At 35.6% G+C, this 288,358-nt stretch overlaps 1 protein-coding gene and 1 pseudogene across 4 annotated transcripts; one reads left to right on the plus strand and one right to left on the minus strand.

Moving 5' to 3' along the window:
* The first annotated feature begins 49,177 nt into the window (after nucleotides 1–49,177).
* On the plus strand, nucleotides 49,178–237,271 carry LOC120779722 (uncharacterized membrane protein DDB_G0293934). Of its 4 annotated transcripts, XM_040112091.1 has the most exons (14): nucleotides 49,430–49,447; nucleotides 63,238–63,278; nucleotides 63,347–63,540; nucleotides 71,343–71,519; nucleotides 72,031–72,069; nucleotides 95,203–95,368; nucleotides 108,832–109,029; nucleotides 188,745–189,184; nucleotides 226,056–226,141; nucleotides 226,227–226,434; nucleotides 226,719–226,814; nucleotides 230,248–230,856; nucleotides 236,543–236,653; nucleotides 236,975–237,271. In XM_040112091.1, the coding sequence occupies exons 4-14, from the start codon at nucleotides 71,462–71,464 to the stop codon at nucleotides 237,139–237,141; spliced, it is 2,178 nt and encodes a 725-aa protein (XP_039968025.1). In that variant the 5' UTR covers nucleotides 49,430–49,447; nucleotides 63,238–63,278; nucleotides 63,347–63,540; nucleotides 71,343–71,461; the 3' UTR covers nucleotides 237,142–237,271. The 4 variants fall into 4 exon arrangements, with proteins under 4 accessions (XP_039968022.1, XP_039968023.1, XP_039968021.1 ...); XM_040112088.1 differs by lacking the exons at nucleotides 63,238–63,278; nucleotides 63,347–63,540 and adding an exon at nucleotides 62,803–63,098 and having other exon boundaries at nucleotides 49,178–49,447; XM_040112089.1 differs by lacking the exon at nucleotides 63,347–63,540 and having other exon boundaries at nucleotides 49,178–49,447.
* LOC120779943 lies at nucleotides 187,106–187,308 on the minus strand (annotated as a pseudogene).
* Nucleotides 237,272–288,358: the final 51,087 nt, after the last annotated feature.

The raw sequence follows: 288,358 nt of genomic DNA on the forward strand, positions 1-288,358 counted from the left end.
CAATAACAACAATTACAACATGAAAGTCGCGGCAGATGGACGGCCAGGCTAATAAAAAATCTAGACTTATGGACAAGCCGTAAATTCGGAGGCGTCGATTTTTACACAACTCAGTTATTATCCGGTCACGGATACTTCAAAAAGTACCTCCACAGAATGGGAAAAGTCGAAGAGCCGTCATGCCTATATAACGACGAGACAGAAGACGACGCTGAACACACATTCTTTGAATGTTTGCGTTGGCAACAAGAACGCACCGCCGTAGAAAACCTGGTTGACCCAATAAACGCGGACAATTTAGTCAGTGTCATGTTGGAGAGTGAAGCAAACTGGGAGATAATCAAGAATTTCGCAGCAATCTTGCTTCGCAGCAAAAAGCGGGACCTGGACGCAGGTGCGCAGATGTAAATCTCTCAGTGAGAAAAATGGAACGCCACCCTGAAGTAATGCAAACGCGGTCCCAGGGTGGGCGACGGTTCCTTAGAGGGGGGGTTTTTAGTGACCTGCAAGTGGCACATACCGCTGCTGTGATGATAGCACCGATGATGCGGAAGGCATTTTCCACCCCCTCACCCGCAAAAAAAAAAAAAATGGTTAATGGATATGTCCGCTTAATAGGGCGTCCTTTTAATAGAGATTTTACTGTATTCTTTATTTATGAATTGTCTTAAGTATCCTATATTTTAAGTAGGTTCGAACTGGACACAGTGTGCTAAATTTTACTAAAATCGGTTCAGTAGTTTAGGAGTCTATCGCGGACCAACAACGTGACACGTACTTTTTATATATAAAGACTAACAGACCCGGCCACGCGTTGTTGTGGCTGATTGATTCAAGAGGGATTTTAAAGACAAAATTAAACACAAATTAACATAACATTTTTTTAACATATTTAATAAATACTTTAAATAGTTTTATTTGATATAACGTTTTTAATCGTAATAAATCACAGTTAATGTTCAATGAAGCGCCAATCGATGTTCAATATTTTTGATCAATCGGTCCTTTGTTAATACAAATAAACTTGATGGTCTTCCTACTCGTGAACACGACACGTATAATTGCCCATGGGAGAAACATGGATTTTGCAAGTCTAATCCGCAAATAGACATTGTTTGGCCTTGAGATTTATTTATAGTCATCGCGAAAGCTAAACGAATGGGAAACTGTAGTCTTTTAAATGGTAGAATCGGATTGTATCATCGGAATATGTGGCAACAAAAGAATTTCTCCTTTAAACTTTCCTGTCAAAATAGTTGCTTCAAGAACGTTTTCAGTAATTCTTTTGATCACCAAACGTGTGCCGTTGCATAGTTGATACCATGTTCAGACCGAAAATTTAAAAGATTAGATTACATTTAAGCATTTCATAACCCAACAGTGTTCTTACTGTCGTTGAAAAGATTAAAAACAGCTGTTTTTGCCATTCAAGAATTTACATCACTAAATATTTATCAAAAGAAAACATTGTCACATATTATATTTTGTAATAAAAGCCGTATTCTTTTAATTATTTTCCATATAATGGAAATAATGGACGCATTTTTTAATTTGGGAAGTCGATTTTCAGCAGAAATTAAATTCATTGCTCTAATAAAAATTTGTTTGTTTACATTTTTTCCTTTTTGTAGTGTCTAAATCAGCTGTGATAATGTAATAGATCTCCAATGCTGCCAAGTAGATGGCGCAAAATCAGAGTCGCACAGATAGAAATCGTGTGATTAAGAGTCGGTCTGAACATGGCATTAGGAGGGTTTAAATTACGCAGTAGAATAATCGGTGATCCAATTTTCAATCGTAGATTGTGTGGAGGCATTCCTGATAAGTCTAAAGAATTTAAAAATTCAATTGGGAAATTCACTGTCTCGTTTTCTTCTACAGTAGCATCGGTAGACTTAAATAACATTAAATCACCTGGTAATAATTGTTTTATATGGTAGTTAATCAGGTCAACATCAATATTTTTCGCTGCAAAAATTTTTATTATTGTATTTGCACCGTTTTTCAACCAACTATTTTTTAATATAATTACACAAATTTGTATAAAAATTAAATTTAATTGAGAATTTCCACCTGTGTGTTGCAGCACCAGTTAGCAAATAAACCAGCTGTAGAATTTCAGTTAAACGAAAAGGTCTCGGCTTGTTGTAGTTGGTGCTTTTGTTGTGGATTGTTTTCCAATTGGAGAAATAATACCCAACTGTTCGCAAAGGGTTGCAAGGTCTTTAATGTTTTTTGTTTGTTTTTTTAATGGTGAGTGAGCAATAAAAAAATAGTTGTAAAACAGTACAGTCAAAACCAGTATTTTTATAAATCAGCTAAAATATATCGCTTTTTTAACTTACATTGTTTTACGTTTAATTTAAGTTTACATTCATAATTTGTAATTTAATTAATCTTATTTGTGCTGGTAACCCTTCTCTTTATGTGCTCACACGCTACGCAAAACACTTTTCCAATTGGAAAGTAACCGTAGGTTCATGCCGTTGCTAAAATTTGCATGTTTATACATGTTGAAAAAGCTGTTATTTACAGCATATTTATGCAAAACCACGTCATTATTAAATAGTTTTTCATTAAATATGATATAAATAATACATGCATCTCCTAAATAGAAATAGTTATTCCTGCATACACACCACCTGTGACCATCGAATGGCATCCACATAAACTTTTAATTTAATTTAATTTAATGTGAATGAATTTCACTGTTCTCTGATTTTGTAAATTATATATTTGGCAGTATTTATGTAACTGTAAGATAGAAGTAAAACAAAATGTTAATTATTACTTGTGGAGACGATAAAATTGTAGCTTATATAAAACGTTTGTATTTTAAACATACATACCTGCTGAATACTTACTCAATCCAATCAATAATTAGCGACATCTGTTAGAATCTTTTTGAACTAACAAATAATACAAATAATTTGCAATAATATAATATTGCGAGTATAAATTGAGATGTAAGCTATCCTGTCATCTAAGTGGGACCAAATTACATGTATATGCCAATTTTCATGAATATCAGTTGACTTGTTTTTGAGTTTATTCAAATCATACACACGGACACTGGATTTTTATATATTAAGATTGTGTATAAACCTATCTCTATCTTGATGAGTTTTAGGTGATACAAACTACTGTTAAATGGACAAAACTATAGCAATATGTTGCAAAAGTATAACATTGGCGGAAAATAAAAAAATATATATATTAAAGTTACATATAAACTACTCTGAGAGTTAACAAGCTATAAAAATGTACAATTTAGTACTTTATTTCTCAATAATCTACTTATTTTTGTATAAAAATAGTAATTTGTTTGTCATCTGGGTGAATGGGCGACGGAGTCTCCCTACCACCACAAATCCCACACCGAGTTTGTGCTTCTTTATATGGCCACTGTAGTATATGAAACAAGGACCTACTTGCCTCAGTTCTTGTCCCGTCCATCGCACTTCTTGGATGGCGGTTATATCTATATTATATACTCTAATGAAGACATCAACCAGCTGGACAGCAGCACCTTCACAATTAAGGGACCGGGCAATAGAATAAAGCCAACAGTCAGCAAACTGATTGAGCCTTATCAGTGTGACTTTAGACCTGGCAAATCAACAACTAACCAGATATTCTCCATGCGCCAAATCTTGGAAAAGGTCCGTGAAAATAGCATCGACACACAGCACCACCTCGTCGATTTCATAAGTGCCTTCGACAGCACGAAAATGAGCTTCCTTTATGCCGCGATGTCTGAATTTGGTATTTTGGTATATTTGGTGGTAGAAAGACCTGGCTTCGCTGGGAAACTCCAATTGGCGCCACCTTGCGGAAAGAAGAAACGTCTGGCCCGCTGTTGTTAACTCGGCTATAACCGTATAAGCGATTTCCACGCCAATAAAGAAAAAAAAGGTGCTAAAATATATTGAGGTGGGAGTTAATATATGAAATGATAAGCCTACACCGCCTAGTAACAATACGACATGTGTGAGATGATAAGTCCCTAGTAACAATACCATATGGCTGAGATGATAAGCCCCGAGCCATAATACCATATGGCTGACCTATGTCGACGTACTCCAACCCATCCAAACCACATCCTGTAGCAGCCAACATCCTTTTATATGTATGTATCTTTACTATAGTATAAATATAGCCGCAACATACCATGTACTTGTCTTTTGTATACTTGATGGCTTGAATAAAAGAAGGATGGCTGCCCATACTTGTATAGCGATCTAAAATAATATTTTTTAAAATATTAAAGAAATAATCTATATAATGATATAGAAAAAATCTAACAAAATCACATAAAGAATTATGGCTACGGCAAACTACAATGCACTTCAGACAATCATCACCAACCGTCAACAAAGATTATCTCTGGTGGGATCGGGAATACCTAGCGCATCCACTCCTGTTCACGAACTACTGTAATCATCCGACAGAAGTGGATCTAATTGTCTTTCACTGAGTACGTTCACCGGTGATTATTACGAGTATCGAAACTGGCGCAAGATGTCTCTCACGTTAATGGATAGCATAAAACAATTTGAAACTCACAACGTGTATGCACAAGCTCTACTTGTGATAAGAGAAAAAATATCGGAAATGCAGAACAAATATTAACTAACTACAATACAAAACATATTTCCAAGCCATAATTAATCGACTAGATGACTCCTATATTGATCAACGCCTTTTGTACGTATTAGAGAAAGAAATGATGAAGATTCGGCAAAACAATAGTCCATTGCATGTCTACTTCTAAATCGGTGTTTCCCAAAGTGGGCGATAACGCCCCCTTGTGGGCGCTGCAGATATCAAGGGGGGCGGTAAGAGACCCAGAAAGAAAATGGGGTCGTTGTGTAGAGGCCTGGGGGGTTATTTGTAATTTTATTTAGCTAGGAGGCCTCTTCTTATAGAATTCTAACTGTCAAACGTATTGCTATTGCCATTGCCAAATCTGTATGTGGGCATTTGCTATCATAATCTAATCATTTGCGCAAAGGTGTAGGGTAGGTAGGTTCGAGCTGATGTAGCGAATGCTTTGAGCTCTTGAATAATTTATTTTATCACTTGCGAAATGACGTCGGGTAGGTAGCTGATGTAACGCACGTTTTGAGCTTTTGAATTCCTTAAATCTTTTATGTGGAAAATAAAAAAGGATCTTTATCCTTTCTTACAAATGTATTTCTGGGGAAATTAAAAAAGGATAAAGATCCTTTTTTTTACAAATGTATTTCCGGGAAAAATAAGATAATAAGAAAAGGAGAAAGATCCTTTTTTACAAATGTATTTTTGGGACAAATAAGATAATACGAAAAGGAGAAAGATCCTTTTTTTACAAATGCATTTCTAGGAAAAATAAGAATTCATATTTTTGGACTACTATATAATAATTGTGCTTAAGCATTTCAATATAAACAATGTAATGTTTATTTTATATTCATTTGTGGTTTTGCGCGCAATGGATGAGCATTACTTACGCCTCCTTTACACTACTCGCGAAGTTAAACGTATTTCTCAAAGCAAAACAATGTCGGAAGTTAAAAAAGAAGAGACGGCAATAGTGTGCGGAATACATTAAATTCGGATTCATTGAAAATCCCACAAACCCATCCTCGCCTTTGTGTCTTCTATGTCTAAAAACATTTTCGAATGAAGCAATGAAGCCTTCAAGACTGCAAGGTCATTTGAATAAAATGCATCCAGATAAGAGAGACAAGAATGTAGCATATTTTCAAGGCCTAGAGAAGAAGCATAATACTCAGCCAAGTATGGCAAAACTATTTTCGGCGGCTGCTAAGCAAGATGACGACGGACTTCGAGCTTCGTACAATATCTCTTTGTTAATTGCTCAAAAAGGCAAACCACATAGCATCGGAGAAGAGTTAATATTGCCAGCAATAAATGAAGTAATAACTACCGTGCTTTATAAAACGGCCGCAGATATTATCCGAAAAATTCCTTTGAGTAATAATTCTGTGCAAAGACGAATTGATGAAATGGCTGAAAACATTGAAGACTCATTGTACGATCACCTGAGGTCAAGTCAATTATCAATTCAGCTGGATGAGTCCACTTTACCAACTAATGAAGCATTGTTGTTGTCTTACGTGAGCTTTATTAAAGATGAGAAAATATGTGAAGAACTATTATTTCATAGAAATTTAGAGACCGATACAAAAGGCGAAACCCTATTCAATATATTGGAAAAGTTTTGCGATGAGAAAGAAATTCCTTTGAAAAATATTATTTCAGTTGCTACGGATGGCGCTCCGGCTATGACAGGGTGCCATAAAGGCTTAATAGCGTACATAAAAATAAAACTCCAGATGTCCTTGGTGTACATTGCGTTATTCATAGACAACATTAAGTTGCTAGAAACTTAAGTGAAGAACTATTTCAATCCCTGCAATATGTCATCAAAGCAGTCAATAAAATCCGCAATAGCTCTTTGAATGATAGATTATTTCATCAGCTTTGTGTTACTAATGACGAGGATTTCAATCGTTTGTTGTTTCATACTGAAGTTCGTTGGCTATCAAGAGGCAGTTGTCTGACTCGATTCTACAACCTGTTTGACTCTGTTATAGAGTTCTTGGAAACTAAAAATACAGAATTTCAAGACAAGCTCATAACATCAAAGAATGATATAGCTTACATGACAGACCTGTATAAATTGTTCAACGACATGAATCTCCAACTGCAAGGCGATAAGCTAAATTTAATTGAAACAACGTCGTTGCTGCTTTCGCAGCCAAACTGCTTCTACACAAAAAGAATCTGGGCAGACGTGAGTTTCACAATTTTCCGAATTTATCAGTATCATGCAGTAACGACGAATTGTTTGCCTACTGCCAACATTTGGAAAACCTTCACACTGACTTCACCGAATGATACCCTGACATTTTGAACTTGGAAATACCAGACTGGGTGTTGGATCCGTTTTCAAATGTCAACACAGCAATGTCACCTCAGCTGGAAGAAGAACTTATAGAATTGACAACAAACGAGGAAATAAAAATCAAGTTCAAAAATAGTTACCAAGAATTTTGCCTACAAAAACCGATATCGTAATTGAAACCTGGGTTGTGGTCAATTGTTCAACGATTCTTGATAGCATTCCCATCGTCATATTTGTGTGAACGTGGATTTAGTGCTGTGACAACACTGCTTACTAAAAATAGAAATCGTTTGCTTGTTACCGAACGTGGCGGCTTGCGACGGTTCTTGAGTAAATTTGAACCTGATATTAACAAACTTATTAAACAGCATCAGATTCATCCTTCACATTAGTTTTTATACATGGATCGATTATTTTAGTTTTATATTTAATAAAATATTCTCTGTTTTAATACTATAAAGTTGTGTTTTAATAATCATTCTTATTGTCAGGTGGAGCCCGTAAGAGTTAACTTGAGACCTAAGCGCCGTTGTATGTTACCTATTGCGCTTAGGTTTCAAATTGCTGGTTATAGTAAAAGTTTCGTTTAGAATTCTCCGTTAATATACATATATAGGTCACAATAATTAATTTGAAGTTATAGTGGTTTTTAAATAGGTGAAAAAATGGGGGCGCTAAAAAAATATGTATTCTCAAAGTGGGCGGTAGACAAAATAAGTTTGGGAACCACTGAACTAAATCAAGCTCTTAATGTTCTGCTTTCCAAAATTGAAATGACTCATAGGAACGAATATGTAGTTGATGGGTTATCTAAAGAAGTCCAATCGAAAGCCGTACGAACATTCATATCGGGATTGAGAAGCTTAGCTAAAAAAATTGCTCTGTACTATCGCGCATGTCTAACACTTATGGAAGCATCCGGTATAGCTCGTACCATGCATCATGACTCCCACTATCAGCAACTTGAATATGTATCACGAATGGTACCACACAGAACGTTCGAACCAATGGATGTCAACTCATCAGCCCAATATAGGCGGCCATCGCGACAGATCTACACCCTATGGTAGAATCTCTGCAGATTCAGTACAACACCAGAAAAAAGCACAAAGGGTAAATCAAATAAATCATGAAAAACACGAAATGCAATCACTCTACAACGATCCATACGGAAAATCTATGACGAACAACAACATTTTTTTTACGCACCACGGACTACCCACCTCAGAAACGATGGCACCACATGGTAAACTCATGAACATATTAATAGACTCAGGTGCGACCAGCAGATATATTAAAAAAACTTATCCATATGATAGAAGCTTACGTTTAGAAAAACCAATTAAAACCAACACGTTACATGGAAGTTCCAAAATCACACACAAAAAAATAATACATTTAGTAAGATTTGATCTTGAATTTCTAGAAATTAATGAATTAATTGATTTTGACATAATATTAGGCGAATATACCTTTAGAAAAATGAAGGCACAAATAAACCTTTTTTAAAAGAATTAATGAGAAATAATCACCAAAACGAATTAACTAAAACAATACAAGCGGAAATTAGGACTGAAACTAGGGAACCATTTTGGGTTCGGCAGTATCCATATCCTTACGCTGATCAGGATATTGTTAAAAAAGAAGTTCAGAATCTATTTTATAATAATATTATAACAGAAAGCAAAAGGCCTTATAACTCACCCATATGGACTGTGACAAAGAAAGGAACAGATGTAAATGGTCAACCAAAGAACAGAATGGTTATCGATTTTCAAAAACTAAATAAACAAACAATACCCGACAGCTACCCCATTTCTGATATCACAATGACCCTACAAAATTTTGGACAAAATAGATATTTTACTATACTCGATCTAGAATCGGGATTTTATCAGATCGAATTCAAACGAGAAGATAGAGGGAAGACGGATTTTTCGGTTTAGACTGGGTTCAAAAATGCACCTTCAACCTTGCAAAGATGTATGTATAGAGATATCGATAAATGTGCATACGTATATATTGACGACGTTCTGATCAGCTAATCTTGAAGAGCATATGAAGGACGTCAAAAATATAGTACAGACACTTCACAATGCCAATATAAAAATTTCAGAGGAAAAATCTAAATTCTTTCAAACTCTGACTAAATTTTTAGGTCACATAACAAAAAAACGTCTCAAAATCCCTACTACATTAGAGGAGTTGAGATCATTTTTAAGATTAGCTTCATATTATCGGAAGTTTGTTAAGAATTTTGCGCAAATTTGCAAACCACTAGCTATATACCTTAGAGGAGAAAATGGTAACATATCAAAAAACCAAAGCTCAACAGTACAAATAAAATTAGGTGAACAGGCATTGGAAGCCATTGAAATAATAAAAAAAAAACAAGTTTAAGGAACAAACAGAATTATATCAACCTGATTTCAAGAAAGTATTCGACCTAACTACTGACGCAAGCAACTATGCATTAGGAACAGTACTTAGTCAAGGGAAACCCCAATAGCATTCATTTCATGTACACTAACATTGACCGAACAGAATTACTCGACAAACGAAAAAGAAATGCTCGCAACAGTTTAGGCACTACAAAAACTACGCAACTACCTATACGGTATAGCTGACTTAACAATATACACTGACCACCAGTCACTAATCTCCTCAATATCATAAAAAACCCAAAAACGAAACTAAAACGATGGAAAAACCTGACAGAAGAATATGAGGTCAAACTTAAGTATAAACCAGGACAAGAAAACTTAGTAGTAAGCGCTCGGTCCAGACAAATTAATATAACTTTAGACGTATCTATGCATTCAGCTGAATCATCATTAACTCATTCAAAACACAAAAAGAAATTATTAAATCAAACGAAAACACGATGAAAATCACCACTCCATTCCTAAAAGGTGAAAGATTTACAATTAATTTCGTGACACTTGACTATCTAACGAACGCCACCAAACGTGTAATGAAATCAAAAATAATGACAGCATTTCATACGGACTTAAAACCCTGGTATGAATTGGGTTCAATATTAAAAACAACATTTGAAGGCTACCCAAAAATGTTTACGCAACCTAAATTACACGATATAACAGATACACAAAAAAAGAGAATATACTAACATTCACACACAATAATTAAAATAAAGCACATTAAAATGTAAAATATAACTACAAAGAAATAATAGGAACCTGTATTTGGTTTCCCTCCACAGGGTTGTGCGCTGGGTTTGGGACCCGCCACGTAAAAACCGCCCCAATGAAAAGGAAAAAAAAGCCTCGGGAAAGAAATCCCCCTTTTTGATGATGACCATGGCAAACGACATAAGGAATTTCGAATAGTATTCGACCGTCTGAAGAAAAACAAAGCGACGGAGGCCGATGGATTGCAGGCCATCAACACGGCGGCGAAGAACTGATAAGGAGAATGCATCAGCTTCTTTGTAAAATATGGTCGGATGAAAACATGCCCAACGATTGGAATTTAGGTGTGCTCTGTTTAATCCACAAAAAGGGAGACCCCACAATCTGCGCCAACTACCGTGGGATTAGCCTCCTCAACAGCGCTTATAAGGTTATCTCGATTGTGTGAAAAAATGAAGCCCATCGTCAACAAACTGATTGGGCCTTATCAGTGTGGCTTTAGACCTGGAAAATCAGCAACTTACCAGATATTCACCATGCGCCAAATCTTGGAAAAGTCCAGTGAAAATAGAATCGACACACACCACCTCTTCGTCGATTACAAAACTGCCTTCGACAGCACGAAAAGGACCTTTCTATATGTCGCGATTTTTGAATTTGGTATCCCCGCAAAACTAATACGGCTGTGTAAACTGACGTTGACCAACACCAAAAGCTCCATCAGAATCGGGAAGGACCTCTCCGAGCCGTTCGATACCAAACGAGGTTTCAGACAAGGCGACTCCCTTTCGTGCGACTCCTTCAATATGCTATTGGAAACAATAATTCAAGCTGGAGAACTTAATCGAGCAGGTACAATATTTTATAAGAGTGTACAGCTAGCGTATGCTGTAGTAACAGTGCCGTTAGTTCTGCTTTCTCCAGAATGGATAAGGCAGCGATACAAATGGGTCTTGTAGTGAACAAGGGCAAGACGAAATATCTCCTGTCATCAAACAAACAGTCGTCGCATTCGCGACTTGGCTCTCACGTCACTGTTGACAGTCATAACTTTGAAGTTGTAGATAATTTCGTCTAACTTGGAACCAGCATTAACAGAAACAAGAATGTCAGCCTCGAAGTCCAACCCAGGATAACTATTGTCAACAGGTGCTACTTTTGACTGGGTAGGCAATTGAGAAGTAAAGTCCTCTCTCGACGACCAAAAACCAAACTCTATAAGTCACTCATTATTCCCGTCCTGGTATATGGTGCAGGCGCATAGACGATGACAACAACTGATGAATCGACGTTACGCGTTTTCGAGAGAAAAGTTCTGCGAAAGATTTATGGTCCTTTGTGCGTTGGCCACGGCGAATATCGCATTCGATGGAACGATGAGATGTATGAGATATTCGACGACATTGACATATGTAGTTCAGCGATTCAAGAGACAGCGGCAGCTGGCTAGGTCACGTCGTACATATGGACGAAAACACTCCAGCTACAGCGAGATACTCCAACCTTATCACACATGCCACAAAACCATCCTCCACATCCTGTAGCAGCGAACACCCTTTCATATGTATCTTTGCTATAGTATAAATATAGCCGCAACATACCATGTACTTGTCTTTTGCATACTTGATGGTTTGAATAAAAGAATGATCACTGCTGATTCCTGCATAGCGATCTAAAATAATATTTTTTATATCTCGTGCAAAGTAAAATATTAATTTGGGTCAATTTCAATGCGTTCTACGTTTTTAATTTGGCATATGGTGAAAAATTCAGGATACCATTATCCACTCAATACATTCTTTTTATTTTACTCATTTATCATTCTTAATTTCATTTCTCCAAGCTACCGAATTTTTGCTTTATAAATACCAAAACAATTCTCAATTCGCAAACGATATTTTGAAAAGCACTTGTTGAAACTGTCTCTATCTTCCGTATTGTGGTCCGTACTATTTTGCACGAACGGTGTCAATAAAAATTGCTTGAGTGAATAGGTGCTATATCCAACAGTTTACTGTGAGCTAGATAGAAATCGTTGAGGGCTATTTAAGAAGATTTCGGCGTCATGTTTTTAACATGATCCTATAGAACCTGGCAACCCTTTCCGCGTTGCAGTAATAATTCCAACCGTTCTCTTTAAATACGCGCGTACCATATACCAGACGGAAATGATGAGTGACCTATAGAGTTTTGTCGAGAGAGGACTTTACTTCTCAATTGCTTACACAGTCCGAAACAGCACCTGTTGGCAAGAGTTCGAGCCTGACATTGTTGTTGACGTTAATACTAGTTTCAAAATAAACGAATTTATCAGCGACTTCGAAGTTATGATTGTCAACAATGACGTGGGAGCCAAACAACTGCACAATCTTATAGAAGATTGTACCTACTCCATTAAGCTCTGCGGCTCGAATTATTTTCTTCAGGAATAGATTGAATAAGTTTAACGATAGGTAGCCGTCTTGTTTAACACATCGTTTGATATCGAACGGCTCGAAGAGGTCCATCCTGATTCTGACAGAGCTTTTGGTATAGCTCAACGTCAGTTTACCCATGGATACCAAATTCAGACAAAGCGCCATAAGGCAGCTCCTTTTCTTGCTCTCAAAAGCAGCTTTGAAATCGACGAAGAGGTGGTGGATGCCGATTTTCTTTTCACGGGTCTTTTTCAAGATTTGGCACAGGGTGAATATCTGGTCAGTTGTGGATTTTCCAGGTCTGAAGCCACACCGACAAGGTCCAATCAGTTTGTTGAGGGCTAGCTTTAATCTTTCACGCAATAAAATCGATAGAAATTTATATGTTGAAAATCCGATGTTGAGGAGGCTTATCCCACGGTAGTTGGCGCAGAGTTTGAGGTTTACCTTTTTGTGCATTGGGCAGATCACACTTAAATTCCAATCGTTGGGCATGCTTTCGCTTACTTCAGCCTTGAAACTTTCTGTAAGCCGATGCATCTCTTCGTGGAATTTTCGAGCATTACCACTGTTGATCAGCTTGTCAAGTTCTGCAATGGTTTTATTTGCAGCTTAAATGCCGTCCCACGGTTCCCGTATACCAAGATGGTGATGAGTGTTTTCAGAGAGCACGAGTGCAGTCGGCTGTCTGTAGAACAATCATTGTGTTTGTTAATGAGCGGTCATTGCGGCACAGAGGCGTGCGTTGAGGACCTCGGAGCGTATGCATGTCTAAAATACTCGGGACGTGTCTTCCGTTTATCATAACATGATTGATCTGGATTGTGGATTTTCGACCCGGAGACCGCCAGGTAGTTTGATGCAGTTTTTTATAACATAACTATATTTCGGGCCCCGATTTTCCGACCAACTTACCAAAAATACCTCCCTTGCCCATCGTGACTTTAATGTCGCCAAGTACGATTTTGACATCGTGGCGGGGGCAGCTCTCATAGGTGCGCTCCAAGCGCTTATAGAAGGCATCCTTGGTTGCAACGTCCTTCTCTTCAGTCGGGTCGTGGGTGTCATTCCGCAATATATTGAAAAAATTCGCCTTTGTGCGAACGGTGGATAGACGTTCATTCACCCGGGTGAATGGGCGAAGGAGTCTCCCTCCCACCACAAATCCCACACCGAGTTTGCGCTTCTTTATATGGCCACTGTAGTAAATGCCACAAGGACCTACTCGCCTCAGTTCTTGTCCCGTCCATCGCACTTCTTGGATGGCGGTTATATCAGCCTTTACTCTAATGAAGACATCAACCAGCTGGACAGCAGCACCTTCACAATTAAGGGACCGGGCATTCTAAGTGCATACCCTCAAAACATAATCCTTAACACGTTTTCAGGGGTCGTCATAAAAAGGAGGACCACTTAACCGAAATTGTTTTTGAAGCCGCTGTGGTCTTGATTTTGTTATCTCTGCATATGCTGTTGTCGTGGTGTGTAGTTTCTACTGCTGTTATTATTTTTATTTTTGTTTTCGATGGTATATTATCGTTGTATGTTGTTGTTGCTGTTAATGATGATGTTGCCAAGTGTTCGTTTAAATGCCGGTTTTCCCTTTGCCTTTGCTGCTGCAAATGTTACGTAGTTATGTATTTATTGAATAAAAAATACCCCGATTTACCGTACTGAGCGGTTTGCCGTCCGGTTCTTTATTGATTATCTTCTTGCATTCTTAAACTATATTTAACTTAATTTACTTAGAACTGTTGTGCTGACTCAACATTTCCCGCTATCAACGACCCGGCATAACTTAAGTAATCAATTTAATGTTTATGTAATACGATACCAAGAACATTTATATAAGTATATGTGTATATAAATGTGTGATTGTATATACATATGTATACGATCGTGGTACCATATTTTATTACGCTTCTTTGGGTATTTTATATATATGTATTTATTATTGCAAAATACACATATTTACAATTTTATTGTTTTTAAAATGCTTGTACACTTCTTACGTTAGGCAGGGGTAGCTTGGGAGTCCCCCAGCGTTACTGTTAGAACTCTCCTGAATTCTTGTATTTACAATTTTTATTTAAGTTGTTTTTTCTTTGCCAGTATTACTATAATTATTAATGTTGTGTTGATACTATATGATACATTTTTATGGTATTTTAATTCTTCAATTTCTTTTATATTTTTAATATTTTTTATTGCGATATCATTAAATATCAATTTTGGTGTGTAGCTTTGGTTTAATCTTTCGACATGGCATACAATGGTATGAAGATATTCTGTTTTATTATTTTTATATACTCGTTGGAAAATTTCTATTTTACAATTAACAAAGTTAATTATATAATTATTCATAAGTGCGATTTTTCTATCATTGCAGTTCTGTTTCATTACATCGTTATTGGTATGGCAGGCATCACCTACCATGGGTGTTTCTTGAAGAACCTCGTACCTACTAGAGTATTACAAAAATTATGCGAACTTTTTTGTTTTTGTTTTTTTTTTTGAAGTGTTATTATCCCTATTAAATGCCTTTAAAATAAATGTATCTTCCTCCTTCACGTTTGGGTTTTCAATATTCGGATGAACGTTCTGTAGTGGATTAATTCGGTAATACGGTTGATCTTTATGCCGTACTCTTTTGTAGTTCTTTATTGGACCTTCTAGCTATACTGTGCCTTTTGAACGTTTCCATTAGTATCTTGAAAACGTTTGAAGGCACTTCATCTGTTGCCATTCGAGGTGTGCATTTGATGGTAGAATGGTACCGATCGTTATAATTTTCTACAACGACCTGCATTCTCATCTCTGTTGAAAGATCACACAAGGTGCACAATTTCTGTTAGTTTCTCCAACAAGGTTGAGTGTATTCGTTCATCCCGAAGGTAATCGTTCTGCCCTAAATTCGTTATCCATAATGACTTTTTTTGGTTCACCGAATTTCGAAAAATGGTCAATCATTATTGCTTTCTTTGCGGGCCAGTTTCCATCTGTTATTTAGATTATGTAATGCTGTTACAAAGGATTGTTTTTTGAAATGAAAAATATCAATGTGCACTATTTTATCCTTAATGTCAAAGGTTTCTGTGAATTGAAATTTTAGTTTTATTGGATTCCTATCATATTTGATTTGTTGGCATTTTTGGCAGTGTTTATTAGTAGTTGAATATGTTCCTTAAATGTATGGTAATATATTTTCTTTCTTTTAGTGAATTATACGTTTCGGTTATACCACTATGCATAGATTCTTTTGTATGGTAAAGTGATATTCGCTAAATGTAATTCCTATTCTTCTTCTATTTCTGAAGCTTCATTTGTGCATTTTACAAATTTTAAATTTCTATCTTGAACAAAAATTTCAATGAGCAATTTCTGCATTTTTAGAATTCTCACTATTCCGTTTCCTATTTTGTATTTTTTAATGTTTGTTCTCTTCTTCTTCATCCATTGCGTTTATTTCCATTATTTTTCTTCCATGGAATTTTCATTTGCATTTGAACTTTTTGGCTATACATATGTCAATATAATTTGAATTTTGAATTTATTTACAAATTCTTCTTTAATTGGGAAGTGCTCAAGCAGTTCTTCATCTGCTGAACTTATTGTTTCTGACAATTCCAGGTTTAGTTCATTGTCGTTACCTTCTTTTATTCTTGGTGAGTTCTCAATTCGACTGAAAAAATCAGCTACATTGTTATTTTTTCCATTTACCTATTCTATTTTAAAGTTGTATTCCTGCAATTTCAATAACCATCTTTGAAAATTACTGCTAAAGATTCCTTGTCTGGTTTAGTATTTTTGTTCGTGATTATTTAGTGCTCTTGAAATGTAACACACTGGTTGACCTTGCTGTGAAAATACTGCTCCAATGGCATAGCCACTAGCATCAGTTGTGATACTAAATTCTTTATCATACCCTGGGAACTTTAGAATTGAGTGAGACAAAATTAGTGCTTTTAAGTTTTCAATGTATTGTAGATCTTTGGCAATTATTTCTTCTAAAGAAGTTGAAAATATTAGTATGTCGTCTAAATATACGACACATATTTTATTTATATATTCTTTTAATATGTCGTTTATAAATCTTTGGAATGTAGCTGGGACATTTTTCAACCCGAACGGCAGTCGGACGTATACATATAGTCCTGCTGGATTAACAAAAGCAGTTTTCTCGATTCTGCCATTAAAATCTAGTGGAAACATTTTGCTAAATATATTGTGCTAAAGTACTGTGCTTTGCCCAATTTATCCAAGATTCATTTGATATTTGGTAGAGGATACTAATCTGCTATAATCAACTACTAACCTGAATTTCTAAATTCCTGAATTATCTATCTTCTTTGCTACTATTAAGATTGGTAAGCTATATCTACTGTGACTTTTTCTTATTATTCCTTGCTTTACTAACTCATAAATTTGTCGTCTTATTTCCTCTTCATGTTTCGGAGGTAATCTATATATTTTTGAATTTACTGTTTTATTTCGTGCATCACTGGTTTTGCACTTGTGAGCATTAGGGTGGGTCGATTCCGGACTTTTTTCGATTCGGGATTTCTAATAGTGCGGAAAAGTTGCCTTAGTACTTCTTGATTCCAATGCAACATTTTGTTTTGAGATCGGATTGCATCTTCAACCCAAACTCCGGCCTCGAAATTTCGGAAATTCGCCTAAAATCGTGAAATTGTCTACCTAGCGGCTGAAATACGCATCTCATGGCAAAATGTACAAAACAAAAGTTATTTGTTATGTCATTTGCTACCGAAATGGTATAAGTGATCATGGCCGTAGGACGAACCGTTCCCGAGATACGAGCGAAAATGCGGCGCGCCACAGCGCAAGGTGAAAATCGGCTTGCGGCCACACTTCTTGCCGTTGATTTCGCCGAGTGCTATCACTCACATTCATTCACCTACGCCAAGGCACACGTTCGGATAGGTCTCCACACAAATATTTTTTCATCGAGTTCATTCACTCTTGTCGGTGATTTCGCCGAGTTCTATCACTTACATTCATTTCCCTGCGCCATACGACTCGTTCGGACTGGTCTCCACATAAATATTTTTTCATCGAGTTCCTTCACTCTTGTCGTTGATTTCGCCGAGTGCTATCACTTATATTCTCTCAAAAGAACACGGAACTCAAAATCTCTGTATCTAAATTTAAATTTAGACAGAAATGTCCTGTGTTTGGCACATATCCGTACAATCTCTCTGAGCCCCAGTTACCTACTTACCAGGATGTTCTTTTGTGTTATCAGTTTGAAAGATTTCGTATAGGGCGACACCGAGGCGACAACTATGATCCTAGGAGTAAAGAGGTTACAGAAATAGTTGCAAAGAAAGTTGAAAATACTTTCAAAAAGTCATCTATTCCGATAGTTTCACACACCAGAGTTGTACAAATGCTCACCACATACCATAAGAAATTTCTGACTCTTAAACAAATATTTTTAAGAAACCCAATAGGTTTGAGCTCTAAAAGAGACGACTTTGTCTCTTCTGCCGGAAAATTATTTTACATCGCTGCTTGTAAATGCTTTTAGTTTTCTTCTTGCAATTGTCCAAAGGAAAGGAAAGTTCCTATCAATGAACAACCATTTCTCTTGGACCAGAGAACCAGAAGAATTGGTCGCATTGGAAGTGTTGATCTACCTAAAACAAAAAATATTACGAAGAAAAATGAACGTAAAGAAGAGCTTTCAAAACGTCATTCAACATCAACACTTACCAGAAAAGTATCAGCTAGAACACGTGACCATTCAGATCAGCCAGACTCTCATACAGACGATAACAATGTAGGTGCGTCGCACATGGATTCTTCCGAAAACGATGCTAATGATGAATTTTCTCTTCCATCCTCTAAAACCAAACAAAACACACTAGTATTAGAACACACTGCTTTAGCTGCCCAAAGACTTGGAGTAAGTGATAGAGCAGCGGCCTTGATTGTTTCATCTGCTTTTCTGGATGCCAAAAAAGCAGGTTTGATAACAAAGGATCCGGCTAGCTTTGTCACTGAAAAGTGCAAGATTAGTCGGGCAAAAAAAAGTATTGGAGTTAAGCTCCAAAACACCGAAAGTATTGACTCTGTATATGGGCTGTATTTTGACGCCCGCAAAGTACTACCGCAACACTGTCAAAGAGGAACATATTTATCTTATAGCGGAACCTGGTTGTCATTACTTTGGCCACGTCACCTCTCCTTCCGGGTCAGCTGAGGATGAGACGCAAGCTATATGGCAACATTTACAAGACAATTCAGTTGATGTGGGACATCTAGAAGTTATCGGTGCTGATGGCACCAACACGAACACAGGTTGAAAAGGTGGAATTATTCGGAAACTAGAAGAAAGAATAGGTAGGCCATTACAGTGGGTTGTTTGTCTTCTACATTTCAACGAACTTCCATTTCGTGCTCTTTTCGAACACACAGATGGTGTCTCAAAGAGTCCAAATACATTCTCTGGCGACATAGGTAAACTGCTCCCTGATTGTGAGAAGTTGCCTGTTGTCAAGTTTGAAAGTTTTCCATCCTGCCAATTACCTTCTGAGGTTATTAATCCGACCCAGCTTAGCACAGACTAAGCTTATCTCTATAAAATTTCAGAAGCTGTTATTTCCGGTCAATGTTCCTCAGATTTAGCGTCGATGCATCCAGGTAACATGTGCAAATCTCGCTGAGATTATACATTTCTACTGACAAACCAACAAAGGAAATAAACATTTTGGTCAAGTACATACTTACAGTTTACTCACCTTTGTGGTTCTCAATAAGATTCAACAGTTCAATCAAAGATGGCTCGCGCCATCTCTATGCTGTAATTCAAAGGTCGAGATACTTACCTGCTAAACTGCGCAAGGCTATCGATTCATCCATTCAACAGAATGCTTTCTTTGCTCTTCCAAAAAACATTCTCCTTAGTATGATGACTGACGAACGGATAGAAGTCAGAAAGTTGGCCCTTGACCGTCTTCTGGCAGCCAGAGAAGCAGAGTCTGACACTGTAAATGGAAGGGTTAGATGGAATAAAGTGCCAAAGCTGAATTTCAAAGCTAATGATTATTACGATATGATTAACAGGAAGACTATTACCTTGACTGTTCCACCAGTTCTTTGTTCAGTTTCAGAATTCCCCTCTCACACCGTGGAAGTCGAGAGAACCGTCAAACTGGTGACAGAGGCATCTTCTAAAGTTATTGGCCCCCAATCTCATGATCGCTCTACACTGAAATCTAGGCAACAAGTGCCAAAGATTAGTACAAAATCTGATTTTATCAATAAATTTGACACAGATTCAGACTAAAACAAGCCTGGCATATGGTTGGTTGGTTGGGTTGGGCTTGGGAAGAACCCGAAGAGCAGCCACTTCCACGCGGTGGGTTCTGGGTGACCAATACAGGTTAGCTGAGAGCTGCAACAATTTTCACCTTGCGCTGTGGCGCGCCGCCTTTTCGCTCGTATCTTGGGAACGGTTCGTCCTACGGCCATGATCACATATACCATTTCGGTAGCAAATGACGTGACAAATAACTTTTGTTTTATACATTTTGCCATGAGATGCGTATTTCAGCCGCTAGGTAGACAATTTCACGATTTTAGGCGAATTTCCGAAATTTCGAGGCCGGAGTTTGGGTTGAAGATGCAATCCGATCTCAAAACAAAATGTTGCATTGGAATCAAGAAGAACTAAGGCAACTTTTCCGCACTATTAGAAATCCCGAATCGAAAAAAGTCCGGAATCGACCCACCCTAGTGAGCATGTCCCCTTATCTATAAATAAGTATATTTAAAGTTTTCTATAATTTTTCAATTTCCCTTTTCTCATTTCATTTTAAATGGTCAAGATTGATATTTTTTACTTCGCTTATATCCAATGAATACTTGCTTACTGAATCATTTTCATGAGTAATGGACGATTCACACCATTTTTTTAATTATTGTCATATTTTCGACAACAATTGTTTAAACATTTTTAAAAATGAAATCATTTTTTATCAATAAAGCATATGGTTTATTAAAATCCATTAATAGCCATCTCATTCTGGCGTATGTGATATGCGTATATGATTTCTATTAGTTGGATTATAACTATTAGTTAATGAGATATAGCATTTTTGTGAAGCAACTTGTGTTAGTTTACAAAAAAATGGATCATATAGCATTTCGTGTGTTAATAAAACATTGCTTTCTGGGGAAAATACTGTTGAATATGGGCTCAGGGAAATCCACCATTGAAAAAATATTTGCTAAGCTGGAAACAGGCGGAATGAGCACCGAGGATAATGGAGCTCTAAAGAGGCGAAAGCTCTGTGCAAAGTGGGTGCACCGAGGATAATGGTGCTCTAAAGAGGCGAAAGCTCTGTGCAAAGTGGGTGCCTCGCAAGTTCATAATCCAACAAAAACAACGAATAACTGATCCTGAGAAGTGTTTGAGTGCTCTTTAATAGTAATAAAACAGAATTCTTGCGTCGATGTGTGACAATAGAAACACAGCTCCATCTATTCCCACCGGAGTCCAATCGACTGTCATTCTAGTGGACTCCACATGATGAACCGGCTCTCAAGCGTGGAAAGACGAAAAAGTCGGCTGGAAAGGTTATGACATCAGTCTTTTGGGATGCACATTTCACTGCGTATTTGGTTGCAGTTATTTTCTACTATTCCAAATACTTAGCAATTGTATTATTTTTGAGGAAGAATCTGTTAAAAATGGTACGCGTATATTCAAAAGACTCCTACAAACATTAATTTTGAACAAATGCTTGTGATTTGAAATATAATTTTTGTATTTATGAGTTGTATTAAATTTTGACATGAAGAGATAAAAGGTATCCTGTCCTTACCTTGGTTCTAAGCTACTTCCCCACCAATTTTCAGCCAAACCGGTTCAGTCGTTCTTGAGTTATAAATGGTGTACCTAGCAACAACTTTCTTTTATATACATATATAGATTTTAATTTACAATCTTACAATAAGTAAATGTAATTCATTAATGTGATTTACATTGATGCATTAAGTGCACTTTGGCCTTAATATAAGGTTATTTAGTAACTAGTAGTCTCGAGTAATTCAAATAATTTTGAGTAGCTTGAATTTGTCTTGAATAATTTTGATGACTTTGCACTGGTGCCTACTTTGTTTGGTTATGTTGTTGTCCATAGGAACTCATTTGATGTTTTCCAGATTGTGGACGATACTGTTGTCCTGAGAAGTTTGGGTTTTGTGAACGATATCGTCCTGAAAAACTTTGATTTTCTTGTGGACGATATTGCCCCGAAAGTGGTCTGTTTTGATAAGTTGTCAGTGTCCTTTGTGCCGAATTAAAATTTTTATTGCTAATACTATTATTTATTTTGAAAATTGGTTTCCTTTAGTTTTAGAGGAGGATTTAGATTGCCTTCATCCAAACCAGTAAATTTATAATTTTCATTTGTCATGTCTGTTATGATACGTGCAAATTGTTTTATTCGCGGAATTAGCATTCCCGAAAAAATTTCTTTCACAGTGCACTATGGTCGGAAATTTCATTTCGTTGGCCAAAAGTCAAAACATTTGCAGTCCCGAAATATGTTGTTGTTTCTGAAATCTAGTAGTCAACGCTAAAAAACAACCAAAAATGAATTTTGTTGTTGTAATATGCAATTCACCCTTATTCGGTGAGTCATCGAAATTGAATTTGTTTGCTTCATTTTTAAACATAATTGCGTTCGGTGTTTTATACTGCTTACTTCAATTGCTTGTTAGAGCTGAAAACAAAGCGTGTTGAATAAAAATTCAAATGGAACACGAAGGTGATGGTAAGTTTATTAATTTTGTAAAATATAATACTCAAAAGTTGGATACTCTAAAAAATAAAATAACTTTTTCCAAAAGTCTTTAACATTTTGGAATTTATTTTATTTTTTAAGTTTGAGTAAGCTTAACACATTTTGTTTAGGAGTGTTAAGCATAAGATTAAAAACCAAAATTACTTTGAAGTGCTTTGTTTTTTAAAATGTTTATCTCGATTTGCGGTTTTTTGCGGTTTTTGAGTAAATTTTTTTTTCAGTCGTCATTTGTTTACAGAATTCAGCAGCTTTTGATATTTCGTTGACCAAGCAGAAGAAAGGAAAAAATAAGGACGCACTAATAAATTATTTTATACAAAAATGTGGAGCCGATAACATTTCAAATGAATGCTATAAGTATTTAACAAAAAAAACACGCATGCTTAACAATAATTTGTCTGCAAAGTGGGAAAAGTGTCATAGAAGATTAGATGATTTTAAAATTAAATATTCTGGCTGGCACAGAGACTCAATGCACAGTAGAACTAAGCCCAGATGAAAAAATTGTATCACTAACTGGACGCCCGCAACTTAAGTACTCTGAGAAATCTAAACAAAGTAAGAGAAGACAAGCAGCAAACCTCTCGATGTCAGAACACAACGAAACAAATCTGTTAGTTCAAGCAGCATCAATTTCGGCTCGAAAAGAAGGGCAAGTAGATTTGGCAGTTGTTTTAAAAGAAACCATCGAAAGTCCATCAAGACCATCCAAGATTAGGAAGCTATATGTCGATGATGTAACAGCACCTATTGTAATGTCTGATGAGGAAGCGTTAGCATTTCTTCTCGAAAACAATTTTTCGAAGAGGCAATACTGTTCCATCCGGACTTCTAGCAAGGAACGTAACGCTAATATTTATCCACCCTATGATAATATATCAGCAATAAAAAGTAAGTGCAGACCCGATGGTGTACTTATAGATGACAAATGTGCAAAGGTTCCTTTACAAATGCTTTTAAACCATACGGCTAAAAGAATTATAGAGATGCAAAAGGAAGTATTTGCGACAATTACGGGTAACTTCATATCAACGGAAATGATATTTAGCTCCGGTTTTGACAGCAGCTCTGGTCAATCTCAATATAAGCAATCTTTCCTTGATCAAAGTACATCACGAAATGCTGATTCATGTCTTTTGGCCACAACAGTGATTCCCTTGAGACTCTTGATTAGCGCGGGAGCCCCGATTTGGAATAATTGTTTTCCGCAGTCCACAAGATTTTGTCGGCCTTTAAAATTAGAGTACACGAGTGAAACTAAGAACGTGATAACAAGAGAAGCTGTCGACTTAAATAAAGAAATTCAAGAGCTTGAAAACTTACGAGTTGAAATCGAAGCCGGTAAGATAATCGAAATAACGTTCAGAGTGTTTTTAACTGTTATAGATGGAAAAGTTTTGAATGTTTTAACCGATACAAAATCAAATCAAAAATGTCCAATATGCCATGGAACCCAAACTGACTTTGTTAAAGTCACGGATTATAACAGCGTAAAATTTCATCCTATCGATGAAAATCTAAAGTACGGAATTAGTCCACTGCACTACATTTAGGATACAAGATGGAAGTAAAGAAATGGTAAATTAGATCATAGGAAGATAAAGATGCAATTAAGATAAGAAAAGACTATATCCGGAATGAGTTGTGGAAAGAACTAAGTCTTCATGTTGATGTTCCGAAAGCAGGTGGTTGTGGTTCCACAAATGACGGCAACACGTCGCGAAGAGCATTTACGGAATATGATAAATTTAGACACTGAATTAATATTTCGAATGAGAATAATATTAATATGTTTATCTTGTCATTTTTCTCTAAATTTGGATAAATTTGAAGAGTATTGCTTTCAAACTGGTCAATTATATCAAAGCAAGTACCCCTGGTTGCCAATGACTCCCACAGTACATAAAGTTATAGTTCACTCAAAGCAAATAATGCAGAATACACCACTTCCTGTTGGTTACTTCGGAGAGGATGCAGCTGAGTCATGAAACAAAATATATAAAAGCGACAGACTGCACCATGCACGTAAGACTAGCCGCATTGATAACACTAGATTATAATCTTTTCGATGTATTTCATAGAACTCTTGACACATCGGATCCATTAATTTCATCTCTTCGCTTAAATACAATTTTAATATTTTCGTAAATACGTGGGTAAATTATATTTTCAATTTCCAGAAACAACATATTTACTCGTAAGTATCGTATATTTTCTCATTAAGAACTAAAAAAAATTAAAACTCAGAAAGAAAAGAAACAAAAATTTTATGTAAACATTTTTTTTTAATTTTAATTCTAAATGTTGATAATTAAAAAAAAAAAATTAATTATTTTATACAAAAACACTTAAATTATACTGCAACTTCAAATTCCAGTTAAAAATTCCGTTATTTTAAGTTTTAATAGTTTTGGCCAAGAAAAGTGATGTTTCCGACCATAGTGCAGTGTCACCATTTTCGGTTAGTGCACTATATTCTGTAATATTATCTACCATCTCTTTTACTCTTCTACTTAATTCCGCAATGCTGTTTACCCTAAGAAATTCCAAATTTCTTTCGTGATCGTCATTTGATCTTTTGTGGCTCTAGCTTAACTTAGCTTTACAACTTACCCAATCTTGAGGTGGATTTGTTTGTTGAACCACCGATTTTTAAATCATAAATCACCCTCAAATATATTTCTTCCTGTCCTACATAGTCTCCCCGTACTCTGTCAATTGCCCAAACATTGTAAATCTTTTTATTTTTCAGTTATTTGCGTTAAAGATGCTAATCATCGAGTTAGTAATTCTGTTTGTTCTCCCATTGTACTTCGTGGTTTTTTGTTGAAATTTAATTCAGATTAAGATTAATTTATTTTTTGTTTTTTGTTTTGTTTGTTTACAAATCACAACTAAAAAATAATTTCTTTTTGGCAAAATGCTTTTGGATAATAATTTTTACATATGTATAAATTTTTATACCAGGTGCGTTCCAAAGTAAACAGGACATTTTGAAACTAGCGCCCCCTGGTGGCGTCATCTATATGTCGGCTGGTGCGTTAGAATCTGCCATCGATTTTCCAGTGAGAATTTCATGACGTTTCATAGATTGGAAGTGAAGTTATTGCATTTTAAGTGTGAGTATATTTGTGTCAACGGTGCGAAAATGAGCTTCGAACAAGTAGCCATCATTAAATTTTGTTTTAAAATTGGTAAAACTTTTACTGAAACGTTTCAATTGATCAAACAAGTTTATGACGATGACTACCTATCCCGTAGCAGAGTGCACGAGTGGTTTCAACGTTTTCAAAGTGGTCGTGAGGAACTAAATGACGATCAACATGTGGGCCAATAAAAATCTGTGATCACCGGAAATTCAATCGAAACTGTGCGTGAATTCATTAAAAATCAGCCGAAATCATCATTGAAATTCATAGAAATGTAATTGAAAATCTCCAAAACATCGATTTATCGCATTTTTATCAAACATTTGAGCTTACGAAAGGTGTGTGCACGGTTTGTTCCGCACAGATTGACTGACAACCAAAAATTGCTCAGAATCCAACATTCGATCGACGCTTGTGACCGATTATTTGACCAAACATCACGTTTTTTCCTTTTCGGAAAAATGCATTTGCCAATGGAAGAAATTACGACTACTCTCTTTGGAAAAGCTGTAAAAGATTACAAACACCAGAAACTCAAGTATAGAATGTTCCATTAAAATAAGTGCTAGTAGTTGAGCCAGAGAAGATTCAAAAAAAGCGAAAGTAAGGATTATTTAGCCAAAACATTCTACCCATATGAAACACACGTAGATTATCCTAGTATTTCCAGTCAAGAAAGCGAAGAAATCTCAAGTTGCATGAGAAGTGAGCTAAGTGACGAAATCAAATATTTGAAAAACAAAAAATCCCCCGGTTACGACTCAATTACCAACATTATTAATGCGGGTTTCATCTTAAATACGTGGCAACTTATAAGAAAATTGCTGAAGTTATCATGATTAAAAAGGCAGGAAAAGTAGGATATGATGTATCTTCTTACAGGCCCATATCACTTTAACCGATAATATCGAAGCGTTTTGAGAAAATTCTCATAAAACGTCTCAATAAAATCATAGAACGCAAAACGATCAAATCCACAGAAGTAAAACATTATTGAAAAAGCTTTTGAGGAAAAAAAATTCTATTCTACCGTATGAACTCAGACCGCCGACTAAGTATTCGTCTAATTGCCTAGATGCTAAATTTATCAAAACCTGTGGTTCATGACATTGTGACGAAGCACTTGAACATGCACCAGGTGTACGCGAAGATGGTCACAAAAGTGCTCACTGACGACCAGAAACTGCTGTGACTGAAAGTGTGCCAAGAAAATTTGAAGAAGTACGAAAATGACCCCCAATTCTTGAATAACGTAATCACAGGTGGCGAGTCATGGATCTTTCCGTATAATCTCTAGATAAAGAGGCAATCTTCCGAACGGCACAAACGACAGAGGAGAACCAAGGATCATGCACCTCGGCTCATCAAGGCTATTCCGGAGAATGAATTCCGTGACGCCTTCAATGTTTAGAAATCGCGCTGGGAGTGCTGTATGGACGCACAAGGAGCCTATTTTGAAAGTTTTTAAAGAATTGTAATTGTGTTGGTTCAATAATTTTTTTTAAACGATTCAGTCCTACTACTTTCCGGGCAAACCCTGTATACTTAGGGAAATAAAAGCAGGAGTTCCACAAGATAGTTTGTTGGTCCCTCTTCTTTATATTCTATTCACGCATGACCTGCCAGTAGACTGCAATTATACAACAGCCACATTTGCAGATGATACCGCTGTTGGCAGTAATGAACACGGGTCTACTTCTAGATTCCAAAACGCTGTAAATAAAGTCCTACAATGGGCAGAGAAATGGCAGATAAAACTGAATGAAGCTAAGTGTGTACACATTGTTTTCACATACAACAAGATACAGCACTTAGAAATTTTCATAGACGGTACACGAATACCGTACCGCTCAATACTTATAGGGTTTGTCCGGAAAGTAATAGGACTGAGTCGATTTAAAAAAAGGCTGTAAGGTGGCTCCGGATGCGTTGGGATGCCGGCCTTGCTCAGCAATCGTAGCAAGAAGGGCGGTGTGAACCGGGACGTTGTAGTGGGGCAATTTCCAATCGGATACGCTGCCTTACCGACTGACCCTTCGTTTGAGTCTCTTGAGGACTTTCACGTAAATACGAGAATTGGCGTTGTGGATTTGTCCAGGAGGAACAAATTCATGGTGGGCAATGCCTTTGATGTCAAAAATGACAATGAGCATCGTTTTCACTTTGGATTTGCTCATTCTCTTCCCGGCCCTCCAAAAAAGCCTGGTGCCACCGAAACACACTACTTCCTACTAAAGCAAAATCTGGGTAAGCCTGTTCACACAGAAATTAAACGCGTTCCTCTGCTCTAACGAACACTGCATTTTCGCCTTGCACCACTCACAGAAACACGTCGCTGAAAAATGTTTGTCCTGATTCTCCAAGTGCTCGGTGACAATAAACCAGCCGCTCGTTCGTTACCTAGAAACGCCCTATACCGACTCCAGTCGGTGCGCACACGTTCCGAAGTACAGTCGCCGCGCAAGAAAATCAGTCCTATTACTTTCCGGACAAACCATGTAGAATAGACGCTTGACTCTAAGCTACGGTGGAAAGTTCACGTAAAAAACAAACGGAAGGAGATGGACATGCTACTCGAAAATATTAATTGGTTAACTGGTAAAAAATCAGAGTTATCCATCGAAAAAAAGTTACTTATCTACAAACATATACTCCGACCGATATGGAGTTATGATGCACAACTCTGGGGATGTACTACCGCAAATAATAAGAAAGTCATCCAAGCCATCTTACTTCTAGAGATGGACCACCAACACGACTCAAACGCCTGAAGCCCAGTTATCTTTCAAATTAGCTAATACTTTCAGAGTAGTTTTGTAATTTTGTAATAATTATACGTTTAAATCATATTCAAGTTGCTTGTTATACTATGTTCCCACCAATACCAAAAATTTTAAAAGATTAGATTACATTTAATTTCTTCACTAAACTAGCCGGTTCGCACTGTCGTTGAACAGATGATGAAACAGAGTCACAAAAACAAAGTGAACGGTCAAAAATCGAGTGTGCTCCTCGATCGTGCTTTCCAGACTGTGGAATTCGCTGGAGATCCTCGGCATCGTTGACTCCTCGCGTACATCAGTTTACTTCTAATTATCTGCATTAGGTGGTTAAAAGCCATGAATGGGTGTTCACATAAACATAGAATTTTAAAACAAAAACATCTAATTTAAAAAAAAAAAACACTCAATTAATTTTTGCGGTAAAATTCTCTTTCGCACATCTGAAGTAGTTATCACTTGTTTTTGTCACACGGCAAACCATCTGTCCACGCAGAGTTGTAGTCAGGTCAGGAACATTACATTATCTGCACTCACAATCGGTAAAGCAGTTGGTAAGGCAGTTTCTATTACTTAACGTAACTTTCGAAAGCTAAACATAAAGAAACACTTACGTGCATAAAAAAAAACAAACGAACTGAATGATAAAATTATGTGCCAAAGCGATATCCATGCCCAGAGACAACGCGAACAAGATGCACACCGGCTCTCCGTCCAGCGCATGAATGGATACTTTTCAGTCATGTCTCAGAATGACAGTGGAAGCGTAAAGACAAATTCCTTCAACCCTCTCAAAATTTAAGACTCCGATCTTGTTCAATGCCAACGATTCCTATGGCAGAGCCTGTTATGGCTGATGTTGTACAAGTTGAGGTCAGTGCATGCTCTGCCTCCGACAACAAAAGCAAAGCACAAGATACAAAAACCCAAACACCCCAAAAAGGGGCAACACAGACCGGAATGAATCGGTACATTACCATCAAGTGTAAGCTTACTCCGCAAAGCTCAAGCAAAGAATAAAAATCGATTTACGCTTTTAAGTGACAATGTTGACGGTGAGAGTAACAGAACTCCTGAAAGTGTTACAAAAGTCACTAACACCAAACCACCGCCAATATACGTAAGAGAGGAAAACTCTGGCGCTCTCGTTAAAATATTTACTTAGCTTATCGGCAATAACGACTTTCATACAGTTCCGTCGAAAGGAAACAACCGAGAAACGAAAGTGCACTTTATAAGTACACCTATAAACTTAAAAGTGCGAGAGGCCTGCAAGTTGTTATTAAAGGTATTGAGCCAAGTGTTGAAACCATGGAAATCCCCGAAGCACTTAAAGATCACGGTTTTAACCCAAAAAATGTTGCAAATATCTTTAATAAAAACAAAATTGCACAGCCTATGTTCAAAGTTGAGCTTGAACCAGAAAACAAACAACTGGGAAAAAAATGTGTGCACCCCATTTAAAAAATTCAATATCTGCTACATCGATCCTAAGAGGAACCACACAAAAGAAACGGCCCTGTAAAATGCACATATTGCCATGAGTATAGTCACACTAGGTCTTACTTCACACTTCGCGCAGTGTGTGTAGCTTTTGGAGAGTTTGCATGGCTCTGCCACTTGCACATCAAACAAAAAAGAACCAAATGCAAAAAAGTGTGAAAACTACGGTGGAAACCACACAGCAAACTACAGAGGTTGTCCAGTCTATAAGAAGCTAAAAAATCGGATCAACCACCGTGTTCGGAGACTGCTTATGCTCCGCATTAAGCCACATCCTCAAACCCACAACATAATACCATCTCACCAATTTGGCTTCAGGGAAAAGCATGGAACGAGCGAGCAAGTACACAGGATCACATCTGAAATTCGAACAGCTTTTGAAAAACGGGAATATTGCTCCGCAGTATTTCTTGATGTCGAGCAGGCTTTTGGTAGAGTATGGTGAGATCGTCTTATGTATAAAATAAAAACGCTACTCCCACACAATACCCACAAAATGTTTAAGTCCTACCTTTATGATCAAAGTTTTGTAGATCGATGTAACACCACTATATCTGAAGCGCAAACGATTGAAGCTGGTGTACCACAAGGCAGTGTTCTTGGCCCAATGTTGTATATTTTACACACTTCAGATATCCCAATAAATGATCGCCTGATTATGACTACTTTTGCCGATGACACTGCAATAATAACCAACTAGCAAGATCGTTATTCCGTGTGTTCAGGAGCTCAAGATTATATAGTAGAAACGACTTACCAGCCCAGACGTAATATATTTTAGGCCCAGTTAGAACAATAAGCATCCATATATGATGTAAATTAAGTGAGTAATTTAAGATTCGAAAACTTATTGTTAGGCTCTTAAGTAGGTTATATTCAATAAATAATAGTAAAGTTAAAAAAAGTTTGAGGGGTCAGTAATCTGGCCTGTTTTTTTTGACATTTTTCATAGAAATTTTTATTCTACAATAGAATTTTTTTCACATATCATGAGGTATATCGTGGGGTGTATAAACAAATTTTTTCGGAATTTTCTGATGGCATCTATCAGAGAAATGGCTGGGTGAATGATATGCGTTTTTTCACAGGATGGAGTCATGTGTAGAAGTTCAGGCAAGTGAGGAAAATTCTCTGATCGCCATTCACTTGGGAGTGGCCAGAAACGATTCTTTTACATATGACTCAAGCAGCTCATGACTTCCGGTCTTTGACCAAGTATCCTCTGGGTAGCCTAAGAACATCCGTTTGAAGGCGAGCTAAAGTGAGAAGGCGAAATATCCCCTACGTAGGGTTGTGCCTCCTTTTGATGACGACCATGGCAAACGAAATAAGAACTTCGATTTAAGGGCATGCACCTGGAATGTCCGGTCCCTTAATTAGGAAGGTGCCGCTGCCCAGCTGGTTAATGTGCTCATGAAAATAAAGGATAACGTCACCGCCGTCTAAAAGGTGCGACTGAGACGAGTAGGTCCTTGTGGCATTCACTTCAGTGGCCATATAGAGGAGCGCAAATTCGGTGTGGGTTTCGTGGTGCGAGCGAGACTCCGTCGCCTTGGCAAACAAGTTTGCTTTCTATGAGCGGTTGGAGCGCACCTTTGAGAGATGCCCCGCCACGATGTCAAAATCATACTTGGCGACTTTAACAACAAGGTGGGCAAATAAGGTTTCTTTGGCACAACGGTCTGGAAATTCAGCCTCCAAGAGGAAACATCCCCAAATCGGTTGAGGCTGATCCATTTCGCCGGGTCCGAAATATGGTTAACCGTAGTACTAGATTCTAGCATTGAAAAATTCACCTAGCTACCTTACTGTCTCCGGATCGAAAAGCCTTCAACCAGAGTGATCTTGTTGTGATAGACGGAAGACAAGGAAGGTTCGACGTCGAGAAGCTGCAATCACAACAGACAGTCGAAAGGTTTTCTCCTCGACTTGCACTCCTGCTCTCTGAGAGCGCTCATCAGCAACTCGGTATAAGGAAACTGTGGAACGGCAGTTCGGAAAAGACAAAAGAACAGCTGGTACGATGAGGAGGCGAGATACCTACGGTGGCCAACACGCAAGGGACTATAAATCTTTCGCAGAACCTTTCTCTCGAAAGCTATTAAGGCCGACTCATCAGATGTTGTATTCGGACATGCCTCTGCTCCAATTGCTTACGCACTTCGAAGTAGCACCTGTTGGCAAGAAGTATTCTGCGTTGAACTTCGAGGCTGATATTGCTGTTGCAGTTAATGCTGGTTCCAAGATAAACGAATTTATCAGTCGCCGAGTACTGTCATTAACCCCGGTGGATGAACGTCTAGCCACATTCCGCATCAAAGCGAGGTTCTTCAACATATTGCTCCGCCACCGTGGCAAAAACGTGCTTGGCAACTTTAATGCCAGGGTGGGCGAGGAAGGTATCTTTGGCCCAATAGTCGAGGGCGAATTCGTGAGTATGAAGACCTTGACAAGCTAGCCAACAGGGCTAATGCTCGAAATTTCTAAGAAGAGATGCGGTGACTTACAGAAGGTTTCAAGACCTGAGGATACTCTTGTAGAACTTCTACAGGTGATCTAGTAACCAATGCCCAGAGCATACTAAAATTATAGAGGGAACACTTCTCCAGCCTGCTGAATGGCAGTGAAGGCATAACATCAGGAGATTTCCCAATCGATAGCGATGGAGCAGAGATTCAGTTCAAGAACAACAAAGCGGCGGAGGCCAATGTATTGTCGAACGAGCTATTCAAAAAGGCGACGAAAAACTGATTAGGAGCATGAAAATTCTTCTTTGTAAAATATGTTCGGACGAAAACATGCTCGACGATTGGAATTTATGTATTTTTTGCCCAATCCACAAAAAGGGAGGCCCCTTAACTACCGTTGGGTAATGGAAATGTAAGGTTCTATCCAGCGCATTGTGGGAAATATTAAACCGTTCCGTCAATAAACTGATTGGACCTGATCAGTGTGGCTTTAGACCTGGAAAATCAACAACTGACCAGATATTGACCATACGGTAAATCTTGGAAAAGACCCGTAAAAAGAGATTCGACACACATCACCTTTTCGTCGACTTCAAAGCTCCTTTTTGCGGCACGAAAAGGAGCTGCCTTTATGCCGCGATGTCTGAATTTGGTATCTCCGCAAAACTAATAGGGCTGTGTAAACTGACGTTTTGCATCACAAAAAGCTCCGTCAGGATCGGGAATGACGTCTACTAGGTTTCAGACAAGGCGATTCCTTTTCGTGTCACTTCTTCAATCTACTTTTAGAGAAAGTATTTCGAGTCGTGCCGTTAGTTCAGCTTTCTTCAGAATGAATAAGGAAAGTAAATGGGTCTGGTAGTAAACAAGGGTATACCAAATATCTCCATGTATCAAACAGTCGTCGCACTCGCGACTAGGCACTCACGTTATTGTTGGCAGTTATAACTTCGAAATCGTAGATAATTTCGTCTGTCTTGGAACCAGTATTATCACCAACAGCAATGTCGGCCTTGACATCCAACGCAGAATATGTCTTGCCAACAGGTGCTACTTCGGACTGAGTCGGCAACTGAAAAGTAAAGCCATAAAGCTATATGGTGCAGAGGCATGGACGATGACAACTTCTGACGAGTCGACGTTAATTGTTTTCGAGAGAAAGGTTCTGCGAAAGATGTATGGTCATTTGTGCGTTGGCCACAGCTAATAATGCATTCGATGGAACGATGAGCTATATGAGATATACGACGACATTGACATATTTCAGGGAATTAAAAGACAGTGGATACGGTGGCCAGGTCATGAGTGCGAAAAACTCCAGCTCTGAAAATATTCGACTCAGTACCCGCTGGGGTAAATAGTGACAACTCAAAAATGTTGAAAATGAATTGTTTTCAATATATCAGTATATTTATGTATGTACCTACCCAAGAAACACGTTGACTACGGAAGGGCGGCACGTCGCACGTCGGGGACTAAATAAAGCATAGCGAATATGCACAAATACAGTAACAGAATTGAAATCTGTCAATTAATTATACAAAAATTAAAGAAAAAAGTAAGTTATCTTTGGCTTCAAAATGATAATTTTATCATAAATCTGGAGTTTTTACCGATATTCCTCCTTTTATTTCAAAAGACTAATTATAATTATAAATTTTGCAACATCATAAAAATTGTGGAGGTAATTCTAAATAGGCATGGGTATAGATAATTGATACAAGAACACTATTTGTGTTTATTTGTAGCTTTTCCGATGTTCCCTAACGTCAATATTACAATTTAGTACTTCTTCTTTAACAATCTCTGTATAAATAGTACGGATAAATATGTCTGCATATATGTAGATTCATATTATATTAAAAAAAGTATGTATACTTTAGTATAGAGTTAACGTCAATAAAAAATACTAAAACATTGAAAAATATAACTTACTTAACATCGAGAAGACTGGGCGGCTCTAAAATGTAGGAATTACGGTTCGCTGAACCTGCTTTCTCATTTATGGTTGAACATATGCGTATATGTACATTCCATTACATACTATCAAAAAATAAGTCGGTATACCACAGCTTTTTAGTTGCTGGTTTTGTTATGCACTTTAGCCCATAGAGCATACAACGGCTTGACTACAGACATAAGAATTTATATATTGCTCATATGTGTATATATGAATATGTATAATAAGGTGGGTAAAAAAGGGAATTTTATTTCGCTTCGTACTCTGAAAAATTTATTGATAGGAAAATGTACTCTGAAAAAATTTTCGATTAAGTTAACCATTTACGAAATATTTATAGTCAAAAACAACGTAAAAATAAAACCAATTAAAAAATTCAAACAAATAAAATCAGAATAAAAATGTGTCCTTTTTTATAGAGTAAATTTCTTACAAAACTAGGAGTTTTCCGATTTAAAATATTTTTTTGTTGCGCTATAAAACTGAAAAGTAAAAAATTGTTTTTTTTTTAAATAACCAAATTTTATCCGTTGATTTTTACGAATCGATGTCAAGAATCGATTCTTAATCGACTTCGACTACAGAAGATCGATTCTGAAAAATCGATTATTTTACGAGAAATCTCAATTTTCGAGTAGAATCGGAATCGAGTTTACCATCCCAACTGGCAGCCATCGCGTGAACATATAATAACCTCCGCAGAATAACCACCACAAAAAAAAACGATTTTTTTTCCATGTAATTTATATGGAAAACAGAAAATTTGAAAGAGGCACCTCTTAATATTAATATTAATATTAAAAGCTCATCTTTGAGTGACTTTTTTTTACACATTTCGAAAGTTTTGAGCCTGTTTTTCAGTTGAAAAAAAAGGTTGCCTCAAAATGGCACACCCTAATGTATATGATCCTATAAAAACACATATAGTATAGATAATTTTCTGATATCAATAAAGGGATAACTTGTAACGGTGTAATCGACTATATCTAAATAATTCTACAGAATAACAAACTCTAGTAAAATTATGTCATATAACTTATGGGTCAAACCACGTCAAAAGGTCCATGAAAATTTCGAAAAATCTCCGATTCATTAGGAAGTGGACCAGAGGCATATTCCGTGATATAAATATTTCGTTAAAATTCTTTTTTTTTGGTAAAGTCATTGACGGTTGAAATTTAGAGGACGATAAAATTGAAAAATTATTTTCTCATAAACTACTGGAGATAAATCGATGAAATTTTGTGAAGTCAAAGAAAAATGTTCGTGCTAAATCAAAAATATTTTTTCGTGATCCATTTGTTTAAATAATAATATTTTACATAATGTTTTGTTAAACAATTTAAATTTTTTAAGTGTTCTTCACGCTAAAAAAAATTGAAAAGTATGTGACACAACGCGTAAAATATTCACCTTTAATAATCTATTAAAAAAATTTTGTTCATTCATGCTATTCCAAAGATATTGAATTTTTTGTCCTCCTACCTCTCTTAAAACGTATGGAGCATCGATCGTTGCGCAGTGCGCTCGTAAACTCCCGACATCTGTGCCGCAAGAAAAGCATAAGCGCAACGATCGATGCTCCATACGTTTTAAGGGGTTAGAAGTAGTCAGAAGCACGATGAGAATTTTCAGTATTTGTTTTGCTATTAAATCGTGTAATTTTACAAAAGTAGTAATATGGCATTATAGTAGAATGTGCTGACTTGAAGTCACGAAAATTTCAACAAAAAATTTAATTTCCAAAGATATAGTTGTTTGTGTTGACCCAGTGCCAAAAAAGGTATTTGCGGTGACAACCATAAGTCCTTGGAGATTCATCTAAAATCGATCGGACAAAAAAAATTAGTTTTATAAATAGATAAACTCGGGCCTGATCGAAGCATTTTTTTCATAAATTAACAAAATGGTCTAAATTTGGTCTTAAAAAATCGAAAGTTTTGAAAAAAAAATCCATCGATCAGGCCCGAGTTTATTATGAATTCTAAAAGCTGTATAAATATATTATCACTAAAATCTACTGAGCGGTTTTCGAGTTACAGTTGTCACCAGTTCAATAAACATAGTTTTGAGAAAAACGCGCTTAAAGTTTCACAGTACCGCTTTGAAGTGCCCGCTCTCTTTGTTATTGCTCGAATAACTCAAAAACTAATTATCGGATCAACGTGAAATTTTCAGATAATATTTTTAAGATATTACACTTAACGAAAATGTAAAAAAAAACAAATTTATTTTTTGAAAATTCTGCCTACCTCTAACCCCTTAAAAGAGGTAGGAGGACAAAAAATTCAGTATCTTTGTATAGGGGCTAGACTTAAACAGTTTTTTATTGGATTTAAACAATTTTTGGTCATAATGTGGCACATACTAAAGACATTATTCATGCAAAGTTTTATCCCGTTATATTAATCGCTTCTTGATTTGTGCTATATGGGAGGTAGGCGTGGTTGTTGTTCGATTTCGTCCATTTTCACACTATGACATAAGAAAAATGCCACGTGCTAAATTTTGTTGAAATTAGGTGGACCTTTCCCAGATATGAGATTTTCACCCCGGCTCCCGTAAGTCTATCTCATACCATCTCTGTGGCAAAATAATGTTTAATGTTTCTGGCATATTTAGTTATTGATTTATCGACTTTTTGAAGTTTTTAACAGTACCGTTATATGGGGAGTGAGCAGGGTTATCCTCCAATTTCATCCATTTTCACACTGTCGATAAAAGTTCTTATAAGATTCGTACCCAGCAAATTTTGTTATTTGTTAGGAAATATGTACATTAAACTTGTTAGAGGGCGGGGCTACGCCAAATTAAAAAAAAAAATCATCCAGAGGTGCCCCTTGCTACTGGGATACTCTGTACCAAATTACAGTTATTAGTTATGGCACTTTATGTGTTTTCCGTTAATGGCGATTTGTGGGCGTGACATTACGCTCATCTACGAACTCAAAATTTTTGAAGTTATACTTCTTATACGAGTTCGGAAAAGGTTGCGATAGATTCAGGTTGCGCAAACTTGCTCAATATGAATCTACGCAAATTTGTCTGCGAAGATGTTCGAGCAGCAAGCGAAGCGGTGACAATCGGCGATCGCTTGTTTGTTTCTTTCGGCACAGCTCGGCTTTTCTACCAACAACACAATGTTGCCATGCTTATGCTGTTGTTGTTTTTGTAGAACAATGTTTCAATTTTTGGTTGGTGACATATTCAATTTAAAATAAATTCTGTTGGGATTCGAACCTACGTGAAGCGCTTACCACTAACACCACCATTGACACTTGAATTGCGTTGTCCTAATTATGGTTTGGTTATGCATGAAAGAAATATTCAATGGATCGCCGATTGTTACCTCTTTCCTTGCTGCTGCTGCGCATATGTATGTTTGTATGCTTGTTCATTATTGAAGTTATACTCCTTTTTCTTTCCTTTGTCTTTCATTTATGCGAATTCTCAACTGTTGTATGTACCCTTTTATTGAAATACCCTGCGTTGGCCGCTATACTTTACAGGATTATTTCTGTAGTTAGTCTTCAGTGGCATATTAGAAATGATGTTTCTTCGAAAATCGTTCGCTTACAACGGATAAAACGACTTCTGAGTGGTGATTTTAATGAATGAATTCCTTTTGGTTGAAATACTCTGCGTTGGCCGTTGAAAAGTTAAGACTATACTTTTCAGGATCATTCATTGCTTCAAAGAAATTAATGACCTTTAGAAATATGCATATTTGCTTTATTTCGTTGTCATTTCCATATTCGTAGCAATAGAATTTCTATGGCTAAGTAAAGTAATGGCCGCCGATTGTCACCCCTTGCCGCTGTAGCAGCTTCGCCTACAAACATGCGTAAATATGTATGTATGTATACGTATGATCGTGAATACATATCGACGCAGATTTTTGCGAGAAGCACCAGAAAGTTGTTCAATTTATGATTTTTAGCTTTTGCCATCGTCGCGAAAAGACGACTTGTTGGCAAAGACATGATCGGGGAGATAATAAATTACAATAAATTTATAAAATGTGAATTTAAGTTTTCTAGTTCTCTTTCATACAAAATGATATGCATTTCTTGGAATATCACTAAGAAGTATAACTTCATCCGCGCGTAGGGACTCCACGCACCTTTTTTTTGTACTAAGGAACCCACATATCAAGTTTCATCGAGATATCTCAATTTTTACTCAAGTTACAGCTTGCACGCACGAACTTTTCTCGTCGTCCTGATCACTTATACATATGTATGTATAAATATAATCCTACATCCATCTCATTTAGTTTAAGGTAATACATACCCCCCCTATGAAAGATTACCAACTGCCTCGGATGAGAGACCCCCCTTTTCATAATTGTGTGAAAGATTAAAGCCCACCGTCAACAAACTGATTAGACCTTATCAGTGTGTCTTTAGACCCGGCAAATCAACAACCGACCAGATATTCACCATGCCCCAAATCTTGGAAAAGACCCGTGAAAGGAGAATCGGCACACACCACCTCTTCGTCGATTTCAAAGCTGCTTTCGACAGCACGAAAAGGAGCTGCATTTATGCCGCGATGTCTGAATTTGGTATCCCCGCAAAACTAATACGGCTGTGTAAACTGACGTTGAGCAACACGAAAAGCTCCGTCAGGATCGGGAAGGACCTCCCCGAGCCATTCGAAACCAAACAAGGTTTCAGACAAGGCGACTCCCTATCGTGCGACTTCTTCAATCTGCTGCTGGAAAAAAGTGTTCGAGCTGCAGAACTAAATAGAGAAGGTACCATCTTCTATAAGAGTGTACAGCTCCTGGCGTATGCCGATGATGTTGATATCCAGTATTAACACCAGTATTAACACCACCAACAATGTTAGCCCGGTAATCCAACGCAGGATTGATCTTGCCAACAGGTGCTACTTCTGACTGAGTAGGCAATTGAAAAGTAAAGACCTCTCTCTTCGAACAAAAGCCAAACTCTATAAGTCGCTCATAATTCCCGTCCAGCTATATGGTGCAGAGGCTTGGACGATGACAGCAACCGATGAATCGACATTACGATTTTTCGAGAGAAAAGTTCTGCGAAAGATTTATGGTCCTTTGCGAATTGGCCACGGCGAATATCGCAGTCGATGGAACGATGAGCTGTATGAGATATACGACGACATTGACATTTTTCAGCGAATTAAAAAACATTGGCTACGCTGGCTAGGTCATGTTGTCCGGAAGGACGAAAACACTCCAGCTCTGAAAGTTTTCGACGCAGTACCCGCCGGGGGAAGCAGAGGAAGAGGAAGACCTCCACTCCGTTGGAAGGACCAAGTGGAGAAGGACCTGGCTTCGCTTGGAATATCCAATTGGCGCCACGTAGCGGAAAGAAGAAACGACTTGCGCGCTGTTGTTAACTCGGCTATAATCGCGTAAGCGGTCTCTACACCAATCAAGAAGAAGATGAATACATACAGCCGTTAGGTGAACTAAACTATAATACTCTGTAGCAACTGGTTAGGTAAAATTGAAGTTGAAAACTTTAATAGATAACAATTTGGCTTTTTCACTAAAATAACGAAAATCGTTATAAGTATTGTATATATGGTAGAATCTAGGGTTAATATGGAATCCACATAGTCGATTTCTGAGGACTGCAAAAATTGTGGTTCGATTTTGACATTTTTATGGTTATTTTTTTAGGTTGTTTTTGGCAAATTAATTGAACAAATTATTGTGGAAACGAAAATTTATTTATTTATTTTTATGGTTATTTTTTTTAGGTTGTTTTTGGCAAATTAAATGAACAAATTATTGTGGAAACGAAAACTTTTTTTGAAAAGAGTTTACTGGTCTACAAAAAGGCGTGTTATAATTTTTTTCTAAGTCGATTCATAATGAAACTTCAAACAGTTAAAAATAGTTTTTACAATTTTTATATTCTTCCACGAAATTCTTCTTCAAAATCATAAAAAATCTTCTATAATTATGGGTATGATGAGAAGAATTTAAGTCTGGGTGATTTTCTATTCGTTTCGCTGAGTATAAATCGCTCCTTCGGTTCCTCCGATGTGTATGGATGAAATCGGAAATATGTATATATGCCAGAAGCATTAAAATTCCTTATCAAGAGGGTACGGACGTTGTCAGAATTGAACCACCGTTAGGTCAAATCAACTATCTCCGGACCTATCCGAGCAATTTTAACCAAATAACATAAGATTATCATGACGTTCATATATTACAGTGCGACATTAGTCTACAACTACGCCTACTCCCATATGACGCAATTTTTAATTCCTTATGATTCTTTCACTTAACAGTATATAAACCAATAAGAATTAAAGGTTTCGGAATTCAACTTTGCACAAATACTGCTTTAAGGGCTTTAAGGTACCCTATACATGTTTAAAAATTGTCAAATCGGAAAATTACTTTTCAAGCCTCCATGTACCGAACATGTAGAACACAGTGATTACGGTGGACTTGGCTAATCTGATATGTATGTTATTGCCCTGACAGACGACAGCGCTAATATGCATTAGAGGGCTTAATTTACCTTTACTTGCGCATTTGTCCCATGCTAATGCAAGTTTGTAATGCACAAGAATTTCGTGCTTTTAGCTGAATTTACCAAATTTGAGTAGGCAATGCTGCTCAAAAATGGCCGATTTTTGCTATTTTTTGACAGATGTCGCTTGAAGTCTGCCGCCTCCTTTGCGTTTGCAGCATCAGAGGTAAGCAGCTTTATATTGCTAATTAAATTATGTGCAAGTATATTAACAACAAGTAAGGAAGAGCTAAGTTCGGGTGTCACCGAACATTTTATACTCTCGCATGATCAAGTGATAATCGAGATTTCATTATCCGTCATTTACATATTTTTCAAATACCGTATTTGTGTAAAGTTTTATTCCGCTACCATCTTTGGTTCCTAATGCATATATTAGGTTGTCAAAAAAGTCTTGCGGTATTTTCGCTAGTTAGCGCTGAAAGCGCGTAGTTCTAGTTTTATTCGTCGCATCGGGTCATGCTATACCTTTTTGGAAAGCTCGCGTTAACACTTGTTTGATTGATTGTCGTTTCTTTTAAGTCGTTCGTGAGTTATAGCGTCGCAAACACGGAGAAAAATAAAGAGAAAATACGGCATATTTTACAGTACTACTACAATAAAGGCAAAAATGCATCTCAAGCCGCCAATAAAATTTGTGCAGTTTATGGACCCGATACAGTTTACAACGATGGTTTCAACGTTTTCGTTCTGGTGTAGAGGTGGTCGAAGATGCGCCACGCTCCGGAAGACCTGTCGTCGAAAATTGCGATAAAATCGCTGAATTGAAGAGACCGGCATAGTAGCAGCCGTAGCATCGGTCCTAGCTCTTGGGCATGAGTCATCAAAAATTCATTTCAATTTCAATAAAAAAAAATTCAATAAAAATATCGCAAGACTTTTTTGACAACCCATTATTATACAGAGAAGGCATCAGATGGAACTCAAAATGGCGTTATATTGGAAGAAGGCGTGGTTGTGAACCGATTTCACCCATATTTCGTACATGTCATCAGGATATTAAGAAAATATTATATACCGAATTTCATTGAAATCGGTCTAGTAATTCCTAAGATATGGTTTTTGGTCCATAAGTGGGCGACGCCACGCCCATTTTCAATTTAAAAAAAAAACCTGGGTGCAGCTTCCTTCTGCCATTTCTTCCGTAAAATTTAGTGTTTCTGACGTTTTTTATTAGTCGGTTAACGCACTTTTAGTGATTTTCAACATAACCTTTGTATGGGAGGTTGACGTGGTTATTATCCGATTTCTTCCATTTTTGAACTGTATATGGGAATGCCTGAAGAAAACGACTCTGTAGAGTTTGGTTGACATAGCTATAGTAAATTCCGAGATATGTATAAAAAACTTAGTAGGGGGCGGGGCCACGCCCACTTTTCCAAAAAATTACGTCCAAATATGCCCCTCCCTAATGCAATCCCTTGTGCCAAATTTCACTTTAATATCTTTATTTATGGCTTAGTTATGACACTTTATAGGTTTTCGGTTTTCGCCATTTTGTGGGCGTGGCAGTGGGCCGATTTTGCCCATCTTCGAACTTAACTTTCTTATGGAGCCAAGCAATACGTGTACTAAGTTTCATTATGATATCTCAATTTTTACTCAAGTTACAGCTTGCACGGGCGGACGGACGGACAGACAGACATCCGGATTTCAACTCTACTCGTCACCCTGATCACTTTGGTATATATAACCGTATATCTGACTCTTTTAGTTTTAGGACTTACAAACAACCGTTATGTGAACAAAACTATAATACTCTCCTTAGCGACTTGTTGCGAGAGTATAAAAAAAAATTGTTATCCTCGGATACTAAAATAAGTTTTTATCGTGAAAGAGATGCAGAATTACGGCGTTATTTTTCCGAAGAAAACAGCATTACCTTTTGTTCAGATATCAAAAACTTGTTGGTAAAAATGGGCTTGGAGCGATTCGAACCAAACGACTGGCGTTTATTCATTGACAGCTCAAAACGTAGCCTTAAATGTATTCTATTACATAATGGAAATAAATATGCTGGGGTACCTATTGCCCACAGTACAAAGTTAAAGGAGGAATATTGTAACATTTCGCTAGTCTTGAACAAAATAAAATACAAAGACCATGAGTGGCAAATTTGTGTCGATTTAAAAATGGTCAACATTCTTCTCGGTCAACAAAGTGGTTGTACCAAGTTTCCCTGTTTTATACATATGTCTTTGGGACAGTAGAGCTAAACAACAGCATTGGGTGAGAAAAACTGGCCCTTGAGAGAAAAAATGGAGCCTGGAAAGCACAATATAGCCCACAATTCATTAGTAGCTCGTAACAAAATTATCCTTCCACCATTACATATAAAACTGGGCATCATGAAACAGTTTGTAAAAGCACTAGATAAAGATGGGAACTGCTTTTCTTATATTTGCCAAAAATTCCCTCAGCTCACTATGGAAAAGATTAAAGCCGGAATTTTTGATGGCCTCCAAGTCAGACAACTTACGAAAGATACTCAATTTAGAAATTCTATGACTGAGTCAGAACTGAAGGCTTGGACAGCATTGGTATCTGTGATGTAGAATTTTCTCGGAAATAAAAAATCTGAAAATTATATTGAACTTGTAGAAGACCTTCTGCTACAATTAAAAAATATGGGATGCAACATGAGTATAAAACTCCACTTCCTCCATAGTCACCTAGAGAGGTTTCCGGAAAATTTAGGAGATATGAGCGAAGAGCAGGGAGAGCGTATACATCAAGACTTACGCGTCATGGAAGAGCGTTATCAGGGTTTCTGGGATAGAAATATGATGTCTGACTATTGTTGGTCTCTAATACGTCATTTTCCAAAGTCTACACATCGGAGAAGAGCTTTAAAACGAAGTTTATTAGAACTTAATGATTAATTATTTTTCTTAATAAAATTTTTCTTAATAAATACAGTTTTTTTTCTGTGTAATACCTACATGGCTGAAACTCTGAAACTAGAGCTGATAAAAATATTTAAATTATATTTCTGGAACTAGCATATTATAAGGAGTCAGCAACAGCTAAAATTTCTTCGGCAACAAATGTACTATAAACTAGTGTAATCAAAAGTGAATGTTACAAGAATTAACACGTTCTAAGCAGTGTAAAATTTATGGTAACTAACAGTTATTCAAAGAAATATGAAATCACTTTCTTATTTCTTACCGATAAATCGGTAACTTTAATAATATTTAAATATGAAGGTGTTTCTACAGTACAGTACGTAGGTTGCCTTTATATTTGGAGTACTTAAAACGATTCGAAATACGGCCGCTACTGGTGTTGTTTAAAATAACTTGAAATATTCATCTTTGTCAAAAAATGGAATTAAATTGCAAACACGTTGACGTGATTATTTTTCACAAGATTCGAAGTAGATTATCTCATGAACTTAATTAAATTTTTGGCGAAAAGCTCCATCAAGTGTTTATCGAAGGTACGGTTCTCTTTTTTTTGTTCTCTAATCCCGAAATATAAAAGGCAATCTAAGTATCTACCCAGTAGGAATTTAAAACATACCTACACAAACAAGCCTCCATTAATATTCCATTTCTATGTCTTTCAATGTCAGCTTTGCAATTCTGCATATGCATTGGACACATTTTGCGTCGACATAGCTGTTATATGTTTGTATGTAGTTTCAATCACTTGTACTATTTATTTCGGCACTCACATGTTGTTTATATTATAATAATGTACAAGGATCGTTCCAAACTAAACAGGACAAATGTGTTTTTCGGCAAAATCATTTAATTTTATTCAAAATAGTCTCCTTCTGCTTTAATATAGCTTTTTGCACGGTCCAAAAGCATGTCGAACGAGTGTTTTAGCTCGTTGGCCGGTATGGCCGCCAGTATGCCGGTGTAAGCCTTTTGAATGGCCTCTACGTCTGCATAACGTTTTCTTTTTATGGGCAAATGCATTTTTCCGAAAAGGACGAATTCGCACGGTGTCATATCAGGTGAATACGGGGAGTGGTTCATGGTTAAAATGTGATTTTTGGTCAAATAATCGGTCACAAGCGTCGATCGCCACAACAAACCCCAACTTTCATCTTCGCGATATTCGGGCCGAGCACGTCGAGTACCTTCCAAACCTTCAAAACTCCAAGGTAGAATACCATATTAACGTTTTGGCCGGTGGAACAAATTCTTTGTGGACAATACCCTTGGAATCATAAAAACAAATCAGCATTGGCTCCACTTTAGACTTCTCCATGCGCAATTTTTTGGGTTTCGGCTCGTCCGGTGCCTTCTATTCAACACTCTGGCGTTTCGTTTCGAGATCATATTGGAAACACCACGTTTCGTCACCAGTCACAATAATGTAAAGGAAGTTTTTGACCTCTTTAATGATGTCTTTCGAATTTTGGATTCTGAGCAATTTTTGGTCGTCAGTCAATTTATGCGGAACAAACCGTGCACACACCTTTCGTAAGCCCAAATGTTTGGTTAAAATGCGGTAAATCGATGTTTTGGAGATGTTCAATTCCATTTCCATGAATTTCTATGATGATTTCAGCTGATTTTTGATGAATTCACGCACAGTTTCGATGGAATTTCCGGTGATCACGGATTTTGATTGGCCCACATGTTGATCGTCATTTATGTCCTCACGACCACTTTGAAAATGTTGAAACCACTCTTGCACTCTTTTACGGGATAGGCAATCATCGCCATAAACTTGCCTCATCAATTAAAACGTTTCGGTAAGAGTTTTACCAATTTTAAAACAATGTTTAATGATGGCTCTTTGTTCGAAGCTCATTTTCGCACCGATAACTCAAACATACTGACACTTAAAACGCAATAACTTCACTTCCAATCAATGAAATGTCATGAAGTTCTCACTGGACAATCGATAAAGATAGCCGATTTTAACGCACCATCATCGTATATAGATGGCCGTAGGAATCGACGGAATTTGGATTTTTGCCGTAGAAACGTGTTAGCTGATTGCTCTCTCACAACACAGGGTTGCCAATCTCGATATATATAGTCATTATAAAAGTTGTCTTCAATATGTTTGAAATTTTCATAAACTAACTCAAAATCACAGTCGAATGATATTATTTATAAGTATATAAACTATTTTTAATAGTTTGTTTTCAGTTTTGATATTTTATATTATGAAAAAATGCTTATTGAGCAATGGCAACATTGTTCAAATGAAAACAAACAAAGATGACTGATTTCTCCGTTTTTACCACGGGCTCAACTTTTGACACATTTTGCTCACTAAGGAAGGCAACTGAGGAAGGGAGTAGCGTTTTTAGCTGTTTCGGCTATTACTGGCGTAGAAACTGCTTACGCGGTTATAGCCGACTTACTGTTCATTGGGGGCATTTTTTACGTAGCGGGTCCCAAACCCAGCGCACAACCCTTTGTAGGGGATGTTTCGCCTTCACACTTGATCTCGCTTTCAAACGGATGTTCTAAGGCTACCCAGAGGATACTTGGTCAATGATAGGAAGTCGTGAGCTGCTTGAGCCATATGTAAAAGAATAATTTTGGACCACTCCCAAGTGAATGGCGATCAGAGAACTTTCCTCACTTGCGTGAACTTCTACACATGACTCCATCCTAACGTCATTTACTGTGCGTAAATCCTGCTTACCAAAGTGCGAAATGTATTCCTTTTACATTTACTAATTTATTTGCAATAGTATGAGAGATAAACTTACTACATATTACTTTATACAAACAGTATTGTTCAATTGCTTGAAGATAGTAATAGTACTTTGCATGTGCGGTTTCTAGATTTAGGCCGTGATGAATAGGACTCGAGTATTTAAAAATCAAGATACACATAACATTGCTTATTTTAGAAAATAGACTCTTAGACAAATTTTAATACTATGATCTGATGCTCCCAGAGAGTAACTGGTTTAGTATTCTATATAGTCGGAGTCTTTTCGTATTTGTAATCATACTTCAACTTATTTTTTTTTTTTTTTGTATTTATAATCAACTTTAATGAACCAAATATGTACCAATTTGGTCGACAACTTTTTGCCATTCGAAGGGGGCCGTCGCCCCGGCGCAACGTCTTGGGGGCGGCAAAACGATCTTCGCTGTTTTTTAATATTCAGAAAAATACTTCAACAAATTTTTTTTACAAAATTTATTATAAAAGATAAAGAGTTGTACACTCACAATGAAATAATCTTAATAACAATGAAAAATATTAATTTTTACTCGAATACTCTTCAGTCTTTGAATTTGTCTTATATCTATATCTTTCTTAAAAATAGTGATAGAACTTAAAGATGCACTTTTCTAGCTTTGTCTAGCGACGTGTCACTCTCACAGTTACCCTATGCTTTGAATGTAAGAAATACTTTTGTTGTAACAAAAGTATTTGTTACTCAAAATTTTCCAAAATGGTATTTAAAAACTCCAATTCGGGCAAAAACTCCTGCAAATTGTGTCAAAAGTGTACAAGATATTGGGCGAAAATGGGTTTTTTCTATTTTTTCTATATTAATAAAATGTCTTCTAAATTTACTATGAATTTCCTCAAAAACCGTTTTGTGAGAATTTTGTAACTTCAGAATTTGCGTGGCTTCTAGTTCCTAAATTTTATATACTTAATATCGAAGATATTTTGTAAAAATTCACTTTTGTTCGAACCACCTCATGAAACTTGTAAGTAGGTAGATAAAGGGGGGCCCCGGTCGCCCGAAGTTGTAGCTACGCCACTGATCCCACCAAACACTCAGCATAACCTTTCGAGGCGTCAATCCGCACATTATTGTCGTATTTCACCACTTTTCGTATCCTGTTACAATTCGTTTCAGAAATGGTTTCATTTCATTTCGTTTCAGTAAAGAATTTATTACAGACAGTTCTTCTAATACCCAAATTACCGCAGATTACCGCTGAAGGATCTGCTATCCTTCATGCAGTTAATTACGCAAAAAAGACTAAAGGAAAGTTCCTCATCTGTACAGACAGCAAATCGTGTATGTCTGCAATAACGTCTCCTTCCAATCGCAATCCCATAATAGAAGTAATCAGATACGCGGTCATTGGTACCCCTCAGAAAATCCAAGTAATGTGGATCCCTGGCCATACTGGTATTACAGGCAACCACTTTGCAGACCTCGCTGCGAAAAATGTAGCCCGGACTCCTGCCTTAACATACTACGTCTCATCCAAGCAAGACATTCTTAACCTTATTAAGCACAAAAGGCATCAAAAAAACGCAAACGAATGGAAAACATTTAAACATCACTACGCGGTCATAAACCCAGCCAGAAATCGTATAATCTACTCGTCAACAGTTCCAACTAGCGCAATGAAGACATATACTCGATTAAGGATTGGACACACTATCATAACACACGCCCACTTACTATCGGGTAAAAGCCCATCCATTTGCCCCCTTTATGAGGACACTGCTACTATCAAACACCTTACTCACACTCTGTCCGATGCTTCACTCAACAGCCCACAACTCTGCAACATTGATCTCATAAAACTACTAAGTGAACCTTCAGAAAAAAACGTGATGATTGTATATAGATTTTTAAAAACCAACGATTTGTTAAAATATATTTCAGCAAATTACATCTTTACTAACCCTTAGCAATTAGAATTTTTCACCTAGTTATAATTACAAGACGCTGAAGGCCTCGTAGCCAGTGCTGCGTTTATGTATTTATATAATAAAACTCTTTTTGTTATATGAATTATTATAAATAAATAAATAAAATACCCAAACATCGATCTTTTTCTTGTAGCCAGCCATTTTTAAATGGATCAAAACCGTTGTTGTGTCTCTACAAACTTCACAAATTTCATTCATTTCTTCACTTCTGAACAGCTGTAACTTTTTCTCAACTTCTCCGAATTAAATTTTTTTGGTTAAATGGAGCTTAAAATCTCACTTTTGAAACACTATATGGTATGACACTGGAGATATACGACTACAACGACATCTATTGAATAAATACGAAAAGACTTTTTCGACTACCCAATATTACACATACCCACGTATAGCATGTACATACATATGTATATACATATATTCAAAAGTTAAAATCAAACAGAATATAATAATTTACTATAAAATTTGATTACGTTTTGTGCAAAGTCATATAAGTATATCTATATAATATATTATGTGCCCATATATATATATACAAATGTAGATATGTATGTATTCAAAAGTAAATTAATTCGTATATACTAAAGCGTGGATTGAATTTCTGCAAGAGGAAGCGCTCTCCACACCAATCGAAATTAAGCTACACATATAAGCAACCACTGGCCTGTGATCCTAGTTAAAATGAAACAAAACGAGTCAAACGTATAAGCGAAAGAACGGCCGCAGACTAACGATCGTATGGAGTGAACGAAGCGTAACGAGGTTTGACTTTGTTTTGTACTGCTCTGCTCTACACCAGGTAGAATAATTTTTGTTGCAAAGGTAGTTTTAATCGAGATCTTATTGTTTGCGGATGTTTCGGAGCGCAGGAATAATAAAATTGTTTTCTTACAGAAGTATAAAATAAAAAAAAAAAACTATTTCTTCAAATTAAAATCTCAATACGAAACTCTGTGCAACAGTTAAGAGAGCAACGAGTGACAGAAAAAATATTTTAAATTTGTGTGATATAAATGTAATACATAGATATAATTGCAAATTTATATTATAATGATTTACAAATATTAATTTCTTCGATCATTGTGCAACAAATTCAGTCGTTTCAGTGCGGATCGTGTAAGGATCAATTAAAATCTATATAACTGTTCGTAATTGTATAATGTTTTACTTAATATTAAAGCCTCGTTTTGATATGATAACCTCTTTTATTTTCACAAAGCAAGAATGCACTCGGGATAAATAAACATTAAATACATAACGGGATTGACTGTTTTTTTGAGATTCTTATGAATCCCACAAATTATTTATAATTTAAAAATTAAGATAATATTGTTTTGTATCCAAAAATTCTATATCTAGCGTACTAATCAGTAAAATTTTTGTTTCAGTAACTAATTTGGTCATTTGTGAGAAGAAAATGTATATGTGCATAAATGACCTTACAGATTAAAATTTACATAATAATAATAATCGAAATTAATTGAAAAACGAGTTTATTTTAATCGATTTTTTTCTAATTTATATATGTACATCTGTAAATTTTGCATTGGATGTAACAAATTATGGTTGGTAAAAAAATGGTTACAAACGGACTATAGCCATTCACACTAATTGGTTTTGATTTATAAATACAGAAAGTGATATAGTTGTGCAATATATAATTTTATGTTTGTATAGTTTAGATAGTACATTTCCTTGTTACCAATATTAACTTTTAATCGGTGTTCTACCCTTATGACTACAAATGTAAATTATACCTTTTAACTCCTATCGGGGAAATAGCTATAACTAGTAATATTCAAACCAACATTATTATTATAGATTAATAATAGCCTATTAGAATATACAGCATGCTTCTAAAACAGTCTAAAACATAGACTATGTCGTTGCTTGTGTGACTGGAAATATATACATATGTACTAATTCAAATGGCTGTGTTTATAATCATGAGCTAACTCTATCTATTCGTGGCATTGTTTGCAGTTTTTATTCGTCTTGAATATAAGACTTAATAAATGTATGCGAAGGTGGGAAAATATAAGAGTTCCCACCAAAGATAAACAAATTGTAGCAATTAAAAGGGCTTACGTATTACCATTGAAACTCAAATTTAAAAAAAAATTCAAGGTCAGGTGCATGAGAATTTCTCAGATGCATATACACAAATACATATATTGAAAGAATAGAAAATATTAAAATACATACAGTAAAATCTTTTTTTTCACGGTAGGTACGTTCCTAAGAAAACCATGTAAATCAAAATCGTGTAAAAAAATACACGATTCATATGTTTATTTGAGGTGCTGTTCCACAACCTTAAAAAATCGTGTAAAATTAAAAAAATAAAACAGTTTCTTAAAAAATGCGCAAAAAAGTGATATTAAACTCCATTAAGTAATAATAAAACAAAACAATTCATATTTTTTACAAGAAAATAAATTTAGTTTACATTTTAAATTCAATCTATAAGTACACAAAACAATAAAAAAATAGGAAACAAGAGTACTCATCGCTAGTTGATAACAATCGCGCACGTTTACGTTAGCTTAAAAATAGTACTGTCACCAGAAGATATTTCTAACACAACTGTTGGGTTTTGTCCTAATGCAGAACTATCTTCATTATTAGCGGCCTCTATAAGATTTTTTTGTTTTAAGTCTGTTAAAAGAAGTTGTTTTTTTTTTTGTTTCTCCAGTTGTTTAGATAATTCTTGATACCCACCAACCCAAGATTTAAGTCTACGTTGGAATTGTAATACACACTCCATGTCAGGATCATGAGCAAGAAAATGTTCTTCCAAACTTGTAGCGATTTTCAAGCCCTTACGAATTAAATTAGACGTTAAAACCCGACCTTCACCTTCGTCCTCGTCGATATCAACATCTTTATTCTCATTGATAGTCATAATTTCAATTAATTCGTTATCATAAATACGATCTTCTTGCATTAATTCAGCAATGTCAGCCGTTTGGATGTTGTGAAGGAATTTATCAGGAATTCTTCATTTAAATCTCCCGCTTATATGGAAGGCAGTTAAATTTTTTTTCTAGGTTGGTACAACTGATTACCTTAATTACGATGCCAAAAATCAGCGCGATCTGTCATCCAGTGTGATTACAGCAGCTGTTTATGTCAGTCGACCTCAGCTCTCGCGTCGAATTTGTTTTGATGTCTTCAATTAACTCAAAACGGTTTCCCCGGGGCGGTTCTTTGAGTTAAAAGAATACCCAGAAGTCACATGGAGCTAAATCAGGTGAATACGGTGTTTGCTCAATGATATTTGTTGAGTGTTTGGACAAAATTTAATACAAAAACGTTAAAATATTTTGTAAAATTCGACAAACACAAAAATTACCTGTCTTCCATATAAGCGGGAGATGAGAGGAGGAAATGAAGAATTCCCGATACTTTCTTGAGAGGGTGTATTCTATTTGAAAGACCTATAATTTTAGAACAAATTTCTGATCTTTGCACCACTGAAGTTCCACTTTGAACGAAAGATGGTAAACTGTTTTTCCAACAAGCATTTAAGGTTGCTTGCCGCAACTGTTAGATAGCAAAGGAAACATGTGTAATGCAAAATATTAAACTTTTTCCATGCTTCTATAACATTCAAATTGTTTTCTTCAACTAAATCTAATATTAACGTTTGATGTTGTACATTTTAAATGATGCTATACCACTCTAATCGACTGGCTGAATCAGAGAAGTGGTATTAGGCGGCAAAAACGCGGAATATTCGGATGTACCAGCACTGGGTGACTAAGTGCATTATCAACAAGCTAAAGTATTTAGAGTTCTAAACCTTTTTGTATCATATATTTTGGAATTCGGGAACAAAACAATTACTAAACCAATCTTTAAACAGATTAACCGTTATCCATGCCTTTTTATTCGCCATAAAATGAACTGAAAGTTGTTTAATATCCTTACCTTTTAAAACTCTTGGCATAAGGGATTTGTTAATTAAGAGTGGATTCAACATTTCATCGCCAGATGTGTTACTGCAAAGCAAGAGGGTTACCCGATCTTTGGCTGCTTTAAAGCCATAAGGCGTCTTTTAAGATTTTGTTTCGAATGTTCTTTTTGACATTTCCTTCCAAAACAATGCCGTTTCGTCGGCATTAAATATTTGATCTGGAGTATATCAGCCCTCTTGAATTATTCTTGCTAGTTCATCCGAATAGTTTTTTTGCAGAATTTTTGTCTGCTGATGACAGTTCTCCTTGAACTTTTACATTGTGAAAATCGAGTATTGTTAGAAAACCTGTCAGCCATCCATGAATTGCATTGAAAGCAATTTTATTAGTTCCCTGATGGGATACTGATAGTTCTAACTCCTGAAGTCGGTTGTATATTATAAGTGTTTCTCTTTAATAATCTTCCCATCTATAGGCTTTTTTGTTTCCTGTAAATCTTCAATTCACAACACCATATATTTTACAGCTTTCTCTGAAGTAGAATTCAGACCATAAAAAGTTGTTTTTAACTATGTATATGCTGACCCAGCTGTCGAATGGAACTCTCTTTTTTATACTCTCGCAACAAAGTTGCTAAGGAGAGTATTAAAGTTTTGTTCACATAACGGTTGTTTATAAGTCCTAAAACTAAAACAGTCAGATATACGGTTATATATACCAAAGTGATCAGGGTGACGAGTAGAGTTGAAATCCGGATGTCTGTCTGTCCGTCCGTCCGCCCGTGCAAGCTGTAACTTGAGTAAAAATCGAGATATCATAATGAAACTTGGTACACGTATTTCTTGGCTTCATAAAAAGGTTAAGTTCGAAAATGGGCAAAATCGGCCCACTGCCACGCCCACAAAAAATAAAGATATTAAAGTGAAATTTGGCACAAAGAATCGCAATAGGAAGGAGCATATTCGGACGTAGTTTTTTTGGAAGAGTGGGCGTGGCTACGCCCCCTACTAAGTGTTTTATACATATCTCGGAATTTACTATAGCTATGTCAACCAAACTCTACAGAGTCGTTTTCTTCAGGCATTCCCATATCCAGTTCAAAAATGGAAGAAATCGGATAATAACCACGTCAACCTCCCATACAAAGGTTATGTTGAAAATCACTAAAAGTGCGTTAACGGACTAACAAAAAACGTCAGAAACACTAAATTTTACAGAAGAAATGGCAGAAGGAAGCTGCACACTGGCTTTTTTTTAAATTGAAAATGGGCGTGGCCTCGCCCACTTATGGACCAAAAACCATATCTCAGGAACTACTAGACCGATTTCAATGAAATTCGGTATATAATATTTTCTTAACACCCTGATGACATGTACGAAATAAAGGTGAAATCGGTTCACAACCACGCTTTCCTCCAATATAACGCTATTTTGAATTCCATCTGATGCCTTCTCTGTATAATATATAGTACATTAGGAACCAATGATGATAGCGGAATAAAACTTTACACAAATACGGTATTTGAAATATATGTAAATGACGTATAATGAAATCTCGATTATCACTTTATCATGCGAGAGTATAAAATGTTCGGTGACACCCGAACTTAGCCCTTCCTTACTTGTTTTAATTGTTCTTACTGTCGCTGTTGTTTAGACAATGTACAATATTAATAAGGGCACTGTAAAAACGAAATAAAATAAAATTGCTTATTGCAATTTTCTATTATAACAATCTAAAACAATGTTACCTTTTGAAAAGTCAACAATTCCGATTATTTAATTTGAAGATTTCACCAATTTATAAAACAAATACATAACTAACTTAAACTTTAACTTGAAGAACTTTATTGAAATTATATATTGCGTCATCAGCAAACTGATATCTTGAATAAAGAGTTGCAATTTGGATAATATCCAACACTGCAGAAAATCATGTTAAAAATAAAAAAAAAATTAGGAATTTGTGTTAAAGCGCCATAAAAAATCTTCGAGTTTGAGAGCCTTCGAGTTATAGAAGTTTTCATGAAAACATACATTTTTTCAAAAAGCTGTAAAATATAGATTTATACACAGTTTTATTTATTTACTTGCATAAAAATTTTTGCTTATGTACATAAAACATGTCTTCTGTAATTTTTAGCTGAACATATATTTTTTGTTTGTTTGTTTCAGTGAAGAGAGATTATAATCTATTTAGTGCTTTGTATTGATTAATATTCATATTTGAATAGGAATTCAAAGTTGCAAAAGAATGGTTACATCATTTTTGTATGGTGATTGAATAATTTCTTCTTCAGAACCCTCATCGTTTTCCATGGGACTAGAAGTCTATATCCGGGTCGGGTCTGAAATATTCATCTGTTATAAATTCGGCTGAGCAAATCTCATTGTCCACCTTAATATAATAACATTTGAAGGGATAAATACGCGCTGCTACTTCTACGCAAGCAGCTGGTGCCGTTATGTATACTGAAAGAAGCGAATGTACTATTTATAAATGCAATTTTGTAGTTGAAGACAATGGTTCGTTTGTAAATATATCATTTAACTATCAAACGGATAGAAACGACTGAAACCGTTCGACTAAGTTTCAAACCAAGTAGACAAGAGAAAAATGAACTAATATGTAAATCGCGCGTTATATTATGAAAAGTGAAAAAGCCCTTCAATCAAAAATTTAAGCAAATACTATCTCACATACCAGTTCATAAAATAAAGTATCTCGAATATATTTATCATTCATCTAGTTAAGAACTATACTTAGTTAAAAGTTGCATGATTAGAAGCATTGGCCTTGGAAGTGTCTATGTAGTCATATAGATATTGAGTTTGAAACGTAACCAACTGCTCGTTATCAGGTCAATTCCACTTGTCTATAACTTGGGATACCGATCACCAAAACATTTTAGACAACGAAAATACAGACGAGTTGGCCAAGTTAGGAGTTTATCTTGACAAATCCGAGGCTTAGATAATATCATGCCCGCTAAAAACGACCATGAGGTCACAATTTGAAGCACAGAACATAGTGAAATCTATGTATAACCAAATGAAAGATAACGAAGCAGATATAGCCAAAATATGGCAAGGCAAGAACTAAGGTTTTATTTAATATTTCCAGATGAACTCTTATTATCCTTTAGGTACTAAACCTGGCTATCTAATAACACATATGTAAGTAGTCTCATTGAGGGCACCAAATGGCTTGGACTTCAGTAATATACCACAAATTGAGCGATATTTTTGTACGAAGACCGCCATAGGCGCTATGGTCCCCATGTACAGTATCTCCTTGAAAACTTATTTTCAGATTTCGACAATAGATAAAGCATATCTTAAAGCAGTATTTGTGCAAAGTTTAATTTGGATGCCTTAATTTGTTCTTGATTTATATATATACCTTGAAGTGAAAGAATCATATAAAATTGCGACATATGCTTATATACGGATATCCAAATGGGATATTATAGTAAAACCAATTTTGTTGAAATTGGTTAAGTTGTTCCGGGGGTACCATACGCACATTATAATTTGCACACTTTCTTAATGCTTCTGACGTATTTATTTAATGAGTATGTAAGGTGAGCGTGGTTATCATCAGATTTCAATCATTTCACCTAAGGTACTCAAGGATTCGTTCTTAGCAAGTTTTGTTGATATTGATTTAGAGATTTGTGAGATATGTTCATCAAACCTATTAGAGGGCAGGGTTAGTCCAATAACACTACGGACCAACGAACACGTGTGTCTAGTCCCATTAATATTATTTAAATTTTTACTTAAGTTACCGCTTGCGGACGGACAGACCTATTAGAGGGCAGGGCTAGTCCAATAACACTACGGACCAACGAACACGTGTGTCTAGTCCCATTAATATTATTTAAATTTTTACCTAAGTTATCGCTTACGGACGGACAAACCATAGATTGGAATTCAATTATTGGAAAATATCAGTTAAGATTTTTGAATGAATTTCAAGCAGTATCTTATATATAGACTTGGGCCAAAAGTGGATAAGGTCGAATCAATATTTTTATCACCCTTCAATTAATTAAAATAAACATTATCAAACTTTTTCTGTTGAATCGGCGACCATCCCTTTTACTATGTATTTCCATAAATTGGCGATCTCTATACGATTTAATAGTATAGAAATGAAGGTTAGACACAATGCTACTAGTAGTTGAAGTTGTTTATTATGAATAGAGCAATAACCTTTTTAATTTACTTGCTTCCGACAAACGAATAATAATTACTACATATATACCATATGTAAAACTTTCAAAAGCAACAGATCGTTGAGGGAGAAATTACATATCAAAGTACATTCATACGAGTACATAGCAATTTATGCATCCTAGGCATTCGGTGACCACACTTGTTTTTTACTTAAGAACCAAATACGTAGTACACGAAGTGTAAAGATAATAAAAATCTACAGGTGGCGATGCACATTTTGTTGCAGTTTATTTCCCCTTCCTAAGTTTGGAAAGCATATGCCGCGCAAATGCTAATACACCAAGAACTAGCGTCATATAACAAGTAGTTATTCAAACTATGGTGGTAAAAAAAAGTAGTGATACATTCAAGTCTTGTAACTATGCTTCAGCTAGTGGTAGAAACGTTGACCTTAAATTCTATCTCTTCCATCAAAATTTGAGCACGTGAAAAATTGGAAAAAACAATAGGTAACATTAGGGAGAAATAACGTATAAAAGCAAAAGTCAATTATAAACAGGTGAGTCTCTTAAATGACCGTCCGTATAAAAATGCAACTACCCGATATTTTCCTAGTACATTTTCCAAGACACATGTTCCATGCATGTAATACTTGTGAAAGAGGGTTGAAATAACTAACACAGTTTGAAATAACGACACATGAGGTAACCTCTCCGAACGTTTGTTTGTGTTAACAATTTTGTATAGCTAAAAAAAAGAATTGATAATACAAATGGCCAAATAAAAATTTTATGGGACCTAAATTCAAATTATTACAAAAAAAAACAATTTATATGTGTATCATGTACACATTCAATAAAGCGACTGCCGACCCAAGTTTGTTGAAAATCAACGTGTAGCAACTTATTTGCAAAAATTTATTATACTGTTTTATGACCATAACGAAGTTCAAACTCTGTCCATTTGTGAATGGAGTCTGACAAATATAACATATATATACTTGACTTAGATTAAATTTGTTTATAATGTCATCCCTACATCCTTATAGAGCATAAGACGATGTTAAAAAAGTTACAACTGTTTTATTTCATTGACGACCTTGAAGTAAACATCTACAACCTTCACAAATACATATGTTCAGCTATATGTCCAATGTTATTAATACCCTGAGCTACTAATAATCTTAAGACAAATGCTGTCACCTATTATCAGAAATCATCAAACCAACCACTGAGGCTTTGGTTTATCATACTGCAAATGCTAAAAGCATATAATTTTAAGTATAATCTTATATTTTTTTGCATACTCGTAAATACGTTGTTGTAATACAAAAGAGCCTTGTTACATAATATGCGGAAAATAGATTTTCGATTTGAGTGCCCTTTTCGTTGCAGCAAACAACGGTCAAGCTTAAAGCAATAAATGTATAGGCGAACGATGGATAGAGTTCATGTGCTGCAAGATGCTCTAAACACAAGTGCGACTTAATATAAAAAGGCACAGATTTTGTTCCGGTAGTTCACTTTGTAATTGGTTGTTTTCACATTTTTTATTTTTATTGCAATCATCATTTTTGCATAGTTTACAAGATGTGTTATTTAAGCAAGAAGTCTGGAATAAAAGGAAGCATTGGCGCGTGCGCCCTCTAACAGTCGCTTACCTGTTGATCACCACCGCAAATCAGTTGATCTTGAACACTACGTGCTTAGTAAAAGCTAGGAAATCACCAACTAAAAGAACGATAATAATACACCTAACAATATTAGTAATAGTAGTAGTCAGTAAAAGCACCTGAAGTAGCAAATGAGCAGGTAATAACGACGAGGGCAAAAGCAGACGCAAATTCGAAAAGCTTCAACAATGATCTCCATCATCATATCCGCTATTACGCGCAACTAACGATTTGCACTTTTTGCATTCGCTGTGCATATTGTTTTCAGTCGAGATATTATTGTAGTAGTTCATTTAACTTTTTGCTGGCTTCGTTCTTAACTAAAACTGCTTGTACACATGTTCTCTGCCATTGCTTTCGTCTTTATATATAAAAGACGTGAAAATTTGCAACGGTATTACATAAGTCCTGCACTAGGTTCTAACCGAGGTTTTTTGGCAATATACATACATACATATGAGTGCAAATATTTATAACTCAAGAACCGATTTGGCTGAATTTTTTCATCGTTTTATGTTAAAAGTCAAAACAATTCAATAATCATGTAAGAATCATTTGAATGTTTTTTAGTTCAAAAAATACAAAATAACTTCACACAGCTACTGTCAGTACAGTAATTTTTATTACACACGTCTTTATATACATATAAAAAGTTCGTGTCACGTTGTTTGTACGCGATGGACTCTTATGCTACTTAACTAATTTTAGTAAAATTTAGCACATTGTGTTCAGTTAGAACCAACTTAGAGGATAGGGTAGTTAAAACAAGCCATAAATAAGAATACAGTGAAAACTTTCTTACATGGACGCCCTATTAAGCGGACATCTCCATTACCCATGCACATTGTTGAAGTACAATCTATTAAGCGGACAACTTTATTGACTGGACAGAAACGCTGGTAACCAGACATTGAGAAAGCAGCCTTAAATTTGTTATTTTCAAATGAAATTTATTTGTATGAACATATTCAAAATTAAATCTTAAGTACAATCCCTTGGATTCTTATACCGACAAAAACGTTTTCGTAAATAATATTTTCACTGTATTGAATAGTTTGTTATATGAATAATTGTATAAAATGTATACCACTGCAACGCGTTTCCGGATCCCCTAGTATAAATATAGATTAAACTGATTGTTTTTAGTGAACAAGGTGTTTTTTTTTCGGAAAAATCATGTGGAATCGGCATCAGAACAGAAAATCGCATTGGCAGATGCATCGCCACGCATTGCTGCTGCTTTGTTAGATGATGGGCGAACGACGCGCAGATATTCATAACAAACTTAACAGAACATATAATATAAAAAATGGCAGAACTGTTACAGTGTTGAGAAAATTTTAAATTCTTAGACTCCTCTAAGAAAGTATGAGGTTTTAATTGTAACGGGAAGGTACTCCGAATTATAGCTTTCTTTTTTTCGTATTATCAGAAAGAAAAATTCAAATATCTCTTCCAACTTACTAATAACTCGCAAAAGAGACCATTTTTGTAGAGCATTCAATTTTCTCCAAAATATATCCTATGAGTTTACGGATTTGTATTGTTTTTTTTTTTCATTTAATTACGAAATACATAAGAAAACAAGTAAAGAAGGGCCAGGCCAAGATGCACTTCTATGATATCAAACACGCTCTCTTATTTTCATTGGGATAACTCAAACTTTAGGCAATATATGCGGTACAAAGTCACCCGGAAGTTCAAAAATCTTTATATTAAGTATATGGGGCCTAAGAGTATCTAGTATTGGTCCGATTCAACCCATTGATATACAGACAAACCATTCTAACAGATGGATTATCTCTTAATTTTATTTATATATATCACACTTTAACCGACATTTTTGATCAAAAGTCAACTATAGCTACCGGGTACCTAGGGTCTAGAGCAGTTTTTATTGGATTTAAACAATTGTTGGTCATAAAGTGGCACAATCTAAAAATATTATTTGTGCAAAGTTTTATTCCGTTATATTAATTGCTTCATGATTTGTGTGCTGAAAACTGAACGAATCAAGTGGAATTTAAAATTGTTCTATATGAGAAGTAGGAGTGGTTGTTATTCGATTTTGTCCATTTTCACACTGTGACATACTAATGTGAAAAAATGCTACGTACTAAATTTTGTCGCAATTGGTTTGTTTGGGTCCCGAAATATGAGATCCCATCGTCCAATTTTTAACTCGGTTCCCTTAAGTCTATCTCTTACCATCTCTGTGATAAAATTGAATGTCTTTGGCGTATTTAGTTATTCATTTATCGCGCTTTTAGTAGTTTTTAACAGTACCGTTTTATGGGAAGAGACCGGGGTTATCCTCCTATTTCATCCACACTGTCGATGGAAATTCTTATAAAATTTTTACTTAGCAAATTTGGTTGTTGTAGCTTAAGTGATTTAGGAGATATGTACATTGAACTTGTTAGAGGGCGGGCCACACCCACTTTTTCAAAAATTTTGCCCACAGATACCCCTTGCTACTGCGATCCTCTGTACTAACTTACAGTTTTATACCTTAATTTAGGGCTTAGTTATGGCACTTTATATATTTTCGGTTAATATCGACTTGTGGGCGAGGCAGTGGTTCGATTACGCCCATCTATGAACTTAAAAGATTTTTTGTAAGGAAATGACATACAAAGTTTCATATCGAGATATCTCAATTTTTTACTCAAGTTACAGCTTGCACGGATGGACCGACCGACAGACAGTCAACCGGATTTCAATTTTTTTCGTCATCCTGATCATTTATATATATATAACTCTAAATCTATCTATTGTTAGGTGAACAAAACTATAATACTCTGTAGCAACTGGTTGCAGGAGAATACAAATTGAACGTTACACTATTGAATGGCGGCTAATTTAAATCGTGCATTAATTTTGGTACACTCTTATCTAAACTAGTGAAATGATTTGTTTGATTACTTTAGTAAATCTGTCTCTTTTCATCATATAAATACTTAATACTCGTAAGCTTATGTTCCATGTTGTTTTACAAATGGTTTTTTCGGCAAAATCAATTTATATTCTTCAAAATAGTCTCCATTTGCTTCAATACAGCTTTTTGCCCGGTCCAAAAGCATGTCGAATGAGTGTTTTAGCTCGTTGGCCAGTATGGCCGCCAGTATGCCGGTGCAAGCCTTTTGAATGGCCTCTACGTTTGCATAACGGTTTCCTTTCATGGGAAAATGCATTTTTCCGAAAAAGAAGAATTCGCACGGTGCCATATCAGGTGAATACGGGGAGTGGTTAATGGTTAAAATGTGATTTTTGGTCAAATAATCGATCACAAGCGTCGATCGAATGTTGGATTTTGAGCAATTTTTGGTCGTCATTCAATTTGTGCGGAACAACACCTTTCGTAAGCCTAAATGTTTGGTCAAAATGCGATAAATCGATGTTTTGGAGATGTTCAATTCCATTTCCATGAATTTCAATGATGATTTTGGCTGATTTTTGATGAATTCACGCACAGTTTCGATGGACAGTTCCGTTGATTACGGATTTTGATTGGCCCACATGTTGATCGTCATTTATGTCCTCACGACCACTTTGAAAATGTTGAAACCACTCTTGCACTCTTTTACGGGATAGGCAATCATCGCCATAAACTTGCCTCATCAATTAAAACGTTTCGGTAAGAGTTTTACCAATTTTAAAACAATGTTTAATGATGGCTCTTTGTTCGAAGCTCATTTTCGCACCGATAACTCAAACATACTGACACTTAAAACGCAATAACTTCACTTCCAATCTATGAAATGTCATGGAATTCTCACTAGACAATTGATAAAGATAGCAGATTCCAACGCAACAGTTGACATATAGATGACCACCAGGCCCACCAGGGGGTGCTAGATTCAAAAAGTTTTGTCTACTTTGGAACGAACCTTGTTTTCTTCTTGAATTTCTTTTCTGCTCTCGCAACATGTTGCTGCAGAAAATAATACACATGATTTCTAATTCCAAATGATTCTTTTTATTTCTGTCACTGTGCGAATTATCTTCATAAAATGATATGGGAATATATTCTTGGGTATACTTTCGTAACGTCAAAAGTTAAAGCCATTGGTCTGTTAATGTTGGTAAAAAGTATTGAGCTGAATATGAATGAAATGATTCTAGATCTTGGTCGAAACCTCATATTCCTAATATAATGATTTATGACTAAGTAGTTACTAGCTAAATTATTAATAAGAAGAAAATTGGCACAGTACATAAACTTTCCTAAGCATATGTATACTCATATGCCTGCAAAAAATAACCTTTAGTTATAAAACTGACTTTAGTCTTACATACATATACTCTACAAAAGCTCAATATCTGCACAGTAATGAACTGTATGAATTGGAAACAATAAATGCCTTCACATATTTGTATGTTATGAAATTATTCAGACCTCACTTAGTTTGAGATAGGGGGTTTTTGCAACAAAAATGCTTAAGTAACATCATGATAAAGTATATTTTAGTTTACGATCGATTTTATAATAAATTATAATAGGTCAATTAGAAAATCCCCAGCCTACCCTAGTAACTCATATTTTACGGCAAAATTCGATTTTTTATTCAACAAAGTTCCTTTCATGGTATACCATTTTTGTAGTACGATTTGTTCATTGTTTCAAAATTCTCCTCAGTTTCGGCTATTACCTTTTCATTCGAATAAAAATTTACTTCTTCGACCATTATTTTCAGATCTGAGAGCATGAAATAGTCACTGTAGGCCAGAACTGGAAAGTGCGGTGGATACGGAATCAATTCGAAGCCCGATTCATGGATTTTTGCCATCGTTTTCACTGACTTGTAACGCGCTGTATTATCTTGGTGAAACAACACTTTTCTTTTCTTTAAATGCGATCGTTTTTCGTCAAATTAGTCCTTCAAACGATCCAGTACCGCGGATGATTGTCGCTTGGATTTCTATGTGAAATGATCAAGCCATATTTCATGTATTCTCCCATATCGACGCAAAAACTCAGGCCTGTTATTGTGTGTGTTGTGTGTTTGTTTTGTTTTAATTATAAGAAATATAATTCTACTCTTTTGCACATATTTTTTTGTTTTCATAACAACAATTATTTGCATTGCAAAAATTTCAATGTTATATAATTATGATTCCAACTATTACAGGATCCATTATTAAGCACAACATGGAATTACAAACATCACAAGTAAATAATAATACCAGTTCATTATTACAAGTGATATCTAACAGTAATACTATTGGATCCAATCACAGTCATCACTCAAGCTCACTTAATGTGCAGCATTTACACCAACCAACTTCACATAGTACATCTGCACTTCACCTACATTCTTCACCTGCTGGGACCTTATTAGCAACATCAGCCCAACACTTAGCTCAAATACAATCGCATCAACACGAAAATCCATACTCGCAAGCCATTCAAAGTGATAATGAGAAAAATAAAGGTAAATGTTTAAATTTTTTAAGGAAATTTATGAAGAGCAATGGAGAACCAATAAGACTATATTTAGAAATTATATTTCTTGCCATTTGAAATAGTCGTCACTTGAATATATAATCGTTTTATTGAAAAAATTTTGATAGAAACTCTTGCATAGTTAACGGCTTAGTAACTGCTTAATTATTTATACTATTTTAATAATTTCAAGAGATACTCGTATTTAACTGAACTCATGCTTCCGTTGATGTGTAAGAAAGGCTTCACCATGAATATATTTTGAATGTTTCGCTTATTATATTGAGGTATAGACTCAAAAATATCTACCTACATATACTTATGCATATCTAGATCCAGCACCTATATATTCAATACAATGGCCACTATGCTAAGCATCTTAACGGATTTTAATGAAATGAGCATTAAGTTTTATTTTTAAAAATTAACGACATTGGTTCAGAATTTCACCCAGTTTACCTGTTTAGTTCAAAGATACATTAAAGGAACTGGATAACATACGAAAAACTTCCTGTAATAACAAATACAGATTTCATAAACAATAGCTTTACTCTCAGAAAATGAGACCGTTTAAGACAGTTCTATTGGTAGAAAAAGTGATGACGTACTACAAGTAAAAACCACGCCATCTACTTGTATTAAGGAGGGCGTAAGGTTTTAAAGGCAAAAAAAGGATATACATAAGTATTTGTGCTTTTTTTTTGTGGCGATAATTTTATAAAATATAATGACATAATATTGTACAACTTTTGAAGTATATTAGAAAAAATTTTCAATGACAAATATTAATAAATAAGCCTGTGACGGTGAATCTCCAGAAGCGCCTTGAAAAAAAGTGGTTTAGCGGTGAACATTATTTACGTTATTAATATTTTTCATTGAAAGTTTTTTCTAATATACTTCAAAAGTTGTACAATAATAATAAGTTGTCAAAAAAGTCTTGCGGTATTTTCGCTAGTAGGCGCTGAAAGCGCGTAGTTCTAGTTTTATTCGTCGCATCGGGTCATGCTATACCTTTTGGAAAGCTCATTTCACGCGCTAACACTTGTTTGATTGATTGTCGTTTCTTTTAAGTCGTTCGTGAGTTATAGCGTCGCAAACATGGAGCAAAATGAAGAGGAAATACGGCATATTTCACAGTACTACTACGATAAAGGCAAAAATGCATCTCAAGCCGCCAATAAAATTTGTGTAGTTTATGGACCAGATACAGTTTCCATTTCCACCGCACAACGATGGTTTCAACGTTTTCGTTCTGGTGTAGAGGTGGTCGAAGATGCGCCACGCTCCGGAAGGCCTGTCGTCGAAAATTGCGATAAAATCGCTGAATTGGTGGAAAGAGACCGGCATAGTAGCAGCCAAGCATCGGTCAAGAGCTGGGCATGAGTCATGAAAAATTCATTTCAATTTCAATAAAAAAAAAACATCAATAAAAATTCCGCAAGACTTTTTTGACAACGTTATATATCATTAAATTTAATAAAATTATGCCTTTAAAACCTTACCCCCTCCTTAACCCTGGTCGAGACCAACGGTCTGATACACTTAGTCGAGCCCAATGGTGCTTAGCTAGGCCAAGTGATGTTTACATACATTTGTATGGAAATACGTGTTGTATTTACGCTCATATACATATGTACAATATAGATACATTTTTGAAATTTCTTACCTCTCGATTTGGTTGAAATGAAATTGACTGCCTTGTTCACGCTTGGCGTAGCAATAGCGTTCACAAAAAATTTAACATTTTGAGAAAAATTACATTTTTTCTTAACTTTTTAAAACGCTCTAGCGGCTAAAGTATTTGACCTGAGGTGGGTCAATTAAATTGCACCGGTTGAATAATTTAAAGAGCTTTCAGGAAATGTATAATTCCCCCCGAAGCCCCACCGGGGGCGTGGCAATAGGCGAAAATGGGTTTTCACCATGTCCTTTTGTTTCACTACAGTTGGAGGGTATGGGACCGGAGGGGTCAAAAGCATTTTGCGAGTTAGTTCACCCCTGGGGCTTTCAGGAAAGCCCTCAACCCTCAAAAAATGGGAAGGTGGGGAATGTTGTTGATTTCGGTTAAAAAGTCACATAAAAGTTATTTTTTGTGAAAATTCCAAAGCATGGATTTGTAGTGCGAGTCGTAACCTTCCTTTTGATAACATTGGTTTGATAAAATCCTACAAAAATTTAAAAGTTATAGCCATTGGCGCAAAAAACCTGATTTTGCGATTTTGAAAAAAGGTGGGGAATGTCGGGCCCACCACGAAATGTCGATTAAAACATGATTGTTACCGATGAAAAACGTTTATTTATCAATGGAAATGAAAGAGAGAGATATAAATAATAAGAAAAATAGGAATTGGCGAAAAAAATTATTCCGACTCGCAGTGGATGCAGGTGTAAGTGTTCGGGTTCGGTCCGGCACATTTCAAGTGAACCCCTCGATCACAAACGATGCAATGGGCCGTGTTTTGACGATTCTCGTGCTTCGGCATCTTTTTCTTGCAAATCGTGCAAAAATCGAAGTCCTCTTCGATGTCGGTTTCGGTCGGAGACGGGCTTCTCTTCCGTGGCGTCTTCGATTTGCCTTTTTGCTTCTTGGCTGCTGGTTCATCGGCTGCCTTCGTCAATTTTTGCCGCTTTTTTTCGGCCTTGTCACGCAGATCTTCGACAACCTCAGGCGATGTCAAAATCGTTGACTCAATTGTCTTGCGGCCACGTTTTGATTTCGGCGCAGGTGTGCCCAATTTTAACGGGCCAACCGATTTCAATGCATCACGGAGCTGTGGAGCCGAAACAAGAGACAACGACGATGTTGCAGCAGTCACAATGGCATCACCAGAGGCAAGAACTCGACGTTGATTGTCGGCGTCTTTCTCTTCGTCACCGAACAAATTTTCGCCGCTCAGTTCCGAAGCGACAAAGTCAACTTCAGTGAAAATTTGCGGGTTGAACGATGCCAGTTGTTCGGAAGCCGGATTTGATGGTTTTCGGAGTTAACATAACATCGAGGCACTGATCGACAAGGAGCAGCACATGATGCAGATCGAAAGTGACACTAATGTTGGACTTTTTCCATGCATCATGCTTCACGGTCATCATGCCTTTAAATGGTGCAAATACCGCAACATCTAGCGGCTGCATTTTGTGCGTGCATTTCGGCGGAAAAGACAGCAACGTGATGCCATGATCCAACGCCAAATCTATCGCCTCGATCGATAAATGCGAACCGTGGTTGTCCATCAGCAACATGGTTGGCGAATCGGCATTAGCACCGGTGTGCTTGATGAAATGACGCATAAATTGAGGGAATACGTCAGAGTTCATGTAACCAGAACCGTTCGCAACACCAACAGTGCCATGACTCGCATGAGTCATAAAAATCTCTTTCATGTTGACTCGGGGAAAGAGGAAGAATGACGGTATAGACTGGCCACTAGCGCTGACGGCCAAAGTCAAAGACACATTGGTGCCTTTTTCGGCAGATGTTGATGAGCCGACCTGCTTTTGTCCTTTGCGCGCGATGGTTTTGACAGGTCTGGTTGGCACGGTCAGGCACCCGGTTTCATCCATGTTCCATATTCGGTGAGGTTCAAACGGCGTCTTACCGAGAACGGATGAAAGGTTGGCAAAGAATGCATCGACGTTCTCTTTGTTGAATCGCTTCGCACGGCTCTGGCTTACTTGCTCTGGTGTTCGCAGTGACAAATTTTTGTGGCGTTTCATGAACGCCAACTGCCAATCCTTACTCACCTGTTGATTGTCGTTCCATGGATCCGGATACGACGCGCCAACTTTCCGAGCAAATTCATACGCGAGCTTACGAAGCTCCATCAAACTAATTCCATAGTTGATGTCGCTGGCCTGGAGAATGTAGCTTATCAGCGCCTTCTCTTGTTCGATGTTGAAGATCTGAAATAAAAAAAAAATTATTTATTATTCGATGAAAGAAAAAGAAAGAAACCAGCAGAACTCACTGTTTTTGTGCCCATCGTCGTGCTTTCAGCCAGCAAATTCTTCATTACATCGGCAGTAGTAACTTCGATGCTCACACCATCAAATGCTGCAATATAACGCATCAGGTTGGTCCTCGGAATTTTGTGTGCCGTCGCAGATTGTCGAACGCTGTTGTGATGTATTTTCACCGACTTCATCGCCTCCAAAATGTTGTCGAAATCAACAATTTTCTCTTGTTTGGGATAGTACCGCGGCATAATGACTAAAAAAAATTTTTCGGAGCACGAAACTATCAGGAAATGTTGAAAAACTATTGTGTTGTTGAAATTCTGCACGAAAAATCACTCATACACGTTAAATATATGAAGTTAGCATGTCAAATGTAAAAAACTAGCCCGAGATTCCCCAAACGCTCATATTTGCAAAATGGCGGTGGATAATGAACACAATGTAAATTCGTGGAAAATTTCTTTTGTGTGTCGAAGGCTAAAGGCTCAACTAATATTATAAACATATTTACCTGGATGAATTTATTGGAAAATGTGAAAAAAATCAACTGTACACAGAGTTGAAAAAAAACTTTCGGAGTGTCGAATTTCTTTTTGTTGTCGCAGAGAGGTTATAACACGTGGTCACAGCTCGAGTGCTATAAAGAAACCACGGTAGAGGAGGAGTAAGGTCACTATCAGCTGATGTTATGTAAACAAAGGCACAGCTGAGAGGTGCCACTGTAGAAACGTCAAGTGTAGTCCGGGGTTGAGTTTCTATTGGAATCCAAGATGGCCGACTTTTAATCAAGATGGCTGACTTTTGACCGGAAAATGGTTGCATTGTATTATTTTCTTAAAATTTATGGAAAAGTTGTCCCAAAAATATTGGTTATATATAAAAGTTTAATATATTTTCAAAAGAAAATCGTTTTATTTTAATATATATTCTTAAAGATGAGAACAATATGAGCTAATACATGAAAAATTAAGTTTTTTATTTTTGCCTCTTTTTAACTTACCACAGTAATAAATGTTCATCACAGAAAAATGTTACGAACAAATAAGCAACCATGCCGAATAGTGGGGTCCAGATTATGCTCATTCACAGCCATATTTACATTTTTGCCATCGTAACGAAGGTTTTTGCAAGACAATTTGTTTGAGTTTATTTCATGGTTAAATGCTTTACGATGGTTTATTTAGTTATTTGAATCTGGAAGAAGTGTGCAAATTTCCCTTGAGACGATAAATAACAGATCGGGTTGGGATTTTATTCCAATAAAAGTACGGAATAACTAAACATGGCCTCGTTAATACTGCTGCGTAATGGGTCAGGTGCTGTTCCAATTTTATGATTTATTTATGAACTTAGTTGGTCGTGAATTCGAGACAAAATTTTAAATTCAATGACTTGCTTGTGAAAGGTGCACGTCGCATTGCTAGGTAAGCTAAAATTAAACTTTATTTCAATAGATTTACCATGTAATTTTTATTTTTTTTTTATAGAATCAGCAAAGAAGCTGGCGTAGAACGTTTGATTATTTGTCTGCTTTAAACGCTAGTCCCAAACCAATGAGCTTTGTGTTTGAAGGTGGAAGTAACTTCTTGAAGAGCAAATACTCCGGTGAGCACATTCGGATGTTGTACGAGCTATTGTCAATTGCGCTTAGGATACCGATACTGCTGGTCAGCTTTATTAAGCTGTTGTGTAGATTTTGAGCAAAATTGAATTTACATACTTTCTAATATGCTAAACACCCACCTTGCAGACCAAAGCGTTACCAGAGCGAATTAATTGACTGGTTTCATCGTGTTATGCGCAAAATGAAAAATGGTGGGGATACCGTCGTTAAGACATGCGTTGCGATCCTACCTTCTATTGAAAGCCAAGTTCACTGAGCTTATCTGTCCTGAACAACTTATTGGTGAGCTACATACGGAACGAGTCGATAGCGAATGTATTACCGATGTCGTTCCCTCCGACATACCGTGGTTGAAGAATTTTGGTGTACAATTGACCTCCATGGAAGAGCAAGTACCATGGGAATTGTGACCATATCGTGCTGCGCAATATTATGATGCCGAATTGGGAGAGTGGGGGAACCAGCTCCATCAAAACCGATAGAACATCGGGAAGAACTACGCAAATAATAAACAACGCTCATCAAATGAAAGTTGGCAGCGTTGGTGACCAAGCAGCGATTTGAAAAGAAACATTTGCATCTACGCGAATTACAATTCGTCTTTACATCTAGTGAATTATGGTCGATTATGAATGGTGTGGAAGTTGATATTTAAACTTAAAAAAACAAATAAATGTAATTTGGCTAATAATGAACCGCTATTAAAAATTAAATAATTTGAGTTGTATTTTATAGATATTGCAAATTCAAAAAATAATTTCTTTAAGAATCCTTTTTATTTAAAAACTTAGCTTAGAACTATAAAACAATGTGGTAAATCTGTTAGGATAATCAAACACTCCATTTGGGAACGAGTAGGATTCCTGATTGCCGGCATATAGCTAAATTCTGACATATAAAACGTATATGTAGTTTGTGATTACAAAAATTTATACTTAAAATTCAGAGAACATAGCTATTATAATTATCTCTTGATTTATCTTACAGTAAAAAATTGTGTTTTACTGTTCAGACGAATTATTATGATATGTAATACCAAATTTTTCCACAATAGTTATCTCTTTTGGTACACTCATTATCAAAAATGTCCATGAATAAATTAACTACAACGCTTAAAAATATTTAGCATATTTATTTATATCAAGAAGATATAATTAAATCTTTTGATAACAGCATTAAACTTCAATCTATAACAAAAATTGAAAATAGTATTAATACATGTACAAATATAGTACTATAAATTTTTAATTTTATATTATAGCATTTTCGCTTTCTGCAACCCGTTTTGACCTCTCGCCACCCTTATTCACCAGAGGTGGCCATGATGTTTTATTGTGAACGTACACTTGAGGGGTAGGTTAAGGACTGTGAATGGCTTTTTTTCTATTGTGAATGGGACTTTCCCTACTCCTCTATACCACGATAGAAACTGAGCTTAGTATGAGACGAGCCGATGACAGTTGGTTGCAGCTGTCAACCTATACTAGGGAAAAAAATATCGCGCTAGCCCGGGATTCCCCTAACATTTTGAGAAAAATTACATTTTTCTTAACCTTTGAAACGCTTTAGCGTCTAAATTATTTGACCTAGATAAACATACAACCCAATTTGGACATGTAACGAACATGAAAACAGATAAATCAACCGTGCTATGTGATAGAAACATACCCAAGTTCATATATTTTCATACAAAATAGCCAAGCACCATTGGTGTACTAAGGCGTAATATTATAATATCCTTTCTCGTTCTTTTCGATACGATATCCTCGAATTTTTTTTTTCTGAATTCTATAGACAATAAAATTCTAGGAAGCTACCTGGAAGCGCAAGTCGTTTGCTACACTCTAAATATATTTAAATAACATTTAAAAACAAAATATGCCTGGCCAGACCCGAGGGTCTCGATGAGGGTTAATACAAGTAGACGGCGTGGTTTTTACTTGTACGTCATCACTTTTTCGACCAATAGAACTGTCTTAAACTTCTTCGAAGAGGGTTACCAAAATACATTGTTTCGACTGTTCTTTGATCTTTTGTGTATATCAGTAGATTCATATGTCTTCGAAAATTAAGAAAGTATTTTCAACATTAAATACTATAGATTATGTTTTAACTATGTATGTATGTTTGTAAGTCCCATATTTACATGTAAGGTATCTTCGCTTTATAAATATAGCAATCATCCATAATTTTAAATATTTTCTTACAAGTACACAATTTAAATAATTACAATGGCAGTAACGGGTGTGATGAAGATTTGGGGACTAGTTCTTTAACAACAAATAATCCGATAAGCGCTGAATCTTCAACAAATTCAACAGCAAACTTCATGCAACAAACCGCGGTAGAATGGTTAAACGCAATGAATGAACCTCAAACATCTGTCGGTGAGTGTAAGCATTTTTTTCATATCAATGTAGAGCTATACCTATAAAAATCCAAACATCGAAATGGTAAGAATATTTACGGTAAAACTATTTTCAGTTGAGAATTACATTGCTGCAGTATATATTTTACTTTTCAGAACAGTAGTAAAGAAAAATGGGATTTTCTATGGGCGGTATCCGTTAAATAGGCATTGTTAGCAGTACTATATACAAATATTAAACTATAACTTAAGAATACATTTTCTTAAATTGCACATGAATAATGTTGCCTCCATTATAGATTTAATCCAAGTGAAATTCTACAAGTATACTTGATATAAACAATATCTTAGAAGGGCACAAATCTGTTTCTTCTTCCATTAATTGATTATTTATACGTATCACAAGAAAAATTGTTACGTATTGAATATATTGATTTGTGTTATTTGTAAGCTCTTTAAGTAGGAATACGGCTTATAAATTATTTGTTATATTATATATAAAGCGAAATTACTCTTATATCTATTTTCAGAAGACAATCATAGTTCACAAGGAAGCTTATCTGGTGATGGTAAGTTGAAAATAATAAATAATTTTAAACTATATGAGGTTTATATACAAAACCATTTCAATTTTGAAATACTACAGCGAGCTCCGATGAGAGTCATCTTTTACGAATCTCTTTAATACGGTCCAATCATAAATTAAAAAAATGGTCGATTTTCAAAAAACCGACACATTTTTTAATGATATGGCATACGCATTTAATAGAGATGTCAATAATTTGAAGATTTTATATTTCATTTTACGATCACCCAAAACAATTTCAAGAATTTTAGTGATTTTTTCCTTAGCGGAGCTTATCATTAGTTTAATGGAAGAAGTATATTTTGTGACCAATAATTCGAGAATGATTGGACGAAATGTCACAACGCTTCTAGTTAAAAGCCCGAATCCTTATCAGCATATATGTACATATATGTATAATGCTAAAATGCAAAAAAAGAATAAATTAGCAAAAAACAACCTATTCGCAATAACATCTGAAACAATTTATGCGTAAAAACATAAAAAAATCCGTATTATGAGAAATATTACAACAATGAATTCACTATTGCAACTTATTAATTTAATTAGTTTTTTTAAATTATTTTAATTTTATTCAGAATATTAATACAGTTCTTCCTAAATGTTGCATATTTATTGTACCAATAAACAACGGTAACCTCATTTACAATTTAATGGATGCCATGGAAAAGCAATTAACTCAGCGGCTTGAAAATATACTCACTGCATGATTATCTTGCTTGTTGTATCCTCGCCAATTCGCATATTTCAACGTAAGCCTTATCATAAAGTATTATATAAAGTAGTTTTTTTTTTTTGGAATGCCATTCAATTTTTTATTCGTATATTAGGGTTTCCTGTTTACAATATTTGTAATAAATCCATTCGAGTTTAAGGCCCTCCATATTTTTCTAAAATCGATTCACATACCAGTTAGCAAAATATTTCGACTTAATAGGTGGAATTATATTATACTATTTTAATATTTCATACATTTGTTTGAAATAAGGCATGAACATATCATTTGAAGCCATATAATAGAGATTTAAGCAAAAAATAGATAAATGTAACTTCACACGACTTCACACGTACTACAAGTATGTATGTTATTGGCTGTAGTGTTTACCTTTCTTACCCAATATAACAATTTAGACTAGTGCAGAAGCCTTATTATGAAGAAGGGAAGAAATTGAAACTCATCGGAAACGAAAGATAAAATAACGAACATTCAGGGAAAAATAATTTACATCTGAGGCCGAGAAAGGGAAAGGAAATCCGCATCGTGATTGAATTTTTAAGGGTTTAAGGGGGTATTCTAGTCTGGAATTTTGAAAAAATCGATTTTTTTTTGCATATTCACGGTTTAACTCTATTTCCGGCAAAATTCCGAGTCCTATAGAAAACAGTTATATGGAAATTTTGTAGGTAATGAAAAGATCTTTAGCTTTAGCTTACAGTGTAAAAAATTTTCAATAATAAATCTTAAGTCAAATTTTCAGAATTTGGTTTAATGTGTGTTGGCTTTATGATTCCTAACATCTGTTCTTTCTATTACTATGGCAAATTTGCTTAGAAAACCCAAAAAATAACCAACTAAACAGCTGAAAATGTTTCAAAACTCTTTTTTTATTTCATCTACATATTTCTTAGTATCAGCTGTAAAAACAACAGTTTTAAATCGTTTTTGCATGTTATGAGAAAATTTATCGTAGTAATTAATATACACTTTTTCAACACCATCAGGAAGAAGATACATATTTCAGCAATCATAGAATCTAATCATATGATACAAAAATCTGAATGTTAACTCGAGATTTTTCGATTAAAAATTAGGGGTTTTCTCGAAATTAAGTCAAAATAAAAAGGAAAAATAAATATTATTTTTTCTTTTAAAAACGAAATTTTAATTTTTACTTCCAACAGCTGGATTAAAAAATAAAAATCCTCTTTTGCTTGAAAGATTTTTTCTGAAAGAAGTTAGGGATAAAAACTGGGTATATTATGTTTGCCACCCAGAAGGAAACAATGGACTCTATGATATTATTGATCAGTTTTTGCGATAGCGATCCCAAAAAGCGTTTCACTTGTCGGAGCCACCGATATCGGACCATTATAGCGTATATATTACTACCATACAAATTAGTAAATGGTACAGTAAAGTTTTAAATCCTATTTTTTACAAGCTATATTCCTTTAACTTTAGATACAAATGTTGAGTCTAATTGCCATTTTTTGTTGATATACGAGTATATGCCCCTGGAGTACGATTTTAGCTGTATTAATTGCTTATTTTATCTGTGACTGCCGCTAAGGTCAGATGTGTTCTTTTGAGCTGTTTTTCGTTTGTTAAAAGAAATGGATCAAAGATGGGCAAAAGCAAACCTATAACGCAAGCCCAGGCTCCATATTCGCTAGAGATAGCTTCGAGTAACTTTTAATTATTTCCATTAATGTCGTAGTTTTTTTCATAACTCGACCTACATTCTTGAATCTATAATAAGAGAACTTATACTCAAATTACTATTTATAAGTTATACAAGGTGTTCTAGGTCATGCATTGCGGTGGTTAAGGTATACATTAAATTATATTATTATAAACTTCTAAATTTTAAGAGTAGCAATTTAAACATTTTTCAACCGAAAAATTATTTGAAGGTATTAGGGGTATTATCTTAATATCTAGAGAATTATATCAGAAAACCGGTACGTAGCCCGATACTCTTGATTATTTTTTTTTTTCGAGAAAACCGAGCGTATTTGGTTGCAGTTCTTTTCTACCATTCCCAATATCTAGCTATTGTCCCTTTATATTTGTGCTGGTGAATAAATTTTCAATTGTACGCGCATATTTTTTGTCAACCAATGTGTTATAACACTTCACCATTCAACGAACAGACAATTGTCAGACAGTACTAACGAAAAGTTCATGGTTGCTGTTTAAATCTTGCTTTGTTCTGTGCAATACATCGAAAATATTTGTGAGCCATTATCCACTCATCTCAAATTATTATTGAACTTTTTCTCAACACCGCAGCTACGCCGTTATTATTTACACGGTGCATTTGGTTTGGTTTGGTTTCATTCGCCCATTATCTAGCAAAGTAGCCGCAGAAGAAATGTCATACCAGTTCAAGGTCCAAGAAAACACTGCCTTGCTCAGTAGCAACGATTGGTATAATCCATGTATATGAAATTTTAACACATGCTTATGCTTTTATAAGTATAAGCATAATATTTTTTTATATATGAATTGTTTCGAATTTTAGCATAATTGAGATATAAACTGTCCTATCTTTAATGTTGGGTCAAATTGAAAACAGTATTCTAAATTAAAAAAAAAACGGCTCAGTAGTTTAGGAGTTTAACAAAATCAGTAGCGTCAGTTGCATTTTCTCAGCCTACGTTTTATGTGACAGTCCACGAGAATAAGACAAACAGTATTCATATTCTTATCCCCAAAAATTTTCAGGAAAATATCTTCAGCCGACCTTGAGTTTAAATAGTTTAACAGCTTTCTTGTACATAGTATACATATATATTATTTCCCTTAGCCTTCACTGAGTTACAACGGATATCCTCAGAACGTACGTCAGATACGTCAAAACGTAAAAAAAAAAATCATTTGACAGTTTTTGAATTAATCTAAAAATATATTTAAATTGTAACATTAAGATTACTGCACAGTGAAGAAATTAATTTCTATATTTTAGTCAGAAAATAATTTTAATTTTTTTTAATTTTTGTATGTCTCAGATGTTAATATGCTACTAAAGCATTAACTAACTTCGCTTCCCAGCATTAATTTTAAGCATCTCGGCTAGCGGTGTCTGCGCCAATAATGAAGAAGGTAATGCCAAAACATTGTAAAGAACTAAAACAAACAAAATAATGACGTTTGGTAATATTTATCACTTTGCTTAGAATACATATAGCAACTTATACAACATATGTACATACATATAATTATCGTTTCGTCGTTCATATCTTGAAGGAAAATGAGAGATATCTTGATCTATGCAAAATTCGAGAGTAGAAAATGTTGGGTTACACCCGAACATATCCGTTTCTTAGTTGTTTATAAATACTTATTAAAATTTAGCATACAATATTTTGCCCCTTACACAAATACCAAAACTCTCAGATTTAATATCAATTGACAAATCACTTATAACTTATGTTTTGACTTCTAGTTCTTACACCCATTGGGAATTATTCTAATTATGATTATGACGGACAGTTTCATTTTCACTCTCCGACAAACGCAAAGCAGAACAAGTAAGGCGGTATTCAGTTCGGTTGTAACCAAATATTTTATATCACTACTAAAAACTACTTAAGAAATAAATTTTCATTATGCGCCGAAATTGTCAATGGATTACGATAAGTTTTGATATGTTTTTATAGGTCATTGTCACACTTATTTTCATAGCTAAATTTTTCTTCGGGCTCGAAATATTTGTTTTAAAATCAATCCTATTTGGTGAAAGTTGCATTAAATGCATTAAAATATTACACATTTTGACTGATATAAATAGTTAAAAGTTTGATAAGGTATAGAAAAAGGCTTGGACTGAATGCTTTAACTTTTGATGCAGCATAAAGTTTTTAATGATTATTAAACTTTGTTCGTTAGTTTTTGAGAAATCCGAATGAAATTTCGGACATAGGTGCATTTTGAATTTATAATCCCTTGTCAAAATCGGCTAGATCGAACAACTAAATTACAAATCTCCCATACAACCGATTATTTAGCTTTTTTAATCTTTACCTTAAAAATCGCTAACTCGAAACCGGTTTTAGGACCCATAGTCTCTTAAGTGAATTTGTTTAGAAGGATAAAAAAATTTGGCCTGCTCTGATGTACAGTACACATACATATGTATATTGTAGTATAAGGGCTGGGACGCGACAAATCTGACTGACGATCACCCGTATTTCAACTCGTCTCATACTGATCATGTACATATATGAACATATATTACTCGACATCTATATCGATAAGTTTAGATGTAATAAATAACTGTTACGTGAACACAAGTATTATACTCTGTAGCAAGATGTTGCGAGAATATAAAACCGCTGCCGTTTATCCATACATAAACTCAAAAATAAGAATAATACATAACATAAGTGTAAGCTTCAAGTAAGGGGAAGCTAATTTTTGTGGGAACCAAATATAAATAATGTCGCAAATTGATAGATTATAAAATGTTAACTATTTGCTCTAAGTGCTTTATTTCAAATAATGAGGCGACTGAAGTAAATATATTTGTTATCTAAGTGTTAGGCGAAGTTATAAACCAATTTTTTGAATTTTTAATTTCACATTCTGTCTGACAAATTTATTGTTATGTTAATAGGAGGATCAGAAATCATTATATTTGATACATACATATGTAGGTCTAAATGAAGAAAGTCCCATGCCAAGTTTCGATAGTATCATAATAGAGTTGTGTTTCAATTGATGATTTGATTATCTATTAAAAACAAAAGTAATCAAGGAGGACTGAAACTGGCCTTATATGTGAAGCCTTGTCAAATTTTGAATTTTTTTCTAAAATGTTTAATAGAAAAGTTATGCACCGAATTGTAAACAAGAACATTCATGAAAAGAAAAGCGGTGCTGCGCCATTTGTTGATTGCTTTTATTTCTAGCGGTATTGTTCAGAGATTTATGATATTTTTTATATCACCTATTTTAACATTTTAAGAAATGTAGTAACCATTTTATGTTGATTAAATAATTATAGCATTTTTTGTTATTTAGTATTAATTTGTACCCAGAATATTAGAGCAATATGACACATTAGAAAAATCCCCCTACCTAAAAGAAGAAAATAATTATTATACTATACCCTTGGGCGGCATGTTATGAGAGTATAAAGATGAACAACACTTAATCGACGAATGCAAAAATATTATTACCTACTCTTCTTTGTCCTCTTAGAACCACAATGATTTCATTAATATTAGTGCTAACATATAAACGAGGGTTGCAAAAGCTCTCAATTAAAAACATGTTGGATGTTTTCTCCATCTAAAAATTATTTCAAATACCACCCGGAATTCTCATTCAATTTTCTGCAATGTGACAAATGTTAAGTTTGCTTGAGAAAGATATCCAATAATGCAGAAAACCACTCATACCCTCCACTTTTTCACACCCGATGTCACAAATATCAAAACAAGGTACATACAAATTTCACTTCTTTGCCTTTCATTTCACTTAAATTGGATTTTCTTTCCGCCACCAAATCAAGTACACTGTTTTATATCAAAGGCTGTTACTGTTTCTTCGTAAAAAAGATATTGAGTAATTTCCATTAAACAAATATTTTAAATTAAAGGAACATATATGTACAACTTTGGAATAAAAATCTAAATGGTAAAAATGAAAATTAAGGTAAATGCAATAATTACTTTAATTTTAAAATAAAACTTTTTTGAGCTGTCTAAATTGTTACTGTTCCAAAATAATTCACAATGAGCTATGTATTTTTTGAATTTCAGCCGCGTATTAAGTTTTATTGGGCAAACATTGCTTCATTTTTAAATTCATGTCTTTAGTCTGAAATTTTTAATTCAGTCATACAAATGTAGCTGTCACTATACAAAAGTAATTTATTATGCAAATAAGGAAGGGAGTTCGGGTGTAACCGAACATTTTATACGCTCGCAATTTGCGGCGGAGAAATACTTTTAAATGCAGCAAAACTTTATATTAGGAGATGTGATTTGGCATATACATACAAACATATGTGGCATATCCAATATATGTAAGTATTATGCGTTCAGTTAGTTTTGTTAAAACATTATATATATTGGCTGATACATTTCTTATGAATTTATTCGGAAGTCTGAAATTTGTATCTATATTTAGAAAATGAGGCCTATGCTAGAGACACAATGTTATAAGAGACATTCGGTCAATGAAGTGCTTTCGGATTTCTTAAATGTTGACTGGTACATACATATACAGTATAAAGCCGACCGGAAGTTAGAAAATCTTATTATTACTTATATGGGAGCTAATATAAGTACTGACTCGTTTCTGGTGAATTTCGACTTAATCGTACACTATTATCAAGAAAGGATGCTCTCTGAGTTCTAATAATATTCCTCACAGATATGAGTTTCCACTGCGATACATTGTAACAAATAACGTTTTGTATTATTTAGAGCCTAGTATAGCTCTTTATTTATTTTTGCTTAACAGCATTTTGTGGACAAAGCATTGATACCCATATTTCATGGGTACTAAGGAACACGGGTACCAAGTTTTAGCAAGATATCTCAATTTTTTCTCAAATTATGCTTGCATGGACAAACCGGACAGACAGATAGTTACTAATTTGGAATTTAACTCGTCATCCTAAGTTCGTCTTTATGTATAAATGTATGTATAAATAACTCCATATGTATCTCAATTAATTTAAGGTGTTATACTATGTGTTACTATAATACTCTGTAGCAACATGTTGCGAGAAAAAAATAAGAAATATCTTATTACAATTAAAGCTAATTTGAGAGAATAATTGAAAACAAGTAAGTTCCATTTTAACCGCAACATTTTTTAGTTTCATGTTGACACCTTACTACATCGTTTTGCTTCACTTTGCTTTGATAGGAAGTAGATATTTAGTTCAAAGCTGAAAAAGTGAAAAAGGAGAATAACAAAGTTTTAGTTTCAGTCCCACAGAGCATTCCCATATACATACGCATATTATACATATTTATAAGTACTTCAATGAATAAATGATTATTTTCTGTGATCGCTTTGGTCTGCGGTGACTCTTCCGGTTGCCTTTATATAAAATAAATTGTGTAAAAATGAAGCTGAAAATAATTGAACCAGTTAAAAAGTGATCGTTCTTCTTTCATAAAATTATGGAGAGCAGCTAGTATTATAACTATAATCTCACAATTTGCAAGAATAAAGAATATAATTTAATAAGAAAGGGATAAGCAGAGCCGCAGAGGGAAAATCCCGGGTCCATGGGTAAAAAGGCGGGGGGAATCTAATTTACGAGAATGTTTTCTCACTTGGTTATTCATTTGCTTTCTGGTTGATGTTGTGTGGAACAACATTGTTTTGTACGATTTTAAAAATATACATATATAGAGGTTTCATATAGTCTTATAAATTTATAAGTTATAAAGAACCGAAAACATAGCGTTGGGAATTGTAATTGCGAAATCTGTATATAATCTACAAAAAATTTTTTAAACAAGCGTAAAAATTTATGATTTTACCATGCGTATGGTGAGTTCTCTAATAATACATAAATAAAAAATTATTCAAAAAAATTTAGGAATAGCAAGCCTTGACAGTTAATAAGAAGACAGAAACGTTTCATTCAAACATTTATTTATCGATCGAATGACTTAAAAACCGGTTCTTTGAATCTGTTGGTGAGTAAGTATTTTAACATGCACTTTAAAATCCCGCAATCTTCTATTATTTAGAACTTTGAAGTTATATTTTCGAGCTATAACGGCAGCGAATGTGCCGATAATAGTCTAGAAACCTAACTTCTTGGCTAATTCTGCTTCTAGGCACAGTGTAGTTAATCTTGAAATCTTGCCCTATGTCGAGCATAATTGATGAAAATTTCTTATTAAAACACTTAATTCACGTTGAAAACCTGCAACAGAAACGGGAAAAGTTCAAAATATTCTCAAAGCGATGAAATTTTTTGGGAAAAGTGTTTCTAATTTTTGATCATTGATGACATTCAATAAGTTGTATGTAGTAAAAGGGGTTTCAAAATATTGCAACGTAAACGTTCAATCTTCGTGGGCACCACAAGGCGAAATAACTACACACTTATTTTTACCTTGGATTTTCATATTTCCCGCTCATATTACTACCATTATCGTAGCCCTGTCCACGGCAATCTTCCAATGTTTTACATATTAAAGTGGCAATAGCTTTGCCAGTTTTTTCGTGGCAATCTACAAAAGCGAGGAAACTTTCTTTTATCGGTAATCACAACGTCGAAAGCCATTCATTATTAAAAAATTTAAAGATCAGACAAGAATATGCCGAAGCTGGATTGAAAAGTCCGTAATTCGAAACTATATGCGACCGGTTAAATCATTAACAATAAAGATTTATTTAAAGATTTTATGAAATGATAGAAAAGGGGATTATCTACAAAATACAAGTAGTATCACAGTATCTTTACTGTTTACATTTACGTACATCCATATACAGGGAGGTGTTTCAATTTTGTCCATAAAAGTAGGATTCTTGAAACTATATTATGTGAAAATTTTGAAATCAGAAGTAAAAAGTAATACATACATACGTACCTTCTTTTATCGTAAATGAATATGCCAGGAAATACGAGATACAAAAGGTACAATTTATGCTAACGCCCAGGAGGTGGTTTAATATACTATAGACATGTTTATGTTATTTATTATATCAGGAAAATAAATTTTAATAATTATCTAATATTTTATAAGATACCAGCATTAATAGTAAAAGTATATATACTATACTAATATTTATTGTTTGACGGCATGCATAGTTGTGCTCGATATTTTATTTTTATTAAAAAATTGGAGATATAACATTTACATACCAATGATTTCACTAACAATAGCAAAATCTTTAAGTAAGTAAGTATATTTGTGCCAGAATATCATATTGTAATGCATCAGCAGTACTGGCTAACGAATAAGGTGAAGAGTACTGCAGCAACTGAAGCAATAGGAATACGACCTCTTCAGCCAATCAAATTTGTCTAAGGGATGAACCAAAAAAGTGACGCACCAATCAAACGCTTGGGAACTTTACTTGTATTTGCTTTGCTTACTCCTTCATTCATTTATTTCATTCACACTTATTGATGCTTATAGACGGTTTTGGAAAATAGTCTTGACCGTTTTGTAATTCTTATGGTTTTAGTACATTTGTTAGAAAAGTATTAGGATGGTTCATTGTCGCCAGATGTAATATAAATTGTTTTTAACTCTTCTTGTATGAAAACGTTGATATTCATAAACATACATACATGTAATACACGTTTATTTATCATATGAATAAAGATGATTTGAGATGAAAGCCCATATGATGTTTATATTAAGTTGTCAAAAAAGTCTTGCGGTATTTTCGCTAGTTGGCGCTGAAAGCGCGTAGTTCTAGTTTTATTCGTCGCATCGGGTCATGCTATACCTTTTTGGAAAGCTCATTTCACGCGCTAACACGTGTTTGATTGATTGTCGTTTCTTTTAAGTCGTTCGTGAGTTTTAGCGTCGCAAAAATGGAGCAGAATAAAGAGAAAATACGGCATATTTCACAGTACTACTACGATAAAGGCAAAAATGCATCTCAAGCCGCCAATAAAATTTGTGTAGTTTATGGACCCGATACAGTTTCCATTTCCTCCGCACAACGATGGTTTCAACGTTTTCGTTCTGGTGTAGAGGTGGTCGAAGATGCGCCACGCTCCGGAAGGCCTGTCGTCGAAAATTGCGATAAAATCGCTGAATTGGTCGAAAGAGACCGGCATAGTAGCAGCCGTAGCATTGGTCAAGAGCTGGGCATGAGTCATCCAAAATTCATTTCAATTTCAATAAAATTAAAAAAAAATCATTAAAAATCCCGCAAGGCTTTTTTGACAACCCATTATATCAAAAGTAAATTCGGTATTAAAGTTTCATTGGCTATATATGTATGTATTCCATTAAGTGTCCCAAAAGACAATTGTGGAAATAGAATAACTTATTTTACACAATCGATGTCTCGACTTGTAGTAATATTTCCTTAAAATAACAACAGTTATACCAATTTTTTAAATTATTTCTCTAATATTTAAAGATAATGAAAACAAAGTATTTCTAATTGCTGTAGTGAAAAAAATAAATTTGCATTCACAACGCCTAGCATTTGTTCCTTAATATGGGCAGTTTTGTTTGTTCAGCAGAACGTAAGCACTACAGCGGAGAGCTAATATTTCAAACATTAATCTACAATTGATGCCATAAGAAATCAGTTTTATTCTCTCCCAATAATCGTATAATTTTAAAGGTACTTAAATAAATTTAAATTTTATAATTGGGTAAAATACCCTAGTGGGAATAAACCTTCAAATTTATTAATGAATTGAGTTTACAAGTTTACAAAAGTGATAATGTTAAGTTATCGTTGATTGTAATAAAAATTTATTTGACTCCAATTTCAATATCTTGGTAGGTGGAAAACATTTCACCGACTTTATACTACTGTGTTTTATAGTTTTTTATACAAGGCAAATTTATTTTTTCTTTTAGATAGTGAAGCTTTGTTTGTCATAACAAGATTTGAATGAATCATAAGTTTTAATGTTTTGATAAATAAAATACTACTTGGTACCACAATTGATGTGGCCAAAAAATTCCTTCGGTATTATATAAAATGGATTATGCAGAGTAATGGTCTCTGTTTATGAACAAAGTCTTTTAATAAAACTAACCCGACTTACACGGTGTAGCACATTGTATCTTGAGTCGGCTAGTATTCTTATAACGAATATATGAAATTGTTGACTTATTTGTTTTTAGTTTTTACTGGTCAAATATATTTCTAAAGCTACTGGTTCTACCGCTTGGGTTTAGTAATTTCCTGTTTCGATATACATGTGTATGCATGTACATTCATATGTATAATATAACAAAAATGAGTCAGTAGTTAGTAAGCTTTTGAAAAAAGTTACCAATTAGACTCTGGGAGTTTTCTTTAGTTTGATTTAATAATTTAATTTATAAATTATATAACAATGCTTTTTCTAATTGTGTAACTAATAGTGATTTGCATTAAGCCATAAATTTTAATTAGACTTTATATTTAATAAATTTAATATTTTTTGTAACAATTTGATTTATAAATAATAAGTCTTTGTTCTGGTATATACATATATGTACATATGTATATACATAAGTATTTTTCGTTTATTTTTTTTAACGCAGCACAAAAGTCTAAAAAAAAATTACACCCCAAGTTATAGCAAGCGAAGCTCTTATGTATGATATGCAGTTAAGTATGTAGCATGCACGAAATTCATGTTTCTTTATTCATTCAATTTCCGTTCATTCGAATGTTAACATCGGTCATTCGGGTGGGCCAATGTTTCGAAGTTATGCTTATAGTTACTTCAAAAACTAGATATTTTGTTAAACATTTTATATCAGGATAGAACAATGGAATGGGTAGAATTTTTTAATTGTGCGAAAAAACAGCTATCTTATACAGTTTGAGAATATTTAGACTTAGCTTTTGTGTAATTTTACATGTATATTAATGTATACATGTTCAACCAAATATATACTATATGTGCATTAATGTGGGTGAAGAAATTGGGATTAAAACTCCGCCTGGCGCATGCCAAGTTATTCAAATATTCATACAGCGGGTATCATTGTCGAGTTGTTTTCAACCCAAAATGTAATTTTGGTGGTGGAATTGGTTACACACTTAACCGCGTAATTGTGGATAAGAGCACTCAAACGTGATAATAATACGGTTTTTATCGCACGTCGTGCAACAATTGGTTAGCTGTTCACATTAAAACAAACTACTTGTGCCATATTATTAGTATTTAGAAACCAAATTTATGAAATTGGATTAAATCTGTCTATCTTAGAATCCATCTTAAATTAATTCAGTGATACACAAATGTTGCTACATTCAAGTTAAAGTGAAATTAAAAAATAAAAATATATGTATTTCGTTGCAATCGAATGATCATATGACACAAATAATATATGTATATATATACATATATACAAATTTGCATGGTTTAGATTTACAACGGTTGAAACAAAAATAAATAAGCGCGTACACACTTATTTGTATAAGTACATAATTCCTATTAATCTTGAGATCCTGAAATTCATATGTGACAGTGCTTAAATGCTATAGATAAAAATAAATACAATATAAAAATTTAACAACGATCGCAACGTCCAACTGCAATTTTATAAAAACCTTACATCTAAAAATGGATTTGTCAACGGCATATCGATACAATCAAAATATGATGGAATATTATACATGTAACTAAAGTTTTACACAATTCATACCGATATAATTATGAGTAATAAACAATATTACTTCGATAATAACTTAAAACAATTTTAAACCTTATCAGTACTTCCGGTTTTGCCGTGATCTTAAAGAAAGCAGCAAATGTTCCATTTACAAAAAATATATTGTATATGGTATACGTATATATGTATGTGCATACACAAACTCGAAGTTTTTATCTGAATCCATCTAAACATAACATAAAATTCGTCAAATAAAACTTGGGGTTGAATTTAAATCAGATAAATATTCACTATTTTTTTTAACATTTACTTGAAACATGAAGATTATCAATATAGTAGTCTTTATACGGTTTAATATCATGGTGAACAAATTTCAAATTTTGAGAATCTTTCGAGAACATCATCTGTAGTGACTTCAATGTTATGATGCGTGTGCAGCAAGGCCAGGCCGATCAATCTTGAAGCATGTTCGTCCTCAGTCACGTTTTGTGACGCCGTAGTGTTGAAAAAAAGCGTTCAGGACTCGCATTCGTCACAGCAAATGTGCAGAATATGCGAAGAAAACTATGAATTATGGGGTATAGGTCTACATCGCAGTACATTAACGTTTCCAATACAGTAGTCGGTAACTTGTTGTCTTTTGAATTTTGCTTCTGCTTCCAATGGCACTGAGAGTGATCAAGTTCACCTTTGAGCTTCAAACGTCGCTCTACGATCTCATTATCCAAAAGGCCTTTGAATCTATCTATCAAGCAGTCAATAAGATTTTCCATTTCTTTTTCTGGAAGCAGCAAACTCAATTGAAATCCATCCAATACTTCTCTAGAAAAGCGCGTCTTCAATTCTTCGCCGATAGTATCCAACAGAGGAATATACACTTAGACCTTGTAGTATTATTCACAAGTTCTCACGAGGAATTTTTCGCGTTTAGTTTGTCGGCCGCAGATTCTTGATTTTTCGCGGAAAATGTATCAATCGAACATAACTCAGATGGAGCTGAATGCAGCATCTATTTCAAGTTCTCTATCAAGCCGCGTCGCTTCAAATTTAGCACTTTTAGTTACGGATCTGATTGGATTTAATCTGCAGACGTTGCTACACTTTGTACTACACTTCAGTGGTATCTTAGCATTATTTATTATTTTCGACAGCCTTAAATTTTGTTTCTGAAATAACATGGCGAATTTCTGGTTTATATTTCTGTTACTTTATATTTTTTCAGAGTAGTAAGTCTGTTTGTTGAAATTTTCCCCATTTCCCCCTCTGAACCTGCCATTGCATATACATACAGCTATGTACACATAAATGGCACATATATCTTCTTTCTTGTGTTACATTATCATAAATGTTTTTAATAAATAACAAGTATTTGGGTTTTTTTTAAGGTTCAATCTTTGTCTTCAATAACAGTACAAGATGAAGTTGCAATTCATTTATTTTTAATGATTGCTTCACACCTGCGACTCATACTTTCTACGAGATTCTGACACTTAGCTATAGGTATAGCGTACCAAGTTTTTTTAACGGCAGACCAAAGATCGCCTATATTATTATAATTAACCTTTGCAATTTCAGTCTTGACTTCATTCCATAGGTTTTCAATTGGATTTAAGTCAGGGCTTTGCGCCGGCCAAAATATCTATCCTCTCTGCAGAAAACCAATTTTTAACTAGCTTCTACGCATGTTTGGGATCGTTGTCTTGCATAAATTTAATTGGCATAGACTCAAAAGCATATGATTCTGTATAGTTTTTTTAAATGTGCACGTATTGAAACATGTTCATTTTTTCCATAGATTCTTACGAGCGGACCTACACCATGCCGAGAAAATGCTCCCCAAACCATAATATTTCCGCCACCACGCTTTAATGTCTTCTGAGTGTACCTAGGACCTAGGATTATATTCTTAGCACTTAGCACGACGTACAAATATTCTGCCATTTAGTCCTATCCTGTTAACCTTTGTTTCGTCACTCCACAATACATTTTTCCAAAAATTTAAGCTTTTCTCTTGATGAACTTTGGCGAAGATTAGTCGTTTTGAAATAATTTTTTTTTCAGGAGTGGTTTATATTTAGACGTCTTCTGACAAGTCTAGAAGATATTTCTAAGCTCAATGATCTGTTGATATCAGCTGCTACCTGCCGTGATGATTTAAATGGATCATTTTTGACGATTCTTACTATAGCAGCGTCTGTACGCGCATCCGTTTTATGCGGTTCTGGCTTCCGAATCCGGCCTTTGACCAATACTTGGGAATTCTCCATTCCATGATTTGATTGCGTTGAATAATTTTTTAAGAGAAATTTCCATTAGTTTAACAATTTCGGCCACTTTTTGTCCTTTTCTATATATGTTCCAAATTATTCCCTTTCTTCTATTGTAGTATGCGCTCCGGATCCCATTTTATATTATTTCTTTCCCTGAAATACTTCTAACTATTTATTTTTCAACAACACAAAAAATTATGTTCCTAAATTAAAATCTGCGCGAGTACTACTTCTGCGAAATAATCTGTGTCATTTATGTGTCGCCTCAAAATCAGTATTGTCTACGCATAATTGATAACGATAAACAAAAAGCAAAAATCGACCGTCAGGTCTAAAGCCACACTGATAAGATCCATTCAGTTTGTTGGTGGTGGCCTTCAATCTTTTACACAAAACCCTCGATAGAACCTTATACGCGATGTTGAGGAGGCTTATACCACGGTAGTTGGCGCAGATTGTAGGGTCTCAATTTTTGTGGATTGGGCAGAGCATACTTAAATTCCAATCATTGGGCATGCTTTCGTCCGACCATATTCTACAAGGAAGCTGATGCACGCTCCTTATCAGTTCTTCGCCGCCGTGTTTGAACATCGGCCCCCGCCGCTTTAGTGTCCTTTTGACGGTTAGTTGCTATTCGAACTCCTTCATATTTGGGCAATGGAGAATTGCGTTCGCCATCCCTCGGTGTTATACATTCGCTGCCATTAATCGGGCTGAAGAAATGTTCCCTCTAAATTTTCGTATGCTCTGAGCATCAGTCACTAGATCACCTCTGAGAATTCTACAAGAGTATGCTTCGGTCTTGGGACCTTCTGTAAGTCGCCGAATGTTTTCGTAGAATTTTCGAGCTTTACCCCTGTCGGTCAGTTTGTCAAGCTCTTCAAACTAACGCATTTCGCCCTCGACTGTTTCGCCAAAGATACCTTCTTTGTGCACCTTGGCGTTAACGCCGCCAAGCATGATTTTGACATGGTGGCGGGGACAGATCTCACAGAATCACTCCAAACGCTCAAAGAAGGCATCCTTGGTCACATCATCCTTCTCTTCCATCGGGGCGTGTTCGCGAATCAGCGATATGTTGAAGAACTTCGCTTTGATGCGGATTTTGGCTAGACGTTCATAAATTGGAGAGAATGACGGTACTCGGCGGCGGAGTCTCTCTCCCACACCGAACATGCGCTCCTTTATATGGCCATTGTATTAATTGCCACAAGGACCTACTCGCCCCAGTCTTTGTCTTGTCCATCGCATTTCTTGGAGGACATCAACCAGCTGGGCAGCGGCACCTTCCCAATTAGCGGACCGGACATTCCAGGTGCATGCCCTTAAATCGTAGTCCTTATTTCGTTTGCCATGGTCGTCATCAAAAGGGGGGTCTTTCATCCGAAGCTTGTTGTTCTTTTTCAGTGGGTGCGTGTTTTACGTGGCGGGTTTAAAACCCAGCGCACAACCCTGCGGAGGGGATGTTTCGCCTTCTCACATTAGCTCGCCTTCAAACGGATGTTCTTAAGCTACCCAGAGGATACATGGTCAAAGACCGGAAGTCGTAAGCTGCTTGAGCCATATGTAAACGAATCGTTTCTGGCCACTCCCAAGTGAATGGCGATCAGAGACCTTTTCATCCATCTTCCAAGCGTTAGGTACCAAATATGTGGACTCTAGTATCTATAGTCGACATTTGATCGAAAATATATGTCAAAATATGGGATAAACAATTGAAATTCAGAGAGAGTCCTTTGCAGACAATAGTAACAAAAATATGTTGAAAAGGGTCAATACTTCACTGAGCTCGCATATATCTAATATGAAAATTTTTGAACCTCCGGGTGACATTATATTACATATATCGTCCAATATTTGAGTTATCTCAATGGAAATTACAGAAAGTGTTTTTGTCGTAACAGTGTATCTACCTAAAATAGATAAAATTGGGTGAAAACTTGACTTAGCCTCTATACAACTAGTATCATGATCTTCGAACATCCAGCTGGCCTTACTCCATATGATTGGTGATGTTATGCAAGAAATATTGATGAAAAGTTAGGAACATTTTATATGTTCGGTATATGTTACCTATGTATAGTCTTGGTTAAAATATATACAAATTGAGTCAATACTACTTCCAACTCCCATATACTACTTATAATAAATTTCCTTTTTTAACAAACATTTTGTCGGTTATGTTGGTCTGTGTATGAGTATAGATTATATTGCCCATGATTTTGAAAGTGGTATAAGTCATATTTTTTTTGTTTCGAGATATTTAGAGTTTTGCATTTTAAAGGATTAAAAAATATTCTTGCATTATGGATTATGATTTTTCGACAGTAAAGTAGTCCCAACGAACAAGTATTTATTATGATTGTGAAATTTATAGCCATTTTTAAAAGAAAATGTGGTTTTTAAAGGTTTAAATGACTTGTACCACTTTCAAAATTAACTGCATGACTTTATAAATGACTTATACCACCAATAAAAAAATTTTATTAGTAATTCACATTTTATTCAAACTCATTTCATTGTGACTAAGTAAGTTATTCATTAGTATTTAGGGAAATAAAGTTTCTAAAAAATTGGTGGAATATGGGGTAGTAGATCCATCATATCTTTACGTTTTTCTTTTGTTATTGGTCTTATGGTGGTGTATAATGGAAGTAAATCAATATTTCCGTATATTTAAGGTCTTCCTTTTTTAGGTGAGAGGGCTAATACTTTGAATTCGGAGTTGTCATCCAAGGAAGTTTTATAAAACATTTTATATGGGGCATTTTTTAGAAATCTGATCCATTGTATGTTTAACCAAGACACAGCTTCTCCATTGAAGTTTTTCTTTCTATTATTCGTTGATTCTTTTAGTTTTCTTGTAGAAATAAAATCTTTTTAATCCATTTGTACTACCGAAAATGGGTTTCTCATCTTACATGATTTTATTAAATTATAATAATGCTCAGGGATGTATAAAAAATTAGATTTTTTAATTTGTGTTTCTATCAAACCAAAATCGCGATCATTTGGCAAAAAAGGATGGCCGGATACCATAAATTTATGATCAATTGTTTCAACATTATTATCAGATGACTGAACAATTTTTAACCATATTAAAGCTCTGTAATTGTGTCGGTTTTGTCCTGAGCAGGCATCACTGTAAGCTATTATATGCTTTTGAGTGGTAATGTCCCGAATGTGCTTTAAGATGCAGGACGCAACTTCCTGTGATCCTCTTGAGGCGATTGTTTCATCCCATGCATACATTTTAGCATTTCCATTGTTGAAATTATGAAACCCTTAGTTGTATACATACATGTTGCGCTTATAGTAAGCTACTGAAACAGAAAGTTTTGTATAAGGAAGCGCACTCTATAGCTCAAATGTGAATCCGTAATTTTCACTCGGGTTATCTTTTGTTTTTTGTATGTGATCTGTTAAACTTTTTCTAGCCTGTTCGGCACTTTTAAGATGTGAATCATGAATTTCCATAAGATACAACTTCTCGTCTTCACTACTGGATGCTTCAATTTTTAGTTTTATCGAATCACACTTTTGGCACGTGTCTTTACGAGGAGTATGAAAATTTAGGTTGAACTCAGTATTAAATATTTTTCTATAAGTACACTCCTTTACACATGATGTATTATTTTCGTCACATTTTTCCACATATAGCCCATACATTTTTCGAATATCTAAGTCAGCACTTAGATACTTTCGACCTGAAGTGTGATGTGATGGCGTGTAATAGCTCTCACATGTTGGAAAACTCAGAATATGATCTCGCATTACTTTAGTTTTTTCTTCATCTGTTTTTCTAGATGAACAAGCCATTTTGCCACCACCATCTATTCCAGGTGTTTCAGAATTTAAGGCACGGCTTAATCTTCCGTTAGATATTTTGAAAGTATCCAAAAAAACAGTTTTGCAAACAGAAACTTCCGAACTCATACATACATATAGATGAAACTTAAGACTCCATTTTCTCATATATCCTTTGTGATTTCTGGAGTGTTTTTTTTGTTGATTGTTTTCTAATCAAACCATACAGAAACATATTCTGTTTTTCGAAACTTGCTAAATTCCAAAAATAATCAAAATTAGCTTTTCTGTCTTCATATCCGATTCCATTTAAACACTTTTTGGAACAAAGACAATCTATATTTTCGAAAAGTTTAGCATTCACGGGCTTAGAGTTTTTTGTTTCATATTCCTCTGCACGATATCATGTGCATCATTCTGTTGATTGCGTGTTATCTTTCTTGATTTCATTTAAAATGTCTACAATTAACTTTAAATAGTAGGTTTTTACATTAAAAGTTTTACTTCATCATACCTGAACCACTATCTGAAGGCATGACAAAATTACCTTGTGAACACACTGACTTATACCACTATCAAAACGAACAATATCTGTATTTCAGTTAACAACTAAAAAATAAACACATTTTAAAGAGTTAATTTGCATGGCGTGCTGCTAATCTCTTCAGATAATGTTATTTTATTCAGATTTGTAAGTAATAGCTGATAAAATAGATTTTCAAAATTTTTGACTTATACCACTTTCAAAATCAAGGGCTCATATTTATATATAGATGCCGGGAGGTTGGAGTCATGTGTAAAAGTTCACGCAAGTGAGGAAAGTTCTCTGATTGCCATTCACTTGGGAGTGGCCAGAAACGATTCTTTTACACATGGCTCAAGCAGCTCACAACTTCCGGTCCTTGACCAAGAAGAAACCAAGAAATGCGATGGACGGGACAAGGACAGAGACGAGTAGAACCTTATGACAATTACTACAGTGGCCATATAAAGGAGCGCAAGTTTGGTGTTGGATTCGTGGTGGGAAAGAGACTCCGTCGCCGAGTACTATCATTCACTCCGGTGAATGAACGTCTTCAACATATCGCTGATTTGCGCCCACGCCCCGACGGAAGAGAAGGATGATGTAACCAAAGATGTCTTCTATGAGCGCTTAGAGCGCACCTATGAGAGCTGCCCCGCTTGGTGGTGGTGTCGTGCTTGGCGACTTCAACGCCGATCGGTAAATTCAGCCTCCACGATGAAACATTCCCAAATGGGTTGAGGCTGATCGACTTCGGCGGGGCCAGCCTCTATGCCGCGATGTCTGAATTTGGTATCCCCGCAAAACTAAATCGGCTGTGTAAACTGACGTTGAGCAACACGAAAAGCTCCGTCAGGATAGGGAAGGACCTCTCCGAGCCATACGATACCAAACGAGGTTTCAGACAAGGCGACTCCCTATCGTGCGACTTCTTCAATCTGCTTCTGGAGAAAATAGTTCGAGCTGCAGAACTAAATAGACAAGGTACCATCTTCTATAAGAGTGTACAGCTGCTGGCGTATGCCGACGATATTGATATCATCGGCCTCAACACCCGCGCCGTTAGTTCTGCTTTCTCCAGGCTGGACAAGGAAGCACAGAAAATTCATCTGGCAGTGAACGAGGGCAAGACGAAATATCTGCTGTCATCAAACAAACAGTCGTCGCACTCGCGACTTGGTTCTCACGTCACTGTTGACAGTCATAACTTTGAAGTTTTATTAACACCACCAACAATGTCAGCCTGGAAATCCAACGCAGTATAACTCCAACAGGTGCTACTTCGGACTGAGTAGGCAATTGAGAAGAAAAGTCGACGAACAAAAACCAAACGTGTTGGCCACGGCGAATACCGCATTCGATGTAACGATGAGCTGTAAGAGATATACGACGATATTGACATAGTTCGGCGAATTAAAAGACAGCGTCAACGCTGGCTAAGTCATGTCGTCCGGATGGACGAAAACACTCCAGCTCTGAAAGCATTCGACGCAGTTCCCGCCGGGGGAAGCAGAGGAAGAGGAAGACCTCCACTCCACTGGAAGGACCAAATGGACAAGGACCTGGCTTCGCTTGGAATATCCAATTGGCGCCACGTAGCGAAAAGAAGAAACGACTGGCGCGCTGTTGTTAACTCGGCTATAATCGCGTAAACGGAAGAGAAAGAAGAGTATAAAAAAAAATGAAATTTTACTATACAATTCCGGTTAATTGACTTGAAATATAGTGAACATATTCGATTAAGTTCTGCACTTCGAACTATTTTCTCCATCAGCGGGTTGAAGGAGTCGCAGGATAGGGAGTCGCCTTGAACTATTTTCTCCATCAGCGGGTTGAAGAAGTCGCAGGATAGGAAGTCGCCTTGTCTGAGACCTCGTTTGGTATCGAACGGCTCGGAGAGGTCCTTCCCGATCCTGACGGAGCTTTTGGTGTTGCTCAACATCAGTTTTCACAGCCGTATTAGTTTTGTGGGGATACCCAATTCAGCATAAAGCAGCTCCTTTTCGTGCTGTCGAAAGCAGCTTTGAAATCGACGAAGAGGTGATGTGTGTCGATTCTCCTTTCACGGGTCTTTTCCAAGATTTGTCGCACAATGAATATCTGATCGGTTGTTGATTTGCCAGGTCTAAAACCACACTGATAAGGTTCAATCAGTTTGTTGACGGTGGCCTTTAATCTTTCACACAATACGCTCGATAGAACCTTATACGCGATGTGGAGGAGGCTTATCCCACAGTAGTTGCCGCAGATTTTGGGTTCTCCTATTTTGTGAATTGGACAGAGCACACTTAATTTCCAATCGTTGGGTATGCTTTCCTCCGACCATATTTTACAAAGAATATAATATTCTATAAAGAATGATGCATGAATAGCTCTCCCGGCAATCTATCGGCCCCAGCTGCTTTGTTGTTCTTCAGACTGGTAATTGCTATTCGAACTTCTTCATGGCGGGGCAATGAAACGTCTGCTCCATCGTCATCGATTGGGGAATCGAGTTCGCCTTCACTGCCATTCAGCAGGCTGGAGAAGTGTTTTCTCCCTAATTTAACTATGCTCTGGGCATCGGTCACTAGATCACCTTTACGGGTTCTACAAGAGAGTGTCTTAAAACCTTCTGTTAGCCGCTGCATTTTTTCGTAGAATTTTCGAGCATTACCCCTGTCGGTCAGTCCACCTGTCCACCGGGGTGAATGACAGCACTCGACGACGGATTCTCCCCACCACGAATCCCACTCCGAATTTGCGCTCCTTTATATGGCCACTGTATTAATTGCCACATGGACCTACTCGCCTCAACCCTCGTCGTGTCCATCGTATTTCTTGGACGGCGGTGATATCAGCCTTCACTCTAACGAAAACATCAACCAGCTGGGCAGCGGCGCCTTCCCAATTAAGGGCCCGGACATTCCAGGTACATGCCCTTAAATCAAGCATCGTATCTGTTCACTCCCAAGTGAATGGCGATCAGAGAACTTTCCTCTCTTGCGTGAACTTCTACACATGACTCCATCCTTCAGTTTTGATACTCACACTGGCAAAATTCGAAAAATATATTTTTTTTGATAATGCTTCTCTTATAATGGTATGTCTGTATGTCAAAAATGGGTTGAATCGGAACAATACTTCCCTTAGCAGCCATATACCTTATAAGTTGCAAGAGTATAAAAGGTTCAGTTGCACCCGAGCTTAGCTCTTCCTTACTTGTTTATTTTATATTGTATTGATTAAAACATGCTGTATATTATAACTTTGTTCATTTGTCTTATTTATAGTATTTCATTTCCTTTTTCTGAACATTATTACTACTTAAATAGTGAATACAACCAGCCGAATTCCAAAAACCTCTTAAAGGATTAGCACAAATTAAATAAGATACGGTATGGTAAATCTGTCGTTATAAGCTCTTGCCCATTGCTCGCTTGCTAACATTTACAAACAAAATCTTTAAAACATTGATTTAATGGAAACTTTAAAAACAATTATTTCACGTTAATTTCTAAAGGTCACGGTGGTGTAAATCAATTGGGTGGCGTTTTTGTCAATGGTCGTCCACTTCCCGATGTAGTACGTCAACGCATCGTTGAATTAGCACATAATGGCGTCCGTCCATGTGACATATCACGGCAATTGCGAGTTAGTCATGGATGTGTATCTAAAATATTGTCAAGGTAAGAATTAATATACGCATATGATATTCCATAGTGCAAGCATTATCCTATTAACAGGAATATTAATTAATTTAAAGGAAGAAGCTTTGAATCCTTTTCTCAAAATATATATGACTTTTATCTCAAAATTATATCTATATCTTCCCGTTTATTCAACAAAAAAATATGTATAATTTATCAAATAATTTTAAAATTCTTAATTTATTCTTCAAAATCTATGTCGTCTTCGAAACAGTTGTTAAAGTAAATTTCCGGAGTAGCTTTCAATGCGAGTAGCAATTCACGTTTAATGTGTTGAATTGACTCAAAACGGTTTGCCCGGAGCAGTCGTTTGAGTTTGCTGAATAGCCAGAAGTCACACGGAGCTAAATGAGACGAATACGGTGGTTACGGCAAGATATTGGTTGAAAACTTGGCGAAAAACACACGAAGAATCAATGCACTATTCGACGGTGCATTATCGTGGTGCAAAAACTAAGAGTTGTCGGCCCATAATTCCGGCCTCTTTTTACGAATAGCTTCGCGCAAACAACTCAAAACACTCAAATAGTATTCCTTGTAGACAACTTGACCGGTTGAAAGGAAATTGGTGTGGACCACACCTCGATCATCGAAGAAAACTTGCTTTGACGTCGTTTTTTCGGCTTCGTTTCACCTTTGTCATGATATTCGGCCGATTGATCTTCTATTTTCAGACAGACGTTACCGCGACGCTGTTTTTTGAAAAAATTTAGTGATTTTATACTTTTATTAGACCCAAATCATCTTTCAAACTGGTTTTTTACTGATCCTTCCCATATTCCAACGACACCAGTAAGATCTCTGACTGCTTATCTTCGATTCCGAATCATCAATTTTTATTGACGTGTTCATCGTAATTTGATGATGATGGCCGTCTTCGACATGGTTCTTCGTCAACGCGTTTTCGACCATCTTTGAATAACTTGTACAAATCAAAAACCTTTTCAACCACTCTGAACGGTTCGAAACCAGAAATTTGATTCCGCACACAAAATTTAATGGAACTGATTTGTTGACTAATTTCACTCATCAAAAAAGTCGCCGAATGCACTTTATGTACTTCAGAAAGACAAACGTATACTAAACACTAACAATTATTTTGAGGTGAAATTTGGCGCAGATGTTACTGAGAGTCATACCAAACTAGGAAATAACTATTTCGACGAATTAGTTTTTGCGTGAAATTTAAATTAAAAAGTCTAACTTTGCATACATTGCTTGATAATTTTAGTCAATGAAGTATAAGCCAAATGCTGGCCGATCTCATTTTGGAATTTTAAGATTTTTTTTTTTTTTAAGTGTCCGTAAAGTTTTTCCCAGAGTTTTAAAAATTCTTCGTTCTCTAACTCTTTCAATTACAAAACTGATATGCAAGTATACAAATTAAACCATTAGTTTGTGGTTTTGTTTTTTAAAACAGGATAGCGGACTCGCGTCCGCATGTTTATTATAAAAATGTTGTCTAAAGACTGAATACAATTTTTACCTTAAGTCTAAATTAAACCTACGCTTGTACCGGGTCACGTTCCCTATAGTCAGCAGTTAATCGGATGCGCGTGTGCGTCAGCTATTGCTGGGTTTCGAGTTTCGAACTGAGTTGCTGACCGATGGTGGGAATTGTCTGAAGTGCTGTGTTAACTCCTCCCCTCTTAAATATGATCGTCCTCGATCATCAATAGAAAGGTAGATCGTTAAATTTTATATAATTTGGAATATTATGAGTTTCTTATGGAAGGGTAACTATTTGTCTCATGTTAGGTCTTATTGTCTCCTTTTCTATATATTTAATTTCGATCTTCTTTTTCCGTAATAAAATAAAAATTATTATTGTGGTAGTTAAAGCTACCGATGTCAGGCTGCCAATAGATAGTGTAGCTTCCTTAAGAGAATTTATCCGCTTGATGTTGGTGAGGTGTAATTCTTTTAAAGCTCCCAATGATAGCAATTCAATACGTTCTTTTTTTATTGGGGCTGGTTGCAAAATTGCGGGAATGGCTTCAATTGTTTTTGCTTCGATATTGCTAAATATTTGATTTTTAATTTTGATTGTTGAGTTGTAAAATATTATGACATGTGTTCCATTTATTTCTTTAGTTTCCCCATCGGCTCCTATTTTTGTACTCTTGCGACAAAGTTGCTAAGGAGAGTATTATAGTTTTGTTCACATAACGGTTGTTTGTAAGTCCTAAAACTAAAAGAGTCAGATATAGGGTTATATATACCAAAGTGATCAAGGTGACGAGTAGAGTCGAAATCCGGATGTCTGTCTGTCCGTCCGTCCGTCTGTCCGTCCGTGCAAGCTGTAACTTTAGTAAAAATTGAGATATCATGATGAAACTTGGTACACGTATTCCTTGGCTCCATAAGAAGGTTAAGTTCGAAGATGGGTAAAATCGGTCCACTGCCACGCCCACAAAATGGCGGAAACCGAAAACCTATAAAGTGGCATAACTAAGCCATAAATAAAGGTATTAAAGTGAAATTTGGCACAAAGGATCGCATTAGGGAGGGGCATATTTGGACGCAATTGGTTTGAAAAAATGGGCGTGGCCCCGCCCCCTACTAAGTTTTTTGTACATATCTCGGAAACTACTATAGCTATGTCAACCAAGCTCTACAGAGTCGTTTTCTTCAGGCATTTCCATATACAGTTTAAAAATGGAAGAAATCGGATAAGAACCACGCCCACCTCCCATACAAAGGTTATGTTGAGAATCACTAAAAGTGCCTTAACCGACCAACAAAAAACGTCAGAAACACTAAATTTTACGGAAGAAATGGCAGAAAGAAGCTGCATCCAGGCTTTTTTAAAAATTGAAAATGGGCGTGGCCTCGCCCACTTATGGACCAAAACCCATATCTCAGGAACTACTAGACCGATTTCAATGAAATTCGGTATATAATATTTTCTTAACACCCTGATGACATGTACGAAATATGGGTGAAATCGGTTCATAACCACGCCTTCTTCCAATATAACGCTATTTTGAATTCCATCTGATGCCTTTTCTGTATAATACGAGTATATACATTAGGAACCAATGATGATAGCGGAATAAAACTTTAAAAAAATACGGTATTTGAAAAATATGTAAATGACGGATAATGAAATCTCGATTATCACTTTATCATGCGAGGGTATAAAATGTTCGGTGACTTCCTTACTTGTTTTTTCCATTAAATTTATTCAGCAATATTATTCCAGTTTTTGTTTCTTCGATTGTGGGCGCGTGATTCCCGTTTGTTATGGTACATGTGGAATTTAAGCTATTTACTATTCTACTTATACAATCGTCTTTACTTAGATCTATTAGATTAATTTCTTTACAAATTGCCATTTCGTTAAAATTTTCACATTCATTTTAAATTCCGTATATTTTATTTTTTCCTTTAAGAATTTTTTTATAGTCCGTTTTAATTACATAATTGTTTTCTTTCTTTACAGGTCTTATAATTATTTTTTTAAATGTTTCATAAAAAGTTAACGGATTTTTATCATATATAAAATCGTCATATCTTTACTTAGTACATTTATCTTTGAGAATTTCAGTGACTCTTCGGCAGTTTTAAAAGGCATTTGTTCCTCCTTTAGTTTATTAATAGAAAATTTAGTTTCATCAATGCTTAAAAGTATTGAGTTTATTATATTTTGTTTTGCCCATTGGATGGCATATTTTATATTTATTAATTCTTCTTTGATCAATCTTATTCTGTTTTGTAGATTTATCATAATTTCTGTTATAGTGTCTTCATCCTTTTTTATGGTATTTATCATTTTATTGACAATATTTGTTATATTATTTATACGTTTTTCAAATAAATTATTAATAATTATTTGATTATTATTATTTTGGTTCAGATTTTTCAAATTGTCATTTATAATATTAGGATCTTTATGATCAGGAGATACGGCGATGTATTTCCATGCCGTTGATAATATGTCAATTGATCTCCTCTTCTTTTTGTTTTCTACCGGTTTAAGGGTGTTGAGGATTTCAAAAGTTTGGGTAGTTTCATGTTTGAGGATAGGATAAAGGAAGTTATCTTTAGGGACTTGAGTGGTTATTTCATTATAAGTTTCTGTCAGGAAATGTTCGTAACGGTCTAGGTCAATGAGGTGTATTAGTCTAACTATTCCGTCCTGTACTTTTGCATTTCCGTTGTCTATTGTAATGAGTTGAGCTTTACTGTTGTCCAAAATTTTTACATCTGCTAGTGAAGATGTAATCATCGTGAAAATAATTATAAATTTGGATAGATCCATTGTTCCTAAAATAGATAGTTAAGTTTTTATTAGAGATTTGTGAATTATACGTCCTGACATTGTTTTAACTGTTGTTCTTTTATTCTCAGATACTATTTATTTTTTATATTTTGGAGTTAGTTTTGAACCAAGTCTTTTATTTATTTTTGCATAAATTATATCTCCTGGGGAATATTCTTTAGGTTCTGATCTTCTGCTGTTATGGTAAGAAAGATTTTGTTCCTATTTTTCCTTAAGTAATATAATATTTTCGTTTCTCTGCTGCTCTAACTGTTGCGGGTCGGTAAAAATTCTATTCCCAAAGAATGTGGCGATGGGTTTCTTTCTGGTTGTTGAATGTATCGTTGAATTATATTCTTGCACAGATTTGAATAATAATTCTTCGAACGTTATTCCTATGTTGTTTGCTTTTAAACATCTCATTATTTCAGAAAGTGTACTATATAATCTTTCTACTTGTCCGTTACTAGTAGCACTAGTAGGTGTGTATATACGTTAATAGATATTTGGTCCTTTAGTAAAGTTAATATTGTGGCTGAATTGAGAGATTTTTCATTATCTACTATTACTTGTTTTGGTATTTCAAATGAGATCATTAATTCTCTTATTGGGTTTTTTATATGTTCTATTGCTTTGAACTGTATAATTTTAACCTGTGCGTATTTTGAAAATTTATCATTTATTTTTTATTTTGGCCGTGAGTATTAGTCTTTTTTCTGTCGAGTAAATATCAATGTGTACGATTTCTCCTGGAAACTGAGGAATGGGAGTCTGGTTTTGGAGGATGTCTATCATATTTATGCTCGCGACATACGGAACATTGTTTAACTGTTTTTTCGATTTTAGAATGCATGCTTGGGAAGTAAAATTTCTGTAATATTTGTGTTTTGTTTTCGCGACTATTTCTACATATGTGCTCTCTGATGTTCTTTAATAATTATTTTTTCCTGTTCTGTCTCTGACACGATGTCTTGAAGTAGGGTTTGTGTGAATCTAAATTTGATATTTGCAAAGTGAAGTGGATATATTTCCTGAATTTTTCCCATTTAGCTTTCTGTAGTGTATAAACCGTTAAGTAATGCTGGGTCAAGGTGTTGTTTAAATATGTCTATAATGTCCTGTGTCGAATATTCTCGTTTTGTAATTGTATGTCTATGGAAACAGGGAAATGGTATTTCAAACGTATGTCACCGATTAAGATGAATAGTTGATTTTTGGAAGGCATTTATGGATGCTTCAGTAGCTGGGATGAGCTGATGTGCGGAACTTTCGTCGCTATGGTCAGTAGTTGTTAGGGCGTTAACGTCAATCTGTGGAGGTCTCGATAGTGCGTCGGCTAGAACGTTTGTCTTTCCTGGTTTGTATTTCATTTCGTAATTGTACTCTTCGAGGATACATTTCCATCTTTTCATTTTTTCCGTTATAATTTTCATTACTTAATGCATAGGTTAGGGGTTGATGGTCTGTGAAAATGATTACTTTGGGTGAACCATACTAATAACTTCTGAATTAAGTGGCCATATTATTGCCAGCATTTCTTTTTCATTTGCGGCGTAATTTTCTTCGGCTTTACTTAGTGAACGGGATATGAATGCTATGGGTTTGCCTGATTGTTATAAGACTGCTCCGAGAGCATAATTAGATGCATCAGTGGTGAGGTGAAAATCTTTATTAAAGTCAGGATATGCTACTACTACTACTTCTTCCTTCCTACTACTTCCTTTGAAACGAGTGAGGATTTTATTTTATTGAGGGCTTCTAGTGCTGCGCTATTGAGAGTTATCTGCTTTTTACAGGATGCATTTTTTGAAATGCGTCCATCCTCCCCTGTTAAGAGCGAAGTAAGGGGCTTTGCTAATTTAGCATAATCCCTTATGAAGCGGCGGTAGTAGCCGGAAAGGTCAAGGAAATATCTTAAGTCTTTCAAAGTTTTCGGACATGGGAAATTTTGTATAGCTTCAACTTTTGAAGGATTGTTTTTTACACCACTTGGTGAAATAATAAAGCCTAGGAACTCGACTTCATTTCGGAAGAATTCGCACTTGTCCAGTTGAACTTTCATATTTGCTTCTTTGAGAGTGCGAAATATTTGTTCAATATTTTGGAGATGGCTTTCTTCATCTTCGCCGAAAACTATTATGTCATCAATGTAGACATAGCAGATTTTACCTATATAGCTTCTTAGAATATCATCTAAGGCTCTTTGAAATATAGAAGGAGCGTTTTTCAGCCCAAATGGGAGTCGTGTAAACTCATATTTGCCATTATTGACAGAAAAGGCTGTTTTTTCAATGTCAGATTCTTTTAAAAGAATTTTATGGAATCCACTTTTTAAATCCAATACGGAAAAATATTTATTATTTCCTAATTGCGCAGTAATTTCATTTATTTCGGGTATGGGGTATTTGTCGGAAATAGTAACATTATTTAATTTTAACCCAAACTGGTGAGTTGTATGGAGAACGTGACGTATTACGTATTACGTCAATACTGTTTACTGTAGGAGAAAGCTTCTGTTTTATTCTTATTTCTTTACCGTTACCGAATTTAATTATGTCATCGCGAATGTTTATAGTTGCATTGAGGCGTTTGAGGCTATCGTTTCCGATAATACCATCAAAAAATTTCAGTCCTGGTAGGATAAAAAATTTCAAATTCGAGTTATCTATTTGAGCTAGATTAATTATTGTATGATGGGTAATTTGAATCTTTCCTGCTATGGAATTTGCAAAAAAAGCTTCTTCATTAGGAATTGGTTTTGCTACAAGTTGTGGTTGTATGTGATTTTTGCTTGATCCTGCATCTATAAGTATTTTTAAAAAATTTCCGTTCTTCGTTCTAAATTCTATATAAGGCAACGAAGAACTTTTGATCCTAAAAAATTAATATCTATGTAGTCGGGTTGGCTACTCTCTTGGACTAGTTGTTCGATTTGTTCGTTGTTTAACATGGCTTTGTATTCTTCCTTTGTCGATCTCAAGAATTGTTCGTCATGGTGGTCATATGTGGCCTGTTGGTCATATAGATCTTCTCTACCGGTTTCTATATGGAAGTTCCTTTGTTGTTTGAAAGGCACTTATGGAGGGCAATTTGACGGTCGTTTCCAAGCTTGGTTATTAGGTGCATTTCTATTCATATAGTTAACCGCTTTTGTATGTAGGGAATGGTCTACATCCATTGGCTCTGGACGCGGAAGTCCGAAAGGACGTGGGGGTTGTGGCCAAGCGGGATGTTGATATGTTGGCCGAAAGTTTGGAGGATTGCTATAGTTAAAATTTGGTTGTTGCCGTTGCTGAGGAACGTAGTTCGGTTTAGATAAATATGGCTTAGGAATGTAAGCCAATTGTGGGTAGAATTCGTTGGTGGCCTTTTTAGGCGGAAGAGGTGGGCGAAAGTCCTGAGCTTTTCTAACGTGGGAATTATTATTGATCGCGTAATGCGAACGAAATTTCTGGTTTTCTAACTAAAGACATAAGTGAAGAGCTTGAGGGAGGTGTACGGGTTCTCTCATGCCAAGGAGCCTTGGCAAATCGCCATTCAGTCCTCGAATAAAAGTGTCAAGGGCTTTGTCACGATAAGCTCGTGTGAGTAAATGCATGGATTCAGCACCGATTTCCATGCAGCCAAGTTTATTAAGAATGAGAGATAGGTGCAAATATACCCTTTGGTAAAATTCCTGAATAGTATGGTTACCTTGAACTAATGACGTCATTTGGTACTCTAAGGTACCTACGTCCCTTTTATCGGCGTAATGGAGAGTAAGGCATTTTGAAATAGCCTTCCGTTCTAAAGGTGTGTTGTATGGTTCGAGGGCAATGTCTGCGTTACCCACGATTTTGTTTCTTACTACGTTAAGGATACCGTAGTATTTTGGCGATCCTCTTTGAGGTTCGTATATTTCCAAAATTCTGTCCACGCTTTTCTTCCATGAACTGAGAATTCACGAAGGCATCTTACCACATCAGGGATTTTGTCTAAGTCGTTGATGTTGTTTGTCAATGTAGGGTCTATAGTCACGTCTGTTAAGTTTGCAAGATTTGCGTTTGGATTAAGCGTAGCTTGGACTATGTTTCGTCCTTCTTGTCTTAAAATGTTTGTGACCACACCACTTATAATATTGGTTAATTGTTCCAAATTCATTTCGCCAGAATTTGGAACAGGATGGGATGTTTGGGTATTGCCTGCAGTGGGTGCGTGTAGCACAGCAGGTCGTATGGGATTGTTTGGCATAATTTTATTGGATATTTTGAGGATATTATTGTTTTTAGTTATATGTTCTTATCCTCTGGAGGGTCCCTTTGGTGGTGAATCGCAGAGTTGGACTGTAGTTATTAAGAACCGGAGGGTCCCCCGTTAGGTGGTGAATCTCGGCTCTTTCGTTCTTATAATTTATTGGCTGTACTAGCCGTTCTTATTTTGTTTGTAGTTTATAATTCTCTGGTTTTTAATTATCTCTTTCCACTTTTTTCCAAATGTTTTATAAATTTCTTAATTTTTTAATTAATTAATTTAATATTTCCTAATCTATATGCTTACTTATATCTAGCCTCCTGGCGCAAGGGGTGTCGTCCCGTTTGCTGTCCTACTAGAGTCCCTCGTTGCGCACGTGGTGGAGGGTGCGTTTCCTTCCTATCGGATCCTAACGCTTTCAGTCCGGTGTAAGGGGACAGCTTCCCATCAGGATATCTTTGGTCCTTCGACGTTATTATTCTTTATCCTTTGGGGCTCCGGTAACCGCTTTTGTGTATTACTCGGTATTGTAATTTTTACTCACTCGCGTAGCCTTACTTTTTAATTTTCAGGCTTTCACTACCTTCGCGCGCTGTCCCTGCTCGGGCGCCAATTAAACCATTAGTTTGTGGTTTTGATTTTTAAAAAAGGATAGCGGACTCGCGTCCACGTCTTTATTATAAAAATGTTGTCTAAAGACTGATAACAATTTTACCTTAAGTCTAAATTAAACCTACGCTTGTACCGGGTCACGTTCCCTATAGTCAGCAGTTAATCGGATGCGCGTGTGAAGCCGCTAATATTGCTGATGCGACGTCAGCCATTGCTGGGTTTCGAGTTTCGTACTGAGTTGCTGACCGATGGTGGGAATTGTCTGAAGTGCTGTGTTAACTTACATAAAAGGTGGCAGAGGTGGAAGATAATCTCAAAAGAAGGGAAGAAGCAATTGTAAATTAACGGATTAAAATAACACAATGGGCAAAATCTGTTCAATGGATTTTTTAAAGTGGCGTGTTCTTCCAAAGCTTTTTGCCATATTTATTAATTTTTTGGTTATCATGTTGGTTAGTAAAAAGTAACATATCGTCCATTTTAACAGATTAGTTTTCTCAACTGTGTACAAAAAGTAAAACATATGTATGTATATTAGAGTGATTCAAAAAAAAATTTTTTTTTTCTTTTGGTACTCGAAAAAATAGGTTCCAAGACACCTCTAAGAAAGCCTCTCCAAACATGAGTTTTTAATTGTAACGGAAAGGTCCTCCTACATACAGTTTTCTATTTTTTCTTATTATCAGATAGAAAAATTTATATCTCGCTTCCAACTACTTAAAAAAATATATTGTTTCTTAGATTTTATAGGAAATTTAATGTTCTACAAAAAAGGTCTAATATGATTTTTTCGTAAACTCAAACGTTTAAAAGATATTAACAGTTAAAGATTGATTATTTTTGGGAAAATTTTTTATTTCTTATGAATTATATAACTCAATGAAAAAAAATTATTATGAACGATGAAACTCACAGTTTTGTAGGAAATTTACTGCTCTATAAAAATGGTCCTATATGATTTTTCGCTTAAGTTAAGCGTTTACGAGATATTCATCGTCAAACATCAATGCATATTAGGGTGGATCAAAAAAAAATTTTTTTTTTTCGTTTGGTACTCTGAAAAATAGGTTCCTAGACACCTTTAAGAAAGCCTCTCCAAAAATCTATTCATAATAATTTTTTTTCATTGAGTTATAAAATTCATAAGAAATAAAAAATTTTCCAAAAAATAATCAAATTTTAACTGTTAATATCTTTTAAATGTTTGGGTTTACGAAAAAATCTTTAAAGACCTTTTTTGTAGAGCATTCAATTTCCAACAAAATCTGAGGAACAAGAAATTTTTTCAAGTAATTGGAAGCGAGATATAAATTTTTCTATCTGATAATAAGAAAAAATAGAAAACTGTATGTAGGAGGACCTTCCCGTTACAATTAAAAACTCATATTTGGAGAGGCTTTCTTAGAGGTGTCTAGGAACCTATTTTTCCGAGTACCAAATGAAAAAAATTTTTTTTTTTTTGAATCACTCTAATGTACATACATATTCTATTCTATGTAATGGGTTGTCAAAAAAGTCTTGCGGTATTTTTATTGAATTTTTATCCCCTGAACAGGGTATTTTAAGTTTGTCACGAAGTTTGTAACACCCAGAAGGAAGCGTCGGAGACCCTATAAAGCATATATATAAATGATCAGTATGTTGAGCTGAGTCGATTTAGCCATGTCCGTCTGTCTGTCTGTCCGTCTGTCTGTCTGTCCGTCTGTCTGTATATATACGAACTAGTCCCTCAGTTTTTAAGATATCCTTTTGAAATTTTGCAAACGTCATTTTCTCTTCAAGAAGCTGCTCATTTGTCGGAACGGCCGATATATAGCTACCATACAAACTGAACGATCGGAATCAAGTTCTTGTATGGAAAACTTTCACATTTGATAATGTATCTTCACCAAATTTGGCATAGATTATTTTCTAAGGCAACAATGTAATCTCCGAAGAAATTGGTCAGTTCGGTTAACTATAGCATATAGCTACCATACAAACTGAACGATCGGAATCAAGTTCTTGTATGGAAAACTTTCACATTTGACAATGTATCTTCAGCAAATTTGGTACAGATTATTTTCTAAGACAACAATGTAATCTCCGAAGAAATTGGTCAGACCGGTTAACTATAGCATATAGCTACCATACAAACTGAACGATCGGAATCAAGTTCTTGTATGGAAAACTTTTGCATTTGACAAGATATATTTACGAAATTTGGTATAAATTATTTTCTAAGGCACCAATGTAATCTGTGAAGGGTATATTAGCTTCGGTGCTGCCGAAGTTAACGTTTTTTCTTGTTTTTTTTTTTTTGAAATTGAAATGAATTTGTGATGACTCATGCCTAGCTCTTGACCGATGCTACGTCTGCTCTATGCCGGTCTCTTTCGACCAATTCAGCGATTTTATCGCAATTTTCGACGACAGACCTTCCGGAGCGTGGCGCATCTTCGAACACCTCTACACCAGATCGAAAACGTTGAAACCATCGTTGTGCGGTGGAAATGGAAACTGTATCGGGTCCATAAACTGCACAAATAAGCTTGAGATGCATTTTTGCCTTTATCGTAGTAGTACTGTAAAATATGCCGTATTTTCTATTTATTTTGATCCATGTTTGCGACGCTATAACTCACGAACGACTGAAAAGAAACACGTGTTAGCGCGTGAAATGAGCTTTCCAAAAAGGTATAGCATGACCCGATGCGCCGAATAAAACTAGAACAATGCGCTTTCGGTCCGGTAGCGAAAATACCGCAAAACTTTTTTGACAACCTATTATGTATATATGTATGTATGTTTAAATTGTAAAAAGCACTAACAGCATATAAAGGTTGAACACATAATAGAAAAGCTTAATAAATTTGCAAGATGTTAAATTTATCAAGTGTGAGTTGGTCTAAATCTGGTTACCACAAACCACTTTTATCAATCGATCCATTTGTTTAAATAATAATATTTTACTCCATTTTTGTTAAGCAATTAAAATTTTTCATGTGTTCTGCGCGCTAAGAAACACCGAAAAGAATGTGATACAACGCGGAAAATATGCACCTCTATTAATCTGCAAAAAAAAATTGTTTTCATTCATACCATTCCAAAAATATTGAATTTTTTGCCCCCCTACTGCTCTTAAAACGTATGGCACATCGATCAATTTCATCGATTTATCTCCAGTATATTAGGTATATGGGGCTAAGGGAAGTATTGTTCCGATTCGACCCATTTTTGGCATACAGACATACCGTTATAAGAGAAGCATTATTCCTTAATTTCAGTTATCGATGTCACTCATTGACCCATATTTTAGATCAAAAGTCAACTATAGGATCCGGGGTCGAAAGATTCGGTACCTATGGTCTTGAACAGTTTCTGTTGGACTTGAACAATTTTTGGTCACAAGGTGGCACACACTAAAGACATTATTCACGCAAAGTCTTATCACGTTATATTAATTTCTTCTTGATTTGTGTATTGGAAACTGAACGAATCAAACGGAATTTAAAATTGTGCTATATGTGAAGTAGACGTAGTTGTTGTCCGATTTGGTTCATTTTCACAACATGACATAAAAGCTTAAGAAACATGGCACGTAATAAATTTTGTCGAAATCGATTTGGGCGAATCCCAAGGTATGGAATTTTTCCAAAAAGTGGGCGGTTCCACGTCCAGCTCCCATAAAGCTCTCTATACCATCTCGGTGGTAAAATTTAATGCTTCTGGCGTTTTTAGTTCTTGATTTAGGGCGCTTTTACTAGCTTTTAACAGTACCGTTATATGGGAAGTCAGCAGAGTTATCCTCCGATTTCATCCATTTTCACACTGTCGGTAGAAGGTTTTATAAGATTTGTACTCAGCACATTTGATTGTTGTAGCTTAGACTTGTTAGAAGGGGGTCCACGCCCACTTTTTCAAACAATTTTGCCTACAGGTTCCCCTTGCTACTGCGGTCCTCTGTTTATATTTCAGCTTTATATCTTAATTTAGTGCTTAGTTATGGCACCTACATACCAAGTTTCATCAATATATCTCTATTTATATTCAAGTTAATTTCAATTTTTCTCATCATCCTGATCATTTATATATATATTATCCTGTCTCGATTAGTTTTAGGTAATACGTACAACCGTTAGCTGAACAAAACTATAATACTCTGTAGGAACTGGATGCAAGAGTATAAAAATTTGTAAATGCCTGCTATCTTATTAATATAAATGTTTATTATAGAATTTGCCTCGAAAAATCGATAACGTATACTTTTTAAACTCAAATTTTGTTTTCCAATATTATATCTATATATTTACTCATGATCTTCGCTAATTATTGTATCTCGGCTTTTTGTTTTAAGGTATTATGAGACTGGAAGCTTTAAAGCCGGAGTTATAGGGGGTTCCAAACCTAAAGTAGCCACTCCACCAGTTGTCGATGCTATTGCTAATTATAAACGTGAAAATCCAACGATGTTCGCTTGGGAAATACGAGATAGACTTTTAGCGGAAAGTATATGCTCGCAGGATAATGTACCCAGCGTGTCATCAATTAACAGGTAAGAATAAACATTTTGGAACAATAAAATTAATGTAAAAGTATCTTATGTTTTGTGATGGCTCGCCTTGATTCTCTTTAAAGCTTATCAAGTTCGAAAGTATGGTTATTTAACGAAATTAAAGCAAGCCTAAATTTAGCGTCAATTCTCACCTCGGCTCATCATTCAGAACTCAAATGCTACAGAGAGTGCTTTAAAATACAAATCAATGGGCAACAAGTTTACAAAGGTTATATTACGTGATCGAAATATCAAGGTTTATTTGTTACTGGACTAAATAAAGACAAAAAAACAAATAACCGAAAATTATGTACCATCTCGATTATCAAAAATTAAAGGCTGGGGAATCTTTCAGGGTTTAGCAAAACTTTGTATTTAAAACGTAAAAAAGGAAAATGTTCGGGTGTTGCGGAAAATTTCATACTCTCGCAATTTATTATTCTCTATTCCAAAATCTTATTAACTCAAATTTTAGGTCATAGGAGCACCTTCTTATTACACTTTGCTTCGTGTCAGAATAAATTATTTTTAATTTAAATTTTGCTCGAAGACCCATTTGCGCGAAGCTACTGGAAAAAAAGAGACCGGAGTTATGGGCCGACAACTTTTGGGTTTTACCCCTCGATAATCCACCGTTGCATACTGCAATGATTCCTCGTGAGTTTTTTGACAAATTTTCAACCGGATGCCGCAACCACAGTATTCGCCACATTTAGGTCTTAGACTTAGCGTTTGGCAGCAAATATACTGTAGATTATGTTTTCACGTAACTTTATGAAGATAACTCACACACTGACCGACATATTCGGCATAAATCTGCTAGAATATCGACGTATATACATATATACGTAATATATTAGTCCTGGGGTAATTTGTGAAAAGATTTTACAGATTTTCAGTATTGAAGTATATATAGTACGTAAACTAATTTTTCTAAGGTATCTTAAATATTGACCGGTATATGCGGACGACATGATATCAGCGAAGTTTTCCTTCACAATCAGTGATATTATGGAAAGAGCCCAATAAAGGTACGAAGTAGGTGTTAACCCCAGTAAAACGGAATTAATGCGTATCAACCAAAATACTTTGATTTAACCCCCCTTCACTTAGTGGTACAACAATTGTTTCCCATGTTCCCATGCTCCTCAGCGGTTATCATGAATTGAAAAAAAATGTTTCAGATCAGCATATACGTTTCTTCTTCTTTATCCGAGTAACAATATACTCATTTTAAGTTGTGCTAAATTTTACTAAAATCGGTTCATTGGATTATGAGATTATCACGGAGAAAATGTAACACGTAATTATTATATACCATAGTTATATCGAAATACTGTAAAGTAAAAGAGTCAGATGGAATTTCGTACTGTGACATATAGGGTAGACATAGTTGTTGTCGGATTGGGCCCACTTTCACAATAGGGGGACACATTTCCCAGCCATTGCAAATAATTTTCTGCGTGTGTTTCTTGTTGTGCCGGTGCGCCAAAAGGAAATATCTGCAATTCGTGCACCCTGCAAGGGTTTTGGCAAGAGAATACCCCTAATGTAACATAAGAATGTCGCAGTAATGTTATGCATCATATGACTGAAATTGGTAAGGTACTTATAATTCCTTAGATATAGGATTTCAACTAGAATTGGCCGGTGTGATGCCCATCGTCACACTATGTGGCTCTTCTAAATAATTTGGCTGTGAGTTTTATCATTTTACTGTAACTATTTATTTTGATTTTACATGAATTATAATAATTGAATTTTAGTCTTTTGTTTTAAAAACACAATAAAAAATAAATTTATATTTTCATTTGTCATTTGAATCATTCACAATAGTAAAAGTGAACTAAAAAAAGTTTGCAGTATTGAAGACATAAGTTACACCACTTTAATAAGGTATACGAATAACCTCCTGCTTCAATTGAACTCGTTAAATTTGTTGTTGCTTTCACATGTAAATATTTTGACAAGAGATCGGAAAAATGACCGATCGAAAACAGCTAATATGTATAAGTATGTATGTAGTGTATAAGATATTTCTTATTTTGCCCGTACGCCGGTAAGAAAAAAGGAAAAGCAGCATAATTACAATTTTTTCTCATATTAAAAATGTGGTCTGGTTGTACACACCGCCAGATAAATGAATTTACATGTGTACCACCGGTGGTACACGCCGGGTAGAACGTGTTAACAAAGAAATTCTGAAATTTTTGGATAAAAAATATTTTAAACTCGACAATTGGGACGCCATTTCCGGTGACCCTTCGGAAAAAGATGCGCCCGTGTTGACAGGACAACTCCTTGCAGGATCATTTAAAATTAAAAAATACGTATTTTAGTTAAAACCTTAGAATTTGGACGAAGGAAAAAAACTGAAAATTGTATTTTTGGTAAACATTTAGAAAAAATTTAAAATTTCGCAACATTTTTTTCTTTTTTGAAACAGTTGAAATCGAAAAAAAATCCTTCGTGCAAGTCTTTAAGAGTTGTAGCTCAAACATCGGTTGAGTAGTTCTCGAGAAATATTGCCAACCGACTTCAAAAACACAGTTTCGAGAAAAACGCGTCCAAAGACGGCGCACATAGCCTAGCTAACCTTTGAAACCAAAACTATTGCTCGGGCCAACTTTAAAATTTAGGGCAATATTTGGAGGTGTTGCAGAATTTAATAAGCGAATACCAAAAAAAATCGATACGTTCGATACCAAACGAGGTTTCAGACAAGGCGACTCCCTATCGTGCGACCTCTTCAACCTGCTGCTGGAGAAAATAATTCGAGCTGCCGAACTGAATCGAGCAGGTACAATCTTTTATAAGAGTGCACAGCTGCTAGCGTATACCGATGATATTAATATCAACACACGCGAAGCAAACCAAATGGGTCTGGCAATGAACGAGGGCAAGACAAAATATCTCCTGTCATCAAACAAACAGTCGTCGCACTCGCTACTTGGCTCTCACGTCACTGTTGACAGTCATAACTCTGAAGTTGTTGATAATTTCGGCTATCTTGGAAGCACAGAAAATTCATCTGGCAGTGAACGAGGGCAAGACGAAATATCTGCTGTCATCAAACAGACAGTCGTCGCACTCGCGACTTGGTTCTCACGTCACTGTTGACAGTCATAACTTTGAAGTTTTATTAACACCACCAACAATGTCAGCCTGGAAATCCAACGCAGTATAACTCCAACAGGTGCTACTTCGGACTGAGTAGGCAATTGAGAAGAAAAGTCGACGAACAAAAACCAAACTCTCTAAGTCACTCATAATTCCCGTCCTGCTGTATGATGCAGAGGCCTGGACGATGACAGCAACTGATGAGTCGACGTTGCGAGCTTCCGAGAGAAAAGTTCTGCGAAAGATTTATGGTCCTTTGCGTGTTGGCCACGGCGAATACCGCATTCGATGTAACGATGAGCTGTAAGAGATATACGACGATATTGACATAGTTCGGCGAATTAAAAGACAGCGGCTACGCTGGCTAAGTCATGTCGTCCGGATGGACGAAAACACTCCAGCTCTGAAAGCATTCGACGCAGTTCCCGCCGGGGGAAGCAGAGGAAGAGGAAGACCTCCACTCCACTGGAAGGACCAAATGGACAAGGACCTGGCTTCGCTTGGAATATCCAATTGGCGCCACGTAGCGAAAAGAAGAAACGACTGGCGCGCTGTTGTTAACTCGGCTATAATCGCGTAAGCGGTGTCTACGCCAATAAAGAAGATGAAATTATATGAAAAAATTGAAGAAATTTTTATTACAAAAATTAGGTATACATATATGTAGGTAATGCATATATAAGAAACTCGTGGTGGTTACACTACTTATAACTGCTGAACCGTTTTGGCTGAAAGTTGGTGGGCGATAGCTTAGATTAATGTGAAACTAAGAAGCCATGTTTCTATTTTCACACATCGATGCAAAAATTCGGTTTTATTACGAATAAAGAGCACTCAAACACTCCTCAAAATCAGCAATTCGTGGTGCTGCATTATGAACCTGCGCAGCACCCACTTTGCACAGAGTTTTTGTTGTACCGGCAGAGTTCTGCCCAGTTTACAGCCCTTGGCTGGATTAAAATTCGACTCCATACGTAACCGGATCCGACACGAAATGGTTTTTGATCCATTTTTTGTAAACTCAAAGATATAACCGATCTGAACAATTTTATCGGAGATTACATTGTTGCTTTAGAAAATAATCTGTACCAAATTTAGTGAAGATACATTGTCAAATATGAAAGTTTTCCATACAAGAACTTGATTTCGATCGTTCAGTTTGTATGGTAGCTATATGCTATAGTTAACCGATCTGAACCATTTCTTCGGAGATTCCATTATTACCTTAGAAAATAATCTGTACCAAATTTAGTGAAGATACATTGTCAAATGTGAAAGTTTTCCGTACAAGAACTTGATTCCGATCGTTCAGTTTGTATGGTAGCCATATGCTATAGTTAACCGATCTGAACAATTTCTTCGGAGACTACATTGTTGCCTTAGAAAACAATCTGTACCAAATTTGGTGAAGATACATTGTCAAATGTGAAAGTTTTCCATACAAGAACTTGATTCCGATCGTTCAGTTTGTATGGTAGCTATATGCTATAGTTAACCGATCTAAACCATTTCTTCGGAGATTAAATTGTTGCCTTAGAAAATAATCGGTACCAAATTTGATGAAGATACATTGTCAAATGTGAAAGTTTTCCATACAAGAACTTGATTCCGATCGTTCAGTTTGTATGGTAGCTATATGTTATAGTGGTCCGATATCGGCCGTTCCGACAAATGAGCAGCATCTTGAAGAGAAAATGACATTTGCAAAATTTCAAAAGGATATCTTAAAAACTGAGGGACTAGTTCGTATATATACAGACGGACGGACGGACAGACAGACAGGCGGACATGGTTAAATCGACTCAGCTCAACAAACTGATCATTTATATATAGATTGCTTATGACAGCTGTTACATTTATAATCTTATCATCTGATCATTCACCTGTACTAAGTTATAATAACACCCCATGATATTTGAGCAAAAAGTTTCTTTAACATCTCATAAAACTAACTGGTTGAAGTATAGAAAATATATCAGCAGCAACATCAATATTGATTGCAAAATAAATACAGGAAGAGACATTGCTGAAAGTATAAGAGAATTTCATAACGTAATAACTAATGCAACTGTATTGGCAACACCAAAAAGAAACAAAAAACCAGTTTGTTCTAGAAATTTCACTAATAATGAAATAGAGAAACTTGTAAATGAGAAAAGGCGAGCTAGACGTAAATGGCAGTTAAGTCGCTCCCTCTGCTTCAACTCTGCTTCCACTGCAATCTGTTGTACGTAAGTTAAAAAAACGCTTAGACGCGAGGAAGAACTCAACACTGAAAATTATATAAAGAAACTGTGTCCAAATTCTAGCAAGCAAAACTCTCTTTGGAAAGCCCAAAAGACAGTTGAATGGTAATTGGGCACGCAATGATGAGGAAAAGGCAAATTGATTTGCAAATCCCCTAGGAAAGGAATTTCAACCTAATTGCCCAAAGAACAAGTTTAAGTTGCCAACTTTTCCCAATACTGCTAACAAGTCGCTTATGTCTATTAGGAGTTCTACTTCTGAAGTTAGTAGAATCATAAAAGAGCTAAATCCGAAAAAGGCATGAGGACACGTTAATATTACTCCAAAAATGCTAATTGCGTTACCAAATATTGCTATAACGGCGTTCTCCTTGCTTTATAATACAATTCTTTGTTTCGGATACTATCCAACTTCGTGGAGGAAAAAGTCGCCGATAGGTAAAACTGGGAAAGACTTAACACAGCTGTCTTCCTACAGTCCAATAAGTTTCTTACCCTGTATTTCTAAAATATTTGAAAAAGTGTTACTATCAAAGATGATTCCTTTCCTCAACGAAAATAATATAATAACAAAGCACCAATTCGGTTTTCGTGCTAAACATGGCACTGTAGAGCAAATAAATAGAATTATCAACGAAATCAGCAAAGCATTCGAGCACAGAGAGTACTCTTCAGCTATTTTACTAGATGTAGCTCAAGTGTTCGATAAGGTCTGGCATGAAGGCCTTTTATGGAAAATCAAAACAGTTTTAGCATAAAACTTTGGAGTCGTATTTAAGTAACAGCGTAATGTGCAAGGCCCAACTCTGTACATAATATATACAGCAGATATTCCAACACCTATTGACATATTGACATCCACTTTCGTGGATGACACAGTTCTAGTAAGCCGTATTAAATGCCTCATCATAGCATCAAGAGTATTAGAGCAGCACTTTACCAGGAATAAAGGGATGTCCAACTTATTCCAGTGTGAGAGCGCCTCAAAATTATCGTTTTTTATGACATTTTTCATTATAGCCAGATCAGAAAAAAAGCTATTTTTTGGGCATTTTAAATAAAACACCCAATTCGCATTTTCCTCGCCACCTATGTGGTACGCAAAAGGGCGCGTTACCGAAATTATTTTTGGGTGCTCCGTTCCCCAGTAGGCCTATATAACCCATTAAAAATGTATTTACATAAAAAAATGAAAAAAACAAAACGATAACAATTCATATACAATAGTATAAAAAAAATAACAATAACAATATCGCTTCATATCACAGTAGAGTAATAAAATACTTAAAACTATGAAAATAAACGTATATACAAAGGCCAATATTTAAGCCCCAAATTCTAATTTGTATTTAAAAACTATCTAATCTTTATCGATCTAACTTTAGAGGCTCTTAATGCGAGTCTGCTTAAAAAAAATTATTTTAGTATAAAATATTTAGCTCATTGCAATCACTAAAAAAGGAAGATAAAAACTACAAATGTAAAACACACAAAATTTTATTCTTAAAATTGGGTAGAGATAAATCTTTATTTAAAAATTTTGTCACAAAATAAATTCTAATTCTAATAAATAGAACAATAACTCCCTTTGGGTCACTGTCTTCACAACACAAGAAGGGCCTAATATCTTTTAATTTAGTAAAAAGAATTTCACCTAATCCTATTTTATGACAATTTCTGTCAAATTCCTCAACAAATTTTAATTCTAAATTATTAATAAATGCAACAAATTCTTGAGGCGGCTTCACTAAGTTGCATTTATCGATCTGGTTTTGGTGTATGAAGATGAATTCATCAGAAGGAATTTCATCTCCTAAATAAGGCAATGGCAGAAGGCATTCGTTAAAAAAGTTAATTTCTAAACTACGATCGAAAGTAATGGATCTAACAATGGAGTGTTCGGGCCGTGGTAAACCCTGGAAATCCTGACAAGAAAGGTCACTTAAAACGGAATCATTGCACACATTAAGAAGAACATTATGGCTATGTTCTGAAATAACTGTGGCTTCGGGTTCTAAAGGCAGCTCACAGTTACCATTTGTTACGATATTTACGTAACGTAAACCCCACGACTTCCTAAATAAACTAGAGAACATGAAAGGTGTAACTCTAGTACCTCCCCTACTTCTACTCTGACCAAAAAAATGCTCTAAGCTGTCTTGACATAGTCGTCTTGTCTTTAGGTAAGGAAATCCTGAGTGTGATAGCAATCGCCACAATCGTCTTAAAATATTAATATTAATTAACCAAACCTTAATAAAATTGAAATTATTTGTTGTGTTGTTTCCTAACTCATGTACGACCCAAATTGTTTTTAAAAATTTTTCTGCCTCATCTAAAAACTGGTTTTGCTCTGGGGAACTTATAAAAACTTTTTTAGTGGGTACAACTACTATTAAAAATATCGAATAATTTATTGAAAAAAGAAACGAAATCCGCGGTATTAATAAAGCTCATACTATTTGAGCTTAAGGCTCCCGAGCTGTAAAGAAAAAGCATACGTGAAGCGACCGTATTACTTAACACTTGAGACGCGAATTTAACTTTCATTTTTTGAAAGGTATTGGGGTAAATATGAGCATCGGTTAATTTATGCGCACACCGATAACTCGACTTAAAGTCCTGTTTATAAAAATGGACTATATCTGACCAACATACGCGACTATTTTTATAATCAACTTTATTTTTCATATTTTGTAAGCAGTTTCGACTACATTTTAATAAATGCGGGCTATCGTAATAAAACATATTTCTTTACCATTTATTGAGGCAGCTGCACGACTACATAATTGTGTCCTTAAGAACGTGTGTATTTTAATATTTGACAGATGTCGCTTGCAGTCTGTCGCGCTCTTCTTGTTCAGCACATCACACTTAAAAACACACGGAAATTCAATTTCATTATCCAAAATTACTATTTTCATTGCACAATCGAAACACTTAGTTCATCGAAAATTTTCACAAATTCACAAACACTTTTTGCACTATTTAATGTTTTTCACTCTCCGTTCGAGGTCCGTTCCTTTGTTTGGAAAACTAAATGTTCTTCTTCCCTCGTTGCAGCCAACAATACATTGTCTCCAACTGCAGGTTGTTTTCGGCATTTTATCTGTAAAATAAATAAATGCAAATTTATTAAATTAAAGTTAAAATATACACACATCTTTCAACTTACGTGCTGTTTCGCTTTCGCTATTCTTCGAACTAATGGCCGTTACAAATGGAGACAAAAAAATTAAAAATGTCTCCATTCGAATAATAATTTGTCGGGAGTTTAATCTGGTCGTCCCTCTTTTCCAATTGCTAAACGTCAAAACCTCCTGAACTCGATCAACTGTCAAAGTTAAGGTGGTTTTGACATTTAGCAATTGCTCTCTCACTTCCAGTGAGAGAGGAGTTGGACATCTCGTTATCTCTGACTTTACTTTGTCGAAGAGCGGCTAGCCAACTGGCGTATAAATAGTAATCACTGCTAAACTGGCGTATAGCACAAATGCAAGCATGTTACATTCTCGCTAAGATCACAAACGTGTCGGACAGTTCAAATAAACAATAGGGCAATTCACAATCTGGTGCAAATTAGTGTAGTGTTAGTGTAGTGTTAGTGTAAGACTAACAAAATGTACAGCGAATTTGCAATTGCAAATACGCAAGACCATTTGCATCAGATTGTGAATTGCCCTAATGTTCTAGTACCACAAGCGAATGAAGTAACTTATCTTGGGATTCACCTGGATCGAAGGCTGACAAGGCGAAAACATATAGCGAGTAAAATAACTTACATGAAGATTAGAGACGCAAATTTAAAGTGGCTTTTCAACAAAAATTCTAAACGTAGCCTAGACAAAAAAATCCTGTATAATGCAAAGGTTCCAATCTAAAATGCTTAGAACAATCACGGGTGCATCTTGGTACATACGTAATGAAAACATACACAAAGATCTTGATATTTCTAAGGTAAAGAAGGAGATAGAGGACAGCAGAGTGAGATACTTGTTTATCTCTAAACTTCGCGATATCCAAGCTCATTGTATTTGCCTTGGTAAATTCCTGCAATCACACGCGTTTAAAAAGAAGTGATCTACCAGCCTACTAGAGAGCAACGTTCTACCAAAAAAGCTCAACCGCATTCTTGAGCTTCTTTAGTTTTAAATAGATTTAAAATTTGAATACTTATTGTTAGGCTATATCAAGCAGATCCAATAAATTATGAAATATTGAAAAAAAAATGTTCTAAACTAACACAAGTTGCTTTACCGCAAATGCTATATCTCATTAACTAATAGTTCCTCAGTTGTCAAATTTGTATACGTACCTTCTAAAGGAAGGCGCTGACTAGAAATCATATAGATGGTACTATTCAATGTATCAGTCACGCAGCTCCAAGAAAAAATGCCAACGGACAGAAATATTGATTGCGCGTGGATATGAAAATGCCGACGGCAAAACGTTATTCTATGCTTGTTTGCCTCCCTCGTGGTGTATATATGAATTACACATATCTAAGAAAATATATCAAGTACATATTTTTCAACCACAACTTTTTAGGTCAAGGAAGAAGATTGAAGATAAATTAAATAAAAAATAACAAAATAAAAAATAAAAGTATTTAAAAGAAATTTTGAAATCTCAAATAACACATCCCCGATTATTCAAGAATACTCGTATTCCCTGGTTGATCATGTTAACAAAGCAGTAATTGTTCAGATTTTTTTTGCTAAACTAAAACAATGTTAATACATATGTCACATTGTGAGTTCCCTCCTTCGCCGGGAGGGGAATCCCTTGATTGATATTTTTTATTTATTTTTCTCGTTGATATATGTACATATATAATAGATATGGGCACAATTCCGATTTCTTTGGCGCCGCGATTTGAAGGTACCGTTGGAAAGAGGAAGTCCTCCTGATTAAAAAATATATAAGGTTATAGGTACCGCAAACGCTTAGCTTAGGAGATATTCGACCTTAAAGTTCAAAAATTCGCAAAATTCGAACATTTCAAGAAGCTATTTCACCACGTTAAACACACTTTATTCACATTTTTCTCTTCAAATTAATTAAATTACACTATAATCTTTTAAATAAATCCACATTTTACACTTTTAGCAGGTTTTTTATATAAAAAATCTTTATTTTAAAAATTACATTTTACACTCTTTTGAACCTCATTTGTTTACCAAAAATTACGAAGAAATGGAGCGCTGCCATGTGATGACAAGGCAATTCGCTGAAATTCCTCTTTTTCGCAAAAATTCCTCTATTCATGCATATGGATATTTTCTTTTTAAATTTATTAAGCAAATAAGTAATATTATATACATGTATTAGTAATATTATATAATAATATTATATACATTTGTATAAGTAATATTATATAATAATATAAGGTAATAAAGTGTAAGGTGTACAGTACAGTACAGTACGACAACTCAAATTTTGTTTCAATATGAGTGCATTATAACCGAAAAATATAACCACTTTACATCCGAAACTCATATTTTAAATATAATAATATATATATCGTCACTTAAAATACAAACCAGTATATCATAAAAAATAAATGGAAATCGCTGACAGATATAATAACCAAAATGTATCAATTTTATAACGAAAACTTAAATTTTGTTTGAATATTGGATATAAAGTGGTTATATTTTTCGGTTATCATGCACTCATATTGAAACAAAATTTGAGTTTTGGATATAAAGTAGTTATATATTTTGGTTATTATATCTGTCAGCGATTTCCATTTATTTTTTATGATACATTGGTTTGTATTTTTGTCGACGATATATATATTATTATATTTAAAATATGAGTTTCGGTTATAAAGTGGTTATATTTTTCGGTTATTATATCTGTCAGCAAAAAGTTAATACGCTTTTTTTTATTTTTAACGCAGAAAGAAGTACTACGCGAAAGTACTATAGTCACCCCGGGTATTCGCTCGGCCAGGGTTATTTTTTTAGAGCGCGGCCGAAGGCCGCCAACGCAGAAAGGAGTACTACGCGATAGTACTTCAGTCACCCCGGGTATTCGCTCGGCCAGGGTTATTTTTTTAGAGCGCGGCCGAAGGCCGCCAACGCAGAAAGGAGTACTACGCGATAGTACTTCAGTCACCCCAGAGGGTTATTTTTTTAGAGCGCGGCCGAAGGCCGCCAACGCAGAAAGGAGTACTACGCGATAGTACTTCAGTCACCCCGGGTATTCGCTCGGCCAGGGTTATTTTTTTAGAGAGCGACCGAAGGCCGCCAACGCAGAAAGGAGTACTACGCGATAGTACTTCAGTCACCCCAGAGTTATTTTTTTAGAGCGCGGCCGAAGGCCGCCAACGCAGAAAGGAGTACTACGCGAAAGTACTTCAGTCACCCCGGGTATTCGCTCGGCCAGGGTTATTTTTTTAGAGCGCGGCCGAAGGCCGCCAACGCAGAAAGGAGTACTACGCGATAGTACTTCAGTCACCCCGGGTATTCGCTCGGCCAGAGTTATTTTTTTAGAGCGCGGCCGAAGGCCGCCAACGCAGATAGGAGTACTACGCGAAAGTACTTCATTTACCCCGGGTATTCGCTCGACCAGGGTTATTTTTTTAGAGCGCGGCCGAAGGCCGCCAATGCATAAAGGAGTACTTCGCGAAAGTACTTCAGTCACATAAATTACGTATTACAGATATACATATGTAGAAAGTATATTTTTATAGTTAATATAGAAAAAAGAATCACGGGATAAAACAAACAAAGAAAAATTGTTAAAAATCCTACATATTTACTGTTTAAGATGTGGCAAGGCTCGTTTTCCTCATAATTGTAAACAATCTGACCTTTTCAACGATGAGTGTGCTAAGTGATTTTTAAATTACAAAATTTGGCTTAAAAATTGAGAAATAAATGTGAAGTGTGAGCTTATTTCAAAGCTTAGAGTGTGTATTTAAATATACAAAGTAAAAAATGTGAAAAAATTTTGTGAAACATAGAGAAATATTATGTTTTCTTAGTGCAAATTTTTGAACTTTTAATCGTGAATATTTTAAAAAATATTAGTAATTTTTACATTATTTTTGGATATTCCTCCTCTGGAGAAGCTCCCCTATCCGTAGATACCCCATTCATACGGAAATTCGTTTTTTTTACCCCTCCGCCAAAGTAATCGGAATCGTGCCTAGATATGTATATACAACTACGAAGGAAAAGAAGAAAACAGCCTCGTATGAGAGACCCCTCTTTCGATGACGACCCCTTCAAATGTGTTAAGGATTACGATTTAAAGGCATGCACCTGCAATGTCCGGTTCCTTAATTGGGAAGGTGCCGCTACCCAGCTGGTTGATGTCCTCGTGAAATGAGATGGACAGGACAAGGACTCAGGCGAGGTCCTTGTGGCATTTACTACAGTGGCCATATAAAGAAGCGTACCTTCGGTGTGGGATTCGTGGTGGGGAGAGGCTCCGTCGTCGAGTACTGTCATTCCCCCGGTGGATGAACGTTTAGCCACAATCAGCATAAAAGCGAAGTTCTTCCACATATCGTTGATTTGAACCCACACCCCGACGGAAGAGAAGGACGATGTGACCAAAGATGCCTTCTATAAGCGCTTAGATCGAACCTATGAGAGCTGCCCCGGCCACGATAACAAAATCGTGCTTGGCGACTTTAACACCAGGGTGGGCAAAGAAGGTACCTTTGGCACTACGGTCGGTAAATTCAGCCTCCACGAGGAAACATCCCGAAATGGGTTGAGGCTGATCGTCTTCGCAGGGTCCCAAAAATGGTTATCTGTAGTACTCGATTCCAGCATAAGAAAATGCATCACGCCACCTGGCTGTCTCCAGTTCGGAAAACCCCCACCAGATCGATCATGTTGTGATAGACGGAAGACACGTCTCCAGTGTTTTAGATGTGCGTATGCTCCGAGGTCCTAACATCGACTCCGACCACTATCGCAGCCAACATTCGCAGCCGCGTCTGTGCAGCAAAAAATGCACGTCAAGGAACACAAGAAAGTTTCGATGTCGAAAAGCTGCAATCGCAACAGACAGCCGAATGATATTTTCCTCTACTTACACTTCTGCTCTCGTCAACAACTCGGTATAAGGAACCTGTGGGACGGCATTTCAAACATTTTTCGCACAACTGCAACCGAAAATGGTTTTCAGAAAATGCAAAAGAACGGCTGGTACGATGAAGAGTGTCGTGCCGCAGCGGAGAGAAAACAGACTGCCTATCTTGCAACGTTACGATCGACCACAACACGTGAGGGATGGGACAGATACCGAGAGTTGAAGAGGAAGCAAGACGCATTTGCAGACAGAAAAAGAAAGAGGCCAAAATGCGTAAGTACGAAGAGCTTGATAAGCTGGCCGACAGGGGTAATTCTCGTAAATGACACGAAAAATGCGGCGACTAACAGAAGGTTTTCAGACCGGAGCATACTCTTGTAGAACCCCCATAGGTGATATAGTAAACTATGACCAGAGGTTACAAAAATATGGAGGGAACACTTCTCCAGTTTGTTGAATGGCAGTGAAAGCATAACGCCAAAAGATGGCGAACCCGATTCCCCAATCGGTGACGATGAAGTGACCATGAAGAAGTTCGAATAACAATTACCCGTCTAAAGAACAACGAGGCGGTGGGAATCGATGGATTGGCGGCCGAGCTGTTCACACAGCGCCGGAGAATTGATAAGTGTATTAGCTTCCGAATTTAAGTGTATCCCGCCGGAGAAAGCAGAGGAAGAGGAAGACCTCCACTCCGTCGGAAAGACCAGGTAGAGAAGGACGTGGCTTCGCTTTGAGTCTCCAATTGGCGCCACGATGCGAAAAAAATAAACTACTGGCGCTGTTGTTAACTCGGCTATAATCGGCTACGCCAGTAAAGAAGAAGATATAGAACAATGATATAATATATAAGTTAAATGCACAAGTCTTCTTAACTATGTAGATTATAGTTCAAAATGGAATAATTATAAATGAAAAGTAAACATTACGACTGTTGTAGCTTCCACTAATAATAAGAATGTAGTGATTTTAATTAGATGTGTTTTAATGCAAATATCTGAAGGAGTAATCTATAGCATACGTTAATATTGTGCAAAACATGATAGTAATCCAGTCAGAATTGCATCAAATCAGGGGCGGATCCAGAGTAGAATTTTGGGTGGGAACTTTGTAATTTTGTACTTGCAAGTCAAAGTTTTTCAGCGTAACAAGAAAGCAAAGGAGCTCATGGCGTAAGGATGCAACCGAACATATTTATAATCATAAACTTACAAGAAGCAAAGCCCGGAAAATTCATTTTATCTTCTTGACTTACTATATATTGAGGGTCATAAACTTATATTTCGTTTTATTGCTATATTTTAGCTCGTGTCAGCTATAATTATAGAAAAAAAATCAAAATAAGATATGTGTGATATGTGATATTAACTCGACCGAAGAGGATAAATTTAATAAATCCAAAATAAAGTACATGTGGAAAACATCAACCAGATGATCGATTAGGGATATGAGGTTTAGACCGAAGTATAGACCAATTCAATTCTAATTCAGTGCTAAACTTCATTAAAATATCACAATTTGACCAACTTGAACAGTTTAAAGACAGCGAAAAACGGAAATCATTATATGGGGTGTAGTGGGGGAAGAGAAAGAGACGGGCTAATTGCATTAATTTGAGCATTGCTCAGTTATACTTAAGAGCGTATTTTGAAGATTTTTTTTAAATATTCAGTTCACGCACTGGCCGACATATTCGGCGTAAGGTTTGTTCGAAAAACTTTATATTAGGTACATGGGGCTAAGGGAAGTATTGACCAAATTTGAACCATTTTTAACACACAGACATACTATTATCAGGAAAAGATTTTCTGTAAATTTCATTTATAGTTTTACACACGTTGATCGATATTTTCTTCAAAAAAGAAGGTAACTTAGAATTTAACTCCTCTCGTCGGCCTGATCATTTATATCTATATAACACTATATCTATGTCGATTAGTTTTAGGTGATATAAGCAACCGTTAGATGAATAAAACAATTATCTATTTAGCCACATGTTGCAAGAAGATACAAATTTGCAAACACCTGAAAATATTTCCGGAGCTTTGATCCTGGAAAAGTGCGAGTGTGTAAAATGTTAAGTTACACGTATTCTTAGTGCTTCCTTACATGTATCATTATGTTAATTATTGAAGAAGGTTATATATAAGAAATGTAGTACATGTTTTACAGTTTCAATATACGACTTTTTTGCGATATATAACGTTATAGTACATCAGTTATAACGCCGTTTATCATGCTAGGTAGCTGTAATATTACTCATTTTCCGTCCCCATTGTTAATCCGTTAAGTGAAGCGTGTATATTCGGAAGCGGAAATAAAATGCAGCTGGTTGTACAAACATATGTAAGTATGAGATTGCGATTGTTTGTCATTCAACCAGCATCGGCTTCCGGAGATGATGTTATATTAATTGCAAAAGGTTAATATGGCTATATACAGTTTTAGGAAAGGAATACTAGAAAAATTTTAATAAAAATATCAGCGAAACCTTCATCTTTTATAATTCGTTGGAACTGGCACACAACCACCACAATATGTTTCCTTCCGTTGATTGCTTGGTCAGCATTTCGAAACACGAACAAAATTACTACTGGCAAAGTGTAGTACATATAAATATGAATGCGTGCACTTCAAACAAATTCACTTTCAATACGATACCTGGTGTTCTATCTTTTACATCCACTACTAAATTTTTTCTTTCGATATCTTTTCCCTTTCCCTTTTTCCCCCTTTTGTGTTAAAAATGATTTTGCGCAAGTGGCATGCAAGTAAAGAGTTAAGCGACTTCAGATAACTCCACAAATAGTCCAGCGGTGTTAAGTCCGCACTAATTTGAAGGCCACACCGCAAGCCAACGACGCGAGATAATGCGTTCACCAAAAGTTTCCTTCAATAAATTGATTGTTTCGTTAGTTTTATGGCAGTAGCAGCGCCATCTTGTTAGAACCAAAGATCGTACACATCAACATTCTTCGATGTAGGCACGAAAAAAATATTAATCCCCATTAACTCTAACAATATGGCCGCCTTAATTTTCAAAGAAATATCGACCAATGATTGCCTCTGCTCACAGAACACCGCATACAGTGGCTTTTTGAGAATGTTACGCCATATCAACAATGGTTTATGGATTATTATCAATCAAAATGTTTATTAACATACCCATTTATCCAAAGTGAGCTTTATCGCTGCAAAAATTTTCTTGAGAAAATTGGGATAGCACTGATTTTGGAACCATTCACCAAACATGCGACGCGCTTGATGGTTCGGCTTCTTGCGCGAGTTAGATTTTACAATTGTTTTGCAAGAAGGCGGATGGAATCATTCGGGTCTTCTTCGGTACTCTGTTCCACAGCATCAATAGCGTTTTCGGTACGCACTGTTCGGCGTCTCTGAGGATACGTTTTATCTATTAGAGTAAACGTGGTGGGAAAGCGATCTATGGTTGCTTGTTTTACTTACGACTGGCGACCAATTATTAGACGCAGAGCGCGATATTGTTCCGAAGTAAGTTTCTTCACAACCAATCGCTTCTTCTGCATTCAGGCGGATAATAGCCCAGATCACTCCCCATACATATAACGGTATTGTTAAAAACTATTAAAAGCGCTATAAACCAATAACTAAATACGCCAGAGACATTAAATCTTACATCCGCGATGATATGAGAAGTCAGTATAGGAGCCGGAATGAAAATTGGACTACGGGCGTGACACCGCCCACGATTAACATAACGCGATAAGATTTTTGCACTAATAATTATTTTACAATATGACACCTTATGTCCAAAAATTTTCCAAATCCAACCGAAACTGTTCAAGTTCCCAAATACCGGAACTGTTGACTCCAGTATCTATTGTTGAGCTTTGACCGAAAAATATAGGTCAATGTATGAGATATACAATTGAAATTCAGAAAGAAACCTTGCCTACTTAATATAAAGATTTTCGAATTAACCAATACGTGAGTAATCGCAATGAAAATTTATTCCAACTTTCTGGTTGACATTTTACACCTTAAGGTTGGTGTTCGGTTGCATCCGAACTTAGCCTTTCCTTACTTGTTTTGTTTTAATTGCTTCAACTTCAATTCAACTGAGTGGGAGTTAAACCCGTAATAAGGGTGTATGTTAAAGCTTTTGAATACGAGTATTTTTGTTTTTAATAAAACATTCAAAATTACATTTAATGCATATTATTAAAAATTTTCTTTGAAACATTAACATTGTTTTTGGATAAGTAGCTAAAGTAATATCAAAATTAATTAACTTATGCATAATATACGTCTACATGCATGCAAATAGAAATATAAACGTAATTGACGTATCACAATGGCAAACGCAACTAAGTGGCAAAAATGGCATTTAATATACGAAACGCTATACGAGTGTTTACATCATAACAAATGCTCATATTTTATTCTGCCTTACGCCCATACTGTTACTCATGATCCCTTTCTAGCGAAGGTGACTTCGTTGCTCGTGAGCGTGTGCAACCGCATGCGGCACGTGCGCTCATTTGAAATCAATTCGCTTTGCATTAATTCGTGCACTTATTCTTACTTTTTAGCACATTAGTTATTTTCATCCACTAAGTTAAGTGTTTGGATGTTATATAAACCGATGACATTTAATGCGCATTAACTGTCAGCGCATACATGCGCCGTTAAGGCAGGAAACAACAAAAATGGACTTCCTCCCAAAAGTCATTTTTATTTTTTATTTTACACAAGGATTATATCGTGTCCAATTCAGAGCGATGTTGTAAAATCTTCCTTAGACAATTTCACATTCATAGCAAAACAGAACATGTGATATAGTGTTAGGGTGGATTATAAAGTATGGGCAATAACCTGACAATACCAACAATGTCATTCCTGCCACAAAATATTTCATCGCAATAAATGTATGCGTATATATCATGTTATTTCACTAAATATACATATATAATTTATTAAACAGTCATGCAAAAAATTGTAATTGACTGAAAAAGGGCAAAGATATGTAAAATGACCTGTTAAGATTAAATAAGAAACTGACAATTTGAAATTATTAGAAAACAAAAACTAAGAATATGTCAAAAATTTATCAAAAACTTATTTAATAAACTAATTTTAAACTGGCAATAGTATATAATAAAGGAAAACAATGTTTTGTTCTCGAAGGTAACTTTATTAATGAAGAAACAGTTCGAATAAAGGTTTATAATGAGCAAAACTTACAATTAGAATCCAAAGTGAGAGTATGGAACAATCTCCTGGTTTGTTGTTGTAATAACTTAAATCTATAATACAAAGTAATAAGCTAATAGTGAGAGAATTCGTTGTTATTGTAATTAAAGAACTTTAACTAAAATGCAATGACAAGAATGAGTTTGGTCAATGACGTGAGAGATTAACTTAAGCTTAATATAAGTTGTTGGTAGTAAGGGCAATAGTATGTGACTCCTCCACCCTTAAGATATTTACGGCCTCGTAAATTAAAAAAACGAACTTAAATTAACTAAAAAAATTTTTTCGCTATGTGGACATTATTACGCATACTTATACTAGCTTAACTTATGTATTTAATTTAAAACCTATTAATTTTGAAATTTATACCGCCTTTTACATTGAGCTTTATAATATTTAGTTTTACGATTATTTGATGTATCGGTAACATAATTTCCATATTTCTTGTAGTCTAGAAGTTTTTGTATTTAGGTTTATTTTTGCCAATTTCTCTATTACATACAATATTGTCGACCTGTTCAACAGGTTTGGTATTTTTCTTTTGATTCAATTTCTCAATTCTTTCAATTTTCTCGTTTTCGTATATTTTGCACAATTTATCAATTTCAACTTTATCAAAATTTTTAACAATAAAGTCAATAGGTCTTTTTTTGGTTGTAGAGTGGATAGTGTTGTTGTAAAAGGTAAATATTTTAAAAAGTTTGTCATCTATATCTAAGTTTTTATTATCCTTATCAGCTTCTAAAAGTCTTAAATGTTCGTTTAATGTCCCGTGAAGGCGCTCTATGTCCGAGTTTCCAGTTTTGTAATATGCTGTAGTAGTGTGTGTGTCTATATTGTGTTCTTTTAAAAATAAACGTACTGCGCTGTGTAAAATGCATCGCTCGTTGTCAAAGATTATTTTGTTCATTTTTCCCAAATGTTGTATGCGTTGCTTTAAAGCTTCTAGGATGGCTACCCAATTCCTATCATTCAGCTTATGGAACGTGGCATACTTTGAAAACTTATCAATTGTAGTTAAATACATGACATTTCTGTATGGAAACCAAATATCAATATGCACTATGTCATTAAAATGTGTTGGAGTTTCAGTGACTTGATACTGAGTTTTTACGGGATGTCTATCGTATTTAGCTACTTGGCATAATGAACAATTATTAATTACATATGTTATTAGTTTGAATAACCTAGGAAAAAGTATTTATTTTTTAGCTCGAGGAATACTTCTTGTATACCTCTATGATTATTACGCAAATGTTCGCTTTCTATTATAGTAAGAACCTCATTTTTATCTGTTATTTCTTTTAAAATAACGCTTGACTTGTATATAATAAGATTATTGTTTTCAAAAAAAGTTACATATAGATATTGAAATTTTATAAACAGCTCATTATTCTCGCAAAAAAGACACATTATTCCTTTATTTATCAAAACTTTTCGCATGATTTCCTTTAAATTCGAATCTTTCGTTACCGTTACATGGTTTTGGCACTTTTTATTTACGATTTTAATATAAATATTTTCTTTCTGGCCATAGCTAAGGTAAATCTGATTTTTGTAATAATTAATACATTTTTCTGTGACGAATATATATTTTAAATTATCTTCAACTGCACTATGCGCGGTATCTATGGACATTGTATCTATATTTTTATGATTTTTATCGTCACGTTCCATTTTATCGCCTTTAAAATTATTGAACATATTAGCTGTTTTATTATCTGCATTATATTGCTCAAGGTATCTGCTTAATGTGTCTGCCACATTATTATCTTTTCCTTTTATATAAGTTATTTCAAAATCATATTCGTTAAGAAGAACTTTCCACCTCTGTAATTTCATATTAGGCTCTTTCAGATTATGTAGCCAAGTCAATGGTTTGTGGTCAGTTTGTATTATAAACTTTCGCCCGTATAAATATGTTCTAAAATGCTTAACTGCCCAAACCATTGCAAGAGCTTCTTTCTCTATTGTTGAGTATCTTATCTCGTGATCACATAACGTACGAGATGCATAAGATATAGGGTGATTGTTTTGGCTTAATACAGCGCCAATAGCAAACTGAGATGCATCAGTTGTGAGCAAAAACTTTTTGCTGAAATCTGGTGGCTGTAAGACAGGTTCATTAGTAATTAGTTTTTTTAAGGTATTGAAAGCCCTGAGGAATTCCAAATTTTTGAAATCTAAAATGGCATTTTTCTTCAAGAAACGCACCATAGGGTAAGCTACTTTTGCGTAGTCCCGTATAAATTTTCTATAATACCCTGTCATACCAAGGAACTGTTTTATCTCTTTAACATTAGTAGGGGGTTTCATATTATTTATAGCTGATATTTTAGAAGGGTCTGGCTTAATGCCTTCTGATACTCAAAATTTTGATACAAATATGATTTTAAATTAGACGTTCTTAATGAAATTTTATGAAATATTCTTCAAAACTTGTGGAAAATATTAAAATATCGTCTAAATAGACAACGCAAATTTTATTAATATATTCTCTTAAAATGTAATTAATTTCTTTGGAAGGTAGCGGGTGCTGTTTTAAGACCAAAAGGCATGCGATTAAATTCATAGTGGCCATCTGCAGTGGAAAAAGCCGTTTTCGCTCTATCGTTAGGATGGACTTCAATTTGGTGAAATCCCTTTGCTAGATCAATAGTACTGAAGTATGAACATTTTCCCAATTTGTCGAATATGTCTTGCATATTCGGAATTGGGAACTTATCATCGATTGTTTGATCATTTAGCTTACGATAGTCAATGACAATTCGCCATTGAGGAACTCCTTTTATGTCTGCCTTTTTGGGTACAACCCATAAAGGTGAGTTTGTATGGACTATTACTTGGTACAATGATATTTTGCGCTAGCATTTCTTTTATCTGCCGGTCTACTTCAGCGCGGTGTACTACCGGATATCTATACAGCCTACTATAGACTGGTGTATCAGTTTTTGTTATTATGCGATGCTGGATTTCATTAGTGAAAGGTAAATGATCCCCTTCTTTATAAAAAATATCTTGATAATTACTTAAAAGCGTATTTAATATTTCACGGTCTTTCGAATTTAAATGTTTAGCAAAAATATATGTTGGCCTTTTCTCTAATTCTTCTTCACAGGTAAGTATTTCCAGGCGTTCTTTTTTAAAATATTCTTTTTCTGATAGCTCTTCTTCTTCATCAAAATACATAGGTATCGTTGCTTCGTCTGTCTCTAATCTTCTATTTCTATAATCAATTATAGCGTTTAAATTTAATAAAATATTATTACCTATGATACCATCAAAATATTTATGAAACGAATACTCCAAAAAATTCACATAAAAATTATCTTTTTTAAATTCTTTAAACAATGGTATGGAAATTTGTTTGTTTGTAGGAATATTTCTTCCCAAAACTTTTAATGAAAAAATTGTCGGCCTCACTGCATATTTAGGATTACAAATTTCCGGGTTTATTATGCTAAACTCCGCCCCTGTATCGATGATAAATCTAAGTTTTCTAACACGTGTTTTAATTACTATATAGGGTAGTTTTCTTCGCAGCGATATTGAAAATTTTGGCAACTCTCGTTAATTCCTAATTCCATAGGTTCAACTGAGTTGTTTGGATTTTGGTTACTGGACCAGTTATTTGAGTGGAAGGGATAGTGTTGTTGTCTAAATGTTTGGTCGCTGTTATTACGAGTATATCCTTGCCGTGACTGTGTTGAATACTGTGGTTGCGAATGCGGAAATGCGTTGGTGTTGTTGTAACGTTGTGTATTGTTATTATTGTTAAAAGCTTGTCCGTTGTTTTTATTGTAGTTGTAGCTTTGCTCAATACTATTGTTACGGCAAAGTTGTGTATCAGTATTGTTGTTGTAATTTTGCCAGATTCGATTGCTATTATTAAAGCGTCTGTCAGAATTATGGTTGGAAAATTGCCTATTCATATTGTTGTTGTTTGACTGAGAATTAAGAGATCTAAAAATGTTACGTGTGCTTGACTGAGGAGGATACTCTTTGTTACTGAACTTTAAATAACCATTTGACTTTATTATATCGTAAGCTTCTTTCAAATTTCCCGGATTTCTACTCACGATGATATCGGGTGATTTTTTAAGAGCTTGATAACTTTTTTTTTAAAAAAAACGCATAAAATTTGCAAAATCTCATCGGTTCTTTATTTGAAACGTTAGATTGGTTCATGACATTTACTTTTTGAAGATAATTTCATTTAAATGTTGACTCATGTGGTTTCAACAAGATGGCGCTACATGCGCCACAGCTCGCGATTCTATGGCTAATTTTGAGGGAAAACTTCGGAGAACAATTCATCTCAAGCGAAATGGACCCGTAAGTTACTACCACCAAGATCATGCGATTTAACGCCTTTAGACTATTTTTTGCGGGGGCTACGTCAAGTCTAAGAATCTGCAGAAATAAGCCAGCGCCAATTATTCCAGCTTTGGAAAGACAACATTTCCAGAAGAAATTCCGGGCTATTCCGGCATTAGAAATGCGCTCAAAAAAAAGTTGCCCAAAATTGGCACTTTCCGAATGGGACCACCTAAGACGCAGCCGCGGTCAACATTTAAATGAAATTATCTTCAAAAAGTAAATGTCATGAACCAATCTAACGTTTCAAATAAAGAACCGATGAGATTTTGCAAATTTTATGCGTTTTTTTTTTAAAAAAAGTTATCAAGCTCTTTTTAAAAATCACCCGATACTTCTCACCGGTTCTGGTAGATCGCATTTAAAAGTAATTGAGAGTAATTCTACCATTACCTTCACTGGTAATTTCTGGCAATTGATTATCACTAAAATATAAGGCGTTATTTAAACGACATAAAAAATTGTTTAATTTAATATAAAAATTTTCTATATTTGAATCACATCGGCAAGATCGTATTTTATCGATCAGTTCATCAACTGAATTTTCTCCCCATGATTTTCTATCAAAACTTTTTTTTTAATTTTCAGGCCATATTTCCAGGTTACCGTTAACTAATAATGACCTTCTTGCATTTCCAACGATTTTGTCTTTAATATTTCCCATGAGTAAAACTTTATAATCTAAAGGAAAAGAATCTAATATATTCACCATAGAATCTATTCGTTGCAAAAAACTTAGCAAAGCATCTCCATTCCCATCATAATGTGGTATGCTATTTAGATTTGTAGTTACTAGCTTAAACTTAGCCATATCATCTAAATTATTCATATTGAATTTTTTCTTTTCTTAATATAAATGTACATATATATGTTTATTCACTATTTGTGTCTCTTAATAACTAACTGGCTTCCTTCTCTTACTAATTTATGTTTACTTTACTTTACTTTAGCTTGAAACTTTACGTTTGTTGTTATTCTCGCTTCCGTTTGCTAATGCAGTCTCTTCGTATATGAGTTTGCAACTTTATACTATGTTATTTTTGTTGTTGTGGACACAATTATGTTAAGACTCTTAAATTAAGGGACAGCAATACTAACCAGTGTCGTTTGGAGATTGATGATTGCTTTTATACGTGGAAATGTACTCTCTTTACATATGCAAGTGCAACGTTACGTTGTTGTTGTCAAAGTTTGTTTCAAGGATGCAATTACTGTACATGAGCTGGTGTGATGATTTTCTCTTCTCTTTTTATAATTTTGAAGGTGACCTTCATATGTCCGCAAATGTCTTTGAAATGTTTTGAAGGTGACCTTTATACAATAGGTTTTACTTCTCTTAGGTAATTTTTTCAATTCGTAAAGTTTTCTTCATATAATCCACTTTCTAATTTCACATGGGCTTTTCACCACTTTTTTGTTTTATTATTTTAATTTATTAATTATTATTATTTTTTTTGTTTTGTTTTAGTCTTCCACAGTTTGTAAATTATTTTTCATATACAAAGTCTTAGTAATTAGTTTTCATTTATTAATTTAATTTTCTTAAACTTTGCAATATGAATTTTTCACTTTTCGTAAAAACAATCGTTCTTCTTTCCGAAGGAAAATAGCTTCACATTTATTTAAAGCTTTACTTTTTACAAAATTTTCAACTTAGGTACACTTTTCGTGTATTGTTAATTAAAAATTTTCGCGTATGTAGTTCACCGTTGACTGCGCCAATAAAGGAAAACAATGTTTTGTTCTCGAAGGTAACTTTATTAATGAAGAAACAGTTCGAATCAAGGTTTATAATGAGCAAAACTTACAATTATCTAGAATCCAAAGTGAGAGTATGGAACAATCTCCTGGTTTGTTGTTGTAATAACTTAAATCTATAATACAAAGTAATAAGCTAATAGTGAGAGAATTCGTTGTTATTGTAATTAAAGAACTTTAACTAAAATGCAATGACAAGAATGAGTTTGGTCAATGACGTGAGAGATTAACTTAAGCTTAATATAAGTTGTTGGTAGTAAGGGCAATAGTATGTGACTATATATTATTATTTTTTTGCAATTTTATTATTTGTTATCCATAGTCTTATTAATTTCAGGTGTGGTTTATTGCCTTAAAGTGCCCATACACGACACACAAGTGCGTTCGATCGGTATGTGTGCGCATGCGGTTTACTCGTGTTTGGGCTTGTGCGCGTACTAGAGCTTCCACTCCCGGAATGTTTTCGAATTCCCGGGATTTCGGGATATCGAAATTTCATTTCCCGGGATTCCCGGGAAAAACGGTAGAAAATAAAAATTGCTAATTATTGCTTATAAATTTAAAAAAAATAAATTATTTTTTTTATTTCCAATCAGTTACATATGCCCATGTTCTTGGGTTCTTTATAATAAAAAATTATTATTTAATAATAATTATTATTTCTTATAAATTGAAAAAATATATAATTCACTTTTTATTTCGAATCAGTTTACATGAATTAAATTAAAAATATACCTATGTATTTGGTATTATATATACATATATTATTTTGTCAAAAAACAAATAATAAAAATCACAGATCGATATCTGTAGGAACTAATTTTAAATAGTATTTCAAAAAATACAAGCGCATCCATTGTTTCATCGTTTAAACTAGATCTGATTTTAGTGCAAATGCTTCCAGACACTGAAAACAACGCTCGCATTCGACACTAGTTGGTGGTATTGTCTTTAAAATTACAAGCAACCTCCAGATTGCTGCCAAGCCCGCCACCCCCAAGAAGTAAATTTATTTCCTTTGGTACCGCTTCCTCTACTGATAATGAGACATCTCTTTTTAAAACGCGAGATTCTTTGACAGTTTCTTGCAACCTCTCCTTCAACGTTTTTTCCTTTTCATTTTCGATTATTTTTAAATCGATATCGCTATTCTCAACATCATTAGTATTGTACTTTTTGACAATTAACAGCTGATCAAACCAGTGCTGTAACTTTGATCAAACAGTGTTGTAAAGTACTAAATTCTTACTAATTGTTTTTTGGCAATGTTCATCTATTGTAAATACAACCTTGTTTATGAAAAAATAATAATTAACAGTGTTTAAAAAAAAGAAATTTTAAATCCCGGGTGGAGTTTTAAGTCCGGGATCCCGGGATTTCGGGAGCCCGGGAGTGGGAGCTCTAGCGCGTACCGATCCATGTTCGCGAAAATGTTTGATTTTTTACGATCGGTGCGCGCACATGTGTGTCGTGTATGGCGTTGTATGCGCACAAAATCTCATTTCTCTCGTGTCAGCGAACAGTGAAGATCGCGGACAATGGCAAGTGTTAAGGGGAGAGCCTGCTTTCGAGGCTTCAAAAAATCGACTTTTTTGAGGATTTTTCGGGAGGGAAAGAAATAATTGATTCAAGCGAAATTTCTAGATTTTATAGTTATATTTGAACATCTTTCACAAATTTTTTGGATACGAAATCTTTGATATTCTGCCTTTGGGAAACATTTGCCCGATGCATCTCGCATGTGCATTTGTCGGACGGCGGGCAAGATGCAGGTCGCAATTCCCATCGGAAACAAAAAATTCATATTTTTTAATAATTTATCTTCCAGTTAAACTCAGAAAATTCCTAAAAAAGTGTTAAATTTTAGAATTCTTTTAAAAATTGAATAAATAGTGACTTTTGACCAAAAAAATTTTACTTTATGTTGTTTAAAAATATGTTAAAACTTTACTTTTCTTAATTTTTTAGTTTAATCACAAGATAATTTTATGCCAATGATAATAAACTTTACCCTAATTCCATACGACGTTTAGTTTTTTTTCTGTCCTGCCCGGCAATGAAGAATAATCGTAAAAATGAAAAACCGACAAATCGCGCTTCAAAGTTTTCGCTTTTTGCCCAAGCGCTCATACATATATCTGTTAGACCCTCGGTCACTATTTCCCTTCTAGCTTCGACAATATTTCGAATTCCAATCTATAACTTTGGGGAAATATTGTTACATAATTTTTAAAGAGATTTAAGCAAAAATTAAAAATCGATTATTTGAAGCTTCTAAAGCAGGCCCCCCTTAATAAAGATTTCGTATCAGAATTTATTGATCTTATAAAAAATTAATTAGCAATTTGGCAAACGAAAAGTGATAAATATAAAAATAAAATTGAGAAAAATAAAAGTTGGAATAACTTTTTAACGAAATACAAAGAAATCGATAAAAGTGCTACATTAGAAATAAATTCGAAGAAATGTTCCGCTTGCCTGTCGCACATGTTCACTGTGTAAAGAACGAACGCAAAATGAATTTGTGTGTCGTGTATGGGCGAAACGAATTCACACAGATCGAACGCACATGTGTGTCATGTATGGACCCTATTACCTCTAGCATCACTTGTGTTTGGTTGATAGTTCGCGGATGGTAAAGTCAAGCAATAATTTTTTGATGACGTTAATGTCTGGACACTGTGGTGATGGTATAAGCAAAGAACAATTCCAATTGGACAATACCTGATTTGTGCTTTTGTCTTAATATAAACGGAACTTCTTGATAGTTTCAAGCCTTTCAACGCTTTGAAGCAAATTGGTTTTGAATATATTGAGGTATTTTATTTAAAAAACCATTAATAAACTCCAAACTTCACACTACCGCCGCCTCTTTTATGTTCTCTTTAGTTAGCTAGTATTTGGGTTTCTCTGATATAAGACAACCTCAATATCCGAAATTTCGACTCATTTGTAAAAATATTCAGATATAACAAGTGTTCCATTTTTCTAGTCACAGCATGCCTTCTTATTAGCTACTTTGTCATCAAAGTCATGATCCCAAACCACTCGGCGAATAGCTCATGTACAGCAGGACTTCCCTGATTCATATTGTACCTCAATATACAGGTTTGGAGCGGGAAGCCTCTCTTAATTTTTGGAAGAATATATTAATCATCACTCGCGTTGAAACCTTTACTGAGAGCTCCTTTCCGTGAACTATATATGACAAAGCTTTCACTAAGGAACCGAGTAACCAATGCTCCGGTTTGAAGCATCCAAAATATAAAAATTGCGATTTTGCGGACCGAGTATCGCTTGAGTTTTAGGGATCCATTCTTTAAGTTCAGTGTTTGCAACAGGAATAAAGGGATGTCCAACTTATTCCAGTGTGAGAGCGCTTCAAAATTAGCATTTTTTTATAACATTTTCCATTATGGCCAGACAAAATAATAATTTTTGGGCATTTAAATTAAAATACCCAACATTTAGTACGAATAAAAAAATACTATACAGCGGTTAATTAATATATAGAGAAACTAATCGTTTTATGGAATGTTAAAAATGATTTTTGTAAAATAAAAGGAATTAAGCTTTTTAGCTCTCAATCAATAAATGTTTTTAATAATTTTCCATTGAAAATAATACTATTATGCTTCACATCACAAAATGTTTCATCAAATGCAATTATATTTCACAACTTCATTTAATTTTCATTGTTTTACATTTTTTTTATGATTGGTCTTGAACAATGCAATTTCCAATGGCTAAACGTCAAAACCTCCTGAACTCCATCAACTGTAAAGTTCAGGAGGTTTTAATATTTAGCAATTGTTCTCTCACTTTCAATGAGAGAGGAGTTGGACATCTCTTTATCTCTGGTTTGCAATTACGCTCACAAAACCAAACTAGCTATTTGCGGTAACTTACTGTGAACATTATTGGCTGTATAACAATCCAGTCCCTGGTAGTACAGAAGTGTCAGTATCAAATAAGCTGTGAGACAAGAACGATAATCCAATTACGATAAATTGGCAATTATGTGAACAATATAAAAGTATCAAATATTTACCCGAAACATTTTTCTACTTACAGATTATTTATTTAAAAAAGTAGTTGCGTTTTGTTTACAACTTACTCGCAAATTTCAGAGTTTTTCTCCTCCTAATTTTTAAAGATGTGACGTTATCTGTGTGTCGCAAGCCTTAATGTTGTCTCTACAGTTGCTATTCCCTTCTGGCAAAAGGACGAAATTAATAAAAAAAATTAACGCCAAAAGTGTTAAATCTGACCGCAAGGATAGTACCGAAAGTTTGCTAGTGAATCGATAAAATTATGTAGCGAAGAGCATAGCACCGTCACGGCGAAGTTCTATGTCTCATAAAATATTGTGAAAACGGAAGAATTAATACAGGAACATTCCAAAGTAAACAGGACTTTAAAGGGGGTATTCTCATGTAATCACTTAGAAAAATCGATTTTTTTTTATATTTTGACAGTAAAACCTATTGAAAACATGCTGTGACAAATTCTGACCGAAATTCATAGTATTTGATAAGTTACAGGCGTCATGACAAGTCTGCAGTCTCTTGAAACTTTAAACGCATTTTTCTCGAATCATCATTTTCTGAAACATGTCAATTATCGTCCCTACCAGAATTGTTTATTTTCGAAAATATTTTCATATTTTTTTTAAACGATTTTTAACGAAACAACAAGATTTTCGTGACTTTTATTTGAAGCTCGACATTTTTTTTTCTAATGAAATTGATTATATTTGGTAGGGACGATAGCCGCAGAACTACTGAATATTAATCCATTCGATTTTTTTATTTCAGACAACATAAACAGCCGCTATCACCATGACCAGTGAACTACTTTTTTTTTTTGTTGGGGACTACTTTGATTTAAAAAAAATATATTAAAAATGTAAAAAACGAAAAAATATTTTTTTTTGTACATTTCATAATACAAATAAAAATGTACTAGAAAATTAAAATGATTGAATTTTGTTGTCGCATAAAAAAAATTTTCCTAAACAGTGGTAACATGTATGCGTTCACATGAGAGTACCCCCTTAAAAAAAAAATCAAAACAAATAGTTTTTTCAGCAAAATCAATTTATTTTATTCAAAATAGTCTCCTTCTGCTTCAATACAGCTCTTTGCACGGTCCAAAAGCATGTCGACCGAGTGTTTTAGCTCGTTGGCCGGTATGGCCGCCAGTATACCGGTGCAAGCCTTTTGAATGGCCTCTACGTCTGCATAACGCTTTCCTTTCATGAACAAATGCATTTTTCCGAAAAGGAAGAATACGCACGGTGCCACATCAGGTGAATACGGGGAGGGGTTAATGGTTAAAATATGATTTTTGGTCAAATAAACGGTCAGAAGCGTCTATGGAATGTTGGATTCTGAGGAATTTGTGCGGAACAAACCGTGCACACATCTTTCGTAAGCCTAAATGTTTGGTCAAAATGTGATAAATCGATGTTTTGGAGATGTTCAATTCCATTTTCATGAATTTCAATGATGATTTCGCCTGATTTTTGATGAATTCCCGCACAGTTTCGATGGAATTTCCGGTGATCACGGATTTTGATTGGCCCACATGTTGATCGTCATTTATGTCTTTGCGACCACTTTGAAAATGTTGAAACCACTCGTGCACTCTGCTACGGATTAGGCAACCATCGCCATAAACTTGTGTCATCAATTGAAACGTTTCAGTAAAAGTTTTACCAATTTTAAAACAAAGTTTAATGTTGGCTCATTGTTCGAAACTCATTTTTGCACCGATAACACAAGCATACTGACACTTAAAACGCAATAACTTCACTTCCAATCTATGAAATTTCATGAAATTCTGACTGGACAATCGATAAAGATAGCAGACTCTAACGCAGCAGTCGACAGATATCCTGTTTACTTTGGAACGCACCTTGTAATACAAAATATCATATACCCAGATTTTTTCAAATTATAAAAGATAACTCAAACATCAAACAAGATGCCCAAATATATCTAAGCACAAATAGAATACTTCAAATTCAACATATAAATTTAAAAAAATGGATCACAACTTTTCAAGCCTAGAAACGATTATGACGTTTCAAAGCCTATAGCTGACTTTATACAAAAAATATAAGTTAATCTGTAAGGTTTCTTAAAGAGACTAATTCTTTTCTTGATGATAATGAAGTCTGGTACGAGAAATGGATAATATTTATGTACTTATATCCCTAATATACTATATATGATTTCTCAAAATCAAGATATTATAGGTGGCGCAAAAAATAAAAAACTTTTTTAAAAGATTAAAAACTTTTATTTTGCTTGTGGATTATTTTTATTTGGTCTTTTAAATTTTTTTACATCAAGTCGAGAATATCATGTAAATGGCCGCCGCCACAGTTGATTGTCATTTGAGCCCTTTTTATGGCATTTTCCATCACTTTGGTTAGAACTTCCGGCGATAGGTCCTCACATTCTTGGCGGATATTGTCTTTAAGAGCTGCAAGAGTCTGAGGCTTGTTGACATAAGCCCGCGACTTCAAAAAAAAGCCCCACCAAAAGAAGTCTGGAGCAGTCAAATCAGGCGATATTGCTGGCCAATGCAAATCGCCAAAACGGGAGATTAAGCGCTCGGGAAATGGATCCTTCAGCATATCGGTTGAGGCACGCAGTGTAGCATACTATTGTTTATTTACGTGTACTTCGCATCTGTTTACTACACAAATGTCAAAACAGAACTGACATTAGTGGTCAATTTATATAGCATCTTCTGATCATCTTCTGACTTTTGCGCCACCCGTTATATAAACGTAAATAAAACAAGAAAAAATGTTAACCTTCTTCTGCACCGAAGCTAATATACCCTTCACAGGTGCATTTCTTTTAGTAACTATGTGTTCAGTTTCCGATCTGAAAAACTTTTTCGGAGATTATATTATTACCTTAAGCAGTAATCCATGTCAAATTTCGTGAAGATACCACGTCAAATGCGAAAGGTTTTCATACAAGCCCTTGATTCTAATCGTTTGGTTTGTATGGCAGTTATAAGCTTTAGTTAACCGATCTGAACAATTTCTACGGAGATTACATTCTTGCCTTAGAAAATAACCTATACCAAATTTCGTGAATATATCTTGTCAAATGCAAAAGTTTTCCATATCAGCACTAGATTCCGATCGTTCAGTTTGTTCAGCAGCTATTTGCTATAGTAAGACGATCTGAACAATTTCTTCTTATATTATATTATTATCTTAGAAAATAAACTGTGCCAACTTTTGTGAAGGGACATTGTCAAATGTGAAAGTTTTGCATACAATAACTTCATTCCGATAGTTCATGGCAGCTAAGTAAGTATATGTTATAGTGGTCCGATATCGGCAGTTCCGACAAACGAGCAGCTTATTGAAGAGAAAATAACGTCCGAAAAATTTCAAAACGATATCTTAAAAACTGAAGGACTAGTTCGTATATATACAGACGGACAGACAGACAGACAGACGGACATGGCTAAATCGACTCAGCTCAACATACTGATCATTTATATATGTATATACTTTATAGGGTCTTCGACGCTTCCTTCTGGGTGTTACAAACTTCGTGGCAAACTTAATATACCCTGTTCACCCAATACGGTTGTGTGAACTGACGTGGAGCAATACCGAAAGCTCCATGAGGATCGGGAAGGACTTCTCCGGGCCGTTCGATACCAAATGAGGTGAGACTAGGCGATTCCCTTTCGTGTGAATTTTTCGTCTATCTTGGAACCAGTACTAACAGCAACAACAATGTCAGCCTTGAAGTCCAACACAGAATAACTCTTGCCAACAGGTGCTACTTTGGACTGAGTTTGCAATCGAGAAGTAGAGTCATCTCTCGACGAACGAAAACCAAACTCTATTAAGCACTCATTATTCCCGTTCTGATGTATGGTGCAGTGGCATGGACGATGACAACAGCTGCTGAGTTGACGTTATGACCTTTCGAGAGAAAGGTTTTGCTGAAGATTTATGGTCCTTTACGGAATGGCAACGGCAAATATAGCATTCAATGGAACGATGAGCTGTATGTGATAAACGACGCCATTAACATAGTTCAGCGAATTAAAAGACAGCGGCTACACTGGCTAGTTCAGATTGAATTGGTCCATAAGGTGGTATACTTTGGATACATTATTCATGCAAATTTTTATCCTCCTATATTAGTTTCTTCTTGATTTTTACACTCGAAAGGAAAGAATCAGATGGAATTTAAAATTGTGTTATATGGAAAGTAGACGTGGCAATAGTTCGCTTTCTCTCACTTTTACACTGTAACAAAAAATTGTCAGAAATGTGACAGATTTTCTTTTTTCAAATCGCTCGGGCTGGTATTGAGATATGTGTTTTCACCTAAAAGAGAGGGTTGCTACGCTCATCGCCCAATTTTGATACCGGCTTCATTAAAGTCCTTTCCTACCATTGCGGGGGTAAAATTTATTGATTTATCGTCCTTTTAACAGTACCGTTATAGCGGGGTTACCATCCGATTTCATTCATTTTCAGTCGGTAGGAGTTTTATAATATTTGCGCTAGGAAAATTTGGTTGTTATAACATAATTGGTTTGAGAGACGTGTGCATTAAACTTATTAAGGGGCGTGAGCACTGTTACAGCTTGCTCGGGCGGCTCGACGGACAGTCAGACAGTCACCCGGATTTCAACTCGTCATCCTGATCATTTATATAGTTGTAACTCTGTATCTATCTCGATTATTTAGCTTCAGGTGATAGATACACCCGTTAGGTGAACAAAACTATTATAATCTGTAGCGACATGCTGAATGATTATAAGAAGTTAGTAAGGACTAAGTGCAATTGACCTATGCATATACTCGATATAAAGCCAACTTAAAGTTCTAAAATTTTTATGTGAGGTATATGGGGACTAGGAAAGTTTTGACCAATTACCCCTATTAGCACTAAAGCACACTATTATTAGAATATCATCTGCTCTGGAATTCGATAATATTCCTCAGAATCCCTATGTTTTAAATAAACTAACAGTTGCAGGCACTGAGGTTAAAATATACGGTATCTGGGAGCTACGAAAGTAAGTATTTTGACAATTTTTAGACGTAAGATGCCACCCCGACATCTAAACTGATTTCTACTTGACTTACACTCTTGATATCTTAGAGCACTCATCCGAAACCCAGTGTAAGAGAACTGTGGGACGGAATTTCAAGCTTCTTACGTACACCGTTAGTTTTCTTAAAAATCGCAAGAACAGCTGAAACGATGACGACTGTTGTGTCGCAGTGGAGAGAAAGCGGTCTGGCTACCTCGCAATGTTGCGGCCGACCGCACCAGTTGAGTTGGATAGATAACGAGAGTTGAAGCGGGAAATTACTCGCATATATAGACAAAATAAATATAGTTTAAAAAAACTAAAAAACACGCTTTTAAAACATATCAAACTAAAAAGTGAAAAATAATTCTTTGTATAAACTAACAATAATAATGAAGGAAAATTTCCTGAATTATTGTGAGAAAAGTGTGGAATGCTCGATATATGAAAAATATGTCACCAAGCACCCCACGCTTTTCTCACAATAATGCATGAAATTTTCCTTCATTATTATTGTAAGTTTATACAAATAATTATTTTTCACTTTTTAGTTTGATGTGTTTTAAAAGCGTGTTTTTTAGTTTTTTAAACTATATTTATTTTTAATTTTTTAGTTTGATGTGAGAAACCCCAAATTTGTTAAAATATGAACTATGACGTGAAGTATTGGTTAAGTAAATCGATAATTAGGCAGCATTTAATACCTACTCGTAACCTTTCATTGACTAATTGTTATATTATTTGCGACCAAGTTCTATTGACGACTTTACGAATTATTACTTCTTAATCGAAACATTTCTTCTAAAGCTTCACTGTTACATGGGGTTTTACCTGTCAACTTTGAACAGTCTAGTTCTTCAATTCGAATACCGTCCAAAGATCTACTAAGTGCTACATAAGCTTGTCCAGCAGCAAACAGTCGAGAGCCCAGATAAATTACTGCATGATCTATTGTACAACCAGATTATTATTTATTTAAATTTATAAATATACGGTCACTGGTACAACCTTGAATCTTATGAACGGTCGACGCCCAACTCAGTGTGCTATTCAAATGTCACCAAAACTAGTTTTATATAAATGTTGTATACTTTTAAGCGCATCTTTTTGGTGAGCTGCTTAAACTTACTATCGCCTTCCCACATTGTCGCTCAAATATTCTAGGTTTCAGTACCACTTAAAAAATGTTCAGAATGATCTGAAGTTATAGAGAGCATTTCTCCTGTGTAACATCTGGAGATGGCGAACTCGATTCTCCGAATGATGACGATGGATAGATGATGAGGTACGAATAGCAATTACAAAGCGGCTATAGCCGATAGATTACCTGTCAAGCTATTCAAATACAGCGGATGCCACGCTCCAAAGACACTTTTGTACAAATTTTTATTCCTTTAACGAAGATCGATTATACCGTCTTGGATGTAAATTTAATGTTTCTGAAATGTGTAGTTAGTGAAATCGCCTTTTTTAGTAGTTGCAGAGAATATGAAGTAATATAGAATGCGCATCTTGTACAACGTACACATTGTATGGCGGGTCATACTGGTACAACCCGCTAGTTTGCTCATTTCGCTGTTAACTTTACAGAAAATTCAATGCACAGAAGCCATAACTGTAGCCGAATGACTCCTCGTTTCCTTGCTTCGTTTCTCACAATTTTGACAGTCAAATAAAATAAAAATGAAAATGAAAAAAGCATAGAGCATTGATTTTGTAGATAGAAAAACAAACGACAATATGTGTGATATGTTGCCCTTGTATGTGTGCATGATTTGGTTCTTCGTTGCTTAGCAAAACATTCAAATTTTCTTGCTACTTCATTTTTTTAAATCACTTAAATACTGAATGTAGAGTTTTCACATTTTTACACGTAAAACAAAAAAAAAAATATAAAAATGATGGATATGAGGGAATATAAATAAACGTACATATATGTATATGTGATATTATTTATATGTCTGCTGTAAAATTAAATTTATACATAAATATGTATTAATAGTTATAGTTATAATCATAATTTTTTATTCATTGCGACAAAAACGAAAACAAACATATAGTATATTATAAATTTTATATAAATTAATTAATTGTTTCAATTTCAAGTAAAAAATAAAATATTAACATCTATTGATCAGCAATAATTTTTAATTTTCTTTGTTTCGAACTTCCTTTTTGCACAGCCCAAATGAAGTGTTTTCTTAAAAGTATTAATAACATAAAATCTAAAATTTCTAGTCTATGGTTACAGCACTCCCCACTGAACCATTCGGGAGTAGAATTTTTGCATGATTCTAACATGAAAGCTTTTATGCCCAATTTCTCAGGCTCTAATTTAAAAATTTGTTGAAAAATTATGACATGTTTTACACTAGCAATCTGTAAGTGATTGATAGTTTTTGTGAAAAATGAACAGTTCACTAGGAGCAGTTAAAACTTCATCTTTTTTCCTTAATTCCTCGCAACATTTTTCACATTTTAACCTTGGAATGATTTTGTATGCCACATATCCAACAAAATATCTAATTGATACCAGCTCTAAACTAATATCTGACTGGTTACAAAAGGAGTCTTCCAAAGAGTAATTCTCATGCGACTGGTCGTTAAAATCGAAATTATATAGCAGGCTGTTATCTTCTTCCTTATTTCAAGCAACTCCGGTTCATTGTTAGAAACGCTGGTCATGACCTGATCCATTGAATCCTGCGTCTCTTCACAGTTGCTAAATGAACTATTTTTTATAATTTTGAAAGCCAGTAACCTGGATAAAATATTATTCAGCTCAGTTACTGAGGGGTTGGTATTATTACCGCCTTTTTGTCTTAATACAGCAAATATATTTTCTAATTTGTCTTGGTTTAAAGATTTTGTCATAATGAAAAATTTGTCTGAATTATCTTTTAATACTTCTTCGACGATTAGAAGAGCAGATTTTAATGATAATTTCATTCCATCTAAAAAATATACTCTTTTTTTTCGTCGACAAATTTAACTCCCTATAAGTAGCATACGAATAATTGAATAAATTCATGTTTGACTGCATGATTAGGTTCTTTGTTGAGTTGAATAGCAGACCGATAACAATTATCAGAGTATAATGATCCACTAATCATGCAGTCAAAAATTTTGTAAATTTTTGAAATAAATTCAGCCGTTGATAAAGCTACCGCTTGTGGACTTTGCTTGAAACCCGATGTATCGCAAATAGTTTTAATAGCAGCTTCAACTGTTTTGCTAAACACTTGCGTTGCAAATTTAACTCTCATTTTTTCAAATGAGTTTGGAAATATGTGTTGTCTAGTCAACTTTGGGCACATCTTGGTATTGCAGTTTTCCTCTCGTTCCCACAACTCTTGTATGACTTTAAAACTTACAATGCCATCGGGCGTTTTTAGGTCACACTTCAGCAATACATTCCGTAACGACTTAATCAAATGTGGGAAGTCAAACATACAGTAAATGTTTTTCCCTTCAAAATTAAAATAAGGCTTTTCTGTACTAACCCCAAAATTAGAAAAGCATTTTCGATTAGACGATCCCTGATCGCAAACTAGTACATTTATATTTATGCCAAAGCTACTTTTCATTCTCAGAATTTCTTTAATAATTCCACATAAAATATTTGAGGTTAATCCGTTCTCAGAAAGAAAATAATTTAAAATTGAACTCCAATTAGAGAACATTGATTTCAGCATAAAAACGCATACCTGCTTACCAATTTTATTTGTTCTCTCGAAGCCTGTACATTCAAATCCGTCAATCAAATCCAGTTTTGAATTATATCTTAATTCCTTTCGAATTGCCATTTCGTCCATCAAAAGTACCAAGTGATTTTCATTTTTTTCTTTTAATTCGAAACACATACTCTTGATGGAATCGAAGGCGACATTTTTGATACCAGGTTGAAGGAATTTTATTGGAGCCCACCGATTTAAAGTGCTTATGTGTGGTAAATTTAAATTTAATTTATTCCTGAGAAAGGAATGAGTTGACTGTGAAATATAAAATATATTTTGTGGCAAATATTTCACACCATCAGAGTATTCCTTTGGCCTCGTGCTTACCAGCAGCTTGCAAAATGTTTTAGACTCAAAACTTATATTTTTTAAAGAGTCAATTGAGTTTTGCAACATCCTTAAATTTGCCTTTCTAGATTTCAAAACAGGGAGTTCCTTAGTTCTCAGCTTTGCTTTGATTTTTCTAAATTTCTTTAATAAATCTATTAATATTCTATAAAAATTAGATATTCTTGTATTTTTTTCACAGTTATTGCACATAACATCATTCCAGTGGGGTCGCTTCGAGGGAATATCTGGTTCCACAAGGTCTTCATCGGAAAATAAATGATCTTCATCCAAATTTAATGTTGGAATTGCATAATTTTTTTAAATTCTTTTGCCGATGAACGTGCTGCTGAAGTGATTATGACAAATATAAAGATTTTTGTCATAATCTTCATTTGCAACATTGCATTTTTCCCGCCAAATTTGACCGAAAATTAGATCGGCAGCGGGAAATTAAAATAATTTTAAATTGGGCCAGTATCTTTTTGATTTTTGGCAACTGCGCACACAACATTTAATTCCCGACCTTGCACTATTTTTATTTGTCCTTGTAGTATTTTGAATTGCGGCCATACCGTTGCAATTTCAATGTAAATACAAAAACAATTAAAAATTTGGAGTATGTATACAAATAAGTTTATTTGGAACAAGCCACGTAAAAATATTTGTTAAAATTTTAATTTCAAAATATAGATATGTATGTATACAAAAATAAGTAAGGAAGGGCTAAGTTCGGGTGTCACCGAACATTTTATACTCTCGCATGATAAAGTGATAATCGAGATTTCATTATCCGTCATTTACATATTTTCAAATACCGTATTTATGTAAAGTTTTATTCCGCTATCATCATTGGTTCCTAATATACATATATACATATTATACAGAGAAGACATCAGATGGAATTCAAAATAGCGTTATATTGGAAGAAGGCGTGGTTGTGAACCGATTTCACCCATATTTCGTACATGTCATCAGGGTGTTAAGAAAATATTATATACCGAATTTCATTGAAATCGGTCTGGTAGTTCCTGAGATATGGGTTTTTGGTCCATAAGTGGGCGAGGCCACGCCCATTTTCAATTTTTAAAAAAAGCCTGGATGCAGCTTTTTTCTACAATTTCTTCCGTAAAATTTAGTGTTTCTGACGTTTTTTGGTAGTCGGTTAACGCACTTTTAGTGATTTTCAACATAACCTTTGTATGGGAGGTGGGCGTGGTTATTATCCGATTTCTTCCATTTTTGAACTGTATATGGAAATGCCTGAAACAAACGACTCTATAGAGTTTGGTTGACATAGCTATAGTAGTTCCCGAGATACGTACAAAAAACTTAGTAGGGGGCGGGGCCACGCCCACTTTTCCAAAAAAATTACGTCCAAATATGCCCCTCTCTAATGCGATCCTTTGTGCCAAATTTCACTTTAATATCTTTATTTATGGCTTAGTTATGACACTTTATAGGTTTTCGGTTTTCTCCATTTTGTGGGCGTTGCAGTGGGCCGATTTTTCCCACCTTCGAACTTAACCTTCTTATGGAGCCAAGAAATACGTGTACCGAGTTTCATCATGATATCTCAATTTTTACTCAAGTTACAGCTTGCACGGACGAACGGACAGACGGACGGACAGACGGACGGACGGACAGACAGACATCCGGATTTCGACTCTACTCGCCGCCCTGATCACTTTGGTATATATAACCCTATATTTGACTCTTTTAGTTTTAGGACTTACAAACAACCGTTATGTGAACAAAACTATAATACTCTCCTTAGCAACTTTGTTGCGAGAGCATAAAAATCAAAATTTGTTTCAAGCGCAAGGGAGCATACATCCATTCACGTAGAAGATCAATCGCATATGCACACATGCTCTAAACAGAGCATATTCAAAAACAAAAGTCAATTCAATGCTAAAATTCTTTTGAAATATACCCTGCAAAGTGTCATTGCTTCTGCATTTTTGTTTTTACTCGTAAATACAAAAACAGACTTGATCGCAAATACAAACCATTGCTTCTTTGAAAAAGCCAACAACAAAAAACACGACATATTACGAATAAGCAACAAGAATTTACGAATAGGCGCGACGTTCCAAAAGTTCAACTTCATGCATATTTTCGCAATGTAAAGAATATGAAATTTAACATAATTCCGTTGTTCAAGTTCTGCTAACCAAATTCCCCCTGTTGCTTACCGCCCGCACCCGAAACTGAAATTTTGTCATTTGCATGATGCGCATTCTATATTACTTCTAATTCTCTGGTAGTTGTCAACAAAATCCTTACTATCTTTACTTTACTATGTCCTATGCAATTTTGATTTGTGAGATATACAAGTTGTCCTCGATTCGCCATCTGTTCGCTTTTGTTCTTATATAGTATATAGTGAAGCAACAATAAAGTTATCAGGTTGAATTAGAGCTAGTTAGGTTAGTTGCGGTTATCTTATTTTCTCACTACCTTTTGTGCTACCAAGTTTTTTTTTTCATATTTTAGATCAGTTTTATTATGTGAATGGCCAAAGGACATATGAAAATATAAGACTATTTTTATACTCTCGCAACAATGTTGCTAAGGAGAGTATTATAGTTTTGTTCACATAACGGTTGTTTGTAAGTCCTAAAACTAAAAGAGTCAGATATAGGGTTATATATACCAAAGTGATCAGGGTGACGAGTAGAGTCGAAATCCGGATGTCTGTCTGTCCGTCCGTCCGCCCGTGCAAGCTGTAACTTGAGTAAAAATTGAGATATCATGTTGAAACTTGGTACACGTATTCCTTGGCTCTATAAGAAGGTTAAGTTCGAAGATGGGCAAAATCGGCCCACTGCCACGCCCACAAAATGGCGGAAACCGAAAACTTATAAAGTGTCATAACTTAGCCATAAATAAAGATATTAAAGTGAAATTTGGCACAAGGGATCGCATTAGGGAGGGGCATATTTGGACGCAATTGTTTTGGAAAAGTGGGCGTGGCCCCGCCCCCTACTAAGTTTTTTATACATATCTCGGAAACTACTGTAGCTATGTCAACCAAACTCTATAGAGTCGTTTGTTTCAGGCATTTCCATATACAGTTCAAAAATGGAAGAAATCGGATATTAACCACGCCCACCTCCCATACAAAGGTTATGTTGAAAATCACTAAAAGTGCGTTAACGGACTAACAAAAAACGTCAGAAACACTAAATTTTACGAAAGAAATTGCAGAAGGAAGCTGCACCCAGGCTTTTTTTGAAAAATTGAAAATGGGCGTGACCTCGCCCACTTATGGACCAACAACCATATCTCAGGAACTACTAGACCGATTTCAATGAAATTCGGTGTATAATATTTTCTTAACACCCTGATGACATGTACGAAATATAGGTGAAATCGGTTCACAACCACGCCTTCTTCCAATATAACGCTATTTTGAATTCCATCTGATGCCTTCTCTGTATAATATATAGTACATTAGGAACCAATGATGATAGCGGAATAAAACTTTACAAAAATACGGTATTTGAAAGATATGTAAATGACGTATAATGAAATCTCGATTATCACTTTATCATGCGAGAGTATAAAATGTTCGGTGACACCCGAACTTAGCCCTTCCTTACTTGTTTTATATATGTATATTCAAATTTAAAACGTAATATTTTAAATCAATTATAATCATTTATAGAAAACATAATTGAAGGTTTTACACTTTATATGTGAAAAAAATTAGGTGTTACAAATAACCATTAGGTGAACAGAACAAAAAAATTTCAATGTTCATTATTCGACGAAATTACAAATAAATCGTTACAATATTTGGTATCTTATTAACTTATATTATGATTTCAGTCCTGTATTAACTTTTATTAAAATCAACCTAATAAACTCAAGTGATACATATGCGATATAAACGTAATCAAAAGGATGAAATTTTAAACATTTGAAAAACTAAACAGAGGTGAGGATACAGTTATATTAGCGTTTGTGGCTTTGAATTATTTCTGTCATATACAACTAGTATTTAAGAAAACAATTATTTAAGAGAAAACAACTTAAAATATCACACATATTAACCTAAATTACATAAAAGTTTTAAGTCACATAGTACCATCCGTTCTTTGGTGCTCCATACCAAATTTTTAATTTTAATTTGTGGCTTAGTTATAGCACTTTAAAAGTTTGTTGCACGGTAAAACTTTCGTCAGCATAATAATAAGTACATATGTATTAAGTTTTTATGGAGATAAAAATACCTTCTTATTTGCGATATAATGCCAATATTAACACTATAAGGTACTTGTTTATGGGATGAATAAAAGACATTTTTTGGATTGCAAGGCTATTTTATATTTCTGAATTTTCTCTGCGTGAGGAAGCAATTTGTATTATTATTTTGTAGATTAAAAGATTTCCCTTTGGGACATTCAATGAAGTGGTAGTACTTTGTGCGCACTGATTGCGTTTACAAGGCACTCGCTATTTTATTATACCCCAAAGTGCTAGTATCAAACATATGTCTCAATTGTGTTCGACTTGAACTGACATGGTTATGGTAGGTAACTTTTGAATGAAGAGTTTCTGTTGATTTAATTCAATTTTCTTCCAATTGAGTTAACCCCCTTGTGTCGAAGAGTCTAACATATGGAAACACAAAATTGACTTTTAAAACAAGGAACAAACAGGAGTGATGAGCACATTTATATGTATTTGTACGTGTTTATCGGTTAACACAGTCAATTTGAAAGAGTTTCCTTTAGTAAATGTTTCAGGCACACAGAATTTGTTTGGATGCACATTGAATGCATTACAACATGCAATTAACTCAACTAAAATAATATACAAATTATTTAATCTAAATGTATCTAGACCTCAGAACCTCTCATTTGCGTGCATCTTTGTACTACCAATCACAAAGTGGATTACACTTGTTTTTATTTTGCCTTGTAAAATTGGTATAAAGTAAAAGAAGCTGTCGAACGAATGAGACTTCTATGATTTCACATACATATATGTACACAACACATCGTTCAGTTGGTATCGATCAAATTCATGCGAGCACAAATTAGTATACATACGAAAACCGATGCAGTACGTTTTAAATTAATGCGAAATCGATTTTTCAATACCCGAAGAACGGTTTTGAACTGCCTTTCAAGGTTACAAATCTCCGATTAAATACTTTTTTACAAGATTAGTAAAAGTACTGTACTAAACTGTCAAAGTCGAGCAAGTGATTTACGCTCTTAATTAAATTTTTATACTCTCGCAACAAAGTTGCTAAGGATAGTATTATAGTTTTGTTCACATAACGGTTGTTTGTAAGTCCTAAAACTAAAAGAGTCAGATATAGGGTTATATATACCAAAGTGATCAGGGCGGCGAGTAGAGTCGAAATCCGGATGTCTGTCTGTCCGTCCGTCCGTCTGTCCGTCCGTCTGTCCGTCCGTCCGTGCAAGCTGTAACTTGAGTAAAAATTGAGATATCTTGATGAAACTTGGTACACGTATTCCTTGCGGAAATGGCGGAAACCGAAAACCTATAAAGTGTCATAACTAAGCCATAAATAAAGATATTAAAGTAAAATTTGGCACAAAGGATCGCATTAGGGAGGGGCATATTTGGACGTAATTTTTTTGGAAAAGTGGGCGTGGCCTCGCCCCCTACTAAGTTTTTTGTACATATCTCGGAAACTACTATAGCTATGTCAACCAAACTCTACAGAGTCGTTTTCTTCAGACATTTCCATATACAGTTAAAAAATGGAAGAAATCGGATAATAACCACGCCCACCTCCCATACAAAGGTTATATTGAAAATCACTAAAAGTGCGTTAACCGACTAACAAAAACGTCAGAAACACTAAATTTTACGGAAGAAATTGTAGAAAAAGGCATCCAGGCTTTTTTTGAAAAATTGAAAATGGGGCGTGGCCTCGCCCACTTATGGACCAAAACCATATCTCAGGAACTACTCCACCGATTTCAATGAAATTCGGTATATAATATTTTCTTAACATCCTGATGACATGTACGAAATATGGGTGAAATCGGCAACCACGCCTTCTTCAATATAACAATATTTTGAATTCCATCTGATGCCTTTTCTGTATAATACGAGTACATACATTAGGAACCAATGATGATAGCGGAATAAAACTTTACAAAAATACGGTATTTGAAAAATATGTAAATGACGTATAATGAAATCTCGATTATCACTTTATCATGCGAGAGTATAAAATGTTCGGTGACACCCGAACTTAGCCCTTCCTTACTTGTTTTCTTTACCTTTGATATATTTGCACCAAAATAAAAGGATCATTTTTTCATTGCTAAGATTACGTTATCCAAATACTGCGTTCTTTCGAAGAACGCTCGTTCAGAGATTTAAAATAAAAAGTCTCAAAATGTGAGCTTACAGAGTTTTTAATGATTTTTTTTACCTTCGTGATCACCTACAATAACATATACTATAAACCAATAACATGAGAGGTATAGAATAAAATGGCACGAAACTTTGCAGTATTTTGATATACAAGTATGTATGTTTGTCATGACTATATTCAAATCACTTTTGTAATAAAACAAGATATAAAACAAAGTAATGTTTTTAGTCCTGTTTGCTTTGGAAACGTAAAAGGTTTAAAATAATTTTTAGTATACTATTAATTTATACTAAGGGTGATATGCTCACATACTTTCATTAGAATATTTTACTTCGCATCCGGTATGTTTATATTAAAAACTAATAAACTTAAATGATATACGTACATACATATAGTATATGTGATATAGTTAAGTAAATTTAATTATTACTATTTTGGTATACATATGTATGTATATGTGATACGGTAAAAAAGCCAATCAGAGGTATGAGGTGTATGGTTTAGTATTGACCCAATTTAATGAATTCTCGGCATCATGACATACTATTACATACCAAAACAACATGATCGCCAACTTTCAATGCGATACCTCACATACTGATGAATATACAATATAAGGCAAAAAAATAACCGAGCGTTTGAAAATCCGTATATTAGGTATATGGGGTAGTAATCATCCGATTTAAAATATTTTAGGCACAAAGAGAAACGTTCATTAGGAATAGACACTTTCAGAGTTTTATTAAAACAACTCACATACCGATATATACGGTACAAAGTCAGCCACAAGTTCAATCATCTTTATACTTGTATAGGAAATTTTAACCCTTTTTGGCACACTATTATCAGGAAACGGGTTTAATAATATAGTATATCTCAGAGTTTTACATAAATTTAAGTAAAATGTCAGTTAAAGGCACTGAGGTTAACGTACATACAGAATATATGGAAGCTTGAATAGTTGTGGTTCGGTTACAACAATTATAATAATTATTAGACGTAAGATGGCATATTTCATATGCCATATAATCCTCAAACGAGCGGAATTAGCCGAGTCCTAAAAGGCAAGAGAGTTTTAAGCGTTGCGATCTTAAGCTGCTCAGCTGCGGAAACAAAAATTTCAACAGCCAAAATTAATTAATTATTTTTAAATTTAACTTGTTAAAAGTAGATAAAATAATTCTTTTAATGGTAAAGAGTGAGTTTGTTAGATCAAATTTGCTGGAATGAGAATTGAAATCATGACATATACGACGGAATGATTCGTTTAACTCAAAATTTGTTCTAGACATTTTTTAAAAGTAAAGGTCTAAACTGCCTGGTAGAGCGAACGAGAACGTGACCCATTCATGAGTTTTACAAGAAATATTATACCAATCATTTCCCTACGACTAACGAGTGTAGGGAGATTTATAAGTTTTAAACGGTTAACCTGGAAGTCCAATGCAAGTAATTTAAGGCAAAAAGTAAAAATTGTTTTTGAACGGACTCTAACTCCGCCGAATGGACTAGATAACCAGGTTTTCAAACCACAGAAGCATACTCTAATATAGGCCTCCCCAAAGATGTAAACAGAATTTTTGTAGTAAGGGAATATCTAAATTCTTTAGACTAACGTTTAACAAATCTAAGAGCGTCTTTAACTTTAAAAACCGTGGAAGATGCAAGAGATTAAAATTGAGTTCATAGTTACTCCCAGATCAACAAAACTGCATACTTGCTCCAAACTAAATTTATGTATTACGTATGAAGTAGGGTCTAAACTTTGTTGCCATGTCTTTCCTTACTTGTTGTGTTGCGCTCTTGTTATTGCCGGATGATTTCTTAAGCTCCCACAGCTTTTTCCTCTCATATGCTAGGAGGTCAATTGGGGAATTACCGCTTAAAACTAATATTGCATCGCCTGATACTGTTCGCTAGGGTGATGCAACTCTGAGGGCAGTGGTGCGCTACACTCTGGCCACTACCTTACGCCGGTTTTCCTTTTTAAGCGCGTCTGCCCAGATCTCGGCTCCGTATATTAAGACGCTGATTGTTGCCGACATTAGAAGCTTTCTCTTTTCTTGGCTGGGGCCTATGTTTGCCATTAATCGGCTCAGTTGAGAGGTGATCTTCGCTGCCTTTCCTGCGGCGTGCTTTATTTGTACCCAGAAGGTTAGTCTGGGGTCAAGTCTTACGCCTAGGTAGTTTACAGCTTTTTGTGTCCTAAGAATATCCGTAGTCAAGTGCATGCTTATCGCGAGGGGTATGTGCTTGTTTGTTAGCAGTAATAGCTTTGTTTTCTCCGTAGCAAGCTGGAGGCTGTGTGAGTCGAGCCATGCTTGCGTCAGTATCTTGACCTGGTTCAGCTTTCTTCGCGCTTCTTCTGTAACCCTTGCTGTGATTACTGCCGCAATGTCGTCCGCGTAGCCAATTAAATACGATTCATCTGGCATTTCTAGTTTTAATATAGCGTCATAGCTAATGTTCCATAAGTCTGGGCCTAGAACTGATCCTTGCGCTGCTCCTGACGGGACTGCTATCTGTCGTGATCCCTCTTTAGTTTTGTACAGCAGTTTTCTGCTACTAAGGTAGCAGGCACCACATCCCGGAGCTAGTCGGGTATCTTAAAGTTTTTTTCGAGAGCGTCCATAATATCTACCCATCTAGTGCTGTTGAAGGCGCTTCGGACACCTAGAGTCGCCAGCAACACTATTCTTTTGTATTTATGCCATCTACGCTGTGCGGCTTCTACGCTTTCGATGACGCACTTTGTAGCCCTTATAGTTGATCTGCCGGGTCTAGAGCCATGTTGTCAAGGGGACCGTCCTCCAGCTTCGTTGATAGCCGCTTCGAGTCTGGCCTACTTAAACGCTTTCGTACAGCCTTCCCGCTGAGTCAAGCATGCATAGAGGACGGTATACTGATGCAGAATTGGGGTCTCCTTTTCCCTTACTGATTAGCACCAGCCATTGTTTTTTCCAGGGTTCAGGGAATATTCCGGCTTCAAGGCAAGCGTTGTATATATTCAGTAGTACTGCCGGGCGCTCTGCAGCGATTATTTTGAGGATTTCTGCTGGGATCCCGCCCGGGCCGGCTGATTTGTTGGCCTTGAACTTGCCAGTGGCTTTTTGCAGCTCTTCAAGGGTTAACTGGGGGATTTGCGCAGATCTTAGAGTGTGTTCTGGATCACCAGCTCTTATTTCTGGATCTCGTGTAGAATTTGCGGAGTCGGAGGCAGCTGCGTCTGAGTTAGGCGATATTTTCAGTCCATCAGTAAACTGCTGATTTATGTTTGCTGTGGGAAGCCTTAGGCATTAATTTTTGACAGGCTTTTTTATATTAAGCATTGTGTGCTCGACTGTTTTTCTTGCAATTATGGGAGAGTTGATAAGTGGGTTCTGATCGTCTCTTACGGGGATTAATTTCGTTGTGTCTAGTTTCGAAATGTTCCACTTTCGTGATCCAATATTTTTTCTGTGCTGGTAAGCGGGTCTTCCAGTGTCGATCATGAAAGAGATGGTGCGGTGATCGCTGCCAGTGTAATCCTCCAGGGCTTTCCAATTCTTTATTAAGCCTACCATGCGTTCTCTTGATAGGGTAATGTCTCGTGTGGTTTCCTCGCATCCCGGTCTTCTAAACGTGGTTACATTTCCCGTATTGAGCACTATTAGACCTAGTCATGCAGCCATTTCTAGAATGCGCTTTCCACTCGAGTCCGAGTTTGGCATACCCCACTTTACGGCTCTAGAATTTTGGTCTCCGGCGATAATTAATTGATCTTCTATAGACCTGGCTGTGTCCTCTATATTGTCGACCTTTCCTTGGAATTCCTGTATACTAAAGCTTGGCGTCAGGTAACAGCTAATTACTGTAAAAAGGTCGCATTTGGCCCAGACGAAACCGTTGCCGTTCCCTTTGTTTACAGTGATGGCGTTACTCCCTGGTGGTAACCATATTGCGACGGTTGAGCTGCTATCTTCTAGCCAGGTACCTCTATCTTTCTTTGAATGCTTAATAACAGATGATCTTTCATTAATAAATAACAAAAACAGGATTGGACCAAGATGGCTACCTTAGGGCCTGAACGAACATTGATTATGTCAGAAAAAGTATCGTTAAATATAACTTGTTGAGTTCTATTACTAAGATAAGAAGCAACTCATTTTATCAAGATCAAGTTTATTCAAAATAATTGAATGGTTTACTTTATCAAAAGCTTTACTAAAATCTTTGTATTTAACATCAGTACGCAAGACGAAATATCTCTTGTTATCAAACAAACAGTCGCACTAGTTAATTTTTACATGAAGTAAAATTGTGTCACAAGAATATATTTTTGAGCTGCACCGAAATGTGTACTCTTTATTAATACTCTTAAGACTAACTTATTACATAGTTCTTACTTCAATTTATACTAACTAGTATGTTTACTTATTACTAATTGATAGTTTGTTTAGATACAGATTATATTATATTTAGGTTTGTTTACATATACATATATTGTTTGCTTAGATACAATTACTTTGTTTTAAAATAAGGTTGTTGTGGTATTCAAACTCAAGGTTGTTTTGATGTTTGTTATTATTATTAGGAATACGTTCCTTAACTCACTCGCGACTAGGCTCCCGCGTCACTGTTAACAGTCATAAATTCGAAGTCGTAGATAATTTCGTTTATCTTGGAAGCAGCATTAACACCAACAATAATGCCAGCCTCGAAATCCAACGCAGAATAACTCTTGCCAACAGGTGCTACTTTGGACTGAGTAGGCAAATGAGAAGTAAATTCCCGTCCTGCTTTGCTATTCCCCTATAGTTTTCAATGGATGACCTAAATCCAGTCTTATGCAAAGGAATTATAAAAGACTTTTTCCATATAGATGGAAATAAGTCTTGCTAAAGAGATGCATTAAATAGTTTTGTTAAGGGTTGGTATATATATTTGACACATTTGTTAAGAAAGCATGAAGGAATCATATCTGGGCCATTACTAAATGATTGTTCTAACATATTTAACTGATATAAGACGTATGCTTCGGAAATGGTGGGTGCATTAATTACAAAAATCAAACATAACTTTTGCTGATGCCAAACATTTTTTGGAGATTTCGAAGAGTAATTGGACCTAAAAAATTCGGCAAACATATTAGAAATTGTGTGATTGTCACTGGACATAGTAGACATTTATTTCATCGCGGACGGAAAATTAGAAAAGTTGCGTTTAGAGTTGACGAAAGCATAGAACAATTTTGAATTACGCATAACATTATTTTTACATTGCTTATATAATTATTTTAACATATTTTGTTAAGTTCAGCAAATTGTCGACGCAATTTAGAGTATTTTGAATAGTCAACAACTAAACCGTTGTATTTAAAAAGTTTAAAAGCACAAGATTTTCTGTTTTTATTACGATAATTTCAGGAGTTACTGACAACCATAGGTAAACAAAACTATTACGAGTATTATCTGTAGCAAAAAGCTTCGGGGCTATAAATATTCTATGTTATTCTTGTTCTTATTATTCTTTATGTGTTAGTATGCTTAATGTAAAAAGTTATTAACACATGAAATTAGTACAATAATGTCGTGCGTATCTCAATTTCATCTTAAAAACTTAACGCATGGTATGTTATATACGGTAAATCATTATTATTCCACCAATATGAGAATAAAGACAAACGGCAAGATGCTAACAAACTTTTTGTTGCCAAAAATGGAAGAACTGAACTTGGTTGACATGTGGTTTCAACAAGATGGCGCTACATGCCACACAGCTCGCGATTCTATGGCCATTTTGAGGGAAAACTTCGGAGAACAATTCATCTCAAGAAATGGACCCGTAAGTTGGCCACCAAGATCATGCGATTTAACGCCTTTAGACTATTTTTTGTGTGGCTACGTCAAGTCTAAAGTCTACAGAAATAAGCCAGCAACTATTCCAGCTTTGGAAGACAACATTTCCGAAGAAATTCGGGCTATTCCGGCCGAAATGCTCGAAAAAGTTGCCCAAAATTGGACTTTCCGAATGGACCACCTAAGACGCAGCCGCGGTCAACATTTAAATGAAATTATCTTCAAAAAGTAAATGTCATGAACCAATCTAACGTTTCAAATAAAGAACCGATGAGATTTTGCAAATTTTATGCGTTTTTTTTTTTTAAAAAGTTATCAAGCTCTTAAAAAATCACCCGATACAAGTTTTTTCTTAAACTTAACTAATCTATGTATATCCGACCTGCGGTAAATCAAAATACAGTTGGCTATGAGTAAAACATTCTTTTCGTAGGTCAATCCCTACTAATTCGAAAGTTTGGCCTTGGGACTTGTTTGTAGTTAGAGCAAAAGATGTTTTCACCGGAAATCGAAGCCGTTTAAATGTGATTGGCAGATCACTTGAAATCATCGAAATCCTAGGAATATGAGCTTTTTAACCAGCTCCTGAGACGGTTATAATGATTCCTACAATTTAATTGCCCTTAAATTCCTTAATAAGCAGCCTCGTCCCGTTGCACATGCTTGGAGACCTTAAATTTCTCAAATGCATAATTGGAATTCCAATTTTTGTAGTCAATTCATGTGGTGGCAGTACAGAAGGGTTTAATGAATTTAAAAACTCCTGAGGATAATGGACTGCGTCTTCGATATTAGTCACGGTATCTATCAATTTGAATTTTTTATTTCTCCGGGAGCTTTTTGAATAACTAGATCGTTTATTTCGTTGACACTATCATTCCTGGGTGTCACTATTGCCACACAACACAACCAATGAAATTCTTTTTCGTGCAAATTCTCGATGTTAGGGTATACTGTATCTTTAAAATTTCTCAACTATGGGCTATTTGGCCTACAGATTCATCCAGAAGAATATTACAATTACTGCTTAAATGTTGCCCAATTTGAAGTAGTTGCTATGGAAAATTACCATCAGTGATTTCATGAAGATGAGCTCTCATATTCGTCCGTAATTTTATATTTTCAATCGAAGTCCATAAGGGCGATGATATTAAGCATGCTTTGATGATATCTGCTCGCGTACCTCTGTTAATGACAGGAAGAGTCTGTCGAAAATCTCCAGCAAATACAAAATTTATCCCGCCCATGAGAGCAAAGGAGTTTCTAAAGTCTTTTAATAATCTGTACACAGCTTCTATATATGCTTTATGGCTCATGGTGCATTCATCCAGGTGTCAGATTTATGTATAGCGGATATTTAAAAGATAAATGGACAGTTTTACCATCCTTTCGAAGAGTTACAGCAACTTCTGACGAAGCAGCTGTTATGGCTATCTTCCCTGATTGTGGGCATTTTAAAATGAAAAAAAGTTAAATTGTGCTAAATTATTTTCTAAATAAAATATATAAAAATGTAATTGAAAAATTATAAGCACTACTTGAGTCGCTAAGCTGTTTGGATAGCTAAAAGTTACAATATATTATATACTGAAAAATTAAAAAAATGGATTTAGTTCTGAAAAGAACTGATGTTTAGCTCTGAAAATTTGTTTATTTTCAAAAAAAAGTACTAACATTTATTTTAGTAGGTACGTAGGAATAGTAGGTAAATACATTTGTGGCTTCTTGTATGTATGTTTATATTTTAATGAGAATTGTTGACATATGTGAAGATATTTTTTACTGAAATTAGTACCCTTAAATAGATCAATGAGTATTCTGGAATAATTATTGAAATCAGTAATCCTTCAAAATGATAATATACATTTGAATTAAAAATGGAGTAGTTCGAATTAATAATAATAATCTCACAATTTTTCCATACTCTTCATATTTTTAAACGGTTCAAGAGCTCGAACCTGCTCGGCGTATGCTATACACTTTTGCCTGCTCGAGGGGCGACCATGCGACTTTTTTTCAAATAACTTACAATTTTAAACTTGTTATCCTTCGAATGGAATGTCCAAATTGAATAATGGTATTGAAGCACTCTTAAATATGACGTCATTTGTTTTGGTAAGGATTAATTCCAAAGTATAAATAAAAAAGCTTTTACAGCGGTGGCATTTATATATATTTTTTAGGATGATAAAAACACTTATTGTGTTCAAATTTCCTCTTTCTAAGATTAGTATAGACAAAACGGCTGATCCGATTCCAATAAAATTTTCGAACAATCTTCAGGATGGTTCAGCGAGTGCTCCTGTAAAGTTTGGTGGCGGTAGGAATTAAAAAAAAAAATCTTTTTATTGTCAGTGATACTTTTTACTACTGATATGATATTGTTTTATTATACAATTTTTTTGACACGTGCGTCGTGTATATTTATGTCATTCAAATAACCATATGTAGCCTTTGAAGTATATAAATAAGCCTTATAAAGTATATACATAACTAAGCATATTAAAGTTTTTAAGGTTAGTAATAGTTCCGTGAATCTGTACACTGATGATACTTCATTTGACTGTCACTACAGGAAATCTTACAGGGTTTGTCCGGAAAGTAATACAATTACAATTCTTTCAAACAGTTACAATTCTTTCAAAACTTTCAAAATTGGCTCCTTCTGCGTCGATATCCAAGCATTACAGACGTCCCGGAAGGCATTCTCTGGAATAGCCTTGAGAGTCGAGGTGCATGCTGCCTGGATCTCCTTTCATCGGTCTTTTCAGGCAAGGAAACAAACTTTTTCGGACAAACCCTGTATTATTTTTCATTGATTTTTTTTTAGCAGAATTGTTGTAATTAATAATAATGCCACTAAAAAAGCAGAGATAATTGTAACAGGATATCTAGGAGAATTACAGAAACTGAAGAAGAGCGTAAATCATGACTTCAGCAAATGTTTGAGAGAGTATATTCAGTGCGAGCTTCCGGAACAACCCAAAAGACTTGTGCCCAGTTTCACAGTCCATACTTAAGTTGTGCCCAAATAAAATCTTAGCTAAGCATTGTCGTAGACCGCACAGTTCTTTACGTTTCACAGTCAATGCTTAATTTCTATAAAATTTTATTATGATATATGGCAACATTGTAGGAAACATATGTTTTACAAATTTCATCCATAAAAATATGTTTGAAATATTGAAATTATAATAGACAATACATAAATTTGCGAGGAAAGTTGTATCGAAAATGGATGCAAACACACAGTCGGTGCACCTATTGGAACTGGTGGAAAAGAATAAAGCTGGCATCGAATGCAAGCGGACGGACACTTGCTCGAACGCTACGAAAGATATCGCTGAAAACTTGAAACAATTCAAAACAAAAGTTAGCTGTTACTTAAGCACTGCTTAAGTCTCCCATTTTCAGTACTTAAGCATAACTTAAGTATGAACTGTAAAACACTATTTTCCTGTTTTATCTTAAGCACAACTTAAGTATGGACTGTGAAACCGGGCATTGATATCATTTGCGAACAAACGGCACACTCGCGATAAATAATCGATGACCCGTTTGCGGCATTCAATCGGGAAACCTTTTTGAAAGTGGAGTTAATTGTAAACTATGGATTTGGCAGCAGTACAGGCCATTCTAATTTCAAGCAGAAATATTCAACTGAATCACATCAAATTGATTCATCGCTTCTTGCCACTACAATTTCTCCATTACGTATATAAATTATAGGTTGTACTTGACGGCAATTGATGGAAAAGTGATAAATGTGTTAACCGCAACAAAAGCAACTCAATATTGTCCTATATGCGGTGCTACTCCTAAGGATTTTTTAAATGAAACAAATCTTAAATCAGAGAAATTTAAACCGAAATCAAGTAATTTAAAGTATAGAATTTCTCCTCTACATTGTTGGATACGGTTTTTTGAGTCTGTACTTCATTTAAGTTATAAAAAAAATTTAAAAAAGTGGCAAAAACGTAACGAATCAAATAAACACATCGTCGCAGAAGAAAAAAATAATATTCAATGTTCGTTTTGGACAAGTCTCGGTTTCATGTAGATAAACCAAAAATTGGGGGATTTGGCAATACAAACGACGGAAATACTTCGCGCCGCGCATTTCAAAATCACGAATTATTTGCTGAAATTATTGGTGTAAACAAGGAACTTATACTTCCTACTACTACTTCCTTATACCAAAATTCATTGGGCTGCGTACTCGCAATTTGTTTTAAAGCTCTAAATAAAAGTTCAAAATTTTGGGAAATTCATCGAGTTTTTTGAAATTTTGTGCAGAATGTTTAACGTTGATTTGCGCTATTTGTGTTGAATTATATTTTAATGAAAAACTTTAAGAAAATTCGAAAGGAAAGTATTCTTGCTATGGCAAAATATTCCCCACGGGGTCATTTGTTTGAGTCACTGTATATTAGATAGATGCGCGTGGCGGCTTTTTAAACACTCCCATTCTTTCTATAAACCCTATTTACTATATATACATATGTAAAATTTCAAAACTGTATTACAGTTATTTGAATTTTGGCCAGAAAATGTGGTCCTAGGAACCATAGTGCGGCGCAATGAACAAAGCTTGTTTACATTGTAGTGCTTTGAAATTATAATCTCTTGGAATGTGTTGTTTGTTATCAACAAAGATTCAGCCACTTGAGCGACTTCTTAGTAATATTTCTGTTGACAATCCAACAGTCGAAAATATAACTTATGCTTCAAAATAATCGGCGTGGTGCAATCAGTACTGAAGTTAAACGAGAAATCGTTTTGAGTCTTCTCGATATGTCCCTTAGAATTTTTATACAGCCCATAAATTTGTGCGTGGTCAGGTGCTACTAATGGTACACAAATAAGGAAATATCATAATCATTAGATTGTAACAAGCAAAAATTCGTAAATTTATTTACATATTTTTAGGATTTGTGTAGGTAGTGTTAAAATAAATGCTGTATAAGTAAACAAGAACTGTGACGTTGGTAGCCGCCCACTGCGAGCAAAAAATTTTATATTATCGGACACACATAGGCACGTACATAAGTACACATAAGCATAGATGTGCCAAACAGCTAATTCGAAATAGTGGTTGAAATTTTAGGCGGATTCTTTATTCGTTCTTTAAATACATTTAGGTCACAATCAGTATAGCAAAGCTCTGCAGATTCGTGGCTCTGCTTTAGCTAACGATTGGCGAATAAGCTGTCATAAAGGGGTTGATTCGCCTTAATCCACCACTTGTCAAAAAAGTAAAGCTGTATACCGCAGAGACGCAGTTTTAAGGTCAATATTTTAAATATAAGCATATATATAAAACGAGTATACAAACATATGTACATATGTTTCGGTGAAGATTTATGGATTCGATTTGCACACCCTCGAATTTAAAAATTAGTACATGCTGCTTCATTTCTTCTTCATGACTTTATTATGTTAACATTATCTTAGCGTTTATTTACTCCAACAGCGATACGATCCTAATGGGTATTTGAATCTCTACTGCTCTTTTCGTTCATTTGGTCTCTAAAATTCATTGAGATATCCGAAATATATACATACATATATATGTTGTTTGGCTTTGGTTGTAATTAACTAAAAAAAAAACATTTCAAATTCAAATTACATTTGTACATATCTTTATTCAGGCTTTACAGTGATTATTTACATATAATACATACTTATAAATCTTAAAAAATATATTAAACAAGTAAGGAAGGGCTAAGTTCGGGTGTCACCGAACATTTTATACTCTCGCATGGTAAAGTGATAATCGAGATTTCATAATACGTCATTTACATATTTTTCAAATACCGTATTTTTGTAAAGTTTTATTCCGCTATCATCATTGGTTCCTAATGTATATATTATACAGAGAAGGCATCAGATGGAATTCAAAATAGCGTTATATTGGGAAAAGGAGTGGTTCTGAACCGATTTCACCCATATTTCGTACATGTCATCAGAGTGTTAAGAAAATATTATATACCGAATTTCATTGAAATCGGTCTAGTAGTTCCTGAGATATGGTTTTTGGTCCATAAGTGGGCGAGGCCACGCCCATTTTCAATTTTTAAAAAAAGTCTGGGTGCAGCTTCCTTCTGCAGTTCGGGTGTCACCGAACATTTTATACTCTCGCATGGTAAAGTGATAATCGAGATTTCATAATACGTCATTTACATATTTTTCAAATACCGTATTTTTGTAAAGTTTTATTCCGCTATCATCATTGGTTCCTAATGTATATATTATACAGAGAAGGCATCAGATGGAATTCAAAATAGCGTTATATTGGAAGAAGGCGTGGTTCTGAACCGATTTCACCCATATTTCGTACATGTCATCAGAGTGTTAAGAAAATATTATATACCGAATTTCATTGAAATCGGTCTAGTAGTTCCTGAGATATGGTTTTTGGTCCATAAGTGGGCGAGGCCACGCCCATTTTCAATTTTTAAAAAAAGCCTGGGTGCAGCTTCCTTCTGCAATTTCTTCCGTAAAATTTAGTGTTTCTGACGTTTTTTGTTAGTCGGTTAACGCACTTTTAGTGATTTTCAACATAACCTTTGTATGGGAGGTGGGCGTGGTTATTATCCGATTTCTTCCATTTTTGAACTGTATATGGAAATGCCTGAAGGAAACGACTCTATAGAGTTTGGTTGACATAGCTATAGTAAATTCCGAGATATGTATAAAAAACTTAGTAGGGGGCGGGGCCACGCCCACTTTTCCAACAAAATTACGTCCAAATATGCCCCTCCCTAATGCGATCCTTTGTGCCAAATTTCACTTTAATATCTTTATTTATGGCTTAGTTATGACACTTTATAGGTTTTCGGTTTTCGCCATTTTGTGGGCGTGGCAGTGGGCCGATTTTACCCATCTTCGAATTTAGCCTTCTTATGGAGCCAAGAAATACGTGTACCAAGTTTCATCATGATATCTCAATTTTTACTAAAGTTACAGCTTGCACGGACGGACGGACGGACAGACGGACGGACGGACAGACATCCGGATTTCAACTCTACTCGTCACCCTGATCACTTTGGTATATATAACCCTATATCTGACTCTTTTAGTTTTAGGACTTACAATCAACTGTTATGTGAACAAAACTATAATACTCTCCTTAGCAACTTTGTTGCGAGAGTATAAAAACTAAAAATATTTCATTTATTATGTTCATACATATGTTAATCTACACCTGTAAATTGTTAAAAACACATATTATATGTACTATATATGTATTTATAAAATTAAATTTAATCGGCGAGCTTTTTTCGCAGCAAATATGTCAATAACTTCTTTTGTTGGCACATTTATGCGGCGATGAACCGACATCAATGCCAAACCATTTAATCTTTCCGTGCTTGTTGAGTTTCTGAGGTACGTCTTTAACCTCTTCATACTTGAAAAAGATCGCTCGGAAGAGCATGTAGTAACTGGCAAAGTTACCAAAATTTTTAAAAGAAAATGCACATTTGGAAATAAATCTTTATTGCAGGCTTCAAGCGATTCTATTGCTGAATTAGGCATGTTTATTTCGGGTTCGTTGCGCCATTTTGTTTGCCAAAGCTGCAATTCGGACTTAATGTAATTGTCTTTTAAACATTTTTCATAAAATGAAAAGGGGTTTTCGTGAAATACTGTGCTAGCCTTTACACACTCTTTTGGTAGCAATTTGTAAAGTTGTGTCACTGTTACATTATGCTTTTCAAATCTTAGTTTTAATTGGTTAATGAAATCATCTAAAAGTGGAAGTAAAATGGTTATTCGGTAGTATTTTTTTTGATCTTTTTCAACTATGTTTGCGCGGTTTTGCTGTCGTCCAGTTATTCGAGGCAACGCTATTGTTTCACCCAGAAACTCAAGCAAGTTCTCAGCATCTTTAAAAATATCTACGAACTCTGTTTCTGAGTTTGTACGCATATTTTTAAAATTGTTTATAATGAGATCGACGTGCTGTACAGCAGCCGCTAAGTCGCATGAAGTTGCTTGAAGAGTTTTGCATAATGGTAAGGTATATGCAAATATACAATTTAGGCAGCACATGCTTATCACGAACTCGCTAGTTGATATTGATCTTAGAAAAGAAGATGCTTTTGATGAAGTATCGCAATCGCTATTACCACTTAATTCTTCTAATGCACCAACAATCGCTTTAAAAATCTCTCTAAACCTCAGCAGCCCATCATGGTTTTCAACCCATCGGGTCTCGCACATTGCAGTTAATGTTCTCCATTTTGTTTCTGGCATATTTTGTTTAATATATTCTGTTAAACAATTTGTTCGTTTGGCGGAGGATTTGAAAAAGAGCCCTATTGATTTTATAATGCCAATTGCATTTCTGATGGGTTGGATTTGGCATGAGTGACACAAAGCTAAATTTAGCGAATGAGAGCTGCAGTGCACATAGAGAGCTTCAGGATATTTTTCTCGGATTATTGCCTGCACACCATTCATATTGCCTTTCATGCTTGCAGCACCATCGTAGCCTTGTCCAACTAAATAATTACAGTCAATTTGCATATTGTGTAAACTTTCCAGAATTGTTTGAGCTAAAGAAGCTCCGCTTGTGCTTTCAACAGTAACAAATGTAAGAAACGTCTCGTACGATATAAACATTGTTGTGGAGCTCGGTGTATCTTACACAGATGGACATTTGTTCCTGTCGTGATATATCCGTTGTTTCATCAGCCAGCAAGGAAAAACTCTTAGCATTATTAATAGCCGTCACCAGTTGTTTTTGAATTTTTTCACCACAAACAGAAATCAATTCATTTTGTATAGTTGGACTATAATATGTAGCATTCAACTGCAAAGTTTCGTCATGTTGCTTCAAATCTATATCGCCACATTTATGACGCATACGTAATATAGCTCGAAAATTACCATCATTAATATCTGGTTCAGACTCATTGAATTTAATACATCCGAAATCGCAAGTTCCTCTTAATGATAATTCTTGTCGTCCACACAGCTTAATGGTTTCAACAATGGGAACCAGTTTTTTCCTATTTTTGGCAATATTAGCGGATCGCGCGATGTCTAGTTGACTCCTTATGTCTATTTGTTTCTTTTCATATAGGCTTATGAAATTATCAGCAAATAATGTACAGTCCTGATGATACTTGCTTTGCTCATGCCGCTTAAAATCCGCGATCGCGTCTTTCCACTTGTTTAATGGTTTCACAACCAATAAGCTCCGTTTTTGGTGTGCACCCTTCCTAGCACATTCAGCTGCAAATAAAACGCAAATCTTGCACAAAGCACCTTCAGGCTTTTTTAAGGTATAGACCAGCCAGGAGAATTGATCGAACCATTTGTGCTGAAATTTCAAATGTCTTTTGTCGTCTGTGATTGGGAATTTGTAAGATTTCTCTGGTACCCAGGGTTTTTTCAATAACGCATATTTTAGTTCATCATAAATTTTTTGTTTTGAATTAGCATAAGATCCTAAATCCAATTTGTCAGGCGGGTTAAACGTATTTTCGTCTCCAGAAGAACTGGTAGTGGCGGCGACAGGAATAATAGGAGTTGAGCTATCAGTAGACGCTGATGAACACTGATCTGGTTCTGGTTCCTTAGCACTATCATAACGCTTGAACGCTTCGACATCACAAAATTATTTAAAAAAAAATTTAGTAAGCTACGAATACAACACAACTTCTTTCTAACAACATAACATTGCACTTTACTTACCTAATCAATAAAATAAACTAAAACTTTTTATTTATTCAAGCAAACTTAACAATATTATTAACCAAATTAACTATAACGAACTTGCCACTGTTAAACGCACTTCAAAAGTGACAAAATTGATTAAATATGTGATCATATGCGCGAAATAAGAACCGTTATTAAAATTTACAAAGAAGGAAATGGCAAAACAAACTTGGCATGCTTAGTTGTTGCCGTGTCTGAACTACGACTTACGGGGGGGGGCGATTGATCCCCGCCATCTTCCCCCTAGATACGACCTTGAACCCACTAACCCAACTAATCATGTGGTAAAATATTATAGTGGTAAGTATTTATATTCATTGTAATTAGAAAGATATGGCGAGTAACATTTTGTGGTCTCAGAAATAGATACCTATAGTAAGGGCAATTCAGAATCTTGTGCATCTGAGCTTGCAAATTTATGCAATTGCAAATATTTACCATCAACAGTAAACGTCTTTTTTGTGATTTCTGTGCAACCCTTGCAAATACCATTAATTCACAGCTGATCGGTGAAGAAAAACATTGTTTGTAAACAAAATTTTCGCACGAAAATATGCTGAGAAAAAGTTTTAGGGAAAAATTAACTCACGCCTTATTTGATGAAGCTGCTTAAAGAATTATGGACATTGAAGGTAAGAAATATTTTTATGCGGCACATAGCACAAATTTCACTTTTACTTCATGTGCTTCCTGCAAGAAATCCAGTTTACTCTGGATTTCTTTTTCGCTCCACTTTTTATTCGGCTTTTCGTGTTTTAGCCTTATTTTATTCAAACTGGTTTGCTACATTTCTTCTCTTTGTTTACAATATTTTTATTTTTGACAGCACCTGATAATTTGCAAACCATTGTTGCAAATAATTTAATGGCGTTTTAGTGTTGCTTATTTGCAAGGGTGTATCAGATGCATCGCTATAGATTTTGTTAGTGTAAAAGCTAAAATATGCTAGCTTAACGGCAATTGCAAGGATGCAAGACCATTTGCACCAGATTCTGAATACCCCTATAGTTTTTTATGGGGCGAGTAAGACGGTAAACGAGGATGCAATGAATACTCTCTATATTGCCACACTAGGGCTGGCCAAAGTTGCACAAAGCTGTGCGAGTTTAAAACTTTCAAGTTTTTCAAAAAAATTAGATTTTTGTTTTTGGTGTGATCATCGTCACGGGTGACGAAAGTTACGGTCCTTTTTTCAATAGCCAATAAATCGTTCAACTTTATTAGGAAAATTCACGTTCTGTGAAGAATATGTTTCGCGTACTTCGCGGAACTTATGGTCAAAATAAACGGCCTACTGATCATACTATTCGCAACATCATCACCCATCTTGAGACCCAGCCTTCATTATTGAATAATATTCAACCGAATAGACCATACCCAGCTCGCAGCAACTCGGACTGGCCGCTTGGATTCGTGACTTGGAGCAAAACATCGCACGTCATTCGCCAGTTTTCAGTCGAAATTCTCGAACGAGTCATCGAAAAATGAACTCAACGGATGGACGTCAATCTGAGACGTAGCCGCGGCCAACATTTTAAAGAGGTAACCTTCAAAAAAAAAGGTAGTAAACCTTGAAAGGGATCAATTTTCACCATTGCACCGTTTGTGCGCAATCGAACCATTTGGGTTCGGAGTGAATACCCTTAATTATACGCAATGCCCGCACCAAACCATCCGTTTATTGCAGTGTGAAAATTAATGATAAAGATTTTCAAAATTGGAATAACAACCAGGGACAAAAAATATCTAAGACTCGTTGGCAAGCTTCGAATTGCTATATTTGAAAAGACAATTTTATTAATTTTTCTAAAAAAGTTAGTATTTTTATAATTCTAACATTGAAACCATAAACGAATTTAAGATTAATTTTAGTGATGCATTAACGGCTATTAAAAAGAACACCTTTATGCATTAAAAAATAATAATAATAATAGTAATTAAAAATTAATGACACAAAAAACTATGCATTAAATAAATACCACGTAGAGTACCTAAATTTAAAACATTCAATACAATTAAAAAATGTTTTAACTGAATCCAATGAAGAATACCACAGGTCAACAAAAGAATAATAAATGTATCTGGTTATATGTATACCTGTAGTAAGCATGTGCACACACGTTTTTAAGCAATTAGAGAGATTTGACAATGTTTGATTTTTCAGCCCATATAATGTCTCTTCAGTCTCTTCATAGATTCCGAATTTGTTTTGGAATCTGGACCAAAATACCATTCCCCATCAACTCTGAAGATTTTAATGATTTCATTAGAGACTTAAACCTATCAAAAATAAGGCAGAGTTATTAGCATCTCAGCAACATTAATGGATTTTACTGAATTCTGATGTTCGAATATTCCATCAAAGAAAACGACAAGCAAAATTTTGTTTTTTTTTCAGTAAGTAAAGTGGACTCCATTATATCGTGAAAAGTTTCTTTGAAAAAAATTGGTATACCTTTTCATACAACTGATTGCCTTTTTATTGATAGCTCAACAAAACGTCGTCTATAAGCTGTTGTACTATACAATGGAAACAAATTTGTATCTATTCTATTCCATTGGCGCATTAAAATTTATGCTACTCACTACATTGACCGCTATGTACCGATCATTAAATTGTAAAATGTAATATTAAATGGGAAGAAATTATCTGCCCTAAAACTATGGCTATGTTCGTAAATGCATCATGACGCGCATCATGACGATTGCATAACAAACAGAACGTTCAGAAATGCCAATATTGCATCACTGCAATAATCAAGCGTTCAAAAAGACAACACTCAGCTGTCACTCATAATTTCTATCAAAAAATTGTTTACTGCATTTAACTACGATGTCTGACGAAAAGTAAGTGCAAAACTGTTTATTTTAATTTTTGTATTAAAATTTAGTTAAATTATGTTAATAATAATTGTATAAATTATTATTTTTAAATTTTTAGTGAAAATTTCAGTAATGCGGAGACACATTTATTGCTGAGAGTACGGTTGAATATGAAGGACGAGTTTAAATCGGGTAGAAGGAAAAAAAATGTATTGTGGAAGAAAGTTGTGACCGAAGTTAAAAATGTAAATGAAAACAATAAAAATTTAAATGAAGTTCATCAGAAAAAGTAATAAAAAAATTATTCAAATAAAGGAAGGTGAGGTAAAGTAAATTTTTTTGATGAAAACAGAGTGATAAAATAGTATCTTCTATCGATTCCATTGATCCATCTTGAATTCCTTCGATTTCATTGTTGGTTTCCATATCGGCATGTGTTATTGTATTGTTAATATGTTCAGAATAACCTCCCTTATTTATGATAAAATTGTGTAAGATAGCGCAAGCGAGTATTACATCAGATGTGGCCTTAATGCTCGAAGCTTCAATATAATTTAAAATTTTAAACTGTTTCTTAAAAATCCCGAAAGTTTGTTCTATAAATACTTTGTCTTTTAAAAGACAAACATTTGTACCTACAAATATTTTTTTTGACTTCAACACCCTTCTTTTTCTTAAATTTAAAGAAAATCTATCATTTCTTTGCTCACAAATTTCGTCTAGTGTTAGATTCAGCAAAATTTCCATTTTAGTATTATACGCGTTCAAAAATGCAAACAAATGTATCTGCAAATTGTCAAAAATTGTATAAGAAGTATCAAACGTCAAACTTGCGGTGTTGCTACTGTTGCTTATGCTGCAAGTCATGATGCATTTACGAACATAGCCTATGTTTATGCCGTCTATTATTGTATTGGGTAGCCGAAAAAGTATTTTCGTATTTCTAATCAAACTTCAACTTAACTTTTTTTATATTTATACCAATAAATAAATAAGCAAATATGTACCATTTTTAATACGCTTTTATTAGCTTCACTTGTATGTATGTTTGTTTGAAAGTTAGAATATTTAAGCCACACTATAGGAAGGCGATAGTTTGTTTAAGCACCAAAAAGATGCGTTTAAAAGTATGCAACATCTATATAAAACTAGTTTTGCTGACATTTGAATAGCATACTGAGTTGGGCATCGACCGTTCATAAGATTCAAGGGTGTACCAGAGAACGTATATGTGACCTGGTCTACGAAAAGGGAGCTAACGTGCGAAAACTAGTTTTCTGGGAAACAGCTGTTAAAAATCTCATCTTTCTCATCAACTAAAAAGTGAAAATTGATTTTTTGACACCTAAGCCCCCTTTCCGTAGATCAAGTCACATATTTATAATATAGTATATCCTATATAATATAGTATATTTATAAATATACGTTGTCTGGTTGTACAGTAGATCATGTAGTAATTTAAATTTATCTGGGCTCCCGACTGTTTGCTGCTGGACAAGCTTATCTTAGCTAGACTTAGTCGTTGTAGATCTTTGGACGGTATTCGAATTGAAGAACTAGACTGTTCAAAGTTGACAGGTAAAACCTTATGTAACAATGAAGCTTTAGAAGAAATGATTCGATTAAGAAGTAATAATTCGTAAAGTCGTCAATAGAACTTGGTCGCAAATAATATAACAATTAGTCAATGGAAGGTTACGAGTAGATATTAAATGCTGCCTAATTATCGATTTACTTAACCAATACTTCATGTCATAGTTCATATTTTAACAAATTTGGGGTTTCTCACATCAAACTAAAAAATTAAAAATAAACATAGTTTAAAAAAACTAAAGAACACACTTTTAAAACATATCAAACTTAAAAGTGAAAAATAATTCTTTGTATAAACTAACAATAATAATGAAGGAAAAATTCCTGCATTATTGTGAGAAAAGCGTGGGGTGCTTGGTGACATATTTTTTATATATCGAGCATTCCACGCTTTTCTCACAATAATGCAGGAAATTTTCCTTCATTATTATTGATAGTTTTATCCCTTCCTTTCTCGTTTTGTTTTGTTATGTTGATATCCCATACATGCCCCTGAGGTACGATCAAATGTCTGACTGACTCACTGACTGTATCAGCCGCTAAGATAAGACGGATTGGAGCTTGGCGATTTTCGTTTTTTAAATTAAATTGATCAACGAATTTATTTGAAAAAACAATACTGCAAAATACAAATACTCTGAGGATTCCTCTACCTCCATATTTGCCAGATATAGCTCCGTGTGATCTTTCCTATGTCCAAAAATATAGAGATTCTTAAAAGGCTGTCGTTTTACAAACACAGATGACATTAAAAGACGAGATATTGAAAATCATATCAGTAATTTTAACTATCGAATGATATAGTATTTCTAATCGAAAGATGTATTCTCACATTATTTTCCTGAGATATTTGAGCTAATTGTAATACTAGTTTGGGTAAAAAATAAGAAGACTTTTAATTTAAATTCCGCGCGACCTATTCGTCGAAATATTTTTCTAGGTTGGTATGACTGTCAGTGAGATATGAGAGATATTATTCAACAAAGAAGTTCGATTAAATTTTGTTTACGGAATTAAAATTCTGGTGCCGACACGTTCAGAATATTGGAAAAGAGCTTCGGCGATAATTATTTTTCTCAACTTTCTGATTGGTAAAAATTATTCAAAGAGGTTCAAAGTTGAGCAGAAGCCGTAAAAAAAAACAAGGTTATGTTCTTTGATTACACTGGGGAACATTTTTGGGATTATTGTCTGGGGGGTGAGAAATTCCAAGTCAGGGTGATGGTACTAGGTCAGTATAGTAAAACCCTCAAAGGGTTTGGCGTTCGTATGTGTCAGTTTTTTTATGACCTTTTAAATTTTTTCCTTATCTTGATGTTTTTTCGCTTAGTTGTAACATTTTGGTAAGAACGTAGTTTAACATAACTCGCGTGGTTCCCAATTTTCGTTCACTATAACGTAAGAAAAAATTTAAAAGGTCATAAAACAAACTGACACATACGAACGCCAAACCCTTTGAGGGTTTTACTATACTGACCTAGTACCATCATCCTGACTTTGAATTTCTCACCCCCCAGATTAGCTGTTGTACTGTGAAATTTAAAAGGTCATAAAAAAAAACTGACACATACGAACGCCAAACCCTTTGAGGGCTTTACTATACTGTCCTAGTACCATCACCCTGACTTGGAATTTCTCACCCCCAGATTAGCTGTTGTACTGTGTTATAGAGGTGTGGTGCAATCCGATTTCCTTTCGACTGTCCAAATTGTCCATAAAGAATATTATTTGAGTTTTCCAAAAATTTTCAAGCGGTATAGTGCCGCAACCACCCTACTCGCCTAATTTAGTCCCGTGTGACTTCTAGCTATCTAATAACCGCTTCGGGGAAACCGTTTTGAGTCAATTGAAGACATTAAACATGAATCGCTACACGCATTGAAGGCTATTCTTGAAATTGACTTTAACAACTGATTCGAAGAATGGAAAAAACGTTGGTACCAGTGTATTGGAAACAAGGGGCATTTCTTTGATGGGGACGACATCGATTTTGAAGAATAAATTAGGAATTTTAAAATTATGAACAAAATCTTACTATTATTTGCTCATAGTACCGAAAACGGAGCGAAATTCAATATAATCATTATATACAGGTTTTTCCAATAAGAGTAATATGGTTTCTTTTAAAGAAAAAGTACACTAATTGTTAAGGAAAATCGAATGCGTTTATATTTAATCAAGTACAATAGATAAATTAAGTTTTGAATATAACAAATTCAAATGTTCACGACTTCTTTTGTCCCTGCAATTTGATGAACCCAATTTTCGAGTACTTTTTCCACTAAATCAAGTCGTAAGTCATGAACGTTCATTATTGACTTCTAAAGCTAGAAGAGAGTCTGGTTTATTGCTAAAGACGAATAACATCCAACAACACCACAAAAAGTAGTCTAATGGTGTTAAATTACAACTTCTTTGAGGCCATTCAATATCAAAATATCTTGAAATAATCGAATTTTTAAACTTTTCTGTCAATAATTCGGTTATTACACGTGCTGTGTGGCACATAGCTCTATCTTGTTGGAACCAGATGTTGTCAAGATTAGCTTATTCCAATTGCGGTCATAAAAAGTTGGTTATCATCGATCTATACGGCTCTCCATTGACAGTAACGGTGTCAAAGGCTTCACCACTTCAAAAAACAATCCAAACTGTCAATTTAGGTGAATGTTATCCACAGGTTTTTTTTATTTATCGCGCCACTTAGAAGAAAGTGAGTCTCTTCGAGGAAGATAACTTTCTTATCATTTTCAAGGTGTTCCACACCAAAGTCAATCCATTGGCTTTAGTTCTTGAGAGAGAACAATTTTATAAGGATGCAAGCTCAAATCCTTTCTGAAATACCGTCAGGTTGAGATTTGAAACAGTCCCAATTTTTAAGAACGTCCTGGAAGCGACAAATTGCGTCTTCAGCACAACTTACCTATATGGCAGCAATATTTTCATTACTTCGATCTTTTTTTGTCTTATTGGAGCTTAAACATTATGCAAAAAAATGTACGCTCAAAATTTTCAATAGCGAGCACATGCGGACGCTTATTACGACAATAAAATGGCAAAAGCATACAAAAAGTTGCAATTGGAGAAAAAATATTCCGATAATAAAATTGAATAATTTGTATATCTTGCTATGGTGAAATTGTAAATAATACTGAATACAATGAAAAAAATTACAATTAAAAATGGCCGAAACGACTTAGATCATATCGTCCCTACTGGAATACTCGGTACATATCCATATCCGACCAGAAGGCCAAAAATGATCACATTGGTGTCAGGCTTTTAAAGTATAATACTAACTTACCACCTCTATGATATAGGGGTATGAGAAATAGATGTTGGCCAATTCTCAGGCCAACACAATAAGCACACCAAATTTCATCAAAATCGGTCTACCCGTTTCAGAGAAATTTAGGAAAGAATGTCAATTTAATTTGAATACAAATTGACCGAAATATATACATATCTTATATCGGGTGATTTTTTAAGAGCTTGATAACTTTTTTTAAAAAAAAAACGCATAAAATTTGCAAAATCTCATCGGTTCTTTATTTGAAACGTTAGATTGGTTCATGACATTTGTTTCTTTTGAAGATAATTTCATTTAAATGTTGACCGCGGCTGCGTCTTAGGTTCCATTCGGAAAGTCCATTTTGGGCAACTTTTTCGGGGCATTTCGGCCGGAATTAGCCCGAATTTCTTCGAAATGTTGTCTTCCAAAGCTGGAATAGTTGCCGGCTTCATTTCGTAGACTTTAGACTTGACGTAGCCCCACTAAAAATAAATCTAAAAGGCGTTAAATCGCATGATCTTTGGTGGCCAACTTACGGGTTTATCTTGAGACTGAACCGAAGTTTTTCAAAATGGCCATAGAATCGCGAGCTGTGTGGCATGTAGCGCCATCTTGTTGAAACCACATGTCAACCAAGTTCAGTTCTTCCATTTTTGGCAACAAAAAGTTTGTTAGCATCTTGCTGACATGTGGTTTCAACAAGATGGCGCTACATGCCACACAGCTCGCGATTCTATGGCCATTTTGAGGGAAAACTTCGGAGAACAATTCATCTCAAGAAATGGATCCCATAAGTTGGCGCCACCAAGATCATGCGATTTAACGCCTTTAGACTATTTTTTGTGGGGCTACGTCAAGTCTAAAGTCTACAGAAATAAGCCAGCAACTATTCCAGCTTTGGAAGACAACATTTCGCCAAGAAATTCGGGCTATTCCGGCCGAAATGCTCGAAAAAAGTTGCCCAAAATTGACTTTCCGAATGGACCACCTAAGACGCAGCCGCGGTCAACATTTAAATGAAATTATCTTCAAAAAGTAAATGTCATGAAACAATCTAACGTTTCAAATAAAGAACCGATGAGATTTTGCAAATTTTATGCGTTTTTTTTTAAAAAAAAGTTATCAAGCTCTTAAAAAATCACCCGATATAAAACAAGAAAAACGTAAACTTCAGCTGCACCGAAGCTAATAAACCCTTCACAGGTGCATTTCTTTTAGTAAATATGGGTTCAGCTTGTATGGAAGCTACATATATGCCATAGTAATCCGATCTGAGCAATTTTTTCGGAGTTTGTATTATTACCTTAAGCAGTAATCCATGTCAAGTTTCAAGAAGATACCATATCAAATGCAGAAGTTTTCCATACGAAACCTTGATTTCGATCGTTCGGTTTATATGGCAGCTATATGATATAGTGAGCCAATCTAAACAATTTCTTCCGATATTACATTATTTCTATGAACAATAACTCATACCAAATTTCGTGAAGATATATCGTCAAATGAGGAAGTTTCCCATACAAGCCCTTGATTCCGATCATTCAGTTTGTATGGCAGCTATATGCTATAGCTTACCGATCTGTACAATTTCTTCGGAGATTACATTGTTGCTTTAGAAAATAATCTATACCAAATTTCGTGAATATATCTTGTCAAATGCAAAAGTTTTCCATACCAGCAATAGATTCCGATCGTTCAATTTGTATGGCAGCTATATGCTATAGTTAACCGATCTAAACAACTTTTTACGGAGATTACATTGTTGCCCTAGAAAATAATCTATACCAAATTTCGTGAAGATACATTGTCAAATATGAAACTTTTCCATACAAGAACTTGATTCCGATCGTTCAGTTTATATGACGGCTATATGTTATAGTTGTCCGATATCGACAGTTCCGACAAATGAGCAGCACCTTGAAGACAAAGTGACTTTTGCAAAATTTCGAAACGATATTTTAAAAACTGAGGGACTAGTTCGTATATATACAAACAGACATGGCTAAATCGACTCTGTTCAACATACTGATCATTTATATATGTATGTATATTAGAGTGGGTCAATTTGTATGGAGCAAAAAAAATGCACCAAGCGGTTATCAAAATCGTAAACTACGATGAATTCTAAGAAAATTTGCCCAAGAAACCATGGCTCTAAAATCAAAACGGAGCCTCCGGTTTTTAACGAGAAACTTTTCATTTTGTTTTTTTTTTTCAATAAATGAAATGAAATCGGACGAGAACCGATGTATTCAGCGTGGTATGGTCGTTGGCCGCTGTGGTCGGTTTGTGTATATGTTACCTACCCACCCATAAAAATTAAAATAATAATAAATAAAATTTCAAACTTTAATAGCTTTAATCTTCCGCGAAATCGTATTGCAGTTAACAATATCATTTTATATCTATATATAAAGCAAAAACTTAACTGTTAAGGGCCAAACAAAATATAATATACTTCTAAAGTTCAGAATTAATTAGTTTTAAGGTCTTGTTTGCTGTCCATCCTAGATGTTGCGTTTAGACTTGCTACCGTGACTGCCATAACACCATCGCGATTTTTTTTCTATAGTTCGACGTGAAACGCTAGTCAGCAGTTGCACAAAGCGCTCGGTTCCGTGATTATGTGGAGGAATTTGTGGATCCGGAAGTGGAGGATTGTCAAATTTTATGTATTCGAGCTAATGGTCATAGGGTATGTTTGCAGTGAAGGGCGGCTCCAACAAAATGCTATTGTTATCTAAGTTTATCATCTCAACATAATCAGTGCAGTCAAAATTTATAGTTGGTTTTTTGTAAGCTCTTAATTTTGTTGGGTCGTAAAGTTTTTCACGATAGTACAAAATTTTTTTATAGCCCTCTGGCGCACTTCCTTTCTGGCATCAAAAAACATTGTTAGTAGAACATTTTCTGAATGTGCAAAATATAAGTTATTTTGAACAACATTATTTACAATTTCGCGCAGATTTTGTGGTAAATATTGCGTTGAACAAATATATTTACATAAGTGTGAACTGCCATATATTACCGAGTTGCAATACTTAACATTAAAGTACAAAGGTACGTAAACTTTCATGACAAACGTTGCTAAAATTCTTAAATTTTCGGATGGTGAATTTGTTGTTACGTACAATCGCAGAAGTCTACTAGCTTTGGTTAACCAACGAGAGTGAACGATGGGTCCAGGTTTCACGTTGCCTAAATCTTCTGGACAGGAACCGTTATGAATCGCGTTGGCTATCCGATGCAAGTACTTAACGTCTGTTGAAAGAGTTTTTTCCTGTTCTGACGACAAGGAAGGAGGCATATTCCCCAACAAAATACGCTGAAAGTCGAGTACAACCTATAAAAAGAACAAGTTACTTATTTAGAACCAAAAATAGAGATCTTTATTAAAGCACTAATTCATTGCTTACCTGAATCTGTTCACAGGTTTCCATTAATTTTGTCAGAGCTCCACTGTCAGTTCGCGGTCCACTTGTAGTTGATTTTTCTAGCGCGCAAAATAAGTGGCGAAAAGATAACTCATTAAAATGTAACAAGCAAACAAACCAGTGCAATCGTCTGTCTAACAGTACTTCAAACCGTCGTAGTATGCCGTTTTCCGTGCCAGTATTGCTGACTTCACCGTCGCAGCAAATACCAACCAGATCGAAAAGAGCTAAGTTCTTTTTAACAAAGAAGTCATATAGCAGCTTTTGTTTTGTACCAGCCTCCTCAGCATTGAGTGTTAAATGACCCAAGAGTTCGGTTTTAGGTTCTCGCACAACCACGATGTGAGATTCTTTAACCACTTTTGGGTGAAGCTTATGATTAACCTTCTCCATTGTCAATGATTCATCTTTTCTGCCATCAAATGAGAATGCCAGCACGCTGGAATCTCTGCATTGTTTTTGAAGCACAGAATTCCTTAATTTTTTTTTTCTCGCGCTACTTTACATTTGTCCACAATAATAAGTTCCCCATTGTCGTCTTTGAAATTTATATCTTTAAAAAGTGCCGTAGCCAAACACGCAGCAACTCTGTCTGACACACCAAATCTGTCGCACATCATAGCATAATTGGGGGTATCAAGTCTTTTCGTATACGGGCCGCGCTTAATAACAATTTTCCTTTCTGCATTCGGTGTTTTGAACACAAGATCTTCATCAACGTCCATATCTGATGAGTCAGGCCGGTAAGATGAATATTCAGTAGCTGTTGGAGCCAAATCCAAATCAACAACATCCGCCAGGACCGCTGGAATTGTCAGTTTCCTCGCGGTATGCTGATCAGTCAAAAATTCGTGTAAATGATCAGGCATCAAACCACATGAGCAACAATTTCTTTGTAAATTGCACTTGCATTTTCCAATATAGAATCAGTTGTTCATAGTCTTGATAAATGCGGTGTATTTTTTAGATGTAGACGTGCCTTTTGTTTCCTTAAAATATTTATTCAGCAAGGTTTTCAGCTTGTTTATTATGGTTTTCTTCGTCATTATGCCAATATTCAGTTTGCTCCAAATTTCAATCAATTTATCCGCCACTTGTGGAGTAAAAGATGCTTACGAAAACATTTTATTTCTATTTTTGGACCGACCACTCAAAAAAAAAAATATTTTAAAACATCGCGGCAAGTTGGTAAGTTTAGTTCGTGTAAATCACTTGGCAAACCAAAAGCACTAAAATTTGGATCTGACATATGCATATGGCATATGCACCCAATTTGATTCAGAGAGATTTGATAATGTAATATCATTAGCACAAGAACTAATTGATATAGGAGATGACTCCATAATTAAAAGAAGCTTAAGTTTTGCTTTAAAATGTTAGAATCGCGAAAATCAGAAGCACACACTTCTTCCTTGAGTAAAAACTTCTAACTGTAATATTGTATCAAAATAATTTAAAGCGATGGTTTCGGAAACAATTGTTTTATTAGTAATTCATCAGCGTTGCTTTGCTTTCTCTGAGAAGTTGATAAAATCATAGCAAACAAATAAAATAAAAAAAAAAAAACAAGTGCAAATCAGACAAACAATCGACAGTGTAACAGAAATTGGAATGATTTGGTTTTCTGGCTGCAATACAACACCGAATACCAAACTCAAGATGTTTCCTTAAAACAGTTATTCAAATTTCCGATCTTTAGTGTTTTCAAAAATTTCCGTTATATGGGAGGTGGGCGTGGTTATTATCCGATTTCGATCATTTTCCAGATATCTCTTAAGTAGGCATTGTGTAATATGTATACCAAATTTGAACGAAATCGGTGGGGTGGTTCCAGAGATATGCATATGAACTCATAAGTGGGCAGTGCCACGCCCATTTTAAAAAATTTCTGTACTGTCGAATTTTCTGCTTAAATACAACATCACATACCAAATTTGAGCAAATTAGCTTCGATAGCTACAAAACAAGCAAACAATCGACAGTGGAATAGGAATTGGATTTTTTTTTTACAAAATAAAATATACGAAATTTTCTCGCTAAAAACCGGAGGCTCGATTTTCATTTTAGACCTATGGTTTCTTGGGCAAATTTTCTTAGAATTCATCGTAGTTTACGATTTTGATAACCGCTTTGTCAAGAAAAAAATTGACCCACTCTAATGTATATACCTTATAGAACAAATTTAATATACTCTGTTCAGGGTATAAAAATAAGTTGAATTTTTGTCTGTTCACTATAGCTGACTAAACCGTTACATGAAATAAAAAATGGACTGAACCACTTTAAAGGCAATCCAGTGAGGATGGTTTGTAAAAAAATATTTAGAAAATGTTCATTTTTGACAGACTTCTTTTTACTGGCGTCGACACCGCTTGCGCGATTATAGCCGAGTTAACAACAGCGCGCCAGTCGTTGGAGATTCCAAGCGAAACCAGGTTCTTCTCCACCTGGTCCTTCCAACGGAGTGGATGTCTTCTTCTTCCTCTGCTTTCGCTAGCGGGAACTGCGTCAAATACTTTCAGAGCTGGAGTGTTTTCGTCCATCCGGACAACACGACTTAGCCAGCGTAGCCGCTGTCTTTTAATTCGCTGAACTATGTCAATGTTGTCGTATATCTCATACAGCTCATCGTTCCATCGAATGCGATTTTCTCTCGAAAACTCGCAAGGTCGACTCATCAGTTGTTGTCATCGTCCAAGCCTCTGTACCATACAGCAGGACGGGAATTATGAGTGACTTATAGAGTTTGGTTTTTGTTCGTCGAGAGAGGACTTTACTTTTCAATTGCCTACTCAGTCCGATGTAGCACCTGTTGGCAATAGCAATCCTGCGTTGGATTTCCAGGCTGACATTGTTGGTGGTGTTTGTACTGGTTCCAAGATAGACGTAATTGTCTACGACTTCAAAGTTATGACTGTCCCCAGTGACGTGAGAGCCAAGTCGCAAGATCTACGACTGTTTGTTTGATGACAGGAGATATTTAGTCAAGTTTGAAGAAGTCGCACGATAGGGAGTCGCCTTGTCTTAAACCTCGCTTAGTATTGAACGGCTCGGAGAGGTCCTTACCGATCTGACAGAGCTTTTTGTGTTGCTCACACTTAAATTCCAATCGTTGGACATGCTTTCGTTCGACCATATTTTACAAGGAAGCTGATGCATGCTCCTTATCAGTTCTTCGCCGCCGTGTTTGAATAGCTAAGCCGGAAATCCATTGGCCTCCGCCGCTTTGTTGCTCTTCGGGCCGGTGATTGCTATTCGAACTTCTCCATGGTCAGGCAATGGAACGTCTACACTAAAGTTATCGATTGGGGAATTAGCGATATCGATTCTCCAGGCGTTGTACTTTCAATGCAATTCAGCAGGCTGGAGAAGTGTTCCCTCCATAATTTTAGTACGCTCTGGCCATCGGTCACTAGATCACCCCTTTGGATTCTACAAGAGTATGCTCCGGTCTTGAAACCTTCTGTTAGTCGCCGCATTTGTTCGTAGAATTTTCGAGCATTACCCCTGTCGGCCAGTTTCTGAAGCTCTTCATACACGGATTTCGGCCTCTCTCTATTTTGGTCTGCAAATGCGTCTTGCTTCCCTCTTCAACTCTCGGTATCTATCCCATCTCACACGCGTTGTGGTCGATCGTAACTTTGCGTGGTAGGCAGTCCGTTTCTCTCCGCTGCGACATGGCACTTCTCGTCGTATCAGCTGTTCTTTTGGATATTCCGAAAACCAATGATTTCGGTTGTAGCTTTAGGTAAGGAGCTTGAAATGCCGTTCCACAGTTCCCATATACCGAGTTGTTGACGAGTGCTCTCAGAGAGCAGGAGTGCAAGCCGAGTAGAAAATCGTTCTGCTGTCTGTTGTGAGTGCAGCTTCTCTACGTCGAACCTTCCTTCCGTTTGTTGACGTGCGTTTTTTCTGCACAGAGGCGGGTGCAAATCTTGGCTGCAAGAAGATAGTGGACCGACTCTATGTTAGGACCTCGGGGCACACGCACATCTAAAACACTGGAGACGTGTCTTCCGTCAATCACAACATGATCGATCTGGTTGGTGGTTTTTCGATCTTAAGACAGCCAGGTGGCTTGATGAATTTTCTAATGCTGGAATCTCGTACTGCAGATAACCATACTTCGTACCCCGGGGAAGTCGATCAGCCTCAACCCATTTGAAGATGTTTCATAGTGGAGGCTGAATTTACCGTACGCAGTGCCAAAGATACCGGGGTGATTGACGCCTTTCGCATTTCTTGGACGGCGGTGATGTCGGCCTTCGCTCTTACGAGGACATCAACCAGCTGGGCAGCGGCAACTTCCCAATTAAGGGACCGGACATTACAGGTGTATGCCCTCAAAGCGTAGTCCTTAAGTCGTTTGCCATGATCGTTATCAAAAGGGGAGTCTCTCATCCGAGGCTGGTTGCTATTTTTCATTAGGTGCGTTTTTTTACGTGGCGGGTCCCAAACCCAGCGCACAACCCTGTGGAGGGGGTGTTTCGCCTTCCCACTTTAGCTTGCCACAACGGATGTTCTTAGGCTACCCAGGGAATACTTGGTCAAAGACCGGAAGTCGTAAACTGCTTGAGCCATATGTAAAATAATCGTTTCTGGCCACCGCCAAGTGAATAGCTATCAGAGAACTTTCCTCATTTGACCAGTTTACGAGCGTAAATTCAAAAAAGAAAAAAAATTATTTCTTACTTATAAAAGAGAATATTAAGTTTAGAGAGAGTATATTAGTTAGCAGTTGCTTTGTCATTAATTGCTGTAACTCTTTCAAATGATGGAAAAACTGCTCATTCATCTATTAAACTTCTGTTATCAATAAATTTGGAACAACAATCAATATGTTCTATCCGCAAAGTGGGTCTCTTGGTTAACTATTGCAAGACACTTGGATGAATGCACCATGCGCCATAAAGCACACATATAAGCTGTGGACATTTTATTTACCTTAGACCTTAGAAACTCCTCTGCTCTCATGGGCGGGATAACTTTTATATTTACTGGAGATTTCCGAAAGACTCTTCCTGTCATTAAAAGAGGTACGCGAGCAGATATCATCAAAGCATGCTTAATATCGACGCCCTTATGGACTTCGATGGAAAATATAAATTTACGGGCGAATATGAGAGCTCATCTTCATGGAATCACTATTGGTAACTGTCAACAGCAACTGCTTAAACTTGGGGAAGGAATTTTTCCCAATCCAAATTCCAAGCAGAAATTTTAATATTTTTTTGGATGAGTCTCTAGGCCAAATAACCCTGACATCGAGAATTTGGACGGAAAGGAATTTCTTTGGTTGTGTTATGTGGTAATAGTGTCTCCCAGGAATGATAGTGTCAACGAAATAAACGATAAAAATAAAAAAGTTTCCGAAGAAATAAAAAAATTCAAACCGTTAGACACCGTGACTCCATTATCTCCAGGAGTTTTTAAATTCGTTAGACCCTTCTGGACTGCCACCACATGAAATGGCTTTAAAAATTGGAATTCCAGTTATGCATTTGAGGAATTTAAGTCCTCCAAACATGTTCAGCGGGATGAGGCTGCTTATTAAGGAATAGAAGAACGATTTAATTGTGGCAACCATTACCACCGGCCTAGCTCATATACCGAGGACTCCGATGATCCCAAGTAATCTGCCAATTCCATTTAAACGGCTTCAATTTCCAGTGAAAACATCTTTCGCTCTAACTACAAACAAGTCCCGAGGCCAGACTACTGCGGAGAGTTCAAAAAGAGTTCAACCTCCTCCCCAAAAATTAAAAGTTATTAATTATTTTCATCAAAAGTGACACTCAGCGAAGAAAAAGGTGCGTGGAGTCCCTACGCGCGGAAGAAGTTATACTTCTTAGTGATATTCAGAAATGCATATCATTTTGTATGAAAGAAAACTAGAACATTTAAATTCATTATGCACATTTTATAAAGCAAAATCTAAATGAAGGAATTTTGACTCGGAAAGTAGTTCTGTCTCTTCATTGCGGAAGGAAATATGCAGCGTAACCATCTCTCTTTTGTACTCTTCGAATTGGGTTGTCATATTATAATTTGTATATCTTATATCATGGTGTTTAGTCAATTTCTTGTATTCATTATTGGCGTTGCATTTGTATTGCGCACAAAACTGGGCTACAAAGTAAAATGAATTTTCTTTTTATTTTTCTTTGCAGTTTTTCAATAAATTTAAATAAGTTTCTTAATAAATTTAAATAAGTTTTAATAAATTTAAATAAATTTAAGTAAATTTACATGTATTTTCATTTATATTTAATTATCAATACATTTTTTTTAAATTATTTACCCTAGTTGTCCATTTTATTTTCTCATGCATTTCAGTAGATTTTTGTATAGAAATTTGATCGGCGTAGAAGCAAAATGCGAAACAAGCATACATATATTATGTCGTTTGCACATTTGTCTGTATGTTTGCGAAAGCAAATGTTCTACAAAAGCATATTTCTATACTTAAACAAAATTATTTGAACCATCGTATATTTCTTACATGCATAACCAAACCATACTTAAGACAACGCCACGAAAGTGTCAATGGTGGTGTTGGTGGTAAGCGCATGAAAAGTCACAATGTGAACGCAGGTTCGAATCTCGACGGACTTAGTCTTTAATTTTTGCAGTTTAACATCGTATACTATACTAATAAATATTTTTCTCACTAATAGAAATTATATTTATCACAGCAATATGCCTAATATACATATACATAATATTGCTGTGATAAATTTAATTTCTATTAGTAAGAAAAATATTTATTGGTATAGTATACGATGTTAAAAGGCATACATCTTCTATCCTACCTTGTGTATCTGCACATGCTCATATGAATGTATGTATACGCATGCGCGCGTTCAGAAATTCAAAGAATTCGCAGAAATGAAACAAACGAAAGAAATAAAGTCACACAAAATAGTTGAGAATTCGCAAAAATGAAAGACAAACGAAAGAAAAATAATGCGCAAGCATACATAAGCGTACTGTACTTATTGACTGCACTATTTTTGTGTAAAACCTTGGAATTTATTCATTAAAATCACCACTCAGAAGTCGTTTAATCCGTTGTAAGTGAGCTATTTTCGAAGAAACATCATTTCTAATATGCCACAAAGCAAAATTAGAAATGAAGTTCATAAACCTCACGCTGTCAGATAAAACGATATACCTCGTCATCGCGGGTCGATTTCCAAACAATATAAATGAAGACTAAGTACAGAAATGATGCTGTGAAGTATAGTCTTAATTTTTCAAAGGCCACCGCAGAGTATTTCAAGCAAAAGTCACACAAAATAGTTGAGAATTCGCAGACATGAAAGACAAACGAAAGAAAAAGAAGTATAACTTCAATAATACACAAGCATACAAACATACATATGCGCAGCAGCAAGGAAAGAGGTAACAATCGGCGATCCATTGTATATTTCCTTCATGCATAACCAAACCATAATTACGACAACGCAATACAAGTGTCAATGGTGGTGTTGGTGGTAAGCGCGAATCCCAACAGAATTTATTTTTAATTGAATATGTCACCGACCAAAAATTGAAACATTGTTCTACGAAAACAACAATGGCATAAGCATGGCAACATTGTGTTGTTGGTAGAGGTTGCGCATTTATGAATTTAACGCAACCTTTTCCGAACTCGTATAAGAAGTATAACTTCAAAAAAATTTTACTTGCAAGTACAAAATTATAAAGTTCCCCCTATCATATATGTAAGTGTACATATATCACATTCATACAACTAAACGGTTGAAACGAATGTTTATAACGTTTCGTTAGAGATTTATCGCACTTTCATTACCGCTCTAAAGAGGACGAACTTTATTTCATTCATTTGATATGTATTGCATCCATGGGCACAATTTTTTTTACGGTCTGCGTAGTCATAGGGTCAATAATAACAGTTAAATTTATCAGTTGAGTTGATATTCTTTGGGAATATCTGGCCAGTTTTTGAAATGCCGGGTCTAAAACCACACTGATAAGGTCCAATCAGTTTGTTGACGGTGCGCTTGAAACTTTCACACAATGTGCTCGATAGAACCTTATGAGCGATGTTGAGGAGGCTTATACCTCGGTAGTTGGCGCAGATTGTGGGGTCTCCCTTTTTGTGGATTCGGCAGAGCACACTTAAATTCCAATCGTTGGACATGCTTTCGTTCGACCATATTTTACAAGGAAGCTGATGCATGCTCCTTATCAGTTCTTCGCCGCCGTGTTTGAATAGCTAAGCCGGCAATCCATTGGCCTCCGCCGCTTTGTTGCTCTTCAGGCCGGTGATTGCTATTCGAACTTCTTCATGGTCAGGCAATGGAACGTCTGCACTATCGTTATCGATTGGGGAATTAGCGATATCGATTCTCCAGGCGGTATACTTTTACTGCAATTCAGCAGGCTGGAGAAGTGTTCCCTCCATAATTTTAGTACGCTCTGGCCATCGGTCACTATATCACCACTTTGGATTCTACAAGAGTATGCTCCGGCCTTGAAGCCTTCTGTTAGTCGCCGCATTTTGTCGTACAATTTTCGAGCATTACCCCTGTCGCCCAGGTTGTGAAGTAACAGTTAAATTTATCAGTTGAGTTTATATTCATTGGGAAAAGTATTGCAGAATCACTAAAGGCTACTATATTGGTTTTAATTTAAAAATATTGTGACAATGTCTTTGTAGAATTGTTCGAAACAAGGCCGCAGAGAAAGCAAAGCATGTCCACCACCATCAACCACAACAACATAACAGCGGCTGTTCGGCAGGTAACAGCGGCAACTCCAATCACAATGCAATGGATAGTGTGGAAAACAGTGGGAATGATTTGAGTCACCACCAGCAACAAAATAGCTCTAATAACTCAAATAGTAACACGACATCAGTTATAGCACATGCACCAGCCACCACTGTTGCCGCAGCGGTGACACATTTACAACAGCACCAGCAACAAAATATTCTTAATACAGTGGCATCAACCCCAACTCTAAATGCAAACCCCACTAATAATCACAACGGTGTAGAACACCGATCAACAGGATATAGTATAAATGGGATACTGGGTATACACCACTCAACAGATCCAAATGGAAATTGCATCAAAAGAAAACGTGTCGACGATCATGGTAAGTTTTCATCCAAAAACATACGCTGTGTTTGTATATGTATATTGTAACTATATTTCACTGGTTTTTTTTCAAGAAAACAGAGTCCCTAAAGATTTATAAATCGCAATCCGAAACAAATTTCACTATTACTATTAAATATCCCTAATTCAACCTTGTATCTCACACTATATATTTCGTACATATGTACCTTATTTTAATATCACTTCTTAATTTATATACTTATGTAGGTATGCTAATCAAGATGATAATATACAGTCTGGTTCACTTGATTAGAGGCAATCATTTTTGTGAAAGAAAATGTTGATTAAAGTTTCTATATTTGATCTTTCAACAAATAGTTTTCTGCTAACTCAAGCTAAGACTGTACTGGTTTAAAAATACAAACACATCGAAATATTATTTCAGCTAACGGTATTTCGTAGCGGTAAAAGTTCGGCAGCTGCAATATTCTGCTTGATTTATTGGTTCACTTGAATAGAGGCACGTACAAATTTAGAAAAAATATATAAATAGATACAAGAACAAAGTTTTTTAACCATTATTTTTTAAAGATTAATATTTTGTGCTGCCACCTTGTTTGTAAATTACTTCAAAAACACGTTGGGGAATGGATTTGTACAAACTCAGACCAGGCCGCTTTAATGCTTCGAATTAAATCATTTTTGTATTCAAATTGTTGTTCGTTCTCAAAAACCTTACGAGTTAGCCATCCCAATACATTTTCTATAATGTTAAGATCTGGGGAATACGGGGGCCATGCTAAGGTTTCAATGTTTTGGGACGCCATCCAAGCTTTGACCAATCTTGCAGTGTGAACAGGAGCATTATCTTGTTGAAAGATCCATGGAATTGGTCCAAATGTTTCCCGAATCTCTGGAAAAGATGATTCCAACATCATTTTATAGCTATTTTCCGTAATTCTGGAGTCTACAATTCTCAGCTCGAACGCGCCATAATACGATATTGCTCCCCATACCATAACTCCACCTTTACGGCTGTGATGGCGACTCAAGTACTTCTCCTCCTTTCTTAAATCATGGAAATAGTAATTGTATCCATCCGGCCCATCCAGATTAAATTTCTTTTCGTCACTAAATACAACTTTTTTCCATTCACCAGGGTCGTTATTTGTGACAGAATTCCGAGCCATGTTGTCTCTTGCAAAATCGATGCGACGTTGCTTGCGAAGTTTATTCAAAGGCGGTTTTTTTTGTAATTTTTTAAATTTCAGATGTGGTGCTTTCAGAATAGCCCTTCTAACTGTAGATTTGCTAGCTGTAACATCAGCTAATTTTATAATTTTTGATGTTGAAAGTGCGAAATTGGATGCAATCCTAAGGACTTTCCGGGTTTCCTTTGTTGTTAAAGCCATCGCAGTCCTACTTTTGTAGTTCTTACCGTAGGAGGCACTCTTTTTCAAATAATGATCAACAACATTTGGACTTCGACCAATCTTTTTGGCAATTTGACGATTCGAAAGTCCTTCAGAGGTCAATATATCAATTTGTCCTTTTTCTCGCTCTGATAAACTTTTTCGCTTTCCCATTTTATTCGAATTTACAAGTTTACGACTTAACACTATGAATGCTTAAAAAAAATATTTAGTTTCACACTTTTATTGCGCAAATAATGTAAGCAAACTAAGTGCCTCTATTCAAGTGAACCAATAAATCAAGCAGAATATTGCAGCGCCGAACTTTTACCGCTACGAAATACCGTTAGCTGAAATAATATTTCGATGTGTTTGTATTTTTAAACCAGTACAGTCTTAGCTTGAGTTAGCAGAAAACTATTTGTTGAAAGATCAAATATAGAAACTTTAATCAACATTTTCTTTCACAAAAATTATTGCCTCTAATCAAGTGAACCATACTGTATTTTATCCACCAAATAATCTACATACATACAAACATATGTTCCAAGATGAATGCGGTTGTGAAAGGCTACGTGCAAACTGCCCTTGATGAGTATACTTAAGCAATCGCTTGTCGCTTCATTAAATTCCATAAAAGTACTTAAGAGCACACTTATACAAATTATTTCCATTGACATATGCCACACAATGCTTCGTATAAGTACATACAAGTATAATATTGGCATATGTTTGAACCTCTAAGCTGTATTGCGGTAGTTCAATATCTTTAAAATTACATTACGGAGATTCAATAAAAATGGATGGTCTGAGTTTTGGATAATATCTTTTAGTTAAATATTTTTAATAAAAATTATTTTTATCAGAAAACTGTTCTACATTTTGTATATTTTCAGATTATAACAGGTAAAAACGGGCTTAGTTCTAACCTTTCATACTCTTGCAACTTACAAGGATCAAAGACTGGGAAACAGTTAGGCCTTGGCAAAACTTTACATAGTTACATGTTTGATACATACACTGTTCTTAGAAAGAGATTGTTTCTAAATTTCTGAAAGGTCTCTTATATCTTGACCGATAGATGCGGTATAAAATGAACCGAAGGTTAGGAGGTTGTGTTCCGATTTTACCCATTTTTGGCACAAGTTATAGTACGATTTCGATTTTGTGCGTATGATAAAATACCATGAGAGCACTATTTCTCCAAATTTTTACTCTGACAACTTTGTTTGTTAAATGGAAAGTAGTCGTGGTTGTCATCCGATTTCACTTATTTTCACAATATCTAATAGAAATGTTTCGATAATCTCACACACCAAATTTGGTTGAACTCGGTCAAGTTGTTCCTAAGATATATGATTCCACCATTTAATTTAGTGCTTAGTTACGGTACTTTACAAGTTTTCAATTAATAGCGTTTTGTTAGCGTGGAAGTGGTTCGATTTCACTCCTCCACAATACCAAGCTTTTTATGGTGTTAGTGAAAAAGTTTCATTATGGTATCTTTATTTTTACTCAAGTAACAACTTACTCGGATTTCAAGTCGTCATCCTGATCATTTATACATATACATATAACCGTATAGTTATCCCGATTAGTTTTAGGTGATATATACAACCATTAGGTGAACAAAATTAGAATAATCTGTAGCAAATAAAAAACGTTAGTTATAATATCCTTCCCATATACAAAAGCTATATGTTGCAGTAGTGTGGGCGGTTCCGACAAATGAGCAGCTTCTTGGAAAAAAGGACGTGAACAAACACTGAGGGTCTAATTGGATATAGATATGTATACAGACCGTTATCATGGCTAAATCGTCTCAGCTCGTCATTCTGATCATTTATATATATATATATCTATTATAGGGTCTCCAACGTATCCTTCTGCGTGTTACCAACTTAGTGAGTTTATTTACGGTTGCACCGAATTTATATTACTATTCACCAATACAGAGATTCCATTTCAAACTTGATTTTGATCGGTTAGTTTGTATGGTAGCTACATTTATGCTATAGTGGTCCGATCTAAATAATTTTTTTGGAGATTGTATCGTTTCTTTGGACAATAATCCATGTTAAATATCGTGAAGATAGCTTTTTATTTCAGATAGATATCTTAACAACTGAGGAACTAGTTCGCTTAGAGATAAACAAGCAGACGGGAATCGCTTAATCAACTCAACTCGTCATAGAATCATTTATGTATATACATATGTACATATATATTTTAAAGAGTCTCCGACATTTCCTTCTGGGTGTCATAAACTTCGTAGGAAAGTTAGTAGTTAAACTAGGTTCTTATTGACTTTATTATTACAGAAATATACATATATAGTATATAATACTTATATCGTATATAGTAATAGTATATATGTATATTTTAATATTTTCTGTGTTCACATTCATAAATATCTGTACATCTGTGCAGCCAACGGAATATTGCATCTGCCACTTTTCTCTGCAGCATATCGAATCTGTAATATTTAAGGATTAAAAATTTCGATTTACATTCGTGGCCACGCAAAGCTTACCACTCAAAATTTTCAAGTGTTGAGCATATTTGACAACACTTTCTAGCGGTACTATTTGCGGTATAGAAAATTTTTGTTTAGAAATAAGTTAATGGCATGTTATTTATTAAGAACAAATCACATTGAAAGTTAGTGAGCTTTACAAAATGAGCTCGAAAGTAAGAGATTGACATGCGTTTAAAAAATAGAATATTTAATTTTTTTAATTTAATTTCATTAACACTATAATTGAAATTACGAAGTTTAGTGGCATTATTACTTTAAAAACAATAAAATCGGCCGCTTTTGTATAAGCACAGAAAATCTAGTTTATGTTTTGATCATTAAACGTAATAAATCAAAAACTATAATATAATTATAATTAGATAATGTAATTAAGTTTACTTATGCTTACTAAAACCATAATAAAAAAAAAAAAAATTGAAGAAAACCACGAACGAAAGAAAAAGTCCTAAAAAAATTAAGAAAGTGTAGTGGCAAGCATTGCATTGCCACTAGTGTATTTTTCAATGAGTAATAATAAGATATGTGGGCATATGTATCTAAGATTAATATAAAGATATCATTTTTATTGCTTTAATAATAGAGTAATGGAGGGTTTGTAGTTCAGAAAAGGACATCGCTTTTTAATTGGATTACAGAACTAATAGTATTCACCACAGTGTGACAAAATTGAACATTTAGCAATAATTGCTTATGGCACATGTGAAATTCAATAAGTGCAAAGTAAGAAATACACAACTATAAACATTGCTATATGAATAAAATAAGAGAAGCACAATTTTATGATTCAAAATACACTTTATTATTCAGTATAATCTCCCTGAGCAAGTCTATTAGCTCCAACGATCCTCCAATCTGTGGACCCCATCCCTGAAGTGAGAATCCGGAAGGTCTGCAAAATACGCTTCAACAGCCGTTATGACCGCTTCATTTGATGAAAAACGCTTGCCACGCATAAAGTTTTTGAGTTCTGGAAACAAATGGAAGTCGCTGGGGGCCAAATCTGGTGAATACGGTGGATGCTTCAACAATTCGAACTTTAATTCACGGATTTTATCCATTGTCAAAATGATCTTGTGACACAGTGCATTGTCCTGATGAAAAAGAATTCTTTTCTTATGCAAACCGGGTTTTTTCACGAATATTTTTTTTCAACTGGTCCAAAAGTTTGCCATAATATTCAGAATTAATTGTTTTACCAGTTTGCAAGTAATCCACAAACAAAATTCCTCTCACATCCCAAAAAACTGATGCCATAACCTTCTTGGCCGATTTCCAGACACGAACTCGCTTCGAAGCCGAAAACCCAGGTTCACTCTTTAGCCACTTGTTTTCATTCTAATTCTAATGAGATGTGTAGAGCTTCTACATCATCTCTCTCAGTCAATTGACGATCTTCCAAAACCATATCCTGTATTTTGGCTATGATTTCTGGTGTTGATGCGCTTTCTGGACTTTCACGTGGATCGTCAATCGTTCAGCTACCAATCCTTCTACTGTTCTAATTGTCGGTGAACAATCATTATACACTTTTAACATTCGTTTGTGAATTTCTTTTGAGTCTACACCTTCCAAAAATAAGAATTTTATCACTACACGATATTAAATTTTTTCTATTGTAAAAAAATATTGTTACACGGCGGCACTAAATGGCTTGTAAGAATTAATTGACAGATTGAATTGGAACTTCACATACGTTCATATGAAGAGTGTACCAACAAAACAAAAAAATTTTATATGGCTAGTAGAGGGCGTTGCTACCGAACGATAAAACTTATGGAATAACGTGGTAGTAGTAATTAACACCTTCGCAATGAAGAAAGTTTAACCACTGTCGGTCCAAACGATACCCAGTGAAACCCAATTTTTTCAACTAAATATGTATGCATAACACTATTGAAACCAAAGAGGGCTAAGAAATATTTAATTTTTTATACTGGCTTGCTGAGAGCGCATTATAGCTCTCACTAGTAAGGAAGGTCGTCAACCGTACTGTTTCGAGGAAAAAATTCTTAACTGAGAAGAAGGGGTTTCTTTCCCCACTATTGTTTAACTTCATATCTAGAAACTCCCACAGCCACCAGAGGGAGTTTCCATATTGTGCAATTGTATTCAAAGGTAGACGGCTACCTCTCCGACTTTTCTCGCTTCTTCTTTGCGCGAAACCTAACACTCTCTCCCACCAAATCCACAGCGACCATATTAACAAACGAAGGACAGGACGAAGGAGTAGAGGCTTGACCTTAATATCACACCGACCTTTAGTCGACGGCGTCAAGATTCCGACTGTCAATAATCGTAAGATTTTAGGTGTAACTTTTGATAATCTATGCTCATTCGCTCCTCATACGACCGCTATTATCAACATCAAAACCTTCAAGTCTCTAGCCGGCAGCACATGGGAAAAGGACAAAGAAACGTTGTTGGCAACTTACAAGGCAATCGGTCGGGCGGTCCTCAACTACGCCGCACCAATATGATCGCCTGAATGCGGTGGTACGCAGATGAAGAAGCTTCAGACTAACGCCAACATAGTGAGGCCCTTATGCTTCCAGTTAAGAAGCATAATGAACTCCTCCCCTGCAGTCACCTGCTTGGAGCGGAACCGCCTCCTAGGAACATCAAGAGATCATTCTTCATTTACGTCGACGACATTAAATAGTGCGCCGACCAGACTTCGGACGCAACAAGCTTCCGACAAGCACTGACCGCCATTCACAGTGGAGCCATTAACACCTTCACTGACTCCCTTCCAGTGAATGGCGTACACGAGTCAAACCATTACCTATCGCAGACGAAGAGCTCGAGAAACGAGAGTGACCCTTGCGCAGCTTCGTTCTGAATACCGTAGCAGGTTAAACTCTTACTTATCCAGAACAGACCCCGACATATCCAATATATGTCTTGCGTGTGAATAACAACAACAAGAATATGTTAATTTCATTTTAGTTATACATATCACACATTGACCGACATTTTCGATCAAAATAAACTACATATAGGCACCGTAGTCTAAATATTCGGTACCTAAGGGCTTAAACAACTGAACGAACCAAATGGAATTTAAAATTGTGCTATATGGGAAGTATGCGTGGTTGTTGTCCGATTCCCAATGTGACATAAAAATTCCACGTACTAAATTGTTGTTGAATTGTTTAAATCGGTTGGTCGGGTCCCGATATGTATTTCACCAAAAAGTAGGTGCTGCCACTTCACACTATCTCATTTAAAGCTTTCTCATACCATCTCATTGGTAGAAATTTATATCTCTGGCGTATTAGTTATTGTCTTATCGCGCTTTTAGTAGCTTTTAACTGTAGCGTTATATTGGGAGTGATCGGTATTATCCTCCGACTTCATCCATTTTGACACTTTCGGTAGAAGTTCTTTTAAGGATTGTATTCAGCAAATTAAGTGGTTGTAGCTTAAGTGGCTTAGGAGATTCTTATGTACATTAAACTTGTTCGAAGTCGGGGCCATGCCCTTATTTACAAAAATTGTTTTCCGAAAGTGCCCCTTGCTACTGCTATCCTCCGTACCAAATTACAGCTTTATTTCTTAATTATGTGCTTAGTTATGACACTTTATATGTTTACGGTTAATTTCGATTTGTGTGAGTTGCAGTGGTCCGATTACTTCCATCTACGAACTCGAAATATTTTTTGTACTAAGGAACAGACATACCAAGTTTCATCGAGATATCTCATTTTTTACTCAAGTTACATTTGGTTGCAAGAATATAAAAATTCATATATGTAAATTCTAATTTGTGACTCGATAACAAACAGCCAGAAGGACATTAAATCATATATACGTATTGTACATAGAAGTTAGGTCAAAATAGCACTAAACCACATTTTTCTTCTTCTTTACTGGCGTAGACATCGTTTACGAAGTTATAACCGAGTTATTATTCTGTTATTAGTTATACTTCTGCGTTGAATTTCAAGACTGATATTGTTGTTGGTGTTGGTACTAGTTCCATGACTGACGAAACTATCTACAACTTCGAAGTTACGACGGTCAACAATGACTAGTGAGCCAGGTCGCGAATACGATGACTGTTTATTTGATGGCAGAAAATTTTCGTCTTGTCCTCACTTACAACCACACCCATACGCTTCCTTATCCAGTTTGGGGAAAGCAGATCTAACGGTGCGGTTGTTGAGACGAATGATATCAATATCTGGCAGCTGTACAGACTTATGGAAAATTGTACCTTCTCTCTTCAGCTCTGCAGCTGGTATTACTTTCTTCAGAAATAGATTGAAGATCTCGTTGTCTGTAAGCTCGTTTGGTCCCGATCGGGGCTTTTAGTGTTGCACAAGGCCAGCTTACACAGCCCTATTAGCTTTGCTGGGATACCAAGTTTAAACATAACGACATCGAGGCAAGGAACTACCTCGTGATTGTAGAGGAGGCTTTCAAATCTTCCTGTCACGGTTTTTTGCAAGATTTGAGGCATGGTGAAAATGGTCGATTACCGATTTTCCAGGTCTAAAGACACACTGATAAGATCCAACCAGTTTGTTGCCGGTAGGCTTCAGCTTTTCAGACACTACGATCGATAACAAGCGATATTAAGGAGGCCTATCACACGGTAATTGGAGGAGACTTTGGTTTTACGCTTTTACTGTGAAATTTTACTATGTTATGGATATATTTTGTTGTCTCTAGTCCTCTCTAACGGGTATGTTTATACTGTGCCTTTCGATTAAAACAAATGCGGTTTAAACGTCAAGTAAATCAAATTCTAAATGTGATTTTAAAAAATATTTCCACCCTAAAATGGCCCTTCACGCTGTCTTATGATCCGAATATTTTATTTAATGCGTTGAAGATGTGGTAAAAATATGAACGAAATAGTAAATTGATTTATGTACGAGTATGGTAGGAGTATTTTATTTTATAAATTTATTTGTTAGTTCGGAACAAATTTCTTTAAGATTTGTTTGTAGGCACTATTCCTTTGATATAGTTTTTAAAGATTTTAATCTTTGAAAATGCATATCAAAATTTTTAGAAGAAAAGTTGGCAACCATGACTAGAGCTGGTAAAATTACCCCCACGCACGTTAAAATCCCGAATTGGGAATAATGTGTTGAGAAATGACATGAAAAACTATCGCATTTACCGTAGAGCACGTGCACACTAAAAGCCTTTAAAAATATTACATATCAACAGTTTCATAGCCAAGTAGCTATATACACATTTAATATACATATGTATATGTACGTAAAATCATATATTTGTATGCGTACTGGTGGCAATTCACTTAGCTTATAGTTACTCTTGCAATTTGCTACAGAGTATACTAGTTTTTTTACCTAACGGTTGTACGTATCACCTAAAACAAAGCGAGGTAGATATAGGTTTATTTATATATAAGTGATCAGGATCTGTCTGTCTGTCTGTCCGTCCGTCCGTCCGTCCGCGTCCGGATTGCAGTAGCATAGCACACTTGTGGGTAAAATATATTAAAAAAGTGAGACACCCACCCTTCTCTTAAACCACTCAAGCTTCACCAACCAAATTCAGCTACCGCAAATATTATGAAAACTCTTACCAACAGTGTGAAAATGGATGAAATCGATAGATGGTTATCTATCAGTACAGTAGAAAACTGTTCAAAGCACAAAAAAACAGTAACTAAACAGGTCAGGTACATTAAGCTTTACCACTAATATAGTATTACAGGGCTTTAATGAAGCCAGGGTCCAAATTCGGGGATGGGCGTGGCACCGTGGTTGAAAACACATATCTCGAGACACGCAAAATCGATTTGAACCGAATTCGGTTATTGATCAAAGTGTCAGATAAATAATTAAAATTCAGAGAAAACCCTTTCCTGATGGTAAAAAACAAGAAAAAACGTTAACTTCGGCTGCACCGAAGCTAATACACCCTTCACTATGTGTTCAGTTTATATGGAAGCTATATGCCATAGTAATCCGATCTGAACAATTTTTTCGGAGATTATATTATTACCTTAAGCAGTAATCCATGTCAAATTTCGTGAAGATACCACCTCAAATGCGAAAGTTTTCTATATTCCGATCGTTCGGTCTGAGCATCTGAACAATTTCTTCCGATATTACATTATTTCTATGAACAATAACTCATACCAAATTTCGTGAAGATATATCGTCAAATGAGGAAGTTTCCCATGAACGCATTTGATTCCGATCATTCAGTTTCTATAGCAGCTATATGCTATAGTTAATCGAACTGAACAATTTCTTCGGAGATTACATTGTTGCCTTGGAAAATAATCTATACCAAATTTCATGAATATAACTTGTCAGATGCAAAAGTTTTCCATACCAGCACTAGATTCCGATCGTTCAGTTTGTATGGCAGCTGTAAGCTATAGTAAGCCGATCTGAACAATTTCTTCGGAGATTACATTGTTGTCTTAAAAAATAATCTGTGCAAAATTTCGTGAATATATCTTGTCAAATGCAAAAGTTTTCCATGCAAGAACTTTTTTCCGATCGTTCAGTATGTATGGCAGCTATATGCTATAGTAAGGCGATCTGAACAATTTCTTCGTATATTACATTATCTTAGAAAATAACCTGTGCCAACTTTTGTGAAGATACATTATCAAATGTGAAAGTTTTCGATACAAGAACTTGATTCCGATCGCTCAGTTTGTATGGCAGCTACATACATATATGAAATAGTGGTCCGATATCGACAGTTTCGACAAATGAGCAGCTTCTTGAAGAGAAAATATCGTTTGCAAAATTTCAAAACGATATCTTAAAAACTGAGGGACTAGTTTGCATATATACAGACGGACGGACAGACAGACAGACGGACATGGCTAAATCGACTCAGCTCAACATTTTGATCATTTATATATACACTTTATAGGGTCCCCGACGCTTCATTCTGGGTGTAACCTACTTCGTGACAAACTTAATAAACCCTGTTCAGGGTATAATAATATGTTACTACTTACTCTAGCCCCCATATACCAAATCTAAAGATTTTTGAACTTCTAAGTGACTTTATACCGCGTATATACGCTAATATGTGACTTATTTTAATAAAATTAAGAGAGACTCTTTTTCTAATAACGGTGCATTTTTGTGCTTAAAATTTGTTTAAATTAGTACACAGTACTAGGTATCTTAATTAAAATAAAAGTCAATTTTGTTTGTTTTTTCACAATATCATTTAATAAACGAAATAATAAATGATGAAGCTAATTAAAATTAAATGTCGACGAGTAGGGCGGTGAGAATTCAATTCCAACTTTACCATCGGTTTGTTAAACTGGTTTTTTATTATTTGCCTTTTCTGTGTTATCGGCTTATAAAGGATAGTAGCTCCACGCCTGGGTCAGATGTGGCCAAACTGGATACTCCTTAGCCCTTGAGTTAGGACTATGAAATTAAAGGGATCTTGTGAGAGAATGGCTGTAAATGGAGAACGGCTTCGATTCGTAGAGTAGAAAAGTTTTCATAGTTAATTTGATGCCTTGTATAGCTGATTCCCATAACTCACTTATATGAGGAGCGCTTGGATAGATGCGATAAGAGCGACCTTTGCGTTTTGTAGGTGTAGGTGCGTCACCTTATCGCAGAGAGTATGGTGATCCCTTAACTTGCTTTTGAGATTTTATTTATTTGAAAATTTAAGCCTCTTTGGGGCAATATTGGATGAAAAGTGTCAATTTTTTTTTACCTTTTGAGACACTTGTTATATTTTATGTTCAAGTGCCTATGTACTAATTTGACGTTTAGTATCGCGCCACATAGCTTGAGATTTTTAAGCAGGATTTTGTATCATTATTGGCGAAAGCCATCCTGCGGAGCCGAAAGTTTCATGTGCTTTTAATATATCGACTGTCAGAGGTAACTCTGACTTTGTTTTTTATACCAATTTGTGGAGTATTGGAAAATTCTGGCTCTAGTGGTAGTCGTACGACGCACCGGCCATTATTTGATGGAGTAGTTGTGGCTTCGGAGAAGTCTTCACAATACTGATCTTCTAGAGTTTTGTTTGTTATAGGGAGAAGTTTCCTTGACTTTTGAAATTTCCTTTATTGTGAATTAAGGCATTTGTTTGTATTATAGTCAACTTGACTTGGTATGGAGGTAACTATTTTTGAAACTGATTCACTTTGTGTTTCGATGTGCAGCGTTTGAGCTTTTTGTGCCTTTGAGTAGCATGGTGTCACCTGGCAATTTTTAGAAATTAGCTTTTCAGGATTTACTTTTGCAATTAAACCCGTGGTTCTTTGTGTATAAGCGCTTCTTTGGGGTGAGATGTGATATCTGCTGTAATGAAGCATTAAATTGTGTCTTTTGTGACAATATAAGCAGTTAAACTTGCTTTTGCAATTTTTAAGATAGTGTGAGTGGGACAAGCAGTTTGTACAGAGTCTTTTTGACTCACAAAGTTGTTCCTTTCATTTATGTTTAATTTTTTAAACTTCTCGCAAGTTTTAAGCTTATGCCCTCTTGTGCATAGTTCGCATGACGTATGTTTTCTTTGTTCGGATGTGAACGATTGTGTTTTGTAAAAAATTCTGTTTGATTTGGTTTTGCTTCTAGCTTGGGGTCTATTTAAGCTTCTATTTTGGTCGTGTTTAAAGTTCTTAGTTTTGATTATATTTTCTTCTAACCTTTCCTTTCCGCAATTTCATATTGGGTGGTGAGAAAATCTTTCATTTGTTGCCACGTTGGGCACTTTTTCCGTGATGAGAGCGATTGCTCCAATAGAAGTAACGACTTTTCTGGTAATGCGGCAGTGCAAATGTTTACCAGATTTGGGTCCCAGCTGTCTGTGGGAATATTTAGTGTCGATAGAACCGACAAACAATTAGAAACAGGGGATTGTAGTCGTACAAATTCTTCACTTGTTTCTTTCTTGATTTTCGGCAAGTTTAATAGTGTCGTTACCTGCTTATCGACCAGTATTCTTTCGTTTTCATATCTAGCTTTTAGAGCTTCCCAAGCCCAATTGAAATTATCGTCATTAAGAGCGAACTGTTTACTATTAGGCCTGCTTGACCTTTCGTTTTGTATCTGAGGTGATACAATTTTTGCGCTTGTGATAATTGAGGATGGTTTATGTACACGACTGTGAACATGTCCCGGAAGGACGGCCATTCTTCATAACCTCCGTGAAAGGTTTCTGTGTCACATGCGGGCACCTCGAGTTGGATGCCTGAACTTGCCTTTTGACTGTCTATTTGTGGCAGCTCTACTCTACTGTGGGGAGTAGGTGCAATTGCTTTAATGAGCTTTAGTTGATCGTAGATCATAGTTTTTGTTTCTTCGTACTGGTCTAAGCAGTTTTCGTAAATGGCGTAAGCAGATAATTTAAAATTGTGTGGTAGATCTGAATCGTCAGAGTCTACAATGGCGTCATGAGCCGCTTGGGTTCAAACATTTTTCAGATTTTGACTTTTTATTTCTAATAACGATTCCGAGTTTTCGTGAATCGGTGAAGAGGCAAATCTAGATCTAGGTAGATAAAGGGGGGCGGCAGAACATCCTTGGCCCCGGGCGCCCGAAGTTGTAGCTACGCCACTGATTATAAGATTAATTGATTTTTGCTTTTTGTTTTTAATAATTTGCCAGTACTCAGTGTAGTGTAAGAGATAGGCGGATTTTATATCGTTGTACTTACATTTGTATATATAAATGTTCATATGTACATAAATATGTTCGCACTGCGAAAAGAGCGCAAACGAAATGAGTGATGTGAAGGCACTTATGCTCTTATGTATGTATGTAAGTATGTATATATTTTTGTTATATGTAGAATTACGAATATATAGTATGTAAGTATATGGAAATCTATGTATGTCTGTTTTTTTGTGTTTTGTTGTTTTTACGCTATGATTTTAATTTTTGCCTTCGCTTAATAATTTTAAGCAATCCTGCTTATTACGTAATCGAGTATGAGGGTTATTGCTGGATACTGGTGCAAGTGAATATTTGAACTTTTATTTTGTTGGAGGGTTAATTGTGTTAAGACCACACGAAGGTAAGCGTACTTACATATATACAGTAGACATCCAATTAATATTTATTAAATTATACATAAATGTATATATCGAATGCGTTAAGCGGTATTGCTTTTTTGCTTTTACCGTGTTTAGATTTTTTTTCCTTTTTTATCAAGCCGTTGAAGCGGCGTTTTAGCAATACATAGTATGTATTTGCATATAATAAATTAAAAAGAACATAATACTCTCACTTTGTACTCGTATGGTAAGCTTTGCAGGGTGTATGTATGTATATGCATATGTTACCGACTTTTGCTTTTTGTTCCTCTCTATGTGCTCCAGCTGGCTACCTCCTTCTGCTGTTGTTTGTTCATCTGTTCTAATTATCGCGCCAGTTGTATGTACATACATATATACATACATATATATATATATATATACAGTCGAACTTCCATAACTCGAACTTCTTTAACTCGAATTTTCTCTAACTCGAACTAAATGGGTTGGCAGTAGCATTAAGAGAGTAATTAACATATAAATTTCCTTCCGTAACTCGAACTGCATAACTCGAAGTTCTCCATAACTCGAACGAAAATACATAATTATGACTTCTATAACTCGAAGTAATGTGCTTTTCTCTCATTCTACAACTCGCAGTATCCTGGCCTATAACTCCAAGGCCTGGATGACTGGCCATTAAATTTTGAAGGATGGGTTCTAAATTTGGATAAGCGCTTTCAAAGTACTGGCCGAAAAATTTTATTGTTTATTGAAAATTGCCCAGCACATTCTAAAGACGTACAAAGCAAACTGAAAGCCATTGAACTGGCATTTTTTCCACCGAATATGACCTCTAAATTACAGCCGCTGGATCAGGGAGTAATTCAAAACTTGAAAGTTTTTTATCAACAAATACATATTCATCATTTAATATACTCTAAAGTAGCACTTGAGTTTCTTTTAAAAAAAAAATTTTTCTATAACTCGAAGTCTCCCTAAGTCGAAGTTTTTTTTGGGATAATAGTGATTCGAGTTATGGAAGTTCGACTGTATGTATAAATAATAATTTACAAACTAACTTATCATATACTTACATATAATTACTTAAATATAAACATACATACATATATGTACATGCACAGCTAGACGAAAACCAATAACTTGTAAACAAATGAGATGTTAAACATGTAATACAAAATAATGCAACAACAAACAATGAAGACACTTGTTTGTCAACAACAACATGTGCAGCAACAATGCTGTGATAAAATAACATTCATCGGCGATCAGGACAACCGCCAAATCACCTGACAAATGTCTTTAGCTAATGTTGTTGTTGTCATAGCTGTAATGATCAAACCAAAGAGCGACCGTTAAATAGTCCGATTAAGCAAACAACAAATTGTAAGGATAGCGGATATAAAATATTTGTTTAATCACTACTATAAATAGGCTAAGCAGTTAGAAATAATAGTAATTTAAGTTTCGGATGTTAATGAATAAAGACATATTATTCTGACTCGCAGTTCGTGGACTTATTTTTCTTTAACTGGCGCAGTCGGTTACTGCTATAGCCTAAAAGTGTTGAAAACGAAGGTGTTTCAAATTTATACCGCAGAAGCAACGCAGGCAATAAAAAGTTAATTTTATAAAAAAATTTAAACAAATAAAAAGTGTTGAAAACGAAGGCATATTTTTGCTTCAGAAACAACACAGACAGTGAACATTTATTAAATAAAAACAAAAAAAAAAAAAACAAAATTATAAGAAACTGTGCGAGTGCAAAAACTTTGAACAAATTAAATTCACATTATAAAGTTTATAAAACTAGTGAATCAACCGAAATACTTTTTACCACGGTAAACCTTAAACAAAGTGAAGGCAAAAAGTTTTTGAGCTAGTATATTGCTCTTGAAAGTATTGTGAACTCTGAAAGCAGTGACTTCTTGGTTTTTGAATCAAATAAAAAAGTAAGAAAAAAACAAAAAAAAAAAACTTTAAAATCTACAAAAACTATTTGAATTTTTTACAACGTAGTGCAAAAATAAATAATTTAACAATGCCTTAGTGCGATCACAAGGCTTTTGGCCCAATCAGCGGCGCAGCAATCAACATCCTTAAGAAATAAAATTGAAAGGGAATTAAAATATTTACCCCCTTTCAATGGTGAATCGAAAATGCTACCTGCATTTATTAACTCAGTTGATCGAGTTATGTTGGATTATGAGTCACCGAAAGAATTAACTTTTCAAATTGTGTTCGACTTGAAAATACAAGGAGATGCCAAAAATTATTTGCAACTGGACAGACCAGCTGACTGGGATACTTGCAAGAAGAAGTTGAAGCAGCACTTCAAATCATCAAGGGACCAGATGCAGTTAACTAGGGATATGACGTTACTTAGAGTAAGTTCTATTTTAGATTTAAGCAAAAAAGTGAAAGCCATTATAAATGATATAACTGAATTTTGTGCATTTGATGATAATGGTGTAACGATGACGGAGATTTTTTCAGGAATGTTAATCCAAAGGATTAAACAGTTAGCTTCTGGAACATTTGCATATGGCGTTAGAAATATAATTAGTTTAGAGGCTACCATTCATGAATTCATAGGAATGGACGAAGGAAATTTAAATACTTTTTTTAATAAAGAATAATTCAAAAAACTATATTAAAGCAATTAATTTCAAAATCAATTTAACAGCGAACCAAGCTATTAACAAAATAATACCAGTAGTTTTAGGGATCAAAATAGTAACAGTAGACCTTCTAGCCAAAATGTAGTTACTAATAATAACCTTCGTAGGGGTAATAGCAGAAATTTTACCAATCAAGCTTCATTTTCTAATAAATTAAATAGTCAAAGGCCAAATCCTGGCAGTTCCAAAAGACGTAATAATAATAGCTATAATAATATACAGCAAACCAGGCAATCAGTTATTCCAATGGAAATAGATACAGTAAGTCATACTGAAGAAGAAAGAAACGATACAGAAGAATTTTTTTTTTAATTAGCCTCGGATTTTACAAAAATATATATAACAAGTAAGGAAGGGCTAAGTTCGGGTGTCACCGAACATTTTATACTCTCGCATGATAAAGTGATAATCGAGATTTCATTATACGTCATTTACATATCTTTCAAATACCGTATTTTTGTAAAGTTTTATTCCGCTATCATCATTGGTTCCTAATGTATATACTCGTATTATACAGAGAAGGCATCAGATGGAATTCAAAATAGCGTTATATTGGAAGAAGGCGTGGTTATGAACCGATTTCACCCATATTTCGTACATGTCATCAGAGTGTTAAGAAAATATTATATACCGAATTTCATTGAAATCGGTCTAGTAGTTCCTGAGATATGGGTTTTGGTCCATAAGTGGGCGACGCCACGCCCATTTTCAATTTAAAAAAAAAGCCTGGGTGCAGCTTCCTTCTGCAATTTCTTCCGTAAAATTTAGTGTTTCTGACGTTTTTTGTTAGTCGGTTAAGGCACTTTTAGTGATTCTCAACATAACCTTTGTATGGGAGGTGGGCGTGGTTACTATCTGATTTCTTCCATTTTTAAACTGTATATGGGAATGCCTGAAGAAAACGACTCTGTAGAGTTTGGTTGACATAGCTATAGTAGTTTCCGAGATATGTACAAAAAACTTAGTAGGGGCGGGGCCACGCCCACTTTTCCAAAAAAATTACGTCCAAATATGCCCCTCCCTAATGCGATTCTTTGTGCCAAATTTCACTTTAATATCTTTATTTATGGCTTAGTTATGACACTTTATAGGTTTTCGGTTTCCTCCATTTTGTGGGCGTGGCAGTGGGCCGATTTTGCCCATCTTCGAACTTAACCTTCTTATGGAGCCAAGGAATACGTGTACCAAGTTTCAACATGATATCTCAATTTTTACTCAAGTTACAGCTTGCACGGACGGACGGACGGGCAGACAAACATCCGGATTTCGACTCTACTCGTCGCCCTGATCACTTTGGTATGCATAACCCTATATCTGACTCTTTTAGTTTTAGGACTTACAAACAACCGTTATGTGAACAAAACTATAATACTCTCCTTAGCAACATTGTTGCGAGAGTATAAAAATTACTTTATTTAATAATCAATGGATAGCACTAGTAGACACAGGATCAACTTTAAGCATACTTAAGGAAAGTTATTAAGTTTTAATAAATTTTATTTACCTACAATTAATGAAAAAGAAAAAAATATGTTAAATACAATTAATGGCGTGGTCAGTAATCCTAGTAAAAAGGTAATTACACCATGTCCAAATGAGTTTAGTGCTCCACAAAATGCTAGAATGAAATGGATAATGTTGCAATTTAATAAACCATTTGATTTAATACTAGGTATGGATTGGATAGTAAAGAATGTAAACAGTATACTAGATGTAGAAAATTTCGAAATTAAATTAGGTAATAATATACGTCTTCCTTTTTTATCAAAAATAATGCAAAATTATGGAGAAGTTATGGAAATTAGTGAAGACCAAACTATAGATTTAAGTCACTTGAATAACCAAGAAAAACAAGTAATTAATAAACTTTTGAAAAAATTTAGTAAATTAATATATAGAGAAGGTGATAGTTTAACTAATACAAATTCAATTGGTAATGAAATAAGGACTATTAGTAATCAACAAATTAACTCAAGAGTTTATAGATTACCACCAAAACACGAAGAGGAAGTTAGAAAACAAATTAATGATATGGAAAAACAAGGGATCATAAGGAAGAGCAGAAGCAAGTACAGCTCTCCTATTATAGTTGTACCAAAAAAGAAAGATAAGTCTGGTATTCAAAAGTATAGAATTGTAGTGGATTATAGGAGGCTAAATCAACTTACTATTGATGATAAGTATCCTTTGCCTAACATCGACAGTATTTTAGATAAATTAGGTAAAGCGCAATACTTCAGCACCTTGGATTTAGCAAAGGGTTACCACCAGATATTAATGGCAGAAAAGGATATTGAGAAAACAGCATTTGTAGCACCATCTGGATTGTATGAGTATGTTAGAATGCCATTTGGACTCAAAAACGCCCCTGCGACGTTTCAGAGATTAATTAATGAAGTTCTGAGAGAATATATTAATAAAATCTGTGTGGTATACCTGGATGACATCCTTATATTTTCCACCTCTCTAGAAGAGCATGAAATATCCTTACAGAAAATTTGTTCCAAATTACAAGAGCATAATTTAAAAATCCGACCCGAAAAGTGTAGTTTTCTTCAAAAAGAAACTCCTTTTTTAGGTCATATTTTAACGGCAAATGAAATAAAACCAAATCCAAACAAAATCGAAATAATACAAAACTTACAGATTCCAAAAACTGAAAAGCAATTAAAAGGATTTCTAGGTATAACGGGTTATTACCGTAAATTTATTAAGGATTATTCAAACATTGCGTATCCAATGATAAAGTATTTGAAAAAGGATTATAAAATTAATATAAATGAGCCGCAATATACATATATCAAGTTTTGAGAATCTTAAAGCATTAATATCTTCTCATCCTACTTTAAAATATCCTGAATATGACAAGGAATTTGTTATTACAACTGATGCTAGTGATCATGCGATTGGGGCAGTTTTATCCCAACAAGGACATCCGGTATGTTACATATCCAGGACCCTTAATAATCATGAACAAAATTATAGTACAATGGATAAGGAATTCCTTGCAATTATTTATGCTGTTACTTACCTCAGGCCATATATATATGGAAAAAAAATTCGCATTGTTACAGACCATTGTCCTATAAAATATCTTAATAATAAATATAAAGGCAAAGAATGTTCCCCTCGTCATCAACGATGGCTTTTAAAGCTACAAAAATTTAATTACGAAATTGAGTATGTAAATGGCAAAGAAAATAAGGTGGCAGACTTTCTAAGTCGTTTAGAAAATTCTCCAAAAATAAACGAAAATAATTCTAATGAATCGAATTTCGAAATGTCAGAAACTATTCATTCAGCAGAAGAAGAGCTTTTAGAGCATATTATTATAAAAGAGGAAATAGTAAATAAATACAAAATTCAAATAATATTAACATTTAGTCCTTCATTTGAAGTAAAAGTAGTGCATAAAAGAAAAATAATTCAAATAAATCCACGTGAAAATGAAACAATCATTAGAAATATTTTGAAGAATAATATTAAAATTGGTAGAATAGGATTTTTTTCTGAAGTATCAGATAAATATTATCATAAAATACAACAAATATTAATTTCTATGCTTTCACATGATAATAAAATCAATTTTGTTAAATGTACCCAAAGAGTAACTGAAATAGAAAATGAAGAAATACTTAACAAACAAATAGCCTTATACCATAACAATGAGTCTATGCACAGTGGTATCAATGAGACATATCATACGTTAGAAAACAAAATTTATTTTCCAAAAGAACAAATACAACTTATTATTAATAATTGCGAAAAATGTCAACAAGTTAAATATTCAAGAAAACCGATTAGACCTCTATTTCATTTTACTGAAACGGCAACAAAAAAAATCAAATTATCCATATAGATACATATATTCCATTTTAAAAAGTTATCGTTTGTTACGTTTATTGATAAGCTTACAAAATTCCCTTCAGCTTAAACCATTACTGATCATTTTTAATATGAAAAACCTACATATCTTTTACCTTCAATTCACTTACACCAATATCATTTAAATATTAGATAAGTTAAGCTATTTACATATGGATATAATTTTCAAATTGTTCTTTATTTTAAGCTTAATCGAAAATAAAAATACATGAATTAATACATAATCCAAATAGTTAGTAAACTTAGCTTAAAAAATATATATAAATAAATGAAAGGAATATGGGGTAGTTCTTTAAGCAGCCCTGGGGGAGTTATATGTACATACATGTACATACATATATGTATATATATATATATGTACAAATAATAATTTACAAACTTACTTATCATATACTTACATATAATTACTTAAATATAAACATACATATATGTACATGCACAGCTAGACGAAAACCAATAACTTGTAAACAAATGTTAAACATGTAATACAAAATAATGCAACAACAAACAATGAAGACAACATGTGCAGCAACAATGCTGTGATAAAATAACATTAATCGGTGATCAGGACAACCGCCGAATCACCTGACAAATGTCTGTAGCTAATGTTGTTGTTGTCATAGCAGTAATGATCAAACCAAAGAGCGACCGTTAAATGGTCCGATTAAGCAAACAACAAATTGTACGGATAGCGGATATAAAATATTTGTTTACTCACTACTATAAATAGGCTAAGCAGTTAAAAATAATTTAAATTTAAGTTTCGGATGTTAATGAATAAAGTCATATTATTCTGACTCGCAGTTCGTGGACTTATTTTTCTTTAACTCGCCCGTTTTTTTTATACTCTCGCAACAAAGTTGCTATGGAGAGTGTTAAAGTTTTGTTCACATAACGGTTGTTTGTAAGTCCTAAAACTAAAAGAGTCAGATATACGGTTATATATACCAAAGTGATCAGGGTGACGAGTAGAGTTGAAATCCGGATGTCTGTCTGTCCATCCGTCCGCCCGTGCAAGCTGTAACTTGAGTAAAAATCGAGATATCATAATGAAACTTGGTACACGTATTTCTTGGCTCCATAAGAAGGTTAAGTTCGAAGATGGGCAAAATCGCCCCACTGCCACGCCCACAAAATGGAAACCGAAAACCTATAAAGTGTCATAACTAAGCCATAAATAAAGATATTAAAGTGAAATTTGGCACAAAGAATCGCATTAGGGAGGGGCATATTTGGACGTAATTTTTTTGGAAAAGTGGGCGTGGCCTTGCCCCCTACTAAGTTTTTTGTACGTATCTCGGAAACTACTATAGCTATGTCAACCAAACTCTATAGGGTCGTTTCCTTCAGGCATTTTCATATACAGTTGAAAAATGGAAGAAATCGGATAATAACCACGCCCACCTCCCATACAAATGTTATGTTGAAAATCACTAAAAGTGCGTTAACCGACTAATAAAAAACGTCAGAAACACTAAATTTTACGGAAGAAATTGCAGAAGGAAGCTGCACCCAGGCTTTTTTTAAAAATTGAAAATGGGCGTGGCGTCGCCCACTTATGGACCAAAAACCATATCTCAGGAATTACTAGACCGATTTCAATGAGATTCGGTACATAATATTTTCTTGACATCCTGATGACACGTACGAAATATGGGTGAAATCGGTTCACAACCCCGCCTTCTTCCAATATAAAGCTCCTTGCAACCTGTTGCTACAGAGTATTATAGTCTTGTTCACCCAACGATTAACACTAAAAACTAAGCGAGATAGATATATATTATATATATGTATATTAATGATCAGGATGACGAGAAAAGTTCGAAATCCGAGTGATTTTCTGTCTGTCCGTTCAAGCTGTAACTTGAGTAACTCGAAACCTGGTATGCTGGTTTCTTATTACAAAAAATATTTGAGTTCGTAGATGGGCATAATCGAACCACTGCCACGCCCACATATTATCATTAACCGAAAGCCTATAAAGTGCCGTAACTAAGCACAAAATTAAAATATAAAATATAGTATAGGCTACCTGTGGGCAGAACAGTTTGAAAGATTGGTCGTGGACCGCCCTCTAATAACTTTAATGTACATATCTCCTAAGCTGCTAAAGCTACAATAGCCAAATTCGCTAGGCGCAAATGTTATAAGATCTCATACCCACAGTAGGAAAATGGAAATCGGAAGATAATCCCGCTCACTTCTCATATAACGGTGAGGTTAAAACCTACTAAAAGCGCAATAAATCAATAACTAGTTACGCCAGAAACGTTAAAACGCGATGGTATGAAAGGGGTTTGTTGGCACCGCCCAGCTTTTTGGTGAAATCACATGTCTCGGGATCAGACCAACTGATTCCGACTAAAGCAAAAAGTATTTCATATTTTACAAATTTTTAGTGATAATGAAGATATATCAAAAAAATTAAAGATCCGACATAAAAAATATTTAGGCACACATATGCAAAATATTGTTTTGAATCCGATTTTTTCAATTTGAATATTTTGTTAAACCTCCGTTGGCCTGAATAACTGTTTATAGAAGTTATATTTGCTCATTCTGTACGTATGGCCTCTTTAAGTGAATCCTTCGATGTTATATGGTGAGTCCGTTCAAATATGAGTGCTTACCCATTTTATTATGAAAACGAGATTTCTCACACCAGATACTGTAATGCACCTCCAAATCATTATGTAACCGTCGCCATATTTCACAGTCTTAATTATATTATTTTCCTTGTGTTTAAATGAGTTAAGCATCCACCTCCTCGACTCGGTAAAACTAGCGCATCCTAATGTGACAGCTTAATTCACCACAGCTGAAGACATTACAACACACCACACTCGTACGCAACCCAACTCACAAAAGGAATGGACAGCCGGAAAGCTATCCTATTCGTCAGCTGCAGTTCGCCCATCAACATTCGCCGTACACAAATTCGATTCCCCACTGCGCCGCTTAAACATTATATTGGTTTTTTAAACAATTCGACACACACCTTTCGCACGTCAACTTTCGATCATCACATTCGCATATATGTACATCGCCGAGTCGATATCTACACTAACTTGCTTCAATCAACACCGATCCTGTGCGGTTTGGAAAAACTTTTTGATACGTCAGTGGGCGCAAGTGTCACACCACCTTACCAGTTGATACCTTTTTTAGGTAAAACGCTTCTACGTCACTTTGGATCACCAGCGATCCCACACGTATTTATTCTAATCTATAATTAAGTTTACCATTCAGTGTAACTAAAAATTGTTTTAAAAATAAATTATCATTTACATATTTCCATTTGTTAAAAGAAATGTTTTTACTATTAACATCAAACGCGAGCGTAAGTGACTCCAGGAAAACTCAAATGCAATAGTGTTGGCTTCCCTCTACGTTGGGCACCCAATTAATCACCTGGAGCTCTTTGTTTCGTTTGCGTAAAATTTTTTGCGCACCATCGGAACCAATTACTAAATTTTGATTCGTCATTAAATATTACCTTATTCCAGAAATATTCCGTCTGATTAGCATTAAGTTTGGCGAACTTCAGCCTCTTTTTTTATTTTTTTTATTTTGAGTCACTGCAGCTATACATCTCGTTCCTGATATGGCGTGATTTTTTGGGAGTACAGATCTGTTCTCACGCTCTAAATTTCCGTTGTTTATGTAGTGTTTTATAATATTTCGCATACTTGAATACCAGGTTGTTCAATAAGTTTTGTCGTTTGATAAGAAAACCACAAACTTATGACTCAATATGCACTTTAGTATTCAGTATAATCTCCCTGAACATTAATACACTTGATCCAACGATCCTCCAATCTGTGGATCCCATCGCTGAAGAGAGAATCCGGAAGATCTGCAAAATACGCTTCAACAGCCGTAATGACCGCTTCATTTGATGAAAAACGCTTGCCACGTATAAAGTTTTTGAGTTCTGGAAACAAATGGATGCCGCTGGGGGCCAAATCTGATGAATATGGTGGGTGCTTCAACATTTTGAATTTCAATTCACGGATTTTAGCCATTGTCGAAATGACCTTGTGACACAGTGCATTGTCCTGATGAAAAAGAATTTTTTTCTTCTGCAAACCTGTGTTTTTCACGAATGTTTTCCTTCAACTGGTCCAAAAGTTTGCAATAATATTCACAAACAAAATTCCTCTCACATCCCAAAAAACTGATGTCATAACCTTCTTGGCCGATTTCGTTTCGAAGCCGAACAACCAGGTTCACTCTTTAGTCTTTTTTTTTGATTCAGGATCATGGCAATAGACCCAAATCTCTTCCATAGTGGTGAATCGACGCACAAAATCTACTTTGTCCTTTTGATAAAGCTGCAAATGTTGCTGAGAAAGTCGCAATCGGATGTGTTTTTGTTCCATTGTTAGCGAATGCGGCACAGCTTTCTAAAACCCAAAATTTCACTTAAAATATGGCTCACACTACCTAGTGAGATGTGTAGAGCCTCTACTAAATCCCTCTGAGTCAACCGACGATCTTCCAAAACCATATCCTGTATTTTGGCTATGATTTCTGTTGTTGATGCGCTTTTTGGACGTCTTTCACGTGGATCGTCAATAGTTCAGCTACCAATCCTTCTACTGTTCTAATTGCAGGTGAACAATCATTATACACTTTTAACATTCGGTCGTGAATCTCTTTTGGTGCTACACCTTCCAAAAATAAGAATTTTATCACTACACGATATTCAATTTTTTCCATTGTAAAAAAATATTGTGACACGGGGACACTAAATGACTTGTAAGAATGAATTGACAGATTGAAATGAAACATCACATATTTTCATATGAGGAGTGTGCCAACAAAACAAAAAAAGTGTTGGGCTAGTAGCAACGCCTTCTCTTACTAATAATAGTTTTACGGACATTAATCGAAATTTCTTTACGACCGGCCATTTTGCTCACTCTATAACTAGTTCAATTTTTGCACTGATATAAAACGATTGAAAATGTAACAACTATAAATAATTATGAGTAACAAGCCGAATAGAGCAAACAATGGGACTCATCTGTCAAAACGATATAACGTCATTTTGAAATTAGCAAGGTTAAATGGCTTTTGGTAAGTTCCTACTAAATGGCATATTTTCCTTGGAGCACGGCGGTCCCCAAAGCATTAAAATTTAAGAAATTTCATTGTTATAGTTCATTCTAACTTAAATTATTATAATGTACTTATCAAATACATTATGCACAAACTTACAAGATATCAAATACTGCTAAAAGCATAAAAAGTAAACAAATCTAATTAGACTTTTGCTTTTTTCTTAACTCTATATCCTATTTTACAATAACTATACTTGTATATGCGCATAGCATATACGGACATATTAGGTTGTCAAGGTTGTTAGGTTCGCCCTTTTTGTCTTTTGAATTTCGCGGCTATGTATAAAGCGCTACAGAGCTGGTATCTGGCAATACTATACATCATAGAAAGGTCTTGACATAACCTACAAAACGACGCTAGTGATACATGATTAGTTTGAATATTGCGTTCAACAGTTATTGACGTGTAAACATGGAGTTCAATGTCGTCGAAACTCGCGCTATTTTAAAGTTTTCCTTCGTTAAAGGCAAACCCGCTAGAGAAACATTGCGTGAGATTAATGATGTTTTGGGGTTGGTACTCTATCACTTCGATCTGCGGAGGAATGGTTTCGACGATTCAGAGCGAGTGAAAACGACACCATGGATAAGCCAGCCGGCAGAAGACCTGTGGCGACGAATACCGATCAAATCAGGGAAAACATAGAGTTAGACCGACATGTGGCATCATTGGAACGAACTCGACCCATTTTTGAAGCGGATGGTGACTGGCGACGAAAAACGGATCACATACGACAATATCAGGCGAAAGTTGAACTAAAAGTGAAAAGTGGCTGTCCGAGTTCTTCGCAAATAAGGAGGGGGGGCTTTTACAAGGGGGTATTATAAAGTTGCCGTCTAGATGGAAACAGACTATCGCATGAAACGGCGCATATTTCAACTAAATCCTAACGTTATAATTGAACATTGAATAAAAAGCAAAAAAGCGGAGATATTTGACAACCTATTATGATGAAACATAGGAGATAATTCAAAAGTAGGTCTTCAATGCACACTGACAATAAGTAAAATAATTGCAACAATCAATTTCGCATGTATTCATAAAAACTCACAAAATTATATATGATTACATATAAACGTATAAAAATATAAGCGAAAGAGCAAACATATGTTTGTAATACTGATGTATATTTCTGATAATCATAATTTTAATTCAATCCTCAGCCTGCTCAAATGGCATGAGCTAGCACTGTTGAAATCCACTCATCGCGTTTTGTTTTTGACAATTCACACACTGGTCCGCAATTGAACCTTCTCTATATTTCTTTCTGTCGACATAATCTTTTCTTTAACGATTTAAATTTTTCCCCATTATTTCCTTCATGTTTCTGTCATATTTCGTATTTTTGCCAATTGAATCGCGCAATTTCAAGAAATGGCATATCAAAGTCTGAGAACTTTCCAGTTTTTAGGCAATTTCCCTAGAAAATCGAACTGGTGATAAGGCTTATAGCGGAATTCTGTAAGCAGTCTCTAGTCACTATTTTGGACATTTTGAGGCAAGGTCTCAATTTGTGACTAGTTACTTTTCACAACACAGTCTCTAGTCTTCAGTCACAAAATATTGTCTCAAATTGTTGACTTCATATTTAGCAGCTCACAAAACTAAAAAGAGCTCTTGATTGCAATTTTGAATATACTGACTAGAGATCATGTATGTAGATATTAAGCGATTGACGATTTTTTATATTTTGTAAGCAACTCATTTACTACAGTGGCCATATAAAGGAGCGCAAGTTTGGTGTGGGATTCGTGGTGGGAGAGAGACTCCGTCGCCGGGTACTATCATTCACTCCGGTGGATGAACGTCTAGCCACAATCCGCATCAAGGCGAAGTTCTTCAACATATCGCTGATTTGCGCCCACGCCCAAACGGAAGAGAAGGATGATGTGACCAAAGATGTCTTCTATGAGCGCTTAGAGCGCACCTATGAGAGCTGCCCCGCTTGAAAATTGCTTCCACTGAAACCACACTATTAAGACCACCAAAGAACGAATAAGTATGGCAATTGCTTGAAAAGCATTTTCAGCCAATTACACTGTGGAACATTTTTGGAATTATTGTCTGGGGGGTGAGAAATTCAAAGTCAGGGTGATGGTACTAGGTCAGTATAGTAAAACCCTCAAAGGGTTTGGCGTTCGTATGTGTCAGTTTTTTTTATGACCTTTTAAATTTTTTCCTTATCTTGATGCTTTTTCGCTTAGTTGTAACATTTTGGCAAAAACGTAGTTTAACATAATTCGCGAACCACTACTATCTATTTTTCCAATCCATTAGACGGTTGTAGCAGCTTTTACACACTATATTTGGTACCCGATTTTCGTTCACTATAACATAAGAAAAAATTTAAAAGGTCATAAAAACAAATGACACATACGAACGCCAAACCCTTTGAGGGTTTTACTATACTGACCTAGTACCATCACCCTGACTTGGAATTTCTCACCCCCCAGACAATAATTCCAAAAATGTTCCACAGTATAATTGGCTGAAAATGCTTTTCAAGCAATCGCCATACTTATTCGTTCTTTGGTGGTCTTAATTGTGTGGTTTCAGTGAAAGCAATTTTGTTTACATTCGTCAATGAACAGTTATGTTGGTGTTATTGCTAACTCCCCCTTTTCTTATATCCGTGCCGATTCATTAAACATTTATTTTGTTTGATTGTACGAGTATAAAAACTTTTTCATGATTTTAAACTCGTTCTTTTCTGATTTTTTCTTAAAAATATGAAATAATCTATATATTGTGCAAATTATTGTTATGATATAATGATGATGATGATATTATGATACTCAATATTTCTTTATTTATTGGATCTGCTTTTTTAAGCCTAACAATAAGTTATAAAATCTTAAATCTATTTCAAAACTAAACAAACTCAAGTAATTGATTGAAATGTTTGGTGATACGTTGCTCTTTAGTAGGCAGGCATATCTCTTCTTTTTAGTCGTGTTTGATCGCGAGAATGAACTAAAGTATTAGCCAATGGGTTTGGGTGCTCTCGGAGTTTTCAAGGTGCGTTCCAAAGTAAACAGGAGAATTTCATGACATATCATCGATTAGAAGTGAAGTTATTGCGTTTTAAGTGTCAGTATGTTTGTGTTATCGGTGCGAAAATGAGCCAACATTAAATTTTGTTTTAAAATTGGTAAAACTTTTACTGATTTTTCAATTGATGAAACAAGTTTATGGCGATGAATGCCTATCCCGTAGCAGAGTGTACGAGTGGTTTCAACGTTTTCCAAGTGGTCGTGAGGACATAAATGACGATCAACATGTGGAAATTCCACCGAAACTGTGCGTGAATTCATGAAAAATCAGCCGAAATCAAGATTGAAATTCATGGAAATGAAATTGAACATCTCCGAAACATCGCTTTATCGCGTTTTGGTTTACGAAAGGTGTGTGCACGGTTTGTTCCGCACAAATTGCTCAGAATCCAACATTCCAAGACGCTTCTGACCGATTATTTGACCAAAAATCATATTTTAACCATTAACCCCTTCCCGTATTCACCTGATATGGCACCGTGCGTATTCTTCCTTTTCGGAAAAATGCATTTGCCCATGAAAGGAAAGCGTTATGCAGACGTAGAGGCCATTCAAAAGGCTTGCACCGGCATACTGGCGGCCATACCGGCCAACGAGCTAAAACACTCGTACGACATACTTTTGGACCGTGCAAAAAGCTGTATTGAAGCAGAAGGAGACTATTTTGAATAAAATAAATTGATTTTGCCACCTTTTGTTCTGTTTCTTTTTTTTAAAGTCCTGTTTACATTGGAGCGCGTGTAGATATATACTTGTATTTCATTCTGCTGTCCTCTACTTCTCTTTTTATCATAGGAATACCAAAATGTTTATTGAAATTTTCATTACGCATGTACCAAAGCGAACACGTGATTGAAGCATTTTATTGTCTAGACTAAGTTTAGAATTTTTATAACAGCCAATTTAAATTTGCATCTCTAATCTTCACGTAAGTTATTTTACTAGAGATATGTTTTCTCTTCCTGAGCCTTCTATCTAGGTGAACACCAAGGTAAGTTACTTCATTCGTTTGGGGTAGTAAAATTTTGTTCATTTTTAAATTAAAAATTATGACAAATATTTTTTTTATGGAAGGTTTTTCTGTATACATATATATTTTGTAATTAATTTATTAATTTAGAATGTAAATAATGAAGAAATAGTTTTTTTCAAGACGCAAAAATACGCACACATTATATCCAAATAATCAGATTGTGTATATTTGTGTGTCTTTTTGCGTCCTTGAAATAAACTATTTCTTCATTATATGTATATTAGGGTGTGTCATTCTGAGGCAACCTTTTTTTTCAACTGAAAAACAGGCTAAAAACTTTCGAAAATGTGAAAAAAGTCACTCAAAAGATGAGCTCTTAATATTAATATTAAGAAGTGCCTCTTTCAAACTTTCTGTTTTCCATATAAATAACATGGAAAAAAATTATTTTACGAGAAAACTCGATTCTCGAGTAGAATCGGAATCGATTTTACCATCCCTACTGGCAGCCATCGCGTGCACATATAATAACCTCAGCTCAATAACCACCACCAAAAAAATTAATTTTTTTCCATGTTATTTATATGGAAAACAGAAAATTTGAAAGAGGCACCTCCTTATATTAATATTAAGAGCTCATCTTTTGACTGACTTTCTTTTGCACATTTTCGAAAGTTTTTAGCCTGTTTTTCAGGGGAAAAAAAGGTTGACTCAGAATGACACACCCTAATGTACATACATATATGTATGTCCATGTAGTAGGATAAGTTGGTTGTATGTAAAATGTCGCTGTATAGTGACTATAATTGTAAAATGCCTTTTCTGAAAGTTCTTATCTTACGAATTTCTTCTTCTGTGAATTAATTAGTTTGCGTTTTATATTATCCTTATGGATAATTATGTTATTCATTTTAATTTTATTTCCTAGATCTTCTTAAACAACTTGTTATTTATATCTTGCTTGCAATTTATTTCTTTATCCTATAATTTTTTCATATACTACTTGTTTAGTATTAAAGTATTTTTCTTTTCTATTTTGATTAGTGTTTGCAGCATTTTTGCACGTGCAATTTTCGAAACTTCTAGAATGTCTTCATGAGATACTTTGTTTTGAAATATATCAAATAGTTTCATTTTGGTAATATACGTAGATAATACTGTTGTGATTCTCGAAACATAATTGTAAATAACTGTGTCTTGGGTCGCAATAATATAAAATGATACTTCTTTGTATTAGTGATTTAAATTGCGAAGTGATAAAACTTGGTTCAATGTCCAAGGTTAGCCGCTTAGCCTCAGCGCCCTTTTACAAGGGTTATGATACTTTTTCACGTAGGTTTAATTTATTTTCTATGTTTTTAAAAATTAAAAATTTAGAATCGGCAATGACACAAATTATAAATTAGAGTTTTTCAGGGTAAAAAATGTCTAGATGCAACTTTTCTCAATTCTTGATATAGGAGCTTGCTGTATTAGTATTTTAGAAGAATGTTTGTCGTATTTGTTTTTGTTACAAATTTTACGATTTCTGCAATATTCTTTGAGTTTTTAACACATGTAGTGACAATAGTATATTGTACGATATACATATTTGTTTAATATTTCCATCATAAGTACTGTGTGCTCTAGGTGTAGATGTGCAGCTCTTTGAAATTTTCGTTTCATAAGAATGTGATGAAAACATGATTCCAAATTTATAGTCGAGAAATATTTTTACTTTCCTAAATTGGAGAGAATTCTGCTGGCATCAGGATACCTGTGAGGTATTGTTTACGCATTTAGTTATCTATGGTTAATAACTAATCAGTGTTTGTAGGTGCCATCAGGATTTTAACCTTTGTTTTGAAATTACTCGTATTATATCGCATTGCAACATCAACGACGGTATAATCAGAATTTTTTTTCGCCTTGATTTAGGTTATTTGCTTTGAGCTACCGAAAGTTATTTGTAATTTCGATAAAATATGAAAAGCGATTTTGCCTTCAAATTGCTTAACTCAAGCCCTTAGGATTTGGCAAAGTAAGGTAAGTCAGTTAGTCCATAAGAAAACATTATGTCAGATAACCCTTTAGATGTTTACTACTACCTGCTTTATTACCATGTATCATAATCGTTTTGTTAATAAGTAGAAAATTATTTTTTATTAACTAATCAATAATAGTCTAATAAATTGAGTGATCCTCCCTTAGGCTTAACTAAGAAAAAGGCAACTAAAATCACCTTACTCTATTGGCTCTTCCTATGGTGCAGGGCACATCCCGTGTTTCTGATAAAGGTCATCAGTACGAAAAGTTTTATCAGTTGCACCCAGAAACCTTCGATCGATTGTTGCTATTATTTTCTTATATAGAGTCTTACAATCACATAGAATATGTTTAATTGTCTCCTCCTCTACTACCTCCAAACAGCTTCTACAATACGTAGATAGATCATACGGCGTTCCTAGTCTACTGGGAAGTCTGCTTATTAGACCTGTTATGTACTCCTACTAGAGCAGGCCCGTCCAACATAATTTTGTGAAGGGCCAGGTCTAGCATTTTCATAACCGTAGCGGGCAAAAAAAAAAATAAAATGACCTTCAGTTTTGGTATATTTATTTATTTATAAAAAGCAACATCATATAAATCTTAATATATTATTATTAATGTAACTATGGCCTTAGCATATAAAGATATTCTTATTCTTAAAATCTAATTAATGAGATGTCTGAAATGTTTTCTGTTTGCACAGCGCATCTATGTGAGCTGGAGTTTTAGAAGTGGCTATGCGCAAAATGCCTTTAAGATGGCTACCTAATAAAGATGATCTGGTTTTTGATTTGTTAAATTTCAAAATTCAATTAAGTTTGGAAGACAATTATTATATGCTGTTTTTAGATGAGAGCTGCTTTGCAATTCTATTAAATCCAGCTGTAAACTCTGCTCAGCGCCTTCAATTTCAACATCAAATGGATTTTGAAACACTTTCATGCAGGGAGTTTGTGATTTGAAGTCTGCGAATCTGTCGTCAAACTCGTTCCTTAATCTTTGTAACATCAACACGTACTTGTCAAAGACCAAGGTATCTTGCTTTCTTGTAGATAAGGTCTCCCAATGAATCAACTGCTTTTGTTCCAGCTGCTTTTCCAACAATAAAAGCTTTTTGTGAAAGCTAGAACGTGTTCGTATAACTGTGTGCATAGTTGGTCTTTCCCTTGTAGTTTTAAGTTAAGATCAGAAAGATATTTAGTTATATCAACCAGGAAAGCCAGATCAGCCAACCACTCCTCATCAGTAAGGAAAGTAATTTCTTGGTCTTTGTTGACAAGAAAAATCTTTAAGTCGTCCAGCAGAGAATAGAATCGTTTTAGTGTGGCTGCTCTGCTGAGCCAGCGAACGCGACTGAAGTATACAATGTCTTCGTGATCTGAACCGACATCAGCCAGAAAAGCCTGGAACTGTCTGTGGTTAAGCCCTCTTGCGCGTATAAAACTAGCTGTCTGCACTACTTTATCCATCACGTGTTTCAGGCCTATACAACTGGGATGCCCAAAGACTATAAGAGATGGCGGGCCGGATGAAGGGCCTATGCGGGCCGGATGGTGGCCCGGGGGCCGTATGTTGGACAGGCCTGTACTAGAGCTATTATATCATCATTCCTTTTAAATTTTAATAGAAGATATGTGCGGCCCATATTCCATTCACGATTGTCGAGTTAATCAGGGTTTGTTTCCACCGAGGCTCGGCTATGTTTATAACACGTTTGTCTATTAAATATCTGCAGGTAGCTAGAGGTATATACGAGAGTAACCTCTTTTTTGGAGTCTAATTATAGGTTGGTGCCCAGTTTATCTGCTTCACAGTTTCCAGGGATACCATTATGCCCTACAACACATTGCAGGTTTATCGTAAAATATAATGTTTTATCTATTAAAAAATCTAGGCATTCTTTCACTAAGTTTGAGGAAACCGTAAATGACTTTAGTGATGTCAAAGCCGCCTGGTTGTATGTATACATAAATATATCCCTTGTTGTAAGCTCACTTCTTGTCAGAACAATAAGGCTTTCTTTAATTGAAGACAGTGGTCTAGTTGGCGGAAGCCAGCAGCATAAAGCCATACAAACAATATTAAGGACTGATTTTAGAATAAACTGCTTAGGAATACTTAGTAAAAAATACTAGCTCAGTCTTCCAAGTTCCTCAAGTCTTCATGTTCAGTTTGAGGGTTAGAGAGGGTATTCGAGAATTTACCTCTAACGGAAAGTGCCACTTTATCAGAGTAGGCCACACACCCCTTCTTTTTTAAATCCACCAACATTTTGTTCATGGTAAGAATCCAGAGAAGTGGAGATAGCATGCCATATTGGGGTGTACCCCGTCGCACAGATTTATTAACCTGCATGCAGCGATTGTGCTATTATTTGCCCAAGTCGAGACGCTTCCTCCGCATTCTCGATATCATTACATACAGATTTCCACTAATTTATTTTTGCTTTCCTTACTTCTTTTATATGTTTATGGCCTTAAGACGCTGTAATAGCTATCCCACTACTCTTCTCCTTGGGACAGTTTGGCTAAATTGAATTGCTTCAAGCCCCTCTAATGCTTGCCGGCAAGAATCTGTTAACTGGTTAACAAGGATATCCAGTTCCTATTTTTTCTGGTTGGAATGGCGGAATTCTAGGATTTTTTTTTTTTTTTTTGCTCTTGCAGGTACATTTGGCAGTTAATTTTTCTGTCATACCTTGACTTTTCTACCCTGCTTTTGGATCACCGTTATATTGAATGCATATTTGAAGACCATATGCATTCAATATAACGGTGATCCAAAAGGAAGTGTTCGTCGGGAACTCTCCATTGGATTAACTTATTTCTTAATTCTTCCAACTTAAGTGCAAATTCTAATACATCTTGGCGGTTTCTTGTTATAAATGTTAATACATTGGATCCGCAATACAAAATTACTCGAAAGGTAGTTAAAGAGAAACTCACCCCTTTCGTTGATATCCGTGCTACCCCATAAAATGTGGTGTACATTGGAGTCACATCCAGGCATAATCAAGAACCTAGATGCTTCGCTGTCAAGTATCTGCTCGTTAATCAGTCCTTGTTCATATGGCATAAAGCATGACACCAGCCGGTATTCGCTACTACCCATCTCTCAGCTTATTGTTATATTTTCTTGAATACTATACCTATGTACATATGTAGCATGTAAACTTTAAATTCACCTCCCCCTTTGTGAAACCATAGTAAATCTCCATGCCACTTTTCCTGAGCGGTTCTATAGATCTTTTTGTTAACGATAACATAATCTACATTGTGGCTCATCTCATCTCCACACCAAATTCCGCTGCGGGGTCTTCGACGGCCTTGACAAATCTCCATCTCTCAGTTGGCTAATTTTGATGGCAGGCTCTTGCCCTTTTTCGGGATGGGATATCCTTCCTGTTTATCGTTACTAGCATGACGGTGGCGGACCTAAACTGCTTTGTAGCACTTTCAGCGCCATATTCGTCACTAGCAAACGCTGCTCTCTTCTGGGGACAACTAGCTTCCTTCGGACTCCTTTAAATTAGTGGTTTGGTTATTACTTTGGCTCATATTCGGACCCACGAGTGTAGAGCAAAGGTATGTCCTCTTGCGGATAGTCCCCGCTGCGCAAGTAAGGTTGTCTATAATTGAGTTCGCCAAAACTGGACTGGGCTACTAAAGAGCCTCCCGGCAGATTAATGATCGATACCGATCGCATGTACCTCCTACCATAGAAAGGCTCCGCATCTGGATGCTGTGCTATTGACGAGCAATGAACGCCCAGGTCGGACGCCTGACATTAGCTATAAACCTCACTACTACAACAGGGGCGAACTATTGATTGCCCGTCCCTGCCTACTTCGTGCAAGCGTGGCATCTATTACCAATCGGCACCCTTGGGGAGAATTCAGCAGGGGATTTTTGCCGACCAACAATTTACTTAAATCTTAAAAAATGTTTGTAATATAAATACCCTTAAACTTAATGTAAAAAAATCACACAATTTTGTTTTCTATGTACTGAGTCTGTGCTGATCTCTTAGTTGAGTGGTTATCGGTCGTTTTTTTTCTACAGGGTTTTTGCAGAAAGTTATAGGACTGAGTCGATTTTAAAAAATTTTTTGAACCAATCGTTACCGCTGCGGAAACCTTGGGATGCCGGCTTTGGTTAGGTAGCTGTTCACAAGAAAGGCGTTGTCGTAGTGTAACTTTCAATCGGCTGCGATGTCATGTCGGACCCGATTTACCCTTCGTTTGAGTCTCTTGAGGACTTCCACGTAAAATTTTGCGTTAACAGTTCGTCCAGGAAGAACAAATTCATGGTGGACGATGCCTTTGATATAAAAAAAAACAATCAGGTCTGGTGCCACCGAAACACACCACTTCTTGCTAAATCAACATCTGGGTAATCCTGCTTTGTCGAGCGTCCCTGTCGTAGATTTACCAAGTTTCACACATAATTTAAACACATACCTTTGCTCTAACGAACACTGCATTTTCGGCTTGCACCACTCACAAAAACACTTCGCGCGAAATTTTTTGTCCTGACTGTCCCGGTGTTCGGAGATAAATGACTATCGGCTCGTTCGTTAGGAACGCCATCTACCGAATACAGTCGGTGCCCGCACGCTCCGAAGTACAGTCGATATAAAAGTGGTCCTATTACTTTCCGCACAAAACTTGTATTAGATGGCTTTCACTTAGATGTTACTGTTTCTATTATTAAGAAACACTTTCAGATGGCTTTAGCTTTCACTTTTTGTGTTTTACACTTCTTTTCAGTATGTTTATCGCTCCCGCAAAAATTTTATATTTAGCAAGCAATCTTCCCAAAAATATATTTTTCAACCAAAAGGCGAGAGAAATAAAACCTATTGGTTTGAGCTCTGAGTTGAGACTGATTCCTTATTTTCCAAGAATTCGTAAGCTTATTGATTAATGTTCACATAAACTAATTGTCCTTCAGGGTATCTAATGTGTAAAAGATTAAAAATGCTTATCAAGCAATCGGCATCCTGTTAAATTTTTTGGAGGTCTCAATATTGTTTTATTTGAAGTGGGTTATATGGAAGCAATCTTATTTACATTCGTCAATGAACAGTTTATTGTTAACTTGTACATATGTAAGCACACGTGTCTTCATGTGTACGCTTTAAAGCTTCAGTTAAAGTTTTCAATGCACCGAATAAATCTCTTTATTACTTCCTTAAACGTAAATACGAACATTTTATACTTGCAGATGAAAGTGGAGATATTAATATGCCTTCAGAGGACGACATAAAGAGGCAAAGAATAGCGTATAGTGGTGACCAAATCTATTCGAATGCAAGTGTTATACAATTCATGCCTATAGTTATTGTTATTGATATGTTTTTCTTTCCTGAATTTAATTTGTGTTTTGGTAAAACAGATTTGGTCTGGGAAATGGTGCATCAAGGATGAGCATAAACTCCTGTCGGAATTAGGTGGTTTGACTACAAATAGTAATACAGCCTATTATGACTCCCACAATAACTTCCCTGCAACAGGAGCCGCCGGAAACGATGCAATGATTTATGACAGTATTACATCAATATCGCAAAATTCGCTATATACACCGTCCCTAGGAGCATCCATTGGTAAGTATAGAACAGAAATATCTCTACAATAAAAGTGTCGAAATACCCTAATCGTTACATCCAAGCATAGTTATCTAACTTTTAATCAATCAAAACTATTAAGTTCCTGTCTAAAACTTTGCAAAATGATAACACTCTAATCCATTCAACGGTTTTTATCATATTTAAATGTAACGTGATGCGAAAACTTAGACTGCAAATAAATTATACGATTTGTTACTATTTTCTATTGATTTTTGCATTCATATAATTTCATTGCTCATTTAATTATAACCTTTTATCAGGCAGTAGTTCGTTAACCCCTCTAGTGCCTATAAATATGTCAGACATGAAACTAAATGCAAGTTCACTTGAAACAAACATATCGTCCTATTACACAGGTAAGCAAAGTGTGATACGTACCATAAATGTAATTTAAATTAGCTAAATCGTAAAAGACAACAAAAATATTATTATGTGATACTTTGTAAATTTGTAAATATCTCGTAGAAATGTGATATAACTGGCACTAGACTATTTCCACGCCCATAGAACAACCTTAATGGAAAAGTATGAAGGAAAAGACGTCATCACCTTGAATGCTACTAAACTCCAATAGGAGCGTAGCTCGGCTTTATCGAAGTAGATGGGCGTATCTCGCATAAAGAATTAAATTCGTTATATTCGTATACAAAGAAAGTTAAAGTAGTAAAACTGATCGATTAGTATACGATAAATAATATGGCTGTAAACGATTCCCAAATTATAATATAGTACTAAATTATATTTTCTCAACTTTGATTTAAATTCTTGAGAAATTTTTAAACTGTCAGATTGACATACTTGTGACAGCACAGCTGTATTAACATTGTTTAATAAATGGCTCCTTTACAAGTAAAAGTACGTTGTATAAAAAAATCAATCTCATCGATAGATAGGTGGTGCTGATCTTCCAGTGTCTTGCAAATCTTTATAAGGATATTACTTCCAGGCTACTTAGCACATAATTTCCCGTCTGTATCATAGCTCTTCCCAAATTATCGTATTGTACTAATACGATTGTACGATTTGCCATTGAGTCGGCGACTGACAGATGCCTTTGATATCAAAAAGTTTTAGATCCGAACTTACCTCGTGCTACTATGAGCATATCGGAAACAAATACTCTTTATCACAATATCGTGGATACAACTGTTTTATTATTGAAGTAACCTTTGCCTACCTATGGAATAGTTACATATTCTCGGATTCTCCATGAGTATATGCCTATTTAAAGCATTCTAAAAGTAAATGATCAGTCGTTAACAGTTTCAAACTTTGAGTTGATAGTGGATTTTTGGTTAACGATCTGATTTCCAATGATGTTTTCGGCCACACCAATCAGCCTTTGGGACGTACGAAGTTTGACAATTAAGTAATGAGACTAATTTTATTGCCGCGCTTGTGGTAAACCTGTGACCTTGAAATTCCCTTTTTCTTTTTTCGGCATCCCTCCCCTCTCCATAGGTATATGTATCATCGCTCTAGCTTATTTAGTTCGCCTGCTGCGTCAAGTTGAGTAGACGTGTGTTTGTAGTGCTCGTCACGAAAATGGAAAAACGAAATCAAGAGCAACGCGTCGGGATAAAATTTTGCTCCAGATTGGGCGAAACAGCTTCAGAAACGTACGCTAAAATTGTAAAAGTGTATGGTGATATTGCTCTTAGACCCCGAAACCAAAGGCCAAAGCCCACATGGTTATCTCCGCGCCCTCCGCCCGAAAAAAGCTTTTTTGATAGCCGAGGAATCGTCCACAAAGAATTCGTTCCAGCGGGGAAAACTGTGAACCAAGTCTACTATTGCCAAGTACTCGAAAGATTGCGAAAACGAGTCAACAGGGTACGCCCAGACAGCGTTTCGTAACTGGATCCTTCATCACGACAACGCACCGTGCCCCACTGCCCTCAGCGTGTCCCAATATTTGGCCTCCTTATTCGCCCGACATCTCACTCTGTGACTTATTTTTTGCTAAAACAAAATCGGCGATCAAAGGAACCCATTTTGAGTCGATTACGAACATCCAGGCGGCCGTCACGAGGGTACTCGCGGATATCCCAGTCCAAGCGTTCCAGAAATGTTACGAAGCATGGAAAACGCGCTGGAATCGCTGTATAGCTGCCAAAGGGGACTATTTTGAAGGGGATGACAGAGTTGTAGAATAATTTCCAAATATACGGTTTTTATGGAATCAGTCTCATTACTTAATTGTTATGCCTCGTATATAGTAAGTCCGTCAAAATATGAGGATTATGCGGCAGAATTTCTTTGACTTTTAATTTGATATGATTTTTAAGGTCCCGAATTGGATATTTCTTAATTCTAAATTACTCTCAATTCAGTATAGTTATATTAAGTATATAACGAATTTAGTTTGGTACGAGCGATGACTTGTTGCTTACAAATACCAAAATATTTTTTTTCACTCAAATATGTTGAACTTGATGTGTTTTTGTGCATAGTTCTTCTACATTATTTTAGAATGAAGAAGACCTCGGCCGAAAAACTATATCTGAGCGAACATGCCAAAAGTGGCACTTGACAAAGAATGTTGTGGTGGATCCCTTGTGACAACCCAAATGGAAAAAAACGGTAATTTGTGGCATCAGAAGGGCGTGTTGTAGGATGAGATTCTAAACCCGATCGAAACCTTTTATGGGGAAGGAAATCTATCGCAATATACGACTAAACGTTATAATGAATTATGAAACGTGAACTTCGGTAGCAGCGAAGCCATAATACCCTTTACAAACACAAAAGTTTCTGTATTCATTCATCATATTGGACTGTTCCCTTAAACAAAAATCTGTGCCAAATTTCATAAAAAAAAAATATTTTCAAACAAGGACATCATTCTGATAGTTCAGTTTGTATGGTTGTTATATGCTATAGCAGTTCGATACCGACGGTGCCAACAATTGAGGTTCTTGTAGGAGAAAAGAACGTGTGCAAAGTTTCAATTCGATATCTCAAAAACTGAGAGATTAGTTCGCGTTTCTTTGTTTATAATCTGTATTGAAATATTCACATCAACAACAGCCATTCGCGAATATATTTTTCTATATACCAGAAGTTCGAAACCTAAATCTGTTATATCTTCTATTTTTGGATTTATTTTAATATAAATTAATTCAATTACAAGTTTTATGTTATTATCAGGTTGAGTAATAGCTAAAACATATACTTATATCCCTCACATGAAAAGATGACATGTAAAGAAATGTACTGGTGTAAGGTGTGTAAGATTCGCACCTCTCACGTAAAAAAATTACATGCAAAAGCTACAACAAATTTTCGAGTTGAATTCGTACAAAAGAGTATGCGGATACCTCACTGAAGAAGTATAACTGCTTTCTTCAACGCTACCAAGTTATACTTTGCATATTTTTCCCAAGTAAAATCGCTCAAATGACAAATTATTCTCAAAAGTAAAAGTTTATTTATTTGCAAAAACAAAGGCTAAATAAACTATGATTGTTCACAGCGCAGGGTTGCACCGCAAGTATAGTTCGCTTCTCTACATACTCTTATATGAAAAGGTGAAAAAATTTCACTTTAATAATAAGAGCTGCATTTGAGTACACACATTCATAATATAAGGATATTATATATATTTTTTATTTTTAGGAAATGCTTATGAATATAGTTTTAATAATGTATACATACATATGTAATACGGATTTTAATGAGAAGAGCTACTCCACAATATCTGTGAACATCTTTTTTGTTTTATTTGTTAAATCTACTTTTATTTCGTATAGATTTTATTTGTTACTTATTTTTATACTGTTCTCATAGCAATAGCCATAGAAAATGGGCACTATGGAACAATAGCACATGTAGATAATACAGTGGGCTCAATGAACAGTGAATCACCATCAATTGGTTCTCATTCTAGTGGTAATGTAGCATTACCATCTGGAATACTACCTAATGCAATTTTAACTGGAAATACTGATATTAACAATGACGATGGAGCACAAGATGATTGTGTAATACCTTCAACAGAAAAAAGATCGGCCATAACCACATCATTATTAAACAGAGGTGAAAGTGCCAAAAATGGGGTTCCCAACATTATCATGACAGAAGTATCCACAATGGCTGTATCGTCTAATACTCTACAACAAAGGCGTTTAGTAAATGTACTTGAAAATCACAATAGAAATGATATAAGTGGTAATGTTACTAGGTCTCCTGATACGCATTCAAATACGAATGAACAAGGTTGTGAACATCATCACCAGCACATTCAACAGCAGGTTCTACAATCCAGTGTAATAAATTCACCTCTTATACTTCTTCAGCCAAGTGCCCAACTAAGAGATACCTCAGGCGGTGATTCCATAAATAATAATCCTGCAGAATATTCCACGATTTTACCAAGTTTTAACCATTATTCGGCAGGCAAGTGCTTCACTTAGTTGAGTCATATATACACCTGTATTTAAGAAAATGTGCTATCCGTTTAGTATTTGTACTCATTTTAGAAAAAATACGCAACACCTAACTTACTTGTAATAGTCACCTATATATTTCATCCACATTATATATGCATTTCTTATGATTACCTCCCATAATTACTAAGACACTCTATCATAATTAAAGTGCACAATTATGTAATAAATAACTACTTTTAAGCGAAATAATTATTTGATGTAGATCAATTTTTTTCCACCCAAATACACGAATTTATCGTAACGAAATCACTCAAATACACATACTCTTACACAAATTAAATAAAATACTAAATGAAATAAACTACCTACACTGGCCAAAGAAAGTATTAGACATCTGCATTTTTTTATATTTTTTCTCTGACATATTTATTAATATAAACAAATAAAAAACCAAACAAGAAAAAACGTTAACTTCGGCTGCCCCGAAGTTAACCGAACTGAACAATTTCCTCGGAGATTACATTGTTGTCTTGGAAAATAATCTATTCCAAATTTCATGCATATATCTTGTCAAATGCAAAAGTTTTCCATACCAGCACTAGATTCCGATCGTTCAGTTTGTATGGCAGCTATATGCTATAGTAAGCCGATCTGAACAATTTCTTCGGAGATTACATTATTATCTTAGAATATAACTTGTGCCAACTTTTGTGAAGATACATTGTCAAATGTGTTCAGTTTGTATGGCAGCTATATGTTGTAGTGGTCCGATATCGACAGTTCCGACAAATGAGCAGCTTCTTGAAGAGAAAATGACGTTTGAAAAAATTTCAAACGATATCTTAAAAACTATGGGACTAGTTCGTATATATACAGAAAGACGGACATGGCTTAATCGACTCAGCTCAACATACTAATCATGTATACATATATATATATATATATAATGGGTTGTCAAAAAAGTCTTGCGGTATTTTTATTGAATTTTGTTTTTATTATTGAAATTGAAATGAATTTTTGATGACTCATGCCCAGCTCTTGACCGATGCTACGGCTGCTACTATGCCGGTCTCTTTCGACCAATTCAGCGTTTTTATCGCAATTTTCGACGACAGGCCTTTCGGAGCGTGGCGCATATTCGACCACCTCTACACCAGAACGAAAACGTTGAAACCATCGTTGTGCGGTGGAAATGGAAACTGTATCGGGTCCATAAACTGCACAAATTTTATTGGCGGCATTTTTACCTTTATCGTAGTAGTACTGTAAAATATCCCGTATTTTCTCTTTATTTTGCTCCATGTTTGCGACGCTATAACTCACGAATGACTAAAAGAAACGACAATCAATCAAACACGTGTTAGCGCGTGCGTGAGCTTTCCAAAAAGGTATAGTATGACCCGACGAATAAAACTAGAACTACGCGCTTTCAGCGCCAACTATCGCCTATTACTTTATAGAAGCTCTGACGCTTCCTTCTGGGTGTTACAAACTTCGTGACAAACTTTTATTTAATTTGTAACTTCATGAGTTTTATTATAATAAATACAACAAAACTAACCAAAAAAGCACAAACCTGAATTACTCCAAAAATAAAAGCAAAACAATATTCGGCAATTCAGAATCCAAGTTAAAAACCAATATGTCAAAATTTTTTAATATCGCGTAGTTCTTCCTTTTTTTCGGACTTCATCTTTTAAACGTCGACGTATTGATTTGGCCAATTTTCTTGTTATAGATGTGTCTATATTGTACCACTCTTCTATTATTATCTGTTTCATTTGGGTTTTGCGTTGGGATTTAAAACTGGGCTTTGGGTAGAAGTTCTAATTACTCTAGGGCAATTGTATAAAAGCAACAGATTTGTATTTAGTGCGGAATGTTTTGGGTCGTTATCTTGGTAAAACTGGAAAAACGCTTCAATTCCGAGATTTCCTGCACTAAATAGTTCGTAAGTTTTTCTTCAAAATTTCGATATACATATTGCACACACAGTACGTAATTACTTTGCCATCACTTCCAAAAAGGTTAAATTTGCTCTCAAATGCAAAGATCACATTATTCCAAAATTCAGCGGGCTTGTTTATGTGCGCTTTTGTTAAGCTTAAACTTTTTAAAGATTTTTGACCTTTTACGCGCAACTCTCCCCATTGCCTTTCTAATAATTTGGAATGGTTTGGAGAGTCACATCTTTTTGCCTTTTGCCATTTGTTTTGGTTTCTTTTTTGACCTTGCGTACCAACCAACATTCGTTTGTTTTATAAAATGCCTAAGGGCGACCACACCATGGATGATTTTCAACCGACGTCTTATCTTTCCATTTTTTATAATATTATACGTATAATGAACAATTGCACAATGTTAAGCAAAATTTTTAAACTCCTCGTTACTTTAAGTACTGGAATTCGCTCTTTTGCGTAATTGTCGATTATTTTTTTGCTTTCATTTTCAGGGTACATTTGTTTTTGTGCATTTTTCGTTAGCTTTGTTGTTTTGATTATTACAAAACTTATGAAGTTACACGTAACTATCGGGTGATTTTTTAAGAGCTTGATAACTTTTTTTTAAAAAAAAACGCATAAAATTTGCAAAATCTCATCGGTTCTTTATTTGAAACGTTAGATTGGTTCATGACATTTACTTTTTGAAGATAATTTCATTTAAATGTTGACTCATGTGGTTTCAACAAGATGGCGCTACATGCCACACAGCTCGCGATTCTATGGCCATTTTGAGGGAAAACTTCGGAGAACAATTCATCTCAAGAAATGGACCCGTAAGTTGGCCACCAAGATCATACGATTTAACGCCTTTAGACTATTTTTTTTGTGGGGCTACGTCAAGTCTAAAGTCTACAGAAATAAGCCAGCAACTATTCCAGCTTTGGAAGACAACATTTCCGAAGAAATTCGGGCTATTCGGCCGAAATGCTCGAAAAAGTTGCCCAAAATTGACTTTCCGAATGGACCACCTAAGACGCAGCCGCGGTCAACATTTAAATGAAATTATCTTCAAAAAGTAAATGTCATGAACCAATCTAACGTTTCAAATAAAGAACCGATGAGATTTTGCAAATTTTATGCGTTTTTTTTTTTTAAAAAGTTATCAAGCTCTTAAAAAATCACCCGATATATCCGTTGGTTGTCTTTTATATTTGGTTATTTGGCGATCCTAGTGTTACAAACTGGCAATCTCAAAACTGTATCGTAAAGTTCGACAATTTTAATTTTATACATACTCAGAAAGTTTTGATATTGTGCTGTTTGAGTTGTCTAAAGAACTTAAAATATTTATCACGGCTAAAAAAATGAATTAAATCGCGAACATTTTCGCGCAATTATTTTTTACAACTTTCGACATGGATCATATCTCAGCAGCAGTGCATCGATGAACTTAACTCAACTTTTCGCTATGAAGCTCCATCAATGACTAGCGGTTATCGATGGTATGATAAATTCAATCGACGTCATAAATTATCCCAAGACGAACTTCTTGAAGCTCGTTCACATCAATTATTTTTCCGGAAACTATTGATTCTGATTCTGTGCGCAAAAAGTGATATTGCGAGATCGTCATGCGACCTATCGTGAGATTTAGGCAACTATAACCGCACTACCGAGACTAGCATACATTCAATATTGCAATCTCATACAATATGTGTATCATTCAAGAGAGGTCGAGATGAATGTCAAAAGAATGCAATAACGGTGCTTCGAAATACGTCTATGACAAGGTAACAGGTGGTGAACCGTGAATTTATGCAAACGATCCCGAAAGTTAACAGTAGTCCACTGTAGGGATATTCAAAATTGAGCGGAATTAAAAAAAGCTTTTCGCGCACTAAGCATCTCTAAGCAAATGGTTGCCTGTTTTTTTAGAAAAACTGAACATGTCGTAACCCTACCTCTAGAACAATACAGAGGAGTAAAGTCTGAGTGGTACACAACCATTTGCTTGCCATTTGTCTCTCAAAAAATCAGGAAAACCAACCAACGAAGACAGATCTTTATTCACCACGGCAACGCGAGCTCTCATACATTGCCTTACATACATTATTTCATTTTTGATCACTTAAAACATGAATTTGATGAGTAAAGCAACGTAAAGTTATGACTTGGCGTCGAAATACTTCTTTTATTTTCGTACGAATGAAATAAACTAAGCAATCTGTGTATGTATATGTTTAAGAAAATTAATTATCATTATTAATAATATTAATATATTGTTTACTATTGTGCAAGTATTTACAGTACAAATAGTATTTTATAATACAAAGTTGGAAATGCACTTTGTATTAAGGAAAGTTATTATAACTTAAAACTCCTTGGAGTACATTTTAAAACAAGGTCACAACTGGATCTTACTATTACTTTTAATAGCTAATTTATCCATTTAATTACTTTTATATTATAGACACATTGTTATGCATTGATTTCAAAAACAAAAGAATTTACCACAATCCCACCTTGCATAGTACTAATAACATAACCTTTTTTGACTGGTTGAGATTTATAAGGAAAGACTTGTACCTGTATTTCAATAATTTGCTAACCAAGGTAATGCTAACAATTAAGTAAAATCAGGAGCTTATTATTCCATTTAAATTAAGAAATTGTAAGTTAAATAAGTCGAAAAAATCCGAACATCACTTTTAATTAACAAATGTTCAGACTTGCGCAATTTATCTTCTAATCTAAATAAAAATTCCATGCCAGAAAGTAATCAAGCCTAAAAATAAAAATACTTCAGTCTTTACAAAATATTATAAAATAGTATTAAAGTAAGACTAAAGCTAGTCGAAATTGAGGCACGAGAGAACTATAATCAAAATGATTTACTTTATTCCCATTTTCAATGCGACGCAGTGCTACAAACAACCCCTGTAGGTTTTGCACTTTACGACGACATTCTTTTGTAAAGTTAAAATAAACTATTTAAGAAAACTATTTATCGTAAATTTGTGGATGCATATGTATATCTGGAATATAATTGTATGAACAACACTTCAACCTAAGTATATGTAGTCTATTTTTTTCTATAAAATCGCGTAAGCGGAAAATGTTCAACAGATCATTCTGAAGAGAGAGAATACTATATGTGTCTAAAACAGATTTGGAGCGAACGAAGAAAGAAAATAGAGGTTCTTGCATTGGTCTTTAGTTTCACTGTTCTTGTTAAGCATGTATTAGAAAACAGTTCCGCAAAAATATGTGCTATTAGGTTTTTAATTAAAAGCAGGATACCGGAAAATGTAATAACGGTTTGGCCGATTCTGACAAATGTTCAATAGAATAACAAAACGCACCTATGCATTTAATTTCATTTGGATATCTCAAAGATAACGAAGAAAATTTTATAATCCCAAAAAAAAAACACTTGACCTAAAAAATCGCTGGCTTGAAAACAGTTTTAGACGCATATTCTCTCAGGCAAAGTTAATCAGATTGATATCTTGAACATTTCGCGCATACACGATTTTTACGGTTGTTTGGCTTCCTGTCCTCTAATAGTATGTATCCCACCTTGATTTTGCACAAAACGATTTGATTATAATCGCTTAGATACTCAAATTTTCACTTAGTACTATTCATTTAATTTGTGTGCTACGGTGTAAGAGAGAAGTTGGATTTAAATATAAGAAATTGAAACGGAATTAATATTTCTCTTCATCAGTATATTCTCTTTTTTTATAGCAGCTTGCGGGTCCGTTGTGCCTACCACAGAGTACACCTATAATCCGGCATATTCTCAGTATGGATCAGCGTATGGATCTTATGGATATACAGCAGGCACTGGTCTATTAAGTAAGTTCAATAAATGTAAACTATTTAATGTTTGAAATAGTTAAGCTTTAACTAACATCAAATCTTCAGAATTATATCATTAGAATTTTCAACTACTTCATCGAACTATTGGTTCAATGAGCATTAGAAAGATTTTGCTCAAAGTGAAAAATAAATAAAAAACAATCCAAACTGATGTCAGTATCGAATTGTGTAAGAAAATTCTTAAAAATATAATAGATTTCTACGTTTGTATTCCTTCAAAAACTCGTATTGATCGCCAATAAATTTTTGGAGCATTTAAATTTTATTTGTATTCACTACTTCTCTCACTTCCAAAAGATTCTTCTTACTACTATGATGGGAGTCAAAGTCAAACATCAGGCGCATTAAATCAGGATATGCGATCACCTTTGGCAGCCACCCGCGCCAACTCTTTGGCGTCTGCTGCATCACCGACTGGAAGTGCCTGCACGAAATCGGAAACATCAGACATATTTTTGGTATAGTAGTTTAAAAATACAAGCAAAATACCACACATATAATCGAAACTAAGAGTTGTTGCAATAATACCAATATTTAACTTATATTTAAGATTATAGCAAGCACTTTCGAAATACAACCAAAAATTTAACTTTATCCTGTTGTATTTTTGAATCCTCGCAAATATATTAAGAAGACTTAAAATCGAATATTAACTTCGACAATGTCAAATCAAGATAGTATCTTGAAATAAAATCAAAGTAAAGCATAGAAGTTCCTCCAAATAAACTAGAAGCCCTCTTACTAATATTAAAGCTAGCTGCTAACTTTACTGCGTCAAATTTTACTCAAATGCTTGTTAAGAAAGGAGGTAATTTCATATACTTAAACTTTATCATGAGCAAATGTATTCAATGCTAAAGGCTAACATCAGTACAGATTGTCCTTGAAGTAGTGTTACTGAATTCCACAAAAATTATTTCTACCGAGCTGTTTATTACGTAAGTTATCATTACCGAGTTTGCTTAAACGGTCAATTGTAAACTTTCGTACAAATACCAAACATCTTTTTAATATAAATTAGTATAAGAATGAGCTCAACATTTTATACATATCAAAATTGTGCCTAGCACACTTCGCATTAGTCTCTATACCGTCATTATTAACACAGCACGAAACAACACTACACAAAACTGTGATGTTGGGCAAATATACCTTACACGAAAAAATATGGGAAGATGGGTCAAGCCACGTCAAGTGGTCCATGAGAGTGGTGGTTTAAGAGCGGTAGGAGAACAAAAAATTCATTATCTTTGGAATGGTATGAATGAACAAAAATTTTTTTTGCAGATTATTAAAAGTGAATATTTTCCGCGCTGCGTCACATACTTCTCAGTTTTTTTTAGCGTGAAGAACACATAAAAAATTCAATTGTTTAACTAAAACTTATGTAAAATATTATTATTTAAACAAATGGGTCGTAAAAAAATATCTGTAATGCAGCACGGATAGTTTTCTTTGACTTCACAAAATTTCATCGATTAATGGAGATAGTTTATGACAAAATAATTTTACAATTTTATAGTACTCTAAATTTCAACCTTCAATAACTACGAAATATTTATATCACGGAGTATGCGTCTAGTCCCCTTCCTAATGAACTGCTAATTTTCAAAATCGGTAATTTTTCGAAATTTTCATGGACCACTTTACGCGGTTTGACCCAGATAAATGCTCTTGTTTAGATAATTTAAACATAATAAAAAAAAGAGTTCTCTAGAGGTGGCTTAACTTTCGTTCTCACATTTGTATATTATCTCGGCTTCTTTTAGCCGACCACTGACTTAAAATAAGAAGAATACGCTCGAGTATTCAGTAATATAAATATTACAGGGTTTGTCCGGAAAGTAATAGGACTGAGTCGATTTTAAAAAATTTATTGCACCAATCATTGCAATTCTTTAAAAACTTTTAAAATAGGCTCCTTCTGCGTCAATGCGGCGCTGACAGCGCGATTTCCAAGCATTGAAGGCGTTACGGAAAGTATTCTCCGGAATAGCCGTGAGAGCCGAGGTGCATGCTGCTTAGATCTCCTTTCATCGGCGTTTTCAGGCAAGGAAACAAAAAAAGTAAAAGGGGCCACATCTGGGCTGAAGGGCGGCTGCGGAATCGTTAGGATGCCGGCCTTGGTTAGGTAACTTGTCACAAGAAAGGCGGTGTGAGCCGGGGCGTTGTCGTGGTGTAACTTCCAATCGTCTGCCTTATCTTGTCGGACCCGATTTACCCTTCGTTTGAGTCTCTTGAGGACTTCCACGTAAAACTTGGCGTTGACGGATTGTCCAGGAGGAACAAATTCATGGTGGACGAGGCCTCTGATTTCAAAAAAGACAATCAGCATCGTTTTCACTTTGGATTTGCTATTCTTCCGGTCTTCATCAGCGACCTCTTCCCGGCCCTCCAAAAAGACCTGGTGCCACCGAAACACACCACTTGCTAAAGCAATATCTGAGTAAGCCTGTTTGATCATATCAAACGTCTTTGTTGCAGATTTACCGAGTTTCACACAGAATTTAATCGCGTACCTCTGCTCTAACGAACACTGCATTTTGCTTGCATCAGTCACAGAAACATGTTTGTCCTGACTCTCCAGGAGCTCGGAAACATACACTCGTTCGTAAGCTAGGAACGCCCTCTACCGAATCCAGTCTGTGCCCGCACGCCCCGAAGTACAGTCGCGGCGGAAGAAAATCAGTCATATTTCTGTACGGACAAACCCTGGAGGTAGCTACAAAGTGTGATAATGGATGGTTGGCGAAGTCATTGGTTTACTTCTTTTGTTTTTGATACCAAAAGTCATTTGAATAAGTATAGTCTCATAATGCAGTCTTAAGTATTTTCTAAAATTTTTATGGTAAAAGTAAATGGATGGTCCCAAATGATTTTGGGGCCCCAGAGCAGATATGTGTTTAGTAGCGGACAGATAAATGGTGAGTTTTAAGTTTCATTCAAATGCCTATTTTACAGGGATTTTAATATAACAATAAAATATAAAAACTGATTTTACCTATACATTCGACTTACTTTTGGGAAATTAATATAACAAATTTGTATTTTTGTCATTTTAAAAAAGTAATTGCTTGAGTTCAATAGTGATATTCGAACAAAATCTAATTATCCTCCTAAATATATCCTCCTTCTCTAATTAATTTTACATATGTATATTATAACAGTTTACTCATGTGGTGCCCTTTAACTTTTTCGTGAATCACTTTTTATTTCAAATATCTCTAACATAACACGAGGTCACACGTGGAAATCTTTCAGCGCATTACACTAATCTACAGTAATTTTCCGACTGTGATCATAGAGGTTATTTCTTGCTAATTTTGGGGCACATCAGCCGTAATTTTTTTTTTTGATTTTGCATGGTCAGTTCACGTGGGCATTTCGGGACGGGCAACTTTCTGCCATTCCCCATCGTATCTTTTTCTCCAAATCTTGTAGGTAGGTAGGTTTTTTGGTATGCACATTTGTAAACGTGTTTGTATATTCCATACAAAAACAAGTAAGTAAGGGCTAAGTTCGGGTGTCACCGAACATTTTATACTTTCGCATGGTAAAGTGATAATCGAGATTTCATAATACGTCATTTACATATTTTTCAAATACCGTATTTTTGTAAAGTTTTATTCCGCTATCATCATTGGTTCCTAATGTTTATACTCGTATTATACAGAGAAGGCATCAGATGGAATTCAAAATAGCTTTATATTGGAAGAAGGCGTGGTTGTGAACCGATTTCACCCATATTTCGTACATGTCATCAGGGTGTTAAGAAAATATTATATACCGAATTTCATTGAAATCGGTCTAGTAGCTCCTGAGATATGGTTCTTGGTCCATAAGTGGGCGGCGCCACGCCCATTTTCAATTTTAAGAAAAAGGCTGGGTGCAGCTTCCTTCTGCCACTTCTTCCGTAAAATTTAGTGTTTCTGACGTTTTTGTTAGTCGGTTAACGCACTTTTAGTGATTTTGAACATAACCTTTGTATGGGAGGTGGGCGTGGTTATTATCCGATTTCTTCCATTTTTGAACTGTATATGGAAATACCTGAAGAAAACGACTTTGTAGACTTTGGTTGACATAGCTATAGTAGTTTCCGAGATATGTATAAAAAACTTAGTAGGGGGCGGGGCCACGCCCACTTTTCCAAAAAAATTGCGTCCAAATATGCCCCTCCCTAATGCGATCCTTTGTGCTTAATTTCACTTTAATGTCTTTATTTATGGCTTATTTATGACACTTTATAGGTTTTCGGTTTTCGCCATTTTGTGGGCGTGGCAGTGGGCCGATTTTGCCCATCTTCGAACTTAACCTTCTTATGGAGCCAAGAAATACGTGTATTGTGTACGTTTCATCATGATATCTCAATTTTTACTCAAGTAACAGCTTGCACGGACGGACAGACAGACATCCGGATTTCAACTCTACTCGTCACCCTGATCACTTTGGTATATATAACCCTATATCTGACTCTTTTAGTTTTAGAACTTACAAACAACCGTTATGTGAACAAAACTATAATACTCTCGTTAGCAACATTGTTGCGAGAGTATAAATATACGACAAAATTTATAGTTCTAAAAAGTATATTGTAAACCTTTTTCAGGAATTAGGTGCAATTGCAACCAATCAAAGAATTTACAATGAACAAGTAAAGAAGGGATCCCCTGTACCAAATTACAGCTTTATATCTTAACTTAGTGCTTAGTTATGGCGCTTTATATGTTGGTTAATGGCGGTTTGTGGGCATAGCAGTGGTCCGATTACGACTATCTTCGAACTCGTAATTTTTTTTGTACTAAGAAACCCTATACCAAGATTCATCGAAATATCTAAATTTTACCTCAAGTTACAGCTTACACGGACGCACGGACGGACGGACGGACGGACAGATAGACAGTCAACCGAATTTCAACTTTTCTCGTAATCCTGATCGTTTATATATACATAACCCTATATCTATCTCCCTTAGTTTTAGATGATACAGTGGAATACTCTGTACCAACTGGTTGCAAGAGTATAAAATGAATGGCGTTGTTGTTGTTGTTGTTGTTGTTCTAACGATTATCCGTCCCCGTTGGGATAATAAGGGCTATCTAGGTTATCGTCGATGTCATCTAGCGGTAGGCCCAGGAAACGTGCTGTTTCGACGGGTTCGGATCAAAGGGAAAAGGGTGTTAGATGTGTGGGGTTGGTGGGGAATGCAAAGAGGTGACCAGTGTCATGCGGAGACTCATTGCACGCAGGTTGTTGGATATGTCAGGGTCTATTCTGGACAAGCAGGAGCTTAACCTCAGAATCCTGACGCCATCGACTGCAATATTAAGCTCAAGTCTATCCTCCTTCGTCCAGTTCGTAAATGTAGTCGCTGTGGATTTGGTGGGGGAAAGTGTTGGGTTCCGTGAAGAGAAAAAACGAGAAAGGTCGGAGAGATAGTTGTTTGCTTTTGAACACATGCCACCGACGTCAATTGCTTAGCATCACATGCTTTAGCACAAGCATGTTGATTCCATCAGGTCCAATGTATTTGGATGATTTCGCTTTGTTGATGACATTCTAAATCTGCTCATTGGTGATAGTAAGTGGCGCGCATTCTTTGGCTCTTTGCGCACCCTTCGGTTAACACATTGCTTGGTTTTGTCTACCGAAGGGTGCAGTGTGAATTGTCGGCTGAAATAGCACACTTCTTCGGGTCCGATTAGGCAACACCATTGATTTCAACATCAATTCGGTCATCACGTCATCATGTCCACTTAGACTAAGCGTTGACAGCAGCCCAAAGCTTACTCACACCGGTGGAAAGGTTGCAGGACTTCAGGTGGTCTATCCATTGCGCCCGCTTATGCTGGTTTACCAATCGCCGAATCTCCAAATTGAGATCCCATATTCGGGGATCCCCGGGATCGGCATGGCGTAAGGTGTCGCGCTCATTAGACAAAACGGCTGCTTCGGCAGGGAGTAAATTCTGTAAAGCCAATCCAGTTAGCGTTGTTAAAGTTAACGAAGGTGCGGTTGTCCACAGAAACAAAATCGGGAGGTTTCTCGATCGAGATAATTACGGGCAGATGGTCTGATGTTAAAGTTAGCATAGGTCCCCAGGTGCCCATAACTCTGGGAGGAGCTTCGACATTCATTGTGCAGAATGTCGAGTCGTCAATTTGTTCCGCCAGCTCCATCCCCCTACGATCGTTAGACTGGCAGGAATGCCAAATGCGCGCTAAAGTCGCCTAGTACCAGACGGTTTTCACCACGAAGTAGCGCTCCTATATTCGGGTGATATATATAGGTCAACATGTAACTGGGGGGATGTATATATTAAATATTTCGAGCTCTACCTCGGCTGACCGGATGGACAAGGCAGAGTGGGAGCTATGTTGCCTGTTTGAGCTCCTGGGGAGCGTGGAGGTCCTCTGTTGGCCACTTGGGGTGAGTGGCGGCGTAGCGCGAGAACAGTATGCAGTTTGCACCGCCGTAGAGGCTAGTGTCGCGTTGGCAACATGGGGCCTCGTAACTCGTGGTTCACTCCCTATGTGTCTTAAGGCCTGAGCAGGTCTTAAGATGGCTCCATTTATTGCAGGTATTACACCTGACCGAGGTGGAGTTTGGATGGAGAATTTAGCGCAAACGCAGCAGAAAAATTCCTCCGGGTCCGGGTTGGACTCAATGCAAGCACGAGTCAGGAGGATACTGAGCAACCCTGCTGCAAGGCTTTGCTCTAATGACGACAAACTTAGATTAACACTTACCGATCCAAACAGAGTTAGATTACCGAAAAAACAGCTCTTGGCCGGATTAAATTCGGGGTCAATTCCGGTGCGTAGAACCGGCTGTCGTGGAAAAAAAATAGCGTATTAGGTAGCAGTGAACGCCCAACTTACAGTTTTTCCTCATCGCTCCCTCGCGTGCAAGCATGCCTCAAATGAACAAGCACGAACGAAACTGTTTTTTTATACCCCTAACGTTTTGAGAACATTTTATGCCACAACAACACTAAATTATATTTCAGAGGAATTTTCTTTATATTTTTTAAGTTAAGCATGTAATGGAATTACTCGAATGTGTTTCCGAGTAACCTAAACGTAACTAATAATGGACAATGATTTTATTATTTTCAAAGATATTATCGATTTGACAAAACCGAAGTTAATAACTTATATATGATATGTAATAATTTGATGAAACTCTAAAAAGTATTAAGTAAAATGTAAGAAAGGTCTAAGTTCGGGTGTAACCGAACATTTTATACTCTCGTTATATGCAAGCATCAAAGCCGATTAAGTATTATAAGGTATTGGCAAAACTTTAACTTAAAAAGTGCTGCGAAGACATTGCAATTTAATTATTCGACGAAAACCTGAAAGTATTGTAACCATACTTGGTGTCTTATTAAATTTTATTATAAGCATTAGACTCACTTATCTTCATTGCTATACCTGTTTCATGTCCGAGGTATTTATATTAAAATCAATCTAATCAACTCAAATGTTACTTGTATGTATTTGATATACTTGTACATATATGTATACAACCAAAGTAGCTAAATTGGTTGAGGAAAATGTCGACAAGAGAAACGGTCTAGACCAATTTTATTCATATTCAGCGCTAAACCTCATAATAGTTAGGAAAACATATCCATTTCATATCATTGAATTAACTCATTTATTATTGACCAATTTTAAACGGTTTAAAGTTAGCTGAAAAGTGAGAAATCATTATATCGGATGTAGATATTTGAGTCTGGACTGATTGCCTTAACTTCTGAAATTTCTCAAGTATACTGGGATACTCCCCATGCAATTTTATGAAGATAACTACCACGGAAGCTAAGGAAATTTGTTGAAGGATTTCACACATTTTCGAAACTCTGTTAATAACTCGTTGTTGACGAGCATATCATGCACTCATCTGAAATTATGGTTGAACTTTTTTCAGCACTGTAGCTTTTCCGCTATTTTTTGTTATGTAACATGTTTTGTTTGGTTTGTTATGAATGTCTGTGCGTCCATCATCTAACAAAGTAGCCGCAATATCTGACGATGCATCTGCTAAGACGATTTTCTGTATTGATATTATTAATGCCATGCTTCCAAATGATGTGTCCAAGAAAAAAACGTCTTCTTCATTAACAACAATTAGTATAATCTATGTATAAACATACTATTTATGTATGTATATATGTTAACCAAAATTACTGAACATATCTGAAGTAAAGAAATATTCCAATGTTTCTTACATGAAAACAGAACACATGCTTTTAATTTGAAATATATTTTTTTATGTATGAACATAAAAATATAAAATGTAACCCATGTCCGTCCTCAAATAATACCTGAGCAAATTTTCAAGTCTTTACGCGCTGCGGTTCGGACGTTATTCGGGCACATAACGACATAGTGTTTTATTTTTATACATAAGATATGAAAGCTAATTTAGCCATTAGTCCATATTTAACATCACGACATACTATTACTTTGTGACTTTCAATGGGATACGTCAAATATTGACCAATATATAAAGTGTTAGTTTAAATTGGTCTATTAGTTAGATATTGGATTTCACCTAAAGATGAGTGGAGCCACGCCCAAATTCCAATTTTGAGACCGGTTCTTCTTTGTACCATCTCGGGTGTACGGACAGACAAACATTCACCCGTATTTTGACTAAAACTTTTATACTTTCTAGAAACATGTTACGAGAGTATAAAAATATTTTTTGGGTTAATGTCATAAAAGTAAGAAATACTATTTTTCATTTCTGTCACTTATGTATAATAAGTATATAAATCGAAAAGATCAACGTTCGTAGGTTTAAGCTAAACAATTGAAAATTGTTATAATTTTGACTGGATATACAAGCTAGTCATAGTTTTTCTCATGGTAATGATTAGTGTGAGAAGTATTGATAACGGGTATTTTCTCAAGTATAAAAATAACACCAAAAATCCGAATATGTTATTTACGAAGAATGTTGTAGCATTATGTACTACGATCCATTTGAGCAAGTTATTTTAAGAAAATATAATTCATTTGAAGTAATGAGCACTGCTCAATTTTTAGTATCCGTAAACATCACTCTCAATAGAGAGTTCTGAGCTCCATTATAATAGCCAAGACATAAAATAATAACTGTACTTAACATTTGTCAGCTTAATAAGAGAATATATGCAATATACATTTTTTTTCGGGCTTTACCAAGCATTACACTATACAAAGATTTTTTAATAAAATATAAGCAGTAAAAAGATATTATATCGTAAGTAGTTTCCTATAGATGTAAATTTGGATAAATTAGGAGTATATGATTGGATACATTTATATGAGATAAACAATGAATTAGAATAATAAATACAAGACAAGTCACAGAAATATATTTATTTATTATATGTAGTATATAAATAGTAAAGAAATACATATGCAGGAAGTGCATAACAAATCACAAATTTAGTTAGCTTTGAGTGACCTGTTTAACACATAAGGGCAATTCACAATCTGGTGCAAATGGTCTTGCATATTTGCAATTCACCATTTGCACCAGATTGTGAATCTTGCATATTTGCAATTCACCATTTGCCCCAGATTTTGAATTGCCCTATAGTCAATAGCTATTATTTTAATGATTATGTGAACATATGTATGTATAACACTCATTCGAATACATTTATATACATGTGTATATTAAATACCGCTAGCTTAATAAAAAAGGCAGTATTATTAAATATGTTGATTAACAGTAATTTTGAAGACAAAGATGCTTTTGAAACCAAAAAAATATTTACGTAAAAAATCCAGTTTTATGAAAACCAATATCTTTTAGTAGAAGTGGGACTTGCATTTTATGTGATTTGTGGACGTATATTTTTTTTAATAATGAAATAAATATTGCAAAGATGTGTGAAACTTTTATGTGTCGAGGATGTAAATTAGTGATCACACGCATCAGTACTTATATCATAAATCTATAAGTAATTTTAATATCTGAGATTATATATTGTAAACACTTTTAAAATAGTTTAATCTAATGACCAGCAGTAAAAAATTAAATTATAATTAGTTTATGAATAGCCGAATATTATCCATATAATATGGAAAATTATACTATATATTTATGTACAACTATATTTTTATTTGAATAATCTGCAGCCCGATTTGTATAAAACCTGGAAAGCGAAAGACAAAAAGAAACAATAAATAATATCTCAATGAAAAGTATCCACTTTAAGATATTGTTTAAATCTTATTTCGGATTTAACTTTGATATAATAAAATATAAGAAAATCAAGTAAAAAAGTATATCTCGGTATATCTCGCATTTTGCAACGATCAAAGCCGGAGAAATATTTTCAGGGGTTATTGTATTAAACAAGTAAGGATTAACTAAGTTCAGTGAAATCTAAATATTATATTCTTCCAATGAAAACTATATATGATATAAATATAACAACAGGGTATAAATTAAAATAAAAAAATTTTGGTACACTAGGAAAAAGTCAGTCAGGGGTGTCATTCATATTCAAAGATAACTGACCTACATACATACGCGGCCTAAGTCCTGCTCGAACCTTGAAAATCATTACTTCATCAACTAAAATGCAAAATTTCATTTTTTTCAGTTTCAAGGAAAGAAAAAAAGCATTTAATATCTTATTTTATGGAAACCATTTTTTTTTTAATTTTGGTTGTGTCTGATAGCAGTGAAGCCAAGGAGGCCAAAATTATTGTTCGAAAAGTGACTAATGATTTCTGGATTTTAGTAAGTATAATATATCAACTCAAAAATTTACAAACTCAATTTTTTTAATATATCAATTCGTAATCTACCTATCTAAGAAATTCCATTAAATTCAGATAGATCAGAGATACCCAACACTCTTGTCACTAGAAATAACTGGATCGGATAGATTTTGACGTGTTACAATTGGAAGTTTAAATCAATTTATTGAGAAGTTTATAAAGTTAGTGGTATTAATACTATATACCACTAAATCATAAAAAATGTATTAGATGACCAACCTATATTAACTTTTAATCGTAATAAATGTTGGGTGTTTTAATTTAAATACCTAAAAACTAGTACAATGCAAAGTGTTTTAAAAAAAGATAATTATAATGGTCTCTTACATTGGAATAAGTAGGTTCTCCCTTTATCCCTATAAAGAATACTGTTTGCAGTTGTTACTAATGTACCAACAACTGAGGTATTCTTCTAGAGTCCATTGTTTCAAGTAACCCAGGGATGGGCAAATTTTTAGCCCACAAAGTTAGCTAAGTGCGAACGAGGGCTAGATTAGAGGAATATCAGTTTACGGAAGGAAGGGCACAAAAAGTTGCGAAAAAATCAATGAAATTACTCCAAAACTTGATGTTCATCACAGAATGCAGGGATAAAGGGAAGCCTAACTTATTCCAGAGTGAGAGCGCATCCAAATAAGCGTTTTTTATTTCATTTTTCCATTGCAGCCAGAACAAAATAATGATTTTTGGGCATTTAAATTAAAACACCCAACATTCATTACGATTGCAAATTATTACATTTTGGACTTTAACCATATGGCGAAACTGCTTAAATCCTTTTTTATGATTTTATGTTATATTAAGACAACTGACTTTTGATCTTTCAATACTTAATAAGGGTAATTAAGTCTGTTAGTTCTCAATTAATAAATGTTTTTAATCACTGGTATTTGAAAGTTTATTCTCCATTGCAAAACGTTTCATGAAATGTATTTAAATTTCGAATTTTCTTTGATTTTCATTGTTTTACATTTTTATTAGGGATCTTGAACGGCGGCAACAAATCCTCCGATCATATTTATTTTTGGTATAATTTCAATCTGACCGTTTCAGTCATTCCAATTGTAAAACGTCAAAACCTACCAGATCCGGTCAACTGTCAAAGTTTGGTAGGTGAGCGGTTCTCACATTTTCAGTAACAGGAGAGTTGACCATCTCTTTATCTCTGGCAGAATTTTTGCGGCAATACTGACATTGTACACAAATTAAAGAGTGAAAATTTACTTCATATCGGAATTGTACAGTTGTATGAACAAAAAGAGGTAAAAATTTGTTTTTATTTACCTTTGTATGGTGAGAAATTCTAATCACTGTTAGGAAAGATTTTATAAATTATACTTGTATCTAAAAAAAAAATGTAATTTAATAAGAAATTAGTACATTTTAAAACTTCACAATACCACATTGTTGTTCCTGTTTTGTTCACACCAATGTATATGTGATAAAACTGTTAATGATGATGATGTCAGTTGTAAAAATTCATTTTAGTTACAATTTGGAAATTTTTTCTCAAGTTGTGGGCTTTTATACGTACATATGCAAGGCAGTTGTATCTACATATGTATATAAAAAATAAAAAATATTTTCTTTAAATATATTGCAGCTCCATTTAATGAAAATGCTTATACAAATATATGATTTGTGATATTTTTCAGTTTGCTCCCTACGTTTTAAGAGCGGTAGGAGGACAAAAAATTCAATATCTTTGGTGAATATTTTCCGCGTTATGTTACATACTTTTCAATTTTTTTTTAGCGTGAAGAACACTTAAAAAATTTCAATAGTTTAACAAAAAATTATGTAAAATATTATTATTTAAACAAATGGATCATGAAAAAATATTTATAATATAGCACGAACATTTTTCTTTGACTTCACAAAATTTCATCGATTTATCTCATGTATGTAGTTTATGAGAAAATAATTTTACAATTTTATCGTCCCCTAAATTTCAACCTTCAATAACTTTTACAAAAGAAAATAATTTCAACGAAATATTTATATCACGGTGTATGCGTCTGAGAGATGTGAACATCAATGCAAAATATTGACATAATAGCTGACCCGGCAGATTTCGTACTGCCTCAATCAATAGTTAAAAGACCTAACCTGTTCTATAAACTAATTTCAAAATAATAATAAAACTTCATGCTTCATTAGAAAATATTTTTTATTGAGTACGAATTCGTTTTGTTTATTCGTGAAGTTTTACTCGTATTATTATTTTCGATACATAATGTTTCTTACTTACTACTGATCCTACTTTTAACTACAAATTGTTAGGTGGTAATCCACGCAATTCCAGTGAATTTAAAAACTCTGTGGGATAATTGACTACGTAATTCTGGCTCATAACGGTGCCGACTCATTTCAAGGAAACCAACTGTTCTGGAAGAAAATTCTGAATGGCCGCATTGAAATCCTCAACACTTTTACTTTTCGCCGCCAATATTGGTCGTCTACCCAGCCAAATATGGTTATTGAACTGCTGTGCTATATCTGGGAAACACTCTGAGAAAGCTACTCTTTTGGTTCTGTGATGTGACATATGTAAATCTATGGGAAATGTGATGAGTCCGGTCGAGGTGTCCACTGCGACTTTATTATTTCCAATGTCTAACAACTGCTTCGCAAATACATTTGCGGTTTCATCTTGTTGCAAAAATACTCTCTTATTATATTTTAATTAGAGTGTGTTAACGTATTGCCAAAAATTTAGACCATCAGCAACAGTTGATCGGTGTATAACTGGAAGAAAATCACCTGACAACAGAATCATGGCCCCACCAAAAATATTTTGGTTGTCAAAAGGATCTTTCAACTTTCTGTACAGTGCCCCCAAGGGTCTCTTACGGGCCATTGTGCATTCATCCCAAACAGTCAATTCGCATACCTGTAGTATCTTTGCCATTGCGCTATTTTTGGCGATGTTGCAAATTGGTGTTTCGGTGATTTGCATTTTTTATGGTAATTTTAAAGCAAAATGTGCAGTTCCTCTGCCTTCTAACAGCATCGCAGCTATTCCAGATGAAGTCAACGCTAGAGCAACATCATTTCGTGATCTGATTCTAGCCAAAAGCAACGATATTCAGAACGTTTTTCCGGTTCCTCCGGCAGCATGAAAGAAATAAATTCCACCAGATCCACTCTTCACAGCTTCTATCGAAGTGTCGTATGAAATCTTTTTTGTTTAATTGTGGAACATTTCTACGAACTGTTTTTGCCAATGTTTACTGTTGTTCTCTTTACAACTCGTGGTTTAATACATCGTACACATGACGATTGGGTGCTGTCATTCCCAAACATGACAATACTTTATTTGACATCAATAAACACATATCTTCTATCGTGATCAATGTCTCATTGTAATTTTCTGCAGTCATTTGGAGTGTAGGTTTCAAAGTTTGACATCACACAAGCAGCAAAACATCATCAGATATATCATCTCTGTACTTAACCCACAAATCTTTTGGATTCGAGAGGAATCATGTCGATATGATAATCGCAAACAACGTACGAATTGAATCTTTTTTTTTTATTGAAATTGAAATGAATTTTTGATGACTCATGCCCAGCTCTTGACCGATGTTACGGCTGCTACTATGCCGGTCTCTTTCGACCAATTCAGTGATTTTATCTCAATTTTCGACGACAGGCCTTCCGAAGCGTGGCGCATCTTCGACCACCTTTACACCAGAAAAAAAATGTTGAAACCATCGTCCATAAACTGCACAAATTTTATTGGCGGCTTGAGTTACATTTTTGCCTTTATCGTAGTAGTACTGTAAAATATGCCGTATTTTCTCTTTATTTTGCTCCATGTTTGGGACGCTATAACTCACGAACGACTTAAAAGAAACGACAATCAATCAAACAAGTGTTAGCGCGTGAAATGAGCTTGACCCGACGAATAAAACTAGAACTACGCGCTTTCAGCGCCAACTAGCGAAAATACCGCAAGACTTTTTTCACAACCTATTATACATATAATACAATTTGTTCTCTTCTGCGAGGCTGCGTTACAGGAATACACCATTTTAAATTATCTTGTTTATTTCAACAAAATTCTAAACTTTGAAAATATATATATTTTCAGGCTATTCTTTCTCTGTGGTGCTCATAAATTTTCTGCTTTCCGCTAAGCATTATTCTTGTGCGTGTAATTTCAAAGTTGAAACAACACACGTGTTAACTTCACCACAAGTGTCTGTGCTTTAATTATCTCCAATGGCCCCCGGGCCACCAAATTTTGGGGACAATAGGTTCGCTCTGTTAGCGGAATGCCCCCAAGCAAAACGTAAAAAAACGATATATAACCCCATAGTTTTTCCCGAACTACCTAAAACCAAACAGAACAATCCAAAATTCCTTACTATTTCAGCAAGTGATTCAACAAAACCAATATCGAAGTACTCGTGTTTTGCAGTGCATAAAGCTTTGAAAGCTAAAAGCAAAGAAATAATTTCTATTTCCGAGCTGAGGGATGGTAATTTGTTGTTGCTGGTAAAAAGTCCAACAAGGGTTTTTTAAATACAAAGCGATTGAATGGAATTTGCGAAGTAAAACTAAGCTATCAAGACAACCTTAACTTTTCCAAAGGTACAATGTTTGCACCATGTCTCAATAGTGTCCCTGAAGATGAAATTATTGAAAACATGAAGGAGCAAGTTGTAGTAGGAGTCTATAAATTCAAAAAAAAGGTGGACAATACCTTCGTTCTCCAGTGTGACCCTTCTTACTTTCGACTTATATGAATTACCTGATAAAGTGGAGGTTTCATGGCGCTCAGCACGTGTAAGACCATATTTTCCAAATCCAATGAGATGTAAATCATGTCAACTCTTAGGGCATACCACTAAAAGGTGTAACAACAAACCTGCGTGTGAAACTTGTAATTTCCCTACTCACGGCTCAGTACAATGTTTGCGCACCTTATGCGCTAATTGCGCTGGTGAGCACCCATTATATTCTAATACTTGTCCAAAGTACATCCAATATAAAGAAATTCTCAAAATTAAAACTGAGAACAAATGCACGATGCGTGAGGCTATAAAATTACATAAAGCACAAGTCCCCAGTCTTCCTAACACTACTTTTGGAGAAAAAGTAAAACAAATCGAATCAAACAATTACAACAACTCAAAACTTCCTAGATCACATTCCATTCATGTACCTTCCGAATCCAACAAAACTTCTTCTGAAGAGTCCCACCCTGACACTGTAAAGAGCACTAACACTGCTCAAATACATCTTACTCCAAACGCCAACAACAACTTAAATACTTGAGCAACCTTTTCTTACGCTCTAAAACTAAATTATGTTCCAGAAAAAAAACAACACAATAAATCCAGTAAACTCTCGATCTCTCCCAGTTGTTTCTCTCAATTCTTCCTTCCACAGCATTCTTAACAGCTTTCCTAATAATTCCACCCCTCAAGCTACTAACTCCACTCATTCATTTATCAGCGAACTACAATCTCACCACACTTCAAATGCTTTTATCAACAACTCACAAACCAACCCATTAATTACTCAACAATATAGTCCAGTCATTATACTCGTAGTAAGTTCACCTCGGAATTCGATATACCCATTTATATGTCTGTAAATACTTGTATATTGACACTCTAAAGTTGTCTCAAGGCCTACATATGATAGGTATACTATATAAATGGGTATATCGAATTCCGAGATTCTTACCTAATTTAAGCTTAAATGACTGGACTAATACAGTCACCCAGACCATGATCAGATTATGCCAACTTTCGACGATGAAGAAATTTAATCCATTCTTCTTTGTCCTATTTGCTCTATGTTCAATAGACTTCAATGGAACATAAAGGGCTTCTATAACAACTACACTGAACTTGAAATTCTCATTAATGAAATCTCCCCACACTTCATTGCCTCACAAGAAACTCATCTTGCTGCAAATAAAGACGCTTTTGTACCAAATAAGTATGTTGGCTATTTCTTAAATTTACCTCAGAATTTAACAAACAAACAAGGTACTGCTGTTTTAGTAAGAAAAGACATTCCACATTAATTCCTCGAAATCCATTCATCCATGTAGCTTCTTTAGCCATTCAGATATCCATAGAATTTAAATTTACGATTATTTGCTTGTATATTCCCCCACAACAAAATTTCACGCTTACTGAGCTGCAGCAAATTCTCTCCTCAGTACCCAAGCCCGTAATCCTGGTTAGAGATATGAATTCGTGGTCCCCATTATGGGGCTCCCCCCGAACCAACCAAAGATGATTAATTCTGGAAAACTTAGTTCTTACAGAGAATCTTACCGTATTGAAAGATAGTGCCCCGACTCATTTTTCAACTCATAATTCTTTTACGCACGTCGACCTATCTATTTGCTCTACCAATATAGCTCCAAAAGTGAATAGCCATACTCTGGATAGTTTGTGTGGTAGCGACCACTACCCAATAGTAACTGAAATTGCAACGTCTTCCTTTGCAAAGGCCTTTCCTAAACCAAAGTTCCTGACAGGAAAAGCAGACTGGCCTAAATACACGCAAAAGGCAATTATGTTCTGCGATCAAATCCCGGTAACTCAAAATGTCAATAAAGAGGCGGCTAGGTTAGGTTAGGTTAGGTTAGATGGCTGATCAAAGATCGCACGTGGACTATACGCAGTCCTTTGTGATGCCATAGAAAATAGAACTCCCGTGTTCGGACTTACAGATCGGCAAAACGTTTGGTGCCCGATACAAATTTGCAAATAATAATACCCAACGATTACCCTCCTCCCGCCCAACCGACGCGAGGGGCGCAATCCGCGAACGAGCGGAATTAGCCGAGTCATAAAAGGCAAGAGAGTTTTAAGCGATGCAATCTTAAGCTGCTCAGCTACAAAAACAAAAATTTCAACAGCCGAAATTAAGAATTAAGTAGATTAAAGTTTATAATTTTTAAAAATTACTTTTTAAGAGTAGATAAAATAATTTTTTTAATGGTAAAGAAAGAGTCTGTTAGATCAAATGTGCTGGAATGAAAATTGGAATCATGGGATATACGGCGGAACTCAAACTCAAAATTTGTTCTAAAAAATTTTAAAAGTAAGGGTCTAAACTGCTGGTAGGGCGAGCGGGAACGTTAAAATTAATATCAGATAAGAGAGATTGGCTACAGACTGACCCATTCATGACTTTTACAAGAAATATTATACCAAGCATCTCCCTACGACTAGTGAGTGTCGGGAGATTTATAAATTTTAAACGGTTAATGTAAGGGGGAAGATTTAAACTGGAATCCCAATGCAAATGATTTAAGGCAAAAAGTAAAAATTGTTTTTGAGCGGACTCTAACTTATCAGAATGGACTTGGTAACTAGGGTTCCAAACCACAGAAGCATACTCCAATATAGGCCTCACCAGAGATGTAAAAAAAATTTTTGTGGTAAGCGGATCTCTAAATTCTTTAGACCAACGTTTAACAAAACTAAGAGCGCCTTTAGCTTTTAAAAACCGTGGAAATTGCGTGAAGATTAAAATTGAGTTTGGGGTCCATAGTTACTCCCAGATCAACAAAACTCCATACTTGCTCCAACCTAAAGTTTTGTATTGCGTATGAGGTAGGGTCTACAGCTCTACGTGGAAAGCACATCGTTTTACATTTTTTAAGGTTCAATGGCATGTTATTTCTATCACACCAAGAAACTAGGCTGTTTAAGTCTGTTTGCAACTGACATCTTTCGCTGTTTGAAGTATCAGCTGATGGCCTCGAGCTAGTGCTGCTAATTTTGCTATTTTCTACATATTTATATGCTTAAAATAAATATGAATCTGAATCTGTTTGAAGTATACGTTTTAAAAAGCTTTACATCGTCAGCATATAATAAAACTTTTGAAAACTTAACAACAGATGATATGTCGTTAATAAATAACAAGAACAGAATTGGACCCAGATGGCTACCTTGAGGAACGCCTGAAGGAACATTGATTATGTCAGAAAAAGTATCTTTAAATATGACTTGTTGAATTCTATTACTAAGATAAGAAGCAACCAGGGTTCTCATTTACTACTCCGTAGTAGCAAAATTTCTAAAATTATTGCTATGCTATCGCTTCCGCTCTCACTTTGTCGGGAGCCGCAGCATAGCCTTAGCATAACAATGTAAAGTATGTGCTCTACTCTGCTCCGAGTTTTGTTGGGTAAAAAACTATAGCTGGAGCGGGAGCAAAAAATTAAATTCTGCGCTATGCTCTGGCGTAGCGGTAGCAAAAAATTGGGAGCGGTAGCACATCAGAGCAAATGAAAATTTTCATGTGCTACAGCTTCCGAATGTGTTTGTTGTTTTTTTTTTTCTTTTTTGCTATTTTCTGGCATAATATTTGAATTAATTGAATAATTCAAACAAAACAATGTTATGCAAATCATTTTGGCACTTGTTGCGTCAAGTGCCTTTATAAATCTAAAATCAAATATTTTAAGAAATATATTAATAAAGTGAATTAGATAATAATTGAATAAATTATAAATTTTTTTATTATTATGTAAAATATTTACCAATTTTATATTACCAAAAACATCATTCAATTCAAATGTATTACAATGCTCAATTACTATGAATTTTCGAAATTAATTTTAACTATGTACATATACTTTCCCCCTTTTTTATATACATTAGGGTGTTTTTTTTTTGAACTATTAATTTTTTTCAGTCCCGTCACGAAATTTCTTGAAATACCCCAAAAAAAAATTCCCTGAAAATTTTAGCCTAAATATTTACATTAAGAACTGGACCGAGGCATGTAAAAATTTTCCATAGAAAATACACTAAAATCCTGATTTTTATCTTTAAATTCCCACAGATCAGAGAGGTATTTTTATGGCATTTTTATATGTGCGGAAAAATTGCAGAGGGAATATAGCGCGGGAATTCCCGCAATTGTTTTATTGAAAGAAACATGAATGACGGGAATTCCCGCAATTTACGCGAATGTGTTAATCCATTGCACTGTGTATTTGCAGTTCTATTCTACCATTCCCAATATTTAGTAATTTTATAATTTTTTAGGAAGAATCAGTTTGAAATTGTACGCATATACATACTTCAATGTATATTGCAAAGAATCGAAAAGATTTCTGTATATCTAAAATTATAATAAACCTTTTTATCAACACTCCAATTATTCCGCTTTATCTTTACGTTAGATATCGCGTTTGGTTTGTTATGAATGCATTTGCGTCCTTGACCAATAATCTAGCAAAGTATCCGCAGTGCCTTGACGATGAAAATTCCAATGCCATTTTTTGTTGTGATATAAAAAAAACTACCTGGTTAAGAAGCAAAATCAGTATAACCCATAACTAAGCATGTTTGGAAATGAAAATTTTTACTTATTTCTTTCTAGTTTTGAATTACTAAAATTTTCAAATGATTCTTACATAAATTTTGAACAAATGCTTATGATTTGAAATATAATTTTTGTATTTATGAGCTGTATTGAATTTTAGCATAAAGAAATAAAATGTATCCTATGTCCTTACCCTGCTTCTAAACTACCTCCCCACCAATTTTAAGCCAAATCGGTTCAGCCGTTCTTGAGTTATAACCGACTTTCTTTTATATACTTGTACCATACTTGTAAATGTCAGAAAATAGCAAAAAAGAAAAAAAAAACAACAAACACATTCGGGAGCTGTAGCACATGAAAATTTTCATTTGCTCTGATGTGCTACCGCTCCCAATTTTTTGATACCGCTACGCCAGAGCATAGCGCAGAATTTAATTTTTTGCTCCCGCTCCAGCTATAGTTTTTTACCTAACAAAACTCGGAGCAGAGTGGGCACATACTTTACATTGTTATGCTAAGGCTATGCTGCGGCTCCCGACAAAGTGAGAGCGGTAGCAAGAGTAAAATGAAATGCTACGAGAGTAGCGTAGTTTTTCAAACTCTGGAAGCAACCCATTTTAGAAATATTGGTTGAAAACCAAGAAGATCAAGTTTATTCAAAAGAATTGAATGGTTTACTTTATCAAAAGCTTTACTAAAATCTGTGTATATAACATCAGTATTCTTATTCTCCCTAAAGCCCGTTGATACATGTGATACAAATTCAAGCAAATTAGTTACGGTAGATTTCCCTTTACGAAAACCGTGCTGAGAACAAGAAATTAGTGGAGAGATCCGGAAGGTTATGTCGTCTGTTATAATTGCTTCAAAAAGTTTAGGTATTGCAGACAACTTTGCTATTCCCCTATAGTTTTCAATAGAAGACCTAAATCCACTCTTATGCAAAGGAATTATAAATGACTTTTTCCATATGGATGGAAATAAGCCTTGCATAAAAGATGAATTAAATAGTTTTGTTAGGGGTTGGTATATATATTTGGCACATTTCTTAAGAAAGCATGAGGGAATCAAATCTGGGCCATAATTGTATGATTGTTCTAACATATTTAACTGATTTAAGACGTCTGCTTCGGAAATGGTAGGTGCATTAATGACAGAAATCGGACATAACTTGTGCTGATGCGGAACATTTTGTGGAGAGTAATTGGACCTAAAGAATTCAGCGAACATATTAGAAATGGTGTGATTGTCACTAGACATACTAGACTTATATTTCATAGCGGACGGAAAATTAGAAATCCTGCGTTTGGAGTTGACGAAACCATAAAACAATTTTGGATTACGTATAATATTATTTTTTACTTTATTTATATAATTACTATAACATATTTTGTTAAGTTCAGCAAATTGTCGACGCAATTTAGAATATTTTGAATAGTTAGCAGCTAAACCAGTTTTTTTAAAAAGTTTAAAAGCACGAGATTTTCTATTTTTTAATTTACATAATTCTTTCGAAAACCATAAATTAGAACTAATTTTTTGAGTAGCAACACACTTCGGAACATATTTTTCAAATAAGTTTACAATAGTTTCATTAAAGTGGGAAGCACTAAATTCAATACTGCCACTGTAATCTGGCCAAGTTATTTTAGAAAGTTAGTCTCAATTAATAAATGTTTTTAATCATTTGTAATAAAAAATTAATTCTATTATGCATCAAATTACAAATTGTTTCATGAAATATATTTAAATTTCGCATTTTCTTTGATTTTCATTGTTTTAAATTTTTATTAGCGATCTTGAACGGCGGCAACAAATTCCTCCGTTCACATATATTTTTGGTATAATTTCAATCTGGCCGTTCCAGTCATTCCAATTGCAAAATGTCAAAACCTACCCAATCCAGTCAACTGTCAAAGTTCGGTAGGTGAACGGCTCTCACATTTCCAGTGACAGGAGAGTTGGGGATCTCTTTATCTCTGGTTGTGATCATCACTAGATTTCCATGATACGCACGGTAAGTTGAAATCTTCCAAAACAATCATGGAATCAGTATCATTAACCATTGAGAAAACATTACTTATTAATGAAGCATGCTGCATATATACAGATATGTCAGAGTGAGGCGGTATATAAGACAATGTTAAGTAGATATGGCCACTATTAGCGCAAATACGAATGCACTTAAATTCAATGAAGTCTGCATGCGGAACATCGACTTCTTCAGATGGAATTGAAGAATGAACAGCAAACAAGACACCACCTCCTTTTCTGTTCATATCTAAAGATTTCGAATTCGCTGTTGAATATTTCGTTATCAAAAATGTGGGGCTTTAGCCAAGTTTCTGTCAAAGCAATGATTTTAAAATTACAATGAATGCTATTTAGATACAAATCAGTAAGTTTTGTATTAAGCCCTCTAACATTTTGATAATAAATAATCAGCGAATTATTGTTAATTAGTTTTTTGTATCAACGTGATTTCTAGGCATTTTAGAGATAACTACAGGGGGCTTATCACGTTTGTGCTCGAATTCGCGCACAAAGACCCCAGATGGCCAGAATGAGTTGTCAAGTAACAATTGAAAATTGTCAGCGGATACGTCGATCTTAAACGAGGAAATATCTGTGTTGTATTTGAAATTAAATTTACGGATGTCTGTATCTACCGTTTTTAATTTCGACAAGATGTAACTTTTTATATCCTCGACTGTGGTATCCGCAGCAAGTCTCGAGATAAAAATTACTTTTTTCCGCGGTATTACCACTAAGTTTTTATTAGCTGACTTGGAGGTATTTGGAGGCGGATCTTGAGAAGTTTTCCGCTTACCGTATTCAGTAACAGTTTTCTCTGCGTCCTGAGCAGACGAAACCTTCTCTCCTTGATGACAAGGGGATGCAAGATTTATGAGGCAAATAGCGGGTGGGGGCATTCTTTTTAAGGAAGATACATTGGTATCTTCATCAGACGGACGTTTTCGTTTAGGTTTTGGATTCTCATCCCGAGTATTTATGCATTGAAATGATTGAAACAGCATTTCATAACGCCTCAATTTTTCAGTAAGGATTTCAAGCTCTCGACCAATCTCGCCTGCTTAAAACCTTTAAACAATTCAATTTCAGTTGGTCTGCATTTCAAGCGAGACCAGCGCAAGCCCTTACTGTAAAGAATGGAATCCAAAATCCTACCTGTCAGTCCAGCACATTTAAGATGGGCAAGCCCATCACAAAGCCAACAAGAAATGTTCATAAAGATATGAACATGAAAGTTTTGTAACCTTAAGATAGAATTATATATACGAAATTATATTTTTGACACAACTACATTAATACATAAAAATATACATGTAAACAATAAATTAAATAAAAAGTACATACAGTCCACTAAATGTCAAGTGCAATGGTAAGCAACAAAATTGTAATATGAGACTTGCTCATAAAAATGTGAAAATCATTGCACATAAAAGAAAACTCATAAATTAGAGTATACATAATACTAATATTAAAATACAAAATATACGTACTCGAAATATTAATGCACACAAGCAACAGATAAGAAAGTATCAAGCGTGTGTACGTATGTGTATAAGTGCGTTAGATGCACTAATCTAAAAAACTATAAAATATCAATGCGTTGGTATCTGGAAAATGCAATAAAAATATAATACATATTTACACATGTGTATGCACACTAAGCATACACACATATACATATATACATAGTTAAGAAATTAGAATTAAGAAATGTATTGAGGGAAGAAACTTTAATAAAGAAAACCAGAGTCAAAAGTGAACTCTCACAGTACAGACTTAAGCAAAGACTGTCTTAATCTGTACAAGAAACAAAGCGCTCCGACTCGCCCTTCACAGAAAGTTTTAAATATAAATTAAATAAGTTTGCAAGAGCACCAAATTCACAGCTGAGCACGAGAAGGGTTGCCAATGTGCTTGATATCTACTCCCACCAGTTCGGTAGGATGTGTGAAGGTATGTACCCCCAAGTGTCTAAGTCTTAACCTCCCGAATGCGGGACAGTCAAGAAAGAAGTGCTGGCTAGTTTCTGCCGGATCTTCCTCTAAGCTGCATTTGCAAGCGGCATCCGGTAAGATTCCTAGTCTTACAGCATGCGTTCCCATAAGGCAATGGCCTGTCAAGAGCTTCACTACTAAAGAGAGGCTAGCCTTACTGAGGGCGAAGAGATCGTTAGATCTTCTATGAACTATCTTGGGCCATTATGCTTTTGCGACAGCGCAAGTACCAGTGCTGGCCCAGCGTTGACCAAGCATCCGCGAGGCCCAGTTTTCCAGTAGTAGGACACAAGAGAATACCGGAGCACCGACCTGTTCCCATTCTACCGATAGTGACTCTAGGGTGCCCTTCCTTTCTAGCTCATCAGCTTTGCAATTACCCGCGATTCCGCTGTAGCCCGGCAAATATACAAGCCTTATAGTAAATACTGTCGCCGCCAGGGACAGTGCCGCCAGACACTCCTCAACCAGCCCTGAACGCACTGAATGAATTCAGGGCTAGTATCGCTGCTCTACTATCTGAGTGAATGGTCACGTCCCTGAAGGTGGATACCCTTCGGAGTAGCAGATCTGCTGCTACCTTGATGGCTGCAACCTCAGCCTGGAAGACACTGCAGTAGTCGGGAAGTCTGAAACTAGAGCTGATGGAGAGCTCCTGACAGTAAACCCCTCCACCAACCTTACCTCCAAACTTTGACCCATCCGTAAAGAAGCTTACTGCTCCTCTCCTCCAACGGTTTCTTCCCACCCATAACTCCCTCTTCGGTATATGGGTAGAGAAAAAACCGCGGGAGTTTGATATGTCGACTCCATGATCCAGATGATCCGGTATGCAGTCAAAGCTTGTAAGGATGTCTGAGTGTTCAGAAACACGCTCCTTTAGGAACCCAAATTCCCTGAGCCTAATAGCCGCTTTTGCGGCCATACACCTTCCGGCAATGTCCACAGGCGTTATGTTCAAAATTGCATTAAGTGCCGCGGTTGGGGTGGACCTTAATGCACCGCACATGCTGATAAGCGTAGCCCGTTGAACGCTTTCGAGTTTCTTAGCAAGTGTGATCTTCTGTAAAGCCCTTCACCACATAAAGACTCCATAAAACATTATGGGCTTTACTATGGTATCATAGAGCCAGAGGACTACCTTCGGTGAGAGGCCTCACCTTTTGCCAATAGCTCCTCTACAGCAGTAAAGGGCAATCGATGCCTTTTTGGCTCTCTTCTCGATGTTCGGCTTCCGTGAAAGCTTCTTATCCAGGATGAGCCCTAGACACTTCACTGTATCCGCCGTTTGCAGGCGACTACCTCCCATTTGCGGCAACGGTGCTTCTACTGAATAAAACCATTTCTGTTTTATTCGGGCCGACCGCCCATTTTGTTACAGCGCCGAGATATCTATTCGTCAGCTCGTATACGGGGCTAAGGAACTTTCCTTTGACCATAAGTGATACATCGTCTGCATAGGCAATCACCCGGCAGCCCAGATCCTCTAGTTTCTTAAGAAGGTCGTTAACGACCAGGATCCATAGAAGAGGAGAAAGAACCCCGCCCTGAGGGATTCCCCTGCTCACATTGCGCCGCGCACGCGCGCTGCCCCATTCTGTTTCGACCACTCTGTCACACAGAAGACTGAAGATGAGGTGCTTGAGGTTCGATTCAACCCCAAGACCCTCTAAAGCAGTTATGACTGCCTCCGGCAAGACATTGTTGAAAGCTCTCTCAATATCAAGGAAGGTCCCAACAGCGAAATCTTTAGCCTCGATGGCTTCCTCCAGCCACGACACGATAGTGCGCAGGGCAGTGTCCACCGACCTGCCTTTACGATACGCATGTTGCGCTCCTGATAGGTAGTCTCTCGGAATGCGACTCCTTAGATACCAGTCCATTAGTCTCTCCAAAGTTTTAAGTAAAAAAGAGGATAGGATGATGGTTCTGAAATCCTTGGCCGTGACATGGGAGCTTCTGCCAGCCTTCGGGATGAACGTAACTTTGACTCGTCTCCAGGCCCCCGGGATGTAACCTAATCTGATGCAGTTCGCACAGATCGGTAGCAACCAGCTGCATGACACCTTAACCGCCTGCTGCAGCTGCGCTGGTATGATGCCGTCCGGTCCCGGGGACTTGAACGGTTTGAACGAATTAATCGCCCATGCCAAGTGTCGCTCATCCAGAAGGTCGGCAAAGGCCGTGCAGTCAGCATACAACTCTCCGAGAGATGCCACTATAGAGGACGTGCTGTTAGGGAAGTGAGCATCAAGGAGCAACTGAAGTGTATCCTGAGGACTCGTGACAGCCCTCCACTTTTTCGCAGAAGGTCTTCCACGAGATCCTCTTAGCCTTCCTTAACTCGGACTTGTATATCGAAAGTCCTGTTTTATACAACGCCCAGTCGTCAGATATCCCGCTCCTGCGGGCCCTGTTAAATAAGCGTCTACAAGACGCCCTAATTTCCGAGAGCTCCATAGCCCACCATTGAGGTTTCCCTCTGCCCTTCGGTGTTTTCAGTGGACAGGAGCTCTCTAGTGCAGAAATGCACGCCGAGCTGAAGACTTCGACCCACCCGTCCACCACATCGGCGGTGCCCAACATGTTCACCCCCGGTGCGCGTGGAAGAATTTGCCGAAGCATCCTTCGGTAGCCTTCCCAGTCCGAGTTCCTCGGATTTCTGAATGATTTCCTAGGCGAACTTTCTCCGACTAAACTAAACCCGATATACCTGTGATCAGAAAAGGAGTGATCATCGAGGACCCTCCAATTTGAGATCAGCGGGGCAATCAAATGAGAGACTATGGTGAGGTCGAGAACCTCCTCCCTGCATGCGGTCACAAAAGTTGGAGAATTTCCCCTATTACAGATGCGAAGATTTTCGCTTACAATAAAATCCAGAAGCGACTCACCTCTATTATTTGTATCCGAGCTCCCCAGATCGAGTGTCGCGAGTTGGCGTCCGAGCCGATGATGACGTCGGCACCATTCCGGGACGCTTCAGCCAAGGTCTTCCTTAGCAATACGGGAGGTGGCTCCACCGCATCATCGTGCGTCATATACGCGGAGATAATCCAGACATTTCCGGTATAGCTCCAGACGAAGCAATAGATTGGCGGAGGCCACCTTTGAGTGTTGGAGATTAATCTGGAGGAATTTCATCCTTCAGACACTCTTCTAGGAGCGCCAGCGATCATGTCGTGATCGACCATCACCTCCTCAAACAGTTGTTCGATGTTGAAGACGGCATCGCCAATCGACGAACCGCCTCCAGAACTCGCCACGTCCGAGAGGTTTGGGTCGTTTTCTATGGTCGCTTGACCATCGCTAACGTCGTCTGCCTTCTCCCCTGCATCTGCAGCTTGGGTGCCATCAGCTCTGGTATCCGCTGGGAGTACCTTTAGCACAACCATTTCGAAACCATAGCTGATGGCTCCCTGGTTTTGCTGAGGGGACCGATGGACTCCTCGTTAAGCATTATCAACGCTTGCCGATATGGTTCATCGGTTCTCTCAAGCCTTATAACCCTCCAGTCATGCGTGGGGAGAGAGGGGTTGCAGTACTTGAGGATTTCCTCAATCTCATTTGCAGTGCGCCGGCTCCCCCTATTCTGCCACCTGATGAGGAGACTCCCACCGAGGTCCTTGTCTTCTCGATGATGCTACTCAGCGACGGTTTCGTCGCCACAGGAGTAGCAGCCCCGCCTGCAGTCATTTCTGATGGGTGTCACCCCATCATACTCAGGTGCCAGAATGTCGCCACCACCAGCCCAGGGTTCAACCAGATCCAAATAAGTTTAACCTACTCTAAAACCAGTTCAATGCTAAAGTCGTCTAGGAGTTGTAAGGCCGTGAAGGCCGCAGGCCATTTAGTATTACCCAGCATGCACCAGCGTGGAGGCGATCTGCTCTACATCCCGGCTAATATCACCAAAATATTAAGGTCTGCAGCGCACTTTCCAATCCCGCAGACTGTTTCTAAACCACATAAAAAAGTTGTTCCTTACTGGTCAAAGGAGTTGGAGAGCTTAAGAAATTTAAAACAGCATAACTGGAGACAATACAAGCGTTCCTGAACAGAAGCCAACCTGATTTTATACAAAAAAGCAAATGCTATTTTTCGTAAAAAAACTAAAGAAGCAAAACGAATGTGCTTAGAAAAACTTACTACAGAAATAAATCCCAGTTCTAATCCTCAAAGGATTTGGTCGGACAATAAAATGCTAACTGGCTCACCTTCCCAAGTCAATATAAATTTTGTTAATAGCCCAACTGGTCCAATATTCGATCCCAAGGCGATAGCTGAACAGTTTGCGTCCACTTGGTCTACGTATTCTGGCGACGGAAATTTTGGTTCCGCTTTTATAGATAAAAAATATGAAACTCTGAGTCGCAGCTGCAATCAGCTTAACTCACCAGCTAAAATAATAGAATCTGAAATCACTTATCTAGAATTCGAAAGTACAATATCTTCTCAGTCAGGGAAAACTCCTGGCGCAGATAGAATTTCATACGATATGATAAAAAACTTGCCCCCACCGCTTAAATTACGATTAATCAATCAGTACAATCAAATTTTAACGAACGGAATTTATCCACAAAACTGGAAAATTGCAACAATTGTTCCCATACCAAAGTCTAATAACCCGTCCTCGGAAGTTCTAAATTATAGACCTACATATTTCACTTATATGCTGTATGAGTAAGTTAATAGAAAAAATCGTTTCAAAACGAATTATGTGGTATACTTCCAAACATAGTTTAATAAGTCCACATCAGTTTGCCTTCAAAGAGGGGCAAGGAACTTCCGACGCGCTCCTTCTTTTTGAAAGTTTCGTCTCATATGGTTTGTCTTCCCGCAATCGTATCTCTACGCTCAGTCTAGATTTTGAAAAGGCTTTTGATCATGTCGGAGCTCACATAGTTCTACGACAATTATAAAAATGGAAATTCGGTGATAAAATATACCATTTTATCAAGTCTTTTCTCACCAACCGTAAATTCAAAGTAGAAGTAAGTAACGCTTTTTCTAGTTTACATAACCAACAAAATGGAATCCCACAAGGATCCCTTCTTTCCGTAATGCTATTTGCTATCGCCTTTAATGAATTAAGCCACATAATTAGCAGACATAAGAACATTTCCCACATTATTTATGCAGATGACGTTTTACTCTATTCTAAAATAAGCAATCTAAACACTTTTAAAAATAAATTTTTAAAAATACTAACCGATATCTCTAACTGGTTAAATTGTTTTGGTGCGACTCTGTCGCTTAATAAGTGCAAATATTTTCATATATGCCGCAAACATAAATGTACGGATTTAAACTTAGTTCAAAATAATATTAATATTTCAAATGTTTCTAGCTTATGTTTTCTTGGAATTACTTTCGACAAACGTTTAAATTTTAAAGAGCATTGTCTTAGGTTAAAAAAAAGCCTAGCTGTCAGGTTAAATATTATTAAATATCTATCTTCTAAATACTGCCTGATTCACCCATAGACTTTAAATAATGTTACTAAGGCTATAATATTGACGAAGATTTACTATGGCTTACCAATATACGGAAATAGTGCAAAGAGTAATATAAAACTGATCTCTTCGACGTATCATGCAGCCGTAGGAAGGAGTGTACGCGCCTTTCCTACATCCCCGATTCAAAGCATCTTAGCCGAAGCTCGAATGCCTACCTAACAAGAAAGAATTGAATATACCACTATGAGGGTTATCCCAAACATCTTTCTCTGCAGAAATAGTATTATGTATGACACTGTCACAACGATATGGGCCATTAATAAAACACCAAGACGCACGCCAACATTGCACAGAGTGCAGCAATACGCTTAAGTTTTAGGAATAGACTCGAAACCATCATTTCTGCCTCCCGTCAGTTCACCACCTTGGGACTTAAGCTACTCATCTTTCCTTATCGGTTTAACAAATCACGCCAAGTCAACCACAAGCCCAACAGTATTCCAGCACCTTTTTGAAGAATACAGAGCTCCTTTTCGGAACGAATGGAAAATGTACTACACCGATGTACAAAGTCGAAGAACCACACGCCATTCGCTGTGGTCCAAGCCGATGGGAAAATGGTAATAGCAGGGCATCTACCAAATTATGCATCAGTATATACGGCTGAGGCGGTTGCAGTATACAACGCAATACTAGCAGCCTCACAATCTAACGACAAGACGATAATCTGCACAGACAGTATGTCAACTATTGCTAGTATCAAGAATATTACTAACAAGGCACCCCTAATTTCTGAAATACGCTCCAAACTTATACAAAAAGCCAAGGAAATTAAAATTATGTTGATTCCCCTGTCACGCTGGAATTATGGGCAACGAATTAGCGGATCTGAAAGCAAAATCCGTAGCAATGAAGACATTATTTACCTTTAATTATTTGGTCAGGAAGGATATCTTCCTACTCGTCAATAACTTCCTTAAAGAACAGAAAACAAATTCTTGGAATAGTGTGCAAAACTATTACTTGAACTTCAATACAACTGGCATGCAGCCACATATTCCGCCCATCTGCCGAACAAATGGCATTATTGCTTTTACTCGACTTCGGATTGGGCATACCATGGCCACGCACTCGCACCCGTTAAACGGCTCAAATAGACCACGATGCGATTTCTGCACTTATCCATCGCTTACAGTTAAACATCTACTCGATGATTGCACTAAGTTTAGTGCAACTAGAAACGCACTATTTGATGATCAACCCATTTCAAATACGCTCAAGGTTTTTTCTGAGGGAAACATCAACAAAGTAGCTGAATTTTTGTCCAAAACTGGCCTTAGAAAGTTAATTTAATTCTCTAATTGTAAGTTATCTTAGATCCAAACAACTTCCTTTACTAATATCAATTATTTTAATAATTGTACTGACAGTAATATTGATCTCATATTTACCTTTTACTGGCTAATATATTAATATTATAAGACAATATAGTTTTATTAGAGCAGTAAGCCGTAAGCCCTGGCAGCTAGTGCTTCTTACACTGTAAGATAATAATTGTATTATTATTTTTCATTTAATAAATAAATAAAAAAATATATGTTGGCTCATATAAATTATTTCACTACTCCATTTTTCAGGTTGTATAATTTGGTAACAAAATGTTTGGTTCACAGGAGCCTCAACCTCATTTTGTACAGATCTGTTGAGCTTCATTTTTGTGAAATTGCCAGGAGGATAGAGTCATGTATAGAAGTTCAGGAAAGTGAGGACAGTTTTCTGATTGCCATTCACTTGGGAGTGGCCAGAAACGATTCTTTTGCATATGGCTCAAGCACTTCACTACTTCTGGTCTTTGACCAAATATCTTCCGGGTAGAAGCCAATGTGTTTTTACGTGAATACCTGTCTTCGAAGACTCAATTCCACGGTGTTTTCTATTGCTAGAAACACACAGATCAAAGCAATGCGTTGATCAGCGCCCCAAAGCGTAAGTGTGTGCACCCACACTACACTCTGGAAGAACCAAGTTATGAGTGCCTGCCACACACATACGCCTTGGTTCCAATTGGTAGGGTGAAAACCAAAGGAAGCACCCTTTCCACCTTGGTCGGAATCGAGGCCCATCCAACCTCCTCTGCCGTACTCTGGGTCCGGCACCCGGCCGCAGTGCGACTCCACATTGGACTAATGTCCTTCCTGCATTTAGGTTTAAACCACAGCCACCACGAATCTCCCCAAAGGGCCAAAACCCAATGAGCAGACTGAAGTGAACTTCAGGGGCGGCTGCTCCCCGTGGTACCATGTTTTAGTCTTTGGTGTGACCTGTAGCCCAAGCTTGCGCTTAAGCTACTGCCAGTCGAGCCCCCAAGAATTCCAAGGAACTCTTAAGAACCCGACTGTATGATTTTTTTGTTATCCCATTAAACTTTAGAATTTGTTATACAATCGCAAACCCATTTAAAGAATATAATCTCATTTCGAGTTATTTTTTTATAGCACTGTTCCGACTTAGACCATGTTGACAATTATAAACAGACCTGTACTTGTCAGACATAGTGCACTTGGCTTTTAGTTGCCTCTTACGACAGGCAAGCCTTGCCGCGGGAATATTCGGTTTCCCCCCCTGAGGGGGTCCCCCCTTCCCCGCAGGGGGAATCTTCCGGGTAGTCAGAAAACATCCTTTTGAAGGCGAGCTAAAGTGCTAAGGCGAAATATCTCATCCACAGGGTTGCGCGCTGGATTTGGGACCCGCCGCATAAAAAAACACTATCACTGAAAAAAGTGTAAACAGCCTCGGATGAGAGACCCCCCTTTTGAATATGACTATGACAAACGCACTAAGGATAACGATTTAAAGCATGCACCTGGAATGTCTGGTCTCTTAATTGGGAAGGTGCCGCTGCCCAGCTGGTTGATGTTCTTGTTAGAGTAAAGGCCGTCCAAGAAGTGTGATGGACGGACAAGGACTGAGGCGAGTAGGTCCTTGTCGAATTTACTGCCCCGGCCACGATATCAAAATCGCGCTTGGAATCTTAATCAATCTTTGCGTTGATATTGTGGTAAAAGATTTTTATTGAGTATGGAAGTGGTAGATCCCGTGTCAAGTAAGCACCTAATTCTTGTGTTATTTATTGTTATTGTGATTATTGGTAAACTATATTCTCGGCCTGATATTGAAAATTCACCTCTTCACCATCATTAATTTCCATTCCATTTGTGTTATTTTATTATTATGGCTTTGCCTAGTTCGTTGCGAATTTGGAAATTGTTGATAAAATGACCCTGAATTGTTATTTAGACTATTATTACTTTGACGTAACTGTCCCAAGTTATGGCCGTTGTTATCCGTAAATGATTGTAAGTTATTATTTTGGGGAACTCCCTGTTGTGGTAAGTATTGTGACTGTTGTCTATTGTTTGGTATAAAACTGTTCTGTATATTCAGCCTACTGTCGTATCTTTTTACCATGCCTGTTTCTTCTAATAAACAATAAGACACGTTATATTTCTACTATGGATAATACTTGCTAGATTTGGCTTAATACCGTTAAAAAATGTTTTTAGAATTAGCGACTCATTTGTTGAAGGCTTAAATTCTGAAGGTTTGTTATTATCTTGTTCGTATTTAGTGTTTAATTTGTCTACAATATTTCTGAGATTATAAAAATAATTGCTTACATTATAATTTTTCAGGTTTACTGCTTGGTGGTACAAATTGTGGTAGGTTTCCTTTACTCCGAAGTTTTTAATCAGCTCTTCTTTAATGTCTGTCCATGTGGATTATTGCCCTAGTGTCCATATTTTTCACATAACGTTCAAAGATTAATCGTTGCAGTGGCAAATTGTTGTTGAAAAGGGGAAGAATTAGTTCTACTTCCTTTATGAAAGACGACAAATCGTATTCTTTGCCATTGTATTCCTTTATTCTGGATGCCTCCTTTATTATTTCTGAAGCTGTAAAGGGAATGGGTTGGTTGGATTCAGTCGCCATGTCTCTTTTATCACGTGGTTCACTTCTTAATTTATTAAATTTTTTCGATTAATATTTAGTATACCGACGTAGTTTTAGACTTAATAATCTTTATATTAATATCTAGTATACGTAGTTTTACACTTGTGAATCTTTAGATTAATACTTAGTATACCGACGTAATCTCTTGATTACTGCGTAGATTTTCGACTGCGCCACTTTCGTAATTAAAGCCGAACGAAAGATTAAATTCTAAAATTTTTATTTATTGTGTAACTTACAGTTCGGTTGCTGCTTAAGAACTAAATCTATGGCCTAGGGTTCCAAAAAAGTCTGTAAATTGGATGTCAGTAATTTTAAACCGAGGTGGGCAGTATATGGCCGTCAAGTTTAAGTCCCCGCAGCGATTTTTTATAGTTATTGTTGTAGCTTGTAATTACGCTGTGGAATAAGATTTAAATGCGTGGTGATTTAATCGTTTTCTAACCAACACTGCTGTTCCACCATGTGCCTTTCCATCTGGGTGGTTTGTAACATAGAGTCTAAGTCCTGCTATAAAGCAATTGCTTTTGTTCGTAAGATGAGTCTCTGACAATAGCATCACATCAATATTATTTTCATCCAGAAATCTAATAAGTTCCAATTTATGTTTGTAAACACTGCTATGTTATGTTGTGGAGTCATGTGTAGAAGTTCACGCAAGTGAGGAAAGTTCTCTTATCGCCAATCACTTGGGAGTGGCCAGAAACGATTCTTTTACATATGACTCACGCAGCTCACGACTTCCAGTCTTTGACCAAATATCCTCTGGGTAGCCAAAGAACATCCATTTGAGGGCGAGCTAAAGTGAGAAGGCGAAACATCCCCACCACAGAGTTGTGCGCTGGGTTTGAGACCTGCCACTTAAAAAAAACTACCAATGAAAATTAAAGACGATAGAACAGACGATCCATTGCCCGACCATGGAGAAGTTCGATTAGCAATTACCCGCCTGAAGAACAACAAAGCGGCGGAGGCCGATGAATTGCAGCTGAGCTATTCATAGACGGCAGCGAAGAACTGATAAGGAGCATGCATCAGCTTCTATGTAAAATATGGTCGAACGAAACCATGCCCAACGATTGGAGTTTAAGTGTGCTATACCCAATCCCTAAAAAAGGGAGACCCCACAATCTGCCCCAACTACCATGGGATAAGCCTAGTCAACATCACGTATAAGGTTCTATCGAGCGTATTGTGTGAAAGAATAAAGCCCACCGTCAACAAACTGATTGGACCTTCAGTGTGGCTTTAGACCTGCCAAATCAACAACCGACAAGATATTCACCATGCGCCAAATTTTGGAAAAGACCCGTGAAAGGGGAATCGACACACTCCACCTCTTCGTCGATTTCAAAGCTGCTTTCGACAGCACGAAAAGGAGCTGCCTTTATGCCGCGATGTCTGAGTTTGGTATCCCCGCAAAACTAATACGGCTGTGTAAACTGACATTGAGCAACACCAAAATCTCCATCAGGATCGGGAAGGACCTCTCCGAGCCGTTCGATACCAAACGAGGTTTCAGACAAGGCGACTCCCTATCGTGCGACTTCTTCAATCTGCTGCTGAAAAAGTAGTTCGAGCTGCAGAACTTAATCGAACAGGTACAATCTTTTATAAGAGTGTACAGCTGTTGGCGTATGCCGATGATTTTGATATCATCTTTCAGTTTTATGATACAAAATGTATTGCTTTAATTGTATTACAAATACGAGTATATTTTACTGGAGGACCCGTCCACGCTTTACTGTGGCTAACACATAGATACCCCGGGCACAACGTCTTGGGGGCGGCAAAAAATCTTCGCTGTTTTTAAATATTCAGAAAAATACTTTTTTTATTTTTTTACAAAATTTATTACTCGTATAAAAGTTGTACACTCACAATGTAGTAATCTAAATAACAATGGAAAATATTAATTTTTACTCGAATGCTCTTCAGCCTTGAATTTGTCTTATATCTTTTGGCTTATATCTTTCTTAAAAATAGTGATAGAACTTAAGGATGCATTTTTCTAGCTTTGATCGCTGCAAAATCATATATCATATCATTGTAATTTAAAGTTGAAGCAGTTTCACATTCTATTGAGAGAATCGCAAGATTGGACAGTCTACTCTGACTCATGGTCGATCTCAAGTAAGGTTTGATCAATTTAAGTTTGCTAAAAGATCTTTCACAAGATGCAACTGATACAGGTATACTGAGTAGTATTCTAAAAGCTGTCGCTAACATCTTGTAGGCTTCCAGTCCCATTGAAGAAATGTATAATAAAACTTTTTCTGGCGAAAATCCAATTTGTTCTTCGTTTTTCTTCGCTTTCTTTAATAAAAGTAGGACGTCTTGGATGTCACTGTATAAATCTTCGTTATTTAAGTCATCTGGATAGGATTCGGCAAGTTGCTGGCATTTTTCTTTAATTTTGACGAGTTTGTCATTGTATGAGTCTCTGGTTAGTTCTATAATTTGTTCAAAATCACAAAGAAAACCAAAACGGTCATTAAGCTTATCCAAATTTGTGAAACGGGTGGATATTTCCATTGATAGCTTATCCAGAATTTCGATCATACAGCGACGCATTTCTTCTGCTGATTTCAAACCAGCATCTTCATATATTTCCCCAGACATATTTCGCTTCTTCCGAATTCTCTTGATAATAGTAACACCCCACTGTTCGCACTTATTTTTTGCTTTGACTTCTAGTTCCTAAATTTTATATACTTAATATCGAAGATATTTTGTAAAAATTCACTTTTTTTCGAACCTCCTCATGAAACTTGTAGGTAGGTAGATAAAGGGGGCGGCAGAACATCCTTGTCCCCGGGCGCCTGAAGTTGTAGCTACGCCACAGCAATAGACAGCCATTGTAGTTGCCTGCACATGATGAATCGGTTCTCAAGCGTGAAAGGACGAAAAAGTCGGCTAGCATTCATCGACTGATTACTGAGCTAGTTATATGTAATAAAATGCATTGCGTATTTGGTTACAGTTCTACTACTCCAAATATTTAGCAATTGTATTATTTTTGAGGAAGGATCAGTTTAAAATTGTACACATACATGTATAGTACTTTATCGTTTCAGTTTAAATATTCCTCGTTAGAGAGCTGCGATAATAAACGTGTCCGATCGCTGCTAAATTCGAAGTGTTATAGGAAGGCCGCCCCGGCCGCCCTGCACCACCACAAACGCTGCGTCTCGCAATTTTTAAATCTGTAGAATCTTCGAAAACATTCAGTATATCATATGCAGTAAATTGCCATACAGATCTATATTAAATCAACAATGTATTTAAGGTATTTAATAAAATAAGTTTTAATGCTGATTGGTTAAAATCGCTCCGAAAATTAGCCATTGTTTTTCGTAAAAGGTAAATGACAAAAAAATTTTATTGTGGGATATCCATAGATACACTTATACTATCACGGAGTTTCTGAAGAGCTTTTCAATGTGTACAATACCTAGTACTCGTACATTGTTTTATTAAATCTTGTAGGGTTCAACCTACGTTTCTAATGTAAGCGGAAAAAATGTAATTATTTACGACATCACATTAGAAACCTCAAAAATGACACATATGAACCTTCTACCTTAATCATTCTATCTTAAAAAAAAAACCGTACCAAAATCCGTTGCGCAGTTTTAAAGATTTAAGCATACAAAGAGACATAGGGACAGAAAACGCGACTTTGTTTTATATTAGTGTTGATTAGCAATATTCATTCTCGATCCTTTAATGATAAATTACAATAGTCAACTGCATATAGTCAAGTTCCCTTTTCGTCAAATTTGTCGATATTGTAAATATTTCTTTCATTACTTGCAAAAACTAAATTTTTAACTTCTACGTTTTCTTTGTTATATGCATATCATACAATCTGTGTTTCTCCGCGCCGTCATCTGCTATAAAAAACGCTTGCAAAAATTGCTGTTCATTAAATGGTGAAAACTTTGGTCTTATATTGTGATGTACTTGGTCTTGCACTATGAACGTAGGAAACAATCCAGGCGTAACGAAAATGACGTTATGTGAAAGGAACAGTCGAGATTCATCAGCTTCTCCTGTAAGGAATGTTTTTAATGAGCCCCTGGCAACTGTAATTCAATGTCTCGCCACATTCAAAACCACATATTTCAAATACCCCCAAGAATTTCTGGTAAATATTAGCCGACGCTCTGCTTGACGTTGAGTGACTGCGAGTCGTCGAGCTTTTGTCTCATCTACAGTCTCAGAAGCTCGCTGATTAGCAATTACCTGGGCATGTTCTTGGCGTCAAAAAATTTATTCATCAGTGATTTGAGTGGACCACTAAGGACCACACGCTGTTTACCTTTCTTGACTCCAAAAAGCTGGATCTACAGTTGTCTCTGATGTACACTGAGAAGCTATGCGGATAGCATTTTCCTTACGCCGAGCATCAGCTTGTGCAATAGTTTCTTTTGCGTGAGGTGTTGCTTGCTCACGTCTGAGCTGTTCAGCGTGATAAGTAGATTCTTGCCGTCTAGATATTTTCTCTTTGTGAGCTCTGTGAAAGATTTGATTTGCCTGCAAACCATAGTTAGGCACACAAAAAATTGTCAAAATATCCTAGTAAGTAAACCAAATTGTACTATCTAATTATAATTATAGTTTTTTATATTATTACGAATGAGTAAAACTCAAAACTGGCTTCTTCGTGCTTATACAAAAGCGGCCGATTTTATTGGTTTTAAAGCAATAACGTAACTAAACTTACTGTTTCAATTAACAAAAAAATTAAAGAAAGCATTAATTTCTATTATAGTGCAAAAAAAAAAATTATTGGGTTTAATGCAATAACGTGACTAAACTTACTTACTTAACAAAAAATTAAAGAGAGCATTAATTTCAATTATAGTGCAAAAAAAATTAAAATAAAAAAATTAAAAATTTCATTTATTCATCGCATATCAGTCTCTTCTATTTCGAACTCATTTTGTAAAGCTCTCTAACTTTCAAACGATTTAGTTTATAACTGAATCTTTTTTGTTTTTAATTTTTGATAAATAACATGTCACGTGGTAATTGATGAGAGACTCAACTAAAAAATGCACATCGAAAAAAATATGTGAAAAAGCTGCGGGAGTAATATAGGCCACATCGGGAATTATGGCCAACATGGGTGGGCCAAACCATGACAGTTATGTTGTATGCGGCACAGGTATAGGTGCAAGCGTTAAGCCATAAAACATATGCCAAAATGGTGTTTCCTCTGTTCAAATAAGTGCTATCATCGTAGCCAGTACATTTCGCACCGTATCGCACGAAGCTGTTGGCATTATACCAGATATAGGATAGTCGAAAAAGTTTTTTTTGCATTTCTAATCAAACTTCAACTTATTTTTTTCTTTATAATGAACTTTAATGAACCAAATATATAATAGTAAATTTAAATAAAACTTTTCTGGTTTCTCGGCGAAAAACTGCGACAAGTAATTTCCACAGGCTTCTCTTGAAGCCAACTTTACTCCATCATAGTGGATGATTCCTTTCCAACCCCACCAAAAACTCAATATAACCTTTCGAGGCGTCAATCCTGGCTTTGCGGCCATTTGTTGAGCTTCACCACTCTTGGACCATGATCTTTTTCGCACAAAAAGCAGATATTAATTCGGCCCATTAAATTTTTCACAGACAATTCATGTGATACCCAAACATCGAGCTTCTTTTGTAGCCAACCTTTTTTAAATGGTTTAAACCCGTTCGATGATAAATGTTAAGTTCCTTAGCGATGCCATGGCTGCTTATGTGACGGTCCTGGTCAATCATTTCCATAATTTCATCGACTTTTTCAACGATAGGTCGACCAGAGCACGGTGCATTTTTCACATTGAAATTTCCAGAACGGAAGCGACTGAACCAATGTTGTGCTACACGAACTGATACAGCATAACAGTAAAAACTCGATTAACCGAACTAATTGTTGTCGATAGGCATTCGGATAATCGAAAATCCGGATAATCGAATGTATGAAGAAAAACAAATAGATATGAACGAAAATCAATGTTTATTAAGAAATGAAAACTTACTTATGTATGCATGTATATTTTTTCTTAGATTACATTACATACATAATACTAAACTGCAGCATTAATCATGAAATAAAATATTTGGTACGTATGTACGAATAATTTGTTTACAATATGTATTTGTTAATTTGCATTTGGTAATCATGAAATAATTAGTTACATAGGTAATAAGTTTAATTTGGTTTAAAATATTTTGTAATTGTCATTTGACATAAGCAACTTTTTCTCTTCATTGCTGCTATATCACGAATTCGTTTCAGTTGTAGTAAACTCACAGTATCACTCTCTGTTTGTTTTTCAAACCACTTGAGAGCTGTTTACAGGGCATGAAATGCTGCATCATGAAATGGTCCTGTATCATTTTCCACGTCTATGTTTTCTTCTGTTTCATGTTCTTGCATTTCCTGCTGTTCATTTATCTGCAAAATGTTTTCTACACAAGTGACCCACTCTTTCATATCATCATCATCACAATCCTGACATATTTGTAGCTTTGACATTACCTCATTCATATCCTGCAAAATAGAATCATCCGTATTGGTTATTGGATTATCATTCTCAATATTAAGTACTATATTCCAAGCTTTGCTTAAAGTCTTCCTTTCAATCAAATCTCATGCATCTACAACCATGTGACAACACTCCTTTAAATTCATGTCCTTAAAAAATGATAAAACGACTTCTACATTATCTTCTTCAACAGATAACAACCTATACAACAATTCTATAAAGTCGTTTCGATGTTTCAATAACACTTTGATCCATTGGTTGTAGCAAGAATGTCACATTAGGAGGCAAAAATTTTACTTTAAACTTTCCATTTTCCCTCTCTAACAATTCAGCTGAAGGATGGGTTGGCGCATTATCCAGTAAAAGTAGCACATTTCCTTGTTTGCCAATTTCGTTTTGTCTTCTTTTTACTTCAGGGATAAAAGTGTTGTCATACCAGTCAGTAAATATTTCAGAGTTCATCCGTGCGCTTTTTTGATTTTTATAAATTAAGGGTACCCTGAAATTTTTAAAACATCTGGGTTTCTTTGATTTTCCGATGAGGAGCAAAGGTATTTTGTGAGTCCCGGCAAACTAATATCGTTACTCCCTCTTTGCTTGTTTTATATCCTGGAGCTGAATTCTCTCGCTTAGAAGCTAAAGATTTTGAAGGTAACGACTTCCAGTTTAATCCAGTTTCATCAGCATTATAAACAAAATCCAAATCATAGTTATTTTCACTCAAATTCTTCCTTAAATTATCTTTAAAAGAGTTTGCTGCATCTACATTACCTGACATTTTTTCACCTTGTATTTCCAATTCACGAATTCCATGACGTTATTTAAATCTGTACAACCATCCGTAACTTGCCACAAATGATTCATCGCCGCCTAATTTTTTATTTAACTGTATTGTTTTTTCACAGAGCAAAGGTCCAGATATCGGTTGCCCAGTTGATAATTTTTGTAAAAACCAATAGAGCTTCTTCTAAAAGTTCATGTTTCGGTCTCTTCATCATTTTCCGGTTTGTACTCCCGTCTTCACTATTTAATTTGCAGGTGTACAACAAAATTGAATCGGTATTCTTCTTAATATCACTTATCGTGGATGTACCTACACCATACTTTTCAGCTAACTTAAGGCCGGTTTCTCCCTTTTGGGGTGAATCTATGATATTTATTTTGTCTTTAAGCGATAACACCACTCTCTTGCGCTTTGGCATGTTTAAATATGTAGACGTGACACGCACGACAGAGCGGAGTCACAGTTGCAAACGAACTAAAACAATAATGAAACGCGCGGGGCAGCGGCAGCGACCCCACACGGCGCGGGCGGAATATGCAAGTTCCGACACGTTCATGAATCCATAATTTCGACCTGTAGGTACATATAAATTGGTCGCGGTTGGTAGTCCGGATAATCGCGAATCCGTATAAATGAAGGCCGGATAATCGAGTTTCTATTGTACACAAATTTCATTGGTGACTTGCGTGACAATCTTCCCTTTTTTATTCAAAAATATAGTGAATTTTTTCGGTATTTTCACTTATTTTGGAAACAGCTGTAACTTTTCTCCAACTTCCCCGAATCTAACTTTTTCTTAGTTAAATTAAGCTTAAAATCTCACCTTTCCAACACTATATGGTATGACACAATGTGATTGGTACGAAAAGACTCTCTCGACTTCCCAATATAATGCCCCTTGACCTTGAAAGAATATACGAAACAGAAAAATTCTCAGCAGGTTATTAACAACAGAAAAACGAAAAACATAAAGACAAAAGATGCCTAATAAAGTGGCAAACCCGTTGGGATGTAACAATCAAAGATTCGAAATCGAAGGGCACACCAGCTTATTAAAAATGTCAGAAGCTGGGTGGAGAGAAATGATTTCATACGGATTTCTACATGACGAAAAACTGGCCATGGGTGCTTTACCATAGAGAGTACTTACACAAGTATGGCAGAACTAAACAGAGAAGGTACCATCTTCTATGAGAGTACAGCTGCGGGCGTATGCTGATGATATTGACATCATTGGCCTCAACAAGTGCACCGTTAGTCCAGCTTTCTCCAGAATGGATAAGGCAGCGAAGCAAATGGGTCTGGTAGTGAACTAGGGCAAGACGAAATATCTCCTGTCATCTGTTCTGGTTATTTTAAACAATGCCACCTTATGACCAAAAATTTCCCAAATCCAACCAAAACTGTTCAAGCCCCAAATACCGGAAAGATTGATTCCAGTATCTATTGAGTTTTGACCAAAAATATAGGTCAATAAATGAGATACATAATTGAAATTCAGAGAGAAATTTTGCCAGAAAATAGTATCTCTGTAAATCAGAAATGGGTTTAATCGGGTTTCGGACTTCCGTGTGACGGCATATATCGGCCAATATGTTATTTATCTCAATGAAAATTACTAAACGTTTTTTACTCATAACAGTGTGTCTGTGTTTAAAATAAATAAAATTGGGCGAAAACTAATATAAAGATTTTCGAACCTCCGGCTGACTTTACTCCATCTGATTACATGTAAGGTACCTTAATGAAACCCAGGGAACATTTATTTAGTACTAGCTTTTACCCGCGACTTCGTTTTTTTTTTTCTCCCGGCTGTAAGTCCCCCTGCAACAATGTCCTACTATCGTGTTCCGGTCCTCAACTTCACATCAAAATCTCTTCAAAGGCAACCTAAGCGCATAATGGATAGCTCCGAATGTTTCTTTAGTAAATATAAAAAGTAAATAATGTAAATCGGTTTAAAATACTACTAACTACCTACCTGCCAACCCCCGATGTTAGACAGTGTGACATCCGCAACATCGTCTGCGTATTAAGTACTAACTTAATGTAAGTAGTATAATAATGTAGGAAGCTAAAAATAAGAGGCCTTGTTACTGTAGTACATTTTTGTAAACTATGTTCTTTGTTTTTTCCTCTCTGGGCAACACATGGAGATTCTGTGGACTTGAAACAGGTGAGCAAGCCACGTATAAATGTCCGTGAGAAAAACAACTATTTTCTAAATTAATGCCGGCTTCTTTTAATGTTTGCCCCTGAGCTTTATTTATTGTCATAGCGAATGCGATTTTCAGCGGAAACTGTAATCTCTTAAACTGGAATGGCAAATCTGTCGGAATTATGGGTATACGGGGGATTAAAACATTCTCTCCTTTTGCCATTCCAGTCATAATGATTGCTTTTACAATATTGCGACCGAGGTGTGTTACTTGCAACCGTGTGCTATTACACAGTCTTGGTGCATCTAAATTCCGCATCAAAAGGACAGGAACGCCTACTTTCAGCCTCAGTTTGTTTGAAGCTACTCCCGACAGTTCTAAAGAATTAAGAAATTCTACAGGGTATGATGTTACTTGTTTAGTACCCATTACAATGTCTACAGAGAACAACTCAAAAATATCACCTCCCACGCGTGACATAATTTGCTCGTTTATCTGTCCCACCATTTCATTCGTCGACGCTAAAATTGCTCTTTCACATAACCATTCTCTATTCCTCAGATTAGTTAGCAGTTCGCTATAGACGAAGTTATTTAGATCATCTGTATTATGCACAACATTGCAGAATTCACATTAGATCGTGCCATTACCATCCTTTGCCATACGATTTTCTCCAATTTTAAGAAGAGCAGCAGCATATTGTCCAGATTGTACATCATTGTTTAGTTGCACTCTCATATTTGTAGACAGACTAAACGTTTTTACGTGCACCCATAACGTTGACGTTTTTAAACTCGCATTTATTTCATCTGCAGGGGTGTCTTTAGTGATAACCGGCAAAGTCTGTCTAAAATCGCCCGCTAAAAGTACCACCATCCCCCCCATGATATTTGGATTACTCTTGATGTCTTTCAAAGTCCGATCTAGAGCTTCAATTCCTCTTTTATGGGACATGGGACACTCATCCCAAACTAATAATTTACATTGCTGCAACATATGTACGTCCACGCTCGCTGTTTTTACTTATATTACAGACTGGCATTTCTTCATGGGCTAAGTATAATAGCAGTTTAAGCACCGAATGTGCCGTTCGACCACCATTGAGCAGAGTGGCGGCTATTCCGGAAGAGGCAACTGCTACAGCAATTCCTTTATCTTTTCAGATTTGGGCTAAAAGCAAGTATAAAAGAAAGGTTTTTCCCGTGCCTCAAAAGCATCCAAAAATAACAAACCACCTTCGCCATCTTCGATTTGTTTGACAACATTGTCAAATACTAATCTTTGTTCTAGGTTCAAACGTGGAACAGACTCTGTTAATTGTTGTTGTAAGGAAGCAGTATCGTAATCTAGTTCCCGTATTAAATCGTTACTGATTTCCTCGGTTCTCTATGGTCTGTTCATTCCATAATCTGATAAATCTTTTCCAGAAATTGTTTTAACCTGGTCTTCAATTTTTGTCAGACCCTCATTGTAAATTAAATCACTGTACGTGGCATTGGGATTTTGCTCTTGTAATCTGAGCAATATATCGTCCGTCATATCATTTTTGTATTTATCCCACAATTATTGAGGATTTGGAAAACCACATGCCGCTACTAATACTATAGAAATGTAGAATAATCTTGTGTGTTATATTTTTTTAGATCATTGAAAGAGGTAGGTCCGCGCAATGGTGTAAAAGCATGCGTAGACAAAAACATTCCATATTACTAATATGAACTGTATAAACTCGTCCTAAAGCATCTCCAGATTTCACGCCAGGCCAATCCTGAACAGAAGTACCTTGAATGCGGCCATTCCAAGTTTTTCTACTTGCATGCCAAGTATAATACCTCGGCACCTCGACATAAAGAAGAGTTTTCGCAAACTCATCTCTATACAAAGATCAAAAAAAGCAGTGAGAGTGGTTTTTGGCGGAGTAGTTAATCGTTCGTGGAAATTGTGTTCATTAAAATAAACGCGTTCACCATTTTCTAAATGCACGCTGAGATGCATCAAGGTGGGATGCCTTTCGTGCAACGGAAATCCTAACAGACGCCACACGGCTTCGTTGCTGCTGACATACCGACCAGACTGATAAGTTTGTACCTCATCTACGGGATTCGCAAAATCAGTATTTCTAAAATTGAAAATAGCTTGATCACTACCCTTGTTTATATATTTGCAGATATATTTGATGGCGCGTACTGAACTGCATGCCTCAACATTTATGTGGGCGTTAAACATTTTTGATAAAATTGGTGAATAGGGGACTACCCAACTATTATCAACCGTAACGTCGCTACCATTTCGGAGCTTCACGGTTGCTGTTCGACCTCCGTCTACTGGCGCTCTTCTACGATACTGCGGGTATCCGGTCTCTTTCATTAACTTGCAAGGAAAGTTTTTTGTGCATTTTCCGTCTTTCATGCAGGGGCTCTGTGGATTTTCGGGCCCGCATGGACCGTGAATAATTTTTTTTTACAATAATGTCATGGAAAGTCTTGTCAATTAACATCCGGATCCGGTATTTCAGCGCTGATTATGTTATCTATTTGATCGGGTGGTAACTTATCTTTTAACCACAATAATATATGGACATATGGCAGCCCACGTTTCTGCGATTTGACAGAGTACATAAAGCAGCGCGCTTCTCCGAACACTCGGCCTTTATTAATCACATCCATTAGTTTTTTTAACTTTTAGTCTAAAAACTCTTGCGACTACATAATGTCTATCTATTGCACTTTGCCTCGGCATCAACTCATTGACTATTTCGGGCCAGGCTGGGTTGCAAATAGAGGTGACGAATAAGTCAGGACGACCATGTGTACGCACATAAACAAACGCGTCCTGAGTATATTCGTGTAACTATCGCGGGCTATTTACAAATGAAGACGGTAAAATGACGATGCGACCTAAGTTATTTGGATTTAAATTGGCGTCATTTGCCTTAGCGTCTTGAAGATGGATGTAATTCTTTGCTCTTAGTTTAGTTTGATTTAATGATATGTACCGTAACCTCTCGCTTTCAACTTTAACGTACATGTCAACGTAAAATTAATTGGCCAGTTGCTTGCATCTTTGTAAAATGTTAAAGTTGTTTTCTCATATCATCATGTTGTAGGCGCAAAAATCCATGCATGAAACCTTTTTGTTAGGCAAGGGATGGCCTGTTACAGGATTAATTTAAGGAATTTGAAAGTGATACCCCTCTTGTCCCTTACTAAATATGATCGGATATTGCAATGCATCATAAAATTTATGAGTATCAGGCACTCTGGTTAATGTGTCATCTCCGGCCTGTAAAACTATATCACGGGAAGCAAACTGTTCGCCTGTAACCATGGCTGCGACTTCATTTATTAACGGTGCATTATACCGCCCTTCATGTTCCCAATTTGGTGTGCGATCGGGGTGCATCACCAACTTATAATCATCTCCCGGCATTCTTTCTAGTGCTGTTTTGAAAGTACTGATAAGGCGATTATTTTCATGCAAAATTCTCTGGATTTTTAAAACAGTATCCCTTTCGATTCCTTGTATATTTTGACACCTGCGAACAGCTTCGTTTTTTTCATCGCCCATGAAATAAAGTTGTAAAAACTTTGGCTGTTCATTATTTGCAGGAAGTAAGGAACCAATCCTGTGATACACCTGTCCTTGGATGGTAAAAGTAGGTGAAAATCCAGGCATTAGGACCTCCTTATCTACACCAAATGACGTCATCTAAAAGCAAGAATTATACTTTCTAGTCCTGCTTAAAAACCAGCGCGATTCGTTACTGTCGTATAAAAGTTAAGATTTAAGAGGTTCCTCTGGCTCGCCAAGTAATGGAATTTTAACCTTTCCACCAGAACAGCACATACCTGGAGTTTTTTCTTTCCATATCAGTGCTTCACAATATCTGCATTTTTTTCCATTCTCTCAATGATAACCAATCGGTGATTAACATAGTTGGGTCACACTCAAAAGCGGCACCATTAAATGCCTTCCACATACTCATTGAAAACGTACGTCTTCTTTCTGCCTGCCGTTCAGCATTTAAAAGACGTCGTCTTTGTGCATCTTTGTCAGTCTCTGCCGCAATCATTTGCTCGTGACGTTTGGCATCTAAAACTTGACGTGTCTGAGTCTGTTCCACTGTCTCAGAAGCTCTTTGAGATGCGTGGCGTTCAGCATCCAGGGTCTGACGGGCCTGAGTCTGCGTAAACGTTTCAGAGGCCCTTTGAGATGCGTGGCGCTGAGAATCTAACATCTGACGCGTCTGAGTCTGCTCTTCACATTATTAGCTTCTAGCAACTTTTGCAGTTCGAGCTCTGCTAGAACTACGACTTAGATTGGATTTACGTTTGTGTGGCATATCGAAAACAATAATTAAAGATTTTTTAAATCGGTAATTTTAAAAACTACAACGTAAGACAATTTTTTATAAAAACTTCGATAAAGCAAACCTTTATACTTAAAACCTAAATATCTAAATCAATCAATAACGTATTGAACCTAAACAACTATAAATTGAACAGGCTTATCTTCGCCAATGCTGAGGCAGTATAAAGTATATACATAAACAGACACATATACAAGGGGTCCCGGTGGTCTAGAATTTTAAAAAAATCGAGTTTTTCTTTTGGTTGGCTCGAAAGTATAGTCCTTTCAGAATATACTGTAAAATTTTTGGAAGGATATTCACATTATTTTAGCTTCTATAGCCGTTTTAGCAGGTAGCGCGCGGTCGAGGGGCTCGATGAATATATACTTTTAAACTCATTTATCTCAAAACTGCCTTTTCGGGGTGCCGTTGATGAAAAAAAAACTATCCATCCGAATCAATTGAAATTTGAATATGGTGTTTATAAGATCAATATCTATCGCGGGGACTACGATCAAATTTTAATTTAAAGAACTTTGATTTTTTTTCGATCTAAAACCGGTCCAAAAATAGCTTTTTTCAGAATCTGAACTTCAAAAGCGCGAAATTTTTTTAATTTTCAATTTTATTTTTGGGTTGTGGTACCAGCGCTAGCTGCACTCCTTCTCATTAATAATTTATTTGGTTTTTATGTTTCAGATGTTCAGAAGAGTCAAAATCAACAACGACACCGGGAGTAATTTTTTAAGATAGCTTTTTTTGGACGCCATTTTTAATATTGTTACAAATTTTTTTTATTTAAGAAAGAAATATTTTTGTACTTTTCATAAGTGTATACATAAACTGTAAAAATTTTAAATTGATTGCTCTTTTTTTAAACCATAAAAAAAATTCAGAAAACACCCTTAATTTGAGCGTTCTAGACCACCGGGACCACTTAAAATGCATTGTCATGCAAAACAATAGCTTTCAACAAACAGTAACACAAGTAGTACTAAGGATAAATCTTTACATATGATAACCCATGGGTTCTTAGAATAAATTTTAGCAACTGTTTGTAAATGTACTCACATTAAAACAAACCCAAGGTTACACAACATGTGCACTTGCAAACAATACCATACCATGTAGCATAAACAATATGCTACACACATATGAACATGCAAATGAATTGAGAATTAACAAATGAAAGCGACTGCAAAAATAAAGAATAATACGTATCTGAGTAAACCTAGAGATATGAATGATTTTAAGAAAATACCTACATCTAACAGCTACCTTAACTACCTAATAATAAAAATGTAACTAAGTTCTATCTCCTAACTAAATTTCATCAAAATCCGTTCAGCCGTTTAGGCATGATAGAGCAAAACTCCCAGCAAAAACCATAAAAAAATCACTAACTCAATTCAGTTTTCTGCCTACTCCCTACCCCCTAAGTACGATGACGTGATCATTTTGATCTTATATCCGTTTTTAGGTAACCATCTATTACCTTACCAAATTTCATCAAAATCCGTTCAGCCGTTTAGACGTGAAAGAGCAAAAACGACTAAAAATCACTAACTCAATTTAGTTATCTGCCTACCCCCTAAGAAGGATGGCGTGATTATTTATAGCCTATGACCATTTATAGGTTATCATCTATCACCATACCAAATTTCATCAAAATCCGTTCAGCCGTTTAGGCGTGAAAGAGTAACAGACAGAGAGAGATACTTTCGCATTTATAATATTAGTATGGATGTGGCATGATAATAGTTAATAGATAAAAATCGGGTCGAGACTACGCCAACTTCCATACGCTTCATACTCGTATAATGATTTTTACTTTTCTAACAAAGAATAGGTCGGTAAATGTATTAGTTATACATATAAAGTGTATGTACATATGTATAAAATTACTTTGATTCCGACCTTCTGGTTGACGTTTTACACCTTAAGTTGCAAGACTATAATAGCCGAAACAGCCAAAAACGTAGACTCGTGGCCCGTGTCAGCTGATACGACCTATCTTATAGGCGCATTTTAGCAGCGAAAAACGCTACTCCCTTCTCTCTTTGCCGTAGGATGCCGTAGAAATCCACGGCATTTGGATTTTTGCCGTAGAAACGTGTCCGCTGTTTGCTCTCTCACAACGCAGCCAATCTCGATATACTGTAGTAATTATAAATGTTGTCTTCAATATGTTTGAAATTTTCTTAAACTAACTCAAAATCTAAGTCGAATGCCATTATTTATAAATATATAAACTATTTTTAATAGTTTGTTATCAGACTTGATATTTTATATTATGAAAAATTGTAATTTAAAAGTTAGATGTGTACAAAACTATATATGCGTATTGAGCAATGGAAACATTTCAAATGAAAACAAACAAAGATTGCTGATTTCAGCGTTTTTACCACGGGCTCAACTTTTGAGCGTTTTTGGCTGTTTCGGCTATAAGACTTCGGATGCAACCGAAGTTAGTACTTCCTTACTTGTTTTTATTTTTTATTTTTGATTTTTTCTTCTATTTTCTTTTGATAGGAATTGACGGTTGACGGTTGAAAATATACCGTAAACGCCCAACTTACAGAAAATTTTTGCAGAGTAGAATATTTCTTATAAGCCGATGAGCTTTGCAATTCAAAATAATACTTTTTTCATTGATTTGTAAAATTCAAAAGAAAAAGGTCGAACCTCAATCGTTAATATCTTCTTAACAATTAGGATAACGAAACGACCATTTTGAAAAGAATTCAATTTCCAAAAGATCCCTAAAACGATTAAGTGGTTTGAAGCGAAATATGATTTTTTCTGTCTGACATTAGACAAAGGACCTTCCCGTTACAATTATGGACTCATAGTGAAAGAGTCTCAGAGGTGTCTATCAAACAATTTTCAGAGTTCGAAAGCTGCGACAACCGCACTTCCCAAGTAATCCTAACGTGACCAGTACCAATAATAAAAATAAGAATTATCTGCACAACTAATAATTATTACTTTATATCGCGTCTACATAAAAAATTGAAGAATATTGCAGTTGACAGCAATGTTTTGATCAGCTTTGCTGTAAAAGCATGCTCACGCTATTATATAATAACACGTCCTTACTTCTACGATGTTTCAAGTAGGCGTGCTGTTACGCTGTCAGCGACTTGAAAAGTTATGGTTTATGGCATTACAAGAGCAACAGCAATAATAGAGATCAACTTTGAGAAATTAAATATACTTATGACCTTATATGGAGATAGCGAAGAAAGTGATGGTTAAAGCATGCGTATTTTGGTTACTCTGTCAGCGGTTTCAATTTTTTTTTTGCATTACAATACCAACAGGTTTTATAGTTAAAGTGAAATTTGTTTGCTTGTTACCGGAGATGTCAATTTATATTCACACTCATGTTTTATCATTGCATTCTGAACAATAGAGAATCTATGCAAAATTATGGAAAATTAAGTGACTAATTTGCAAATGTACCACTAGTCGTATTTTCATTAACATAATATTAATAAGATTAATTAATAAGAGTTAGTTCTCTTTTAGTTGTGGTAACCTTTTCGTGTGGTGTTTGACCACCTACTTCTTTGTGTTTCAGTCAGGTTGGGGTCTTGGGGTATTCGTATCTCTGTCATAGCCAAAGCTGCATTTGTTAGCACCTTCGCTTACATTGGAATTGTGCATTTGGAGCTTATTCTAATGGTGAATGCATATTTGATCGATGCAATAGTGGTTATGATATGCTTACTAGAAGTCTATAGGGATGCCACATCTACCCTTTCTCCTTTTACAATACGAACTACTACGAAGTTAAACCTTTCTGGCATCTATAATATTTTCAGTTAATCACGTACGAACGTATTAATTTTACATACATAACTGACATGTTCTCCACACGAAAGCCTAAAGATTTACCTCCTTCCCACTTTGAGTATAAAGTTTACCTGTGAATATTTCCCAATACTAGGATTAAAGTGAGCGTCAAGCTCTCTGCTTTCAAACTTACTAGAATAACATGAAGTGTGCGTTGCTTTAAAACTGGAAGTATATAGCTAATAAGAACAATCCTAATTATTACTAATTTCCTTAATGTCGAAATATCCCATTGCCACGAAGGGTATTTGGCTTCTCCATATATGTCTTCCTAGGGCTATACAAGGGCGAATCCACGGGGGGAATTGATTTATGATCTAAAGTGTATTGGTTTTATTGTATACAAGGTTTGTCCGGAAAGTAATAGGACTG

This window comes from Bactrocera tryoni, unplaced genomic scaffold, assembly GCF_016617805.1.
Source record: "Bactrocera tryoni isolate S06 unplaced genomic scaffold, CSIRO_BtryS06_freeze2 scaffold_11, whole genome shotgun sequence".
Classification (NCBI taxonomy): domain Eukaryota; kingdom Metazoa; phylum Arthropoda; class Insecta; order Diptera; family Tephritidae; genus Bactrocera; species Bactrocera tryoni.

Coding starts and splice junctions, on each gene's coding strand:
- LOC120779722 (XM_040112088.1), top strand. CDS start 71,462: ATGCAACAAACCGCGGTAGAATGGTTAAACGCAATGAATGAACCTCAA. Junction 226,142..226,226: donor GTGACCAAATCTATTCGAAT/GCAAGTGTTATA, acceptor TTGGTAAAACAG/ATTTGGTCTGGGAAATGGTG. Junction 230,857..236,542: donor TTTTAACCATTATTCGGCAG/GCAAGTGCTTCA, acceptor CTTTTTTTATAG/CAGCTTGCGGGTCCGTTGTG.